Genomic DNA, 288,358 nt, shown 5'->3' with positions numbered 1-288,358 from the left:
TCCACGTTCTAATAATCTTAATTTATGTTTACTGATACCATGCCGATTAAGTGAGTGAATTAGGATTGTCGACTCTGGCAAGGGGGATGTTAATAATACTCCAGCACTTTGCCTAGGAGGTGAAATTTGATGCAGTTCAAACCACCAGGTGGGACTGGACAAGAGGCCCAACTCTGGGGCTCTTTTATTACTATTACTATTGTGTAGGATGTGAACAGAAACTCCAGCCTATCCCTGGAGAGATAGTGAGAAACCACTATGAAGATGGCTGTGCTTCATTACACCACCAGCACGATTAGCAAAGAACGGAAATATGTCAGTTGATCCAAACTGTCTGCAAATTGCTTTCAGTCAAATTGATAATTTGAAATTATCTTTTGATTTGTGATCAAACTTCCCAGTGCCAGAGTGATTAATTTGCCAATAACTGCCTTGTAAGAATGCAAATGATTTTTAGTTAACTAACCCAACCCAGGTTTTTGCTCCTGATCCATATTCAGTTAAACCCAAAGGTTGTTAATGTGTGAACATTGAGTGAAGTCAATATACAATGAGGACACTTGGCCCAGTGCATTCCTGTCTAGCGTTAGTAAAGAAAGTTTGCTTGGCTGAGGAAAGAGAAAGCTGCTGTTAGTCACAGAAGAGTGCATCATTGTGTGCTATTAGTTTCTGAAAAAAATGGGTATTAAAAATGAAAATGTTCAAGCATGTTAACAGATGTGATCCAGAAGGACAGATATTATTAAAACTCCACATTGGTCTTTCAGAATTTAAGGTGTATAGTGGGAACTATGATCTTGTTTTTCAGCATATGAGATGTTGTCTAACAGAAAAAAAGGATTCCAGATGGACATATAAACAAAATGATAGAAGTACTGTGGTACTTAATATTGTTGTGAATTCAGTCCCATATAACTTGATTTATTTCTAATACAGTTAATAGGTTGACTTGCATTGGCAGTGGCTCCAAAAAGAATCCTGGCATTCAGCTGTTCTCGGCTAAGTCCCGAACTTACACAGACCCACCGTAACTGTAGGCCATGCTGAATGACAGATGCCAGCACATGGCAGCTGTGCCAATGGGCACTTAGAGTACAAAAATGGAACCAGATCAGCATAGTTCCTCAACATCAGAATCCAGGCTCAACATCAGAATTGAATTTCCGTTAATTTGAGTGCAATGAAATTTCCATTCACTCTGAAAAGCTATTTAAATTTATGTTAAATATTTTTCATTACTTTGTAGTAATATAATATGTTTTCATTAACCCTAATGTCATTATTTTTGATAAACATTTAATTATCCTTTGAATTATTTAAAGCAATTGTTACTATTTTAAGTGCTTCTACAAATCGGAGAAATTTAAGTGATTTTACAGTTATTGTAATTTTTTCAGATTGTGCCCCATCGAAGGCAGGCAAGGTATCTGCCAGGAACAGGGCTTGAGTGGTGACTCCCATGGTTAACCTTCCACTGAGACCATCACACCTTCGAGCTGTGTTAGTCTCAGCAACACATATACATCCATGAAGTTGACCAAATACAATGTAACTTGCTTTACTGTTAACACAATAATTCAGGTAGAAATTAATCCTTAATCAATATTATGAAATTAACTATATAGTGGCCACTCAAAATTAGTCATATTGAGCAGTGGAAACAAATTTCAGAAGTAGCTGTTACTATACCGATCATTTAATAATACCAGCCTAGAATGAATTTCAAGGTGAAACTTGCTCATATTGTGCAGTTTGTTATTTATTTGGCCATAGCAAATTAGTTTTGACAATCCAAGGTTAATTCACTTTTATGAGATTGCTTCATGAAAAGAGATTTCAATATTTCTCATGCATTTTCGGTGACATGTACGGAAGAAAATAGGCAGGAACATATGTTATACATTAAAATCATATTAAGCTATGTGTTGCCCCATCCTGATTGACAATTTTGTTTATCTAAAGAAAGTGACTAAAAATATGGTATTTTTACTGTTTTAGTTGGAATTCAGCTCTTTTATTTTCAATGGAATCAATTCAATTTCAGTCTGGAGATTTAATTCTGGAGAGACATGATAGTTTTAGCACATTCTCCCCAAACCATTATAAATCCTATAGGATATTGTTCAGTGTCAAAGGATCTGGTGGAAAATACTGGTGCTATTTCAACAAACCATTGCAAGTTATAAACCCGTGTTGTACCTTACAGGACACATCAAGCCAGGTTTATGAACATACAAAGCCATTAATGGGAAGAACTGTACAGAACGTATTATACACATACACCCGCCTGATGTGTGGAAAGATCAATATATTTTACCGGGAAATGGCAGAAGAATATTGCAAACAAAGAAGAAGGTGACAACAACCAGATTCCTGCATGTGCGTGTTCTGCACTTTGTGGAGTTCAGCACTGAAACTTTGAAGGTGCCAACAACCAGATTCCTGCATGTGTATATTCTGCACTTTGTGGAGTTCAGCACTGAAATTTTGACTATTGTGTGCAATTCAAGAGGAAGAAAATGCAAGTTCTGAATTTAGGAGAAGTTGCCAAATGCATGTTGCAATGCCAACAAATTCCAAGGCCTCACTTGGATGCACGAGTTTGTGGCTATAATACAAAACATGGAGACTATTTTACCCGATTTACTTTGGCAGTTTTCTATTCATTTTTATAGTTTGTAACCCTAATTACTTGTTACTGTCATTTTTTTTTTTGCAGAATTAGTGAACTTGCATCAATCTAATCCAAAACAACACTTTTGAAAATTATCAGTCAGAGTAATCCTTGTTGAGTCAGGTTGAGCATTATATTATACATAAAGCATTATTGATGCTTCGTAGGAAGAACTGCTGGGTTATTAATGATATACATACAACTTATGATGTTTGTCAAGTGCAATGGAATCACATACTATTTTAAAGACAAGTAAACTAAGATACATTCTTTCGAACTGGTCACATTTAATCAAAGTGGTCACAATTAGTTGGAGAATGCATGGAAACCATCAAAACTGATTTCTGTACGTTTAGCCCCCCCATCCAAATTTTTAGTTAAGTTGTCATTTCAGGTCAATACCTCTCACCTGATCCAAAGTACATTTTACAATTTGAGAACACTAAAATTTGAACTTCCAACCTTATTATCAAGCAGGGTTCCCAGCCTTTTTTATGCCATACACCCCACCACTAACTGAGGATTGGGAACCTCTGTTAACAGAGACAGCTGATGAAAGCTGTTAACCTGAAATGTTAACTCTGTTTCTGTCTCCACCGATGTTGTCTAATTGGATCAGTATTTCCAGAATGTTGTTTTTGTTTCAGATTTTCAACATTCAAAGTATAAGTTTCTGACTTTGAGGGTATGCTTTGTTTTTCTTTTATCTTTTCTAACTTGATCAAGCACAGCAAGGTGACCTATGCCATGTGTTATGGGACATATTTATTCTGGCAGATCGATACTATTGAGTTTGCCTTTAGAAATGTTTTTAGTGAAAGTGAAGGAAAAGCAATGAGGGAACAAGAGAGGTCAGAGAAGACTACATTCACCTGGCAACCTTCTTCCAACTGCCTATTAGGGGTAGAGGTACACCATCTAGGTGGCATGTTAGTGTAACAGCATGACACTATTACAATGCCAACAACCGGTTCAATCCCTGCTGCTGTCTGTAAGGAATTTGTACGTCCCCCCCTGCGACCATGTGGGTTTCCTCCCACATCCTAAAGATGTACAGATTAGGAGGTTAATTAGCCACATAGGTGTCGTTGGACAGCACAGGGTCATTGGGCCGAAAGGGCCTGTTACTGTGCTGTATCTCTAAATGAACTAAATTCTGTGGAGAGACAAATAGAATTAACATTTCAGGTCTGTGCCCTTTCATCAGATTTGATAAGAGAGATTAACAGATTTTTAGATGCATAGAGTTGGGGAGGGTAGAACAAAAGGGACGGTATACGATCTATGGAAACCGGGAGTTACAAAAGGGCGAGAGAGCCTAAAAGAGGTACAAATGTGGAACATTCATTTAACGTTATCAATGGAATTTGGAAGGAATGTCATTTCTATAAAAGTTTTCCAACATCAGTGGTGATTTTATGTTATATTTGGCTGACATTTTTACTTCTTAGAATGGTTCCAAACTGTTAGGAATATTAGCAGTCTTTGCAAAATGTATCATTGCTATTATTCCTTAACCAAGGCATTGCTTCAAATTTATACACCACTTTAAAGAATATCTTCAACTCAATTTTTCATCTTTCTCATCTGCTTCCATTCGTTGCCTGCCCAGAATATACAGGGAGATCACCCCAAATACAAATTAAGCTAAGGCTTCAAGATTATAGACACCCCCAATGAATGCACAATGAAAACTGAGCAAATGGGCAAATAGTTAGAATTGCCCTGGAGAATTGCTCACAAACAGTCCAGTTGCTCCCACAATCTTTGATTTTGATTTCTTCTTGAGACTAAATAGGATGATATTTACGAAACCATTTGAGCTGCTACATAGATATGATGATTAAACTATGATGAGATCATTGGGAGCTGAACTTGCATTCTGTCCAGTGGTGTGACTGAGAAAACCTTTGTGCCTTTTCCACCAGCTGAAGCAAGGTTGAAATAGAGTTGGAGTAAAAAGAAGCCCAGAGTGGTCAATTTGTAATTTTTTTCAAATTTCTTTGTGACGCAGAATGACAGGAGTGCTCTCTAGTCTTTCCAAGTCTCTTCTGTCTACAGAACCCTCTTTCTATCAGCTTATAGTGTCAAAAACTATTGCTTAAGTTTCCATGAATAACATTCTGTTGTCTGTTGTTACACACTAGCCCCTGGTCAAGAACTGTCTGCTACTTTGGGCAGACAACTGACTGGGCCAAGCAAAGTAACCCTGAAGAGTTAAAATCGCACAAGTATTTTATGGATGACTTTTGGGTGGTTTATTTCCCACCTGTCTGATTCCTATCCTGAGTTAAAATCCAAAATAAATTGCTTCTTCTCAGTCTCCTGGTGGGATGAGATGACTTCCAAATAGAAAGGAGTGTCCAAAATTCAGCACTCAGTCTCATCATTTTTTATTTGAATGTAACATTAAACTATATGTAAAATAAAAGTATGCTGAAGTTAAGAATAAGATTATGTTTTTAAATATAGGATGCAGTGTTTTGAAATAAATCATATTTGTTGTAAATTGGGCACAAGAAAGAAAACTTCTTTTTCTCAGGAAGAAAACTGACTCCTGCTGTTTACCCAGAATTCTGGCAATCACAATCCATTTGTGTAACAGTATTCTCCTCCTTCCTTGGCTTTTTACAATCTTGCAAAATCCCATGGGACAAAAGCAATGAGATCCAATATTTCTGTGGTGTTTTAGTCCATTTGCTCTGCTCCAATGAGAAAATAATCTTCAATTCAAGTGTATTTATAAAGTAAAATCCATCCAAAAAAACAGATTTACTGTTGAAATTCAGTCTTGCCAGTCCTTATGGAAAGTTTGGTTTACATCCAGCAAAATTACATTTTATTTGCATACATCTTCAATTATGATGTGGCTGAATTTTTAATTTCCATGAGTTTTATACAATATTATTCTTTTTACATTGCAAATGCCTTAAGGATAAAAACTGCATTATGAACAACACAAATTATTTCAAGTGCACAGCAGTGGAGAATAAGCAGTTCATTAAATGAAAAGTTCTTTATGGTATTACACAATCCTTTTTTAAAGATTGTTAAATAAAATTCTAAGAAAATGTGTTTATAATTATGTTGTTTAAGGGAAATTAAGACTAAGCTATCCCCATGGCTTCCAATTACTAGAGCAATGTCACATTGCAAAGGACAAAGAGAGAAAGAGCTGACATGAAAGTTATATTTTATGGTGTAATAAAATGCAAACCTCTTTCAATTCCTTTTGTTCCATTTCTTATCTGAATGTCTGTAAATTGAATTTACTGCTGTGGAGCAACATAAAGCTAGAAATGCAGAAGCATAACAATTATTTTTGCTAATTCAACTAGTTTTAATGTTGTTTTCAGAACTTCCCAAAGTCTTCAATGTTCAAAGTAAATTTATTATCTGAGTTCATTTCTGTCATCATACCCCGACATTCATTTTCTGGCAGGCCTTCACAGCAGACACAAAGAAACACAATAGAAGCATTGAAAAGCTACACATAAACAAAGGACAAACATCCAATTTGCATACGAAGACAGACTGTGAAATTACAAAAAGTGAATACTAATAAATAAATAATATTGAGAACGTGAGATAAAGAGTCCTTGAAAGTGAGTCCGTAGGCTGTGGAATAGTTAAGGAGCCTGATGGTTGAAATGTAATAACTGCTCCTGAACCTGGTGGTGTGGAACCAAAGGCTCCTGCACATCCTTCCCAAAGGCAGCAGTGAGAAGAAAGCAGTGCCTGTATGGTGGGGGTCCTTGATGATGCATGCTGCTTTCATGTGACAGCACTTGATGGAGATATGGGGAGGGCTTTTCCTATGATGGACTGGGCCGTATCCACTTTTTTTTGTAGGCTTCTCCATTTATGGGCATTGGTGTTTCCACACCAAGCTGTGGTGCAATCAGTCAGTATACTCTCCACTGCACATCTATAGAAGTCTGTCAAAGGCTTAAATGACATGCTGGGTGTGTGAGCCGTGCCTTCGTTTGTAATGGCACTTGCGAACTGGTCCCAGTACAGATCCTCTGAAATGATAACGCCAAGGAATTTAAAGTTACTGAACACTCTTCCTTCTAACCTGCGTGGGTGCACAGCCATGCAGCACAGCTGTAAAAATTTCCTGCTCAGAGCAATGATTGTTCTGTGCAGCTGGTAAAATAAAATTAGAGGGAGCGTTGTTACTGACCATCTCCACATGCGATCCCCTGATGAGGTCTGGCTCATGGACCTCTGGTTTCTTCCTCCTGTAGTCAATAATTTGGCTTTGTTGATGTTGAGTGTGAGTTTATTGTTGGGTCACCATTCAACCAGATTTTCAATCTCAGTCCTATATATGCCAATTTGTCACCACCGAGGATTCAAACAATAATGGTGGTATCATCAGGAAACTTGAATATGTCATTGGAGCTGTACTTAGCCTCATAGTCATTAGTATAAAGTGAGCAGAGCAGGGGGCTTGTGGTACATCTGTGCCAATGGAGATTGTGGAGGAGGTATTGTTGCCAATCTGAACTGACTGGGGTCTGCAAAAGAAGAAATCAAGGACCCAGTTGCACAAGGAGGTATCAAGGCCTAGGTCTTGGAGATAATTGACTAGTTTTGAGGGGACTTTACAGCTACTGACATACTTCTGAAATGTACTCATTGTTGGAGATACAGCTATATTCTACAAACTACAATGTATCAGTGACCAGATAATTGCTTAGAAATCAAACAGTGCTAGTAAATATGTTATACATAGTCCACCTACTGTATCCCCTCCCAGCTTCTTGTTTCATCCACCCTCCCCTGCCCACCCACTTTCACCTCACCAGTTCTCATCGATGTCCTGCCAGCTTGTACACCTTCCACCCCACCCTCCTCCCATCTTATTTTGTCTTCTGCCCCCCACTTCCATTCTAGTCCCAACAAGGGGTCTCAATCTGAAACGTCGACCGTTTATTCCCCTCCATAAATGCTGCCTGACTTGTTGAGTCCCTTCAGCATTTTGTGTGTGTTGCTCAAGATTTCAGGAATCGTCAGAACCTCTTGTGTTTATGCTATAAATAGTCAGCATGCAGAGGCTCAACCTGCCTTTTTTTTTTTGTTTGAGGGCCCACAGCTGCCAAATTTAACAGTAAAATGGTCTAAGATGATGTATTCTCCTGAGCATGGCTTACCCTAGGAAAAGTCTTCTCTTGTTAGTAATCCAGAGCTTAGGTGGAAGATAATGAGATTGTAAGAGACCATGGCCCAGAAGTGGTGTTGGCATTTGGGAATAGAACCTGTGCGAACTCTAGGAGGATGTAACTGGGCTGCAATTGGTAGTCGTTGGGGCTGGGGGGGGGGGGGGCGGAGGGAGGAGAGAGAAGAAGGATGCAGTGGGTGATATATTGGTACTCAGAAGAGACAATTGGTTCATCAGTAGTAAAAATATGGCTGTTGGATTTCTGGTGGCATTTCAGTTGGAAGGAGGGTAAGGTAATAACAATATTGGTCAAGTAACCTGGGATGAATCCCCATCTTTCTTTGAAATAAATTTCGTAGTGTGATGGAAACTTTTTCACCTGCCTGTGCAAGTGCATAAGGAGTCAGATTTATATCATGTCCAAAATTCTGCCCGCCAGCTATGCAACATTATCTCAGAGTGTCAGTCTGCAATTTTTGTGGTCAGCTCTCTCGAACAAGTCTTCAATCCACAACCATGTAACTCAGTGCCAGAATGAGTCATATCTAATTTCATGTTGTCAGAATAATGCATCAAAATATTTCTCAGCTAAATTCCCTTTATCCATAAATAGTGTTATATATCAGTGCTCCAATGAATCTCAAGCTCAAAGAACAGAGTCAGCATTATTATTAATATTCTTTCTTACAATTTCACTCTGTAATTTTTTATGCAATTGTTTCTGGTGCATGATCCTACCTAATATAGATTCTATATTCAGGAAATAGCAATTTCAATGCATTATGTTATGCTAGCAAAATCAATTTATATTTTATCATAAAAATATAACAATAATCAGAGTTGCTTCATCAAGCCCTTGATATAGCTAAGACTTTTATTTGTCAAGCTGTATCACTAAAACAGAGATTATCTGGTCATTATCAGAATTTTTTTGTGGGAGCTCATTGTGCATCAACTGGCTACTGCAATTGTAATATTACATTGGTGACCTCACTTCAAAAATACTTCATTGGCTGTAATATGCTTTGGGAAGTCCTAAGAGATATACTAACAATCTCCTCTGGAATGAAAGACTTACTTTCTTGCTTCATTTTCCAGCTGTTCAATAGATAAGGTGGTTACCAAGTTAGAAATACATTCACATTCTCCTCTACAGCATTCATCACCACCAAAGTAATAATCGTGGTTCTACAATTTGCATAACAGATCGCAGTAGATGAACCAATTACAAACAGAGTTTCTACCCTTTCCTTGACATTGGCCTTCAGGGTGACATTGAAAAATGAAGTGAATCAGAGGGTTGAAAGGAGTCATAAGGTAATCAAAGGCTCAGCAGAACAGAGGAGCCAACTAACACATTTTGAAACTCAGCTGGGATTATTACTGGACACAGGCCAGAAAAGCTGGCAGCTGACCATTTAGGTCTCACCAGTCAGCATTTTTTCACAATTTTATTCCACACAAATCCTTTTCCTGTCCTTCAATGACTTCATATCAATTTGAAGTGTAAGAGTGCCCAAGCTTTTACCTTTGCAGGTGTCATAGGTAAGCATAGGTGAATGGGTCAGGACATGTCAGATGGTTTGTAATGTGGAAATTATGAAGTCATCTATTTTGGTGACAAAATGGAAAATGCAATGAGATTGAAAAGTGTTACTATGGATAGCTGGGTGTCCATGTACATAAATCACTGAAAGTTCACCAGCTGGTACAGGAAGTAATTAGAATCAGAATCAACACCAACTGCTGGAGGAACTCAGCCGGCCAGGCAACGTCTATCAGCAGTCTTTGTTGTGTCTCAGAAGCAGAATGAGAATCGGGTTTATTATCACCTATTATGACATGAAATTTGTGGCAGCAGTACAGTGCACAGATGTAAACATACTACAAATTACAAACAAATAGTGTTAAAAAAGAATAATGAGGTAGTGATCATGGGTAAATGAACCACTCTGAAGTATGATGATGGAGAGGAAGAAGCTGTTCCTGAATCAATAAGTGTGGGTCTTCAGGCTCCCGTACCTCCTGCTCTCACCACCAAGCACATCTTTCCCTTCCCCTCACTTTCCACTTTCTACAGGGATCACTCCCTAAGCGACTCCCTTGTCCATTCATCCCTCCCCATTGATCTCCCTCCTGGCACTTATCCTTGCAAGTGGAACAAGTGCCATACCTGCCCCTACACCTCCTCTCTCACTACCATTCAGGGCCCTAAACCGTCCTTCTAGATAAGGCGACACTTCACCTGTGAGTCTGTTGGGGTCATCTACTGTATCTGGTGCTCCCGGTATAGCCTCCTGTATATCAGTGAGACCCAAAGTGGACTGAGAGACTGCTTCACCAAGGACCTATGCTCCAATCACCAGAAAAAGCAGGATTTTCCAGTGACCACCCATTTTAATTCCACTTCTCACTCCCATTCCGACATGTCAGTCTGTGGCCTCCTCTACTGCCACAATGAGGCCACACTCAGGTTGGAGGAGCAACACTTTATATTCCATCTGGGTAGTTTCCAACCTGATGACATAAACACCGATTTCTCGAACTTCCAGTAATTGCCCCTCTCTTCTTCACCATTCCCATTTCCCTCTCTCACCTTGTCTCTTTACCTGCCCATTACCTCCTTCTGGTCCTCCTCACCCTTCCCTTTCTTCCATGATCATCTACCCTTCCCTATCAGATTTCCCCTTCTCCAACTTTTTATCTCTTTCACCATCAGCTTCCCAGTTCTTTATTTCATCCCACTTCATCCCTCCCCCTCTCCCAGTTTCATCTATCACCCACCACTTTGTACTTCTTCCTCACCTCCCCCACCCCTCTTGCTCTAACTTCTCATCTTTTTTTCCAGTTCTGATGAAGGGTCTCAGCCCAAAATGTCAACTCCTTACTCTTTTCCATAGATGATATCTAACCTGCTGAGTTCCTCCAGCATTTTATATGTTTTGCTCGGATTTCCAGCATCTGCAGATTTTCTCGTGCTTATTCCTGTACCTCCTCCCTGAGGGCAGTAGCAAGAAGAGGGCACGTCCTGGATGATGAGGGCCCATAATGATGAATACCAACTTCTTGAGTCATCACCTCTTGACGATGCCCTTAATGGTGATGAGGGTTGATGTAGCTGCCTTCCATACCATGCTGTGAATTAATCATTCAGAATACTCTGCATCTTACATATGTAGAAAGTTGCAAGTCTTCAGTGAATACCAAATCTCCTCAAACTCTGAACAAAGGAGGGCTGCTGACTTGCCTTCTTTGTGATTGCATCAACGTGCCGCACCTGAACCACATCCTTGAAGATGTTGACACCGATAAGTTTAAAAGAAGCCAAATAATGTGCTACCCTTAAACCCCTAAATCTCACCTTGACAGACAATAGATCATAGGCAATCTTTTACCTCAACATCAGTTTCCATATTCCTTTAATATTTTAAAAATCTATTGACCGCTATCTTGAATAGACTCAGCAACTGAACATCCATCACCCTTCTGAACAATAGCCTGTGGCATTTCCTTCCATCTCAGTCATGACTGGCCATCCCCTGACTCTGAGAGTGTCACCCTGAAGGATAGCATCACATGTTCTTCTCAAATCCTCTTGCAAAACGAGAGCTGTATATTATTTGATCTCCTCATATATTGCTCAACTGCATTTTAACTATTCAGCTATTCAAGTCAAGTCAAGTAATGTCACTTTTATTGTCATTTCGACCATAGCTGCTGGCACAGTACATAGTAACAATGAGACAACGTTTTTCAGGACCATGGTGTTACATGACACAGTACAAAAACTAGACTGAACTACGTAAAAAAAACAACAAAGAGAAAGCTACACTAGACTACAGACCTACACAGGACTGCATAAAGTGCACAAAAACAGTGCAGGCATTACAATAAATAATAAACAGGATAATAGGGTAAGGTGTCAGTCCAGGCTTTGGGTATCTAGGAGTCTGATAGCTTGGGGGAAGAAACTGTTACATAGTCTGGTCATGAGAGCCCGAATGCTTCGGAGCCTTTTCCCAGACGGCAGGAGGGAGAAGAGATTGTATGAGGGGTGTGTGGGGTCCTTCATAATGCTGTTTCCTTTGCAGATGCAGTGTGTAGTGTAAATGTCTGTGATGGCGGGAAGAGAGACCCAGATGATCTTCATATACATGCCTATATAGGTCTCTCTGAAACACATTTCAATCTTGCATCATTTTCTGTTTTCCTACATAAGTGGATAACTTCAAATATTCCACTTTATACTCTATCTGACATGTCCTCAACCATTCAGGGATACCAACCTTTTCTCAATGACACCCCTTTAATAGCTAAGGTCATTCTAGTTAATCTTCTCTGAAAAAAAAACACCAATAAAATAAAATCTGTCTTTAGACAGGGGAACCAAAGTTGCCTACAATATTCTGGATGTGTTCTCATAAATTCCTTGTATAACTGCAGTTAAATTTTGTTGCATTCATACCGTAGCCTCCTTGACATCAGAGCCAATATTCCATGAGCATTACATAATATATGTTGTGCTGACCTTCTGCTTGCAGCTGCCTTTTTTCATTTTTTTACCATTTAAAATAAAATTCTGTTTAATTATAATTAATGTATCCACTACCTTGAAAGCCTCTATTTATAGGATTGTAGGATACAAGTCATTTGGACCAGGGAGCTTTACAGAGTTTACCCTTGTTGGCCTGCCTGATAATAATTCTCAAATCAAACCTTGTCTTTAGCGCTCACATGCTGATCTTGCCATCATTGATGTCAGGGATATTCTTGGACCTTTGTCATTCTGATAACAATTTGATTGTCCACACCTTACATGACTAGTTCTGATGTTTCTCATATCTTCTTCCATTAAGAATGATGCTAAATATCTGTTTAACTCCTCTGGCATTTGCCTATTCCCCTTAACGGTTTCTCCAGTCTCATCTTCTTGTCGAAGGGGAAGGTGGCAATATGTTCTCTCATAAATTTTTTGAGGATGTAACAAAGCACATTGGTGAAGGTAGAGCAGTGGGTGTAATGTATATGGATTTCAGTAAGGCATTTGATAAGGTTCCCCATGCAAGACACCTTCAGAAAGTAAGGAGGCATGGGATCCAAGGAGACCTTGCTTTGTGGGTCCAGAATTGGCTTGCCAACAGAAGGCAAAGGGTGGTTGTAGATGGTTTGTATTCTGCACGGAGCACTGTGATCCGTGGTGTTCCACAGGGATCTGTTCTGGGACCCCTCCTCCTTGTGATTTTTATAAATGACCTGGATGAAGAAGTAGAAGGGTGGGTTAGTAAGTTTTCTGATGACACAAAGGTTGGGGGTGTTGTGGATAATCTGGAGGGTTGTCAGAGGCTACAGTGGGACATTGATGGGATGCAGAACTGGGCTGAGAAGTGGCAGATGGACTTCAACCCTGATAAGTGTGAAATGTTTCATTTTGGTAGGTCAAATTTGAAGACAAAATATAGTATAAATCATAAGACTCTTGGCAGTGTGGAGGATTTGATAGATCTTGGGCCCTGTGTTGATAGGACACTCAAAGCTGCTGTGTAGTTTGACAGTGTTGTTAAGAAGGCGCGTGGTATGCTGGCATTCATCAATCGTGGGATTAAGTTCAAGAGCCACGAAGTAATGTTACAGCTATATAAGTCCTTAGTCAGACTCCACTTGGAGTACTGTGTTCATTTCTAGTCACCTCACTACAGGAAGGATGTGGATACTATAGAGAGAATGCAGAGGAGATTTACAAGGATGTTGCCTGGATTGGAGGGTGTACCTTATGAGAATATGTTGAGTGTACTTGACCTTTTCTCTTGGAACAACTGAGAATAAGAGGTGACTTGATAGAGGTGTATAAGATGATGCGGATCATGTGGACAGCCAGAGGCTTTTTCCCAGGGCTGAAGTGGCTAACACGAGGGGGCATAGTTTAAGGTGTTTGGAAATAGGTACCAAGGGGTTGTCAGGGGTAAATTTTTCACATGAGAGTGGTGAGTGCATGGAATGCACTGCTGACGACAATGGTGGAAGCGGATACAACAGGGTCTTTTAAGAGCCTCTTAGGTAGGTACATGGAACTTAGAAAAATAGCGGGCTATGCGGTAGGAAAATTCTAGGTAGTTTCTAGAGTAGGTTACATGGTCAGCACAACATTGTGGGCCAAAGGGCCTGTAATGTGCTGTAAACTTCTATGTCCTATGTTCTATAACTCCCCATCTTCTTTCTTATATAATTAAATAAACTCTTAAGTCCATTTTTTTTTTACTCACTAGTTTGAGCTTATATTTTATTTTTTATCTTTATTATCTATTTTGTTCTCTTTTTCTGGATTGTGAATTTATCCAGTTCTTCAGTAGTTCAATAGTTCCACTTAATATCAGAGAATATATACAATCTACAACTGAAATTCTTACTCTCCTCGAAACGGAGGGAAAAAACCCAAAGAATGAATGACAGAAAAAAGACACAAGAACCTCAAAGCCCTCCCAGCACAAGCAGCAGCTGGCAGTATCAACCCTCCCCCCAATATCCCAGCACAAACAGCAGCTAGCAGTATCAACCCTCCCCCCAATATCCCAGCACAAGCAGCAGCTGGCAGTATCAACCCTCCCCCCAATATCCCAGCACAAGCAGCAGCTGGCAGTATCAACCCTCCCCCCAATATCCCAGCACAAACAGCAGCTAGCAGTATCAACCCTCCCCCCAATATCCCAGCACAAGCAGCAGCTAGCAGTATCAACCCTCCCCCCAATATCCCAGCACAAACAGCAGCTAGCAGTATCAACCCTCCCCCAATATCCCAGCACAATCAGCAGCTGGCAGTATCAACCCTTCCCCCAATATCCCAGCACAAGCAGCAGCATTCCCACCACCTACCATGCAAGCAACTGCAAAGCCCCCAGAGAGACCATGGTCTACAGCCCATCAAAAGCTAACTGCTCACTCCAACATATATATATATCTCACCCCCCCCCCCCAAAAAAACCCCACTGTGCTGGCAACAGTTCGCTGGGCTGAGATGCTACAGATTTTCTCTTGCATTTTCATATTAGAACGTAGGACAATGCAACACAGTAATGACCTGACAGCCCACAATGACCTATATAAACCTACTTCACAGCCACTTCAACCCTTCTCTCCCACACAGCCCATAACCCTCCATTTGTTTCCATGTGCCTATCTAAGAATCTTTTAAATGTCACCATTGCATCATCAATTATTTCCAATCACCTTGCTACACCAGACACTTATGAAGATTTAGTAATATACAAACGTTTGTATATTAAATTGTCTGATCAAATACATTTTGTGGAAATTACTAATCAAAGAGTGCCATCTAGTGTATTTTCTGGTGAATAAATGCTGAATATTTTCTGAAAGCATTTTCATTTTTACCATTTATTTTCCAAAATGCTTTGAAAAATGAATTAAGCATTAAAGACAGGGTCAGTTCTTCTTATATATTTTTTCTTTCTTATTTACAGTATATAGCATACAGGAACAAATAAAATCAGAAAAAAATCACACTGAAAAGAGAATCCAAACTCTAACCTACAGCATGCATATAGGGTAATCCCACAGCATGGTCTTATATTCACTCATGATGAGGCACCCTAACTTTAACTCATTTCCTTATCATTCCTCCTCAGTTATAGTCCCTACTTCCTTTTCAATATCTTCAGTCTTCCAATCTCTCTGAAATCCTTCACTGTCATCATTTGCTGTCAACTCATGTTCTTTCCTTCCTTTGCTCTTAAGGTATTTGGCTAAGTATCATTCTTAAGTTTCAAAATTAAGGTTTACAGAATAATGAAAAAAAATCAGTGGTAGTATGGCTTAGAAACTGGTTTAAGGAAAGTAAGCAGGCACTTACAGTAAATAAAATTCCAGCAATTTTAATGAATAATCATTGACACAACATTTGTGGCAGCTTCAGTGTGTTGCAATGCAATGTAAAATGATTGCTGGTGAGACTGAAGGATGGTTCACGGACAGATTCCTGAACTGCCCATGCGCCCATGAATACCACCTCACTCTTCCTCTTTTGGACTATTGATTTACTTTTAATTGTAAAATTATAGTAATTTTTTACATCTTGCACCGTACTGCTGCCAAAAAGCAACAATTTTCACAACATACGTCAGTGGTAATAAAACTGATTCTGATTATCTGTTCCCCAGAGCCAGAGTTGGAACAATTGATGACTTTCTATACATGGTATTGACTTCTGTGTGGTTGTGTACATTAGAAATTTAAACTTTGTAATGACACCAAAACTGACAAGTATGGTTAACGGTGAGTAGAACTTAATATACTTCAATTTTACAGTTAGACTGGCAGAATGGGTCAACAAGTTGAAATGACTCCATTTATCAATTTATCCAACTTCTAGTTACTGTTCCATTCTCTTTCTCTCTTTTTTCCATTCCCCATTCTAGTTACCCTCTCACCCTTTCCCTTCTCCCCTCCTGCAGATGACCTCTCTCTGGTTCCCCTCTGCCTTCCCTTTCTTCCATGGTTCACTATCTATTCCTATTAGATTCATTCTTCTTCAGCCCTTTGCCTCTTCCGCCCATCCCTTCCCCTTCCCAGCTTTTCACTTCATTATCATTGTCCCCCATCCACCCACCCTCCCCCTCAACTGGTTTCACCTATCACCTGCTAGCTTGTACTCTTTCCCCTCTCCCCATCTTCTTATTCTGACATCTTCCCTTTTCCTTTTCTTGATAAAGCTTCTCAGTCCAAACTGAAGATGATGGCATCCGTTAGTCTCGCGAGACCATGGATCTCCGCCTGGAAAGTCCTGCTTCAGTCTGTGTTGGTAGAGCAGTGTCTGGTGTGGCTGTAGAGGCCCAGACGGGAGTGACAGTCTCGGCTGCAGCGACTGCACTTGAAGGCGCTGTCCGCCGGTGTTGTCTTGGTGCTGTTTTTTCGACGAGTGAGCTTTTCTTCAGCAGCGAGCCTCAGTTTCTCTTCTCCTCTTTTTAGACCTCTGCGTAGTTCCAGCCTCCAGCGAGAGCGATCACTTGCAATGTCCTCCCACCTCTGAACGTTCCAGTTCAGTGACTTCATGTCTCTCTTGCAGACATCTTTGAAACGAAGATGGGGCAGCCCTTGTGCTCTCTTGCCGGAGGCCATTTCCCCATACAGCAGGTCTTTCGGGATCTTCCCGTCTGACATGGGGTGTACGTGGCCCAGCCAGCAGTGATGGCGTTGTTGGACAGGGTGAAGAGGCTGGGTATCTGGCCATGGGCCAGGACCTCATTGTTGGTGACTGGGTCAGTCCACTTGATGTCCAGGATGCGTCTCAGGCTGTGAAGGTGGAAGATGTTGAGAAGCCGCTCTTGTCTGAAGTCGAGGTTCCAGGTCTCACTGCTGTAAGGCAGTGTGCTGAGGACACAGGCCCTGTAGACTGCAATCTTGGTGTGCATTGTCAGCTTTCTGTTCTCCCAGACTCTCTTTGTCAGCCTGGTAAATGTTGTAGCTGCTCGTTCAATCCGTCTGTTGATCTCGGGCAGAGACTGTCCGTGATGGTGGAGCCAAGGTATGTAAACTTGTGAACTACCGGCAGCTCGTAGTTGTTGATGGTAATGGCAGGGGGGTGCTCAACGCCTTGGCCCAACATGTTGGTCTTCTTCAGGCTGATGGTCAAGCTGAAGACCTGACGGGCTCGTGAGAAGCTGTCCATGAGGCGTTGCAGTTGCTCCTCAGAGTGTGTTGCCAGTGCCGCGTCATCTGCAAACAACATGTCCCTGATGAGTACTTCATGAACCTTGGTTTTTGCACTCAGCCAGGACAGACTGAACAGACTCCCGTCCGATCTGGTGTAGAGTAGACACCCTCAGTTGATGTTCCAAAGGCGTGCTTCAGCATGACTGTGAAGAAGATGCCAAACAGGGTGGGGGCAAGCACACAGCCCTGCTTCACTCTGCTGCAGATGTTGAAGACCTCTGAAGAAGAGCTGTCCAACTGAACGAAACCCTTCACGTCTGTGTGGAAGAACTGAACAATCCTGACGAGCCGTGGGGACAACCAATCCTGGCAAGGATTTTGAACAGGCCGTTTCTGCTCACAAGGTCAAAGGCCTTTGTCAGGTCAATGAAAGCGACGTAGAGTGGTTGTCTTTGCTCTCTGCATTTCTCAGAAGATCATGTCGATTGTGGAGAGTTCTGACCTGACACTGAGACTTGGGATATATCCTTTCAGCTATTTTCTGCAGTCTGTTCAAGACCGCGCGGGCAAAGACCTTCCCAACGATACTCAGCAAGGAGATTCCCCTGTAGTTGTTACAGTCTCTTCTGTCCCCTTTGTTCTTATAAAGGGTGACAATGTTGCAGTCTCTCATGTCTTGCAGCACTGCTCCCTCTATCCAGCACTGGCACAATCCAGTCCAAATTATCAACTGCTTATTCCCCTCCATCGATGCTGCCTGACTTGCTGAGTTCCTCCAGCACTTTGTGTGTGTTGCTCAATGCAAAGAATTGTGAGTGAATGCTACATTTTGCATGATAGTGTGATGGTAGGAATATACAGTGCCTATAAAAAGTATTCACATCCCCACTCCCCTCTTGGAAGTTTTCATGTTTTATTGTTTTACAACATTGAATCACAGTGGATTTAATCTGGCTTTTTTGACACTGATCAACAGAAAAAGACGATTCTGTGCCAAAGTGAAAACAGGTCTCCACAAAGTGATCTAATTAATTACATATAAAAAACACAAAATAATTGATAGCAGAAGTATTCAACCCCCTTTGATAAGACTTGCCAAAATCATCACTGGTGCTGCCAATTGTCTTTGGAAGTCACAGTATTAGTTAAATAAAGATCACCTGTGTGCAGTCAAGGTGTTTCAATCGATTGTAGTAAAAATACACCTGTATCTGGAAGGTCCAACTGCTGGTGAGTCAGTATCCTGGCAGAAACTACATCATGATGATAAAAGAACACTCCAAGCAACTCTGTGAAAAGGTTATTGAAAAGTACAAGTCAGAAGATGGATACAAGAAAATTTCCAAGTCACTGAATATCCCTTGGAGTACAGTTGAAATGGAAAGAATATGGCACAGCTGTAAATCTGCCTAGAGCAGGCCGTCCTCAAAATCTGAGTAACTGTGCAAGAAGGGGGACTAGTGACAGAGGCCATCAAGAGACCTATGACAACTCTGGAGGAGTTATAAGCTTCAATGGCTAAGATGTGAGAGACAGTGCATATAGTAACTGTAGCCTGGGTGCTTTACCAGTGGGAGAGTGGCAAAGAGGAAACCACAGTTGAAGTGTCAGCTAGTTTGCCAGAGGTACATAGGAGACTCTGAAGTCAGCTGGAAGAAGGTTCTATGGTGTGGTGAAGCCTAAATTGAGCTTTCTGGCCATCAGACTAAATGCTGCACACCATCAAAGACATACTACCCCGGCCGTGAAGCATGGTGGCGGTCGCGTCATGCTGTGGTGATGCTTCACTGCAACAGGCCCTGAAAGGCTTATGAAGGTAAAAGGTAAAATGAATGCAGCAAAATACAGGGAAATCCTGCAGGAAAACCTGATGCAGACAGCAAGAGAACTGTGACTTGGGAGAAGATCTGTTTTTCAGCAAGACAACAAACATAAAGCCATATCTACACATAAATAGATTATAAACAACAAAGTTAATATCCTGGAGTGGCCAAGTCAGAGTCCAGACCTCAATCCAATTGAGAATTTGTGGCTGGACTTGAAAAGTGCTGTTCACTCACAATCCCCATGCAATCTGACAGAGCTTGAGCAGTTTTGTAAAGAAGAATGGGGGGAAATTGCAGTGTCCAGATGTGCAAAGCTGACAGACCTATCCACACAGACTCAAGGCTGTAATTGCTGCTAAAGGTACATCTACTTATTTTGACCTTAGGGGTATGAGTAATTATGCAATCAATTATTTTGTGTTTAATAATTGCAATATATTTAAACCAATTGTAGAAATTTGTTTTCCTTTTTACATGAAAGAGTCTTTTTGTTTGATCAGTGTCAAAAAAGCCAAATTAAATCCACTCTGATTCAATGTTGTAAAACAATAACACATGAAATCTTCCAAAGCTGGTGAATGCTTTTAATAGTCAGTGTAGTAGAAGAATTAAGAAAGACAGTTTAGAACAAATGACAACATTAGAGATTGCCGAGACTATAATCTATAAAACCATATGACTTGGGAGCAGAATTGGGCCATTCAGCCCATTAAGTCTGCTCTGACATTCCATCATGGCTGATTTATTATCCATTCCAACTCCATGTTTCTGCCTTCTCGCTGTAAGTTTTGACACCCTGACTAAACAAGAACCTATCAAGTCTGCTTTAAGTTTACCCAATGACTCAGCCTCCACAGCTGTCATGGCAATGAATTCCACAGATTCACTACCTAGCTAAAGAAATGCCTCCTCAATGGGTATCCCTCTATTCTGAGGCTGTGCCCTCTGATCCTAGTTCCCCACTATAGCAAACATCTGCTCCACATTCCCTCTATTTAAGTTTTTTAATATTTGATAGGTTTCAATGAGAAATCCCTCATTCTTCTAAACTCCAACAAGTACAGGCCTAGAGCCATCAAATGCTCCTTGTACGTTAAACCTTTCATTGTCCGAATCATCCTCGTGAACCTTCTCTGGGGCCTCGCCAAGTCAAGCTCATCTTTTCTTAGATAAGGGGTCCAAAACTGCTCTCAGTATTCCAAGTACAGGCTGACCAATGCCTTATAAAGCCTCAGCCTGCTTTTATATTCCATCCTCCAGAAATGAATGCTAACATTGCATTTGCCTTCCTCACAATTGACTCAACCAGCAAGTTAACCTTTAATGAATCCTCCCAAGTCCCTTTGCACCTTTGACTTTTGAATTTTCTTCCTATCTAGAAAATAGTCTATGCCTTCATTCTTTCTACCAAAGTGCATGACCACGCACTTCCCTACGCTGTATTCCATCGGCCATCTACTTTACACGTTCTCCCAATCTGTCTGTTTTTCTGCAGACTTCCTGCTTCCTCAACACTACCTGCCCCTTCACCTACTTTCCTATCATCTGCAAACTTGGCCACAGTCATTAACTCATTCATCCAAATCATTGATGCATAACCTGAAAAGAAGTGGCCCCAATACCAGCCCCTACAGAAAACTACAAGTCACTTACACCCAACCAGAAAAGGCCCCGTTTATTCCCACATATCTTGTTAAGCAGCCTTGTCAAAGGTCTTCTGAAAATCCAAATTAACAACATCCACTGACTCTCCTTTCTCTATCCTGCCTGTTATTTACTCAAAGAATTCCAACAGATTTTTCCTTAAGGAAACCATGCTGACTTTGGTCTATTTTATCATGTGTCTCCAAGTCCCCTGAAACCTCATCCTTAATAATGGACTCCAGCATCTTCCCAATCATAGAAGTCAGGATAACTGGCCTATAATTTTCTTTCCTTTGTTTCCTTCTCTTCTTAAAGAGTGGAGTTACATTTGCAATTTTCCTGTCCTCAGGAATCAATACTGAATCTAGTGATTCTTGAAAGATCACTACCAATACCTTCAAAAACTCTTCAGCTACCTCTTTTAGAATGCTGGGGTCTAGTCTATCTGATCCAGATGACTATCTACCTTCAGACTTTTCAACTTCCCAATTACTTGCCCCTCAGTAATAGCAACAACATTCTCTACTGCCCATGATACTTCCACATTTCTGGCATTCTGCTAGTGTCTTCCACAATGAAGACTGACACAAAATACTTATTAAGTTCAACCGCCATTTCTTTGTCCCCCATTAAAACCTCTCCAGTGTTATTTTCCCACAGTCCGATATCCACTCTTGCCTCTCTTTTACTGTTTATATATTTGAAAATAATACAAACAGTATTTTGTATTATTTACTGGCTTATCTTCATGTTTTCTCTTTTCCCTCCTTGTGGCTATTTTAGTTGACTTCCGTTAGGTTTTTAAAGCTTCCCAATCCTCTAACTTCACAATAATTATTGATTTATTATATACCCTCTTTTTTTTTTTGTTTTTATGCTGTCTTTGAATTCCCTTGAAAGCCATGGTGGACTCATCCTCCATTTAGAATACTACTTCATTTTTGGGATGTATCTATCCTGTGCCTTCTGAAATACTCCCAGAAAGTCCAGCCATCCCCTCTAGTCACCCCCTTCCAATCAATTTTGTCCATCTCCTCGCTCATGCCTCCGTAATTCCTTTACTCCACAGTAAGTCGCCGGGATCGGATGAAATATACCCCAGGCTACTGTGGGAGGCAAGGGAGGAGACTGCTGAGCCTCTGGTGATGATCTTTGAATCATCAATGGGGACGGGAGAGGTTCCAGAGGATTGGAGGGTTGTGGATGTTGTTCCTTTATTCAAGAAAGGGAGTAGAGGAAGCCCAGGAAATTATAGACCAGTGAGTCTTACCTCAGTGGTTGGTAAGTTGATGGAGAAGTTCCTGAGAGGCAGGAATTATTTACATTTTGTTAGGTATAATATGATTAGGAGTAGTCAGCATGGCTTTGTCAAGGGCAGGTTGTGCCTTACGAGCCTGATTGAATTTTTTGAGGATGTGACAAAACACATTGATGAAGGAAGAGTAGTAGATGTAGTGTATATGGATTTCAGCAAGGCATTTGATAAGGATCCCCATGCAAGGCTTATTGAGAAAGTAAGGAGGCATGGGATCCCAGGGGACCTTGCTTTGTGGATCCAAAACTGGCCTGCCCACAGAAAGCAAAGAGTGGTTGTTGACGGGTCATATTCTGCATGGAGGTTGGTCACAGTGGAGTGCCTCAGGGATCTGTTCTGGGACCCTTACTATTCGTGATTTTTATAAATGATCTGGATGAAGAAGTGAAGGGATGGGTTAGTAAGTTTGCTGATGACACAAAGGTTGGAGGTGTTGCAGATAGTGTGGAGGGCTGTCAGAGGTTACAGCGGGACATTGAGAAGTGGCAGATGGAGTTCAAACCAGATAAGTGTGAAGTGGTTCATGTCGGTAGGTCAAATATGATGGCAGAATATAGTATTAATGTTAAGACTCAGAGGATCAGAGGGATCTTGGAGTCTCAGCAAGTCCATAAGACACTCAAAGCAGCTGTGCAGGTTGAATCTGTGGTTAAGAAGGCCTTCATCAATCATAGGATTGAATTTAGGAGCCGAGAGGTAATGTTGCAGCTATATAGGACCCTGGTCAGACCCCACTTGCAGCACTGTGCTCAGTTCTGGTCGCCTCACTACAGGAAGGATGTGGAAGCCATAGAAAGTGTGCAGAGGAGATTTACAAGGATGTTGCCTGGATTGGGGAGCATGCCTTATGAGAATAGGTTGAGTGAACTCAGCCTTTTCTCCTTGGAGTGAAGGAGGATGAGAGGTGACCTGATAGAGGTGTATAAGATGATGAGAAGCATTGATCGTGTGGATAGTCAAAGGTTTGCCAGCACTGAAATGGCTGCCACAAGAGGACACAGGTTTAAGGTGTTGGGGAGTAGGTACAGAGGAGATGTCAGGGGTAAGTTTTTTACTCAGAGTGGCGAGTGTGTGGAATAGGCTGCCAGCAACGGTTCTGGAGGCGGGTACAACAGGGTCTTTTAAGAGGCTTTTAGATAAGTACATGGAGCTTAGTAAAATAGAGGCCTATACGTAAGCCTAGTAATTTCTAAGGTAGGGATGTGTTTGGCACAACTTTGTGGGCTGAAGGGCCTGTATTGTGCTGTAGGTTTTTCTATGTTTCTATGTAATATGGATACATCTAACTTTAGCTTCTCCCTCTCAAACTGCAAGCTGAATTCTGTCATATAATATAATAACCCCTAAGAGCTCCTTTACCTTAAGCCCCCTAATCAAATCTGGTTCATTTCACAACACCCAATCCAGAATTGCCTTTCCCCTAGTGGGCTGAAGCATAGCTTCTCTAAAAAGCCATCTCATAGGCAGTCTACAAATTCCTATTCTTGGGATCCAGCACCAACCTGATTTTCCCAATGTATCTATATATTTAAATCCCCCCAGGACTATCATAACAGTGTCCTTTTTAAATATGTTTTCTATCTGCTATTGAAATTTGTGTTCTACATCCTACTTACTATTTGGAGGTCTGTATACAACTCCCATCAGGGTCTTTTTACATTTGCAGTTCCTTAGCTCTACCCGCAAAGATTCTACTGCTTCCAATCTTATGTCAACTCTTTCTAAGGATTTGAGTTCTTTTTTTGCCATCAGAGCAACCCCATCTCCACTGCCTACCTGCCTGTCCTTTCAATACAATGTGTATCCTTGGATGTTAAGCTCTCAAGTATGATGTTTTTTTCAGCTGTAACTCGGTGACGCCCACAAGGTTATTCCTGCCAATCTCTAATTGCAATATAAGACCATTTACCTTATTCTGGTCAAGATGTCACCAGCCAACGATGCTCCCTTGATAAACATCTGCCAGATAGCTCACAAAAATATCTTTTTTATTACTTTTATGTCTGTTTCCCACCTCGAACGTGTTTCTGGGACTGTTAGAGCCTGTGATTTACACTTTGGAGATCGATTGAATGATCCAGTGCTTTGCTATCTCCATGAAGATTCCAGAAAGTGGGCATGTACTTGGACAGGCGAAGAAACTCTGAGGCCAGGTGCAAGCCAATGTTTCACTCCATTTTACTGATTAAAGCATCCAGAAACATTGAGACAATGTGGCAAATGCGGAAGGTGAGTGAGAGTTCTGCACTGACTGCTTGCCTTTTTGTCACTGCTGAGGAAGTGTCTGTGAGCGGCCTATCACTGTGTGGCTTGCTGTGGCAGGTGGGTAAGCCTCTGCACTCGTGTGGCATCTGTCTCTTCATTAATGAATGAAGATATTGCCATAACTCCGTGTAATGATTGGACTATTGTGGTTATGGACTGTGGACTTTCTTGGACTTGTGGTTTTTATATTCTGTGTTTTTCACACATTTCTTTCTGTTTTGCGTGGGGGAGGGGGTTTGGGGTCAAAGTTCTTATTCCTTTTTGTGTGGGGGGGAGTGGATTTGGGGATCGATGATCATGGTGCCATTTTTTTTTGTGCAGTGGGGTGGGTTTGATGTTTCCCTCTGAAGGTGTTTCATGTTCTGTCTTTGTTTTATCTGGAGGAGACAAATATCAGAGTTGTACATGGATACATACTTTGATAATAAATGAATCTTCGAATCTTTTGGACCATATACTGTGTGCATTCAAATGTAACACCTTCCATCCTGTATTACTCCTTCACTCTCTGTATACCCATGCTGTGTCGCCACCCACATTTGAAATCTGCTAATTAAATTTGCTGATGACACTACACTGATTGGCCGAATCTCAAATAATAATGAGGCAGCCTACAGAGAAGACATCATCACCCTGACACAGTGATGTCAAGAAAACAGTCTCTCCCTCAATGTTGCAAAAACAAAGGAGCTGGTTGTGGACTACAGGAGAAATGGAGGCAGACTTGCCCCTATTGACATCAATGGATCTGGGGTTGAGAGGGTGAACAGCTTTAAGTTCCTCGGCATAAACATCACCGAGGGTCTCATGTGGTCTGTACATACCGGCTGTGTTGTGAAAAAGGCACAACAGCGCCTCTTTCACCTCAGACTGTTGAAGTTTGGCATGGGCCCCCAAATCCTAAGAACTTTCTACAGGGGCACGATTGAGAGCATCCTGACTGGCTGTCATCATTCAATCATTCCCACAATCCTGATTGAGAAGTTCCAGAACCTACTCCTTTGTACCTCCCTCTTTGACTTCCTAACCGGAAGACCACAATCTGTGCGGATTGGTGATAACATCTCCTTGTTGATGATCAACAGTGGCGCACCTCAAGGGTGTGTGCTTAACCCACTGCTCTACTCTCTCCATACCCATGACTGTGTGGTTAGGTACAGCTCAAATACCATCTATAAATTTGCTGATGATAGAACCATTGTTGGTAGAATCTCAGGTGGTGACGAAAGGGCATACAGGAGTGAGATATGCTAACTAGTGGAGTGATGCCACAGCAACAACCTGGCACTCAACATCAGTAAGACGAAAGAGCTGATTGTGGACCTCAGGAGGGGTAAGACGAAGGAACACATACCAATCTTCATAGAGGGATCAGAAGTGGAGAGAGTGAGCATTTTCAAGTTCCTAGGTGTCAAGATCTGAGGATCTAACCTGGTCCCAACATAATGATGCAGTTATAAAGAAGCTAAGATAGGGGCTATACTTCATTAGGAGTTTTAAGAAATTGGGTATGTCAACAAATACATTCAAAAGCTTCTATAGATGTACCACAGAGAGCATTCTGACAGGCTGCATCACTTCTGGTATGGAGGGGCTGCTGCACAGAACCGAAAAAAGCTGCAGAGGTTTGTAAGTTTAGTCAGCTCCATCTTGGGCACTAGTCTACAAAGTACCAGGACATCTTTGAGGAGTGGTATCTCAGTAAGGCAGCGTCCATTATTAGGGACCTCCAGCACCCAGGGCATGCCCTTTTCTCACTGTTACTGTCAGGTAGGAGATACAGAAGCCTGAAGGCACACACTCAGTGATTCAGGAACAGCTTCTTCCCCTCTGCCATCCGATTCCTAAATGGACAATGAATCCATGAACACTACCTCACTTTTTAAATATATAGTATTTCTATTTTTTGCATGTTTATTAAACTATTCAATATACATATACTATAAATGATTTATTTATTTATTTGTTTGTTTGTTTTCCTATATTATACCTTGCATTGAACTGCTGCTGCTAAGTTAACAAATTTCACGTCACATGCCGGTGATAATAAACCTGATTCTGATTCTGCATCACTGCCTGGTATGGGAACTATACTTCCCTCATCGCAGGACTCTGTAGAGAGTGGTGCGGACAGCGCAGCAAATCTGTAGATGTGAGCTTCCCACTATTCAGGATATTTACTAAAACAGGTGTGAAGAAAGGGCCTGAAGGATCATTGGGGACTCGAGTCACCCCAATTACAAATTGTTCTAGCTGCTACCATCTGGGAAATGGTACCACAGCATAAAAGCCAGGACCAACAGGCTCCAGGACAGCTTCTTCCACCAGGACATCAGACTGCTTAATTCATGCTGACAGAACTGTATTTCTATGTTATATCGACTGTTCATATTTAACCATCCTGTTACTGTCCTGTTGTATATACTATTTAATATAAATTACTATAAATTGCACATTTAGACAGAGACATAACATAAAGATTTTTACTCATGTGTATGAAGGATGTAAGCAATAAAGTCAATTTAATTCATCACCCTTTCGATTTTTGCTGCACGTTACACTTCAGTTTTGCTCTATCATCTGCCTGTCCTTCCTCACATTATCTCTACACACTGCATCTAGTTGTATACCAACTGCTCTATCACTTGGTTCCCACCCACCCCTGCCAAATTACTTTAAACCTTTCCCAACAGCTCTAGAAAACCTGCCCACAAGGATATTATACCCCCTCAGGTTCAAATGTAATACATCCTTTTTGTACAGGTCATACTTTCCCAGAAGAGATCCTAATGATGCAGAAATCTGACACCCTACTCCCTGCACCAACTCTTCAGCCCTGCATTCATCTGCCAAATCATCCTATCCCTACCCTCACAGGCTGCAACCCAGAGATTGCTACTCTGAAGATCTACTTTTCAGATTTTTTTTACCTAACTCCCTATATTCTCTCTCAGTACCTCCTCCCCCTTACAATCCATGTCATTCGTACCAATATGCACCACAACTCTCCGCTTTTAGAATGTTGTGAAGCCAATCCGAGACATCCCTAACCCTGGTATCTGGAAGGCACATACTGTCCAGGTGTCTTTTCCCACATATTCTCCTGTCCACCTCTTTAACTATGGAATTCCCTATCACTACTGCTCTCCTCTTCTCCCCCTTTCCCTTCAGAGCCACAGAGCCAGACTCAATGCCAGAGACCTGGTCACTGTGGCTTGTTGTTCCTCCACACCCCCATGGTATCTAAAGCAGTATACTTATTATTGAGGGGAGTGACCCTAGGGATACACTGCACGGCTACCTATTCCCTTTCCCTCTCCTGACAGTCACCCATGTGCTTGCCTCCTACAACTGGGGGTGACTACCTTCCTCTGTCTCGTTGCCTCATTCTCCTTAATGAGCTGAAGGTCGTACTGCTGCAACTCCAGTTCCTTAATATGGTCTCTAAGGAGCTGCAGCTCAATGTGCTTCATGCAGATGTACAGTAACGATCAGAGAGGCTGGAGGTCTCCCAGAGTTCCTACATCTCACACAAAGAACATACCACGAACCCTGGACCCAACCTCATCACACTGTCTATGTACTAATGGACAAAGAAAGAGAAAAAACACTTACTAAAAACTTTCTCAGGCTTGTATTTGCCAAAGCCTGACCAGTCTAACACTGTGCTCTACAACTATGGTTTGTGTTTTGCTCAAGTAAAGTTTTGGCAGCATGTGTAGCTTCATCAGTATCAATCTGCCCATCATCCCACTCCTAACCTGCTGATGACATCACTGATGCTGGCAGAATCTCAGGTGGCGACAAGGAGTTGTATAGCAGTGAGATAGATCAATTGGTTGAATGGTATCTCAACAACAATCTCACACTCAACGTCAGCAAGACCAAGGCTGTGGTCTTCAGGAAAGGGAGATTGGAAGAACATGCACCAGTTCTTACCGAGGGTTCAGCAGTGGAAAGGGTTTACAGCTTCAAGTTTCTGGGCATCAACATCTCAGAGGATCTATCCAGGTCCTCATGCGTTGATGTAATCATGAAGAAGGCATGCCAGTGGCTCTACTCATTTGGAGTTTGAGGAGATTTGGTATGTTACCAAAGACTTGCAGATTTCTATAGACACATGGAGAAGAGTGCTCTGACTGATTGCGTCCCAGCCTGGCTTAGAGGCTCCAATGCATAGAGGTTGCAGAGGGCTGTAGTCTCAGCCAGACCAGTATGGGCACAACTTTCCCCACCACTCAGGAAATCTTCAAAAAGGCAGCATGCATCATTAAGAACCCTCAATATCTGGGACATGCTCTCTTCTCATTACTACCATCAGGGAGGAGGTACAGAAGCCTGAAGAAGCACACTCAAAGATTTAGGAACAGCTTCTTCCCCTCCACCATTAGATTTCTGAATGGTCTGTGAACCCATGTACACTACCTCATTATTCTTTTTTATTTGCACTCTTTAGTTTTGAAATTTATAAATTTTTGTGTCTTTGCACTGTACTGCTGCAAAGCTACACATTTCATGTCATAAATCAGTGACAATAATTCTGATTCTAATTTTGATTTTAACAATCACCTGCCAGTCCCTGGCTCATGCCTCCTTCTAACCTCTTTATACTGGTTATCTCACCTCTACACTTTCAGTCTGAACACCTGAGTTTTGACCCGAAACATCTACAATCCCTGCTCCTCTATAAATGTTGCCCGGCCTTTGAATTCTTCCAGCAGTCTGTGACCAAATGGCCACACCTGAGGATGAGTTTAAAAGTCCTAGAGTAGTGGTCACCAAATTTTTTAAGCCCAAGATCCCCTACCTCAGCCTTAGTGAAGGCAAGATTGACTCTAAATCTATTAGTTACACGTATGCGCACCGGGGCAGAAAAAGACCGGAAGTAAAATCCCACAACCCGGAAGTAGAAATAACGTATAAATACCAGGGGTCACCACCCTATTTTTTTGCACCGCAGAGCGGTTTAATATTGACAATATTCTTGCGGACCGGCCGACGGGGGGTGGGGGGGGGGGGGTGTTAAACGTGTCGGGAATACAGCGATACTCGAAACAGGTTCCTTATGTCCAGTCTATTCCGCAATTTAGTTGACATGGCTCTCAGCTGCTGTCCCGTTTGCTCACGTTTTTTCCACTGGAAAAAAACTCAACGGGTTTGTCTTTCAGTACGGGGAGCTTGGACTCAGGGTACTGAAGCAGTTTTGAGGGATTTATTGCCTCATTAGACAGCCTCCCACCCGCCCGCCGCCTTGGTCAGGTGCAGCTATTCCTGTACCAGGGCCGCAGCGGTCGCAGTCCAGAGAGAGAGCGACCGACCGAGCGAGGGGTACATTAGGATGCGCGTCTGCCCCCCTTGTAGGATCTATCGGCCGACAAAAGTTTGTTTCAGTAGATCGCAGAGAGGTAGCTGCTCTGCTGCTTATGAAACCCTGAGCCCGAATGAGGTCCGTGAACATTTTAGCACCGGGTTCCCCACGAACATTCGGTGTGCTAAACAGGTTCAGAGGCGGCACCCGTCTGTCCGCGCTCCAGGCCAGTAGCATCGGCACTTCCCGCCGACCGGTTACCCGAAGCCAACCAGTGATCTCTGGCGTGCTTGGGTAATGACCTCACACGTGTTCAAGTTCAACAGTGGGCATGACAGGGAATGAGGAAAGGTGCAACTGACTCATATTGTTTCATTGCGGCCCGGTGGTTGGGGACCACTAATTACACTGTGTAGTGTGGGGGAGCTATACGCATGCGCAACTCGGAAACAGTCTCTCAACAGTACTTGTGTATTTATTTTTCTTTTTTTTTCGGGATCTACTGGGAAAGTCTTCAAGATCTACTAGTCAATCGCGATCGACGGGTTGGCGACCACTATCCTAGAGAGATGCAGAAATAATTTACTACCATGGTTCTGGGGATGTTACTGCAAAGTTAGAACTGATAGAGGTGTCAAGATCATGATAGATTTATAAAGGGTAAATAGAAAGAACTTGTAAATATTTAACCAAAGACCCATCAACTCCACAATGCACATTGGCCTGGATCTTGCAGAATAATATTGATAAATCGGTTAGCATTTGCCAGTGATACTGTGAGCAACTTCAGGATATACACACACGCACACATAGCAGACAGCAGTGTGTTCAGAACAGCGGTGGGATCTGAGCTACAACTGTGCAACACTCAGGAATTTCCGATACAAGCTTGCCAGAAAATTCTGTGCCGAGGTATTCTCCTGTTCACAAGATTAATGGAATGAAACAGCTGCTAAAACCATAGGTAAGAGCTTAGTAACCTAGAAAGATTTATAGATATGTTAGAAATAATCTTTCCAAGGATTATTTTTATAATATCTAATAGCTTTCTCAGGAAGATTTTTCAGAAGATGCATATAGATCAAAAAATGTCCTGTTTTTTAAGAACATTACTGCATAGGCCCATCGGCCCATGATGTTGTGCTGACCTTTATTACCCACTTTAAGATCAATCTAACCCTTTATGTTTTGTTTTGTAACTTAACTTTTATTTTTGGGGTTTGTGCCATTTAGTGTTTTAAAAATTCTTGAACATCTTAAAAATACGTAGAGTCCTTTTTAGAAAACTTAAGACTTTCAACTATTTAAGGATGTGACAGCCAAATGTCATTTTTCCCCTCAGTTTGTGGTTGGGGCATGACACTTTTTTAACCTATGATGCACAAAACTGTGCTCTGGAGAATTTTTTCAGTGTTTTTTGCATGGAGTCAAGCGGTGGAGCAGGAGTTTTCAGGAATTCCCAACACTCACATTGGGAATCTACGCTTCCATCCAGTAAAAGTGAAACCTGACACAGGATTTAGAAGCCCATTCATTAGAAGGGTGTGGCGGCCCACACACGAGGGACTCAAACCGCCATCGGGAGCCGCAGGCAGTCACACAGTAGCGCGTTTGGAACTACCCTCTCAGGGCGGACCTTCCGGGGACAGTCTGACATCACGTCCACCCCATGGGTCGCAGGGGCCCATGGGAGGGGAGATTTAAGTGCGCTATTTTTATCAGTAAAGGCATTCTGAGTTCAGCTCTCTCTGCCTCCGTGTGTTTCTTTAGTAGTGCTTTGTGTGCGACTACATTGGTGACCCCGACGTTCCAGACGGCATCAGGAACCGGCGACTCAGCGACCAGCCATGAGTTCGAGCAACTCGCACAGCGCGGTCTCTCTGAAGCTCCCGACTTTCCGGGCTACTCAGCCCCACGTTTGGTTCGAGCAGGCTGAGGCCCAGTTCAATATCAGAGACATTACAGCCGGCACCACACGGTACTATTACGTGGTCAGCACGGTCGACCAGGAGACAGCAGGCCGGATCATCGACTTCCTACACCAGCCACCAACGGAGGACAGGTACACTAAGCTTAAGGCGCTCCTGATCTGTACCTTCGGACTCTCCCACCACGAATGGGCCACGCGGCTCCTACACATGGACGGCTTGGGCGACCGCACGCCATCCAAGCTCATGAACGATATGCTGGCGCTCATGGACGGCCATAAGCCGTGCCTTTTATTTGAACAGTTGTTCCTCGAGCAAATGCCAGAGGACATTCGCCTCCTCCTCACGAGTGAGGATTTCAGCGACCCAGGCAGGGTCGCGGCTAAAGCAGACGTCCTTTGGCAGAGCAAGCAACGTGGAGCAGACTCCATGGGCCTAGCCACAATCACGCACCCCAAAGCCCAGGCCCTGCAACCAAAACCGTCGAGACCAATGGGGGAAAAAGACGAAAGTTTGGAACAATGGTGTTTCTATCACCAAAGATGGGGCTCAGGCGCGCGCCGCTGCCGTCCACCATGTGCTTTTCCGGGAAACGCCGGGGCCAGCCATTGCTAATGGCTATGACGGCTAGCCACCGAGACAGCCTCCTGTACCTCTGGGACCGACACTCCGGGCGGCGCTTCCTGGTAGACACCGGGGCCGAAGTCAGCATACTCCCCCCTCGAACATGGACACTCGTAATGCGGTCCCAGGCCCCAAACTCACCGCTGCAAATGGCACCAGTATTCGGACGTACGGCCCGTGAACTATCTCACTGCATTTCGGGTCCAGCCGTTTCACTTGGACTTTCACGTTGGCAGCGGTGTCACAGCCACTACTAGGGGCAGATTTCCTACGAGCCAACTGCCTCCTGGTCGACCTAAAAGGCCGGCATTTGGTCCACACCGAGATGTTCCAGACTTTCCAGCTCGGAGAAGCCAAGCTACCAGCCCTCCACCTGGATTCCGTGACCCTCTCGGGTAATGACCCGGCCTACCCGTCCATCCGGGTGTTCGACACGCTACACGACCTGGCCCACCCGTCCATCCGGGTGTTCGACACGCTACACGTCCTGGCCCACCCGTCCGTCCGGGTGTTCGACATGCTGAACGACCCGGCCCACCCGTCCATCCAGGTGTTCGACACGCTACACGACCTGGCTCACCCGTCCGTCCGGGTGTTCGACACGCTGAACGACCCGGCCCACCCGTCCGTCCGGGTGTTTGACACGCTGCACGACCCAGCCCACCCGTCCGTCCGGGTGTTCGACACGCTGAACGACCCGGCCCACCCGTACGTCCGGGTGTTCGACACGACCTGGCCCACCCGTCCGTCCGGGTGTTCGACACGCTGCACGACCCGGCCCACCCGTCAGTCCGGGTGTTCAACATGACCCGGCCCACCCGTCCGTCCGGGTGTTCGACACGACCCGGCCCACCCGTCCGTCCTGGTGTTCGACACGACCTGGCCCACCCGTCCATCCGGGTGTTCGACATGCTGTACGACCCGGCCCACCTGTCAGTCCAGGTGTTCGACACGCTGCACGACCCGGCCCACCCGTCCGTCCGGGTGTTCGACATGCTGTACGACCCGGCCCACCTGTCAGTCCGGGTGTTCGACACGCTGCACGACCCGGCCCACCCGTCCATCCGGGTATTCGACACGCTGCACGACCCGGCCCACCCGTCCGTCCGGGTGTTCGACACGACCCGGCCCACCCGTCCATCCGGGTGTTTGACACGCTGCACGACCTGGCCCACCTGTCAGTCCGGGTGTTCGACACACTGCACGACCCGGCCCACCCGTCCGTCCGGGTGTTCGACACGACTCGGCCCACCCGTCCATCCGGGTGTTCGACACGCTGCACAACCCGGCCCACCCATCCGTCCGGGTGTTCGACACGCTGCACGACCCGGCCCACCCGTCCGTCCGGGTGTTCGACACGACCCGGCCCACCTGTCAGTCCGAGTGTTCGACACGCTGCACGACCCGGCCCACTCGTCAGTCCGGGTGTTCGACACGCTGCACGACCTGGCCCACCCGTCCATCCAGGTGTTCGACACGCTGAACGACCCGGCCCACCCGTCCATTCGGGTGTTCGACACGCTGCATGACCTGGCCCACCCGTCCATTCGGGTGTTCGACACGCTGCACGACCCGACCCACCCGTCCATCCAGGTGTTCGACACGCTGAACGACCCGGCCCACCCGTCCATCCAGGTGTTCGACACGCTGCACGACCCGGCCCACCCGTCCATCCAGGTGTTCGACACGCTGAACGACCTGGCCCACCCGTCCGTCCGGGTGTTCGACACGACCCGGCCCACCCGTCCATCCGGGTGTTCGACACGCTGAACGACCCGGCCCACCCGTCCATCCGGGTGTTCGACACGCTGAACGACCCGGCCCACCCGTCCGTCCGGGTGTTCGACACGCTGAACGACCCGGCCCACCCGTCCATCCGGGTGTTCGACACGCTGCACGACCCGGCCCACCCGTCCGTCCGGGTGTTCGACACGACCCGGCCCACCCGTCCATCCGGGTGTTCGACACGCTGAACGACCCAGCCCACCCGTCCATCCGGGTGTTCGACACGCTGAACGACCCGGCCCACCCGTCAGTCCGGGTGTTCGACACGCTGCACGACCCGGCCCACCCGTCAGTCCAGGTGTTCGACACGCTGCACGACCTGGCCCACCCGTCAGTCCGGGTGTTCGACACGCTGCACGACCCGGCCCACCCGTCAGTCCGGGTGTTCGACACGCTGCACGACCCGGCCCACCCGTCAGTCCTGGTGTTCGACACGCTGCACGACCTGGCCCACCCGTCCATCCAGGTGTTCGACACGCTGCACGACCTGGCCCACCCGTCCATCCGGGTGTTCGACACGCTGCACGACCTGGCCCACCCGTCCATCCGGGTGTTCGACACGACCCGGCCCGCCCGTCCGTCCGGGTGTTCGACACGACCCGGCCCACCCGTCCGTCCGGGTGTTCGACACGCTGCACGACCCGGCCCACCCGTCAGTCCTGGTGTTCGACACGCTGCACGACCTGGCCCACCCGTCCATCCGGGTGTTCGACACGCTGCACGACCTGGCCCACCCGTCAGTCCTGGTGTTCGACACGCTGCACGACCTGGCCCACCCGTCCATCCGGGTGTTCGACACGCTGCACGACCCGGCCCACCCGTCAGTCCTGGTGTTCGACACGCTGCACGACCTGGCCCACCCGTCCATCCGGGTGTTCGACACGCTGCACGACCTGGCCCACCCGTCCATCCGGGTGTTCGACACGACCCGGCCCGCCCGTCCGTCCTGGTGTTCGACACGCTGCACGACCCGGCCCACCCGTCAGTCCGGGTGTTCGACACGCTGCACGACCCGGCCCACCCGTCCATCCGGGTGTTCGACACGCTGCACGACCCGGCCCACCCGTCCATCCGGGTGTTCGACACGCTGCACGACCTGGCCCACCCGTCCATCCGGGTGTTCGACACGCTGCACGACCTGGCCCACCCGTCCATCCGGGTGTTCGACACGACCCGGCCCGCCCGTCCGTCCTGGTGTTCGACACGCTGCACGACCCGGCCCACCCGTCAGTCCGGGTGTTCGACACGCTGCACGACCTGACCCACCCATCCATCCAGGTGTTCGACACGCTGAACGACCCGGCCCACCCGTCCATCCAGGTGTTCGACACGCTGCACGACCCGGCCCACCCGTCCATCCAGGTGTTCGGCACGCTGAACGACCCGGCCCACCCGTCCGTCCGGGTGTTCGACACGACCCGGCCCACCCGTCCATCCGGGTGTTCGACACGCTGAACGACCCGGCCCACCCGTCCATCCGGGTGTTCGACACGCTGAACGCCCCGGCCCACCCGTCCGTCCGGGTGTTCGACACGACCCGGCCCACCCGTCCGTCCGGGTGTTCGACACGACCCGGCCCACCCGTCAGTCCGGGTGTTCGACACGCTGCACGACCCGGCCCACCCGTCCATCCGGGTGTTCGACACGCTGCACGACCTGGCCCACCCGTCCATCCGGGTGTTCGACACGACCCGGCCCTCCCGTCAGTCCGGGTGTTCGACACGCTGCACGACTCGGCCCACCCGTCCGTCCGAGTGTTCGACACGACCCGGCCTACCCGTCCATCCGGGTGTTCGACATGCTGCACGACCTGGCCCACCCGTCAGTCCGGGTGTTCGACACGCTGCACGACCTGGCCCACCCGTCCATCCGGGTGTTCGACACGACCCGGCCCACCCGTCAGTCCGGGTGTTCGACACGCTGCACGACCCGGCCCACCCGTCCGTCCGGGTGTTCGACACGCTGCACGACCTGGCCCACCCGTCCATCCGGGTGTTCGACACGCTGCACGACCTGGCCCACCCGTCCATCCGGGTGTTCGACACGACCCGGCCCGCCCATCCGTCCGGGTGTTCAACACGACCCGGCCCACCCGTCCGTCCGGGTGTTCGACACGCTGCACGACCTGGCCCACCCGTCCATCCGGGTGTTCGACACGCTGCACGACCTGGCCCACCCGTCCATCCGGGTGTTCAACACGACCCGGCCCACCCGTCCATCCGGGTGTTCGACACGAGCCGGCCCACCCGTCCGTCCGGGTGTTCGACACGCTGCACGACCCGGCCCACCCGTCAGTCCGGGTGTTCGACACGCTGCACGACCCGGCCCACCCGTCCATCCGGGTGTTCGACACGCTGCACGACCTGGCCCACCCGTCCATCCGGGTGTTCGACACGACCCGGCCCACCCGTCCGTCCGGGTGTTCGACACGCTGCACGACCTGGCCCACCTGTCAGTCCGGGTGTTCGACACGCTGCACGACCCGGCCCACCCGTCCATCCGGGTGTTCGACACGCTGCACGACCTGGCCCACCCGTCCATCCGGGTGTTCGACACGACCCGGCCCGCCCATCCGTCCGGGTGTTCGACACGACCCGGCCCACCCGTCCGTCCGGGTGTTCGACACGCTGCACGACCTGGCCCACCCGTCCATCCGGGTGTTCGACACGCTGCACGACCTGGCCCACCCGTCCATCCGGGTGTTCAACACGACCCGGCCCACCCGTCCATCCGGGTGTTCGACACGAGCCGGCCCACCCGTCCGTCCGGGTGTTCGACACGCTGCACGACCCGGCCCACCCGTCAGTCCGGGTGTTCGACACGCTGCACGACCCGGCCCACCCGTCCATCCGGGTGTTCGACACGCTGCACGACCTGGCCCACCCGTCCATCCGGGTGTTCGACACGACCCGGCCCACCCGTCCGTCCGGGTGTTCGACACGCTGCACGACCTGGCCCACCTGTCAGTCCGGGTGTTCGACACGCTGCACGACCCGGCCCACCCGTCCGTCCGGGTGTTCGACACGCTGCACGACCCGGCCCACCCGTCCGTCCGGGTGTTCGACACGCTGAACGACCCGGCCCACCCGTCCGTCCGGGTGTTCGACACGCTGCACGACCCGGCCCACCCGTCCGTCCGGGTGTTCGACACGCTGCACGACCCGGCCCACCCGTCCGTCCGGGTGTTCGACACGCTGCACGACCCGGCCCACCCGTCCGTCCGGGTGTTCGACACGCTGCCCGACCCGGCCCACCCGTCCGTCCGGGTGTTCGACACGCTGCACGACCCGGCCCACCCGTCCGTCCGGGTGTTCGACACTCTGCACGACCTGGCCCACCCGTCTGTCCGGGCGTCCATCAAGCTGGTAGTGGACAGATTCGTCTGGCACGGTTTGCGCAAACAGGTCAGACACTGGGCCAGGACCTGCGTACACTGCCAGACCGCCAAAGTCCAGCGACACGTGAAGTCTCCCATCCAGCAGTTCCAGCCAATGCACAGGAGGTTCCAACACATCCACGTGGACATCGTCGGCCCCTGCCAGTCTCCCGGGGCGCCAGGTATGTCTTTAGCATGGTAGACAGGTTCACCGGATGGCCGGAAGCCGTACCGCCCGCAGACACGTCCACTGAGTCCTGCGCCAGGACGCTCATTGCAAACTGGATCGCCAGGTTCAACCTCCCAATGGACATCACCTCCGACAGAGGGGCGCAGTTCACGTCTGGTTTGTGGACAACACTGGTGCAGCTCCTGGGCACCCAGCTGCATCACACCAGAGCGTACCATCCTCTTCCAACGGTTTGGTAAAGCGATTCCACCGGCATCTTGCCCTGATGGCGCACCTCAGGGGCCCCAACTGAACAGATGAACTTCCCTGGGTCCTACTGGGCATCCGCACAGTCCCCAAGGTGGACCTGGACACCTCCTCGGCGGAATTGGTTTACTGCGCCCCCCTGACGGTCCCAGGCGAGTTCGTACCAGAGGCCCGAGGTTTGGAAGAAACACCAGCTGCAGTGCTAACGAGGCTGTGGGACAACGTAGGGACCCTGGCACCGGTCCCGACCTCCAGGCATGGTCCCAAGCCATCCTTCACCCCTAAGGACCTCCAAGACTGTGAGTATGTTTTTATTCGCAGGGGCATGCACAGGTCACCTCTACAGTGGCCGTATGAGGGACCCTTCAAGGTGATCCAGCACAATGGAACCACATGTGTCGTGGAGGTGGGTGGCCGGGAAGAGACTCTTACAGTGGACCACCTGAAACCGGCGCATGTGGACATTGAGCAACCAGTGAGGGTACCCGCACTGCGCCGGTGAGGCCGGACACCCAGACTACCACACAGACTGGGGGCTGCACTCCCTCGATGGACGTTTCTGGGGGGAGCGTGGTGTGGCGGCCCACACACACAGGGCTCGAAACGCCATCGAGAGCCGCGGGCAGACACGCTGTAGCGCGCTTGGAACTACCCGCTCGGAGCAGACCTTCCGGGGACAGTCTGACGTCACATCCGCCCCGCGGGTCACAGGGGCCCATGGGAAGGGAGATTTAAGCACGCGATTTTGAATCAGTAAAAGCATTCTGAGTTCAGCTCTCTCTGCCTCCGTGTGTTTCTTTAGTAGCGCGTTACGCGTGACTACAAGGGATATTTTAACACTTGCAAGAAATAAGGATAAATTACACTTTGCAGTTTACAAATGATTTTCCTTCTAAAATTTGTTACCTTCCAACTATTGCTGGCAAGATACTAGAATCAATAATCAAAGAGGAAATAGTTATTGAATTATGAATGCTCTATAGAATTCAATTTGTTTTATGAAAGATAAATCATGTTTGAAAAATGTGTTCAAATATTTTGAGGATGTGACAGGAAAAATTAATAGAGGATAATGTGTAGATAGGTATATATAGCAGTGGCCAGGTTTGTGCGCCATTAGTTCCTATAAGGCAAAACGTAACAACATAAATAGCAGAGATGCTTCACTCGCCAATGAACTCAATGCCTTTATGATTTGAAATGGAAAACAAAGCTACATCTATGAGGATCCCTATAGCATCCTGTGTTCTGAGTCTTAGAGAATAACATTAGAACATCCTTCAAGAGGGCCAGGAGCTGATGGTTTATCAGGTAGCGTACCAAAAACCTAAGCCAACCAACTGGCTGGAATGTTGAAGGACATCTTCAACCACTCACTATTCAAAGTCAAAGGTTCCCACCTGCTTCAAAACTATCAATCATACCAATGCCCAAGAAGAGCAGGGTGAGGTGCCTTAATGACTTTCACCCAGCAGCACTCAATACATTCATCCCCTCACTGCTAATCATCAAGCTTCAAAACCTGGGCTTTGTACCTCCCTCTTCAACTAGATCTTTGACTTTCTCATTTGGTGATCACAGTCACTGTGGATTGGAAATGTTATCATCTCTTCACTGATAATTGACACAGGCCCACCTCAAGGATGCTTAGCCCACTGCTATACTCTCTCTACACCTGAGTGTGAGATCAGGCCATCTATAAATTTGCCAATTGTTGGCAGACTCTCAGATGGCAGCAAAGAAGCATACTGGAGTGAGATAGCTTGGCTGGTAAACTGATGTCACAATAACAACTTTGCACTTAGCTTCAACAAGTCCAACAAACTGAATTTGGACTTCAGAAAGAGGAAGTCAGGAGAACATGCAACAATTCTCATTGAGAGGTCAGTGATGGAAAGGGTAAGCAGCTTCAACATCTCAGAGGATCTATCCTGGGCTCGACATATTGATACAATCAGAAAGCAGTCATGACAGTAGCCATACTACTTTAGATGTTTGAGGAACTTTGGTATGTGACCAGACTCTAGGAAATTTCTACAAATGTATGGTGCAGAGCATTCTGAATGGTTGAATTACTGCCTGGTACAGAGGCTCCAACGGACAGGGTCAAGAGGCTGCATAAGGTTGTAAACTCGGTCAGCTTCATCACAGAAACAACCCTTCCCATCATAAACAACATCTTCAAAAGGAAGTGCTTGTAGAAGGCGGCATCCATCATTTGTCCCTCACCACCCAGGACATGCCCTCTTCTCATTGCAGCTATCAAGGAGGAGGTACAGGAGCCTGAAGACCCACACCCAAATGTTTTTAAAACAGCTTCTTCCGCCATTGGGTTTCTGAGTGGTCCATAGAGCCATGATTCTGCTTTTCCGCTGCTCATTTATTCATCGTAATGTTTTATGTCTTGGACTGTACTGCCACAATGAAACAACAAATTTCACAACATATCTCAGTGATAACAAATCTTATTTTGATTTTGATTCTGATGTGGTGCATTTGGATTTTAAAAAGGGGTTTGGCAAAGTGACACTTACAAGCCTGGTGCATATATTGGAGAAAAGGTACTTGCACAATGGAAGATGGGCTGTCACACAGGAAAAAAAATTGAAATAAATGGATCCTTTTCAAGCTGGACATATTTAACTGTTGGAATGCCCTAGGAATCTATTCTTGGCCCTGAGTTGTTTACTATTTACATTAATGACGTGGCGGATGAAATGATTATAGGCCTCAGAGAATGCCATGGGGTGATTCTACAATGGGAAAGAGAAAGATTGGGAGTTTGGACAAAAATACGGCAAATTAAAATAATCTGAGGAAGTACAAGGTCAAGCGCTTCAAGAGGAACCAGCAAAAGACAACTTATTCTTTATTATTAGAGGGAAACTGTAAATGAGTGATCTAGCAGGTTAGCAAGTAAATCTAAAATGTATACGGAAACTAACAAGAAGAAAAACAGCACATTGTGAAGGGCTGGAATTCAAGAATTGGGAAATTTTTAACAGATATGATGCCACACCTAGAATACAGTGAACAGTTCTGGCCTTCTTAAGCAAAAAGAGGATATAAGACCATAAAAATACAAGACATAGGAGTAGAATTAAGCCACTTAACCTATCAAGTCTGCTCAGCCAGCCATTTGATCATGGCAGATTTATTTTCCCTCTTAACTCTATTCTCCTGCCTTCTTTGCATAACCTTTGATGCCCTTGCTAATCAAGAATCTATCAACCTTCATTTTAAATATACATAATACTGTAACTTGCTCTCCTCAGCTGTCTGTGGCAATGATTTCCAGAGTTTCACTACCGTCTGGCTAAAAAAAATCCCCCCTCTGTTACAGTAGTAGCACTGGAGGCATTGCAGAAGAGATTCAAAAGGCTAATTCCTGGGAAGACTTAGAAAAGTACAATGTACTTGTTAATGCAAATATCTAACCAGCCAACCATGTGCCAGCAACTCAATGTATAAAAGCATGCAGACATGGTCAAGAGGTTCATTTGTTATTCAGGGGAAGGAATGCGATTTAACTGACTTTGTGCAGTGATTGTCGGTGTCATAAATGGTTTGAGTATCTCAGAAACTGCTATCTTCTAGGATGTTCATGCTCAACAATCTCTAGAGTTTACAGAAAAAGGGGTAATACACTAAGCGGCAGTAGCGATGGGAGGGGCCAGTTCCCAACCCTGCACGGACTCCAGCTGTCTCCCAGACCAACTGCAATGTCTCCTTCCTGGGGTGGATGCAACAGACAACCCTGCAGCATTAGTTTGTGGTCCACATAACAACCAAGCACACACAGTTCCCAGTGAATTAGACTTAGAGTATTCAACATAACCAACATCCAACAGAGGAACATGAACATGTACTCAGTGCCCACTTTAAATAAAGTGGTCACTGAGTATATATCCGATCCCTTAGAATACTTTCCAATAACTTACCACTACTGATGTTAGGTTCACTGGCCTATAATTTTCTGGCTTATTAGTAGAGCCTTTCTTAAACAATAGAACAACATTAGTCACCTTCCAATCCTCCAGCACCTCACCTATGGCTAAGGACATTTTGTATGCCTCTACTCAACTAAGGCTCTTGCAATTTCTTCACTAGCCTCCCATAAGACCCAAGGGAACCAGGTTACCAAACAAAAATAATGAAATTAATGGAAATCTAAAATTTAATGCCTAAAATGAATTTATGCAACATCTTTCACATTGCTTTCAGATATCACATAGTATTTTACAATTAACATAACAATTTTTGAAGAGTAGTTGTTGTGATGTAGGAAATCAATTCCTGCACAGCAAGCTCCCATTGGCAACAATGTGACAATGACCAGATCATCTATTTTTTTCCAGTCATGTTGACTGACAAATAATAATTGGCCACAGTAATGGCCTTCTGCAGAATAGTGACATGTTCACTCACCTGAAAAAGAGCCTTGATTTAATTTTTAGAGTTGACAGCCAAAATACTCCAGCACATCTTAAGTATTCCCACAGAATATCAGCATGGCATTTTTGTCCAGAAAATAATCTGAAGCCATGTACTTTTGGCTCAAAGATGATAGTGTTACCAACTGAACAACAACTGACAAGTGATCTTAAGTGTTTCAGGATGTATTTAAATATTATAATGTTTAAAACAAAACTGCACTTTGAGGAAAATCAAGAAAATTGAAGTTCAGAAATTATTTAATAATCCTTAAATTATTTGGATGACAACAAAGAGATTTAGAGAAATATTTGCTAAAAATTTGTTTTTTTTAATATAAATACTCTACCCCAAGTATTCTTGAATTTAACACACCAGAAAAACAAACTGACCATGAAATTTAAGGTCTATGCACATTTTTGGTTTGGGACTACCAATGAAGTACCACAGAGTTTAATGATAAAGTTATCATTTAAAAATGTGTGGTCCAGAGCAATATAACTCTAAAATGCAAATCAAGAGATGCTTACAGATGTAAATCAGATGGTGAGACAACTTGCAAACTTCTTTAGCTAACAAGTTATACCTGCAGACTGAAATGATTTCCACCATGACTGTAGTTGTTAGAGCTGCTGTGCTTCATGTTTGTGAGCTTCACGGTGATTTGCTCTGCTAATATGATGAATTGAAACCGAGGCTTTGGGCCCACTCTGGCTGCTTCAGGGATTCAGATCCATGGACGCAGTTTGGTTTGGTATGCTGTTGCTTGCATGACTTGTGTGTTACTTTCTTCTCTTCCTCTGAACATTAGGTGTTGGTCTTTCTTCTTTTTCTTTATTTTTCAATATTTTTATTAGTTTCTACATAGAAGAATGCAGAGTACAAGAAAGTGTATATAAAAGGTCAAAAAAGGTTTTTAAAAAATACTAATTACATTATATCTGTTCATAATAACAACCTCATTACCCCATATTCATATGTTAATCAATAGTTATATTGAACTATACTAATTTATTACAAAAAAAGGATCTAACCCCTATCAAGACCAAAGCTCTTCATTAAGGAGAAAAGAAGGTAAATTACCTTCTCATATAATAAAAATTAATAATAGCCAACATCTGAGTTTAAACAACGAATTGAGGGTTTTGAAAAAAATTGAGAAAAGGTCCCCACAATGTAATTGAACAATGAATCTCCTCTAAATCTAAACATGACATAACGTCGCATAACCATTGAGTACAAGTAGCAGGAAAAACATCTTTCCATTTAAACAAAAGCGTCCTACTAGTTATAAGAGAGCTAAAGGCCAAAATATGTAAATCAGATGCCTTTGGCTTAATATCTTGTCCCGCAACAGTACCAAATAGAGTTAGGCTTAAAATTGACTTTAAAAAGTAAGGAAAAAGTTTGAAAAACTTCCTTCCAATATTTTTCAAGATTCGGACAAGTCCAAAACAAATGAATTAATGAAGCTTCTCCATTATTACATCTGTCACAGTAGGGAGATATATCCAAATAAAAATGAGATAGCTTGTCCTTAGTCATATGAGCTCTATGTACCAACTTAAATTGTATGAGGGAATGACGAGCACATAGCGATGAAGTATTAACCAGTTTAAAAATTTCATTCCAAGTTTCCTCAGATATTGATGTCTGTAAATCTTGTTCCCAGAGATTCTTAATTTTATCTAAAGGAGCATTTCTCATCTCCAGTAACATACCATAAATATTAGATATTGAACCATTATGAAAAGGTGTCAAACTAAAAATTGTGCCTAGTAAGTTCTTAACTGAGCTTATAGGAAATGTATATAATTGAGATCTTAAAAAGTCTCTAATTTGTAAATATCTAAAAAAAAAAGTGAGTTTTGGGTAAGCTATATTTAGCTGGCAATAGCTCATATGAAAAAAAGTTTCCTCCAACAAACAGATCCCAAAAACATTTAATACCCAACCTGTCCCGTTCTTTAAAAACTAAATCAGTCATGGAGGGTTTAAAAAAAGTTAGAATAAATGGGACTTGAAAGGCATAATATCAATAAACCAAAGTGTTTTCTAAATTGTATCCAGATCCACAGAGATGCTTAACTATTAAATTATCAGTTAATTTGCTTACAGATAAAGGAAGTGAGGATCCAAGAAGAGAAATAGTAGAAAAGTTATTAACAGAGTTAGCTTCTAAAGACACCCATACCGGACAATGTACATGATTAATATAATATAGCCAAAATGTAAGATATTGTATATTAACTGCCCAGTAATAAAACCTAAAATTAGGTAAGGCTAAACCTCCAGACTTCTTAGATTTTTGAAGATGAACTGTATTTAAACCAGGATGTTTATTTTTCCATATATAAGAGTATAAAATAGAATCAACACAGTCAGAATAAGATTTAGGAATAAAAACGGGTAAAGCCTGAAAAAGATATATAAATTTAGGTAGAATATTCATTTTAATACAATGAATTTGTCCAATCAACAATATTGACAGAGGTGACCAATTTAATGATATCCTTTTTACATGATTAAATAAAGTAAGGAAGTTTTCTTTAAACAGGTATATGCAATTCTTAGTGAGTGTTACACCCAAATAAGTAAATTGATCCCTTACAACTTTAAAAGGAAGATTAGTATTAATTGATACCAAATGATTTAAAGGAAATAATTCACTCTTGTGTAGGTTCAATTTATATCCTGAAAACTGGCTAAAACGGGAGAGTAAAGAAAGTACACAATGTAACGAACTCTCAACATTAGAGATAAACAGCAATATATCATCAGTGTAAAGTGAAATTTTGTGAGTAATACCTCTCCTTAAAATACCACAAATATCATTAGGTTCTCGAAAAGCAATGGCAAGAGGTTCTAAAGCTAGATCAAAGAGCAAAGGGCTCAACAGGCAGCCTTGTCTAGTTCTGCGATGAAGTTTAAATGGTTTGGAATTTTGAAAATTAGTAACAACCCGAGCAGAAGGAGATAGATAAAGTAATTAAATCCATTGAATAAAATCTGGTCCAAAATTACATTTTTCTAAAGTTTTAAATAAATAATTCCGTTCAACCCGATTGAAGGCCTTTTCAGAAACTACGGATATCACACATTCCGATATCTCCTGGGAGGGAGAGTAAATAACATTTAATATATGGCGTATATTAAAATGGGAATGTTGGTTTTTAATAAATCCTGTCTGATCATCAGAAATAATACGAGCCAATAATTCAATCCTACGAGCCAGAACTTTAGAAAGGATTTTAGTATTAACATTGAGTAATGAAATTGGTCTATATGAAGAGCATTCAGTTGGGTCCTTGTTCTTCTTTAGGATAAGTGAAATAGAGGCTTCAAAGAAAGATTGAGGCAAGCTACCCAATTTGAAACAATCCAAAAAGACTAAGTGTAACTGTGGTATAATTAATGAAGAAAAAGCTTTATAAAGTTCTCCAGAAAATCCATCTGGACCCGGAGCCTACCCCGGGTGTAATGAATGTATAGCCTCGGCAATTTCCTCATAAGAAATGGGTTGATCCATCTGTTTACATTTATCTGCATAAAGTGCAGGGAGACTTAATTGATCTAGAAAATTATTCATTACAGTATTATCTTTATAGGGGAATCAGAACTATAAAGTTTAGAATAGAATTCTCTAAAGGTATCATTTATTTCAGAGTGATCAGTTGTCCTTTCACCATTAGTTTTGCAAATTTCTTTAATTTTAACTACATAAGTTTTTAATTGGTTGGCCAATACTTTGCCTGATTTATCTCCATGAACGTAAAATTGAGTTTTATCTTTAAGAAGTTGAGTTTGAATTGGATACATTAACAGAAGATCGTATTTAGCTTTAACTTCAACACATCTTTTATATAAAACAGGATCTGGAGCTATAGCATATTTTTGATCTAATTGTTTCAATTGATTGTCTAATTCAATTCTTTCTTTATTAGCTTTATTCTTAACACTCACAGTATAAGAAATAATTTGTCCTCTAATATAGGCCTTGAAAGTGTCCCATACAACAAGATTAGAAGTCTCTTCCTTTTTATTCTCTTCAAAAAACAAAATAATATGCCTCTCTAGAAATTTTAAAAATTCCTTATCAGATAACAAAGTTGTATTAAAATGCCAAATTCTGTTTGTTTGAGGAAGACCAGGGAGATTCAAAGATAGAAATACAGGAGCATGATCTGAAATAGGAATCTCTTTATATTTACAGGAACGAACTGATGAAAAAAGTAATCAATCCCTCCCCCACCATCCAAAGGATGCAAGAAATGCCAAGCATCAAAAATACCACATTTCAAAAAAAAATTGAATAAACAAAGCTGATTTATTAAGAGACGTTGGTTTAGAAGATGATCAGTCTAAAATTGGGTCTAGCCAGCAGTTAAAATCTCCTCCCATCACCAAAGAATAAAGACTCAGATCTGGTAAAAACCAAAAAAATGCTCAAAGAATCCTGGATCATCTACATTTGGGGTATACACATTGGCAAATACTATTAATTTATCTAGTTTTCCTGAAACTATAACAAAATGTCCATTAGTATCAGACACTACTTTATGTTGGACAAAGGAAAGTGTATTATCTATAAGAGTCGAAACTCCTCTAGATTTAGCCTGAAAAGACAAATGATAACAAAGTCCAATCCAACGGCTAAAAAAACGTCGATTATCACATTTGTGTATGTGATTTTCTTGTAAAAAAATAATAGGGACCTTACATTTCCTAATATAAACAAAAATCTTATTATGTTTAACAGGGTGATTTAACCCTTTCACATTAAAACTGAGTAAGTTAATAGCTTGGTCCATTTTTAGTATTATTTAAAGGAAGGGTTAAAATGTAAGTTAAAATCAATCCATAAACCTTGAGAAATGGTAACCAAGCAACAAGTTGGCTAAAAAAATTCAAAAACAGCTTCTGAGAAAAGAAAATCCCCCCGCCCACCTCCCAAAGAAGGAAAACTGACCAATAGAAAGCCGGCATCTACAACTACAGACAACCCCGCAAAAAACCTGGTGATTGCTCCAATTAGTTTCAAGGTTGTTTATACTTCAACCTAGACTAAACAATATCTAGACAAGAAATTCAATTCTTGTATATCAAAAATACAGTATTGAAAAATACAAAAGGAAATTAGTTATAAAGGTTTACCAAAAGTAAAAGATACCATTATTCATATAGAAAGACATTAAACATTTAATCTTATATCTTCATAGAAAAATCTTTATGCTTCAGCATTCAAACGAAACCATTCGAAGGGTGCATCTTTAATGAGATTCTCAGTCAAACTGGACAGCCAAGGGACGGGTTAAAACCCTTGTTAAAAAATTCCAACAAAGCTTGCTTAAACTTAGCACATTCCTGCATAACCTCAAGCAAATAGTCTTCAAGAATCTAATATTCCACACTATAACGAATCATGCCCCTTTGACGGGATTAACGAATTAAAAGTTTCTCATTTAATCTTGTGTCTTCATGTAAGGACAAACTAAACAGCTAGCCTACAGATTTTAAAAACCTTTGTGCCTCAGCAGTTGAACAAAACCATTCGAAAGAAACATTTTTAAGTGTGATTCTGAGATGAGCTAGATAGCAAAGGGAGGGTTTGAAACCCTTGTTAAAAAACTCGGACATAACTTCTTTGAACTTAGCACGTTCCTGCATAACCTCAGGTGAGTAATCTTCAACAATTCTAATCTTCAATCATGCCTCTTCGACGAGATTCGCATATTAACAGTTCCTTTGTTTTAAATTCATGAAAACAAATTATTACCAATCTTGGTCTATCTCTGTTAGGAGGTCTAAACATGGGAGAACTGTGAACTCGATCAATCATAGGCAAAAGCACCAAAATTTCTGGAAATAATTCTTGCACAAAGTTTGCAAAGAATTCTATAGGATGATTACCTTCGATTAATTCTTCAAGACCCAGAACCCGTAGGTTGTTCCTTCCACTTCTATTTTCTATGTTGATAATCTTCTGTCTTAATTTTTCGTTGGACTTGGATTGCTTTTCACAAAGCTTTTGCAGTTCATCCACTTCCGTTTCCAGAGACTACAACATTGCTTCATTATTTTTTATACGTTTATCGTGTTCATTAAGAGTTTGCTGAATAGAATCCAATTTACCATCTATTTGTTTAAATTCAGAACTGAATTGTTGAAACTTCTCAGAGGCTTCTCATGTATGACTTTGCAGCAAATCTATAATGGAATCCAAATAAGCAGGGGGATCATCCTTTCTAGTACCTCTGCCACCCCTTGATGTAGCCATAATGAAAAAAATATCACACTTAAAAAGGAAGTTTCAAGACAGGGTGGAAATAGTAAGATAATTAGAGTTAGAGCAATGGGAGATAGCTGTTACTCTATCAGCCACCACCAGGAAATCTCCAGTCTTTCTTTTTTCAAACTGTGTTCTGTTGGGTTTCAACTTGCCTTAGACAAAGCCATGCCGACTAAGCACTGAAGTAAGACTCACTGGTCAATAATTCCTTGGGCTATCTCTACTCCCTATCTTGAATTAGGGAACAACATCTGCAACCTTCCAATCCTCTGGAACCTCTCCCTACCCCTTTGATGATGCAAAGATCATTGCCAGATGCTCAGCAATCTCTTCCCTCGCCTCCGACAGTAGCCTGGAGTGTATCTCCTCCAGTGACTTATCCAAATTGATGCTTTCCAAAAGCTCCAGCATATCCTCTTCCTTAATATCTACATGCTCAAGCTTTTCAGTCTGCTGTAAGTCATCCTTACAATTGCCAAGGTCCTTTTCCGCAGAGAATACTGAAGCAAGGTATTCATTATGTACCTCCGCTATTTCCTCTGGTTCCACACACACTTTCCCACTGTCACATTTGATTGGTCCTATTCTCTCACGTCTTATCCTCTTGCTCTTCACATACTTGTAGAATGCCCTGGTGTTTTCCTTAATCCTGCTTGCCAAAGCCTTCTCATGGCCCCTTCTGGCTCTCCTGATTTCATTCTTAAGCTCCTTCCTGCTGGCCTTATAATTTTCTAGATCTCTATCATTACCTAGTTTTTTGAACCTTTCGTATGCTTTTCTTTTCTTCTTGACTAGATTTTCAACAGCCTTTGTCACCATGATTCCTGTACATTGCCATTCTATCCGTCTCATTGGAACGTTTCTATACAGAACACCACGCAAATATCCCCTGAACATTTGCCACATTTCTGTCATACATTTCCCTGAGGTCATCTGCTCCCAACTTATACTTCCAAGTTCCTGCCTGATAGCTTCATATTTCCCCTTACTCCAACTAATCACTTTCCTAACTTGTCTGTTCCTATCCCTCCTCAATGCTATGGTAAAGGAGATAGAATTGTGATCACTATCTCCAAAATGCTCTCTCACTGCGACACCTGACACCTGACCAGGTTCATTTCCCAATACCAGATCAAGTACAGCCTCTCCTCTTGTAGGCTTATCTACATACTTTGTCAGGAAACTTTCCTGAACACACCTAACAAACTCCACACCATCTAAACCCCTTGCTCTATGGAGATGCCAATCAATATTGGGGAAATTAAAATCTCCCACCACGACAACCCTGTTATTACTGCACCATTCCAGAATCTGTCTCCCTATCTTCTCCTCAATGTCCCTGTTACTATTGGGTGATCTGTAAAAAACACCCAGTTGAGTTATTGACCCCTTCCTGTTTCTAACTTCCACCCACAGAGACTCAGTAGACAATCCCTCCATGACTTCCTCCTTTTCTGCAGCCATGACACTATCTCTGATCAGCAGTGCCACACCCCCTCTTTTACCTCTCTCCCTGTCCTTTCTAAAGCCTGGTACTCTAAGTAGCCATTCCTACCTCTGAGCCATCCAAGTCTCTATAATGGCCACAACATCATAGCTCAAGTACTGATCCACACTCAAAGCTAAACCACTTTGTTCATGATATTCCTTGTATTAAAACAGACACATTTCAAACCATCGGTCTGAGTGCATCCCTTCTCTATCACCTGCCTATCCTCCCTCTCACACTGCCTACAATCTTTCTCTATTTGTCACCCAACCGCCTCTTCCTCCATCTCTTCAGTTCAGTTCCCAGCCCCCAGCAATGCTGGTTTAAGTTCTCCCCAACAGCCTTAGCAAACCTCCCTGCCAGGATATTGGCCCCCTCGGATTCAAGTGCAACCCATCTTTTTTGTAAAGGTCACGCCTGCCCCAAAAGAGGTCCCAATGATCCAGAAATCTGAATCCCTGCCCCCTGTTCCAATCGCTCCGCCACGCATTTATCCTCCACCTCAGTCTATTCCTATACTCCTGAGATTACCACCTTTGAGGTCCTGCTTCTCAGCTTCTCTCCTAGCTCCCTGTAGTCTGTTTTCAGGACATCCTGTGCCAAGGCATCGGTGTTTCCATACCAGGCCATGACGCAACCAGACAAGGTACTCCCCACCACACATCTATAGAAATTTGTTAAAGTTCTAAATGATGTGCCAAATCTTTGCCAACTTCTAAGAAAGTAGAGGTGCTGCCATGCTTTCTTACATGCTGGAACCAGAACACGTCCACTGAAAATTGTAACACAGAAGTATTTAGAGCCATGATGCATCCAGATAGGATGCTTTCTGTGATGCATTAATAAAAATTGGCGAGGATCAGAGGGGACATCCTAAATTTCATTACTCTCCTGAAGAAGTAGAGGTGTTGAACTTTCTTAACCATGGTGGCCAGTATGGCCTAATTCTGCTCCTGTCTTATGTTCTTATGATTGGATCAAGGCAGGATGCTCAATCCTATGAATTTAAAGCTCTCAACCTTAGCACAATTGATGTCAACAGGAGAATGTGCTCCACTCCTCTGCCTGAAGTCAATGACCAACTTTTCAGTTTGCTGACATTGAGGGAAACTTTGTTGTCATTACACCATGTTACTAGGCTCTTTCTCTCCTTCCAATACTCTGACTCATCAGTATTGGTGATATTGTCTATGGTTTCAAAGGTACATTTAATGTCAGAGAAATGTATACAACATACATCCTGAAATGCTTTTTCTTCACAACCATCCACGAAAACAGAGTGCCCCAAAGAATGAATGACAGTTAAATGTTAGAACCCCGAAGTCCCCCTTCAGCTCCCCCTCCCGCGCGTAAGCGGCAGCAAGCAACTATCCCCCTTCCTCAACCAGCAAAAAAAAGCATTGGCTCCCGCTACCGAGCACTCAAGCGTGAGCAAAGCAACAGCAGAGACACGGACTTGCAGCACTCCAAAGACTTCACATTTCACCCAGTATTCAACATACCACAGGTTCCCTCTCTCCCTAATAAGGGAGAAAGAGATGTCTCCGTTTCACAGCGAGAGGGGTGACATAACAAATAACTCACTGGTTTACAATATTAAAAGTCCGTTGCGTTGCTTTTTCTGAGCTCCGTGCCCAAACATCTCAGGTCGCTGGGCACACAGGCAAAGATCTTTCAGCACTCATGACACACCAGTCCAGGACACCAACTTTCGATCCATCAGTCTCCAGTGCCCAGAGATCTGGAGATGGGCAGTGGTATCACCTGCAAACTTACAGAGGGGTTGGAGCAGAATCTGGCCATGCAGTTATGTGTGCTTAGGGAGTAGAGTAGGAGGGTGAAGATTCAGCCTTGCATGGCATCTGTATTAAGCATAAACAGGGTGGAAATGTTGCTGCCTTTCCTTATTGATTGTGGTCTGTTGGTCCGGAAGTCAAGGGTCCAGTTGCAAAGGGATTTGTTGAGCTCCAGGTCTAGGAGTTTCAAAATGAGTTTACTTTGAACTATAGTATTGAAAATGGAGCTGTGATCAGTAAACAATAGTCTCCAGATGCTCTGGAGATCAGTGTAGGGCCATAGAAATGGCGCCTGATGTAGACCTGCTTTGGCAGTCGGCAAACTGTAGTGGGTTGAGGTTGCTTGGGAGGCTGGAGTTAGTGCATGCAATGACCAGCCTCTCAAAGCACTGCCAGAGTGACTGGGCTGTAGTCATTAAAGTAGGTTAGCTGGTACCAAAGTAACAAGTGGTCTTCTTAAAGCAGGTGGGAACCCCAGATTGAAGCAGGCAGAGATTGAAAATATCTGCAAATAGCCCACCAGCTGATCTGCACAGGAACTGAGGACACAGCCAGGAATACAAGCCCAGCTAGATGCCTGCAGGTTCACTCTCCAGAAGACTGACCTTACATCTGCAACAGTGACCATGGGTTCAGGCGTACTGGAGGCTGTCGGAGTATGTGGTGACATTTCATTCTGTTCTATTCAAAAAGGTGCATAGAATGTGTTAACCTCATTTAGAAGCGATGAGCTTCCTCCCCTTATCAGGTCCTTGCTCCTTAAACCCTCCACCTCAAGACCAAATGACACAGGTTTTCTTTGGTATGACAGTCAACTGGATTAACCAAACTGCATAAAGATTTGAGGCTTTCCTCTCCTCTGGAAAATTTGCTCAGCATCATACAAAATTACAAAGTAAGTGCAGCTTCTCTCCACTGCAAGCCTTCTCCTTTCTCACATTGGATATGAGCTTAAGGACTTCGATTAAACCCATCCTGATGAAGGGTCTAGGCCTAAAACGTCGACTGTTAACTCTTTTCCATAGATGCTGCTGAGTTCCTGCAGCATTTTGTGTGTGTTGATTCAATTGCCTCTGTTGTTTCACAAAACAAAAAAAATCCGAACCCCCTCCATATTGATACATTCTATCTCCAATGTAATCTACTGGAACTCCATACATAATAGCTCCATTTCCCTTCCCCCTCCCTCTCTGATTCTCTACTAGTCCTCTCATTTTTGCCCCTTTCCCTCAACAACCCCTCCCCCATCCCCTTTTACCCACATTCATCCTCCATCCTACATCTGGTTCAATCTAACCACTACAGATAAGGAATTCTACACACAGATTTCATTTCCCTCACCCTCTCTGTGGTTCTTGTTCAAGTTCCAATTGCCTTTCCTCTGATGGTTCCAATTCTCACCTCTTTGACTGATCAAACTCCAGCACTGGTGACCCTTTGTGTTCTGCTTGTCTCCAAACTTCACACCCCCCCCCCACATTGCTCTACCTGGTTTACCCCATTTTTCTTCTTTCCTTTCTTTCTTCGATCACCCCCATCTATCATTCACTTACCACTGCCTCCTATTTCAACCCCTGTTCCTATCCCCATGTGGCACAACCTGCCTATCATCTTTCAACACCCCTCATTCCATCAATCATCTTTGACTCCTTTCTTCTTGTGACTTTTAATGGAGGTTGGCAGACCAACTTAAAGGTGCGTTACCATCACTGGAATCCTTTCTCACGCCTTCTGTTCTCTTTATACTGGCCACTTCACCTCTCCACTCTTAATCTTGATGCAAGGTTTATAACTGAAATGTCAACAATTCCTTCCTCACCCCACAGATGCTGCTCAAACCACTGAGCAGAATGTCTGTTGGTCTACATACACAGAATGAAGGTATTGTCCACACACTTTGTCACACATAATTTGACTTTAACCTCTCATATCATTGACTCTTTCTGCACTCATGCTTATTGTCCCAAAGCTTCAACTCAACATCATAATACAAAATAACAGCTTCAGGTTTTACCTCTATTTTGCATTTTCAACTCTACGTAAATAAGGTGGCTGGACTTGGAGGAACAAAACTGCTTGAGCAGCATCTGTTGGGGGAAGAAGTTGTCAACATTTCAGGTCGGAATCCTGTGCAGAGAGGAGATAGCTAACATAAAGAAGAGAGGGTGAGTGGTGAGACAAGGGCGAGAGGTGATTGGTGGGCATAGGGGATAGGTGAGGAACAATGGGCACATTGAGCCAGACAGAAAAGGATGGAGTTCAGTAGCAGAAGGATGGACGATTGATGGAAGACAAGAAGAGAAAAATAAGAGGAAGATAATTACTGTTCTATTCAGGTGGGTTTAAACAAGTTTGACAAGGAAATGGAAACCAGAGCACCATGTCAGAAAGTGGAGCATGGAGAGGAAGGTAGATGTCATGACCAGTACATCTGTAATGCAGGACAGGCAGGAACAAGAAAATTGACAAGATGGGATGAACATGTTAAAATGTGTTTATTCTAAAGCTGGGAATATTAGGGGTAAGAAATTAGAGCATGGATCAGTACATGGAACTATGATTTGAGACCATATAGAGACTTGGTACAGAGATGGACAGGACTGGATGCTTAATGTTCTAGGGCATATATGTCAAACTCAAGGCCCGCGGGCCAAATCCGGCCCACGGTGGAATTATCTTTGGCCTGCGAGATAATATCTAATTACTATTAAAGCTGGCCCCAGTAATCGAAGCGCCTATGGCGTATGATATGGCTAATGCTGAGTTTATTCAGGTACCAGGTTTTCAGGGTTTTTAGTGTTTATTCGGCAGTCTTCTTCATAAGAAACAGAATTTGTAAAGTGAAACACTTTGTAGTTATAGCAGAGACTGAGACATATGAGAGCAGGCTGAAAAAACGGAGGCAACGAAAGCTGCATTCGCACGCGTCCAACTGATCCGGCCCGCATGAAGCTGCATTTTGCTCAATCCGGCCCGTGACCTAAAATGAGTTTGACACCCCTATTCTAGGGTTTCAAAGTTTTAGAAATGATAGAGGAGGTAGTGGGAAGTTACATTATTAATCAGAGACAATATCACAACTGCACCCAGAGGGGAAATAATGGAAGGTTCTGTCCAATGAGCTTATATGGGTAGAACACAAAAATACAAAAAGGAGCAATCATTCTGACAGGATTTTTCTAGATACTCCATAACCACCAGGATATAAAGCAACAGATATTCAAGCAGATTAGGGAAAGATACAAAATCACCAGGTTTGCTGTTGTGGGCAACTTCAACAAGCCCAATAAAGATTGGGACCTCTTCAGCGCAAGAGGCAGTATTTGTTAGGTGCATCCAGGAAGGTTTCTTAAATTAGTATGTAAATAGTCCAACTAGAGGAGGGCCCATATTGAACATAGTATTGAGAAATGACAACACGAGTGAATCTGCAGATGCTGGAAATAAATAAAAACACAAAATGCTGGCAGAACTCAGCAGGCCAGACAGCATCTATGGGAGGAGTTAGTGATGACGTTTCGGGCCGAAACCCTTCATCAGGAGTGACACAACATGGAATGGTCGAGGGGGGATAAGAAGTGGGGGGAGGAATGAAGTAGAGAGCTGGGAAGTGATAGGCTGGAGGGAAATGGGCTAGGGGGAAGGTGGAGAATTATGGGAAATAAAAGAGAAAGAAAGGTAGGGCTGGGGGGAGATTGTAGTGAGGGGGGAAAAAGAGAAAGAGAACCAGACTAAAATTATAGATAGGGATGGGGTAAGGGGAGGGGGGCGGGGTATCAAAGGAGGTCTGTGAGTTGAATGTTCATGCCGGCAGGCAGGAGGCTACCTAGGCGGGAGATAAGGTATTGCTCCATCGACCTGCGTGTGGCCTCATATTGACGGTAGAGAAGGCCATGGACAGACATATTGGAGTGGGAGTGGTCTGTGGAATTGAAGAGTGTGGCCACAGGGAGATCCCGCCACTGCTGGAGGACTGAGTGCCGGTGTTCGGCGAAACGGTCTCTCAGTCTGCGGCGGGTCTCCCCAATGTATAAATGGCCACATCGGGAGCACCGGTACAGTATATCACCCCAGTTGACTCATAGGTGAAGTGGTGCCTCACCTGAAAGGACTGTCTGGGGCCTAGGATGGTGGTGAGGGAAGAAGTGTGGGGGCAGGTGTAGCACTTATTCCGTTTGCAGGGAATGTTCCTGCCAGTATGAACATTCAACTCACAGACCTCCGTTGATACCCCTGCCCCCCCTTACCCCATCCCTATCTATAATTTTAGTCTGGTTCTCTTTCTCTTTTTCCCCCCTCACTACAATCTCCCCCCAGCCCTACCTTTCTTTCTCTTTTATTTCCCATAATTCTCCACCTTCCCCCTAGCCCATTTCCCTCCAGCCTATCACTTCCCAGCTCTCTACTTCATCCCTCCCCCCCACTTCTTATCCCCCCCCTCGACCATCCCATGTTACTTCACTCCTGATGAAGGGTTTTGGCCCGAAACGTCGTCACTACCTCCTCCCATAGATGCTGTCTGGCCTGCTGAGTTCTGCCAGCATTTTGTGTTTTTATTGAGAAATGAGCTGGCCAGGTAATTGACTATTCAGAACCTGACAAAGGATCTCGGCCTGAAACGTTGACTGTGCTTCTTCCTTATAAATGCTGCCTGGCCTGCTGCATTCCACCAGCATTTTGTGTGTGTTCCTTGTGTTTTAAAATAGCAATGAATAAATGGATGTCGTGGGAAGTATTAAATTGGGACCAGGCCAATAACGAGAGTATTAGTTAGGAACTAGGGAGAGTTAATGGAAGTATGTGTTATTGAGCAAATCCATATTTGACAAGCGGAGGGTGTTTAAAGACCATCTGCACAGAGTACAGTACAGGCATATTCCAATGAGAAGGAAGGACAAGGATGGAAAAGTAAGGGAGCTTTGAATGGTAAGAAAAATGGTAATTTGGTCACGAAGGAAATGGAAGCATATGTAAGGTTTAGAAAGCTAAAATCAAACAGAGCCCTTGAAAATTATAAAGTAGCTAGAAAAAGACTTGAGAGAATTTGGAGAGCCAGGGAAAAGTCTTGCTATGAAAAGTCCTTAGCAAGTAGGATTTATAGAAGAAGTCTTTATGTACATCTAGAGCAGGGGTGTCAAACTCATTTTAGGTCACGGGCCGGATTGAGCAAAATGCAGCTTCATGCGGGCCGGATCAGTCGGACGCGTGCGAACGCAGCTTTCGTTGCCTCCGTTTTTTCAGCCTGCTCTCATGTGTCTCAGTCTCTGCTATAACTACAAAGTGTTTCACTTTACAAATTCCGTTTCTTATGAAGAAGACTGCCGAATAAACACTAAAAACCCTGAAAACCTGGTACCTGAATAAACTCAGCATTAGCCATATCATACGCCATAGGCGCTTCGATTACTGGGGCCAGCTTTAATAGTAATTAGATATTATCTCGCGGGCCAAAGATAATTCCACCGCGGGCCTTGAGTTTGACATATATGATCTAGAGGAACAGGGTTAACTATGGTGAGTGCGGACCACTTACCATTTTTCAGATGTGGATGTCTCAAGTGAGTAACTTGCCTCTATATTTACCAAGGAAAAAGATGATGAGGATAGTAAGATCAGTGCAGAGCACTTTAATATGTTAGGGCATTTTGAGATAAAGAAGGAGGTCATGTCTTGAAGAATATGAGCATGGATATGTCCCCAGTGCCTGATGGTGTATATCCCAGGTTATTGCGAGAGGCGAGATGTGAGATATTGAGATCAAATGTACAGAGATATTACACTGTTAATAGCAAGACTGTACTGAGGGATTGTGGGGTCCCAGTCCAGCTCCCCGAAAGTGGTTGAAGGGATGATTAAGGTATGTATGATTGCTTGTCATAATAAACTGAGACATTGAGTTCAGGAGTCAGGAAATTATTGGTTAGATTTCACCTGAAGTACTGTATTAAATTTAGGTCACCCTATTATACGAACGCGAGGACTTTAGGGAGGGTGCAAATGTGGTTTACCCGGTTTAAGGAAAGGTTGGATAAATCTGGGCGATTTTCCTCTGCATTTGGTGAAGCTGAGAGGAGATCTGTTCAGTTTATAAGATTATTAAAGCCATAGACAGGCAGCCAGTATTTCTAGGGTCTGAAACTAGAGAAACATTTAAGGGTATAATTCAAAAATGTGTGGGCCAAGAGTTTTGCTGAGTACCTGGTACGCGATGCCAGGTGAGGTAGTGGAGGCAAACACAAGAGTTGTTTAACGCACCTTGGCTCTTACACACGTGAATGGGATGAGAAATAAGTAGATTAAAATCAAAACGCCTCGGGAATATTTCCCAACGTCTAATTATTGATGTACATCCAGCAACATTTTCTAATTTGCAGCACACTAAAGTATCACAAAAGCAGTTCGAGAAGTTTCCTGCTCCTCCTCCAGTTCAGAGCCATTTTACAATTTTACGTTTGCGACTCAAAAAGAACCTTTAATGACGTATAACAATATAATTTATCGTAAGCAATGACTTTCTTTTCCATTCTTCCCCCACACAAAAAAAACTCCCAGATACAGAACCACGTTCTGTCGGCCATTTTAAAAGAACGTGTCCGTCAGACTTTTGCTCTAATGCTGATTTGCTGCCACATATAGATGGCAACGCCGATTGGTCAATCCTGATCACAAACGGTTGAATTGGATTGCTCCGTAACCTGGGCAGCAATTGGTGAAGCGAAGACCCACACACTGGTGTGCGATTGGCTGACTGACTTCTGGGGCGGTACGGAACGATAAAAAGCCGATCACGTGCTGGAGGGTGCCTTTCAAAGCGGTGACGTCGGCCTGGACGATCTCTTTGCTGCGCAGGTCGCTTTTGCTGTAACACGTGGGTCAGCGTTTGTGAAGAAGAGTCGACCGATTTGTTTGCCGGGGGGTGATAAGAAAGCCAGCGATTCTGTTACAAAATGGTGAAATTAGTCAAGGTAAATCTATTAAACGTTTATTCGCGCGACCGTCAGACGGGAGGTGGGCGGGCGGCTCCGAATCAACGGCGGTTTGTGGCGGTTCTGGCTAGGCGCCGAGAGTGAGGCCTTCACTCGATTTCTTTTCGCTGAGCCCGGGAACGCGGCGCTCCACCGCGTGGTGCTCAATTCCTCGCACCCCCTCCTTGGTGGGGTGGGGGGGGGGGAGACCCTGAGGTGCCTCACAGCGCTTCTCCCAACTTCTCGGCCCCCCCCGAAAGTTGTGATTTAGCATTTCAATCACTTTTCAGTTGCTGTTCCCTTCACGCACCGTCCATCCCGGCCAGGCCTTGTGTGTGGTTGATGGGGTTTTGTTCACGCCATCCGGGCTCCTGTTACACATCTCGCGAGTGGATGGCAAAGGAAGCCAGCGCGGCGCTCGTTGTCACTTGCGTTAGTTCACTGTCTTTCCGGTTCTTCACGTTGGGCTCGGTCGGGGAACGTGGAAAAGGGAGCTCTGAGCATGTGCCGCCCTTGTGGAAGTAGCCAAGGTTTAGAAAACACGTGCAGCCGCGAGCCTCTTCGGGATTGAAGTTGCTTTTACTTGTTATTTTTTCCCTAAGGGATAGTCTGCGGAAATAATACTTATTAGTTATTACGAAATATGTAATCCATGAACGTGAAAGTAGTTTGTTACAAACTAATGACTTTATTGTCATAGCGATAAAGCATGTTAGTAAAAGCTTTTGGGGTTTACAAAGCCTATGAATTTCTGTCTTGTTAAGTCAACTGTAGCGTGAGTTTCTGCTACACTCTGGATTAAAAAGATATCCTTAGCTTCCCCTTGCATAATTTTACCTCTTAAAGCGTGTAGTTTTTGCCCAACTCCCAAATTATTCTACTTCAGGGAAATTTCTAGCCAGTCTATTTTCTTCATGAGTGAAATGCTTCTCAGGGCTAAGTTTCGTGACTCTTGTACACCAGTTCCAGTGTCACTACATGCTTGTAGTGTGGCGACCAGAATTGTGTCCAGTATTTGTGGCCAATTATTTTTATGCAGTAGTGCCATAACTTCATTACCCAGGAAGGCAGTATGTTGCTAGCCTCCTTAACCAGTAAGGTCTTCAACCTGAAACATTAGCTTTGCTTCCCACAGCCTTGACCTGCTGACTATTTCCAGTATCAGTTTTTTAAAATTTCAGATTTCCACCACCTGCAGTTTTTGGAATTGCACCAAATATCTCGTCTCAACATACTGCCACCATAAAGAGTCTGTTGTATAGCAAGGTCCTTATGTTCGTCAAGCTCTTTTGCATTTATTGTGTATTTTCCCCTATATTAGCCATACATTTAAATTTGGTCTGCATTGCTTTGTCCATCTTATCCGGCTTATGACTACACCATCTGAACTGTTTGCATCTCCTATCCAAATAATTGAAGTTTATAAAAATTGTCAGAGCAGAAACTATTCCCAGGAAAGTTAAGAACTACTTCAATTTAGGGAAAATTCAATCTGTGTTTATAAAAGATAAATCAAGGCCTTCCTTATACTACAGCCAGTCAGATACTTTTGTATGAAATGTGAATCTTGAAAAAATAGGTGAACACCTGAAAAATCTTGAGAGGAATTATGGTTAAAAGAAACAAGTTCTCAGAATTTTGCTTTAATATGGCAGTGTCAATCAGTAAACTTCATCGGACCTAATACATTGAAATTGTGATTCTGTTTGTACTTTGAATGTAGTGCAAAGTTACAGTACTCACTTCTTTGACCAGGCAGGTAAAAAGCAAGCAACACCCAAAAAGGCTGCACCACCTCCACCCCCAGAAGATTTTGAAGAATCCTCTTCTGAAGAGGAAAGTGAAGCAGAGGTAATGTACTGCTGGGTTCATCATGGATAGTTCCTTGCAAGATTAACATGGATATGCATGACTGGTCTGCAGACTTGTTGATTAGTCCCAATAGTTTGTCAAAAATAAATTTTGCTTATGAAAATCCAGTATTTTAATTAAAGATTAAGTAACTTCAGTTGTGTGGATAAGCAGCAATCAGTGGGATATTTCTCTTTGAAACTTAAGTTGAGAGAGAAACCAAGAGAATAGAAATAAAAACAACACACACAAAATGCTGGTGGAACACAGCAGGCCAGGCAGCATCTATAGGGAGAAGCACTGTCGACGTTTCGGGCAGACCCTTCGTTAGGACTAACTGAAAGGAAAGATAGAGATTTGAAAGTCGTGGGGGGAGGGGGAAATGTGAAATGATAGGAGAAGACCGGAGGGGGAGGGGTGAAGCTAAGAGCTGGAAAGGTGATTAGCGAAAGGGATACAGAGCTGGAGAAGGGAAAGGAACATGGGACCGGGGGCCTTGGGAGAAAGAATGGGGTGGGGGGAGCACCAGAGGGAGATGGAGAACAGGCAGAGAGAAAAAACAAGCAACTAAATATGTCAGGGATGGGGTAAGAAGGGGAGGAGGGGCATTAACGGAAGTTGGAGAAGTCAAATGTTCATGCCATCAGGTTGGAGGCTACCCAGCTGGTATATAAGGTGTTGTTCCTCCAACCTGAGTTTGGATTCATTTTGACAGTAGAGGAGGGTCTCAATGGGAGAAGTTCAGGAATTAGAGGGCAAGGAATTAAGTTGTTTGCTAAAAGACAAAATGAATTCCTGAAGGCTCAAGATCTGAGTATTCAAAAGGAAAATTGAAGGGTTATGAGGAAATTTAAAAAATTAAAGTTTATGCTTGCACACAGCCAGCATAGTCCAACATTTACCCCTTCTGCACTATACCACCAGCTTCTTCCCTCCTGCTCTTTTGGCAGTACAAAATGGAACTGTCAACTAGTTTTATCTCCAAAGGGCACCATGAGAATGGAATTCTGTACAATGGATGATGTTTATCAATTTAGTGTTAGTAACAGCTGAGTGTGTTTGTGTGGTCAATTTGAGGTGTTAATTGTTTTTTTGCACAGAGCTGCCAAATGAGAATGAGATTGGTAGTTTTTATCCTGTATGTGTTTATGCTTGTTAGGCTACTGCTTCATTGGGTGACTTTTTAAGATTTGCTACACCGTTCTACCCAAAGTAACTGCAGTGACAATTTAATTTGCATTCTATTTAGGATCTGCCAGCACCTCCTGTTAAAAAGGCTGCCACTCCAACTGCTAAGGCAAAGGCAACCCCACAGTCTGTCAACAAAAAGAATGGCAAAGCTGTAAAAAAGGAGAGCAGTGAAGATGAGGAAGATGAAGAATCTGGTGAGTATGTAGTGTTGGTTATTGTTATCTAACTTAGTGTAGCAGTGTCTGTTTGTCTTAATATTTTTATAATAAAACTCCACACCGACACACTTTTACTAGGCACTGCTATGACAGATAAGCCAGTGTTTTTAGGACTTAGTCATGTTTTAAGAGGATTCCAGCGCAAGTAGGTCAGAGAGTTGAGGCATTTCTTGAATTGGGATCTAGATAGCTGATACATGGTAAACTTGGATATTAAGTTCAAATTTGGATAGGTACAAATCTGAATGTAAACTGGAAGATTAAAGACAAGAAACCCAAAGTGACCTGGGATCTGAATGGATCAGAATCCTGTTTAATGTTGTTGACATACGTCGTGAAATTTGTTAACTTTGCGCCAACAGCACAATGCAGTATATGATGTATAGGGAAAAATGAATTACAGTAATATACCTATATTAAAAGCTAAACTGAAATAAGTGCAAAATAAAGTACTGTGGTGGTGTTTGTGGGTTCAATGTACTTTTATAAATTAGATCATAAATTGCTGAGTGTGTGCCTTCGGGAGGAATACAGAATGGAATTTGAATATTTGCTGTCCCACTCCAAGACCAAACTATGTAGCTTACTAATTAGCAGTGTAAGCTAGTATTGGCTAATGCATGGTTCAGACTTCTGATGTACCTGGAATCTTACACCAAATAATTTGGCATTATTCACTGTCTTTCACTCAGATGTAAAATTTGAAAGGTATTGCAATATTTTCATGAATTCAGATTTTCTGGAGGACTCAACATTTTCAGGGGCTTTAGTAAATATACTTCCTTTTTCAGAAGACGAATCTGAAGAAGAAAAACCTGTCACTAAAAAAGCTGCGAAGTTGATTGAAAAAGAAGCAGAAGAGGATGATGAAGATGAGGAAGAGGATGACGAGGAAGATGGTAAATATTTGATGTATAATGAATAGGTTATAGTCATGCATTGATTGTTAAACCATGTTTTTGAGAAACATTCTTCCTCATCAGAAATGATTGAAACAAGCCTATTTAAAATTTTCTCTATGGGTTTCTGGGTATCTTTGGTCAAGTTCAAATTGTCTTCTCATACATTCGGTTACTTGTAACCAAGGGAACCTCTTTAAAATTGCATCTTGTTTCTGTAATAAATTCAAATTCTTTTGATCTTCAGTTTCCAAATATTTGCGTTTTAGGTGTACAGCAAATGCTGTTCATGCCCCAATGTTAATCCTGTTGTCATTTTTGAATGAGACACAAAAACTGAAGTAGTGGATACATAAGATTTTTTATTCATCAAAAGCAAGCTTTGTGGAAGAAACTTGAAGAATCTTATTCAGTCATTGAGGTCATGACACCAGGATAAATACAGTGTCAGGATAAGTTCATAGGCAGAGGTAAATAGCTTTAAAAATGGTTAATTACAATGGAAGTAATTTTCAACTGACAGGAATATCTGCATATTCAAACACTTCTGGGAAACCATGTACCCTTTATCATTTGGAGAGATGACTCCCTCTGCAAAAAGTGTGTATTTGCAGCTATCTTTGTCTAGATTGAAGACTGACAATACCCTGTAACTTCTGAAGAATATACTTGCCCAGTAATATCTAGCAGATCAAGTATGAAGGCCTACCGATAGAAATGGGGAGGACTTAGTAGATTTTATATTGGGTTCATCTTGAGAACACAATCTGAAGTATTAGATTCAGCTGTGGTCGAAAGGTAAGGATGAATGCTGAAATTCCAAGGCATGTGTAGAGTCAGCATAAATGAAACTAATCAAAAAGGTTGCGTCCTGTGGTTTTGATTCTGTTCACTGGATCTGTTTTACACATGGTGCTTATACTCTAGCACTATTTAGAGACTTGGCTTCCCATTTTAGTTTCAAATGGATTTTTATGTACACTTAGGCAGGTATGAACAGCATTACAGACATGTTTACTGTCTTCCCCCTATTAGAATCTGAGGAAGAGGCAATGGATACAGCACCAGCTCCCAAAGTAAAAAAAGTTACGAATGAGGAGGAGGAGGAGGAGGAGGATGATGATGAGGAGGATGATGATGAAGAGGATGATGAAGAGGAGGATGATGATGACGATGAGGAAGAGGGAGCTGATGGTAAGTTTGCTACCGTGTAAGGGAAATTATAGATGTATTCAACATTCCCCATTACTGTCATTCATGATTTCTTGTAGCTTGTTCATGTTTTCAAGCCTAAAAATGTAAGCTAAGGGAATCAGCTTTACAGCCAACTTTTAGACACTGAACCATTTCTCGAATTCCATAGGTAGATTTTGGAATTGATATTTTAAGTAGTTCTTTACCCACCCCCCAGTGGATCCACAGATGGCTTGTTGTAGAGAAAAGGTTATACACCTGTCATATTTTGTGATTGGACTGGACTGAGCTGTGCAATCTTTGGGTACTTACGAATGGCTGGCACTGAAAATCCTCTTATGATTTCATATAATCATGGTGTTTGGCCCATCTCATCCATGCTGACTGTGATGCCTTTCTGCGCTATTTCCCTATAAATCCCATGTCTCTAAGCATTTCCTATTCCATTTGAAAGCCCTTTTGGTTTGAACTGCCTACTGCTGAGGATAAAATACTTGGGAGCTCTATCTTTAAGTCAGTTGCTCCATCTTGATGGATAATTTTTAAATTGATTGGATTTTCTTAGCTGTGCCAGTGAAAGCAGGGAAGAGAAAGAAAGAAGAACAGAAGGCAGCGACACCGGCTAAGAAACAGAAGACCGACAGCGGTGAGTGCAGGGAAACTCATTAAAATAATTTAAATTGAAGCATTCTGTGAAAATTCACCAAAGATTCTGTAGTGTTGAATGTTAATCAACTTATTCAGAATACTGTGGTAAAATGATACAAAATCAAGTAAGAAGTACATAATTTTAAGTAATCATTGAGTTGAAATCATGTGGCATTACAGATGTTAAGAAAAGGTGGAGATTATTTTAGGAAAGGTAGGTAGATGTTTGATGTAAAAAGGGATTAAGCCATAGACCATTTACACTAACTTTTTGCAGGCCCTTGGAATGTTTTGAAGATGACTGGCCATATTGTGAACATTTGTGTTGAGAATAGTGCAAAATAAGTGTTAAAAATAGATGTTGAGTTAACTTGAAATGAAAACAGTTGCCATGGGTGCAAAACTTGTGGCTTCATCTCAGTTAGAAATAAATTGTTGACCTTAAATATTGCTGGGAATACATCTGGTAGTAACTGAGAATAAGACTTGGCATTATCTTTCATAAATAGAAATAAATGTTTATTCTCTTTCATTTGGAAATAATGTTTATCTGTCCCTTTACTGCAAAAGGATACACTATCATAACTCTTAAGTGATTCGCATACAAAATAACCAGTTTTAATGTATGCCAGTATTTCAAATGCCATCCTCTGTGCTTTAGTTTTAATTTTTATACACTCTTTATCAAATGCATTCTGAAAATCTAAAAGTACCGCACTCCTGTTTTTTCCTGTACCTGTTCTGTGACCTCAAAGGCTTTAATTTATTTCTTGTATGTAACCTGTTTCTTAGTAATAGATTTTAAGCACTCTTCTGTAATCGTTCTGTAGCGTCCTATTTTCTCTGAATCCTTATGGAGTCTATAGGATTTAATTTGCCACTTTATTTTCTGTAGATCAAACCATTACAGAATCCTAAATTTTAAGAACATGACGATGCTTCTATAATCTTTAAAGCTACCTTCTTCAAAACTGGGATATGGACCATGGTGCCATTGAAATTTATAGGGTTTTCAATTGAATGAATTTTACCAAGGATTTTTTTTTTAACCAATTAATGCTACTTACAACTTTTTGGTCTGTTCCATATAGGAAGGCTTGTCTTCATTTTATGGCTGGATAGTTTTGAAGAAACAATTAAAATATCACATACCTAAGTTTGTTTTGCCAATTTTGAAGTTGTGAACTGTCTTTATTTCCTGGAGGCTGGTTCTCATTTTAATATCTGTGGTTCATAAATTCAAAGCAATTCCAAATGCTGCCACCTTTTCCAGTATCTTCTGTGTGACACTCCCTTAGTACTGCCTCTTCTGCAGCACGAGTCTCCCTGTGTAGCACCCCTGCCACAGCAAGTCTGACTGGAAGGTTTGTTTGTCTTTTCATATAAAGACATTTTTGATTTGCAGAAGGGTCTGTTTTAACTTTCTATTACCTTTTATGGTTCTGTGGTAACTTCTATGATTCTGCTGACATTTGTGTTCCATTTTGTTTCTTTAAGCAAGGATGGTCATGGCTTTGAATTTTGACCCTGCTAGTTATCATGACAATTTAATAGTGCTTTAACAATTGAAATTTCTGCGTTGCTTTTAATGCAGATTTTCTAAAGTATCACAGCCAAATTGCTCATCTTCATAGTTTGTGTAGATAGATTAGCATCCTGGCTTTTGATTATTTAACTTTGTCACATTCACAATGTTAGAAGTAAACTGGAATCAGTTGATTGCCACACAAGCATCTTGGTTAGCATTTGGAAAGCCTTATTTGAAAGAGATTTGAGCCAATTCAGATTATTCAATCTTTCTACTTACACATATGATGATCATGTGAAGGGACTTAATACTGAAGTATGTGATGCTGCTTCATTCTGATGTGTTGGTAGTGTATCAACTTGATTATTGAAGCTTCAAGAGTGTGCACTTACTAAATTTTCTCATCTGCATGTCTTTAAAGCAGCATTTTCACTTTTCGTTGGAAACCTGAACTCAGAAAAGAACTTTGAAGAATTGAAGAAAGCTCTAAATGACTTCTTCACTAAAAAGAAACTTACAGTCGCAGGTGTCCGAATTGGAGGGAGCAGGTAATTTTGCCTCCTGATGTAACCCCTAGTTGAGGTTAATGATGACTGTATCTGTTTTTGTCGGTGGGTGTATTAGAGAACACACTGATGCTAGCCTACTGTGGGAATAGATTTGAACCCTGCCCCACCCCCAGTGTTGTGACGGATTCAGAATCGGGTTTAATATCGCTGGCGTTCATTGTGAAATTTGTTGTGCTGCAGCAGTACGTGGCAATATGTATGAAATTGTAAAAGAGGGGAGAAAAGTAACAAGGTAGTGTTCATGGGCTCAATGTCCATTCAGAAGTCTGATGGGGAAAAAGCTATTCCTGAAATGTTGAGTGTGTGCTTGCAGGCTCCTGTACCACCTCAGTGATGGTAGCAAAGAGAAGAGGGCTTGTTCTGGGTAGTTCTCCTCTCTTCCCCCCCCCCCCAAGTACCAAACAGTGATGGACAATTAGAATGCCCTTTAGAAATTTGCTCGTGTCTGGTTCAGTCTATGGCCAGATTTCTGTTCTGAGTAATGTTCTTATTTTGTATTTTTAAGTCAGTCCTACAGGGAATTTGTTTATACCTTGAGCATTGTTTTCAATTTTTTATTTCTTGATTTAGGAGATTTGGATATGTGGATTTTGAGACTGAAGAACAACTGGAAAAGGCATTAAAGTTCAATGGAAACAAAGTGCTGGGACAGGTAGTCAAACTTGACAAAGCACGCAGCAAGGAAAGCCATCAAGGTAATTAAAGTACAAGTGGTCTTTTCTATTATTCTCTGGCCATGGCTTTTCAGTCATTCTGGTGGACATTGACAAGGAGCACACAATCTCCACTTGGTCGCCATAAAAGTCATCTTTTGTCACTATAATGGCTATGTTGTGCTTACTGTTGCTCAGTTTCAACCATGCCCCCATCACCCCCAAAAATGAGGATGTGGATAAGGCTCGTATCATGTGGTCATAATGTAATAGCTTTGGAAAACTAATAAGATTCCTTTGTTTACAGACAGGGATAACAGAACACTGTTCGTAAAGAATCTTCCATTCAAGATAACTCAGGATGATCTCAAGGAGATTTTTGAAGACGCTATCGACATTAGGATTCCTACTGCTCGTGATGGTTCAGGAACTCGTGGGTATGTTTTGTAACTTCTCTTCCTATTTGTTTTATCATTGCTTTACAAAGGTGGTTTCTAACCAACTATTTACATTCTTTCATTTAGTATTGCGTATATTGAATTTGAAACTGAAGCTACTGCAGAAATGGTATTGAAGCAGAAACAAGGCATTGATGTTGAAGGTCGTTCCATTGTTATTGATTACGCTGGTGCTAAGAGTACGTTTAACACAAAAAGTGGGCAAGCACAGCAAGGTAGGAATGTTTTAATCCAAAATGTATTTTACTGTTTCTGACTCATTCCTGTGGAATTTGATTTGACTAATTGACAATCCTGCATTGTCTAGAAATCTGATGGCTGGAAATGATGAATTAACATCTGATCAATGTGATGAAGTTTTTGAACTAATTCCTCTAGATAGTCAAGTACTGATCCAGCTATTGGGGATGGCAGAGAAACTGAATCAAGAACAAATTAGATAAATCACTGAAAATCCTTAATGAGAGGATTGCATTGTGGAAAGACGGTTATTTTTTTAAACTTGTATTTCCTTAACTTTTGTGCTTTCCGATTTCCAGTGTCTTATTGGAAGTTTGACTAGTTCATTTCAAATTTTAGGTTCTGATACACTTACAATAAATAATCTGGCATATTCTGCTACTGAAGCAACCCTTCAGGATATTTTCGAAAAAGCGTCATCAATCAAAATACCAGAGAAGAATGGCAAGCCAAAAGGGTAAGATTATTTTTACTTGAACAATTGCACCACTAGTTGGTGTACCTACTTTAACATAACATTAAGGGACAGGATGTCCTTTAAAAGCAAACTAGATGTTTGAGGCATGCATTAATTTTGATTCAATTTTTCTAATTAGTTAAAATGGAAAAATGCCCAGTGTAATATTCAGTTGTAGATAAGTTTATGGTTTCATTTCACAACACTTGAATGTTTTCATGCTTTTCAATTTCCAGATATGCAATTGTCAAATTTGAATCAATTGAAGATGCCAAAGAAGCCCTTGAAAGTCACAACAATACAGAAATTGAGGGGAGAAATGTGAGAATAGAATATAATCAAGGACAAAGAGGTGGTGATGGTAAGTAAAGGGCACACATATCCCCTTGCAGTTTTTAAAATTTTGCTAATTGGTAGTTTAACAGTTAATTGTGCTTCCTAATTCTATCATTTAACAGTCAGCAAAACATTATTTATTCGTGGCCTTTCTGAAGATACAACTGAAGAAACATTAAAAGAAGCCTTTGAAGGAGCTGCAAATGCAAGAATTGTGACAGACAGAGATTCTGGAAAATCAAAAGGGTAAACGTTTTGAATTGTTCTTTCATTCCTTCTCATTGAGCTCCTTGCTGTCTTAATTAATGACAGTAGATGGATTCGCAAGAGAAGAAAATTGAAACACTGCCTGTCTGTCAGTTGCAATAGTTCAAATTGTGAGAGGTCAGGTTGTGTTACAGATTTTTTTTCTATAAGGGCACATTTACAGATCACTTTAGTATGACTCGGATAAATTGTATTTTATAAAAGTTAATACAACTATCATGTGTTTTAGTTTTGGCTTTGTGGACTTCACATCTGAAGAAGATGCAAAAGCAGCTAAGGAATTGATGGAAGATGGAGAAATCGATGGATGCAAAGTTACACTCGACTTTGCTCGGCCCAAGTTTGACAGCCAGCGAGGTGGTGGTGGTCGCGGTTTTGGAAGAGGTGGAAGAGGCAGAGGTGGATTTGGTGGCAGAGGTCGAGGTGGCCGAGGTGGTGGTCGGGGTGGCTTTGGAGGTACAAGATTTTATTCTGGATTAAGTTCACAATCTTGAACAAATTTGTCTAGAAATCTGCTAGCTGGAAATGATGAATTACCATCTGATCAATGTGATGATTTTTAAAAAAAATTCCTCAGATAGTCAAGTACTGATCCAGCTATCAGGGGTGGCAGAGAAACTGAATCAAGAACAAAATAGAAGCATTTGGAGACAATTGTTTGTAAGCTTTTACAGCATTAAAGATGAAGATGGATGACTCTAAATCCAATCTTCAGTCTGTATTAGCTTAATGTTTGTTCCCCATTTTATAACTGAAATGAGACTGTTTGCTCATTTGAACTTACTATGTCATATGCCATGGACACTCGAAATATTTTGATTTATTTTTCTAGCTGCTTTCTGTTTGCCCACTAAAAATTTCATGTTCTTGTCAGAGATAATTTGCTCTACTTTGCAGATGTATAACTTGGGTCTGTACTTTCTTTTGCAGGTTTCAGAGGTGGAAGAGGTGGTCCTCAGGGAAAGAAAATAAAATTTGATTAGAGGCTGATAAGACTGTTCTATCATGTTCAGACAGAGCCTCAATTGGACATTCCAGAGTTCTGCAGGTTGGAGTGTGATGGAAGCTCCAGGTTTCTGAACGGACTGGCCATTAAGACAGACATTGTTGGTACACCTTTGTGGATTTTTGTCCAATTTATTAAGTATTCTGTTTCCCAATTGTGTAAATGTACTGTTTCTGATTTTTTTAAGTAAATGCAAAATAATGTTTTAGAATGTTGTGCTTGGCATACTGTAATGGATTAAAAGATACCTTATTTCATGTTTTGGGTATTCAATAGTATGCATACTGTGACATTTAAAATACTTCACCTAAGCACCACCAAAAGTTCAAAGCTGGCACTTCCATTTCAGAATGTTAACAGTAATGTTTGAAATAGATTAATTTTGCCATTCAACTTGGGGCATCTTGCCTGTTGCAATTACTAGACAAGCTGGAAAACTGGTCTGGGTTCTGATTCTGGGGTCAGTGCATGGATGTGGCAGGGATTAACTGGTTAGGCACAAGTGCAGATTAAAATACAGCCGCCCTCATGAATTGCTTACTCATTTTACTGTTATTGAAGATTTTCAAAGTAGTCAACAGCACAGGTTCTTTTAATTGAAAAATTAACGTTGGTTTTAACAGCATTGACCAAGAATTATCTGCGCTAGCAAGTTACTCCAGTAATGCTAAAATTGTCCCATTAAACAGTGACTATAATGATTTCACTCCGGGGCATTTTAAGTATTTACAGTTCAAGAAGGTGATATCTCCAAATGATTATAGCCAAGAGCTTGCTGCCTTTAAATTGATCATGTAATACCTGGCTGCATGTTCCCATTAGTAACCAGACAGCTTGACATTGGGACTTGCAACTTTTATTTGCCTATCCCATAACCCAGTACTTGTTAAACTTACCAATTGTAGATTTGGGGGTGCTGGAACATGTCAATTGTATATACGTACACGTTTTTAAAATTTAATTTTTACAAAATGAAAGTATCCAAGGTGTAAGATTGTAGAAAATATTTTTTAAAATGGAATAAATGGACTTGCTCTCCTGTTGAATGTGCATTAGTCTTTTGTAAGCTGTGAAAAAAGCCCATGAGGTTTGCCAGTTTGAGACTAATGTTATTTCTTAAACTCTTATTTATTGACCTTGGGTACAATTTGTTTTTTGTTTTCTCCTTTACCCATCATGGCTGAGAATTCTGGTGCATTGTTGAGAATCTAAGCTTGAGAAGTGATTTTTTTGTGTGTATAATGTTAAAAAAAATCTGCAGGTGGTATAAATGAACATTTCATCTGAATTGTGTGTGTAGGCCTCTTAGTCTTGACAGACCTTGGATTTGCACCTTGGAAAGTTTTCAGGGCATAAGCCTAGGCAAGGGTTTTTTTTAATGGAAGTCCAGCAGTTGCCCAAGCTACAAGTCTCCCCTCTCCACACCACCAGTGTTCATCTGAATTTACATGAATTAGTGTGGTTTACTGAGATTTGGCATATCTTGTATCCCTTAGCAAAGCTGTATTTAGTCTTGTCTAACTTTATGCCTTTTAACACCTATCTAAAAATGAAGCAGGATAACAATGATTGTTGGTAAGCATAGCAACATTTAACAGATCAGGCAATTTGTGGAAAAGATGGGTTATGCTTTGTTGAAGAGTCAGGATGGGAATTGTCCCTTTGGCAAACTGAAAGGAGATGGAAGAATATTAGTGGTGGATGAAAATTCCACACTATCCTTGCAATAGATACAACAGGAATGCAGAACAAAAATAATACTAGAAGAAATCAGTTCAAGCAACAGTTTTGGAGGCAAAAGCTGCAGCTCAATATTTTGGATTGCGATCTTACAGCAGGGCTGAGGGAATAGTGCATTTCTCCAAAATGGTTGGCTAGTATGCTTGCTTTCACCTAGTTGTGGGCATCAATACAGTAGACTAGCTTGGAAGAGGTGCAGGACCATAGATGGAGGTGAAAAGACATACAGAACTGCACAAAAGTCTTAGCCACCCTGAATATTTTAGTAACGCACAACCTGCTGCGTTCCAGCATTTTGTGTGTGGCTTGAATTTCCAGCATTTGCAGATTTCCTCGTGTTTGCCTGTATATTTTAGTATATGGTTTCAGATGGTATGGCCTCCAGAGTCCTGATCTTAACAGAGGCTGGGATTACCTGGAGGGACAGAAACAACTGAGACAGCTAAAGTCTGCAGAACTGTGGCAAGATCTCCAAGATACAAGATACATGGGTTGGCATACTTGCTGGGAAGAGATGTAGTCAAGATATAGTTGAGATGTGAATCCCTGAAATTGAGGTAACTATTGATGATTTACCACTGCTCAAGAACCAAACAGCCCTTCCTGGTGAGGCAGGATTCACTTGCATCTCTTACAACCTGCTCAACTGCATTTGGTGCTCTATTGGTAAAAATGAGCACGAACTAGGTGACTTCTGTAGTATACTTGTGCTCTGTCAGTTATGGCCATCATGAGTAACTGGTTGATATCATTTTAACTCTTCCGCTTCCCACTCTCACTGACCTAGCCTCAACCTTCTCCATTGCTATGGATAGGTCAATACAAGATGAACAATCGTGAAATGCTTTTGAGCTGCTGATAAACATAATAGAAAATGTTATCTTCCAGACTGCCTGCTGCTCAAACTGATGCACTGATAATGCCTTCCCTGTCCTGCCTTAGAAAATGATATCTCATTGGCCAGGTGTTGTACATCAACTTCAGCTTTATGTTGAACACAATCATCCCTCAGGCTGATTGATAAACTTGTTGGGACTCTAGCCCTCTCGAACCTTGACTTAATGGAAAGATTTCAGTCAGTCCAAGTTGGCAGCAACATCTCGAGTGCCATTATGTTGAGCACCGGTGCTCTGTGGGGCTACGTGCTCATGCTGTCAATGCTACTGGCCACATGTAGCTTAAGATGAATCATCAAGTTTGCTGGTTATTCTACAGTGGTTGGCCTTAATAGCCACAATGATGAGTTAGCAAACAAAGGAGGTTGAGAGGCCTGTCAGATGGAGTGAGAACAATAACCTGAGTCTCCATGCAGACAAGATGAGATGGTGGCACACTCCTTTGCATATCAATGCTTATGTGGAGAGGGAAGAGCACGAAGGTATTTAGTATGCTCATAATGATGATCTAACCTGGACTGGTCAAGAAGGCACATCAGCATCTGCACTTAGAGCAGCATGCAAGTCTCCCTACTCGCATTCTAACTTTCTACAGAAGGTTGAGAACATTAAAAGAGTGGCTGCAATTCTGGTATGGAGGCGGCAAGGCAGCAGATTGCAAGACCATAACGGAGGAAAGTTAAAATTGCCAAGTGGATTACTGGAGTCTCCCCCTCTATTTGGGAACATTGCAAAAAGGAAGGAGGTACAGGAGCATCAGTATGACTTGGGCTGTGAGATTAATGAATTCTCTGACAAGGTCAGTGAATTACATACTGTGCTGCATGCATTTGAATTAATAACATTTTGGCTTATGTGTGTTTCGTGGGTGCATTGTGATCTGGAGGGACAGTTGTACAGTTAGATGATAAACGTGAATGTCTTCAATTGTGTGTCACCCAGTGAACTCTGGTTTACACTCACCAGTCCCACCTCTTGTTCACCCCTCCTGCCATCTTCTATCTGCTTTGAAACCCCCTAACCATCTCATTCCACCCATCACCTCCTAGCCTCTGTTGGACAGTATAGTTCATATTGGCAGTATTCTCTGCTCTTCCTGAGTCTCACTGAAGGGTCTCATCCTTAAAGATTACCTTCCAGCTCTGCTTCCACAGCTTGACTTGCTAGCTTCTTACCATCATTGTTTTCAATCTTTGCTTTGTGTAGGAGAGGGGTTGATAGTAAAAGTGTAAGATGTGTTGCACTAGAGAGGACTTGGAAATAGTTGATGGAAATATCACCAATGATGGTGATGCCTCCAGATAGGAAAGAGAGTAGTAAAAATGGACATGAAGCCTCTGATCAAAGTGACACTGAGCTGCGGGGTCTCAGATTCAGTTTTTAGGTTTGTTGGGATGGTTCGGGGACAGGAAAGTTGGGGGTCAGATTTAGCTTGAGGGACAAGAATTTGGGAGAAGTAGAGGTAATTTTAGAGCTTTAGGGATAAGGATGTGGAAGAGTTAGCAGTCAGACATCTGGGTATTCTATGTTGGTGCCTGAATCTGGCAACACTTAGGGCTGTTACTACTGGGTATGTTGGTTGTTAATGCAAATTACACATTTCATTGTAAGACGCACAAAATGAGCAGGGTCAAAGTTGATGAAATTAACAATCTCAGAATGCGTGCATGAAGCACCAATGCAATTGTCAAGGCAAGGCTTGGAGCATGGACTGTTCTACATAGCCAACTATGTAGCAATGTTTTACAGAGGCAGGCATAGCTGGGGCCCATATGGGTGTCCAGAGCTACCACTCGAGTCTGGAGAAAGTGAGTGGAGATGATCCGTGAGGGTGAGGACATGATCTGCCAGGCAGTGGAGGGGAACTAGTTTGCTCTTTTATTGGAAAGGCAGAGAGCTTTAAGGCCTTTTTGATGGAGGACAAAAGTCCTCCAGGAAGGCCTGATGGGAAGATGGGACTGGACATCCACAGTGAAATGAGGCGGTCAAAGCCAGGGAACTGAGAGTTGGTAAGAGTAGAGAGAGCTTGAGAAGTGTCACGGGTGTAGGTGGGAAGGGACTGAACCAAGGGGGATAGAATGGACTTGGTAGGAAGACATGAGTTCAGTGGGACAGCTGCAGGCAGAGACTGCAGAGTCAGGTTTGTGGATCTTGAGTAGGAGGTGGAAGTGAATAATGCAGGGCAAGGGAACTATGAATTTCGTGGCAGTGGATGGGACTATGATGATGTGTCGGAGACAGTCTTCTAATGGTCCGGAGTGGGGTCCTCTACGAGGGGGTAGGTGTCTGAGAGTTGCTGCCTGGCCACCTTATTCTTCCCACATCTATTCAAACTCCCTAAGGCTCTGGATCTCCTTGCCAATCTACTGGCAAATAACTGCTGTTTATAATTTGGTAAACTCTACAAGGCAGATAACAAAGCAAAACATCCCAAAGCTAAATATTGATTTTGATAATATACTAAAACAGGGTAGCTGCCTAATTTGGACTACAGGATTTAATTTTAATGTTTACAAAGTAGCTTGAGGCCATCCACTTTAAGAATCAGTATTAAGATATCGGGTGCAATAAATGTAAATGCAGCTCTGTTAATGATGTAATAGTTGTCACAGATTAGTCAATTAAAAGCCTGGTATATCCATGCTTATCACTTCTATTACATCTCAATTATGTCTTCAGTTCTTTTATAAATTGAAAACTATTTCACTTCAAAACCTCATGTATTCTATATGTGTTGCTTTGATTGCTTCAGATCAGAAGAATGATGTCTGTGTAAAATTAAGTAATTTCCTCAATAAATGACCTAGTAAATGAAAAACCAAAGGAATATTGTGATTTGCAAAGTGACTTGCTCCCATCTTTGCTGGAATACTGACATCCACAATCTCCTTTTTAAAAAAAAAAAGTAATATTAGAGCAAACAAGGAAATCTGCAGATACTGGAAATTCAAACAACACACACAAAATGCTGGTGGAACACAGCAGGCCAGGCAGCATCTGTAAGAGAAGCACTGTCGACATTTCGGGCCGAGTCCCTTCGTCAGGACTAACCGAAAGGAAAGATAGTAAGAGATTTGAAAGTAGTGGGGGGAGGGGGAAATGCAAAATGATAGAAGACTGGAGGGGGTGGGATGAAGCTAAGAGATGGAAAGGTGATTGGTGAAAGTGATACCAAGCTGGAGAAGGGAAAGGATCATGGGAAGGGAGGCCTCGAGAGAAAGAAGTGGGTGGGGGGGGGGCACCAGAGGGAGATGGAGAACAGGCAAACAACTGAATATGTCAGGGATGGGGTAAGAAGGGGAGGAGGGACATTAACAGAAGTTAGAGAAGTCAATGTTCATGCCATCAGGTTGGAGGCTACCCAGCCGGTATATAAGGTGTTGTTCCTCCAACCTGAGTGGATTCATCTTGACAGTAGAGGAGGCCATGGATAGACATATCAGAATGGGACGTGGAATTAAAATGTGTGACCACTGGGAGATCCTGCTTTTTCTGGCGGACCGAGCAAAGGTGTTCAGCGAAACGGTCTCCTAGTCTGCGTCGGGTCTCACCAATACATAAAAGACCACACCGGGAGCACCAGACGCAGTATACCTTCACCTGTGAGTCGGCTGGTGTAGACCTTTTCCCACCTCTGTCATTGGTACCAATATGTACCACAACCTCTTGCTGTTCTCCTTCCCACTTAAGGTTATCGTAGATGCGATCAGAAACGTCCTGCACCCTGGCACCTGGGAGGCAAACTACCATCCATGTTCCTTTCCTGCGTCCAAAGAATCACCTGTCTGACCCCCTAACTATAGACTCCCGTATCACTGCTGCCATCCTCTTCCTTTCCCTACCCTTCTGTGCCAGAGGCACGGCCACTGTTGCTTCCCCCAAGTAGGCCGTCCCCCCAACAGTACTCAAGCAGGAGTACTTATTGATAAGGGGGTCAACCACAGGGGAACTCTCTAAGTCATTGGTATATTTGGTCCAAACAGCTCCTAGAGAGAGCATAATAGAAAATCAATGACCAGAAAGATTAACATTGTTTTTCTCTCCAAACATGCTATCAGGCCTATTTCTCCAGCATTTTATGGTTGAACTTGATGCATCGTGTGGTGATATGAATGAATGAGATTTACAACAAAAACTTTGACGCAATTATACCAGCTTTAGAATTAAGTATTTTTGAGAGGTGTTTGAAAATGATTTTCTGTAGAAAATTGATTTAAAGAAAAGTTACTAATTTGATGAATGACAAAGCAAAATAGCTATCCTGCTATGACCATGAAAATTGGAACAGAAACAGAATATGGTGAATATACAAATGTGCATTTATTCTCCACACATTCAAGGAGCCATGAACCAATGTGTACTGAGATTGCTAACCACACAACTTGAGAATCTATTTGGCTTGACTTTGAAGGATTGAAGGCGTGGGATTCTGCTAGATATGGAAACAAAGGCTTGCATTACTCCTGTTTTTTCAAGGAGATTGTGGATTTCATCATTCAAACAAGGATGGAAGCAGGAGCAAACCCACCTTGCAAATCACAATACTGTATTCCTTTGGTTTTTCATTCACTTGGTCATTCGTTGAGGAAAACCATACCACAGACATCATTCTGCTCTGAAGCAATCAAAACCACATGTATATAAAACATGAGGGTTTGAAGAGGGATAGTTTTCAATTTATTTTTAAAAAAACTAGATACTGAAACTCGTGCTCTGTTAAAAATCCCTGCTGCTCAACAAATGTGAAAGGCTTGAGAGCACTTTTTAAACCCTTTCCCATCCAATATTTACCAGATGACAGGCAATATTGGGGCATTTATGCATAGTACTGGGATTTCAGGGAAAGATTCACTTTTAGTTAATGTGAAGACTTGTCTTGTTTTGCAAGAAACAACACGGCACAGTACAATCCCTAGGCCTATGATATTGTGCTGACCTTTTAACCTAGTAACTATCCACCTAGTTTTTTTTCTAATAGAGCTTGGAACAAAACTTAATTTACTGTTTTAACTGTTCATGGAATACAGGTTTATTCCAGCCCCGAACAATTCTGATGTTACAGTAATCCAGGGTAAAATGCACATTATTCAGAATTAGCTAACACGTTGGAAGTCCCTATAGCCAATCTAAACGTGGAGCATCCGACTAACAGATTTGTGTCATCAAACCCAGAAAGACAGACTGAATAAGCACCTGCAAAAGCTTTATAAATGTACACCATGATTTACTTCAATGGATTTTCTCTTGTTGTAATATCTATGTTCATCTGTAAACGTTTTACTTTCATGTAGTTTTATTTAAAGAGAGCACCCCCAGAGAATGAGCAATCAAGTGAATAAAATTAACGTCTTTGCACCTTAAAACTGAAAGAGGTCAGAAGTTCTCTGATCTGCATCTCTGATCTAAGCTTTCAAAAAATGAAATTAATATTGATATTAAAAGTTGAAAAATGCACCCTGATTTTTTAAGAGATTATCACTGTAATTTTACGAATTATTTACATTGCTGAGCAGTATTTCAGAAGTTTTCAGCCATTTTCAAAAACAATGTGTAATCCCTCCATGTCATACAACTTCTGTACTGTGGATGGCAGTACAGAATGTAATTCAAAGCCGCCTGAAACAACTGCTAGATCAGAACCTGGGAAAGTATATTACATTCTTAATAAACATTCATATGACTTAATCTAATAAGTATTCTAAACAAAAATATTTTGATGAGCTTCCTCTATTCTGCAAAGTTTAAGGGTTTGAGATGATTAAATCATTTTGCTCAAATTAAAAATTGAGAAAGAACTGTTTAGTACAAAAGCTTGCTGATACAAAGGCTAGGCTATTCTATTCAGAGAATGTATACTTAATATTAATTAGGCTTTGTAATGGAGAATTTATGACATTCAAGGCCATCTTTCTCTTGTTTAATTTGGTATTCCTTCATTTAATTTCTGATTGAAGAATTTAAAAATGAAATCAGTTATCAGCTCTCTCTTTGCCAAATATTTCTCTAGCCTTTAGTCTTAGAGGTTTTAGACAAGGACCTCAGTCTTAGGGCCCATCAAACCTTAGAAGGTATTGGGTTTTGCATTTTCTTTTTTTTTTGTAATTTATTTTTTTTTATTGAAGTTCATCATCAAAGAAACATGTCCATAATATGTATTTCAGACATTGTACATATATATCATATGATCATATATGCCACAAATCTCCACAAAGTATTTATCTGAGGTATACACTTAGAGTGTAAAGAAAAAAACAAGCAAAAGGAAAAAACTATGTACAAGTAGGGAGTGATCTTTTTTTACAACATATTCATTGATTTGTGAGAATAAAATCAGGCCTATGAGGCATTATGTAGTTAAACAATTTTTCCCAGTATGAATCAAATTGTTCCAGCTTATGGTTAACAGATGCTGTTATCTTCTCCATTTTGTAAATGTCCATTGTAATTTCCATCCATCCATTTAAAGTTGGGCTCTCCTGTGATAACCATTTCCTAGTAAGAGTCTTTTTACCAGCCACCAACAGTATATTCATTAAATATTTATCTCTTTTCAACCATTCTTGAGGTATATATCCAAAATATATGGTCTTACTCTCTAAGGGTATTTCACATTTAAAGATGTCTTGTAGGGCATTGTGTATCCCCCTCCAATAGTCTTGGATGACAGGGCAGTCCCAAAAAATATGATAATGATTTGCATTTTGATTTCCACAATTTCTCCAGCAAACAGGGAGGTTACTATCATAATGGGATTTCTGAGAGGGTGTAATAAAATATCTTATCGAGTTTTTCCATCCGGACTTCCTCCATTTCTGTGAACTGGTACACTTCCATTGATATCTCCATATTGTTGTCCATTCTTCCTCATATAATTATCCCTCCTTCCTTCTCCCATTTTGTTTTAATGTATGAAGTCGAATGTGTTTTAAGATTTGACAAATCCTTATACATGCTTGAAATGATTCTACTACCATTATCTGAATTATATGCTTTTCTAAATAGCTCTATCAAGCATGTACTTGCCTTAGTTACATTTTTAAGTGTCCTATTAACATATTGTCACATCTGTAAATACCAATAAAAATCTTGTTTGTCTAACTAGTGTTTCTCTTTAAGCATTTCAAAACGGAACAGTGTTCCTTCTTTCATTATGTTGCAAAGAATTGTTAATCCTTTAGCTGTCCAGTCCTTAAATCTAGCATCCAGTTTATTCAGTGTAAAATTCGAGTCATATGCACACCATTTAAGAATTGCAATATCTCCCTCTAGATTATATTCTTCTATAGTAGTTTTCCATATTTTAAGAGTCAATTTCACCCATGGGTTATCAATAGTATTTATGTACCTTTGCAGGTTGTTATCAGCCAAAATTGCTTGTATGGGGATGGGAAGTACCCACTCCTCAATGTTTTTCCATTGAGCATCATATGATGGGTTGCACCAACATATCACAGCTCTCAACTGTGCTGCAAAATAATAATCTCTAAGAGAAGGTAGGCCCCATCCCCCCTTTTCCTTTGCTAATTGCAAAGGTTTGAGACGAACTCTAGGCCTTTTGCCTTGCCAAATATTCCTGGATAGCATCTTGTTCCATTCATTGAATTGATTTTGATTCATCTCTATTGGTAGGGTCTGAAAGAGATATAACAGTCTGGGCAGTATATTCATTTTAATAGACTCAATCCTTGAACTGATACTGAAAAAAGGAATCAGGTTCCATCTTGACACATCATCCTTAATTTTTTTATATAAAGGCTGATAATTACATTCTGATAATTTTTCTAAATCTTTTGGCATAATGATGCCCAAATATTTGAAAGACTCTGTTTGCCATGCCCAGGGATATCTACTTTCAATTTCTCTTGATGGGCTATAGTTATATGAAAGTATTTGGGTTTTATCTATGTTGATCTTGCATCCTGATAATTCACCATATTGTTCAAAGGATTGCATCAATTTAGGTAAAGAGTATGTTGGTTGCCCTAGATAGATCAAAATGTCATCTGTGTAACAAGCCAATTTATGCTCTGTTCCTTTAATAGTAATTCCCCTGATATCTTCATTTTGTCTGATGTATTGAGCTAATGGTTCCAGATATAACGTGAAGAGTAGCGGTGATCATGCACGACCCTGTCTCGTGTCCCTTTCTAGGGTAAGACTACTTGATAAATATCCATTGATTTTAATCCTAGCGGTAGGGTTGTCATATAGTGTCTGTATAGTTTTAAAAATTGTGTTTTGGAAACCAAATCTGTGTAAAACTCTGTAAAGAAATTTCCAGTTAACTAAATCAAATGCCTTTTCAGCATCCACGCTTATCACTATTGCTTTGATTTTATTTTTTTGTATATGATCCATAATGTGAAGTGTCCTTCGTATATTGTCTTGTGTCTGGTGTTGTCGTATAAAACCTGTCTGATCGTTACGTATCAGTATGGGTAGAAACTCCTCTCCTCGTTCGGCCATAATGGAGATAAATAATCTATAATCTACATTAAGAATGGATATTGGTCTAAATGACCTGCATTCCATTTTATCCTTGCCTTCTTTTGGTATAGCTGAGATTATCGCTTCCTTCCAACTGGGTGGCATTTGTGCACTTTTAGAGCCCAGTTCAGTGTGGGGAGTAAAACAGGTATTAACTCATTTTTAAATTGTTTGTACCACTCTGCCGTATACCCATTTGATCCTGGAGACTTGCTTAATTTAAGCCTACTAATTGCAGCTTTTAATTCAACTTCAGTTATGTCAGCAGTCATCGTTCTATTTTGTTCTTCGCTTTAAGTGGGTAACTCTAGAGAATTCAGGAAGGTGTCAATTTGGGTTATGCTTCCCCCTGTAACTTTGGAATATAGAGTTTTGTAAAACACTTCAAAAGCTTCTTGAATTTCACTTAGCTTATTTTTTATCATTTTTGTTCTTGGATCCCTAATTCTATGAATTGTATTTTCTGCTATCTGTTTTTTCAGTTTCCACGCCAGTATTTTCATAGATTTAGATCCACTTTCATAATGTCTCTGTTTCAGAAACATTAAATTTTTCTTGATTTCTTGCGTAGTCAAACTATTAATTTCATTCCTAATTTTTTAAATTTCCTCGAATGTATCCTGTGCCAAATTCAATTTGTTTTTTCTCTAGTTCCTTCAGCCTATTTTGTAATTCCTCTAATGTTTTATTCCTTATTTTTTTCTTATATGAAGATATCGCTATAATTTTCCCTCTTAAGACAGCCTTCAGAGTATCCCATAAAATGGAGGTGAAACGTCTCCATTATCATTGAATTCTAAGTAGAGACCAATTTCTTTTTTAATTTGTTCCTTAAAGTACAGATCATTGAGTAGACTTGAATTTAGTTTCCAATTAGTATTCTTTGGTTGTAGGTCAAAATCAACAGATAAATATATAGGTGCATGGTCACTTACATCTATTGTCCCAATTCCAAAGGTGTTCATTTTGTCTTTGTCTTTTCCAAATGTTATGAAATAGTCTATTCTTGTATATACAGAATGGGAAGCAAAATAATGAGTGTAATCCCTTCTGTCAGGGAGAAGGTCCCCCATATATGAATTAAACCAACATCCTCAAAAAGTGTATTAACTTTCTTATGTGAAGATTTTGTTTCAGAGGTTTTTCTATTGCAAGAGTCTAACTTTGGTTGTAATTGTAAATTTAAGTCTCCCCCACATATCAGGAGACCTTCTGTTTCCGCTACCATAATATCAGTAATTTTCTGAAAGAAACCAATATCATTTCCCAGGGGTGCGTATATATACAATAGAGTAACTGAATTTCCATCTATATTCCCCTTTACCAGAATATATCTGCCCTCCTTATCTCCCATTTTGAATACTTTTTCAAAATTTAGCTTACTTGAGATAAGAATAGCAACTCCTCTCTTATGTCCTAATTTATATGAGGAGAAAAACAAATTAGTGAAGCCCATTCTCTTTAGTTTTCTATGCTCATTATCACTTAATGAGCACTATATTCCTGTAAATATACTACATGGGCTTGTTCTTTTTTCATTTTGGATAAAATGCTATTACGTTTGATTGGATTTAATAACCATTGGATTAAAAGAAATGAATTTTACTTTGGGGGTTTTGCATTTTCAACTGTTCTATTTATAGAATTCAGGTGGATACAATGCTTCGATATGTAACATTTTACCAGATATCTATGTTAAAAGTTTTTACTGTCATTATTCTTTCTGCTTATGTATTTCGTTTGACCTACGCTGAGGATATTTACTGCCTTCAGGACACCTTTTAGTTGATCGACGATGAACAGTGGGAGCCAAGAGGTTCAAGCTGCTAACCATTGGCTAGTAAAAAACAGGATATGAATGTACACTTGAAATCAAAGTCCAACATATCCCGAGTGTTTCAGCCTAACATCTGAAAAATTTCTTTCAGCCTCCCCTGTACCAGTTTGTAACCTGACATGCAGACACCTCCTGGACAATGCAGCAATGATAGATCTTCATCGAGTATCAATGCAAGTTAAAATGCATTTCTTGCGGAAACCATAAGCTGGTATGGGTAGGACAGACCCTTCTAAATCAAATTTGCACCAGTTTTCCCTCTAGCCTGTGACCAAAATGCACCAATAATCTTGATTGGTATTCCTCTTACTAAAATTCTGGCCCGAGTAGATATCTTTCACATTTGTTTCGATGGTGGAGTTCATTGTTCTTCATATGATTTAAACTACTCATTTACAAAATAAAAATATTACAAATTACATTCAGGGACAACATTTTGGGTACATCTTCTCATTAATACAAATATCTAATCAGCCAATCATGTGGAAGCAACTCAATACATAAAAGCATGTAGACATGGTCAAAGGTTCAGTTGTTGTTCAGACTACAAAATAGGGAAGAAATGTGATCTAAGTGATTTTGACTGAGGAATATTGTTGATGCCAGATGGTGTGGTTTGAGTATCTCAGCAACTGTTGATCTCTTGGGATCTTCACGCACAACTAAGAGTTTACAGAGCATGGTGTGAGAACAAAAAAATATCCACTGAGTGGCAGTATTGTAGGCAAAAATGGCTTATTAATAAGTCAGAGGAGAATACCCAAACTGGTTCAAGCTGATAGGAAGTCGACAGTAGCTCAAATAACCACGTGTTACAACAGTGGTGTGCAGAAGAGCATCTCTGAACACACAACATGTTGAACCTTGAAGTGAATGGGTTACAGCAGCTAAAGACCACACTGGGTTCCACTCGTATACCTAGTAATGTGGCCACTAAGTGTATTTTACTTTATACGAAAAATACGAAAAGCTATTGTTCTCAAAGTTGTCCTCATCTTCAAAGTTCAAAATAAATTCCTCCTCCAGTATATTAGACCACTCTCCCCTATCCAGCCTCAAGTCGTACACCAATGTAAAGTTAAGGTAATTTAAAACTCTGCTAAAATTTTCTAAACTGCACAGAAACCTGATTGTCTATTACATCTAAGCTCAAGGAGCTACATCCAATAAAGATCCCAGCCAGCTCTCAATTCTCCATGATTATTCTAGAATTCAGTGTTCTGAAGCACTTTGAACACTAATATATTCCAGGTACTTCAGAAGGACTATCAAGCAAAATCTAACACAGACATAACAAAAATAGGAATATCTTGGTTAACTGGTTGGGTTTTAAGGAAAATCTTAAAAGAAAATTGAAAGGCATGGAGGTGGAGAGGTTCAGGGTAGTAAATCCAAAGCAGAGGGTTTTGTTGGTTGAAAACATAGTTTGGTATGTAAGGATCCAGGATTTTGCATGAACTGGAAAATCAGACACCAGTAACAATATCTAAAGATGACAAAGGGATAGGTGGGTGGAGAGCAAGAGTTAAGGTTAAGGTGAGATGGAATCAATGAATGAGAAGTATTAAGAATCACATGATTCTTTGAAGTCGCCTCAATAACTTTATATCACGTTTTGTGCTGATCGTAGCTACTGAGAAATAGTGGAACTATACCACAGCTACAGCTAAGATCATAAAAATCCAAGTTTATAGTGTACAAAATGGCACTATTGGTTGGGGGCGAAATGGGCTCCGGCAATTGCCGCTCCTCCTGTCCTCATCCAAATCCCCACCATCCGCCATATCGTATGGAATGATGGGTCCTTCATAATTGCTTGGGCCCCTGGACTAACATTCATTGCTTCGGCATGAGAAAAAAAAACCTGCCATTGATAGAGTGTGTAAAGTTGTTGGGGGAAAAAGTAGATTCAATGTCTAAATATTTGGTCAGTTATACAATCAGTAGCTGCAAAAAGCATCAGAACAGTTTCCTTTGCTAATAAACCACAAGGCAGCATTAATTTCAGCATTCATTACTTATTTTGATGAACAAATGAATGGTGGGTGAATAGTAACTATTCCACACAAGTTCAAGAAGTCAATACACTAAAACAGCAGCATGAATTTGTCTTCCAAGTATAGAAGGCAAGCAGAAAGGGAAATTACAGAGCATTAATCCTTTGGATGTCATAATATGTAGCCTTGGAAAGATTCTGATTGTCCTCAGTCACCTGTAACATAGGCTCCTTACCCACAAAATAATGGTTCTGATGCAACACACACAACATGCTGGAGGAACTCAGCAGGTCAGGAAACATCTGTAAAAAAAGAATAAACAGTTGACGTTTTGGGCTGAGAACCTTCTTCAGGACTGGAAAGGGAGGTGGCAGACACCAGAATAAGATGGGGGGAGGGGAAGGAGAAGAGCTAGAAGGTGATCAGTGAAGTCAAGGTGGGTAGGAAAGGTAAAGGGCTGGCGAGGAAGGAATCTGATAGGAAAGGAGAGTGAAGCATAGGAGGAGGGGACCCAGGGGGAGGTTGAAAGGCAAATGAGAAGAGGTAAAAGGCCAGAGTGGGGAATAAAAAAAGAGGGGAAGGGGAGGAAAATATTATTTTACCAGAAGGAGAAATCGATATTCATGTCATCAGGTTGGAGGCCACCGAGACAGAATTTAAAGTGTTGCTCCTCCACCCTCAGGGTGGCCTCATCTTGGTACAAGAGGAGGCCATGGACCAATATATTGGAATGCTAAAATGAAATTCACATTGATTCTGATATTTGAATCATTGCAGATAGAACTTCTTTCCACATACTATTCAAATCTGTTGCTGTTCATTTCTCACTTTTACTTCTCAGTTAAAAGTTGTATTGCTACTTGGAAGGTAGTTCATTTCCATATTGCTATAAGTTCAAGATCACAATTCAAATCAATCTGCAGTAATTTCTTCTATACTGAAGTACTGGCTTCACCTAATGACATTCCTTCCTCAGAAAGAGACTCAGAATTAAAGTGTGCAGTTTAAATTTGAGAAGCTGGAGCTTGCAGAACTGATTTTGAATCTCCCTAGGAGTCAGGAAATAAATATCATATGGGATATAAACTGAGACATCAACCATTTCCAGTCCAATTGGATTATGGAATTTTGAATGTAAATTCATTCAGAAGTGAGCTTGACTTACATGCAACAATGTGCCAGAAGAACCAGCAGGTTGTACAGCATCTGTAGAAGGGAAAGAATCATCGACATTTGGGGACAAAACTCTTCATCAGGGCCTACATGTTTTGACCAACATGTTCAGGCCTTCAATATCCATATTAGCCCTTTACAGGGCTGGTAGCAGCTGCACTGCATAATTTCATTTGTAAAGAAAGAAGACCAACCAAATACAGAGGTGAGCAAAATAAGGCAGCAAACACATTTGTGAGGCATGTGGGAGTCTTTGCTTTAAGCCAAACCTCAACATTGAGGTTTATTGCCCATTCAAAATCTTAGATTAAGTGTAGGAAATTAGAACATCATTTAATGAACTAATAATATGTGATTTTGGGAGGTTTATTTGACAGAAAACCTAAAGAAGTCCAAGAGATCAAAACCAAATGTTGTACAGAGATAACGAAGCTTAATTACCTTGTTGAAAATTGGCTTCATAAATTATCCTGTTTCATCAAGAGAAAAATTATAAATTTATAAACATTGAAGCTGTAGTACTGGAGATAGTTATATTATTTTCTTACTGATTAAGTTTGGAACCTATCCCTTTATTTTACCTTTACTACAAGGCCTTGTATTGAATAAAATTTCCTATCTTACATTTCAAGATGTAGACCTTTCCTGTTTCTTTAAGAATTCTTCTACCTTTTTGTGTAAAGGCACATCCTTCTGCTTAAGCTGTTCTCACAAATCTTTGTTCCCCTGTGGGGGTGGAGGGATGGAATAGAAAGCCAAAAAGGATCTTGAATTATCACACAGCATATAAAATTTCTATGCAGCTGTAAGCACGTGAATAGTGTCAGATATTCATTGCTGACTGCAAAATCAAAAGCAACATACTGTATTTAATTTTTTCCACAAATGTTTGCCGTTATGTCCTTCACATTTCCAGCTCTCCTCTAAAAGATGAGAACCCACCTTCTTGAACTACAGCAACTGATGTAATGGTTTCATGAACTCAAGGCCAAACCAAGAACAACATCATGCCAACCTCATCAGACAAGGCAATTCATGCTGTCCTCCCCAACCCCCCTCCCCAAAATGTTTATATAAAAATGACCTCAGGATATTCTTTGTTCTCAGTTCTGTATTGTATAATATACCGCTATCAGGCTAAACAAGTAAAAAAAGGCATTCATTTAACAATTGGTAGCATATTCAGATTAAGTTGTAAAAAATACAATGCTTCAATTCTAGAAAAGAAATGCTTTAGACAATGTTTCTGCTTCAACAAACTATCACTTTTCCTGCTTAAATATTTGAAATGAAATTAATACATTTAAGTAGGAATGATGGACAATAGCCGGTGCTGTTACTTCCAAAACTTAATGACAAATGTAGTGAAGATTAGGTGAAATGTAATAGCAGCTCAAAACTAAAGCCATGTTGTCCTTACAGCCATGAACCTTTAGGGATCCAAATGCTAGGATACAAATTGCAAGTGAGTTTGCTCTGCAAAAATCTATTAAAATAAATAGCAATTGAAAGAATCTCTCAAACAAGGAGGCTATAGAGGAAAAGCTACCACAAGTTGTATTGTATTACTCTGTTATCACACTCAGCCCAGCCTACTCATCTCTCTGTGCTCTGTCCACTTGAAGATATCATCGAAGGAAGAACAGAAGCTCAGATTATTCAATGTTTGCGTTTTCCTGTAACAGAGAAGAGGGTCACGTATATGAGGCGAACATCGATAACAACTCAAAAGCAATCTATGGTTTCCATTCCGCTTCTGAAACTTCTACAGTGGTTCAGAATCAGAGTAGAAAGCACAGTCACTACTAATCACAACTAGAGATGACTTGTTAGGTATATACTTTCACTAGCAAATACATGGATTCCATATGCGCTTCAACAGTCTTTCCAACTTTCCATGAAACCTATCTACAGACATCCACATATCATTGTTTCTGCATTCCATTTTAAATTGCCTTTCCTCATCCTTGCTACTGGAACATATCACTTCACTTTTCTCTGCCACTCTTATTACAAGTCTCTTAGCTCCATCCTTCAAGTCTTATTAGTCCAGCCACGCTGCTACTTCTGACACTCAAATTGAAAAAGCCATATCCCGATTAATGGATAACAACCCTCAGGAAAAGGCAGAGATCCTGCTGAATTTCTACTATAAGGCTGTGAGGAGTTTAATTCAGAAATCCACAACTCCAGCATCCACATCTGGGAAGGAGGATATGTCAAGAAATCTTAATGATGCCATCATTATGACCATCTTCAAGCAAAGAGATAAATCCAACTATGGTAACTACAGAGGGGACTCCCTGTTGTCAGCTGGAAAGTCATTGGCACAGACCACCCAGTGGTTGAAGAACTGCTCCAAAAATGCAGTGTGAATTACATCCATTGAGTATCATAGTGGACATCATCTTCACCTTGCAACATCTCCAAGATAAATACAGGGAGTTGGACTGCACCCAGGCAGTGAGTGGGAGCACAACAACAAAATACAGTTTCATTTAGGTTCGTGGTTGGAGATTAAAAAGGTAGCAGTTTGCACCAGTTTTTCAGAGTTAGACTCTGCCCAATCAGTGAATGGGATCCATTAGAAAAGCCAAATAAAAATAAGGCAGGGACAAGTGGAGTGGCCGTCATTGTGAGTTGGCTAGTGTTATAGTGGCTTTGACTCATCAGGTTTGGGCAAGGTAAGTATCTGTTAGGTTTCTTCTTCGTCTTCTTTATTCTTCATTCCTCATCAGTGAGAGCAATGAGAATGGCTCCAGGGGCTGTGTTTTGTTCTGTGTGTGAGATGTGGGAATTCTGGGAGACCTACAGCCTCGCGGTTAACCACATCTGCACCAGCTGCAGCTCCTTGGAGAATGTGCTAAGGGACTGGCCTTTGGCTCATACAGGAGGCTGAGGAAATGATAAATAGGAGATACAGGGAGGTGGCCACCTCTAGCTTGCATGAAGCTGGTAACTGTGTGACTGTCAGGAGAAGGAAGGGAAATGAGCAGCCAGAGCAGAGTATCCCTGTGGTGGTTCCCCTCAATATTAAGTATACCACTTTCGACACTGTTTAGTGGGGGGGGGGGGGGGGTGAGAATCTGCCAGAGGGAAGCCACAGCGACCAGGTCTTTGGCACTGAGTCTGGCGCTGCGGCTTAGAGAGAACAGGGGTGAAGAGGACTGCAGTGGTGATTGGAGATTCCATAGTCAGAGGAACAGAGACGAGATGCTGAATTACATCTGGTTGGTATGTTGCCTCCCAGGTGTCAGAGTCAGGGTATCCCAGATCAAGTCCATGGTATTCGAAAGGGGAAGGGAGAACAGCCAGAAGTCTTGGTACATATTGACACTGATGACATAGGTAGAAATGTGAGGAGATCCTGAAGAGAGATTTTAGGTAGAAAGCTCAAATACAGAACCTCCAGGGTAGTTTTCATTATTAAATGAATTTGAATTGAATTTATTTAAATCTTACATCCATCCCACAACATGAGGGAGTAAAAGTCTTTGCATTGCAAAGAGTAATCTCTGGATTGCTGCCTGTGCCAGATGCCAGTGAGGGTAGGAACAGGATGATTTGGCTGATGAATGTGTGGCTGAAAACTTGTGCAGAGGACATGGATCATTGGGATCCCTTCTGGGGATCTCTCCTGAACAAAAGGGATGGATTATACCTGAGCCTGAGGGGAACCAATACCCTTGTGGGCAGGTTTGCTAGAGCTGTTCGGGAGGGTTTAAACTAACTTGGTAGGGGGATGGGAACCAGGGTGAAGGTGCTAATGATGGATTAGTTGGTTTACAAACAGGGGCAGTGGGTGGTGAGACTGCTAGCAAGGAGAGACTGATAATAAGGCAAAATTGTAGTCAACAGGATGAGTTGCAACACAAAAGGTGGACAAAATCAAAAAGAGTATATACAGGACTGAAGGTGTTATATTTCAATGCATGCAGCATATGAAATAAGGTAGAGGAACTTGTAGCACAGTTACGGATTGGCACGTATGACATTGTGGGCATCACTGAATCATGGCTGAAAGAAGATTGTAGCTGGGAGCTTAACGTCCAAGAATATATATGTTGTATTGAAAGGACAGGCAGCTAGGCAGTGGGCAGAGGGGGTGGTGTGCCTCTGTTGGTGAAAAATTAAAAAGAGGTGCTATAGGGTCGGAAGGTGTTGAATTATTGTGGATAGAGCTAAGGAACTGCAAGGGTAAAAAGACCCCGTTGGGAGTTATATACAGACCCTCAAACAGAAGTAAAGATGTGGTCTACAAATTGCTATGGGTGATAGAAAATACATGTCAAAAGGACAATGTTATGATAGTCATGGTGGATTTCAATATGCAGGTAGAAAGGGAAAATCAAATTGTTGCTGGATCCCAAGTGGGGAGTTTGTAGAATGCCTACAAGATGGCTTTTTAGAGCAGCTCATGTTTGAGCCACAAGGGGATCAACTATTCTGGATTAGGTGTTGTGCAATATACCAGATTTGATTAGGGAGCTATTCTAAAAGCATGATGACACAATCATGGCTAACAAGAGAAGTCAAAACCAACATAAAAGCCAAAGAGAGTGCATATAATAGAGCAAGAATTAGTGGCAAATTAGAGGTTTGGGATGCTTTTCAAAACTATCAGAGGCCTTAAAAATCATAAAGAAGGAAAAGGTAGAATACAACGATAAACTAGACAATAATATTAAAGAAGATACCAAAAGTTTTTTCAGATACATAAAGTGTAAAAGAGAAACAAGGGTGGATATCGGACTGCTGGAAAATTATCCTGGAGAGGTAGTATTGGAGACAAGGGAACTAGTGGATGAACTAAATAAGTATTTTTCATCATTCTTCACTGAGGAAGACACTAGCAATATGCTGGAAGTTCGAGAGTGTCAGGGACCAGAAGTGAGTGAAGCTGCCATTGCTAGGGAGAAGGTTCTTGCGAAACAGAAAGTCTGAAGGTTGATGAGTCACCTGGACCAGATGGTGTACACCCCAGGGTCTGAAAGAGGTGGCTGAAGAGATTGTGAAGGCTTTAGTAATGATCTTTCAAGAATCAATGGATTCTGGCTTGGTTCCAGAGGAGTGGAAAATTGCAAATGTCACTCCACTCATTGAGAAGGGAGGGAGGCAGATGAAAGGAAATTATAGGCCAGTTAGTCTGACCTCAGTGATTGGAAAGATGTTGGAGTTGATTGTTAAGGATGTGGTTTTGGAGTGTTTGGAGGCACATGATAAAATAGGTCAGAATCAACATAGTTTCCTAAAGGGAAAATCTTGCCTGACAAATCTGTTGGAATTCATTGAAGAAATAACAAGAAGGATAGACAAGGTGAATAATGTGTATTTGGATTTTCAGAAGGCCTTTGACAAGGTGCCACACATGAGGCTGCTTAACAAGTTAAGAGCCTATGGTATTATGGGAAAGATACTAGCATGCATAGAACATTGGCTGATTGGCAGGAGGCAAAGAATGGGAATAATGGGAACCTCTTCTGGTTGTCTGACAGTGACTAGAGGTGTTCCACAGAGGTCTGAGTTGGGATCACTTCTTTTTACGTTATATGTCAATGATTTGGATAATGGAATTGATGGCTTTATGGACAAGTTTGTGGATGATACAAAGATAGGTGGAGGGGCAGGTAGTTTTGAGGAAGCAGAGAGGCTACAGAAAGACTTAGATTAGAAAAATTGGCAAAGAAGTGGCAGATAGAATACTGTATTGGGAAGTGTATGGTTATGAACTTTGTAGAAGAAATAAAAGCATAGACTATTTTCTAAATGGAGAGAAACTTCAAAACCTGAGGTGTAAAGGAAATTGTGAGTCCTCGTGCAGGATTCCCTGAAGGTTACTTGTAGGTTGAATTGGTGGTAAGTAGGCAAATGTGATGTTAGCATTCATTTCGAGAAGACTATAATTTCAAAGCAAGGGTGTAATGTCGAGGCTTTATAAAGCCCTGATGAGGCCTCAGATGGAGTAGCATGAGCATTTTTGGGACCCTTGTCTAAGAAAGGATGTGCTGACATTGGAAGGGGTTCAAAAGAGGTTCACAAAAACAATTCTGGGATTGAAAGGCTTGTTATATGAGGGGCGTTTGGAGGCTCTGAGCTTCTACTCACTGGAATTCTGAAGAATGAGGGGTGACCTCCTTGAAACCTACGGAATATTGAAATGCCTCCATAGAGTGGATTCAGAGAGGATGTTAGCTATGGTAGGGAAGTCTAAGGCCAGAGGACACAGCCTCAAAATAGAGGGACTTCCTTTTAGAATGGAGATAAGGGGGAATTTCTTCAGCCAGAGAGTAATGAATCTGTGGAACTTGCCACAGATGGCTGTGGAGGCCAAATTTTGGGGTATATTTAAGAAGGAAGTTGATTAGTCATGGAATGAAGGGATACAAGCAGAAAGCGGGAGATTGGGGCTGAGAGGGAAAATGGATCAACCATGATGAAATGGTGGGGCAGGCCTGATAGGCCAAATGGCCTAATTCTACTCCTATATTTCATGGTCTTATGGGACAGCACCAGCCGTTTTGATCAAAATCCTTGACTTCATTAGCTTGAAAGATATATGGAGCACCGTGCTCGAATTTTGTTGATGGAAAAGTTCACACTAGTTTTTTGTTGATCTCATGGCAACCTGCCAATCATGATGTCAACTAACAAATGGACAACAGAGTCAATCTCAGTGAAGACCAGCACCAAGCAAGGCACCATTACTGCGGTAACGTATTTCTCACACAAGATTCTTGTTTAGGAAAGGCATCAAGGTTTATAGGGAGAAGGCAAAAGAATGGAGTTGAGAGGCAAAATAAATCAGCCTTGATCGAATGGTGGAGCAGACTCAGTGGGCTGACTGACCTAATTCTGATTTTAGTTTTTGTGGTCTTAATTAATCTCTATGACAAATTGGAAATTGTTTAAGCTACAGTATCTACACTCCAGAAGCAATATTATATCAATCTGTGGCTGAGCTTCAGTGTGCAAATTACATCAGCATTTGCACATTTGGAGGTTGTGTAACTGAAGCACATGAAAGGATGGGCTTTACTCAACACTACCACCCACAGCAGCTGTACAACACTTCCCTCCAACAATAAAGGTTCACATCAAGATCCTGGAATCAGAGACCCCCTCCCACATCTTAGGATGTTTCTCTTAGTCAAGGAAAACGTGACTGATAAAATTCACCATCACCTTCAATGAACAAACTTAGCCTACGTCCGACTGAGCAAAAATGTTTTTGAAAATCATGAGCTTAAATCTGTCACTATACTCGCAGTCAATTAACCCTGACCTTCTATGTTTTTCTGAGGCTCAAAGTCCTCCAAATCTGGATAGGAGTTCTATGGTGCAGAGTTGGTAGACATGCTGTCTCACAGTTCCAGCTACCCAGGTTCAATTTTGACTTTGGGTGCTGTCTATCATCCATCACCAAGGGTTAAGGCTAACTAGGTCATGCTGTCTTCCCACTGCTGCTATCAGGAAGAAGGTACAGGAGCCTCAGGACTCACACCATCAGGTTCAGGAACAGTTATTACCCCTCAGCCATCAGGCTCTTGAACCAAAGGGGATAACTTCACTCAACTTCTCTTGTTCCATCACTGAAATGCTTCCACAACTATAGACTCACCTTCAAAGACTCTTCATCTCATGTCCTTGATATTTATTGTTTATTTTTAAATATTATTATTATTTCTTTATTTTTGTATTTACACAGTTTGTTGGCTTTTGCATACTAGTGGAATGCTCAGTTGGTATGTTCTTTCATTGTTTCTGTTATGGTTGATATATTATTATGGATTTATTAAGCATGCCTGCAAGAAAGTAAATCTCTGGGCTGTAAATATGTATGTTGATAATAAATTTACTTTGAATTTGAGCAATGTGGACTATGCATATTTTCCTATTTGCTCCCGCATCCCTAAGATGTGCATGTTGTTCAATGAATTGGAAAAGAAGCCATCCATTCAACCCAACTAGTCCCATCAACTTGCACCTGGACCACAGCCTCCATACTCCTTCCATCTTTGTACTTAGTTCTCTTACACAAAGAATATTTCTCTTAAATATTGCACTCAAACCTGCATCCACCACTTCTATTGCCACCTCTTTCCACACTCGCACTTCTCTCTGAGTGAAGATATTCCCCTTATTATTTCATCTTTCAGCCTTAACTAATAACCTCTAGTTCTAGTCTTACCCGACCTCAGTGGAAAAAAGCCTGTTTGCATTTACCCAATCTATGCAGCTCAACACTTTTTATACCTTCATCAAATCTTCCCTCATTCTCCTATGCTCCAGGGAATAAAGTCCTAACCTTTTCAACCTTTCCCTATGACTCAAGTCCACAAGTGCCGGCAACATATATGTAAATGTTCTCTGTACTCTTCAATTCTATTGATACCTTCCTACAGGTGGATGACCAGAATGGTACATAGTACTCCAAATTAGGCCTCATCTATGTCTTACATAACTTCACCATAACATCTCAACTCCCGTACTCAATAACTTGATTTATGAATGCCAATGTGCCAGAAGGTCTCTATGACTCTATGTACCTGTGATGCCCCTTTGAAGGAATTATGGATTTATATTCCCATATTTCTTAGTTCTACTGCACTCCTCAGTGCCCTTCTGTTCACTATGGTCCTGTCCTAGTTTGTCCACCCAAAGTGCAGTATCTCACACTTGTCTGCATTAAATTCCATCTGTTGTTTTTCAGCCCATTTTTCCAGCTGGTTGAGATCCCTCAGCAATCTTTGATAGCCTTCCTTGCTGTCCATTATACCCCCAAATGACCACCACAAATTTCTTTTCATATAAGCAGGTGGTAGAATTAATGGGACAGTTGGGAGAATTGATTACAATGAAAACTGGATTTTTTTTTGGAGCCAATATGGACTCAACATGCCAAGTGGTTTCCTTCCCTGATAAATGAAGATATGAAATACAAAGTCCAGTGGAAGGACAAGTGAGCCAATACGCACACTCTTCGCTGAGGCCAATATCTTCCACCTGGTTGCTTCATCATTCCCATCTCAGCCAGTCACCAGATATAGACACACTATTTTAAGATGAGACATGAAGAGAATACCAAAGCAAATGGGGGCAAAAGTTTAAGCATGTTCTCAAAACCTCACTAACAAACTCCAGCCTCCTCACAGAATCCCAGAAAACATTGGCACATTTTCCAAATTTGAAATAATGTTCCATGCACCGAGTTATTAACAAATACTGGAACGACCTGAGAACACTGCTGTTTACATCCCTCTAGGCAGGAAAAACAACCAGCCATCATCACTTCCTGCTCATGGCCAATTTTACATACAACTTAACCAGAAATCAATTTTGTTTATCAATCACATTTACAACAACTAATGAGTTTTCCAAAAGATATTTATTACTACAGAAATTATTTTGTTATTGCTTCTTAAAAATTAAAAGAAAATGTTAAAAACCTTCAGCAATCCCGGCTCAACAGAAATGGGAACAGAGTTATAGAATGGGCGATAAACCTTAAAATGACTATTGCAGTTTATTCCTTTGTTCATTTATTTTTCACAAATATTTGATCTTCTTTTTAATTTAACTTGCCGAAAGTTTTATTAACCCTTTCTTATGTTTGTTATCTAAAAATTGTAAGTTTTGCTTGACCTAGTTTTCTGAATCTTGACAGAGAATGAGTGGAACCTCATTAAGTTAGTGTACATTCTATCGGTGCCTGTACAAATTGTCTCTGGTAGTCTCTATTAAAATGCTTTCATGCTCTTTAAAATGATCTTTCTAGCTTTTAGTCTGTTACATCCCAAGCAAAGACCTTTCCTGGAACATAAGAAAAGGCAAAGAATATTGTGCATAGAAATTACACTCAGTGTTCCTTTATCAAGTAATCTGTACACCTTTCACCTTTGTTAATGTAAATATCTTAGAGAGTCAATCATGTGGCAAAACTCAATGTATAAAAGCATGAAGACATGGTCAAGAGTTTAGTTCTTCAGACCAAACATCAGAATGGGGAAGAAAGGTGATCTAAATGACTTTGACTGTGGAATGATTGTCGGTGCCAGACGGGGTGGTCTGAATATCTCAGCTGATCTCCTGGGGTTTTCATGCACAACAGTGGCCAGAGTTTACAGAGAATGGTGCTAAAATGAAAAGGAAACATCCAGTGTGTTGCAGTTCTGTGGGCAAAAATGGCTTGTTAATGAGAGAGGTCAGAGGAGAATACACAGAATGGTTGAAGCTGACAGGAAAGTGACAGTAACTCAACTAACCAGGCATTACAAGAAGAGCATCTCTGAATGCACAACACATCACGTCTTGAAGTGGATGGGCTACAGTGGCAGAAGACCACAAACATACCAAATAAAGTGGCCACGAAGTGTATATTTGACTGTTTTAGGAGGGGCTCTTTTAAACATGCTGTTACAAATGTGCCACAACTCTGAGGGGCCGAAGGGTACAAAGTAGCCCCCTCCTTTTTGAGAATTGCAAGATCGCTATTATTTTGTGTCTGGAACCCAGGAAATGAGAGAGAGACACGCAGAATACACAGGGTTTGGAATGTGTCCTGGCCTCAGCAAGACAGAACCACGGATAACGGCCATTGTCTCTTGGAGACGGAATTGTGTATTGAGTACTGTACTATTCATTGAAGCCCTCAGGGAATGACCAGAGTGGGCTGGTTGAGGGATTGCATCATCCCAACCTGATTGACATCTGAGACCCCGTGAGTAAGGATAAAAGAGGGTCTGGGGAACAACCCCTTCAGACGCACCAGGAGAGACGCTAGAAATCCCGTGACAGCGTTTAATAGCGACAGCCGGTGGGGGGCTCGCGTGCGTCCTTTCCCTTTGCCTGGGATTGGGGCCTTACCACGGAAGAACGGCTTTAGCTAAAGGAGAGGTCACACCAACGGAACTCTCGAAGGATCGGAATCATAAAAGGAATTGGCAAGTTTCTAAAAAAAATCTCTCTCTTGACTTCAACCAAAGGCTGCAGCCTGAATGAACTGAGTGACTTTTATATTTCCATCAGACAATACATTATCCCCTAGACAACGATAGAGCTTATTTCTTATTGATTATTACTATACCCGCACTTTTAGATTTAGTATTGACGACATGTATTATCTGTATGTTTGCATTGATATTATTTTTGTGTCTTTTTACTAATAAATACTGTTAAAAATAGTATCATCAGACTTCAACGGACCTCTCTATCTCTGCTGGTAAGTGACCCAGTTACGGGGTACGTAATAATGCAAAATGATACACATGGGTCTATCCTTAGAGTGTGCAGTGATTATGCTAGAAAATTCACCACCACCCATCTCCTGTCTCTAACACTCCCAGCCCTACATAAATGTCCTAAATAAGTTTCTAGTCTAAGGTCCCTACAAATCTGAGGGAATCTACTACAAAAATAAATTAAGTCTTCCCATATTTTCTTCCTTTCCACTCTATAAAATACATTGTTTAGTACTCTCAAAGTCACTGCAGTCTGTTATGTGAAAGTATCCTTTCTCAGAGATAGCCCACACCTGATTCAAGTGTGCATACCTTTATTCGACTGAAAACATTTTTTGTGTGTTGCCTACAGCATTTTTGTTCCAGCTAAGATATGGTCAGTTTTTCATATAGTGGATATAGTGTTTAACCAAATGCTGCAACTAAAGGATATCTCTTTAGAAAAAAAAATTGAACAATGAGGCACTATTGAAGTATCAACATCTTTTCACTCTTGCAAACAGATGCCAAGTTACTGTCACAGGATTTTTGTCGGTCACCGAAAAGAAAACATTATAGAGTCATAGAATACACCAGCATAGAAATAGGCCATTCGACCTATCTAGTCTGTGCCAAACCATTAATCTGCCTAGTGCCATCGACCTGCACACAGACTGTAGCCATCCATGCCTCTCCCATCCATGTACCTCTCCAAATTTCCCTTAAATGTTGAAATCAACCCCACATCCACCACTTGTACTGGCAGATCATTCCACATCCTCACTACCTTCTAAGTGAAGAAGTTTTCCCAACATGAGAAAATTTGCAGATGCTGGAAATCCAAAGCAACACAGACAAAATGCTGGAGGAACTCAGCAGGCCAGGCAGCATCTGTGGAAAAGAGTCAACAGCTGTCGTTTCGAGCCAAGGTGCCACATCAGGACTGGAAAGAAAGAAGTCAGAGTAAGAAGGTGGGGGAGGAAAGGAACAAGTACAAGATGGTAGGTAATAGGTGAAACCAGGAGAGGGGGCAGTGTGAAGTAGAGAGCTTGGAGGTTGATTGGTGGAAGCGATAAAGGGCTGGCATCTGATAGGAGAGGACAGAAGACCTGGAAGAAAAAACAAGAAGGAGGAGCCCCAGGGGGAGGTGATGGACAGGTAAGGAGATAAGAAGAGAGCAGGAAATGGGAATGGGGAATGGTGGGGGGGGGGGGGTGGGGGGGAGCAATTACCGGAAGTTTGAGAAATCAACGTTCATGCCATCAGTTTGGAGGCTGCCTAGATTGAACATATGGTGTTGCTCCTGAACTTCATCACAGCAGCAGAGGAGACCATGGACTGACACGTTGGAATGGGAATGGGAAGTAGAATTGAAATGGGCGGCCACTGGGAGATATTTTTGAATACTTTCTTGTAAGATTCCAGAAATTAAACTATCTCTCTGTGCATCATTAAACCTATCACTGACCTGGCAATGCTCAGACAATTGCTTCAATTCAGCTACATACACTGAAATAGACTCCCCCTTTTTTGATTCTGCTTATGAAATCTAGTGTTCTGCAATCAATAATGGTTTGGTTCTAAATGCTCCAGCAGTACTTTCACAATATCTGCAAAGCTCATATCAGCTAGCTTGGTTGGAGCGGTTAAGCTTCTAAGCAAACTGTATGCTTTTCCATCATTTACAGTCAGCAAAACTAGCACTCATTTCTTATCAGCTATTCCATTTGACTTTAAAATACTGCTCAATTTGTTCAATGTACAGCCAGATGTCGTGGTACACATCGGTACCAATGACGTAGGTAGAAAGAGTCAGAAGGTCCTGAAGAGTGAGTACAGAGAGCTTGGTAGGAAGTTGAAAAACAAGACCTCAAGGGTAGTAATCTCCGGATTGCTGCCTGTGCCACGTGCCAGTGAGGGTAAGAGTAGGATGCTCTGGCAGATGAACACGTGGCTGAGAAACTGGTGTAGGGGGCAGGGTTTCTAGATCATTGGGACCTCTTCTGGGGCAGGTGGGACCTGTACAAGAGAGACGGGTTACACCTGGAGTACAAGGGGACCAATATACTTGCAGGGAGGTTTGCTAGTGTTATTGAGGAGGGTTTAAACTAGATTTGCAGGGGGATGGGAACCAGAGTGCCAGAGTAGATAGTGGAATGGGGGTAAATATAAATGATGTTAGTAGTTCATGCAAAGTCATAAATAGTAAGGTTGTGTATGGCAGTAATAATCTTCTGAAGGGTGTATATTTCAATGCGAGGAGTATTATGGGAAAGGCAGACGAGCTGAGGGCCTGGATTGACGCATGGAATTATGACATCATAGCCATTACTGAAAATTGGCTACAGGAGGGGCAGGACTGGCAGCTCAATGTTCCAGGGTTCTGATGTTTCAGATGTAATAGAGGCAGAGGGATGAAGGGTGGCTTTGCTAGTCAGGGAAAATATTACAGCAGTGTTCTGGCAGGAGAGATTAGAGGGCTTGTCTAATGAGGCCATATGGGTAGAGCTGAGAAACAGGAAAAGTATGACCACATTAATGGGGTTGTATTATAGTCAGCGAGAATTGGAGGAGCAAATCTGCAGAGAGATAGCAGACAACTGCAGGAGACAGAAAGTTGTGATTGTAGGGGATTTTTATTTTCCACACACTGATTGGGACTCCCATACTGTTAAAGGTCTAGATGGGTTAGAGTTTGTGAAATGTGTTCAGGAAAGTTTTCTAAATCAATATATAGATGTACCAACCAGGGAGGATGCAATATTAGATCTCCTATTAGGAAATGAGTTAGGGCAGGTGATGGAAGTGTGTGTAGGGGAACACTTTGGCTCTAGTGATCATAACGTCATTAGTTTCAACTTGATCATGGATAAAGGTAGATCTGGTCCTCGGGTTGAAGTTCTAAACTGGAAAAAGGCCAAATTTAAAGAAATGAGAAAGGATCTAAAAAGCGTAGATTGGGACAGTTTCTTCTCTGGCAGGGGTGTGAATGGTAAGTGAGAGGCCTTCAAAGGAGAAATTTTGAGAGTGCAGAGTTTGTATGTTCCGGTCAGGGTTAAAAGGCAAAATGAAAAAGAATAAGGAACCTTGGTTCTTGAGGGATATTGGAACTCTGATAAAGAAGAAGAGAGAGATGTATAACATGTATAGGCAACAGGGAGGAAATAAGATGCTTAAGGAGTATAAAAAGAGTAAGAAAATACTTAAGAAAGAAATCAGGAGGGCTAAAAGAAGACATGAGGTTGGTTTGCCAGTCAGGGTGAAGGATAATCCTGAGAGCTTCTACAGGTATGTCAAGAGCAAAAGGGTAGTAAGGGATAAAATTGGTCCTCTTGAAGGTCGGCTATGTATGGAGCCAAAAGAAATGGGAGAGATATTAAATGGTTTTTTTCCATCTGTATTTACTAAGGAAACTGGAATGGAGTCTATGGAAACAAGGCAAACAAGTAGGGAGGTCATGGAACTTATACAGATTAAAGAGGAGGAGGTGCTTGCTGTCTTGAGGCAAATCAGAGTAGATAAATCCCCAGGACCTGCAGGGTATTCCCTCGGACCTTGAAAGAGACTAGTGTTGAAATTGCAGGGGCCCTGGCAGAAATATTTAAAATGTCGATATCCATGGGTCAGGTGCCGGAGGATTGGAGGATAGCTCGTGTAGTTCCCTTGTTTAAAAAAAGCTCAAAAAGTAAGCTGGGAAATTATAGGCCGGTAAGTTTGACATCGGTAGTAGGTAAATTATTGCAAGGAATACTAAGAGACATTTTCCCTGACTAGTAACACCACCCCTCCCCCTTTAATCTCTCCTGCTCTATCATGTCTAAAACAATTGAACCCCAAAATATTGAGCTGCCAGTCCTGCCCCTCCTGTCATCAAGTCTCACTAATGGATACAATGTCATAATTCCACATGCTGATCCATGCCCTAAAATCATCTCCCTTTCCTACGATACTCCTTGCATTGAAATATACACAGATCAGAACATCAGTCCCACCATGCTCAACCTTTTCATTCCTGACCTAGTATGTCTGTAGGTTTCACAACATCTTTCTCCACGACCATCCCACTACCTGTTCTGGTGCTTTGGTCCTATCCCCTTGTAACTCTAGTTTAAACCCCAAACCCCCTCCCCCCACCCCACTCACCCCATGCAGCACAAGCAAACTTTTCGACTAGGATATTAGATCCCCTCGAGTCAATTGCCCCTTCTGTAAAGCCCATTGATCCAAAAAATCTAAAGCCCTCCTTCCTACACAACTTTTTAGCCACATGTTGACCTCCTTATTTCTCCCTCACCGTGTCATATGCTGGCCTCACCAGCATGTGTCATGGGTAATAATGCTGAGATCACAACCCCAGAGGTCCTGTCCTTTAACTTAGCACCTAACTCCCTGAACTCACTTGACAGGACATCATTACCCATCCTACTCATGTCATCGGTACTGATGTGGACCATGACCTCTGGCTGCTCACCCTCCCACTGCAGACTCAACCTGAGATGTCCTTGAGTCTGGCACCCAGGAGGCAACAAACCATCCTCGAACCTCGTTCTCATCCACAGAACTTCCTTTCTGTTCTCCTAACCAATGAATCCCCTATCGCTGCACCTCGTCTCTTCTTTCCCCCTTCCCTTCTGAGCCACAGAGCCAGATAGTATTGGCTTTCCTCTGCTAGGGCATCCCCCAGCAGTGCCCACTGTGGTATACCTGTTTGTTGAAGGCAACGGCCACAGGGGTACTCTGCACTGGCTGCCCAGCACCTTTCCCGCTCCTGACGGTCACCCGAGTACCTCTGCCCCGAACCTTGGGTGCAGCTTCCTCTCTGTACGTCTCATCTATTAACCCCTTAGCCTCCCGAATGATCCTGTGTTCATCCAGTTCCAGCTCCATCTTCTTAACACAGGCTATTAGAAGCTGCAGCTGGATGCAACTGGAGCTCTCCCAGCCTTCCCACATCCGGCAAGAGCAGCATTCTGGTATCCTGTCTGACATCCCCACTGCTCTAAATAGTCTGTAAGAAAGAAATAAAGAACAAATTACAAAAAAAATCTATCTACAGCCTACGCCTCTCCTTTCCGAAGCCTCATTGAGCCAAAACCTTATCTCCCCACTCTAACACTGGCCCACTTGCACAATGGCCACTCCCAAAATAGCCACTCTGCTTAAACCTAACTTCTTTTTAATTGGCCCTTGTCAGTGCCTAACTATGCGCAATCCAATGTCTCCTGGGAAATATGCAGAATGTGCCGACTACCCTCACTCACTTCTTTTAAACTCTCTCTCCCTCGACACAATCTGATGATACTTGGGGCCGTGGTGCTCAAAATGTCTCAGCACAGATCTGGACATGGCATGGATGTATATAACTATTCTGTTATACAAAGCTGAAAATACTGGGGATACGCAGCAAGTCAGGTAGCATCTCTGGAGAGAGAAACATGAGTCGCATAAGCAACCCTTTAAGAAACTTATTCTGATTGTGATGAAGGATTGTTATTTTGGATTTGGATTTCCAAGCATCTTCTCTTTTTTTAAAAATGTTTAAACTTTTACATATTTGCTGAATCCATTATTAATAGCAGCCAGAACCATTGTAAGGAGGGGACTAAATTATTCCATCAATAATTTTGTACGGCATCTATCACTACAACTGAGTAATAACATTCCCTGAGTTTGTATTTCAACAGTGCAATACATTATTGCACACCTCCCACTGTCAGTGCACTCAGTGTATCCTCTCCTATCAGCTTGTATGCTCCAGGTTGCTTCATATTTTACCGTGCATTCATCTTTTAGGACTTCATTATTACTCTGATACATTGCCAAACTATTTTTCACCCACTTGCCACTTAATCTCTGTAAAATATTTGTGATGCCTTTGAGACATGAAAGGACCAAATAAAATGTAAATAATACAGCAAAACTCCATTAATCTGGCAGAGTTGAAACCTGGGTCATGTGGGAATGAAAGATTTTTCAGGTTTCTGGACATTCTTATTAATATTCCAACACAATTTCATTCAATTTCCTTTAAACCTTACAAAGTGATATAATAAAATTTCCAGTGAACTCCTGACAGGTTTAAAGTGAACATGAAAATGGTGCCCCAGTGAATTTCAAGAGAGTGTGGTAACTGGAGCCCCAGTGAGTTTACAGGGAGTGCAGGGAAAGGACCCCATTGAGTTTTAAGAGGACAGGAGAATTAGGATCCTAGTGTGTTGAAGGGAGAAGGAAACCGAGGGCCCAGTGTGCTAAGCGGAGTGCGGAAACTGGAGCCCAATGTATCAGAGGATGCACAGGAATCAGCCAAGATGCCAATACTGGGATTTCTGAGCCATCTTATAGCAGATTATCAGAAAGAAATTGTGTTATTAATATTGACTCATGTGAAGTATTAATGCTAGCTGTGCTTCATGTGTTCTATGTCCTAGAAACTTGAACAATTCTTTGGATAGATACATGAATGATAACTCACAAACTCTCAGGTGTAACCTTGATATCAACTTCAAAGTCCTGGAGGCAAGGGAGTCAGCACTCGGCAGGACAATGAAGGCTTTGAAATGTCTAGCAACTCAATAATCACAGTAAATTATTTCCTTTTGGTTGATACACTTTAAAACAAGCCACTTTGTTTCTGTATCATGGAGGGATGCAATATATGATCTTGTTCCTTCACAGCATAAGGGAATTAGCTTGCTCTAAGATCCTTGCTTGTGTGCCACAATCTGAATTCAGAAACTAATTAGTTTAAGGCTCACTTGGGGATAGTGAAGTGGTTGGCATTGTTTTCTGTTTCCTCGATTTAAGGCCTCTGATTTTCTCTTCTTGAGAGGAAACTGGGGCCAATCTCAAGAGGAAAATTCCATCCCTTTTTTACGCATTCGAGTTTAATTGCCATTCAACCATACACAATGTATACAGCTAAGGTGCAGTCACACACACTGTCAGACACAGCACGCAACACATAGCAGAGAGGGTACACAAGGAAGCCAGAGTTAATGAGAAGATAGAGGATTGGGGAGCTTTTAAAAACTTGCAGAAGGAAACTAAGAAGGTCTTTCGGAAGGAAAAGATGAGAGGAAGCCGGTGACTATTATCAAAGAAGATACTAAAAACTTTTTTAAGTATATAAAGGGTAAAAGAGAGTTGAGGGTAGAGAAAGGACCAATAGAAAATGACATTGGAGATATTGTAATGAGAAATGCAGAGATGGCAGAGGAACTGAAAGCGTATTTTGCATCAGTCTGCACAGTGGAAGACGTCTGCAGTATACCGGACATTCAAGAGTGTCAGGGAAGTGAAGCATGTGCTGTGAAAATTACGACTGAGAAGGTGCTCAGGAAACTTAAAGGTCTGAGGGTGGATAAATCTCCTGGACCTGATGGAATGCACCCTTGGGTTCTGAAGGAAGTAGCTGGAGAGATTGCAGAAGTGTTAACGATGATCTTTCAAGAATCAATAGATTCTGGCATTGTACCGGATGACTGGAAAATTGCAAATGTTACTCGCTATTTAAGAAGGGTGGGAGGCAGCAGAAAGGAAACTATAGACCCGTTAGCCTGACATCAGTGGTTGGGAAGTTGTTGTAATCTGTTGTTAGGGATGAGATTACGGCGTACGTGGAGACACATAACAAGATAGGCCAAAGACAGCATGGTTTTCTGAAAGGAAAATCCTGCCTGATAAACCTACTGCAATTCTTTGAGGAAATTACAAGCAGGCTAGACAAAGGAGATGTAGTAGACGTGGTGTACTTGGATTTTCAGAAGGCCTTTGACAAGGTGCCGCACATGAGGCTGCTTAGTAAGATAAGAGCCCATGGAAGTACAGGGAAGTTACTAGCGTGGGTGAAGCATTGGCTGGTTGGTAGAAAGCAGAGAGTGGGAATAAAGGGATCCTATTCTGGCTGGCTGCTGGTTACCAGTGGAGTTCCACAGGGGTCAGTGTTGGGACTGTTACTTTTTACGATGTATGTCAATGATTTGGACTATGGTATTAAGGGATTTGTGGCTATATTTGCTGATGTTACAAAGGTATGTGGAGAAGCAGGTAGCGTTGAGGAAACAGAGAGTCTGCAGAGACTTAGGTAGTTTAGGGAAATGGGCAAAGAAGTGGCAAATGAAATACAATGTTGGAAAATGTATGGTCGTGCACTTTGATGAAAGAAATTAATGGGCAGACTATTATTTAGATGAAGAGAGAATTCAAAATGCAGAGATGCAAAGGGACTTGGGAGTCCTTGTGCAAGATACCCTAAATTTACCCTGCAGGTTGAGTCGATTGTGAAGAAGGCAAATGCAATGTTGGCATTCATTTCTAGAGGTATAGAATAGAAGAGCCAGTGTGTGATGTTAAAGTTCTATAAGACACTCGTGAGACCACACTTGGAGTGTTGTGTGCAGTTTTGGGCTCCTTATTTTAGAAAGGATATACTGACATTGGAGAGGGTTCAGAGAAGATTCTCGAGAATGATTCCAGGAATGAGAGGGTTACCATATGAGGAACGTCTGGCAGCTCTTGGGCTGTATTCCCTGGAGTTAAGGAGACTGAGGGAAGAATCTCATAGAAACATTCCAAATGTTAAAAGACCTGAACAGATTAGACATGGCAAAGTTATTTCCCATGGTAGGGGATTCTAGGACAAGAGGGCATGACTTCAGGATTGAAAGATATCCTTTTAGAACTGAGATGCGGAGAAATTAGTTTAGTCAGAAGGTGGTAAATCTGCGGAATTTTGTTGCCACGAGTGGCTCTGGAGGCAAAGTCATTGGGTGTATTTAAGACAGAGATAGATAGGTTTTTGATTAGCCAGGGCATCAAAGGGTATGGGGTGAAAGTGGGGAGTGGGGATGACTGGACGAAGTGGATCAGCCCATGATTGAATTGCGGAGCAGACTCGATGGGCCGAATGGCCTACTTCTGCTCCTAAATATTATGGTCTTACAGTCACAAAATAATATTAGCACCAGTCCCTGAGTGGCACGGCCTGAGGATCGATGGAGCATGGGATGTTGTCCTGGAGCCACGTTACTGCAAGAAGTGCACAGCGGTTCCTCATCTCGTGCTGTGTCAGCCTCAGATGAAGGCTATCTATCCAGTTTGTCTTCCAGGCAGCAAATACTGGAGTGAAGCACCGACGGGAGGGGCAGCTCCCAACCCAGCAGTGTTTCCAGTGCACCTGCCCAGCCTCTCTTCTCTCCCACACTGCCTCCAGTGCCTTCTCCCCTGGGTGTCCGTAACAGGTGATGCTGGCCATGAGGGCCTGGTCCATGCAGCTCCCCAACCATCGGTCCCACCAATGAACCAGACTTGCAGTATTTTATCCCACCAGGTTTTGCGATCACAAGACAAGTGTTCGAGACAAACATTAAGGCTGGCAGCTTGAGGGAACTGATATAACCTTTATCTCCTAAGGTAGCAATAACTTTCAACACCAGCACAGACAGTTTCTGGGATCGGTACCAAGCACATCACTTGCACATTAGACAAAAGTTTATAGTACCAGAAGACATAGGATAAAAATCAGGCCCCTTGGCCCATCGAGTATTCTCCGCCATTTCATCACGACCGATTTATTATCCCTGTCAGTCCCCTTCTCCTGCCTTTATCCCATAACCTTCGACACACTGACTAACCAAGAACCTATCAACCTCAGCTTTAAATATACTCGCTGACTTGGCCTCCACAGCTGTGAATTCCACAGATTCACCATCCTCATCATCTCTGTTCTAAATGGACATCCCTCTATTCTGAGGTTGTACCCTATGGTCCTAGACTCACCCACTAGGGGAAACATCACCCCTACGTCCTCTCTATGTGGGCCTTTCAATATTTGAAACAACACCCACAATACGATGGAGGAACTCAGCAGGTCAGGCAACATCTATGGAAAAGAGCAAACAGCCAGTGTTTCAGGCCGAGATCCTTCAGGACTGAGAAGAAAGGGGGAAGATACCAGAATAAATAAGATGGGGAAGGGGTAAGAGGCCAGCTGGAAGGTGGTAGGTGAAGCCAGGTGAGTGGGAAAGGTCAAGGGCTGGGGAAGAAAGAATCTGATAGGAGAGAAAAGGGAAGCAGGAGGGGACACAGAAGGGAAGTATTATGCAGTTGAGAAGAAGTGAAGGGTAAGAATGGGAATAGAGGAAGGGGAGGGGGAATTTGTTCACTGGAAGGAGAAATTGATATCCATGCCATCAGGTTGGAGGGCACCCAGACAGAATATAAGGTGTTGCTCCTCCACCCTGAGGGTGGTCTCATCTTGTCACAAGTAGAGGCTATGGATCAACACATTGGAATGGGAATGGCAATTTGGATTAAAATGCTTGGCCACCGGGAAGTCATGCTTGTGTGGAGGCGCTCAACAAAGCAGTCCCCCAGTTTACGATGGAACTCACCAGTGTAGAGGGGACCGCATCACTAGCTCCGGACACCATAAACGACCCCAGCAGATTCATGGGCGAAGTGTTGCCTCATCTGGAAGAAGTGTTTGGGGCCCAGAATGGAGGTGAGGGAGGAGGTGTATGGCCAGGCGTAGCACTTAAGCCACTTGCAGAGATAAGTACCTGGTGGGAGGAATGGACAAGAGAATTTCAGAGGGAGTGATCCCTACAGAAAGTGGGGCGGGGGGGGGAGCAGGAAGTAAAGATATATATAGTGGCAGGGTTCCTTTGGAGGTAGTGGAAGTTGCGGAGGATATCATGTTGGCTGAAGGGGTGGTAAATAAGGACCAGAGAGGAAATGGTGGTGGGAAAATGGAGTAAGCACGGATGTTCGGGAAATGGAGGAGATGTGGGTGAGGGAAGGATCACCAACAGAGGGAGGGAGAAAAAGGAGGACATCTCTGATGTCCTGGAGCACAAAGCCACGTACTAGGAACAGATGCAGCAAGGGTAAAGAAACTGAGAGAAAGAGATCGGGTGGAAAGCGGTATAGTCAAGATAATCATGCAAATCAGTAGGTTTATAAAAGATGTCAGTTGTCAGTTTGTCTCCAGCGATGGAGACAAAAGGGATTGAGAAAGTGGAGTGAGGTGTCAGAGATGGATCAAGTCAATTTAAGGGCATGGTGGAAGTTAGAGGCAAAATTGATAAAAATTGACTGGCTCAGCATGGGTACATGATGCAGTGCCAATGCAGTCGTAAATAAAGTGGAGGAAGAACTGGGGAGTATAACCAGGGAAGGCTTTGAACAAGATTTTTCTAAATAGTCAACAAAGATGCATGCATAGCTGGGGCCCATGTGATAGTCCATGGCTACCCCTCGGGTCTGGAGAAAGTGAGACGAGTTGAAGGAAAAATTGTTCAGGGTGAGGAGATGTTCTGCCAGATGGAGGAGGGTGGTGAGGGTGGTGATGGTGGTGGTGGAGGGGGATTGGTTGGTTCTTTTCAATATTCAATAGGTTTCAATAAGATTCCCCCCCTTATTCTTCTAAACTCTAGAGAGTACAGACTCAGGGCCATCAATGCTACTCATATGTTAACCCTTTCATTCTCAGAATAATTCTCATGAGCTTCCTCTAGACCATCCCCAATGCCAACACATCTTGTTTTAGATAAGGGGCCAAAAATGCTCATGATAATCCAGGTGCGATCTGACTGATGTCTTATAAAGCCTCAGCTTTACATCCTGGCTTTTATATTCTAGTCCTCTTGAAAAGAATGATAACAGTACATTTGGCTTCCTTACCACTAACTCAGCCTGCAAGTTAACCTTTAGGGAATCCTCCCAAGCCCCTTTGTAACGCTGATTTTTGAACTTTCACCCTGCTTAGAAAATATTCTGCACCTTTATTCCTTCTACCAAACTACATGACCATACACCTCTCTATATTCCATCTGTCACTTCTTTGTCCATACTCCTAATCTGTCCAAATCCTTCTGCAGACTCCCTGCTTCTTCAACACTACCTGCCACTTGACCAATTTTTGTATTATAGAAACACAGAAAACCTACAGCACAATACAGGCCCTTCAGTCCACAAAGTTTGCCCTACTTTAGAAATTACTAGGGTTACCCACAGCCCTCTATTTTTCCAAGCTCCATGTACCTATCTAAAAGCCTCTTAAAAGGCCCTATCGTATCCGCCTCCACCACCATTGCCAGCAGCCCATTACACGCACTCACCACTCTCTGAGTAAAAGACTTTGCCCTGACATCTCCTCTGTACCTACTCCCCAGCACCTTAAAACTGTGCCCTCTTGTGGCAGCCATTTCAGCCCTGGGAAAAAGCCTCTGACTATCCACATGATCAATGCCTCTCATCATCTTATACACCTCCATCAGGTCACCTCTCATCCTCCGTCACTCCAAGGAGAAAAGACCGAGTCCACTCAACCTGCTTTCATAAGGCATGCTCCCCATTCCAGGCAACATCCTTGTAAATCTCCTCTGCATCCTTTCTATGGTTTCCACGTCCTTCCTGTAGTGAGACAACCAGAACTGAGCACAGTACTCCAAGTGGGGTCTGACCAGGGTCCTATATAGCTGCAACATTGCCTCTCGACTCTTAAATTCAGTTCCACGATTGATGAAGACCATATGCCTTCTTAACCTTCTAATCTTCTTAATCATCTACAAACTTAGTCAAAAAGCCATCAACTCCATCATCTAAATCATTGACACATAACTTGAAAAGTAGTGATCCCAATACTGACCTCTGTGGAACACCACAAGTAACCAGGAGCCAACCAAAATAGGTCCTTTTAATCTGAGTCTTTGCCTCCTGTCACTCAGCCAATCTTCTATCCATGCTAGTATCTTTCCTGTAATACAATAGACAATAAACAATAGACAATAGGTGCAGGAGTAGGCCATTTGGCCCTTCGAGCCAGCACCACCATTCAATGTGATCATGGCTGATCATCCACAATCAGTACCCCGTTCCTGCCTTCTCCCCATATCCCTTGACTCTGCTATCTTTAAGAGCTCTATCTAACTCTTTCTTGAAAGCATCCAGAGAATTGGCCTCCACTTCTTTCTGAGGCAGAGCATTCCATAGATCCACAACCCTCTGGGTGAAAAAGTTTTTCCTCAACTCTGTTCTAATTGGCCTACCCCTTATTCTTAAACTGTGGCCTCTGGTTCTGGAACACCCCCAACATCGGGAACATGTTTCCTGCCTCTAGCGTGTCCAATCCCTTAATAATCTTATATGTTTCAATCAGATCCCCTCTCATCCTTCTAAATTCCAGTGTATACAAGCCAATTCGCTCCAATCTTTCAACATATGACAGTCCCGCCATCCCAGGAATCAACCTCGTGAACCTATGCTGCACTCCCTCAATAGCAAGAATGTCCTTCCTCAAATTTGGAGACCAAAACTGAACACAATACTCCAGGTGTGGTCTCACCAGGGCCCTGTACAACTACAGAAGGACCTCTTTGCTCCTATACTCAACTCCCCTTGTTATGAAGGCCAACATGCCATTAGCTTTCTTCACTGCCTGCTGTATTTGCATGCTTACTTTAATACCACAGGTTCTTCTTAAGCGACCTCATATACGACACCTTGTCAAATGCCATCTAAAAATCCAAGTAAACGACATCCACTGACTCTCAACTCCTTATATTCTATCTGGGTAGCCTCCAACCTGATGGCCCAAACATCAATTTCTTGAACTTCTGGTAATGGCCCCCCTTCCCTTCACCATTCCCCATTTCCCTCTCTTACCTTATCTCCTTCCTTGCCCATCACCTCTCTCTGGTGCTTTCATCCATGGTCTTCTATCCTTTCCTATCAGATTCCCCCTTCTCCAGCCCTGCATCCCTTTCAGTAATCAATATCCCAGCTTTTTACTTTAGTCCTTCTCCTGTTCCAGTTTCACCTATCACCTTGTACTTCTTCCTCCCCTCCCCACACATTCTTAGTCAGACTTCTCAACATTTTTTTTCTTGGCCTGAAACATTGACCGTTTACTCTTTCCCATTGATGCTGCCTGGCGTAGTGAGTTCCTCCAGCATTTTGTGTCTATTGCTTGGATTTCAAGCATCTGCAGATTTTCCCTTGTTTGTGATTCCACTAACTCTCCTTTGTCTATCCTGTTATTTTCTCAAAGAATTTATCAAATTTGTCAGGCAAACCATGGTGATTTGTCCTACTTTACCATGTGCCTCCAAGTACCCCAAAACCTCATCCTTAATAATGGACTCCAACTTCTTCCCAACCAGTGAAGTCAGGCTAACTGGTCAATAATTTCCCTTTCTTCTGTCTCCCTCCTTTCTTAAAAAGTAAAGCGACATTTGTAATTTTCCATTCCTCCGGAACCAATCCTAATCTAGTGATTTCTTGAAAGATCACTATCAGTGCCTTCACAATCTCATCAGCTACCTTTATCAGAAACATGCGGTGTACACCATCTAGTACAGGTGACTTATCTACCTTCAGACCTTTCAGTTTCCCAAGCTTTTCAGTTCCTTAGTATTAACAATTACACTCACTTCTGCCTGGACACTCTCGAACTTCTAGCACACTGCTTGTGTCTTCTACAGTGAAGACTGACACAAAATACTTACTAAGCTTGTGCTTCATTTCTTTGTCCCCCATTACTACCTCTCCAGCATAATTTTTCAGCTGTCCAATATCCAGTTCGCCTTTCTTTTACTCATTATATATCTGAAAACATTGTTGGTATCATCTTTGATATTATTGACTAGATTACCTTCATATTTCATCTTTTCCCTCCTTATGTTTTTGTTTATTTTTTACCTTCTGTTGGTTTTTAACTTTGCACTAATTTTTGCTATATTATACACCCTCTCTTTTGTTTTTGTGCTACCTTTGACTTCCCCTTGTCAGCCGTGGTTGCATCATCCTCTCTTTAGAGTACTTCTTCATCTTTGAGAGGTATCTATCCTGCACCTTCGGAATTGCCTCCACAAACTCCAGACATTGCTTTTCTGCTTTATCCTTGCTAGTGTCTCCTTTCAACTAACTTTGGCCAGCTCCTCTCTCATGCTTCTGTAATTCCCTTTACTTCACTGTATTACTGATACATCCGATTTTAGCTTCTCCTTTCCAAAATGCTGGGTGAATTCTATCATATTATGATCACTGCCTCCTAAAGGTTCCTTTACAAATCTGGTTCATTACACAACACCCAATCCGGAACTGCCCTTACCCCTCACGGACTCAACCATAAGCAGCTCTAAAAAGCCATCTCATAAGCATTCTACAAATTCTTTCTTGGGACCCAGCACCAACACATTTTCCTAATCTACCTATGTATTGAAATCCCCCATGACTACCATAATATTAAACTTATTACATGCTTTTTCTAATTCAGATTGAATTTTTTATTCTACACCCTGGCTACTGTTGGGGGTTATATATCTCCCATCAAGGTCTTTATAACTTTGCAGTTACTTAACTCTACCCAGAAGGATTCTACACCTTCTGATCCTATGTCACCTCCCTGTAAGGATTTGATTTCATTTTTTACTAACAGAGTTAGCCCATCCCCTCTGCCTACCTGTGTATCCTTGGATGTTAACTCCTAACTATGATCTTTTTTCAGCTAATACTCAGTGATGCCAACAATGTCATACCTATCATATCTGCCAAAGTTGTCAGCTTAAATGACACTTTGGGCACCTCACTGGTGTTTATCTGCCCTTTTACTTGGAAACTGATATAGTCACCCAAAACAGGATGCCACGGGCAAAAGATTTAAAAGTTTGAGAGCTCGTGCCACCAGACTCAAGGGCAGCTTCTATCTCACTGTTATCAGACTCATTATCTCGCCTCTCATGTGCTTAAAGAGGAAGGCTGGAACTCCCAATCAACCTCATTGTGGCCCTTGAGTTTATTTGACTACCTGTACTTCATTTTCTCTGTACCTTTAACACTACATTTTGCTTCCTTCTAATTACCTCAATGTATTTATGTATGGAATAATTTATTTGGGTTGTATGCAAACAAATCTTTTCACTGTATAATGAACCAAATCAAAGTAAATTGCCACAGTGGTTTTAGTTAAGGAGTTCAAGATTTAGATTCAGTTAAAATGAAGGAAGTGCAATACATATCAAAAGCAGAAGTGTCTGTAGCTTGTAAGGAAACTTGAAGCAGATGGTATTACGATGTGACCTTGCTTTCTTGCTGGTGAAGTTTATGGGTTTGCAAAGTACTGCTGGAGCTGGCTAATATGAAAAGCAGGCGTCAAGTCAATCATCACAGGGCACACAGCCTCTGATCTTCTCCCATGGCCATAACATTCATGCAGCTTGTCCAATTAAGCTTCTAGAGCACAACTATGGCTTCTAGACCATCAGCTTTAACAAGACTGACTTTACTTACAAAAATGGCCCTACACTTCCATTTTGAGGGTGGGGGGGGGGGATTTACTGAATATGAGGTTATTTGAACTTTCCTTGTATGAAAGAAAATGATAAGTTAAGATTGATTTTGCTTTACATGTTGTTGTCTAGCTAGATATTGCTCAAGACTTGGGTCATAAGGGTGACGAGATAAGAGGCAGGCGTTGCCTTGATTGTGTGATCTAACAATAGCCAGACATAGATCATCCCAGCAATGAGGTATTGTTAACCTTTTTCTGAGATTGTCTAGCAAGTAACAAATAGACTTGCATCTCTAATTTTGTGCATCACACAGGAAAAACTTGCTGATACCTAACAAGTGCTTTTGAAGTCACTGAACATAGATGTTGGCTTTTGCCCAAAATTTACTGTATAAATTTAAGACGTAGCTTGACATAGTCGGAGTCGTAAGACAACGGCTCCCCATGATCACGTAATAAAAGGGTTAACCATATACCGAGGTTTGTGTCTTTATTTCTGTTCCCTAACAGAGTAAAGTCTTCCATAGTGATTGGTGACAAAATTTTTTTTACAGTAAATCAGAATAATTTCTTCAACATATTACCATCGAGATTTGGAATGCTGTTGAGCTTGAGAGGTCAAATAAGGTCTGCTTCCTGTTCCAAGGGCTAAGAGAAATTTATTATTTCACTAACAGATGCAAACATCATAGAACATCCATCTTTAAAAAAATAACACAAATAAATACATAGATGTCCTTCAAAATCAAACGTGGTGCTGGGTTGCAGCAAAAGCCAGAAGTAGAAGGCTTATAAGATCTGACTGTGGATACTGCCTGGAAAGCATTAAGAGGTGGGTGAAATTAGACCAGTCAAAAGAGGAACCGAACAGTCGCATTCTAACCATTTGATCCAGGTGTAAACCAGACCAACATGGTTTTCAATGAAACCGTAACTATTCTGGTGATCCTTTTTTTTTGAAATGCATTAAGTGGGCAAGGCAGTACATACAGCAATAATTTACAACATCAAAACTGGGTGCAACCCAAGAATGACATAGATGATTTATTCAAAATTTTTTAAAAAATGAGTTGTTCAATTTCAGCGTTGTTCCTAAACAGCATTCTTTACCTGCCATATTAACAGATTTTGATGAGTGACACCATTCAGTGTCTAGATTTTGTAATTCTATGCCGTGTATTAGCAGCTTGGATGTACAGTAACCAAGGATTAAGCAGTGAAGTATTTGCTTTTAATCAATGACCTTTGATCAGTGCATTTACCAATAAAATTTTTCCATGTGAATAATCTCCACAAGCAAAGCATTTAACCACACTGGGTTTCAATTTAGAGCAATCTAAATAATTTAATGCAAGGATCATTGCTTAGATTACTGATGTAAATCACCTCTTTTATTAGTGGGAGATTGGTACATTACATACAGATGAATGCTGGCCAGTAAATGAGGTGGGCCTGTTGTTCTTTAATGGAAAGTTAACTCTAGGTAATTTTGACGGATCAATCTTACCATCGTGCTAATACCCATCAGAATACACAGACACATTTTCAATTCAATGCATCATATCTCAAACATAATCATCTTCTTTAAATATGGGCTACATTTGTGAGGGAAAAATACCGGTAGGTCAAAAAAATTTGATAACGTTGAAGCAAAATTTTAAATAATCAGAATTTCTTTGAAATTGGTTTCATAGTAGACATGTGTTGCATCTTCCAAAGCTTTGTTTGAACATCAACATAAAAATGTGCATTATGAACAACCCACCATTGAAAATATAGCTGAAAAATAGATTATTCATTGCTTTATCCCAATTAACAATTTCCTGTCTCATCTACTCCTGTTTATATGAATTTAAATAGTTCTACAAAAATGAATTTAAGCACAAGTACAAAGCAAAACTGACAAATAAATCAAAGCAAACAACTCAGAATAATTCAGCTAAAGCAATTTAATAAAGCATGAAATTAGTTGCTTGTAATGTTTTAATGTTGCTTGTCCCCCTCCAATGTGTGAAATAAAGTTCAGATAAAAACACAAGGGATGAACTGGAGAGAGATGTTAAGGTTTGTGGGCATACATAACTGAAATGGTTTTGCTGTAAATTGGTCATAATGCTCTGTCATTCAATAAGATGAAGACCCTGGATGTACCACCACTTTCCCACTGTCTGCCACTACCTTTGTATCCTGTAGTATCTGTCAGCCTTCACCTGAATATATTCAGTGACTCCACCTCCACAGCTCTCCGGGGTGGACAATTCCAAAGAGCCTCAAGCATCTGAGAAGAAATTCATCTTCATCAGTATCCAAAATAGAAAATCCCTTGTTCTGAAACCAGCCCCTCTATTTCTACAACACCGCACTTAAAGGAATATCCTTTCAGCGGCCATCCGATCAATCCTCCAGAAGCTTAGATGTTTCAATTAGATCCTCTCATGTTAGAGTCAAAGGGCCATGCTGCAGGGAAACTTATTCTTTGGCCCATTAAGTCCATAGCAACCATCAAACACCTTTCTACACTAATCCTGTTTAATTCTCTTTGTGCTTCCACCAGATCCTACAATTCATTTAATCAGTACAAATTATGAGAAGCACAGGGAGGATAAACAGAGTTTGGTTCCCTTGGTATGGGTGTGTAAAACGAGTGGGCATAGGTGTAAGTCCAGAGGGAGGACATTTAAAGGGGAGCCAAGGGGTAATTTTTCACACAGGGAATAGTTGGTATCTGGAATGAGCTGTTAGAGATGGTGGTGGAGGCAGAAATAGCAACAACATTTAACAGACATCTTCATACGTACATCTTTCCCACTCACTTAACCTGCTGATGCCCCTTTTCTGGCTTTGGTGTCCTCCTCACATCTGTTAACCCATCTACCTTTGTACCATTAACATAAAGGATACAGCATACTTAGTCCTGAGATGCAAATCAGTAACAGTGATTATTAATAGTCGAGGACCCAGCACTGATCCCTGGGGCACCCTGTCAATCCAAAAATTACCAATTTATACCGACTGTGTTTTCTGTTGGTTAACCAGTCCCCACCTTCACACTCACTTGGTGAAGTAACTTTGCTAATACAATTTGTCCATTCAAAATGTTGATTAAAATACCAAACTACTACAGAACCCCATTCTTTCTTGGTTTACAATCTGATCTACTGCATTGCCACACTACGGGGGCCAATGCACTGGTCCTATAGAAACCTCTTACACTGTTTCTTATCTGCACCCAAAGTGATTCCATATTTTGGGCTACTGAGCCAATAATATCACTCACTGTTGTGATCTCATCCTTCATTGGACCTATTTGCCTTCTGTTGCTGGCTATCCTTTCAAAACTTCAAAAAGTCTGTTAATATTCACTTTTATTCTGTACAGCTTAAGATCTGGGCAGGGATCCTGACATGGAGCCCAAGGAGTTGCTTGGCACTTATAACGTTTGTCAACCTACCAGTAATTTTGAGGTAAACAGAGTACATCATTGTTTTCACAGCTGCACGGCAAAGTACTTTACATGCAAACTTTGCCAGTAACCATTTTTAAGTTAATGAAACAGTTCCATGCACGAATTGAAACATAATTGTCCTGCTATACTTCAGAATCAGACATTACCATTTACAAAATTTTCCAATGAGTTTTAATTTCAGAGCTCAACAAATTATGAACTTTCTCAAAACTCGAGTTAACATTTTTTTTCAGTGATTCCATACATGAAGCACCACTCCCCCCACCCCCCGCAGCTCTTGCAGTAGATTGTAGACTCAACAATCAAGGAAGATATTGCAATATAGAATCTGCCCTACAGCAGTGACCTCTCCGATACTGGAACTGAAGATCAACAAACTGGACCAAATTCTTTGATAAAATGATGGTTCTGGACGGGAAATGCAATGGATCTGGTGCATAGGAGCTTTCTAGAAATTATTGACAATACACCACATCAGTAACCACTGGAAATAAAAGTAAGAAGTAGGTCACTTATTGGGTTCTGAGGAAGGGGAGGCAAGAAATCTCTCAGTGGCTTGAAATGGACAGCATAATTTTGTTGGGTTCTTGGGGAAATCACAGTTCATTCAATTGCGTAAAAGGTTTAATGAATTAATGTATAAACTTGAAAACAGTTTTAAAATAACAAGTGATTAATAAGGGATGAAGTTCTCCCACTATCGCAAAATTTGCAATTAAATCAATCTGCCATATTTTGATCCTATTGCAAAATATATTCGAGACTTAGTTAGGATTAACAGCAGCTTCAGGATTCCCACAGCACACAGAAACAAAAACAGAAAACTAGAAACTGACAATTACTTTAACACTGGGCTATAGGTTGCACTTCATCATCTGACTCTTTATGGAGTTCCACATGAGCAAGGAAGTTTGCTCTATATGCTACTTTCGTGGCCTACACTCACAACAGAAATCTGTACCATGTTCAGTGAGAGACGGGGATATTCTCCTATTGATTTCAAAGGCAGGAAATGTACAAACTATAATAAATGAATGTATTAATAACAATTTCAGAAATATGTTAGTCTTAAATTAAAATGTCTTAAGGGTTGAAAGAAATAAAACTGCCCAAATTATTTCTTTAAACTATTGATCACTGCAGATGCTTGAGAGTTAGTACATGATGCCCCAATGAGGTACAACATAATTTTTCTTTTCCCAAGCATGAACTAATCATGGACATTTCACTCAGTGGTCATGACTTCCTACCCTATAACTCTTAAACTAGGGTCTACATGTTATCACTGCTCTCTGCTGATTCCAAATATTTCCTAGAACTTTCTTTAAAAAATTTGTAGTGGAACTCCCATTGACATTTCTAGATTATGGACCAAGTCACAATGTTACTGCTGCTTTTCTGAATCAAACTACGACAGTATTTGGGAAATCCACTTCAGAAAGCAACATCTTAAGATATTGAGTCAAATGAACATCTAACATAATATTGCACATTAAATTAACAGGCATTGGCTTAGAATTCTGAAAAGGTTTGCTGAGCTGGTATGTGTCACAGAAAGAAGTCCACTAGCATTCAGCCAAGGGCAAGAATCCTATTTCATATTCTAGGTACATGGTCAGGAAGGGCTGCCACTCCAAACCAAGCCAATCCACCCAGCTTAAGAAGACCTGAGTTTGACTGGCAAGTCTGGTACCATGGAGATGATTAATTTCTGTTTGAAACCACTTTGCTAAGAAAATAAGCTTCACCGCCACCCCACACCCCCAGGATTTGTGTATTAATCCTTTTCAAGGTTCCAGAGACAGATTTGCACCGTACCCACTGACCTAAATTGTAATGACTGTTTTATGAAGAGAACTTCTTTAGAGAAACTCAGATCATGCCATCGTGTAGGTACACACTTTAAAGGTCCAATCAAACTCGATTCATGCTTGTGTTACAGAAGAAACTGTTTTTTACATAAGTGTTTTAGGAGACAAAACACAAATGGTGTGTGGGGTATTAAAAATACAAGACCAAAAATGAATTATTACAGAATTTCATTCCCTCTAATGTATGAAGAATAGACTTAAAGCTGAGAGGGAAACTTGCATAGAGCCTCTGCAGAGAGTAGCTTTGTTGAGAAAAATAAGTTTTGTTTTATAAACACAGTCACTACTCCAACTACAATGGTATCCACATTTAACATGATCAAAGAGATCTGAGCAGTAATCATAGAAACAGGGGTGTGCTGCCAATATTCAGATATACTCTAATTGTTTTTTTCATTATTGTGAAATTAAGTTCTCAAAAATTATAGCTCTACATATTTTCATGAAAATGTTACATTTTCTATCATTCCATTTTTAGGCAATGAATAATACATAAATACAAATCCACTTGGAACCATTTTAATTCTATATAACAAGTCAAAGATTCAGGTGAAAAAAGATTAAAAATTGAGATTGTTGATGGAAAAATAAGTTAAATGTACATTCTTCTTTATCGAATATCACAAGATTTTGCTTTCACATTACAAGTTACACCCAACTCCAGAATGGCTCTAATGACATACCTACAGTACTTTCATTTTCTTCGAACAACTAATGCTGCTATGAACTAATTTCCACATTTCTAGAAGCTCTGTTGGCAGAAGTTTGTGCACCACCAACATGCTTTTGTAAAAGCAAGGCTCTTTATTCATCTTACTGTTTTTGTTCTTCACAAGTCCAAAGGTCTTAAAGCCACAGTGATGTATAGGAGTTATTCCCAACAGTTCTAGGCACATCCCCAAGAAAACATCATCAATTGGGTACAGCTCTAAACTTTCTGACACTTTATGTAATCTCCTTGCCAGTGAACCAGCCATCAAAAATCCACCGCCTCCTACATACGGTGGATAGTAAGTTTTATTGTATAATCCTTCAGGTATGTAATATTTATTTTCCTTCTTTCTAATTGGCTTTGCCTTGTACAATACATCACCTACGAAAAGATTCTGAAAGTTGGGTGCATGAAGAAACTCAAGAACATTCTTTGTGCTCACAAACACATCATCATCTCCTTTAAATATATACTCAACATTCTCACAGTAAGTAGAAAACCATTTGAGAAAATTAACCTCTTTTAAGGTGAGATTGAAGAAAGTGTCCATAAAGTCCCATTGTAGAATATCCTTATAAATTATGTTTTCATATTCCAAGAGCTTTTGATGATGCAACCTTTCATTTTCAATGGACGAAGTGCCCAAAAGAAACAATGTTTTAATTTGCTTCCCATCCAGCTCCATTTCTTTGCCCCATGTTTTCCTGATCACTTCTCTTCGATCATACTGTGTTATGATGGATTTAACAATGATCAAAAGATAGATGTTGCTGCTGCATTTCTCAGGATGATTGAGAATCATTGGAAAATACCTGCAGTGTCTGTATCGTAAGAACTGTTCGAAGTTTGGTTCCAAGCCATTCAACCACTCAGTGCGAGTGATGTTGCTGGGAGTACAGTTGATGGCTGTTACATCCCATTGTTTGGTTTCCCTTCTTGTTACTGATTTTGGCTCTGTGGCAGTTGTCTCTGTTTTACTTGGACTCAAGAAGTCGTCCATCAGCGTGAAGAAGTTCAAAAAATTGACAACCAGTCTGCCCCGTGGGGAGCTGGACTTCTGGAAGACGCTCTGCGACTCCTGGTTTGTGTTGCTGTTTTTCTGCAGCACAGCCAATGCCACAAGCACAAAGGAGATGATAAAGCAAACCTTTAGTTGTTTCTTCCCCCTAAAGTACATCTTCACTAACAGTGATGAAACAGAAACATGAATTCAGTGATTATATAGATAATTCAGTTAAATAACTACTTTCAATCAACAATCTCAGAACAGTTAGTCATTCTGTATAAATATAAAGGGATTCCTTTCTTTACCCACACACCACTTAATATTCTAATTTTTTGAAAGAGGCAAGTACATGTATGGCAATAATTAACATTTCACACCGAAGGTCAAGCTAGTTGCTTATACATTTACTGACAAATATCAGCAAATCCATGTCTTTTTATCCCAAGTACAAAACAAATGAATTTTTAAAAATAACAAATTATTCACATTGGATTTGAACTCTCAGTTGAATCTACAAACCTTGTTTTGGTAGCATAACTACATTGGTCATGTCCTCACCTGCTCTCACACCAGTTTGGCTACTGTTTCTATCAAGGGCAAGAATGATTGTCTTATTTCGTATTCCAGTCAGGGGTAAAGCTGTCAGTGCTGGTTGGGTAGCTTCACAGCAGGATTGTTGATGCTGATACATGTCTCCCGTTTGCAATATCATTGCAGTCAGCAGCCCATCCCTTAGTGCCCAGTTCCACTTGCTCGCTGAGGATGTGTGCACAGCTTTACATTAACAGGATCTTGAGCAGTTTAAAGAAGCACGTGGTCCAGGGTAAGTAAAACAATAAATAATTTATCAAATTGTAACATTGATGGACTTACTCTTGGGAAATAGGCCAAGTCACTGTAGCAAGTATCCTGGGGACGACAGTTTAAAGTGGTTACATGATCATTATTGCTATTGAAAAGCATATGGACCATTAAGATTAAAAGAATCAGTTTGTAAAAGGCCTTTTACAATGGGAAAATAGGCCCATCGGTGTCATAGATTTCTAAACACTGAAACATATCCTTGGGCCCAACTCATCCATGTCAAACAGAAATGCCATCCTGAGCTAGCACTATTTGCCTGTTTGGCTTACATCCTTTTCAACCTTTCCTATCAATGAACCCACCTAAATTTCCTCTGGTAGCTTATTCCATATATTCAACACCCTCTGCTAGAGAGACTTGTCCCTTAGGTCCTCTTTATATCTTTGCCCCCTCACCTTAAACCCATGCCCTCTAGATTTAGACTTTACTACCGGGCAGATAACCATGACCATCTGCCCTATCTCTGCCCCTGTGATTCTATAAACCACTACAAGAGCACCCCTCAGCCTGTTCCACCCCAGAAAAATCAGTGCCAGCCTTTCCACTCCCTCCTTATAACTCAAACCCTATAGCCCCAGCAACACTTTTCTGAATATTTCTCTACCTCTCTAGCTTAATTGCCCTTCCTGTGGAACGGGAATCAGAACAGCATAAAATATCCCAGGCGTGACTGCACTCACTCCTCATTCAGCTGAAACATCTGGCCAGGGTAAAGTGAAATCCAAGCTTGGCAAGGAGAGTGGCGATAAAAAAGGGAGATCTTTATCTCTACTAGTCTTTCCGAGTGCTGTCTTAATTTCCCCTACCCTTCTTATGTATCTAGACTATTAAATTTTATTCAGCGATACAGATTGGAACAGGCCATTCTGGCCCAACTAATTAACCCTAACCTAATAATGGGGCAATTTACAATGACCTGTTAACCTACTAACCAGTATGTCTTTGGACTGTGGGAGGAAACCAGAGCACCCAGAGGAAACCCATGCAGTCACCGGGAGAACATATAAACTCCTTACAGAGCACACCGGAACAGAACATGACATATATAGCTAATCTTTAAATCTCTTTATTAGAGTTGGGAGCTGAGCTATTCAGTATATTTATTAATGACTAAAGGGCTGTACTCTCACTGTTGGCGTTGAGACAGCAGTGACGAATAGTTTCGGTGGAAGCGTTACATTACAAATGGACATTAACAGTCCGAACAAACAGCGGCTGGAGTAAATCAGACACTACAGCTCAGATCACTCCCTTGGTTACTGAATGCCCAGAGATATTTACTCTGTAAACAACCACGATTAAGTTCCACAGGGTATGGTTAAAACATTTCCATCTGAGAGTGAAATAGAGTAGAATGGAAAGGCAAAAGACACAGGGTTTTTAATGTGAGAGTCAGGCTGATAACAGACAAATCCAGAAGGACCAAAAAAATTTAGATCAAAGTGAGCACAAAAGAAAAAGGAAATCTAAAAATATTCTCCATGTGCAGTTCTGCCCCAGGTTATAGCAGGGTTCTGGCCCTGTCCTGTCTTCTTAAGCCAGGCAGTTTGCAAGTCAGAACAGCAGCTGTGAACACAGCTCCCACATGCAGAAGGTGCCTGTGGCCCCACAGCATCCCACAAATTCAACCCAGCTGTGTCCCAAATGCTTGCTTGTATGGCTGTACGTAGTTGGGCAGACATGTACATATGAGTAGTTGGACAGTTATCAGTTCCCACATCTCATGTATACAGCATCATTTGACAACATTCATCCCCGTCAAGTCTACACTGAGAAACTATCACATCAGTCCCGTTCCCTCTCACCTTATTTCTTTAGGTCGCTGCCAAAAGAGGAAAAAAATGAATCTTTGTCCAGGAATAAATCGATCTTTGTCCAGGATTCAGACAGTGACCAAATGTCACAGAGATGAGTGCCCAGGCCCCATGTATCAACCAATGGAGATAAATGTAACACAAGAGATTCTGAAGATGATAGAAATTCAAAGTAACACATACAAAATGCTGGAAGAATTCAGCAGGTCAGGCAGCGTCTATGGAAAGGAATAAAGAGTCAATGTTTAGGGCTGAGACCCGTCATCAGGATTTGTAATAGTTAACAATAAATCTAACAGTTAAGTTTGCAAATGACACAAAGCTAAGAGGGTGTGTTGAGCTTGAGGAGGATGCAATGAGGTTACTAATTTAGAAAAGTTTAGTGAATAACAGAATGGAGATGTAACTTAATGTGAATAATTATGACAGAGTAGATACAGGAAGGATACTCTGAATCCAGAACCCAGGGTCACAGCCTTGGGTTCAGGATAAAATACTCAGAAAAGAGACAGCAGAAATTTCTTCATTCAGACAAGTGGAATTCTCTGATATAGTAGTTAGTGAAGGACACACCTTTAAATATACTCAGTAAGGTAGAAGCATTTCTTAATGCCCTAGAGATAAAATACATATTGTTAGGATACCAAAATGCATGATCAGTCATGTTGAACAATTGCTGGGACCCAAAAGGCAGATTGGCCCATTACTGTTCTCCACGTTTTACATTTCTATCAATTCCCCTTTGATTCCTTTTTGTCACTTACTTGGAGTAGTATCTACCACAGACAATTAACCTCCCAGCACATCCTGGAAACCAGTGAGAGCATGCAAACTTTACACAGATGGTCCCCGAAGTTAAGATCAAATCTGGATGACTGAGTTATCTGCTGCATGAATCTGCCACCAATCAGAGACCAGAAGAAAATCTGATTAAGAAAGTGGCTTCCTTACCAAGTACTCGACAACAACTGTTACCAAGAAAAGATACTACTTCCTCAGCAAAGGAAGAATTATCACGCTGCATATTTGAACATAGAACATTAAAGCACAGTATAAACCCTTCAACCACAATATTGTGCTGACCTTTTAACCTACTCTAATATCAATCTAATCCTTCCCTCCTAAATGTTCTCTATTTTTCTATTAACTGTGTGCCTAAGATTTTCATAAATGCCCCAAAGCATCTGCCTCTACCACCATCCCTGATTGAGTGTTTATTGAAGCCCCACTCTGTGTAAAGAACTTACTTCTGCCATCCCCATCTATACTATATGAGTCATTTCTACCCTGGGAAAAAGTTTCTGGCTATCTATCTCTTGTACAACTCTTTCAGATCACCTTTCATCCTCATTCATTCCAAAGAGAAAAGCTCCAGCTCACTCAACCTATCTTCATAAGACCAGACAGCATCTGTGGGAGGAGGTAGTGATGACGTTTCAGGCCGAAGGGTTTTGGCCTGAAACGTCGTCACTACCTCCTCCCATAGATGCTGTCTGGCCCGCTGAGTTCTGCCAGCATTTTGCGTTTTTTTAAATTTATTTCCAGCATCTGCAGATTCACTCGTTCTATCTTCATAAGACATGCCTTTTAGTCTAGGCAGCATCCTGCTAAATCTGCTCTGCACCCTCTCAAGCCAGCATTCATTTGTCAAAAGGAAAATAATGTCCAACTAACTGGGCAATATCTTGATGAAGAAATGTAAGGGAAATGTAACTGATATGGTATGAATGACTATCCAAAGATTATTTCCTAAAATGCTAAATTATAGGCTTGCCATCATGATTGAAGATAAAGAAAAATTAATCAACAGGAACTTTAATTTGTGAAGGCAGGAAGTTTCCACTAAGTGGGTAAAGTTACCGTGGTACATGGGGAAGATAGTTGAAAATACAAGAAGATCAACTATGACTTTTTTGAATGGTGGAATAGGCTTGAGTGGCCAATGCTTACTCCTGTTTCAATTTGCTACTTTGAAACACTTGTGGTAAACACTTGCTTGTAAATGAACAATGAAGCTCCCCCAGGAGCACTACCCTTCTTTGTTGATGACTTGGACTTGGTTATATGGGGTGTAATTTCCAAATGTTTTGATGATAAGACCAGGAAGTGTATTTAACATGGAAAAGGATGGCAGTAGGTTGCAACAAGATAGAAACAGGTGCCTGGAATAGGCAGCAAATTAAAACTAATGTATTGTATTGAAGTACAAAATGTTCTGTTTGTTAATTGGACACATGAGAAGAAACAATGCAAACTAGACAATGTAATTCTAAAAAGGATGCAAGAACAGACCTTGGTTTTGTGTGCATAGCTAATTGAAACTGGTGAAGGTTGAAATAGCTTGTGGGATTCTATTCTTTCCAAACAGAGGCATTGAATACAAGAGTTATAGTGGTATGATGAGCTCGATGGGCTGAATGGCCAACTTCTGCTCCTTTGTCTTATGGTCTTAATAAAACCCTGGTTCAATCACAATTGGAATGCAGGCGCAGCAGACATTTATCAAGAATGTTTCAGGGTCTTCAGGCAGTTTAGTAAATAGGATGGAGAAATTTGTAGTTGTTTTCCTTGGAACAGAGGGGGTTGCAAGGAGATGAGATAGAACTGCTGGAAGGCCCCAGTCAGGGTAAATACAGAGAAACTCCTACCGGTGACAGAAAGCCTAAGAAGAAAGGGAGTTCCAGAAAGAAAGAGACTGGAAATAGAACCAAAAGTTTCACGCAGTGAGTATTCAGAGCCTGGAATGGAGTGGAGATAGATTCAATTCAGTCATTCATATTGGATCTGCAGGAGTATCCAAAAGGCTGGAATTTGCATGTCCATGGAGAGAGGGAAAGAGAGTCTTTTGACCCAGACATGAAGAAATCTCACTGTAGCGCCAACAGGACAGCTCAAATAACAACTGACAGGAATTTTAAGGTGATGTGCTAGAAATCCCACAGAGACAAGGCAATGGCCGTTGCTACACCTGAAATCATCAGTGTTAGATATTCCAACAATAGTTACTCTCTTTAAGCAAACTGTAAAAAGTAAATTTAAACAGACCTTGCGGCAGTTCCTTGATGCTCAGATTTACAACGCAGTAAATGAGTATCAAGCTGCATGGAACCTGCTTGTTTTCCCATCAGGTGTGGAAGTCCATCTTCCAGGATAAAACAAAGCCAATTAACAACTCACCCATGTTGCAAACACGAGGAAATCTGCAGATGCTGGAAATTCAAACAACAACACACACAAGATGCTGGTAGAACACAGCAGGCCAGGCAGCATCTATAAGGAGAAGCACTGTCGACGTTTCGGGCCAAGACCCTGCGTCAGGACTAACCGAAAGGAAAGATAGTAAGAGATTTGAAAGTAGTGGGGGGAGGGGGAAATGCAAAATGACAGGAGAAGACCGGAGGGGGTGGGATGAAGCTAAGAGATGGCAATGTGATTGGTGAAAGTGATACCAAGCTGGAGAAGGAAAAGGATCATGGGACGGGAGGCCTCGAGAGAAAGAAAGGGGGGGGGGGGGGGAAGCACCAGAGGGAGATGGAGAACAGGCAAACAACTAAATATGTCAAGGATGGGGTAAGAAGGGGAGGAGGGGCATTAACAGAAGTTAGAGAAGTCAATGTTCATGCCATTAGGTTGGAGGCTACCCAGCCGGTATATAAGGTGGTGTTCCTCCAACCTGAGTTTGGATCCCTATATACCACCATCCCCCACCGAGATGGTCTCGAAGCTCTTCGCTTCTTTTTGGATTCCAGACCTAACCAATTCCCCTCTACCACCACTCTCCTCCGTCTAGCGGAATTAGTTCTTACTCTCAATAATTTCTCCTTTGGCTCCTCCCACTTCCTCCAAACCAAGGGTGTAGCCATGGGCACCTGTATAGGTCCCAGTTATGCCTGCCTTTTTGTTGGCTTTGTGGAACAGTCCATGTTCCAAGTCTATACGGGTATCCGTTCCCCTCTTTTCCTTCACTACATCGACGACTGCATTGGCGCTGCCTCCTGCACGCATGCTGAGCTCGTCGACTTTCACCCTGCCCTCAAATTTATCTGGTCTATTTCTGACACCTCCCTCCCCTTTCTTGATCTTTCTGTCTCCATCTCTGGAGACGGCTTATCTACTGATATCTACTATAAGTCTACAGACTCTCACAGCTACCTGGACTATTCCTCTTCCCACCCTGTCTCTTGCAAAAATGCTATCCCCTTCTCACAATTCCTCCGTCTCCACCGCATCTGCTCTCAGTATGAGGCTTTTCATTCCAGGACAAAGGAGATGTCGTCCTTTTTTAAACAAAGGGGCTTCCCTTCTTCCACCATCAACTCTGCTCTCAAACGCATCTCTCCCATTTCCCGCACATCTGCCCTCACCCCATCCGCCCACCACCCCACTCAGGATAGGGTTCCCCTTGTCCTCACCTACCACCCCACCAGCCTCCAGGTCCAACGTATAATTCTCCATAACTTCCGCCACCTCCAACGGGATCCCACTACCAAGCACATCTTTCCCTCCCCCCCTTTCTGCTTTCCACAGGGATCGCTCCCTACGTGACTCCCTTGTCCACTCGTACCCCCCATCCCGTCCCACCAATCTCCCTCCTGGCACTTATCCTTGCAAGCGGAACAAGTGCTACACCTGCCCTTACACTTCCTCCCTCACCACCATTCAGGGCCCAGACAGTCCTTCCAGGTGAGGTGACACTTCACCTGTGAGTCAGCTGGTGTGGTATACTGCGTCCGGTGTTCCCGGTGTGGCCTTTTATATATTGGTGAGACCCGACGCAGACTGGGAGACTGTTTCGCTGAACACCTACGCTCAGTCCGCCAGAGAAAGCAGGATCTCCCAGTGGCCACACATTTTAATTCCACGTCCCATTCCCATTCTGATATGTCTATCCATGGCCTCCTCTACTGTCAAAATGAATCCAAACTCAGGTTGGAGGAACAACACCTTATATACTGGCTGGGTAGCCTCCAACCTGATGGCATGAACATTGACTTCTCTAACTTCCGTTAATGACCTTTCTCCCCTTCTTACCCCATCCCTGACATATTTAGTTGTTTGCCTGTTCTCCATCTCCCTCTGGTGCTTCCCTACACCCCCCCCCCCCCCCACTTCTTTCTCCCGAGGCCTCCCATCCCATGATCCTTTCCCTTCTCCAGCTCGGCATCACTTTCGCCAATTACCTTTCCAGCTCTTAGCTTCAACCCACCCCCTCCGGTCTTCTCCTATCATTCCGCATTTTCCCCTCCCCCCACTACTTTCAAATCTCTTACTATCTTTCCTTTCGGTTAGTCCTGACGAAGGGTCTTGGCCCGAAACGTTGACAGTGCTTCTCCTTGTAGATGCTGCCTGGCCTGCTGTGTTCCACCAGCATTTTGTGTGTGTTGTCACCCATGTTGCCAAGCCTTTGTAAATAGTTCCAGCCCACTAATTATATAGCATTGATGAGAACAGTACTGTTGCCGTTGACCTCCAAGCCCCAGCTCTCTGAAAAATCCTCACCAAGTCAAGTCACTTTTTATTGTCATTTCAACCATAACTGCTGGTACAGTATACAATAAAAATGAGACAACATTTTTCAGGACCATGGTGCTACATGAAACAATACAAAAACTAGACTGAACTACGTAAAAACAACACAGAAAAAAACTACACTAGACTACAGACCTACCCAGGACCGCATAAAGTGCACAAAACAGTGCAGGCATTACAATAAATAATAAACAAGACAATGGGCACAGTAAGTTGGTGTCAGTCCAGACTCTGGGTATTGAGGAGTCTGATGGCTTGGGGGAAGAAGCTGTTACGTAGTCTGGTCCTCTTGATTGTGACCCCATTTCTGAACATCAGGCCATTGTCTCCCTGACAAGCACTGACCTAATTTCTTCTGTCGATCTTCCCATCACAGCCTGCTGTCTCATGTCCCACACACAGCCAAAGTCAGGCTCCTGGCATGATCTACAAGCAGGAATGGCCTGGTATATCTATACTTCAGCTTGTTCTTGTCCCTCCACTTAGTCTATGACAGTTTTGATGCCTTCCACCACACTGTAGGAGCAAACTGAGAGGCCACAAGGAGTTGGTGTTTAAAGTAATGGGTGATTTACTTTAAAAAACACTGCTGTACACCAGGAGACCAGTCAAAGCTGATCTACCTGAGCATGAATTTGGTACAGTTTTCACATTCTCAGTTGACAGCATTACCAATAAAACTACATTTTGATAGCAGAATGGTAGCTACAGGAAGACTTAATTATGTTGCAGACTAAGTCCTGACTACAGAGCAAAATGATTATCCACATGTCGAATAGCAAATCCAATTTTAAATACAACATTGGATGCACGCTACAACACAATTTGTGAAGTTCCGGAAACTTGGGTGTCATCACTTCTGCATTCTATGTCACCCTTTCTGGGCTTTGTCTGCGGTTCCCTGTTACCACATGAGCACAACATCCACACCCCTATGTACTATTATTAGCCCTCTGTATCCTTTTCCCTACAACACCCTCCATCGCTGTCGTAATTTCCAGTTTATTGGCCCCATCTGAGCCTTTTCAGCAGGGATACTCATTCCCTTTGCACTCCCATCCTACATACAGTCCCCTCACCTCCTTCATCAGAAAGTTCTCTATTTACTTCCTCCGTGATACAGGTGAAGCTATGGGAACTTACACTGCTTGGGTGCATGCAGGTTTCCTTAACTACACCTAAATGTTACAGCAGCATAGGGATCATCTGGGGAAGTGAAATTTAACTTTCATAAGAGTGAAGTGATACATTTTGGAGGTTTGATCAGGGCAGGACATACACAGTAATGGCAGGGCCCTTGGAAGAGTTGCTGAACAGAGGAAGACCCTGAGATACAAGTTCATAATTCACTGAAGTTAGTAGCATGGTTAGACAGGGTGGTGAAGATTACCTCCATAGAATCCTTCACCAACCATGACATTCAGTACAAGAGTTGGGAGAAAATGGTAGTTAGAACATACTGTAACCAAAGAAGAGCATGCAGTCCTGCTCACTATGCTATAAGAAGGATGTGACTAAGCTAGAGAGGCTGCAGTAAAGATTTACAAGGATTTTGCCCGAACTGGAGGACACAAATTATATCAAAATTATACTGGATAGGCTAGGACTCCTTTCCGTGGAGTGCAGGAAGGTAAGGAGCGGCCTTATGAGGTTTATAAAGTTATGAGGGACTTAGACGGTGTAGACAGCCTCCGATTTCTGTTTCCCCTACTATAACCCTCCCCTCAGGGTAGGGAGCCTAAAACTAGAGGGCATAGGTTTAATTTGACAGGAAGAAGATTTAAAGATTTTCCACACAGAGGGTGGGTATATGAAATGAGCTCCAGAGAAAGAGGTAGAGGTAGGCATAATTACACATTTAGAAGATATTTGGACAAGTAGATGGATAGGAACTACTGATAGGAACCAGTCAGTAGGGAAATGGGATACACATAGGCAAATGGGACTAACTCAGGAAGTTGTTCAGCATGGTGAAGTTCAGCTTATTTCTGTGCTGTACAACTTTAAGTTCAAAGGGAAGCCACAAGCCAAACCAAAATAGTAAACTTACATACTGTCAGGAAGTATAAAATGTAAGTTTGTAACGAGCTTTGAAAAGAATTGATACAGCATCTCACCAAAGACTCTGGCAAAATTCTACAGATGCACTGTGGAGAGCTTTCTAATCGGTTGTATCACTGGCTGGTATGGAGGGCCACTGCACAGGATCAGAAAAGAATGCAGAAAGTCATAAACACAGCCAGCTCCATCATGGGCACTAGCCTCCCCAGCATCCAGGAGACTTTCAAAAGGCAACGTCTCAAAAAGGCAGCAACCATCATTACGGACCTTCATCACCCAGACATGCTCTCTTCTCATTACTACCATCAAGGAAGAAGTACAGGAGCCTGAAGAAACACATATTCAGCATTTCAGGAACAGCTTCTTGCCCTCCACCATCAGATTTCTGAATGAGACCATATGACAAGGGAGCAGAATTAGGCCATTTAGCCTATTGAGACTGCTCCACCATTCAATCATGCCTGATCCTTTTCTCCCCTCCTCAGCCCCACTCCCTGGCCTTCTCCCCGTAACCTGTGATGCCATGGCCAATCAAGAACCCATCGAGCTCTGCCTCAAATACACCCAACAACCTGTCCTCCACGGCTGCATGTGGCAACAAATTCCACAAATTCACCACCCTCTGGATAAAGACATTTCTGTTTTAAATGGGTGCTCCTGTATCCTAAAGCTGGTGCTCTCTTGTCCTAGACTTCCCCCAACATGGGAAAACATCCTTTCCACATCTACTCTGTCTAGGCCTTTGAACATTTGAAAGGTTTCAATGAGATTCCCCCCTCATCCTTCTACATTCCGGTGAATAAAGGCCCAGAGCCAAATGCTCCTCATATGATAACCCTTTCATTCCTGGAATCATCCTTTTTAACTTCCTCTGGACCTTCTCCAATGCTAGCATGTCTTTTCTATGATAAGAAACCCCAAACTGTTCACAATACTCAAGGTGAGGCCTCACCAGTGCCTTATAAAGTCACGGCATCACATCCCTGCTCTTGGATTCCAGACCTCTTGAAATAAATGTTAACATTGCATTTGCCTTCCTCACCAATGACTTAACCTGCAAGTTAACCTTAAGGATGTTCTGCACAAGGACTCCCAAGTCCCTTTGCATCTCAGATTTTTGGATTTCCTCCCCATTTAGAAAATAGTCCGCCCGCACATTTATTTCTACTACTAAAGTGAATGACCATGCATTTTCCAACTTTGTATTTCATTTGCCACTTTTTCGCCCATTCTCCTAATCTGTTTGTCCTTCTTAACTTGTCCCCAACACTTGTAATCCACTGCATCCCCTTTATCTATCCTACTTGTAATTTCCTCAAAGAATTCCAAGAAGTTCATCACGCAAGATTTTCCCTTAAGGAAGCCATGTTGAATTTGTCCTATCTTGTCCTGTATCAACAACTATTCCATAACCTCATCTTTAACAATTGACTCTAACATCTTCCCAGCCACTGAGGTCAGATCAACTTGTCTATAATTTCCTTTCTGCTGCCTCCCACCTTTCTTAAAGAGTGAAGTGGCATTTGCAATTTTCTAGTCCTCTGGAACCATGCCAGAGTCCAATGATTCTTGAAAGATCATTACTAATGCCGCCACAATCTCTATCTCTTTCAGAACCCTAAGGTGTAGCTCATCTGGCCCTAGTGCTTTACCCACCCTTTGGTCGTTAAGCTTTTTGAGCATCTTCTCCCTTGTAATAGTAACTACACTCATTTCTCTTCCCTTATACTCTCCAACACCTAGCACACTGCTAGTGTCTTTCACAGTGAAGACTGACACAAAATACTCATTCAGTTACTCTGCCATCTCCTTGTCCCCCATTATTCTTTCTCTGGCCTCATTTTCTAGTGGTCCTATATCTACTCTCATCTCTCTTTTATTTTTTATATACTTGTAAGAGCATTTTCCTCCTTGAGATTGTTTATTGGCTTGCTTTCATATTTCATCTTTTCCCTCCTAATGATTCCTTTTGTTGCTTTCTGTAGATTTTTAAAAGCTTCCAATCCTTTATCTGATTCTTGTTTTGTTGTATGCCCTCTCTTTGACTTTAGCTTTGACTTCCCTTGCCACCATTGTACTATTTTGCCATTTGAGTATTTCTTTTCTTTTGGAATACATCTATCCTGCACCTTCCTCATTTTCCCCAGAAACGCAAGCCATTGCTGCTCTGCTGTCATCCCTGCCAGCATCTCCTTCCAATTTACTTTGGCCAACTCCTCTCTCATACCACTGTAATTTCCTTTACTCCACTGAAATACTGCTACATCAGACTTTCTCTCTATCAAATTTCAAGTTGAACTTAATATTATGATCACCGACTCTTAAGGGTTCCTTTACCTTAAGCTCCCTAATGGCCTCTGGTTCATTAGATAACACCCAATCCAGTATAGCTGATCCCCTAGTACGCTCAACAACAAACTGCTCTAAAAAGCCATCTTGTAGGCATTCAACAAATTCACTGTCTTAAGATCCATTACCAACCTCATTTTCCCAATTGACCTGCATGTTAAAATCTTCCATGACTATCATAATACTGCCCTTTTGACATGCCTTTTCTGTTTCCCATTGTAATCTTTAGTCCACATCCCAGCTACTGTTTGGAGGCATGTTATCAGACCTGCTATCAGGGTCCTTTTACCCTTGCAGTTTCTAAACTCAACCCACAAAGATTCAACATCTTCCAATCCTATGTCACATCTTTCTACTGATTTGATGCCATTCTTTACCAGCAGAGCCACATCAGCCTCTCTGCCTACCTTCCTATCCCTCCGATACAATGTGTAACCTTGGACATTTAGCTCCCAACTACAACCATCCTTCAGCGACGATTCAGTGATGGCCACAACAACAATCCGACCATCTGTCAAAGTGTAACAAGATCACCCACCTTATTTCTTATACTCTGTGCATTGAGATATAACACTTTGAGTGCTGTATTTGCTACCCTTTTTGATTCTGTATCTCTAATGCACTGACACTCACCCTGCTGAAAGCAATTTTGACCTACCATCTGCCTGATCTTCTTGACAGTCTGACTGCACACTATCTTTGCTTTTTTACCATCTATCCTATCCTGAGTCCCTTCATTCTGGTTTCCATCCCCCTGCCAAATTAGTTTAAATCCTCCCCAACAGGTCTAACAAACCTGGCCTCAAGAATATTAATCCCCCTCAGTTTCAGGTGCAACCCATCCCTTTTGTACAGGTCATACCTTCCCCAGAAGAAATCCCAATGATCCAAGAGCCTGAAGCTCTGCCCCCTGCACCAGCTTCTCAGCCACACATTTATCTGCCAAATCATCCTGTTTCTACCCTCACTGGCACATGGCACACATAGCAATCCAGAAATTAATATGCTGGAGGTTCTGCTTCTCAGTTTTCTGCCTAGCTCTCTAAATTCTCTCTTCAGGACTTCTTTGAGTTTCCTTCCGATGTCATTGGTACCAATATATACCAAGACATCTGGCTGCTCTCCCTCCTCCTCCAAAATGCTGTGGATGTGATCCAAAAAGTTCCTGATCCTGGCACTTCCGAGGCAACATACCATCTGAGTGTCCTGTTCACATCCACAGAATCTCCTGTCTGTTCCCCTGACTAGTGAGTCCCCTCTCACTACTGCTCCCCTCTTCTCCCTCTTTACCTTCTGCACCATGAACAATGAACCCATGAGTACTACTTATTTAACTTATTTTTAGCCACATATATACTTCCCATTGTAATTTATAGATGTTATTGTTATGTACTGCTGCTACAAAACAAACTGCATGACGTATGCCACTGATATTAAACCTGAATGTGGTTCTGACGATCAGATTCCCTCACTAAACTTTCAACAAGTAAACACCTGCAAGTATGAGACACCCTAACAACAGCAACACAGTTCAGCAAACTCTGAATAATGATATCAATTCATCCTGACTCTTTTCCTGTAAATGCTTCAAGGCATACACCTGAGTAAGACCAAATCATCAGCTATCTAAAGGCCAAAGCAATTGTGGTTGAGAAACTGAATGGGTGGTACACTCTGAGGCTTTGATGAATAGTGCTTTCAGCTTGCCACAATTAAAAACAGCTCCAGAAATAACCGTGATCAGTTCTGGCTGCACAGGTCACCATTTCTTCTGTTCAGCTTGCTTGCATTCACGACAAGACACTACACTCTTCAGACTCAGAACTGCTGCCCACATTAGATGGCTAACTCTTTTATGAAAACAGCTCCACACCTGTCCCCTGAAACTTGATTGGCCACATGAGTCCACATGATTCCTCATCTCAAGGAGTCCACATGATTCCTCATCTCAAGGAGAGCTTCTGTGAAGCTGGGATTCAGAGAAACTTTCCAACTTTAGCTTGAAAACAGAACCTATGGTCTTTCCATTGCTGGAGGTCTGAGCAGTAAGAAGATTAGGACATCAATGTCCAGGGGCATCTCAAGAAAAATCCCTTCCCAATCATTCAGATGGTGTATTTTCACAGATCACACCTGATCAGATTAAGAGAACATTCTACCCATTCTGGCAAAGCCAAATGCAAGATCAGATATTGATGGCATTCGGGAACTGAAATGATATACGAAAGAATATACAGTATTTGGTTGTTGTGATTAATATATTAATAATTAAATATAATTATAAATAATTAAATATATTAATAGAATAATACTCGAGATTGTCTAAAACTTAAGATCTCACATTTGCACATTTCCTGTCCACTGTATCTTATTTTATTGCTGGCATAGTTTTGTCTCAAAATTTGTTCATATGCCCACAAGAGTAATTCAGAGTACATCCAAAGGGTTCGTTCCTGTACTGTACAACATCAATGCTACTTGATCCCCATGACTTTTCAGTCACCACCCTTCCACGAGTGGAAACAACCTGTCACTGTCCACTCTACTGGCTCCTATTTGTTTTGTTTACATCCATCAAATCCTCCTTCAGCCTTTGCTATACAAAACAGACCCTGTTTCTCTAACCAATCCTAGAAACTGCAGTCCTGGACCTTCTCTAGCGCCTTCACATTCTTCCTATAATGTGATGAACACAATTGAACACAAATACTCCTGTTAAGGACAGACCTATGTTTTACAAAAGTTCATTATAAGTTCCATGCTTTTATAATCCATACCTTTGTTGATAAAGCCAAGAATTGTGTACAGTTTCTATAAAAGTATTCACTCCCCCCCCCCCGTAAGTTTTCATGTTTTATCATGTTTCACGTTTTATTGTTTTACTACATTGAATCACAGTGGATTTAATCTGGCTTTTTATTGATACTGATCAACAGAAAATGATTCTTTCGTGTTAAAGTGAAACAGATCTCTAAAAGTGATCAAAATTAATTACAAATGTAAAACACAAAGTAGTTGATTGCATAAGTGTTCACCTCCTTTAATATGAAACACCAAATAATCACTGATGCAGCCAATTGGTTTCAGAAATCATATAATTAGTTAAATGGAGATCACCTAAATGCAGTCAAGGCATTTCAATTGATTGTAGTGAAAATACACCTGTATCTGCAAGCTCCAACTGCTGGTGAGTCAGTATCCGGGAAATAACTACACCATGAAGACAAAAAAACACTCCAAACACCTCCATGAAAAGGTTATTGAAAAGCAGGAGATGGATACAAGAACATTTCCAAGTCACTGAATTCCCCTTGGAGTAGAGTTAACTCAATCAACAAAAAATGACTGTGCAAGAAGAGAACTAGTGAGGGAGGCCACCAAGAGACCCATGACAACTCTGGAGGGGTTACAAGCTTCAGTGGCTGAGATGGGAGAGACTGCGCGTACAGCAATTGTTGCCCTGGTGCTTCACCAGTTGCAACTTTATGGAAGTGTGGCAAAGAGAAAACCTCTGTTGGAAAAAAAAACACACATGAAATCTTGGCTAGAGTTAGTCAGAAGGCAAGTGGGAGACTGTGAAGTCAGCAGGAAGAAGGTTCTATGGTCTGATTGAACCAAAATTGAGCTTTTTGGCCATCAGACGATAAGCCAAAAACTGCACATCATTAAAAACACACCCTCCCTACCATGAAATGTGACGGTGGCTGCATCATGCTGTGGAGATGCTTCACTGCAGCAGGCCCTGGAGGGCTTGTGAAGGTAGAGGGCAAAATGAATGCAGCAAAATACAGGGAAATCCTGATGCAGTCTGCAACAGAACTGCAACTTGGGAGAAGATTTTGTTTTCTAGCAAAACAATGACCCTAAACATAAAGCCAAAGCTACAGAGGAATGGCTTGAGACCAACAAAGTTAATGTCCTGGAGTGGCAAAGTCAGAGTCCAGACCTCAATCTAATTGAATATTTGTGGCTGGATTTGAAAAGGGCTGTTCACTCATGATCCCCATGCAATCTGACAGAGCTTGAGCAGTTTTGTAAAGAAGAATGGGGAAAAATTGCAGTGTCCAGATGTGCAAAGGCCTATCCACACAGACTCAAGCATCACACACAAAATGCTGGCGGAGCTCAGTAGGCCATGCAGCTTCTATGGAAAAGAGTATAGTTGTTGTTTCGGCAGAGACTGTTCAGCAGGACTGGACTCAAAGCTGTAATTGCTGCCAAAGGTGCATCGTCTAAATACTGACTTCACCAGCAAGTTTACATCCTGCAACAATCTCTTTCCTCCTCCACATTTCCTTATGAATCATCATATCCATATCTGTACTGCCTTATAAAGTAATTCCATCACCTCACTAATTTTGCCTGCAACTTCACTTCATAATTCATGACACTCAACGGAATTTGTGTCAGCCTCAAATGTAGACCTGAATGTACTGTCCTAAATGACAGTACAGCAGAATACTGCCCACGATGTGCTGACCTATATATTAATTTAACCCTTCCCTCCTACACGGCTCATACCTCTCCAGAGCAACACACACAAAATGCTTAGAGAAAATCAGCAGGTCAGGTAGCATCTATGGAAAAGAGTAAACGGTCAACATTTCAGGCTGAGACCCTTCTTCAGGACTGAGAAAGAAGGATAAAGGAAGATACCAGGATAAAAAAGTAGGGGGAAGGGGAAAAGAGGCCTGCCAGAAGGTGATAGGTGGATGGGAAAGGTCAAGGGCTGGAGAAGAGAGTGGACAACTGGAGAAAAGTAAGGAGAGGACCCGGGGGGAAGTAATAGGCAAGACAGAAGAAGTGAAAGGTCAGAGTAGCGAATAGAGGGGCAGGGAAAATTTGTTCACCAGAAGGAGAAATCGATATACATTCCATCAGGTTGGAGGGTGCTCAGACAGAATATAAGGTTTTGCTCCTCCTCCTGAGAGTGGCCTCATCTTGGTACACGAAGAGGCCATGGATTGTCATTTGGAATGGGAATGGGAGTTGGAATTAAAAAGTTTGGTCGCTGGGAAGTCCCACTTATGGTGGATGGTGCGGCAGTACTCAACGAAGAGGTCCCCCAATAGATGACCCCAGCAGATTTGCAGGTGAGGTGTTGCTTCACCTGGAAGGACTGTTTGGGGCCCTAAATGGAGGTGGAGGTGCTCTATTTTTCTTTCATCCATGTGCAAATCTAAGAGCCTCTTAACTATCCCTAATACACCAGCCTCTACTACCACCTTGGGAGTGCATTCCAGGAATTTGCCACTGTGCACAAATCCTTAACATCTTCCCTAAACTTTCCTCCACTCACCTTAAAAGGATGTCCGCTGGTATTGGTCATTTTCACCCTGGGGAAAAGGTGCTGACTGTCCACTCTACCTATGCCTCTTATAATCTTGTACATCTCCATCAAGTCACCTCTGAGCCTTCTTCACACCAAAGAGAAAAGTCCTAGCTCACTCAAACTTTCTTCATAAGACAGACTCTCTAATCCAAGCAACAACCTCATCTGCAACTTCTCTAAAGCTTCCACACCCTTTCTATAATGAGGCAATTAGAACTGAACATAATACTCCAGGTGGTCTAACTTGAGTTTTATGGAGCCTCAATTTTAACTCACAGCTCTTGAACTCAATCCCATGACTAATGAAAGCCAACACCATGCACCTTCTTAACCACCCTATCAACTTGTCTAGGAACTTTGACTTGTGGACTTGTACCCCAAAATAATCCCTCAGCCTCCACACTTAAGAATCCTGCCATTAACCCTGTACTCTGCCTTCAAGTTCAAGCTTCCAAAGTGCATCACTTTACACTTTTCTGGATTATACGCCATCTGTTTCCTCAGCTCACTCTGCAACCTGTCTATGTCTCCACTGTAGTCCATGACAACAACCTTTGGATCATCTGTAAACTTACTAACCCACCTTTCCACATCCTCATCCAAGTAATTTATTTAAAATAAAATTGCCAAGAGCAGAGATCCTACAACAGATCCTTGTGAAACACCACTGGTCACTGGCCTCCAGGGAGAATATGCTCAACTATTACTACCCTCTGCCTTCTGTGTGCTAGCCAATTCTGAATCTATGCTGTGAGGTCTCCATGGATCCCACGCCACCAGGTTCCTGTGCCTCTTGACTTTCTGGATGAACCTTCTATGGGGAAACCTTTTCAAACACTTCACTAAAATCCATATACACCACATCCACTGCTCTACCTTCATCCATTTGTTTTGAGCCATTAATTGTTTTTTTAAATAATGACCCCTGATACTAAATGTTAAGAATCTTAAGAATCCTATTGTTCACCTTCAAATCCAAAAATCAGCCAGTCATCAGGATGGCCTTTGCCTGTAACCTAACCATGTTTCATCATTGCTGATATGCCTGTTATAAGGCATCTTATCAACAGCCTACACCTGCGACTTTGCGGCTAGGCACAGTTCAAATGCTATCTATAAATCTGCTGTTGACAAAACTACTGCTGGCAGAATTTCAGATGGTGAATAGGAACCTTACAGGTCCGAGATAAATCAGCTGGTTGAGTGGTGTTACAGCAACAGCCTTGCACTCAATGTCAGTAAGACCAAGGAATTGACTGTGGGCTTCAGGAAGGGGAAGTCAAGGGAACATGTTCCAATTCTCATCAAGGGGTCAGCAGTGGAAACATTGAGCAGTTTCAAGTTTCTGGGTGTCAGCATCTCTGAAGATCTATCCTCGGCCCAACATGTTGATGCAATTACAGAGAAGGCACAACAGTGGCTATATTTCATGAGGAGTTTGAGGAGGCTTGGTATGTCACCAAAGACTCTTGCCATGGAAAGCTTTCTAACTGGCTATATCACCATCTGGAATGAATGGGCCACTGCAAAGATGCAGAAAGTTGTAAACTCGGCCAGCTTCATAATGGGCACTAGCCTACCCCGCAGCAAGGGCATCTTCAAAATGCAATGCCTCAAGATGGTGGCAACCATCATTAAGGACTCCCATCACCCAGGACATGGCATCTTCTCATGGCTAACATCAAAGTGTGTGCCTGAAGAATTATAGAACAGTGAGTCTTACTTCAGTGGCTGGTAAGTTGATGGAGAAGATCCTGACAGGCAGGATTTATGAACATTTGGAGAGGCATGATATGATTAGGAATAGTCAGCATAGCTTTGTCAAAAGCAGGTCGTGCCTTACAAACCTGATTGAATTTTTTGAGAACGTGACTAAACACATTGATCAAGGTAGAGCATTAGATGTAGTGTATATGGATTTCAACAAGGCATTTAATAAGGTACCCCATGCAAAGCTTAATGAGAAAGTAAGGAGGCATAGAATCCAAGGGGACCTTGCTTTGTGGTTCCAGAATTGGCTTGCCCACAGAAGGCAAACAGAGGTTGTAGATGGGTCATATTCTGCATGGAGGTCAGTCACCAGTGGTGTGCCTCAGGGATCTGTTCTGGGACACCTTCTCTTCATGGTTTTTATAAATGACCTGGATGAAGAAGTGGAGGGATGGGTTATAAAATTGCCAATGACACAAAAGTTGGGGGTGATTTGGATAATGTGGAGGGCTGTCAGAGGTTACAGTGGGGCATCGATAGAATACAAAACTGGGCTGAGAATTGGCAGATGGAGTTCAACCCAGATAAGTGTGAGGTGGTTCATTTTGGGAGGTCAAATATGATGGCAGAATATAGTATTAATAGTAAGACTCTTGGCAGTGTGGAGGATCAGAGGGATCTTGGGGTCCGAGTCCATAGGACACTCAAAGCTGCTGCGCAGGTTGACTCTGTGGTTAAGAAGGCATATGGTGCATTGGCCTTCATCAACTGTGGGACAGAGTTTAAGAGCTGAGAGGTAATGTTGCAGCTATATAAGACACTGGTCAGACCCCACTTGGAGTACCGTGCTTAGTTCTGGTCACCTTACTGGCTGTTGGAACTATAGAAAGGGTGCAGAGGAGATTTACAAGGATGTTGCCTGGATTGGGGAGCATACCTTATGAGAATAGGTTGAGTGAACTTGGCCTTTTCTCCTTGGAGCGACAGAGGATGAGAGATGACCTGATAGAGGTGTACAAGATGATGAGAGGCATTGATTGTGTGGATAGTCAGAGGCTTTTCCCCAGGGCTGAAATGGCTGACAAAAGAGGGCACAGTTTTAAGATGCTTGGAAGTAGATACAGAGATGTCAGGGGTAGGTTTTTTACGCAGAGTGGTGAGTGTGTGGAACGGGCTGCCAGCAACGGTGGTGGAGGCGGTTACAATAGGGTCCTTTAAGAGACTCCTGGACAGGTACATGAAGCTTAGAAAAATAGAGGGCTATGGGTAACCCTGGGTAATTTCTAAACTAAGTACATGTTCGGCTTAGTCTTGTGGGCCGAAGGGCCTGTAATGTGCTGTAGGTTTTCTATGTTTTTGGAACAGCTTCTTCCCTTCTGCCATCAGATTTCTGAATGGACAATGAGCCCATACGTTAACTCACTACTTCTGTGCTCTCTTTTCGCACTTCTTACTTACTTTGTGTGTATATATTTCTTATTGTAATATACAGTATTTTTGTTATGCATTGCAAAGTACTGCTGGTGTAAAACAACGAATTTCATGACATATGCCAGTGATATTAAAACCGATTCTTATTCTGGTCCATATACACATTTCAGCTGCATTACCCTCCTCAACTCCAAATGCTACTTCATCAAAATGCTATCAAATTTGTTAAACACTATTTGTCCTTCATCAATCAGTGTCGCGTTTCCTCAATCAGTTAACTTTCCTCAAAGTGAGTATTAATCTCGTCCTCGGGCATTCTCTCTCAATGCTTTCCAAACACCAAAGTCACGCTGGCTGGGAAATGTCTTCGAAAGCAGGATGTATTAAAACAAAAAAAAATTCCACTCAATTTGACCCAATCCATTCCTTGCAACACACGTAGCAAAGCCTTTTGGTCCCGAAACATCCAGCTCTTCGATCCATAATATATTGATTCTTCGTTCTTTCTACCCTTAATAGTATTAATACCCCGGTTCAAATTGGGATAACTGAAGCGCCCGGTATAACTAATTTATAGCGTCAGCATTTCACTTCAAATTCTCCTCACATTTGCCCGTCTAAATCTAGCCCCATGGTTGATCACCCAGCGACATGAAAAGATTCTCGCTACTGCTCCTCAGTTCCATTCCTGTCTTCAGCGCCTCAACAACACAGCATTGCCCCTTTCGCTTGCACTTTGTAAAGTTAATAGCATTCATACCAAAATACTGCAGTAAAACCAATTAGGAAACGATGACGTGCATTAGCGACATAGGCATTATTAGAGTGCTTTATACCAAACGATCTTGGAGCAAACACAATATATTTGAAGAAACCTCATTTCGCGACGCACCACAACGTGCAATTCATCCTTTTTGAATAATTATTTTCTTCCGACTGGGTTCGGCGTAAGTTTGATGACTTCTTAAAAAAATGTTCCCCCCCACCCCCACCCCCACCCCCACCCCAGCCTCATTTTATTTACTCACCATGTGAAAATAAACCACCGGGGAAAAAGCACTTAACTATATGTCAATTGTTCGGTAATACCGAGTTGTGTGAGATCCTTGAATCAGGTCTGCTTTGCGATGTGACACAATCTCAAATTCAGTTCCTTTGACAGTGCTGTTCGTAGACCTGAATGTTTAAGTTACCTTAATGCGAGGGTTTTGCAGCAGAAGCGGGCGCGAAGCTGACTCGGTTCCGAACGAACCCTCCTCCGGTGCTGTGGGAAATGACACAATGACTGACGTCCAGGTTGGAGTCGCTGACTGAGGGTGTGGGCTGAGGGCTCGATGCTGCCCGTTCTCTGTCCGGCCTGCGATTTCTTTGCCAACAGAGAGATAGGTCTTCGGTGGGCAGTGGCATGTCTCTCTCAGCTCCCAGAGAGCGGGAATTTAGTGTCCGATACACCCCAGCTCCCAGAAACCAGGCGTATCGCCGAGTCCCCGGCTCCGAGACAGCGGGAGTAGTGTGGATGTAGAACTACTGAGGTGTCCTCCTTCTTCAAAGAAAGGAACATTCCTTCCTCCATCGTCAACCCTGCCCTCACATGCATCTATCTCTTCCATTTTGCGCACATCTACCTTCACCCCGTCCTCCCGCCACCCCACCAGGGATGGGGTTCCACTTGACTTCACCAACCACCCCGTAGCCTCTGCGCCCAGCACATGCTGTAATGCTCTGTAACTTCCACTATCTCCAACGGGATCCCACCACAAAGTACGTTTCCCCCCACCCACTTTCCACAGGGATCACTCCCTGCACCACTCCCTTGTCCATTCATCCCTCCCCACTGATCTTCTTCCCGGTACTTACCCTTGCAGGTGGAACAAGTGCCCTATCTGCCCTCACATCTCCTCCCTCACTACCATTCAAAGGTACATTTAATGTCAGAGAGATGTATACAACTTACATCCTGAAATGCTTTTTCTTCGCAAACATCCGCAAAAACAGAGGAGTGCTCCAAGGAATGAATGACAGTTAAATGTTAGAACCCCAAAGCCCCTCCAGTTCCCCCTCCCATGCACAAGCAGCATCAAAGCAATGACCCCCTCCCTCCCCCCCAGCAAAAAGCATCGACGCCCCCCACCGAGCACTCAAGTGTGCAGCAAAGCTTCAATAAAGACACAGACTTGCAGTACCCCGAAGACTACTCGTTCACCCGATATTCAACATACCACAGGCTTTCCATCTCCCTAATAAGGGAAAAAGAGGTGTCCCTGTTTCACAGCGAGAGGGGAGACGTAACAAAACAACTCGCTGATTTATGGTGTAAGTCTGTTGTGTTGCTTCTTCTGAGCTCTGTGCCTAAAGTATTCGGGTCTTTGGGCACACAGCCAGCAGACAGCTCGCTGCTATTGATCTTCTGTCTCCCACGACATACCAGTTTTTTGCGGCCCCAAACTGTCCTTTCAGGTGAGGCACCCTTGAGTCTGTCCTTCCTTGTACTTCTTCCTCCCCCCTCCCCCTTACTCTACCTTCTCATCTTTTTTCCAGTCCATTGAAAGGTTGTGGCCCGAAACCTTGACTATTTACTCTTTTCCATAGAGGCTGTCTGGCCTACTGAATTCCTCCAGAATTTTGTGTCTTTTGTAGGGAGTAACGTAGAGTCCAATACAGACCAGTTCCCAAAAATCGAGAGTAATGCCGATACCAACACATTCCAATTCCCAGAGAGCAGGATGCAGAGTCTGACATGTTCTGGTTCCCACTGAGCAGGAATAATTCAGTGTCCGATACACCCCAATTCCCAAAGAGCAGCATTAATGCAGAGTCTGACCCATTTCAGCTGCCAGAGAGCAGGAATGTTGCAGCATCTGACACACTCATTCAGAGATAACCATTAACAACACTGTATGCAATACACACCAGCTCTTGGATGCTGTGACTGGCAACTTAGAAGGCCAGAAGCAAAGAAGTGACAATCTTGGGAAACCTTGGGAAGGCCAGAGTGGACCGACTGATTTTGCACACTCATTTGCAGAACTCTCAAGCAAACAGCAAGACCTAATTTGGATGTTCGTGGGAAGGGTACCTACTGTCAGAGTTTTCATGTGCAGCTGAAATTTCAGTCTCTTGCACACTGCCCTCTGTGTGGTCCTGGTGCCTAGGAGCTAGTCATCCACCACTTTGTGGTCTGTGGGTTTGCCTTGCAGGTCTGGAATGTGAAATTCATCTCAAAGGTCTGACTGACAAAGGTCTCTGTATTGCACAGGATGTTCCCGGGCAGATACTGAGACAGACATCAACTTCTGGAAGATTACCAGCTCAGTGGAAAACATTCTTTAGCCTCTTGTAAATGTGTTGGAATCTCAGCATAGGGAGGGAATGCTGCTCATGAACACACTCCAAGATGCAGGAGTACCTACTGTGAACCACACTGAAGGTTGATGTAGGAAAAAGAAAATCTCTCCGATTTGTAACCATAAGAATCTCAGAAATGAATAAACTGCAGAATAAAAGTTAAGAAAGGGTTGTAACAATGAACCATTTCCCCAATTAGGAGTTTCATTATTAAGCAGTTGTTGACTGCTGACTTATTCACTTGTCAGGCACAGGAGCAGACAGACTGGGCACAGGCACAGGAGCAGACAGAGTGGGCACAGGTACAGGAGCAGACAGACTGGGCACAGGCACAGGAGCAGACAGAGTGGGCACAGGCACAGGAGCAGACAGACTGGGCACAGGCACAGGAGCAGACAGAGTGGGCACATGCACAGGAGCAGACAGAGTGGGCACAGGTACAGGAGCAGACAGAGTAGGCACAGGCACAGGAGCAGACAGAGTGGGCACAGGTACAGGAGCAGACAGACTGGGCACAGGCACAGGAGCAGACAGAGTGGGCACAGGCACAGGAGCAGACAGATTGGGCACAGGCACAGGAGCAGACAGAGTGGGCACAGGCACAGGAGCAGACAGACTGGGCACAGGCACAGGAGCAGACAGAGTGGGCACATGCACAGGAGCAGACAGAGTGGGCACAGGTACAGGAGCAGACAGAGTAGGCACAGGTACAGGAGCAGACAGACTGGGCACAGGCACAGGAGCAGACAGAGTGGGCACATGCACAGGAGCAGACAGAGTGGGCACAGGTACAGGAGCAGACAGAGTAGGCACAGGCACAGGAGCAGACAGAGTGGGCACAGGTACAGGAGCAGACAGACTGGGCACAGGCACAGGAGCAGACAGAGTGGGCACAGGCACAGGAGCAGACAGATTGGGCACAGGCACAGGAGCAGACAGACTGGGCACAGGCACAGGAGCAGACAGACTGGGCACAGGCACAGGCACAGGCACAGTGGGAACCTCAATGTAAACATTCAGACTGCATCCATAGAAGTACAGAGGTATCACTGGCAACTTCTTAGCAGGAGAATCTGGAGGGCCCTCTTGCACAATACCTGCAAGTATTGTTCTTTATCAGTCTAATAGGGTCCCAGTGACCCCCTCAGGAGCACTTTTTCACCCCCTTCTGTTATTAACACTCTGCTATGGCTATTAAAGTATAGCTTGTCTTGTGATGTCCCTCTTTAAGAATTATCTGCAAAAATCATATCTTTTGTATAACATTCTGACACTGCGAGAACTTGCAATGCTTCAGTCAGGAGTACTATGCTGACCTTGTTGGTTTCAGTGTGGCCTTCCACAGGGAAACTTGGCAATTGAAGTTCCTACTCGATTTTCACACACAACTTTCAGGTGCTTAATAACTTTGTTTTCACATCAAAACAAAAAGTCGTTAGGCAACTTCTAGGCCCTTGAGTTCAAGAAGTGCACAAATTTAAATCTGACACATCTTAAGAGTGCCTATGTAGATACTTTACATAGTATCATCATCAGCGATCACTCGTAGTCGAGTATGATTCTTCTCCTGGTGGCTAATCTGACTGAAGAGGCCAATTCGTGATCCACAAGTCCTATTGCAGTGTTGGCAGGTGTAGGTCATTGAAGTGGTGGTGGATGTAGCTGTTTGTTTCTTTCCCAGTCTCTCCTTCCGTTGAAACTGCTTCATCTCGGCGGCACAGTAGAGGTATTCTTCGAGCTGTGCAGTCCCCTTCCTAGACAGTTCTTCTCCAGCTTTCAAATAGCCCATAAAGAAAATACTGCAGATATTGAAAATTTGAAATAAAACAAGATGATTCAGAAAATCAGACCTCAGCTGTGGAGGGAGAAATTGAGTTAGCATTTTAGGGCAATGATCAGTTTTGTGTAGATGTGGGTTCAGTTGTAACATTTAAGAGAAGTTTGTATAGATACATGGATGAGAGCGGTATGGCTGACTATGGTGGAAACAGGCTGAAGGACCTGTTTCTGTGCTGTGTGCATTTCACTTTCTAACTTCCTCTTCCTGCTGCATCCTTTGCTGCAGTCTTTAATGATATTGCAATGGTCAATGCCATTTCTAAGATGAGGTCTCTTTCAGATAATAGCCTCTTTTGAGAGCTTTCACTATGCATGCCACATACAAGCCTGTCCCTGAATGCAAGAGAAAGTCCATCTCTAAAGTCACAGTACTGGGAAAGTTTGCGCAAAATCTTGGCTAGAGTTTGCAGAAGGCATGTGGGAGACTCTGAAATCAGCTGGAAGAAGGTTCTATAGTCTGATGACACCAAAATCGGGCTTTTTGGCCATCAGACTAAACACTATGCTTAGCATAAGCCAAACACTGCACATTGTCAAAAACACACCATCCCTACCATAAACCATTGTGGTGGCTGCATCATGCTGTGGGGATGCCTCACTGCAGCAGGCCCTGGAAGGCTTGTGAAGGTAGAGGGTAAAATGAATGCAGCAAAGTACAGGGAAATCCTGGAGGAAAACCTGATGCAGTTTGCAAGAGAACTACAATTTAGGAGAAGATTTGTTTCCTTGCAAAACAATGACCCAAACATAAAGCCAAAGCTACAGAGGAATGGCTTGAAAACAACAAAGTTAATGTCCTAGAGTGGGTTCAGACCTCCATCCAATTGAGAAATTGTGGCTGGACTTGAAAAGGGCTGTTCACTTACAATCCCCATGCAATCTGACAGAGCTTAAGCAGTTTTGTAAAGAAGAATGGGGAAAAATTGCAGTGTCCAGATGTGCAAAGCTGATAGAGACCTATCTATACAGGCTCAAGGCTGTAATTGCTGATGAAGGTGGCTCTACTAAATACTGACTTGATGTGGCTGAGTAATTATGTAATTGAATATTTTGTGTTTAATAATTGTAATAAATTTAGACCAATTGTAGAAATTTGTTTTCACTTGGACATGAAAGAGTGTTTTTCTGTTGAACAGTGTCAAAAAAGCCAAATTAAATCCACTGTGATTCAATGTTGTAAAACAATAAAACATGAAAACTTCAAGGGGGTGAATACACTTTATAGGCACTGTATATAAAAGTTAAGCTTGTGTATTGATATGAATAGTGTTTTATGCTTTGTTTTTTTTTTGTTATGTTGCATTGGATCTAGAGTAACAATCACTTTCGGCTCCTTTACACTTGTAGACTGAAGAGTGACCTTGAAACCTGAAACTTGAATCAATGTCACAGGAGCTTTTGCTGCAATTTCAATATGGTCAGTATTTAACGTAACACAAACATGAGGAAATATGCAGATGCTGGAAATTCAAGTAGCACATGCAAAATGCTGGTGGAACGCAGCAGGCCAGGCAGCATCTATAGGAAGAAGCACAGTTGACATTTTGGGTCGAGACCCTTCGTCAGTATTCAAGGTAAGGCTACTTTAAAACTTTAAAAAGAATGTAACTTGTATATTATACTGTGAAACATAGCCTCAGACCAAAGTGGACTTCTATCTTACTCAGTAAGTCAGATCTACATCAGTATGGGATGAGAAACAAGTAAACCACTGGAATGTCCCTGGCTGGATAACTGGAGCAGCAAAGAGTGCAGACTCTATGGTAAACAACGGCCTGAATGAAGCACATAAAGCACTTAGACAAGGTGCATGAAACAATATACTGAGAGGCAATATTCTCCTCAGTAAATATAGGAGGTGGGACGGTTAAATACCACAGCGTAAGATGAAGTGAGACAAAAAACTTCTCGAGGACTGAACCTGTTTGTACTAGTATTGCTTTAACGCACTATCAGATGATTAGATTGTATTTTCTCTTCAAATGTCTGTAAAGAAAATCCAATGTGATTATGGTTATGGTGAGCAACACCTCTTCCCCCCACCTTCCTCTTTAAAGCTTCTGCATGACCAGATCACATGTGTATGAGTAATGACAGGAATGAGTAAACTGCTTTTAATTGCTGCATTTTTTTGTAATTGGGGTACTTGCCAGCTTTATAACAGTTCCATGCACCATGGTGTCTTGTCAGATTATTTCAGAAAACGGATACACAAGGGACTGTAAATGTTGAAATCTGGACAAAAGGCAAACTGATGAAGGCACTCAGTGGGCCAGGCAGCATCTGTGGAGGCAAAGGGATAGCTGATGTACTTTTTCCATTTCAGGGAACGGTTATGTGCCAGCCACATTGCTGTGAGTCTGAAGTAGGAAGGTGGACTCTCTGATGACACACAATGTCTAGCAGCAATTTTTTTCCACTGTTTGCTCACAGGTTGACTGTATTATCACAACACTGAGAACAAAAGAATTGAGAAAATCTTCTTTACTTGAACCCAATCTGTCTGAATTGTGTGAATTGGATATTTCTATGCTGCATATCCTTGCTGAAGGACATTGCAACAAATCATGCGCTGTTTTGACCAAGGGGAGAACTTGACCAAGCAGGAAAACCTATTCAACATTCGTCATCAATTATTCTCATAATTTATTCAGTTCATATCTGAATTTCCTGTATTTGTGAGAGAAGCTAATTCTACCAAAGCCTTTGAATATTATATCCATTGCATGCACTTTCCACCTTGACAGCCGGCAGCACAAACACATGATATCAATCAGATGGAAGATGGTGTTGGTGGATCTGGACTTTCATCAGTTCCTGTGTTACCAGAGTTACCTTCCACTGCAAAAGGCAAGTCACCCTTCAAGGTCTCAGTCAATGTCTGTTTGATTCAGCCATCAGTGTTTGTGTTGATAAGCTCTAAGCCTATTAGGCTATCATTTCCTTCTATGAAACCCTCAACAACCACAGTTCCTGCCATATTGCCATTCTTTGATTCATTCTGATTCTCCTTCAACATCACCATGCACAAGTTCCATCATGTGGGGAACTAGGTGATCTTGGTGTTGCCCAATTAGTGTTCAAATAAATGGTCTGCTCTTCAAATAATGAGCAAGATGCATTATGATTCCAAATATAATTTACTCCATTTGGGATTGCATGGCCCTTATCTAAAGTCATGTTTAATGTATTGTTGATCCGTGGCTAAGAGTTTGAATTCCACCAATGGTGTTAAAGAATTATGATATGATTTAAAACACCTTAATCCATCTCGCTTGTACATGACTTCAGATCTACTGATGTGGTTTCTTCTCGGTTCCAGGGAAATTAGGAAGAGTCAGAAATACACAAGTTATGTGAAAATGTAGTTTTTCACTGCTGCCTTCCAGATTCTATCTCCCAGTTTATCTCACACGGACTGAGGTACTTTCTGTCCAGCAGACCATTACTAATTACATAAAATTTCCTGTAAAGGATTGAGACGTACAATGTAATCAGTGATTTTAACTTTGTTGTCCAATGCTGAGGATTGGACCCTTAATATTCATAATCTTGGAAAATGGAATTGGGGTCAAGACTTGTACAAAGAAACTGATCCTCATTGTTACATGAAGAAAATAGTATGTACCAACAGAAAGCAAGTATGTAAGTGACAAAAATTCCTGAAATTGTAGCAAAGAAAGATGAGATACAATCTGCAAGATTTATGAAAGAATGCTTTCATTTGCCAAGGTCTTATTTTATTATTTATTTAGCGATATAGCACGGTGTAGGCAATTAGGGAAGGATTATTTCTAACTTTGTAGAAATATTAATACTACTTCCCAATAAAATAACACTTTATTTTTGTTTTCAATGAATACCATACTGACAATGAAGATCACTACCTTTATCTAAGCTGGGTTTTTTTTAAAAAGCCCCTTTGGGTAACTTGAATTGAACCATTAATGTTAATTAATTACCCTGCAGCAGATAGTGAGGTCAGCTGAGAAGATCATCGGGGTCTCTCTTCCCGCCATCACGGACATTTACACTACACGCTGCATCCGAAAAGAAAACAGCATTATGAAGGACCCCAGGCACCCCTCATACAATCTCTTTTCCCTCCTGCCGTCTGGGAAAAGGCTCTGAAGCATTTGGGCTCTCACAACCAGACTATGTCGACCAGACTATGTAACAGTTTCTTCCCCCAAGATATCAGACTTCTCAATATCTGAAGCCTGGACTGACACCTTACTGCCCTATTGTCCTGTTTATTATTTTTTGTAATGCCTGCACTATTTTTTGCGCACTTTATGCAGTACAGTGTAGGTCTGTAGTCTAGTGTAGCTTTCTCTGTGTTGTTTTTTTTTACATAGTTGAGTCTAGTTTTTGTACTGTGTCATGTGGAAACATAGAAACATAGAAAATAGGTGCAGGAGTAGGCCATTTGGCCCTTTGAGGCTGTACCGCCATTCAGTATGATCATGGCTGATCATCCAACTCAGAACCCTGTACCTGCTTTCTCTCCATACCCCCGATCCCTTTAGCCACAAGGGCCATATCTAACTTCCTCTTAAATATAGCCAATGAACCGGCCTCAACTGTTTCCTGTGGCAGAGAATTCCACAGATTCACCATTCTCTGTGTGAAGAAGTTTTTCCTCATCTCGGTCCTAAAAGGCTTCCCCTTTATCCTTAAACTGTGACCCCTCGTTCTGGACTTCCCCAACATCGGAAGCAATCTTCCTGCATCTAGCCTGTCCAATCCCTTTAGAATTTTATACGTTTCAATAAGATCCCCCCTCAATCTTCTAAATTCCAGTAAGTATAAGCCTAGTCGATCCAGTCTTTCTTATATGAAAGTCCTGCCATCCCAGGAATCAATCTGGTGAACCTTCTCTGTACTCCCTCTATGGCAAGAATGATTAGGGGACCTAATCTTTCCTCAGATTAGGGGACCAAAACTGCACACAATATTCTAGGTGCAGTCTCACCAAGGCCTTGTACAACTGCAGTAGAACACCATGGTCCTGTAAAACGTTGTCTCATTTTTACTATGTACTGTTCCAGCAGTTATGGTCGAAATGACAATAAAAGTGACGTGACTTGACTTGACTTGACTTGACTAAATGGGGAAAAACCTATTGTATTCGTTACTTCATTGACAATTAGTTGTGGATCCTTTCTTTAAAAAGTCTGGTGGCTGGAATAGACTTTCTACCATTCAAAGCATCTCAGCAGAAATTCACAATTAAATGACACTTTTAAAGTGGTAAAGAGCCCCAGATTGCTTCACAAGGTTAATATCAAACAACACTGGATAATGAACTTTCTGTGAAGATTTTAGAAAAGATTCTCAAATACTTGGTCGAGGAGAATGATTTTATGGAACATATAAAAGGAGTGTGGATGATGTGAACTGTGCCCAGCAATGAACCAGCGATGACAAAAGGGGTCAGAGATGAAGGAATGCAGAGTCTGTAGAACTTCGAAAGAGATTATTGAACTTAAGGATTGGAAGAGACCAGATCTTGTAAAGATTTAAGAATGAGGATGGGAAGGACCTGTCCTGGGCCCAGCATGTAAATACAATTACGAAGAAGCCACAGTAGTGTCTCCACTTCCTTAGAAGTTGGGAAGATTAGGAATGAACTTTTACTGGACCAAGAATTAAGTTAGCATAGAGAGATGGGTGTGAGTTACTACATGGTTAGCAGATTTTTGTTGATTTTATATTTAAGGATGGAGGTGGCAGAAAAGGCAAGAACAACCAGCAAAGATGTGGTGGAAAGATCTGTGAGCAAATGAACTGGGGCAAGGGCTGAGACTAATGGTATTGGATAATCTTAATATGGTAAAGAGCTTAACCCATCTACCCTATATGTGACTTTAGATCTACCAATGTGGAATCCATTTTCATTATTACCTTCCAGACTCTTGTCTTGAATAGATCGAAAATGTTTTATCTCATATGGACTGAGAGACATCTGTCCAGGAGCTCATTACTCATAACATGCAAGTTTGTTCTAAATTATGAAGATACAGCATTGAACCAGAGTCCTTTCAACTTTGCTGCCTTATGTTGTGGATTGGACGACTGTTGTTAAAATGTCCAAACATTGATGTTTTCCAAACATAGAAAGATAGACACATTGAAAATAGGTGCAGGAGTAGGCCATTCGGCCCTTCGAGCCTGCACCGCCATTCAGTATGATCATGGCTGATCAACCAACTCAGAATCCTGTACCTGCTTTCTCTCCATACCCCCGATCCCTTTAGCCACAAGGGCCATATCTAACTTCCTCTTAAATATAGCCAATGAACCGGCCTCAACTGTTTCCTGTGGCAGAGAATTCCACAGATTCACCACTCTCTGTGTGAAGAAGTTTTTCCTCATCTCGGTCTTAAAAGGCTTCCCCATTATCCTTAAACTGTGACCCCTTGTTCTGGACTTCCCCAACATCGGAAACAAACATATAATTCCATCATAAGAAAGTTGTACAGCATAGTTGAAAGTTATCTGCAATATTTCTATAACCCTTTCTGCTGTGAATAGGGCCTGGTGTGAGTTGATTCTGCTGTCACTTTAATTCTGTAACTCATTCCTCTTCTGACCAATCTATCCACAGCTTTCTGTACTGCCCTAATGTTAGCTTGAGGTAAGGCACCACATCTTCCAATTGGGAATCGGTATCGACATGAATTCCATATACCTGTAATTTGTTTCAATGTCTCTGCATTATCCAGTCCCACTATGAGGTTAAACATCAGTGTAATAATAACTTATTTTTCTTTCCACACACTGATCAGCTTTTCCATCATTTTGCTTTCGGTCTCGTGTTTCAGCAGCTCTGAGCTGCACTCTACAGTTTTTACCTGTCCCTTTGTTTTTCTTTATCTGTCTTCCCCAATTCACCTACCAACTTGATTGCTTTAACAGCAGACTCGCCTTGGCAAACTGAACATCATCCCTTTTATTCTGGCCCACTGGCAACTTATTTTCCATTTATCTCTTTCCCAATCCTGAAATTATACACTGTCCATCACCCTGTCCACAAGATAAATATCACAATGGTGCAGCTGGCAGAACTGCTGCCTTACACCTGGCTGAATCCTTACCCCTGGTGTTGTCAGAGTTTACATGTTCTCCCTATGACCATGTAGGTTTTCCAGATACTCCAGTTGCCTCCCACATCCAGATTGATACATTAATTGGCTATCGTAATTTGCTTCTGGTCTGTAGGGGAACAGTAGAATCGAGGAGAATAGATTACAGAACAAGCAGGAGAATAACATTTCTCTGCGAGCTGACATATACTTGATGAACTGAAATGGTGATGTATGTCACATGGAGGGTTTGATAAACAGCCATTGAATTACCTTTTTTAAAGTGAAACTGTAGGAGTTTTGGGCTGTAAATTAGAAGCCTCTATTCACATGTGAAAAATAAAAAGGTGACCTGATAGAGGTGTATAAGAAGATGAGAGGCATTGATCATGTGGATAGAGGCTTTTTCCCAGGGCTGAAACGGTTGCCACAAGAGGACACAGGTTTAAGATGCTGGGAAGTAGGTACAGAGGAGATGTCAGGGGTAAGTTTTTTATGCAGAGAGTGGTGGATGCGTGGAATGGGCTGCTGGTGATGGTGGTGGAGGCAGATACAATAGGGTCTTTTAAGAGACTCCTGGACAGGTACATGGAGTTTAGAAAAATAGAGGGCTACGGGTAACCCCAGGTAATTTCTAAAGTAAGGACATGTTTGACACAGCATTGTGGGCTGAAGGGCCTGTATTGTGCTGTAGGTTTTCTATGTTTACTATTAATACTCATACTATCGTAGTCATGAATGAAATTCTGTTGCCTGGTACATCATTTTTAGAACTGTAAAGTTGGCGCTGAAAGGACTATGCCTTCCTTTTTGCATGTGCTACTCTGGGAAATTCTATCATATTCCTTCATGTAATGGAAGGAAGAGGGGCTAAACCAATCCATCTTTAACCCCAGTGCTTCTGGGGAATTCACTTTAGCCATGAAATCCCCACCAAAGGTCACTGATCATCACTAATGACTGTTATTCGCAGATATTCCAATCCTTACTATGGTAGCGAGCTTCAAAAGTTAATTGTGTCATCATTTGTCAGGGAAATGAGTTACCTGATTTCATTAATCAAAGGCAAAGCTGCCCTAAGTCAGCCCTCAAATTGATGCAATTGCTTCCATTAAGAAGCCATGCCTTAGGAATTCCAATGAGAGACTGCACTTTGGGGTGGGAGGTGGGGGGGGGGGGTGTTGTGTATTTTTGCATGTCCTGACTTGCATGATATTTTCATATTTATAGAAACATGGAAAACTTACAGCACAATACAGGCCCTTCGGCCCACAAAGTTGTGCTGAACATGTCCCAACCTTAGAAATTACTAGGCTGATGTATAGCCCTCAATTTTTCTAAGCTCCATGTACCTATCTAAAAGTCTCTTAAAAGACCCTATCATATCCGCCTCCACCACTGTTGCTGGCAGCCCATTCCACGCACTCACCACTCTGAGTAAAAAAATTACCCCGACATCTCCTCTGTACCTACTCCCCAGCACCTTAAACCTGTGTCCTCTTGTGGCAACCATTTCAGCCCTGGGGAAAAAGCCCTCTGACTATCCACATGATCAATGCCTCAAGCATGGCATGGCATGTTCTACATCATGTGATTGAGAAGGATGACTCAACAACGACCCTGGAAGAAATGGTCAAAAGTCTAGATGCCAAGTGCCTTACTTAATGCTTTGATATTCTTAAAGCAACAACTGTTAATAACACTGTAACTTGACATATTTTAAGTAATAGCATTGCCTATTAGGAAATCTATTGGCACAGAATTTGTAGTTAACAAGTAATGCTTCCCACGAAGTTTTTGTGATTAGCACTTCCCTACAAGCAATGGGAGCCAGGTCGAAGTGAACCCTGGTAAATGTAAGGTCCCTAGGTTTATCAAGAAAAACCTAATTCTCAGACAGCAAAAATTCATTTAACATACAGAATACCAAACAAGGATACGAACACTTGCATAGAATTGAATTAGAAACTGATACAGTAAGTTATGATACTGTGTAGTCATAAGATGCTAGAGATTTGTGTAAGGGAACACTTTGCTTCTAGTGATCTTAATGCCATTAGCTTTGAGGTAATTATCGAAAAGAATAGGTCTGATCCTCACTTGAGATTCTAAATTGGAGAAAGACCAATTTTGATGGTATTTGTAATGAGCTGGCGAGAGTGGATTGGGACAGGCTGTTTTCTGGCAAAAGTGTACTTGGTAAATGGGAGGCCTTCAAAAGTGAAATTTTGAGAGTACTGAGTTTGTATATTCCTGTCAACATAAAAAGCAAGGACACCAGGTTTAGGAAACCTTGGTTTTTGAGAGATTTGAGGACCTGGTTAAGAAGTATGAGATCAGAAGGGCTGTGAGACTAATGAATACCCTACCACCACCAAGGTCTCGTCACTGGGACAGTAAGCTGTTTACTGTACTGTTTGTTTCCTTACACCTTTGTATTGGAAATGACATAAAAAGATCTTGGATCTGAATCTATAATTTGCTGCTTACCTATGCTATGCACCACACACATTTTGATTTTTAGTTTATTAACTTACTTGTGGTAATATTTTGTTATATAGTAAAGGAGAATCTGAAGGGCTTGTACAGATGGTGTATGAAGAGCAAAATGATAACAAGGGACAAAATTGGTCCTCTTGAAGACCAAAGTGGTCATCTATGCATGGAGCTGAAAGAGTCAGGGGAGATAATAAATGGATGTTTTGCAACCATATTTACTCAGGAGACAAACATAGAGCCTATAGAAGTGAAGCAAAACAGCAGTGCGGTCATAGATCATATATGGATAACAGAGGAGGTGGTGATTGCTGTCTTAAGGCAAATAAGGGTGGATAAATCCCCAAGAGCCTGATGAGGTATTCCCTTTGACCTTGTGGGAGATGAGCATAGAAAATACAGTGCTTCAACAGAGATGTATAAAATGTCCTTGGCTACAGTTGAGATGGCAGAGGATTGGAGGATAGCAAATGTTGTTCCTTTGTTTAAAAAAAGGCTCAAAAAATAAATTGGGAAATTATAGGCCAGTGAGCCCGATGTCAGAAGTGAGAAAGGTATTGGAAGGTATTCCAAGGGAATAGACATAAAAGTATTTGGATAGACAGGGACTGTTTCAGGATAGTCAACACGGTTGTGTGCATGGTGGGTTGTGTCTAACTAACGGTATAAAAATTCTTCAAGTAGGTTACCATGAAAGTAGATGAAGGCAAGACAGTGAATGTTATCTACATGGACTTTTAGCAAGGCCTTTGACAAGATCCTGCATGGGAGGTTGATCAAGAAGGTTCAGTCACTTAGCACTCAGGATGAGGTAGTAAATTGGATCAGACATTGGCTTTGTAGGAAAATTGAGAGAGTGGTAGCAGATGGTTGCCTCTCTGACTAGAGGCTTGTGACTAGGGATTGCAGGGATCAGTGCTTGGTCCATGGTTCTTATAAGACATAGAAGTATAATTAGGTCATTCGGCTCATCGAGTCTTCTCCACCATTTCATCATGGCTAATCCGCTTCTGTCACGACCCCATTCTCCTGCCTTCTCTCCATAACCTTTCACACCCTGACTAATCAGGAAACTATCAAAAATGCACACAATGAGCTGGCCTCCACAGCTGCCTGTGTCAATGAATTCCACAGATTCACCACCCTCCGGCTAAAGAACTTCATTTCTGTTTTAAATGAATGTCTCTCTATTTTGAGGCTGTGTCCTCTGGTCCTGGACTCTCCCACCAAAGGAAACATCCTCTTCACATCCACTCTGTCTTGGCATTTCAACACTTGATAGGTTTCAATGAGATCAATCTTATTGATATTCTTCCTGTAGGTGGGTGACCAAAACTGTACACAATTCTCAAAATTATATTGCACCAATGTCTTGTACAACTTCAACATAATATCCCATCTCCTGTACTGAATACTTTGATTTATGAAGGCCATTGTGTCAAACGCTTTCTTTATGACCCTAACTATCTGTGATACTACTTTCAAGGAATTATGGATCTGTACCCTACCACTTACTGTGCAAGTAGTATCCTGGTTCATCCTCCCAAAGTGAAACACCTTACACTTGTCTGCATTAATTTTTGTCTGCCATTTCTCAGCCTATTTTTCCATCTGGTCCAGATCCTGCTGCAAACTTCGATGGTCTTCCTTGCTGTCCACTACACCTCCAAAGCTTGGTGTCATCCATAAATTTGCTGATCCAGTTTACCACATTATCATCCAGCTTGTTGATATAGATGACAAACTACAATGGACCCAGCACCGATCCCTACAGCACACTACTCGTCAAAGGCCTCCAGTCAGAGAGGCAACCATTTACCACCGCTCTCTGGTTTCTCCTGCAAAGCAAACGTCTAATCCAATTTACTACTTCACGTTGAATGTTAAGTAACTGTGGGTGATTTCTGCTTAAGTACTTGGAGAATTCTGTGCGACCTATAAACCATATTGAATAACTAACAACAAACACGATCTTTCCACATTAAGATGGACTTGTATGATATGCACAAGCTGTTGCCTGTTCCATGGAGTACAGTATTAATCCACACCATCAAAATTTCATATTGATGGAATGAAGTGAGGTTTATTCTGTGTATGGGATTAATATCCTTAGCTAAGTATATATTTAAGTTGTGATAACTAGGTAAATTTTATATTGATATCCTCAACAAGTCAAAATTAGACAATTGATGTCAGATTTTATTTCTCATTGATAAAATACAGTTCATTACATCACATGTAAAATACTATAGATACATGAGCACATTTTTCAAAACCAGTTTTTGCACTAACACAGTTGTTATTTTAGAAAAATGACCATTCTTTTATGTTTTCAGAGCAATATTTTAAGTATTTCATTATCAAATAATATGGCAAAATACAAGATTTCTCAAAAGAATTACTATTATAAATGTGCAATACACAAGTTTAAAGCTATCAAGAACAGAGGCTAAGATTTTTACATTTAAAAAAATAAAAACACCAGCACATTAAAGTGCTATAATAAAACAAAAGAATAAATTACTCTTATTTACACTTTAAAAATTATTTCCATAGTATTCTGTCAGTCATATTATACAAAAATGCACATGCAGAGTTTCATAGCACAGTCCCTCTATTGTGTTGCATTCTACAAATTAATTTTCTAACTTGAGCTCTGTTGATAGAATTTGATAAGCATGATCATTACAGGAAATTGGCTATGTTTTGAAACTTCAACAGGTCATTCCCGAGGAAAGATTTGTTATTTTCTGTATGACTGGCTGCCTACAAAAGGAACAAACAAGTTGGGTTTAAGTGCAAGTAACTGCATGTCAAAGGTTCTAAAAAATCATCGAAGAAAATGCAGACAGGGGACAAAGAATGAGGCCTCAAAAATACTATCTGTTGAACAACAGGTGGTCTCCTAATCCTCCAGTACAGTATGCAGAAAGTAATGTTTGTTAAAGAGATGGGTGACTGCCTGTCATTATGGTAAGGACCAAAAGGTGGGTATACAAGAACTGCAGGAATTAGCCCTGTCTTATCAATGCTCCCCAAGACTGCTTTGTCTGTAACAGCCTAAGCTGACTTAATAGGCAAGTTGTAAACCAAAAGACTGATAAATTAAATTCACAGAGTCAGAAGTACATGAGGGCAAGTGTGAGTATAAATTGGTCATATGAAATGCCTTTAGGATTACAATTAATCATTCACTTTTGGGTGGAAAGTGTAGGTACACTAGTTCCAAAGATCACCGATTATTCACTGGAAATGCCACTGACGATTCTGTTTTCACATAATTATATTCAGCCTGGTTCTTACTTAAATTATTTACCTAACCTTCATCATAGATCCATTACTTTTGTCTCAATCTCCTTTGTCATCCTTGAAGTTCTAAAATACATTAAGGCTCCCCTCAGTAAAGTTGCAAACACAGCTGGTGCTTTGAAGCACTTTGTGTTGGATTTCACAGTTGCTCACTGAATTCATTCAGTATGTCTCTGGATCAGACTTGGTTATAGTTGCACTAATATCTATGTGTTTAAATCCTGGATTGGTCCTGAATCTACCTTTTATGACTTGGATTTATGAATGTCGCCAACAGAACGACACAGAAATGTAATGAAAATTATAAGTAAACTGTGAACAGTACAACTGAGAACTTCTACATTTTGATGAAAATGCATTTCTGTGTCTTATTTCTTTACCACCAATGACCTGATACAATGATTAAGCCTTTGAATGTTATTCAACACCATTTTATGCTGCTCAGGAATAACATTTAGTCTTTCATAAATCTGAACTCTCTTGAACAGCCTTTTTGGTATTCAAGATATTTTAAAAGACCAAAAAAATAAAAGTACAACAAAAACTTAAAATTCAATGGGCTATTTTATTCCAATTACCATGTTAATTTCTACAGCATCACATTTTCCTCTGAAAGCTTCTATTAGCCAATGAAAACATTGAACAGGAAACACTACTGACATAATGCCTTGTCTGGGTGAGGGTAGCTCCAACAACCCTCAGAGCTCGACAGCATCCAGGACAGAGCAGTCTGCTCGATCAGCACCCCATGCATCATCCTCCCCCCAATGCCGGCACACATGGCGAGTGTGGGATGAGGTGTGATGCTCACATCTCTGATGATTTCTGTCAATGAGTGTAACCTGGGCTGTGCAGAGATCTTCCTGCCCCTCACCTGGAGGGACCTCACTGGAGCACAAGGACATCTCTCCCATCCATCACCTCCTCCCGTGACACATCTCAGGATCAGTGGCGGCTCTGAAAGTTCAAAGTCCCTTGGCAAGCGTTCGAGAGGTCTTGTGTAATCTCGGTGGAATGCTGCTTGGAATTTTACATGGCTCATCTCCAAACACAGTGTTACTTCTTTCTGCACTGGGCATAATATCCCATCACTTCTCTGTATTTTCAGTGCAAACTCTTTCTCCCTCTGGCTCTGCCTCTCCCCCCCGCCTCCCTTGCTTTTTTCTCACTCCCTTTCTAAACTCTCTCCCCTTCTCCTTCCATTCTCTCTTGCCATTATCAGGCCGGAAAGGAAGGGGGCAGAAGTCAGAATAAGTAGGTGCGGGAGGGCAAGTGATAGGTGTGGCCAGATGAGAGATACGTAGGTTGGTGGCTCATCTAGTCCATGATGAATTATTATTCTGCCTAGTCTCATTGACCTATGCTTGTTCTACTGCCCTCCGTACCCCTTCCAATTGGTACAAATAAAAGTTGTACCAATCCAAACTTCTCTTAAATGTTGAAACTGAAATGCACATTCACCACTTCTGCCGGGAACTCATTTCACACTCACCCACCCTCTGAATGAAGAATTTACTTTACTTTATTGTCACCAAACAATTGTGTACAAGAGTACTAGAGCGTACAATCATCACAGTGATATTTGTTTCTGCACTTCGCGCTCCCTGAAGTACAATTCGAAATAAATATAATAAAGATTTAAATTATAAATCATAATTAGAAAATAGAAAAGGGAAAGTAAGGTAGTGCAAGTCAGGTCCAGATATTTGGAAGGTACAGCCTGGATCTGGGTCAGGAACTGTTCAGCAGTCTTATCACAGTTGGAAAGAAGCTGTTCCCAAATCTGGCTGTACGAATCTTATTATTAATTTATCCCTCATGTTACCCTTAAATATTTTACTGTTCATCCTTAACCTATGATTTCTAGTTCTAGTTGCACCGAACTTCAGTGGGAAAGTCCACTTGCATTTACTCTATTGGGAAGGTTTGCACATGCTGCACAGTGGGGTTGAAACTGAAGTTGCACGGGGATGGGAATGAACCACAGTGCTAGAACAGTTAGTGGACAGGTTGTGGAGACCTCAGACAAAGTCAGGAATCAAAAGGTCAAGCATACTGCAACTCGTGTCCTGAACTGCATATATTTCAATGCAAGGAGTATTGTAGGAAAGGCGGATGAGCTCAAGGAATGGATCAACACCTGGAATTATGACATTGTAACATCAGTGAGACTCGGTTGCAGGAGGGGCAGGACAGGCAGCTCCAGGGTTCCATTGTTTTAGATGTCAGAATGGGAGGGATTAAAAGAGCAGGGGTGACAGTACTAATCAATGTCACAGCACAGATCCGTCACAACAGGCTGGAGAACTCGTCTAGTGAGGTGTTATGGGTGGAACTGAGAAATAAGAAAGGTATGATCACGTTAATAGGGCTATATTACATATCATCCAACAATCCTAGGGATTCAGATGATCAAATTTGTAGAGAGATCGCAGGCTGTTGCAAGAAACATAAGGTTGTTATAGTAGGTGAATTTAACTTTCCACATATCGACTAGGAATCCCATACAATACTGGATCTGCTATTAAGGAATGAGACAGGGCAGGTGACAGAAGTTTGTGTAGGGGAACACTTTGCATCAAGTGACCACAATGCCATTAGTTTCAAAGTAAATATGCAAAGAGTTAGATCTGGTCCATGGGCCATGATTCTAAATTGGAGAAAGGCCAGTTTTGATGGTATAAAAAATAATCTGGCAAGTGTGGAATAGGACAGATTGTTTTCTGGCAAAGTTGTACTTGGTAAGTAGAAGGCCTTCAAACACTAAATTTTGAGTACACAAAGCTGGCATGTGTCTGTCAGAATGAAGGGCAAAGATAACAAGTGTAGGGAACCTTTGTTTGCAAGAGATATTGAGGCCCTTGTTAAGAAGGAAAAAAAGGTGAATAGCAGGTACAGGCAGGTAGGAACAAATGTGGAGTACAAGAAATGCAAGAGAAACACTTAAGAAGAAATCAGGTGGGCTAAAAGGAGGCATGAAGTTGCTCTAGCAGACAAGGTGAAGGAGAATCCTAAGGGATTCCCTTAGGGATTTTGGCATGGACTAGAAGGGCTGAGATGGCCTGTTTCCGTGCTGTAAATGTTATATGTTATAATTGTTATTATGGATTCTACAGATATGTTATGAGCAAAAAGATTGCAATGGACAAAACTGGTCCTCTGGAAGGCCAGAATGATAATTCATGTGAGAAAACAAAACATAGAGTAGATCTTAAATAAGTTAACTTTGCATCTGTATTTACTCAGAAGATGGACACAAAGTCTATACAAGTGAGGCAAAGTGGCATCAACTTCATGAACCCTAAACAGATTATAGAAGAGGCGTTTGCTACCCTGAGGTAAATCAGGGTGGATAAATCCCCAGGGCCTGACAAGATGTTCCCTCGGACCATTGGAGGACAAGTGCAGAAATAACTGGAGCCCTAGCAGAGATATTTAAATCATCCTTAGTGACAGGGGAGGTAACAGAGGATTGGAGGATAGACAATGTTGTTCCAAAAAGGTTCTAAATATAAACCAAGAAATTATAGGCCGGTGAGTCTGACATCAGGTGTGGAAAAGTTATTGTAAGGTATCTTAAGGGACTGGATATATATGAATATTTGGATAGACATGGGCTGACTCATGATGGTCAGCATAGCTTCGTGCATGGTAGGCCATGTCTAGCCAACCTTATAGAGTTTTACAAGGAAGTTACCAGGAAAGTGGATGAAGGCAAGATAGTAGATCTTGTCTGCATGGACTTTAGCGAGGCATTTGACAAAGTCCTGCATAAGAGGACAAGAAGGTTCAGTTGCTCGACATTCAAGATGAGGTAGTAAATTGAATTAGACATTGGCTTTGTGGGAAAAGCCAGAGAGTGGTAGCAGAGGGTTGTCTCTCTTCCTGGAGGCCTGTGACTAGTGGTGTGCCGCAGGGATCGGTACTGGGTCCTTTGTTGTTTGTCATTTATATGAATGATCTGGATGATAATGTGGTTAACTGGATCAGCAAATTTGCAGATGACACCACCAAATTTAGGGATGTAGTGGACAGTGAAGAAGGCTATCATGGCTTGCAGAGAAATCTGCATCAGCTGGAAAATGGCAAATGGAATTTAATGCAAGCAATTGTGAGGTTTTGCACTTTGGTAGGACCAACCAGAGTGAGTCTTACACAGTGAATGGTAGGGCACTGAGGAGCGTGGCAGAACAAAAGGATCTAGGAATGCAGGTCCATAATTTGTTGAAAGTGGCACCCCACGTAGATGGGTTGTATAGAAAGCTTTTGGCATATTGGCCTTAATAAATCAAAGTCCAAGAGATGGGATATTGTGTTGAAGTTGTATAAGATGTTGGTGAGGCCCAATTTGTAGTATTGTGCAGAGTTTAGATTGCCTACCTACAGGAAAGATGTAAACAAGGTTGAAAAAGTACAAAGAAAATTTACAAGTATGTTTCCGGTTCTAGGGGACCTGAGTTATAAAGAAAGATTGAATAGGTTAGGACTGTATTCCTTAGAATGTAGAAGATTGAGGGGAGATTTGATAGAGGTGTACAAAATTATAAGGGGTACAGATAGGGTAAATGCAAGCAGGTTTTTTTCGCTGACGTTGGGTGGGACTACAACCAGAGGTCAAGGGTTAAGGGAATTGTGTAGAGAGTGATCCCTGCATAAAGTAGGGGGAGGGAAAGATGTACTCGGTGGTGGGATCCCGTTGGAATGGCAGAAGTTACAGAGAAATATGTGTTTGATGCAGAGGTTACTGGGGTGGTAGGTGAGGATAAAAGGAACCCAATCCTTGGTGGGGTGGCAAGAGGATGGGGTGAGGGCAGACGTGTGTGAAATGGAAGAGATGTGGGTGAGAGCAGTATTGGTGGTGGTTTTTCCGCTGAGGCTGGATGGGACTACAACTTGGGTTAAGGGTGAAAGGTGAAAAATTTAAAGGGGACATGAGGGGAAACTACTTCACTCAAAGAGTCAAGAGCGTATCGAATGAGCTGCCAGCACAAGTGGTGCATGCCTCGATTTCAACGTTTTTTAGAAGACTGGATAGCTATATGGATGGTAGGGCTATGGTCTCAGTGCAGATCGATGGGAATAGGTAGTTTAAATGGTTTAGGCATGGACTAGATGGGCCAAATGGCCTGTTTATTTTGCAGTATTTCTCTATGACTATCTATACCCCTCATAATTTTGTATACCTCTATCAAATCTCACCCGATTCTCCTATGCTCCAGGGAATACAGTCCTAACCTATTCAAATTTTCCCTACAACTGAGGTCCTCAAATTATAGCAACATCTTTTGTAATTTTTCTCTGCAATTTTTTAATCCTATTAATATCTTTCTTGTAGGTAAGTGACCAGAACTGTACACAATACTCCAAATTAGGCCTTGCCAACTTTGGTGTGGTGCCCCAACTCCTGGACTCAGTACTTTGATTTGTGGGGACCAGTATGCCAATGACTCTCTTTTTTACCAGACCGTTACTGGTACTGGAGAGTTTAAATTACAAAGAGAGTCTGGACAGACTGGGAGTTTTGAGGCTGAGGTAACCTTATAGAGTTAATAAAGTCATGAGGAGCATCAATAATAACTTTTCGCCAAGGTTGGGAATTCTGAAACTGGAGGGCATAGGTTTAAGGTGAGAGGGGAAAGATTCAAAGCGAACCTGAGGGGCAACATTTTCACACAGAGTGTGATGGGTGTAGAGGATAAACTGCCAGAGGAAGTGGTTGAAGCAGGTACATTGCTTAAAAGACATTTGGACCAGTACATGGACAGGAAAGGTTTATAGGGTTATGGGCCCAATGCAAGCAAGTGGGACCAGCTCAGATGGGCATCTTGGCCATAATGGAACAATCCTGCAAACTTACCAAGGTGAAATTGAAGCTGCAGTTCTCCAGCTCTCTGCAGGTCACTGTAATTAGTGCTGATTATCATGCTATTCATCATGAAGGAATCAGTGACTCTAATCTATATCTCAGCATGCTATGATGCAGTGTCTAACAGAACATTTTGGATAGGAAATTGTGAGAATACATATAATCTTTAAGCTTCTCTGCTTTAAATCACTTACTCTGTCTGCTTCTATTAGACGACCCAGCAGAACTTGGACGACTTGTTTGTTGAGGGCCAGACTGGGAAAACTGAGGGGCAATTGTTTGAGTTTTGACTTTCCGTGGACTTGTAGATATATCTGGAGTCCTTGGGATCTTGGGCCTACTGTTGAATGCAGCCATATAATCATTTTGCCTGCAAGGGAAGATATAATATTATGGATTAATAAAAGACCAAACTTCTCGTGTGACAAATTTTAGGGTTAAGTAACACCTGCTAGTTAATCCTTTTGACATAAAGGTTACTTTTTCACAACTGCAATGCTATTCTTTCTCCAGCATTACCAAAATTCATCTAAAGTTACACCACTAACAAACTGAAAATATTCATAACATAATCAATTTTTATTAAATGTTATTAATCCCATCTTTACATGACACAAAGGCAAAATATTGTAGCTACAGGAAATTGGAAATTTTAATAAAAATATTTTAAATATTAGAGGCAATAATGTTTAGAAATTAAAATGAAGAGAACACAATACAGATTTTTCTTCAAAACTTCCAGAAGGAAGTGAAATAGAATCTAGCCATAAATTTGTCAACTTTTGCAGCACCACAAAACTTGCCATTAACTAAAGGACTTTTCATCTTTACCAGTCAGGCAGAAGAGATGAAGAAAATTTGGGCAAGAAGGAACATATAGTAGGTTTTCTTTACATTATACATTTTACAAGTAATTGATGGAGTAGATGCCAACAGATGTTTCCTCCAGCTACAGTATATAGTATGCGATCAGCACAATCCAAGGATGAGAAGATAGCCATTTAGCATTTAGATAAGGAAAGGTTTATTGTTCAAAAGGGTATAAATTCTCTGCTTCAGAGGGCTTCCCTGGATCAGAATGATAGTTTTCAGATATGGGAGAAATTGGAGATGATGATTAATTAGAGATGAGATGGAGCAGAGAAGCCTTCTGCCTCTTTCTTATGTTTCTTCTGTTCTTAATTTAATTGGAAAGAAAATCAAGAGTAGTGATGTTTCGGGTGCAAAATTCTTTCCTTGACCCTTTAGAATTTCCTTCGGGAGGAAACTTAAGTAATTCCTGGTTAAGATTTTACTGCTAATGTTGTAGGGTATTTCATTTAATGGCTTTCTGTAGAAGCAGTGTGTTCTGCTGGTTGTGTTTGGGTTACCATTAAAGATAAGGGGTTGTGATGCTTATACTTAGTAATGTTGTGTTATCCAATCTGGATGGTGGAATTGGGAGAAGGTTCTAGAGAGTGCTCAAGAAAGGGTTTTGTGACAGATACTGAGGTGGGTTGAGGTCTTTTTCAGTGGGAGATGGAGAGAGGAGCTCAAGAGAACTGCCCATAGGATTCAATCCAACGGGAATGTGCAATTCGATGGAGCCCAAGAGGGAGAATTCTATTGGTGATCGGTGAATAGGAGTTACCAATGTGAGTACATTGGACACATTGGCTTTTGGAAGATTTGAGCTCCAACCTGTGCACATTTGACTGTTTTAATTATGATGGGCCCTTTTTTAAAAATAACTGTTTGGTTAACATTCAGAAATATACTTTCTTTATTATTGTATGCAGTGTACAGTCTGTTATTCCTTGCCAACAGGTGATTGCATGGGCACAGTACTCACACAGACCGGGACGTGGGTGGGTGAGATATTCCAGCCTCCCGGTATTCATGGGATCAAAGTCATATCTACTATAGACATAAGGAGTCTGGGAAAGGTGGTTTTCTCACCTTTGAGTCTGGCGGTTGTTAGTGAGGGGTTAACCAGCTGCATCTATAGAGATGCCCAGAAAAAGAGGGTTTCACAACATGTATACGACAAAGACAAAAATATCTATCATGCTGAGTTGCAGCACTAATACAGACTATGCCAGAATTATTTCAAGGCTTTATTAAAGCAGTTGCAGAAATGTAAGATGATACATTCCCAGTTAAATCAAAAGCAAAATATTGTAAGATATACTTTAAAGTATAATTATGTGTGGAATGATTAACTCCTTGCAGGGAACACATGAAGCAATCAGTTGAAGTACAAGAACCTGTATTGTCAATCATCTTTGACAAATGTTCATAAAATTTATTTGACAGAATATTTTCACAATATTACTTGTAATGCCTTCTTACCCGATAGATCTTCTGTTTAGTTTCTCAGATGCCCCCATGTCGAAAGAACTTGAAGCCAGTAGAAGCTCACGATCATAATTATTAATTGAAGAATTGTGATCAAAATCTACCGAAGAAAATAACACTTCCATTAAAAATTGAGTTTTGAAAAAAGAATTTAGGTCAATCAATTCAATTTTCGGCATACAAGTAGCGATAGGACATTGATTAATTGAAGCACTCAATGAATGATAATAATTGAGCAAACAAAATGGTTCTTATATTGATGGCAAGACATTAATATCAACTGTAATAACTATTTTTTTCAGCATTAATGAGAAATTTCAAGTTTGTTGAAATTATAGTTATAGAAAAGTACAGCACACAAACAGGCCCTTTGGCACATCTCAGCGTTTGGCACAAATGCTGAACCATTTAAACTAGCTACTCCCATCAACATGTACCTAGACCAGAGCCCTCCATGTATAAATCCAAACTTCTCTTAAACATTGAAATCGAGCCTGCATGCACTACTTGCACTGGCAGCTCGTTCCACTCTTACATGACCCTTTGCGTGATGAAATTTCCCCTCATGTTCCCCTTAACTATTTCAGCTTTAACCCTTAACAAATGACCTCTAGTTGTAGTCCCACCGAACTGTACTGGAAAGGGTCTGCTTGCATTTACTCTGTCTATACCCCTCATAATTTTGTATACCTCTATGAAATCTCCCCTCAGTCTTCTACATTCCGAGGAATAAAGTCCTAACCTATTTAATCTTTCCTTACAAGTCAGGTCCTCCAGTCCTGGCAGCATCATTGTAAATTTTCTCTGTACCTTTTCAAATTTTTTTTACATCTTTCCTATAGGTTGGTGACCAAAACTGCACACAATACTCCAAATAAGGCCTCACCAATGTCTTATACAACTTCTAAAGGTACGTATAAGGTGCCAAATGTTGGGCAGAAGGAGGTGGTTCATGGGCCTGATGGGTTCTAGAAGCAGGTGATGTGGGACATAAGGCTCCTTCCTGATGGCAGCAGCAAGAAAAAAGCCTGGTCTGGATGGTGGGTCCTTGATGATGGATCCTGCTTCCTTGTGGCAGCACTCCTTGTAGATGTGCTCAGTAGTGTGAGGACTTTACCCGTGATGGATTGAGTTGTATCCACTACTTTTTATAGGTTTTTCCATTGGGGATTGATGTTTCCATACCAGGCAATGATGCAACCAGTCAGAATACTCTCCACTATGCACCCATTGAAGATAGTCAAAGTTTTAGACGACATGCCGAATCTACTGAAACTTCCAAGAAAGTAGAGGTGCTATTGTGCCTTCTTTGGAATGGTATTTACATGATCTTACATCCTTTCTAATCACCTTGACCAACAGAACATGGAAGCACTTTCACAAACTCCCACAGCCCCTGGCAACCCTGTGATTTCACTCTCTGAGACCATCCTTCAGGAGGGTGAACCCATGGAAAGTATCTGGCCCAGTCAGTGTACTTGGCAGAATACTGAGGAACTGTGCTAATCAATTGTCTGGAGTGTTAACTAACATCTTTAACCTCTCACTTCGGCAGTCTGATGTACCCACCTGCTTCAGGCAGGTTTCAATCATACTGGTGCCCAAGAAAACAATAACCTGTCTCAATGACTATTATCCAGTAACACTTGTATCCACTGTGAAGTGCTTTGTGAGGTTGGTCATGAAGCTTTTCAACTCCTGCCTGGGGACTGACTTGTAACCACTCCAATTTGCCTACTGTCAAAAAAGGTCAACAGCAGATGCCATTTTATTGACTCTTCACTCAGCCCTGGAACACCTGGACAGTTAATATACATACATTAGGTTGCACTTCAATGACTACAGCTCAATACTCATCATCTTCTTAAAATAATCAATAAGCTCCAAGGCCTAGGGCTCAATAACACCTTGTGCAACTGGATTCTTGATTTTATCGCATGCAGATACCAGTCAGTATGGATTGATAACATCTCCAAAATCACCATCAGCACAGGTCCACCACAAAGTTGTGTGCTTAACCCCTTGCTCTACCTGCTTCATACAATTAATACCAATTAATACCAATACTTAGTGGAGGCTAAGTACAACTCCAGTGCCATTTTCACATTTGATGATGACACCATTGTAGTTGGCTAAATTCAAGGCGGTGACCAATCAGCATGTAGGAGAGCAGATGAAAATCTGGTTGAATAGTGCTGCAACAACAACCCCTCATTTAACATCAGCAAAATCAAGGAGCTGATTATTGACTACAGGAAGAAGAAACCTAAGTCCTTATCAAGAGATCAGAGGTGTGTGGGGGGGGGTGGGATTTCACTCCCTCAGTGTTTTACTCAGGGGATATCTGTTATCAGACAGTTTAGCACTTAATGACTGTCCTTGAGAAGGTGGTGAGAAGTCACAGCAACAACAACGTTTTTGTGGTATATTCTATGATTTCTACTAAGCTAAAATTGAGCAACATTCATCTCTAACTTTGAATGGTGTGCAAATATGTTATAGATGTTACTGCAACATGCCAATTGCTGCTCTTATCCATCATCTACTGGGACTTCCTAGGATTTTCCAATGAAGCTTTAGTGATTTGTTGGTGCACAGAGACATCATGTTGTGCACTCAGTTAACAGTGTAGCTGGAAGTCAGAGTTCAGTTCCCAGTTGCATAAAACACAGCCTCTGATGTGCTCTTGCGGATTCAGTGTCCAATCTAAGTATTTGATTAGTAGTGGTCCCAAATATATTAATTTGGGTGGGGGTGTGATGGAGTTCCACAGTAGTAATGTTTAATTCCTAATGTGATGATGGTCTCTGCCTTGCACTTGCAGCATGTACATATGCACTGGGCTTATTCTTTGAGCCATAAATATGGAATTATATGAAATGATTAGAGAATAACACAGCCGAAGTGCATTGCTTAGTGAGGTTATCTTGTTGCTGATATTCATTCAGTCATTTTTCTTTCTCTACCCGTTGTAAGACCACAAAACATTGGAGCAGAAATAGGCCATTCAGCCCATCAAGACTGCTTTGTCATTTCATTATGGCTAATCCATTTGCCTCTCACCAATCCTTTCAGTCTTTGACTTATCAAGAATCCATCATTCTCCGTCTTAAAGACACTCAATTACCTGGCCTCCACAGCCACCTAAGGCAATGAATTCCACAGATTCACCACCCTCTGGCTAAATAACTTTCTCTTCATCTCCATTATAAATTAACGTCACTCTATTTTGAGGTTGTGCCCTCTGGTCCTAGACACACCCCACTATCAGAAACATCATCTCCACCTCTACACTATCGAGGCCTTTCAACATTCGAAAAATTTCAATGAGATCCCCTTTTTCTTAATTCCAGCGAGTACTAGTCCAAAACCATCAAATAGTCCTCATATGATAAGCCTTTCAAACATGGAATAATTTTCCTAAACCTCCTTTGAACCCTCTCCAATATCAGCGCATCCTTTCTTAGATAAGAGGCCCAAAATGGCTCATAATACTCCAAGTGAGGCCACACCAGTTGCTTATAAAGCCTCAGCATTACATCCTTGTTTTTATATTTGAGTCCTCTTAAAATGAATGCTAACAAAGCACTTGCCTTCCTCATCAATGACTCAACTGCAAATTAACCTTCAGGGAATTCTGCACAAGGACTCCAAAGTCCCTATGCACCTAGGATTTTTAAATTTTCTCCCCATTTAGAAAATAGTCTACACTTACGTATATTCCTTCTACCAAAGTGTATGACCACACATTTCCTAACACTGTATTCCATTGGCTTCTTCTTCACCCATTCTCCTAATCTCTCCAAGTCCCTTCTGCAGCCTCCTTGCTTCCTCAACACTACCCACCCTCCACCTATCTTGGTGTCATCTGCAAGCCTGGCCACAAAAACCATCAATTTTGTCATCTAAATTATTGACATACAATGTAAAAAGAAGCGGTTCCAACACTGACTCCTGCGGAACACCACTAGTCACCAGCAGCCAATCAGAAAAGGCTCCCTTTATACCCACTTTATGCCCCCTCCAATCAGCCAATGTTTTATAAATGCTAGTACCTTTCCTGTAATACCATGGGCTCTTACCCTACTAAGCAGCCTCATGTGTGGCATCTTGTCAAAGGCCTTCTGAAAATCCAAGTACTCAACATCCACCAATTCTCCTTTGTCTATCCTGCTTGTTATTTCCTCAAAGAATTCCAAAACATCTGTGAGGCAAGACTTTCCTTTAAGGAAACCATGCTGATTTTGGCCCATTTTACCTGAAACCTCATCTTTAACAATCGACACAAACACCTTCCCAACCACTGAGGTCTGGCTAAAAAGCATATAATTTCCTTTCTTTTGCCTCCATCCCTTCTCGAAGAGTGGAGTGACATTTGCAATTTTCCAGTCCTCCAGAACCAGGCCTGAATCTAGTGATTCTTGAATGATCATTAATAATAATTCCATAATCCCTTCAGCCACTTCTTTCAGAACCCTTGGGTGTAGTTCAGGTGACTTATCTACCTTCAAACCTTTCACCCTCCCAATCACTTCTCCCTAGGAATAGTAACTACACTCACTTCTGCCCTGACACTTTCCAGCTTCCAGCATACCGTTAGTGTCTTCCACAGTGAAGGCTGATGCAAAATACTTACTCAGTTTTTTCTGCCATTTCCTTGTCCCCTATTAGTACTGCTCCAGAGTCATTTTCCAGGATCTGATATCTACTCTTGTCTCTCTTTGATACTGTATATATCTGAAAACAACTTTAGGTATCTTTAATATTATTGGCTAGCATACCTTCATATTTCATCTTTTCTCTCCTTATGGCATTTTTAGTTGCCTTCTGTTGGTATTTAAAAGCTTCACAATCCTCTAACTTTCCATTAATTGTTGCTCTTTTGTCTTTTATGTTGGTTTTGACAGCCCTTGTCAGCCACAGATGTTTCATCCTACCTTTAGAATACTACTTCTTTGGGATGCATCTGTCCTGAGTCTTCCAAATTGCTGCCAAAAACTCCAACTACTGCTGCTCTGCTGTCATCCCTGCTGCTGTCCCCTTCCAGTCAACTTTGGGCAGCTCCTCTCTCATGCTTCTGTGATTCCCTTTACTCCACTGTAATACTGAAACATTTGACTTTAGCTTCTCCCTCTCAAACTGCAGGGTGAATTCTATCATAGTATGAGCACTGTCTCCTAAGGGTTCCTTTACCTTAAGCCCCCTAATCATATCTGGTACATTACCCAACTACCCAATAAGAATGGCTGATCCCTCAGTGGGCTCAACCACAAGCTGCTCCAAAAATCCACAGCATATGCATTCTACGAATTCTCTCTACTGGGATCCAGCACTAACCTGATTTTCCCTATCTACCTGCACATTGAAATCCCCCATTACATTGCCCTTTTGACATGAATTTTCTACTTTTTTTTCACATTTTCCACATTCTGGCTATTATTCAGAGGCCTCCCATGAGGGTCTTTTTACCCTTGCAGTTCCTTAACTCTACTCACAACAATTCTACATCTACTGATCCTATGTGACCTCTTTCTCAAGATTTTATTTAATCTTTTACCAACATAGCCATGCCACCCCCTCTGCCTATCTGCCTACAATGTCTATCCTTGGATGTTAAACACCAAACCATCATCTTCTTTCAGCCAGGACTCAGTAATGCCCACGATGTCATACCTGCAATCTATAACTGTGCTACAAGATCATCTGTCTTATTTTGTATACTGTGTGCATTCAAATATAACACCTTCTCTCCTGTATTCATTACCCTTTTCTGTTTTTTTCCCTGTTACACTGCAACTTATTCAACTGACTGTAAATTTGCTCTATCATCTGCCTGTCCTTACAGTCTCACTACACACTGCATGTGCTTGCATACCAACTTCCCCATCCTCAGCCCTATCATTCCGTTTTCCTTCCCCCTGCCAAATTAGTTTAAATTCTTCCCAGCAGCTCTAGTAAACCTGCTCACTAGGATATTGGTCCCCCCTTGGGTTAAGCTATAACCTGTCCCTTTTGCGCATGTCATATCTTGCCCAGAAGAGATACCAGTGATCCGGAAATCAGAAACCATTCCCCTTGTACCAGTTCCTCAGCCATGCATTCATCTACCAAATCATCTTTTACTTACCCTCACTGGTACACGGCACAAGCAGCAATCCGGAGATTACTACCCTGGAAGTCCTGCTTTTCAGCTTTCTGCCTAGGTCCCTAAATTCCCTCTTCACAACCTCCTCCCTTTTTCTATCCATGTCATTGGTGCTAATATGTACCAAGGCTTCTGTCTATTCACCCTCTCCCTTATAATGCCATGGACCCAATCCAAGACATCCTTGATCCTGGCACCTGCAAGGAAACATAGCATCCAGCTGCCTCTAACAGTCCACAGATTCTCTTGTCTACTCCTCTAACAATGAAATTCCCTATCACTACTGCAGTTTTCTTCTCCCCCCACTTCCCTTCTGAGCCACAGTACCCGAGACCTGATTACTGTGGCTTTTCCCCAGTGGGTCAAATCCTGCCCCACCTCCCCCCACCACCCTCAACAGTATCCAAAGTGGTATACTTTTTCTTGAGGGGAATGGTCAAAGGGGTACTCTGCACTGGCTGTCCATTTTCCTTCCCTCACCCAGATGCCTGCCTCCTGAAACCTAGAGGTGAACACCTCCCTATAGCTCCTATCTATTACCTCGTCAGTTTCCTGTATGAGCTGAAGGTCATCGAGCTACAGCTATAGTTCCTTAACACACTCATTGAGGAGCCACAGTTTGGTGCACCTGGTGCAGATGTGGTTAACTGAGAGTTTGGAGGTCTCCCACAATTCATACAAAGAACACAACACAGCCCCCAGAGCCATCCTCACTGTACTAACAGAGGAAGAGTGAAGAAGTAGAGTGTAGTTCTATGGGTTGCATATTTTGTTCTGCATACGAGAGGAAGAACCACTCTCTGGATAGTACTGTACCCCAGACCAGAACAGCTCTTTAACCAAGTATCTAAAACTTTATGAATTAAAGTGCACATATTAACATTTTAAGGACTCCTGTAGTTATCCTCTAAATTTTCCTTACAACTCATGGGATTCCATTAAGGAACATACTTTTGTTCTTGTTCACATGGCCCTAGGTGGTATGAGGAGACAGGGAATCAAGAGGTAGTCCAGCTCTTTAATTGGTCAGCTGTTGGTTTGGATTACTAACCAAAATATAGCAGATATAGCTGATCACCTTAAAATAAATGAGTCATGTTAACTCCGGTGTTCAGCAACTAACAGAAGCTGCAGATTCTATGAATATTCTCATCCTCAGCAATAGAGCCCAGAAAATGAACACAGTAGATCAAGCAGCATTTTCAACTCCTTTCAGTTAGAGGAATCACGTTAACAATAATTTTGGTCTCCTCTGGAGGTTATTATCATAACAGAGCCCAACCTTCGGTGAATTTGATTCAGCTCACAGAAATGGCTGAGTTTCATGACAATAACAAAGGCAATGGGGCCCAACTATGTCCAGCTATAGTACTGAATATATGCTCTAGAACTAGCTGTGATTTCAGCCAGGCTGTTTCAGTGTAGCACAATTGTGGCATTCAGCTGATAGAAAAGAAGATTACCCTGATATATCTTTTCCACAAAATGCAGGACAATTTGGCTATGATCCTCCTGAGCTTCTATCAAACATCAACAAAATGATGGAGGTACCATTACCAGTGCTATCAAACAGCTTAGAGATTATCTGATCATTAATGTTTAGTTTGACTTCTGTCAAGACAATGTGGCTGCACACCCATGCACCCCTTTGCCTGAAACATGAACAAGACAACTAAGTTCCAAAGAAGAATTGGAAAGTAACTGACCTTAACATTGTGGTAGCAACTGGATATGTGGCATTAGAAAGAATGAGTAAAGCTATAATTAATGGGGATTGTCATAATCAGCACAAGATGGTTGTTGTTTAAGGCAATAGGATATGGAGCCAAGAATTCTTCAGTGCAACTGTCTCTGGTGTTAGATAACTAATCTTTCTTTCATCATAAGATCATGGAATATTTACCAATGATTAGTATATTCAGCTCTATTTGGAGCTGCACAGAAAAATGGTCTTTATTTGTAAAGAACAAAATTAGAAATATACAGTGTGCCACTCTAGCACCAAACACATCACTGACATCAGCACCACCTGACATTCAATGACATTATCATTTGACAAACTGCTTTCTACCAAAAGGTCACCACTGACCAGAAATATCACTGTATTAACTACATTGATAACTTGGCTACAGGAACTGATCAGAGGCTGGATACTCTGTAGCTAGTGATTCACCTCCTGAAAGCTATGCCACTGTTTTCAAGCTGCAGCAGTGTTAATGAGTGTGCAACTGCAACAATATTCGAGCTCAACACCATCCAGGGCAACCATGACATAGCAGCCAAACTGATGACTGACATCTTCCATCTGTGCACATGTACAAGGTGTCTTTAAATAACGTCAAGCCTTCTCAATACCACTTCACTAACCATGGCCTCCATTGTCCAGAAAGACCAGACAGTCAACATGAATGGATATGGGAGGCTGGGGATAGAGAGCCAAAAGGGTGGTGGGGCAGATAATGATGGGTTGTTTGAGAAGGGGAGATGGGAAGGTCAGGAAGAGGAAAGAGACAGTGAGAGATACTGGGGAGAGAAGGGAGATGGAAATGGAGTTTTGGTATTTATAGGGGAGAAAAGTTCATTCATATATTGTGTGAAACAATGAATGGGAAATAATTGCTAAGGATCAGACCCTGTGTATTAATAAAAAATATTCTAAACAATCAATATGGTTTTTCAACTTACGAACTGGTGAAGCTCCAAACTCAGAATCACTTGTTCTGCTCCCACTTCGAGTAGGTGGTCGAGAGCTTTGCTGTGAATACAGGTTGCTCTCTGTACTAGGGCTTCTACTTTCATGTTTCTCCAGAGCAGTTCCCAACCTACAAAATCAGTAACTAATATATTTAGCTGAATAAGAAAAAATTAATACTCATCAAAATAGTCATAAAAACCTCAATGTAACACAAAATACACAACTCTTCTATTCATATATTATTCTGCCTGCTACTTTCTGATTTACTTCATCTCTGTTAATTTCCTTAAAATATAATCTTGAGTTAAAAGTCATAGAGTCATAGAAAAGTACAGCACAGTAAAAGGCCCTTTGGCCCATTTAGTCATGGCCAAACTATTAAACTGCTCACTCCGGTCGACCTGCACAGGGACAATAGCCCTCCAAACCCCTACCATCCATGTAACTATCAAAAATTTCTCTTAAAAGCTGAAATTGAGCTCACATGCACCACTTGTGCAGGCAGTCTGTCCACACTCTCACGAACCCTTGAGTGAAGAAGTTTCTCTTAGGTTCCCCTTAAACTTTTCATGTTTCTAGCTGTAGTTCCACTCCTCAGTTGAAAAAGCTTGCTTGCGTTTGCTGTATCTATACCTCTATCAATTCACCCCTAATCTTCTAAATTTCAAGGAATTAAGTCCTAATCTATTGAATCTTTCCTTGTAACTCAGGTCCTCCAGTCCTGGCAACACCCTTGTAAATTTTCCCTGTACTCTTTCAACCTTACTTACATCTTTCCTGTAGGTAGGTGACCAAAGTTGCAAACAGTACTTCAAATTAGGCCTCACCATTGTCTTATACAACTTTAACATAACATCCCATCTCCTATACTCAATACTCTGATTTATGAAGGCCAATGTGCCAGAAGTTTTCTTTATAATCCTACCTATCTGTGACATCACTTTCAATTAATTAGGGACCTGTATTCCCAGATGCCTTTGTTCTACATCACTCATTAGAGTCCTACTGTTCACTGTGTAAGACCTACCCTGGTTGGTCCGAAGTGCAACATTTCATATTTGTCTGCAGTAAATTCCACCGGCCATTTTTCAGCTCATTTTTTCAGCTGATCCAGATCCTGCTGCAAGCTCTGATTGTCTTCTTTGCTGCCCACTACAACCCCAATCTTGATGTCATAGAAACACAGAAAACCTACAGCACAATACAGGCCTTTCAGCCCACAAGGCTGTGCTAAACATGTCCTTACCTGAGAAACTACCTAGGATTACTCATAGCCCTCTACTTTTCTGAGCTACATACACCTGTCCAGGAATCTCTTAAAAGACCCTATCGTATCCACCCCCACCACTGTCACCGGCAGCCCATTCCACGCACTCACCACTCTCTGTGTAAAAAACATACCCCAGATATCTCCTCTGCACCTACATCCAAGCACCTTAAAACTGTGCCCTCTTGTACTAGCCATTTCAGCCCTGGGAAAAAGCCTCTGATTATCCAAATGATCAGCAAATGTCATCAGTAATCCAATTTAGTACCTTATCTTGAATACCAAGTGACTGAACCTTCTAGACCAACCTCCCATGCGGGAGGTTGCTAAATTATCTGTTTTCAACATCCACTTTTCTGGTAACTTCCTCAAAAAACTCTGTAAGATTGGTTAGACACAACTTACCATGCACAAAGCCTAATCTATCTAAGTACTCATGCCTTAGAATACCTTCTAATAAATTTCCCACTAATGATGCCAGGCTCACTGGCCTATAATTTCCTGATTTATTTTTAGAGCCTTTCTTAAACAATGGAACATTAACTATCCCCCAATCCTCTAGCACCTCAGCTATCGCAAAGGATGAACTAAATATCTCTGCTCGAGCCCCTCAATTTCTGCACTTGCCTCCCACTGGGTCCAAGCAAACACCTTGTTAGGCCCTGGGGATTTATCCACCCTAATTTGCCTCAAGACAAGAAACCAATTCTCCTCTATAATCTGTGTAGGGTCAATGAAATTGATTCTGCTTTGCTTCACTTCTATAGACTCTGTGTCCATCTCCTGAGTAAATACAGCTGCAAAAAATCCATTTAAGATCTCCCCCATCAATGAAATTGATTCTGCTTTGCTTCACTTCTATAGACTCTGTGTCCATCTCCTGAGTAAATACAGCTGCAAAAAATCCATTTAAGATCTCCCCCATCTCTTCTGCTCCACACATGGATTACCATTCTGATCTTCCAGAGGACCATTTTTGTCCCTTGCGATCCTTTTGCTCTTACCATATCTGTAGAATCCTTTAGGCTTCTCCTTCACCTTGACTGCTAGGGCACCTCATGCATTCTTTTAGCCCTCTTAATTTATTTCTTATGTGTTCTCTTGCATTTCTTATACTCCATAAGTACCTCATTTTTTCCTACCGACCCATACCTACTATGTACCTCTTCTGTTTTCTTTAACTAGAGCCTCAATATCTCTTGAAAACCAAGGCTCCCTACACTTGTTATCTTTGCCTTTTATTCTGACAGGTATATACAAGCATTGTACTTTCAAAATTTCACTTCTGAAGGCCTCCCACTTACCAAATACACACTTGCCAGAAACAGCCTGTCCTAATCCATACTTGCCAAATTCTTTCTGATACCTTCAAAATTGTCCTTTCTCCAATTTAGAATCTCAACCAGCAGACCAGACCTATCTTTTTCCATATTTACTTTGGATCTAATGACATTATGATCAATGGATGCAAAGTGTTCCCCTACACAAACTTCTGTCAGCTGCCTGGTCTCATTCCCTGATAGCAGATCAAGTATCGCACATTCTCTCATTGGGACTTCTACATACTGACTAAGGAAACTTTTTTGAACACATTTGACAAACTTGATCCAATCTAGTCCTTTTACTGTATGGGAGTCCCAGTTGATATGTGGAAACTTAAGGATGCTAGGCACTCGATCTGAGAATCGGTGTGCTTTGGATTGATGGACTGAACTGTATTCAAGGATTCATCTCCAAACCTAGATGAGTATGCTGCAGTTGTTACCAACTTCATTAAAACCTGTGTGGATGAGTGTATGCCTACAAAGACTTACTGTATATTCCCAAACCAAGAACCGTGAATGAACCAGGAGGTACGTCATCTGCTGAAGGCTAGATCTGTGGCATTCAAGTCTGGCGACCCAGGCCTGTACCAGAAAACCAGGTATGATTTGTGGAGGGCTAATTCAAGGGCAAAGAGACAATTTTGAATGAGGCTTGAAGTGACATTGGATGCATGACAACTCTGGCAGGGTTTGCAAGACATTACTTCCTACAAAGTGAAACCCAATAGCATGAATGGCAGCAATACTTCACGATCAGATGAATTTAATGTCTTCTATGCTCACTTTGAAAGGGAGAACAAAACTACAGCTGTGAAAATCTGTGCTACACCTGATGATCCTGTGACCTCTATCTCAGAGGCCAGTGTTAGGCTGTCTTTAAAGAGAGTGAACCCTCGCAAGGTGGAAGGTCCCGATGGAGTACCTGGTAAGGCTCTGAAAACCTGTGTCAACCAACTGGCAGGAGTATTCAAGGACATTTTCAACCTCTCACTGCTACAGGCAGTAATTGCTTCAAAAAGGGAACAATTATACCAGTGCCTAAGAAGAATAATGTGAGCTGCCTTAATAACTATCGCCCAGTAGCACTCACATCTACAGTGATGAAATGCTTTGAGAGGTTGGTCATGACTAGAATGAACTGCTGCCTCAGCAAGGACCTGGACCCATTGCAATTTGCCTATCGCCACAATAAGTCAATGGCAGATGCAATCTCAATGGCTTGGACCAAATTTAGACCACCTGGACAACACAAACACCTATGTCAGGATGCTGTTCATCGACTATAGCTCAGCATTTAATACCATCATTCCCACAATCCTGATTGAGAGGTTGCAGAACCTGGGCCTCTATACCTCCCTCTGCAATTGGATCCTCGACTTCCTAACCGGAAGACCACAGTCTGTGCAGATTGGTGATAACATATCCTCCTCGCTGACGATCAACACTGGCGCACCTCAGGGGTGTGTGCTTAGCCCATTGCTCTATTCTCTACATATACATGACTGTGTGGCTAGGCAGAGCTCAAATACCATCCATAAATTTGCTGATGATACAAGCACTGTTGGTGATGAGAAGGCATACTGGAGTGCGATATGCCAACTGGTGAAGTGGTGTCACAGCAACAACCTGGCATTCAACGTCAGTAAGACGAAAGAGCTGATTGTGGACTTCCAGAAGGATAAGACAAATGAACACAACAATCCTCATAGAGGGATCAGTAGTGGAGAGAGTGAGCAGTTTCAAGTTCCTGGGTACCAAGATCTCTGAGGATCTAACCTGGTCCCAACATATCAATGCAGTTATAAAGAAGGCAAGAAAGCAGCTATACTTCATTAGGAGTTTGAAGAGATCTGGTATGTCAATAAATACACTCAAAAACTTCTATAGATATACCGTGGAGAACATTCTGACAGGCTGCATCTCTGTCTGGTATGGTGAGGGGGGTGGGGGGGGGGGCTACTGCACAGGACCAAAAGAAGCTGCAGACGGTTGTAAATTTAGTTGGCTCCATCTTGGGTACTAGCCTACAAAGTACCCAGGACATCTTCAAGGAGCGGTGTCTCAAAAAGGCAGCGTCCATTATTAAGTACCTCCAGCACCCAGGGAATGCCCTTCTCTCACTGTTGCCATCGGGTAGGAGGTACAGAAGCCTGAAGGCACACACTCAGCGATTCAGGAACAGCTTCTTCCCCTCTGCCATCCGATTCCTAAATGGACTTTGAACCCTTGGACACTACCTTTCTTTTTTAATATATAGTATTTCTGTTTTTTGCACAATTTTTGTATACTGTAATTGATTTAGTTATTTATTTATTATTACTATTTTGTTTTTTTCCTTCTAGATTATGTATTGCATTGAACTGCTGCTGCTAAGTTAACAAATTTCATGTCATATGCCGGGTGATAAAAACCTGATTCTGATTCTGAGGTGTCATGGACTATGGCACCTGAGAGACAACATACCATCCGGGAATCTTGTTCTCGTCTACAGAACTTCCTTTCTGTTCCCCGAACTAATAAATCCCTTTTCACTAGAACTCACCTCCTTTTCCCACTTCCCTTCTGGGTCACAAAGCCAGAGTTCTCTTTCTTTCATTTCTCTTTTTATTTCTTTTCTTCATTACAAGATAACTAATACATCTTTAGTTACTGCTTTCATCAGCAATATTAACATGTACATTATTTGTCAATGGTTATATATTGCAAATCAAATAGTTGCATAATGGAAATCTTATCCTGCATCTTTTATTGATATATAACTATTAAAAAATCACAATAACAAGTCACATATTCTACTTTAAAGCTGCCATAGAGCATTTTATTTTATTTAGAGATACAGCATGAAACAGGCCCCTCTGGCCCATTGAGCTGCGCTGTCCAGCAACCCTCCGATTCAACCCTAGCCTGATTATGGGAGAATTACAATGACCAACATGCGCTTCACGGGAAGCACATACAAGCTTTCTTACATGGAACACTAGAACTGGTCTCTGAGCTCTGACACCTGAGCTGTAATAGCAAACATCATGCTGCAATGGTGCCATTTGTTAACATATTATGAATTATAAATTTGTTAATAGTTTTCCAGCAAAAAAAAATCTCATCTAAAGCAAAAACAGATAGTCCCCAGATGTTGACAGGGTCCCATTTCTTACAATTGTTTGTAACCTGAACTGTTAAATCAGAAATGAACAAATAAGTTGCTACGAGAGGATCACAGAAACTGCTGAGATGGGAGAGTGAGCAGGCACAGAAAGAATGGCTGGCAGCTTACCTCACTGACTTGATGAGTGAGCGAGTTTGCTCAATGCTTCCAGCTAGATCGATTCAGATCTAGCCCCCAGCTGGTGCAGCACTGGAGTGGGAGGGAGGGAAGAAGGGATAGAAAGACAAGGCACACAGAAATGTTCTGTTCCCACCAAACTGAAAATTCCTGAACAGCAGGTCTGCAGAGTTCACTCATATATTATAAGATGTCCATAAGTTGGGCATTCATGACCTGGGGAGAACCTGTATAAGCTTTTCCTCCTTACATTATTAATTCAGTTCTTGGCAGTTATTTATGGTACATAATCCTACCTGTGCATGCTCGGTGTGACTGGTCGCTGGAGGGGCTCATCAATACTTTCTTTCAAAGATGGTACAGGCCTTCTTCTTGCCTTCAATGTATTCGTCATTATCTGTTCAATAGAAAATTCACTGTTTAAAAAAACATTTTTCCTACTATAACTGTCAATTCTCATGGCTTTTTTGTAACTCTTTTAGTTCTCAAGTACAGACAAGAAATCAGGAGAGCTTCTACTTTAATCCAGTTAATAAAGGCACATTCAATGATCTTAAGCATTCAAAAGATGCTATTTGCTATACCAAGATATTTTAACATATCATATCTTCAGATTCCGACTCTAAAAGGGAAATGAGGGTCCATTTCACAACTAACTATTAGAACTAATCAGCTAAAAGTGCATTTACAACATTAAATATTTTATTAAACAATTGTATATTGCTTTGATAAAGTAAAAAAAAATTCATTACAAATGTGCCTATTTGATGGAAAGGTCTAGAAGCTTTCATTAGCAAGCCAGAATTTACTACCCATTTCTAGTCGCCCTCCCACAAGGCTCTCAGGTAGACAATTCCAGAATTTGACCCTTGAAATAATGATGAAATGGTGATGTATACAAGTCAGCATGATGTGCAATTTAGTAGAGAACCTTCAGGGGGCGGTGTTTTCATACAGTTTCTGTCTTTGATGGCAGAGGTTGCCGGTTGTGGAAGCACTTTTGGAGAAGCTGGAGGTGTTTAGTACAAATGCAGCTGCTGTGTACCATGGATTGAGGAAATAATGTTGCAACAGTAGATGGGGCAAAGTCAGTTGGTCTACATTGTTCTGTAGATACCAAGTCCAGTGAATGTTGCTGGCAGCCAGAGAATATTCTTTCACTTTCTTGTGCCTTTAGGGTATCAGGAGGCAAGTCATTTGTCACAGAATACTTAGCCTCTTGATCTTATAGCCAAGTTTCAAGTCAATGGCAGCCTCTGGTTTAAAGGAATGGCTGTGACTCAGCTTGTGACTCAAACAGAGTAGTGCATTCCACTTAGCAAGACACAAGTACTGATTACGCTCCTCTAATATGCAAGGTCACAGAGATCATCAGTCACCCAAAACTATGCACTGTTATTAATAACTCCCCACTACTGAACATTAATTGTGATTTTCCTTAAGTAGTTTTAAAAAAAAGTGGAACTTCTGGAATTGTACCTTCTTTTTTTGTTTAGAAAGGCTGCTCAATGAATAATTGCCAAGAACCATGACACACTATAACTGAGGAATGCTATCAACATTTACTTGGCTGAACAGCTGCAATATCTATATTTCACTATTGCAGTACATAGAGTGCATAGAAATTTTGAAAACCCACAAAGAATCTGATCATCCAGGTACTTCAGGCAACCTTTCTATATTGCTTTAAGTTGTTAAACATGACAATTGAGAAAAGATCATAGACAGATGCCCTTTTCTCAGTACAGAGATACGAGATCTTCATCCACTGCCTGGGTGCTTCTCAACATAAAACATAATAAGAACAAAAGAAATAGGAGCAGGAATAGGCCTTCTGACACCTTGTACTAGCTCACCATTCAAAAAGATCATGGCTAATCTGACCTTGGACTCAGCTCCACCTACCTTCCATTTTCAGATAACCCTTAATTCCCCTGCTACGCAAAAATCTATCTGACTGTGTCTTAAATATATTTAAGGAAGTAGCCTCTACTGCTTCCCTGGGCAGATTCACTACTCCCTGGAAAAAGCAGTTTCTTTTTCATCAATGTCCTAAATTTCCCCCAAAATCCTGAGGCTCACTTATGAGTGGAAACAACCGTACTGCCTCTGTCTTATCTATCCCTTCATAATTTTATATGTTCTTATAAGATCTCTTCTCATTCCCCAACATCCATCAGCATATACCCAGTTAACGCAGTGATGTGGCCTGCAGCCAACTGGTCGTTGTGAAACTCCAATTACATATGGCCAAGTAAATGACTGACAAGTATGACAGCTTGAAACCATGTCAACAATGCCTTTTATCATGTGAATTACTAACAACTGCAAGAATGCAATGTAACAGAGCATATTATGTGATGAATCAAGAGAAAAATGATGTTATGTTTTCTGATTTATTAGCAGTCCTTGATACAGTTTCATCCGAAATGTGTAACATTGAGCTATCTGCTTAGGAACATTGGAATGGTAGACCATTTCATAGTCAATCCTACCTGGCATTCAATATCATATCTTAGTTATAATGACTGTATTTGTATAGAGGTTTCCAAAATTATGAGAAGCATAGGGATGATAGATAATCAGAACTTGAAACTGCAACTTGGTACATGTGACATTAATATTTTTCTCCAGACAGGGAATGACATGGCATCAATTTAAAGTAAAAGGACAGAAATATAAAGAGGATTTAAAAGGTAGGTTTTCACTCAGTATGGCGAATATTCTCATGAGCAGCCACAGGAGAAAGTGGAAGTAGATTAATTTACAAGTTTAAAAGGCTTTAAACAAATACTCTGATTTGAGAGGTTTAGAAAAATGTTTGTCTAATACAGGCAAATGGAATTAGCAAAGATTGGCATCAGTCAGCAATGATGAAGAGGCTGAAAAGGCCCATTTCTGTGCTGTACACCTTGATGGAAATTAACTGTTGACCTATATCAAATGTTTTTTGAAGAAGGGAGTTCCCAATTTCAATCTTGTTAGTAGAATTTCCTATGCTCATGAAAAGCCTGGCCTAGACTTCTGATTATAACCAGGCCATTCTCAAATGGCAGAAATAATTACCCTATAGCTATACTTCAAGTTCCACATAACAGTTTAAATATCTCCTTTAAACTTTGAAATATTAAATATTTTATAATTTTTCTAGGACAAACGAGTAAGGGTGGCAGGGTGGCAGGGTGGCCTATATCTAGTCAGTTAAACAATCAATACAACTAAGGTAGATGATCTATCTGGTTGTTAGCTTTCTGGGCCCTAAAGGACAAGGATACTCACTGCTTTTCTTGCTTTGCAACACTAATCATACATCAGAAATACATCACTAAGTGTAAAATCCTTTCCAATATCTAAAGGTCATGAAAGCTACCATAGAAATACAAGGTTTCCTATCTTTTAAATATTTTTATTGATTTTATAATTACCTACATATTTCATAGTAATCTTCAGTATTCAACTTACAGTGCTTCCAGATGTCTGATAATGAACACCCACCCCAAGGTACTCAGCCGTCAGTAGCTTTTCTCCTGATAATTCTCCAGGTTGAGGTTTTAATATTTCAGCCTTGTCCAAGTCAGCTTCCATTGCATCAGGATCATCCTGTTTTAACGAAGTACATAAATAAATCATGTTGCTCATATTTTCATGCTTCTTTCCTGATTACACAAGTTGAAGACAGCAACTTTTAAGGGATAAAATAAATCAGAATCAGAATCAGGTCTATTATCACCGGCATGTGAAGCGAAATTTGTAAACTTAGCACCAGCAGTTCAATGCAATACACAATCTAGAAGAGAAAAAAATAAATAAAATTTAAAAAAATAATATCAAATAAACAAGTAAATCAATTATAGTATACATGTATTGAATAGATTAAAAATCACGCAAAAACAGAAATAATATATATTAAAAAAGTGAGGTAGTGTCCAAGGGTTCAATGTCCATTTTGGAATTGAATGGCAGAGGGAAAGAAGAGCTGTTCCTGAATCGCTGAGTGTGTGCCTTCAGGCTTCTATACCTCCTACCTGATGGTAACAGTGAGGAAAGGGCATTCCCTGGGTGTTGGATGTTCTTAATAATGGATGCTGCCTTTCTGAGACACCGCTCCTTGAAGATGTCCTGATTACTTTGTACTAGTACCCAAGATGGAGCCTACCAAATTTACAAACCCCTCAGCCTCTTGAATGATCAGGAGTTCATCCATTTCCAGCTCCAATTCCTTAATGTAGAGTGTTAGAAGCTGCTGCTGGATGCACTTCTTGTAGTTATCACGGACACTGGAGGTCTCCCTGCCTTCCCAAATTCTGCAAAAGAAGTATTCCACTATCCTGCCTGGCATCTCTACTGTCCTAGCTGAGCAGATATAAAGAAAGGAAGGCAAAAAACTTAACCTTGAGCTTTTCTTCCCTTTGCTTTCTCTGACTGAAGCCTCTCTTCATTGAGGCCTCGAAAGTGATATTCAAAGTGCCGAAAAGAATATTAATTAGGTCAAAACACACTTTATCATGATTTTAAACCTGTATGATCAAACTGCAGCAACACACACAAAATGCTGGTGGAATGCAGCAGGCCAGGCAGCATCTATAGGAAGAAGCACAGTCGACGTTTCGGGCCGAAACCCTTTGTCAGGACTAACTGAAGGAAAAGATAGTAAGAGATTTGAAATTGGGAGGGGGGGGGGGGGGAAATCCAAAATGATAGGAGAAGACAGGAGGGGGTGGGGTGAAGCTAAGAGCTGGAAAGGTGATTGGCAAAAGTGATACAGAGCTGGAGAAGGGAAAGGATCATGGGATGGGAGGTCTAGGGAGAAAGAAAGGTGGAGGGGAGCAGCAGAGGGAGATAGAGAACAGGCAAGGAGTGATTGTGAGAGGGGCAGAGAGAGAAAAAAAAGGAGGGGGTGTGGTGACCCACTTACTAGCACACTCGAACCGGCTCACAATTAGCCAGTGTGCAGGCACAAAGGCCAGGTCCGCAACAAAGGGAAAAAGCCTGCGGGGGTTTGTGAGTACGTGTCTCTTGGACCATCCGCGCCTGGGGAGGGCGGGATGAGGGAGGCTTTAAAGCAAGGCTGTGAAGTTCGAATAAAATATTCTTTGATTGCAGTTTACCGACTCCGTGTCGTTATTTTAGCGCTGCGTGTAGCACACCGCTACAGGGGAATAAATAAATAAATAAGGGATGGGGTAAGAAGGGAAGGAGGGGCATTAACGGAAGTTAGAGATATCAATGTTCATGCCATCAGGTTGGAGGCTACCCAGACAGAATATAAGGTGTTGTTCCTCCAACCTGAGTGTGGCTTCATCTTGACAGTAGAGGAAGCCATGCATGGATAGACATACCAGAATGAGAATGGGACATGGAATTAAAATGTGTGGCCACCCATCCCATGATCCTTTCCCTTCTCCAGTTCTGTATCCCTTTTGTCAATCACCTTTCCAGTTCATAGCTTCACTCCTCCCCCTCCTGTCTTTTCCTAACATTTCGATTTCCCCCTCCCTCTCCTACTTTCAAATCTCTTACGATCTCTTCTTTCATTTAGTCCTGACAAAGGGTCTTGGTCCAAAACGTCGACTGTGCTTCTTCCTATAGATGCTGCCTGGCCTGCTGCGTTCCACCAGCATTTTGTGTGTGTTGCTTGAATTTCCAGTATCTGCAGATTTCCTCGTGTTTGTGTGATCAAACTGGAGATCTTTTATTTAAAAAATGAGCTTTAAATGGCACCATCATGATCCCACGATAACAAAATGTGGAAACTTTATCGATATGTCTGGGTTTCGAGTTCTCACTGTGAAGGGAACTCAGCAGACAAAATTCCACAGTCAGTGAGTGCAGGTAGCTCAGTATTAATAACAAATTCACATCTGCTTCTCCCAGCCTTGCAATATTTTCCAAGACTTAATGCTGCTATACGGCTCCGAAGCCTGGATCTTGTACTGCAAGCAAATCTGGTTGCTCAAGCACTTCCACCAGTGCTGCCTCTGCTCCATCATGGGTATCAGCTGGCAGGATCGTGTCTCCAACAACGAGGTCCTGGAGAAGACTCAACCTCCAAGCACTGCAGCCATTTTGCTGCTCGAGTAGCTCTGCTGGTCAGGCCATGTGTCTCTCATGGACAACTCCAGGTTTCCAAAATCAGTACTCAATGCAGAACTCTCTCAGGGCAAGAGAGATCGCGGTGCCCCATGCAAGAGGTACAAAGACCAACTTAAGCAGCAGCTCTCTCAGGCAAGTATCGAGGTCAATGAGTGGCAACAACTGGCTAGTGTCAGAGATCGCTGGAGAACACAGCAGCCAAGAATTTTGAGGAATCCAGAACAGCGACTGCTGAAAACGCAGGAAGGATGCTACTACCCAAGTGCCTGCATTCCAGCTGCTCTGTGTCCCTACTGCTTCAGTCTGCAGATCCAGAACTGGCCTCTACAGTCACAAACAATCTTGCCACCACTCCCAAAGACTCTTCCATCCCCCTGATCTTCTCAAGTGAAGAACCAGCCATCATCACAATAGTTGAAAAATAATTTTATGTATTTTAACAATTATATGCATACAAACACTTTGACAACTGAAAGTCTATGAAGGTTGCAATAGGATGTTTAATGTCAGTACTAATTATTAAAAAGTCTGAATTTTCAATTTTTATTAATTTCCAGTGAAAATGGCACTTACTTCATCATCATCATCATCTTCCCCTTCATCATCGGAATCTGAATCTTCAAACATCTCCTCTGTAAGATCACAGAATTAAAGACTAGTTACAACATGGAAACACATTATTTGGTCCAATCAATAGGTACCTGAAAATTCTTTTCTTCTGAATTTAATCTGCTTCTTTTACTATTACTGAAAGATATTTCAGGCACTAACCAGTTGCTGTGTTTAAAAAACCTTCTTCATACCATTTTTGGTTCTTATAATCAACTTTATTCTCTGTCGTCTGATTCCCCTTGTCTACCCTGTTCATAATTTTAAAATAGCTTCATCAGATCCCTCTTCGCCTCCTCCATTCCAAGTGTCTTGAGACTATCTCCATGTATGAAGTTCCTGGTGTTTTGTAATCATTTTGGTAAAAACTCTTAGAGTCATGGAGTCAGAGCACTCCAGCACAGAAGCAGGCCCAGGTCCATCAAGTCCATGCCAAATTGTTATTCTGTCCAGTCTCAATGACCCTCACCTGGACCATAGCCCTCCCATCCGTGTGTTATAACACACTCACCCTTAACCTATGACCTCTAGTTCTAGTCTCTCCCAACCTCAGTGGAATAAACCTACTTGCATATACCAAATCTCAAAGTTCTAAAGGTTTAAAGTTCAAAGTGGATTTATTATTAAAGTACATTTGTCATCATACACAACCCTGAGATTTACTTGCAAGCATTCACAATAAATACAAAGAAACACAATGAAATCAATGAAAGACAGCACATAAAGACAAACAACCAATGTGCAAAATACAACAAACTGTGCAAATACTATATAAAGAAAAATAATTTTGATAATCGATAAATAAACAATAAATATCTAGAACATGAGATGGAGTCCTTGAAGTTAAGTCCAGAGGTTGTGGGAGCAGTTTAGTGTTGGGAGTGAGTGAGTTTGAATGATGTTATCCTCTCTGGTTCAAGAGCTTGATGGTTGAGGGTAATAGCTTTTCCTGAACCTGGTGGTGTGAGTCCTGAGGCTCCTGTACCATCTTCCTGAATGCAGCAGTGAGAAGAGAGCATGGCCTGTATGGTGGGGGTCCTTTGACAGCTCTCAGGTAGTTGTGCTCAATGGTGAACTGGGCTGTATCCATTTTTTTTTGTACTCCTCATAATTTTGCGTAACTCTATCAAATCTCCCCTCAATCTCCTATACTACAGGGAATAAAGTTTTCTACATTTCCCTATAACTCAAGTCAAGTCCCAGTATTTTTTGCTGTATTCTTTCAATCTTATTGACATCTTTCCAGTAGGTAGGTGACCAGAACTGCACACAATACTCCAAATTTGGCTTCATCAACATCTTATAACACTTCAACACAACATCCCAACTTCTGTACTCAGTACTTTGATTTATGAAGGCCAATGTGTCAAAAGCTCTCTTTATGACTTTTTCTGTTCATATACCTACAGTGTACTTCTGGATTCCTTTTCATGCTTGCTGTCATTCTGAGAAATTGAATTGAATAGTTTGCCAAATTACACAAATGAAGGAAGACACTCCTTACAGAAATCTGACTTTAGGCAAATTCTCCCTAAAATGTTTAAAGCATTTTCAAAGCATGGAAGTTAGTAAAAGCATGGAAGTAAGCACCTTCAGGAGCTATGGAAGAGAGCTAGTAGCTAGTTAATTCAAAAGACAATCAATCTTCAAAAATTCTACAAGAATCTTCAAGAAACTCTTAGATCAGTACAATGTTAGAAAAATGGAAGATTTTGTAAGGATAAAAGGTTAGATTGATCTTAGAGCAGGTTAAAAGCTTGGCACAATATTGTGGGCTGAAGGGCCTGTACAGTGCTGTAATGTTTATGATCTGTGTTCTAAGAATAAACCTGCCAGCTCACAGCAAGAGTCCACATAAAACAATTGCTTTGGAAACTGAGAAGAAAAATCTCTCCTACTGACACTTGTAAAACACCTTATCAAACAATCCATTGCTCCTTTAAGGCCATCACAACTAGCCACTAGATGTGGGAATTCTGATTTTATAGCATTGTAACTACACAGAGGAAGACAATTAATAAAAGGTCACGTTAATTTACCTTCATTGAAAGTGTTCAATTCTGACTTGTATGAGACTACAAGAGGGGAGGCCGTACCTGATTTGGTATTGGGAAATGAACCTGGTCAGGTATTAGATCTCTTAGTGGGAGAGCATTTTGGAGATAGTGATCACAATTCTATCTCCTTTACAATAGCATTGGAGGGGGATTGGAACAGACAAGTTAGGAAAGCGTTTAATTGGAGTAAGGGGAAATATGAGGCTATCAGGCAGGAACTTGGAAGCATAAATTGGGAACAGACATCAAGAAGAAAAGAAGAGCTTATGAAAAGTCAAAAAAACTGGGTAATGATAAGAGATCTAGAAGATTATAAGGCTAGCAGGAAGGAGCTTAAAGAAATTAGGAGAGCCAGAAGGGACCATGAGAAGTCCTTGGCGGACAGGATTAAGGAGAACCTCAGGACATTCTACAGGTATGTGAAGAGCAAGAGGATAAGATGTGAGAGAATAGGACCAATCAAGTGTGAAAGTGAAAAAGTGTGTATGGAACCGGAGGAGACAGCAGAGGTAATTAATGAATACTTTGCTTCATATCTTGGCAATTGTAGGGATGACTTGCAGTGGACTGAAAAGCTTGAGCATGTAGATATTAAGAAAGAGGATGTGCTGGAGCTTTTGGAAAGCATCAATTTGAATAAGTCACCGGGACCGGACGAGATGTGCCCCAGGCTACTGTGGGAGGCGAGGGAGGAGATTGCTGAGCCTCATTGGGGACGGGAGAGGTTCCGGAGGATTGGAGGGTTGCAGATGTTGTTCCATTATTCAAGAAAGGGAGTAGAGATAGTCCAGGAAATTATACACCAGTGAGTCTTACTTCAGTGGTTGGTAAGTTGATGGAGAAGATCCTGAGAGGCAGGATTTATGAAAATTTGGAGAGGCATAATATGATCAGGAATAGTTGGCATGGCTTTTTGAAAGGCAGGTCGTGCCTTACGAGCCTGATTTGAATTTTTTGAGGATGTGACTAAACACATTAATGAAGGTAGAGCAGTAGACGTAGTGTATATGGATTTCAGCAAGGCATTTGATAAGGTACTCCATGCAAGGCTTATTGAGAAAGAAAAGAGGCAAAGGATCCAAGGGGCCACTGCTTTGTGGATCCAGAATTGGCTTGCCCACAGAAGGCAAAGAGTGGTTGTAGATGGGTCATATTCTGCATGGAGGTCGGTCACCAGTGGTGTGCCTCAGGGATCTGTTCTGGGACCCCTATTCTTCGTGACTTTGATAAATGACCTGGATGAGGAAGTGGAGGGATGGGTTACTAAATTTGCTGATGATGCAAAAGTTGGAGGTGTTGTGGATAACGTCGAGGGCTGTCCGAGGTTTCAGTGGGACATTGATAGGATGCAAAACTGGGCTGGGAAGTGGCGGATGGAGTTCAACCCAGATAAGTGTGAGGTGGTTCATTTTGGTAGTTCAAATATGATGACAGAATATAGTGTTAATGGTAAGACTCTTGGCAGTGTGGAGGATCAGAGGGACCTCGGGGTCCGAGTCCATAGGATTCTGAAAGCTGCTATGCAAGTTGACTCTGTGGTTAAGAAGGTATACGGTGCATTGGCCTTCATCAATCGTGCGACTGGGTTTAGGAGCCGAGAGGTAATGTTGCATCTATATAGGACCCTGGTCAGACCCCACTTGGAGTACTGTGCTCAGTTCTGGTCGTCTCAGTATAGGAAGGATGTGGAAACCATAGAAAGGGTGCAGAGGAGATTTACAAGGATGATTGGGGAGCATGCCTTATGAGAATAGGTTGAACAAACTTAGCCTTTTTTGCTTGGAACGATGTAGGATGATAGAGGTTTATAAGATGATGAGAGTCATTGATCATGTGGATAGTCAGAGGCTTTTTCCCCAGAGTTGAAATGGCTAACACAAGAGGCCACAGTTTTTAGGCGCTTGGAAGTAGGTATAGAGGAGGTGTCAGGGTAAGTATTTTTACACAGAGAGTGGTGAGTGTGTGAAATGGGCTGCTGACGATGGTGATAGAGGCAGATATGATAGGGTCTTTTTAGAGACTCCTGGACAGGAACATGGAGCCCAGAAAAATAGAGGGTTATGTGTAACCCTAGGTAATATCTAAGGTAAGGACACACTTGGCACAGCTTTGTGGGCTGAAGGGCCTGTATTGTACTGTAGGTGTTCTATGTTTTGTATAAATGTCAGTTTACGGACAATTCTCAGGAATATAATCCTTCACCAAACAGGGACTGTCTATGCTATCCAGATCTATATACTACTGATTATCAGGTGTACTAGAGCAAAAGGAGTAATCTGCACACCTTCTTTGGTAAACTAACCTGAATTAAGTTGCTTTATAATAAACTCAAGTTGTCTGTTCATCTCTGAATTCCCCTGTTTGATAAAGCACTGTAGAATTTCTTCCATACCCTAAAAAATGTTTTAGAAAAAATGCACAATGAAATCAAAATAAATCATCATGATAAAAATATTTTTTCTCCCCACTCCCTCTTAAGGTACTTGCCATTGCTTTTGCCTCCTCACGTAATGAAGAGATGGCAAGAATGCTGTACAAGGCCCCATTCACATATGGCCTTATCTGAAAGAAGGAAATGGCAATCAGTAAATTAAGCCATGGTTTACAAAGCATGGAAAACATTTTTTTTCATAACTAATTGACAACTCCATGTTTGTCAATTATTCATATGCACAAATTTGGTGAGGTAGAGGTGCAAGGAAAAGCTTGCTAGCATGTATAATTAACAAAACTTCATGTGATCTTAAGGCAGATTTGTAATGAGAAAGAAATCAAAAAAGGAAGGCATCTTGAAACATCAATAAGACATTTGGAGAAATATATAGTTTGGTGGCATCTACTGAAGAAATGCGACTAGGAACAGCAACAAACAAACAAAATTTAGTTAGTACCTCATAATTATCATGGCCCAAAAGATCAGACAACACCTTCAATACTCGTTTGCCATCTTCTACACATTTCCGTTTACCTGAAAAGTAGTAGAAAAAAGTTTCTTTCAGACTTTAGCTGGTTAAAATATGGAAATACTTATAAGTAATGTTTCAATAACAACTAAGTAAGCAGGTTGTCCAATCACACCTCTATGGATGTGCTGAATATTATAGCCTGTGTTAAATGTACATTTTGGTGTTTCATTTCATTTATGTCATAGAGAAAAAAATAAATATTGCCAAATAATCCAAAGGATTAAATAATTTCAGAATCTTTAAAACTAATGATGGTTTGATTTTAAAATGGTCTTCTGAACTAAAGTTATCTGAATTCTGGAGTTGTCTTCTACCATTTTGAGTATAAACTTTCCCTCACTGGAAAATCAACTGGAAATGAAATTGCAAACTGGTTGCCAACATAAAGTTTTGTTGCTCTTCTTGACTACATTGCTTTGCCTGAGCTTAAGCCTGGAAGAAAATAAACAAAGTATGTTTACTTTCTTAAGTGAACAGGATACACATGTTTGACCTCTAAATTTCTACACCTTTCCATGACCAAGATTTGTAAAAATCAGTCTGTCAATCAAACCTGTTACCACCATCTTAGGTGTACTTTAACCCCATAACCCTTGCAGTTAGGTTCACACAAATGGAGTTACTGCAAGAATCAGTATGAATAAATAGCAGAATATCAAAATTTGGTGCTTAAAAGATCTGGCTAGATTTTTTTAACTGAGTCCAATTCTTTGTGTGATGAACCTGTATCTCCACATACTGATGTTAACCAAGTCAGCTGACTATAAGCCTAATTTTTTAATCCTTATTAGGAATCCTGAAACATGGCACATCATATTTTGTATAAAAATGGAGACAGCTGGAAATATTCAGTAAGTCAGGCCACGTCCATGGGAAGAGAATTATAGTTAACCTTTCAGGAGAGAGACCTTTCTTCATAAAATGGATCTTATAAAGCACTTGGAAAGTTATAATGACAAATGGCTAGTGAAAAGGTGAATTTAGAAACAAAATATTTGCATAACTTATAGAGAAGTTTTTTCATTGTAGTCCAAATTTAGTTGAATCAATTCTCAGTACTTCATTAACAGGGTCATTATTTTGCTATGCCTGGTTCACTCAAAACTATTTTTCTTACATCTTTTATTATACAATGAGTTCAATGAGTAGTTTTTAATTACAGTTAGTTGCTAGGAAAGCTCATGGTGGTTACCTTGGGTCCGAAGGCAGAGGTTCATGAACAACGCAACAGAATATTCCAAAGTGTAATCCGACAAAGAATCAGAATCCTCCAGAACTCTTGTCAGCCAGAAAATAATGTCATCTCTAATCATAGCTGATTGCAGTTTTCGTCTTAAAAGGAAAAGCATCTTTATAGTGATGTTGCAAAGTTTTACAGGTAAATCTCAGTGGCAATTTTTTTATTTCAAGAGAAAATAACCAAAACAGTATGAAAACACTACAGCACACACAAAATGCTGGAGGAACTCAGCAGGTCAGGCAGCATCCATGGAAATGAACAAACAGTCAATGTTTCAGGCCAAAACCTTTCTTCATGACCTGAAGAAGAGTTTCAGCCTGAAATGTTGATTTTTTATTTATTTCCTTGAATGCTGCCCAATTAGCTGAGTTCCTCCAGCATTTTGTGTCTTACTTTGTATTTCCAGCATCTGCAGAGGTTTTTGTGTTTATGAAAACACTGCAATAGTCTTATTCTTAATGCACATCTAACTTATTTACCTGGTTTAAACTATCTAGCAGCAATCAGTACTTTACAACCAGATATGGTCTAAATACAAAGGAAATTCCATTTCCATTTTCTTGATCATCTCCAATTTCGATGGTCAAACCACTGGAGGCTGCCTTCAACTGTCCAAAGTCTAAACTCCAAATTTTCTCACTAAACATGCTAATTTTTTTCTCCAATAAAACATCACTTAAAATCTGTCTTTGACCACAGTTTTGCTCATTTACTGCAATACAGGCAACATCCTGGTTTCGGGACATGGGGGTGGTTGCATTTCAAGAAAGTGGTTGATATTGCATTGTTCCTTAATGCCTTTACTCTTTAGACCCTGCATTCCACAGAGTTGACCCCCTAAATATGTAAACCTCTTTACCTTTCTTTAAGTCTTTCTTAAAATTTCCCTCATAAACTAAGTTTTGTTCATTTCAAAAAAATAATTTATTGTTTCTAAATCCTTTGGATTTTGAATCTGCATTGTTACACTGTATTAATACACATTGTCATTACCTGAGGCTAAGTTTCTGTAGAGCCCCTAATACATTTTCTCTAGTTATGGAATCCTCTTCCTCAGTCTCTAGTGTTTTTTCCAGTATCTTCAGTAATACCATGTTCTGAGCCAAATATGTTCGGCCTGATAGACAGAAGATAAAATTAAAAGGAACTAGTCAAGAACATCACCAATGTTAATGTTTTGTTTGTAGAAGAACAAAAAAGGTAAACAAAAATTTTTCAAAATTCAAGTAAAATTTTATATGATTAAAAAAGATTTACCATGTGATAGCGAGGCAAAACCATTGATTAGTCGTGCTGTATACTGTCGGACAATCTCACTCTTTGAATTTAACAAATTTATTACACTTTTCTGCAAAAATGAAAACATTTGACTTCAATACCTTACTTAAGTAGGTTTGAAATTATATACAAGCCATGTATTTTTCAAAGCAAAGACATCTGCAACCATATTGTTGATTGCATTAAGTTATATAACATAGCAACTGCTCCATCAGCCCAGTGAACTTACACTGATCTTCAACGGCGTATTCTACATCAATTCAGGACTAATCCCATTTTATCCTCCCTATTTTCCTGTAAATCCCACCCACCAACCCCCCACTATCCTCCAACCAATTAGTGGCCAATTAACCAACCATACTACACATCGCTGGAGTATGCGAGGAAACCAATTACCAACTCCACAGGACAAACATACAAACACAATTCTTCTATATGGACAGTAATTCAGAGCATAAACTTGGTAGACCAGATGCTTCCGGATGGAACTGCTGCACAAAATTCAGTTGCCATGGAGCTGAGAGAAAAAATGGAGAACAGTGGGATAGGCTGATTCTTTTGTGTGTGTGAGCACACATCCATGTAAGCAGACTGGTGAATCTGTGGGATTCATTGCTACAGATGGCCGTTGAGGCCAAGTCATTGGGTATTTTTAAAGTGGAGGTGATAAGTTCTTGATTAATAAGGGTGTCAAAGGTTACAGGAAGAAGACATCAGAATGGGGTTGAGAGGGATTAAAAAAATCAACCATGACCGAATGGTAGAGTGGACTTGATGGGCCAAATGGCCCAATTCTGCTCCCATGTCTAATGGTCTTATGGACTATTCAAGTCCCAAGCCATTTGAATGCAAATGTGTTGGATGCATCATACAGAAAAAGCTGTAATTAGTGATAAGACTAATTAGCATTGTAAACAAAGATTGAGATACAGATAATTAACTTGAAGTCTTGTGATTCCATGCAAGCAGACATGGAAGTCTGTGAATGGACTGCAGCCAAGCTAATTCCAAGCTCAAGGTCCAAGGTCTCATTAAATATTATAGTGCAGAGGACGAGTGAAAATTACAGCAAATTCTGAAATACATACTTGGGCAGTTAAACATATAAACCTATGTTGCTGTCAGAGATTAACTATATTATTTCACATGGAGCACTGTTTAGTAACTTCTCAAAAATAATTTTTAGAAATGAGAGAACTAAACAGAACAGGTATACTGTACAAACATCACAATAACATTATTCTTTGTTTAAATTAGGTGGTAAATAGTTTTTTGATGTCATGATTAGGGTCTGAAAACATCCCCTGCACTACAATACTACTATTATATATGCAGACACAGTGGATGTCCTCCTCCATTTTTGCCACCCTCAAAAAATTTAAAATAATTTTACTTTTTAAAAGTTTGTGATAATTAAGATTTTACTATTGTTTTAACTTTTAACTTTGTGTAGAAGTATGTTACAGTCTGTTAAAAATACACTTTCCACTTGCTTATTTTCTATGTGTAACAACTCTCCAATTTGACTGACTACTCATCTATGTGTGCAGAACATCAGAGACCTCCTTCAATTGATTGCTGACCAGTACATACCAAGAATCTTCCACGTTTTGTATAATTTTGAAGTCAGTGGTGAGCACCATTGCTTTGAAGCTGATCACAGAATCTCAAGCATTTAGATTGTAATACATAAATGGTTAAGAGTTATATAACAGCCAAAGCAATTCAGAAAGGTATAATCCACCTGGCATAAGATCCACTGCAAACTGCCTTTCCCTCCCTTCCATTGAATGTATCTGCAATCAGTTCAGTGACCCAAGGGCCACAAAAAATGAAGTAAAGTTAAATAGAAACATAGAAAACCTACAGCGCAATACATGACCTTCGGCCCACAAAGTTGTGCCGAACATGTCCCGACCTTAGAAATTACTAGGGTTACTAATTAATAGGCCCTCTATTTTTCTAAGCTCCATGTACCTTAAAAGACCCTATCATATCCACCTCCACCACCGCTGCCGACAGCCTATTCCACGCACTCACCACTCTGAGTAAAAAACTTACCCGACATCTCCTCTGTACCTACTCCCAAGCACCTTAAACCTATGCTCTCTTGTGGCAGCCATTTCAGCCTTGGGAAAAAGCCTCTGACTATCCACACGACCAGTGCCTCTCATCATCTTATACACCTCTATCAGGTCACCTCTCATCCTCCGTCGCTCCAAGGAGAAAAGGCTGAGTTTACTCAACCTGTTTTCATAAGGCATGCTCCCCAATCCAGCTAACATCCTTGTAAATCTCCTCTGCAGCCTTTCTATGGTTTCCAAATCCTTCCTGTAGTGAGGCGACCAGAACTGAGCACTGTACACCAAGTGGGGTCTGACCAGGGTCCTATTCAGCTGCAACATTACCTCTCGGCTCCTAAATTCAATTCCACGATTGGTGAAGGCCAATACACTGTATGCTAGAAGCAATGTTAGAAGAAACAAAAATAAAATTAAAATGAACAAAACTTCTGGAACTTTGGCTACCTTCCAGCTCAGGAAACATGAATATGACTGAATGTTGATGATTCTTGTTAGATTTATTTTATATTTGGGTGAGAAACAGGGCTGAATGTACCACAACATATGGAGTCGTAAAGTGAAAACTTGGCAACAATAAAAACTAAAGTTATTTGTCAGGTGTATTATAACCTTTAGCTGTTTAAATCTCCAAGGATGAAAAAGGAATAAATACAATACAGTTGCATGAGTTAACTGGTTGGATTTTTACAACAATCATGATCACGTATTTATAGCAGGTTTTCACCTCCAGATTGGCATGTTTGGAAAATAAATTAAAAATCCTCAATTATTATGGCAGTTCTGAATTCATGCGCCCTGAATTTAAAATCCAGGCCTTTGGATTACTAGCCTGTTCATAAAACTGAACTACTGTTTCCTGTATTACCTTCTCATATGAACCCACCAAAGATAGAATAAACATACTGCATCAATACTATGTAATAGGGACATCCAAAACTATGGAAATATATCTGCTTTAATGAGTTGAAGCTATTGCCAAATCAGAATTGTAAAATGTACTCATGCAGTTGAACTTACAAGTAACATCATTCCAAGTACTCTGTTCCTGCACTGTGTCCAACAGTAAAACAAAAACGTAATCTAACAAGTCTTAAATTTTGTGTAACTAAATTTCTCCATAGGAAACACTTTTCTACCACCACAGAATAGATAGATAGATAGATAGATACTTTATTCATCCCCATGGGGAAATTCAACATTTTTTCCAATGTCCCATACACTTGTTGTAGCAAAACTAATTACATACAATACTTAACTCAGTAAAAATATGATATGCATCTAAATCACTCTCTCAAAAAGCATTAATAATAGCTTTTAAAAAGTTCTTAAGTCCTGGCAGTTGAATTGTAAAGCCTAATGGCATTGGGGAGTATTGACCTCTTCATCCTGTCTGAGGAGCATTGCATCGATAGCAACCTGTCGCTGAAACTGCTTCTCTGTCTCTGGATGGTGCTATGTAGAGGATGTTCAGGGTTTTCCATAATTGACCGTAGCCTACTCAGCGCCCTTCGCTCAGCTACCGATGTTATACTCTCCAGTACTTTGCCCACGACAGAGCCCGCCTTCCTTACCAGCTTATTAAGACGTGAGGCGTCCCTCTTCTTAATGCTGCCTCCCCAACACGCCACCACAAAGAAGAGGGCGCTCTCCACAACTGACCTATAGAACATCTTCAGCATCTCACTACAGACATTGAATGACGCCAACCTTCAAAGGAAGTACAGTCGACTCTGTGCCTTCCTGCACAAGGTATCTGTGTTGGCAGTCCAGTCTAGCTTCTCATCTAACTGTACTCCCAGATACTTGTAGGTCTTAACCTGCTCCACACATTCTCCATTAATGATCACTGGCTCCATATGAGGCCTAGATCTCCTAAAGTCCACCACCATCTCCTTGGTCTTGGTGATATTGAGACGCAAGTAGTTTGAGTTGCACCATATCACAAAGTCCTGTATCAGTTTCCTATACTCCTCCTCCTGTCCATTCCTGACACACCCCACTATGGCCGTGTCGTCAGCGAACTTCTGCACATGGCAGGACTCCGAGTTATACTGTAAGTCTGATGTGTACAGGGTGAACAGGACCGGAGAGAGCACGGTCCCCTGCGGCGCTCCTGTGCTGCTGACCACCGTGTCAGACCTACAGTCTCCCAACCGCACATACTGAGGTCTATCTGTCAAGTAGTCCACTATCCAATCCGTCTACTCCCATCTCCGTTAGTTTGTGCCTTAAGATCTTGGGCTGGATGGTGTTAAAGGCACTAGAGAAGTCCAGGAATGTAATCCTCACAGCACCACTGACCCCATCTAGGTGAGAGAGTACTCCATTTCTTCAGAAAGCTATTATTTAAGTCCACAACCACCCAAAGTGATAACTGATCTTTAAGTGTAGGGTAAAGTTATTGGTGGAAGTATACATAATTCACAACCACTGACATTGAGTTAGGATTCACTTTTAGAGGTTGGTCTGACGTGATGACATAATTACATATTTGTTACCACAGTTTGTTTTCAATGTTTGGAGTACAATAAATGAGTTGTTATGGTTTTTCTTAAACATAAAACACCTCCACCATTTTCATTTGCAAAATCCTACATTGGTGACCCTGATGCTCCAGGACGACTCCAGAGTTAGTGAACATGTCGGACAATGCAGTTACTTTGAAACAGTCGGAGTTTTGGGAGCAAAATACCGTTGCTTGGTTTGTACAAGCTGAGGCCCAATTCACACTGCAAGAAACCTCCACTGACGACACCAAATATTTCTATGTGGTAGTGTTGCACAGCAATTCCATGGCTTTGAGAATGATGAGTCTACTAGAACACCTGCCTGAACATGAGAAATACCAATTGCTGAAAACCCACCTTTTACAGACTTTTGGACTATGTATCGGAGTCTGAGTGTGACAAACAGTTGCTCTCCTTGCCTGGCCTTGGTGATGCTAAGCTGTTGGAGCAAATGGATCACTTACTGTCTCTCCTGGGAAATCACCATTCTTGTTTTATTTTTAATGAATTCTTCATGCTGTGAATGCCTGGTCAAGTTCCCACTGCCCTCGCTAATGCACCCATGAAAGACTATAGGGAGCTTGCTAAAATAGCTGATAGTCTCCACTTAGCCAGGCAGCAATGCAAAATTCTTTCTCCTTTCCCTACCTCAATAAGCCTGGTCAGCAAGGTCCCCAACATGAGAATGCCTGTGGCTCCTAAACAGATGAGATCAGGCCTGTGTGTTTACCATGCTTACTTTTGTACGAACACGAGGGAGTGCTGACCGCCTTGCAGCTTTGACAGTACCAGCACATTTGGACATCAGAGGTCTGTGAACACCATGGGTTCCAGCTGCCAGGGCCATCTAATGTTCATTACGGACACCCATTCAGAACATGTTTCTTGTGTGACACAGGTGTTCAAATGAGTGTGCTGCTAGCTGGAGGTCACCAAAGGCAGCAGGATGGAGACTTACTGAACACAACGGGTGACGTTCTGCTTCAGTGGGCAATGCTACACATGGGACTTCATCCTGGCTAGAGTGGCTACACCTCTGCTTGGTGTAGATTTCCTGTATGCCCAAGGACTATTAGTCGATCTTAAGAACTGACAGCTTGTCGATGTCAAGGACTTTGGGTCTTTACCCTGCTCCCCAATAAGTTCCCCAGAACAAATCTGTCAAGCGCATGTACCACAACACGTGAGTTTACTCAACTGCTAGGCAAACTCCCAAACCTCACCAACCCCATATTTTACACTACAGACACAAAACAAGGAGTCCAGCACCACATTTCTATAATTGGCCACCTAGTCCACGCCCGCATGCGTAGACTAGATCCAGAAAAGCTGGCAACCACAAAGGCTGGTTTGCCAACATGGAAAGAATTGGCATTGTATGCTGGTTGAACTGCCCCTAGGCTTCTCTTCTCCATATGGACCCTAACTCTAATAATGTTTGCCACCGATGTGGCGATTACCAACGCTCCTCTCTCATGTCTCTGTAATTCCCTTTACTCGTCTGTAATAGAATCAGAATCAGGTTTATTATCACTGGCATTTGACGTGAGATTTGTTAACTTTGCAGCAGCAGTTCAATGCAATACATTATCTAGCAGAGAGAAAAGAAAATAAAACATAATAAACAAGTAAATCAATTATGTATATTGAATAGATTAAAAAAATGTCCAAGAAAAGAAATACTGTATATTAAAAAAAGTGAGGTAGTGTCCAAAGCTTCAATGTCCATTTAGGAATCGGATGGCAGAGGGGAAGAAGCTGTTCCTGAATCACTGAGTGTGGGCCTTCAGGTTTCTGTACCTCCTACCCAATGGTAACCATGAGAAAAGTGCATGCCTGGGTGCTGAAGGTCCGTAATAATGGACGCTGCCTTTCTGACCCAGGCTGGAGATTTACAACCTTCTGCAGCTTCTTTTGGTCCAGACAGTGATGCAGCCTGTCAGAATGCTCTCCATGGTACAAATATAGAAGTTTTTGAGTCTATTTGTTGACATGCCAAATCTCTTCAAACTCTGAAAAAGTATAGCCACAGTCTTGCCTTCTTTATAACTACATTGATATGCTGGGACCAGGTTAGATCCTCAGAGATCAACAGCAAGGAACTTGCAGCTGCTCACTCTCTCCATTTCTGATCCCTCCATGAGGATTGGAATGTGTTCCTTCGTCTTACCCTTCCTGAAGTCCACAATCAGCTCTTTCGTCTTACTGATTGAGTGCCAGGTTGTTGCTGCAGCACCACTCCACTAGTTGGCATATCTCACTCATGTACACCCTCTCGTCACCACCTGAGATTCTACCAACAATGGTTGTATCGTCAGCAAATTTATAGATGGTATTTGAGCTATGTCTAGCCACACAGTCACGTGTATACAGAGAGTAGAGCAGTGAGCTAAGCACACACCCGAGGTGCACCAGTGTTGATTGTCAGTGAGGAGGATATGTTATCATCAACCTGCACAAACTGTGGTCTTCTGGTTAGGAAGTCAAGGATTCAATTGCAGAGGGAGGTACAGAGGCCCAGGTTCTGCAACTTCTCAATCAGGATTGTGGGAATGATAGTATTGTTCCTTTATTCAAGAAAGGGTAGGGATAGCCCAGGAAATTATACACCAGTGAGTCTTACTTCAATGGTTGTTAAGATGATGGAGAAGATCCTGAGAGGCAGGATTTATGAACATTTGGAGAGCCATAATATAATTAGGAATAGTCAGCATGGCTTTGTCAAAGGCAGGTCGTGCCTTATGAGCCTGACTGAATTTTTTGAGGATGTGACTAAGCACATTGATGAAGGTAGAGCCGTAGATGTAGTGTATATGGATTTTAGCAAGGCATTTGTTAAGGTAACCTAAGTAAGGCTTATTGAGAAAGTAAGAATACATGGGATCCAAGGGGACATAGCTTTGTTGATCCAGAACTGGCTTGCCCACAGAAGGCAAAGAGTGGTTATAAGCAATAGACAATAGGTGCAGAAGTAGACCATATGGCCCTTCGAGCCTGCACCGCCATTCTGAGATCATGGCTGATCATCTACTATCAATACCCGGTTCCTGCCTTGTCCCCATATCCCTTGATTCCCCTATCCATAAGATACCTATCTAGCTCCTTCTTGAAAGCATCCAGAGAATTGGCCTTCACTGCCTTCCGAGGCAGTGCATTCCACACCCTCACAACTCTCTGGGAGAAGAAGTTTTTCCTTAACTCTGTCCTAAATGACCTACCCCTTATTTTCAAACCATGCCCTCTGGTACTGGACTCTCCCAGCATCTGGAACATATTTCCTGCCTCTATCTTGTTCAATCCCTTAATAATCTTATAAGTTGCAATCAGATCCCCTCTCAATCTCCTTAATTCCAGCGTGTACAAGCCCAGTCTCTCTAACCTCTCTGCGTAAGACAGTCCGGACATCCCAGGAATTAACCTCGTCAATCTACGCTGCACTTCCTCTACAGCCAGGATGTCTTTCCCTAACCCTGGAGACCAAAACTGTACACAATACTCCAGGTGTGGTCTCACCAGGGCCCTGTACAAATGCAAAAGGATTTCCTTGCTCTTGTACTCAATTCCCTTTGTAATAAAGGCCAACATTCCATTAGCCTTCTTCACTGCCTGCTGCACTTGCTCATTCACCTTCAGTGACTGATGAACAAGGACTCCTAGATCTCTTTGTATTTCTCCCTTACCTAACTCTACACCGTACAGATAATAATCTGCCTTCCTGTTCTTACTCCCAAAGTGGATAACCTCACACTTATTCACAATAAACATCATCTGCCAAGTATCTGCCCACTCACTCAGCCTATCCAAGTCACCCTGAATTCTCCTAACATCCTCATCACGTCACACTGTCACCCAACTTAGTATCATCAGCAAACTTGCTGATGTTATTCTCAATGCCTTCATCTAAATCGTTGACGTAAATCGTAAACAGCTGTGGTCCCAATACCGAGCCCTGTGGCACCCCACTAGTCACCACCTGCCATTCCGAGAAACACCCATTCACCGCTACCCTTTGCTTTCTATCTGCCAACCAGCTTTCTATCCATGTCAATATCTTCTCCCCAATGCCATAAGCTCTGATTTTACCCACCAATCTCCTATGTGGGACCTTATCAAATGCCTTCTGAAAATCGAGGTACACTACATCCACTGGATCTCCCTTGTCTAACTTCCTGGTTACATCCTCGAAAAACTCCAATAGATTAGTCAAGCATGATTTGCCCTTGGTAAATCCATGCTGGCTCGGCCCAATCCTATCACTGCTATCTAGATATGCCACTATTTCATCTTTAATAATGAACTCTAGCATCTTCTCCACTACTGATGTTAGGCTGACAGGATGATAGTTCTCTGTTTTCTCCCTCCCTCCTTTCTTAAAAAGTGGGATAACATTAGCCATTCTCCAATCCTCAGGAACTGATCCTGAATCTAAGGAACATTGGAAAATGATTACCAATGCATCCGCAATTTCCGGGGCCACCTCCTTTAGTACACTAGGATGCAGACCATCTGGACCTGGGGATTTGTCAGCCTTCAGTCCCATCAGTCTACTCATCACTGTTTCCTTCCTAATGTCAATCTGTTTCATTTCCTCTGTTACCCTATGTCCTTGGCCCATCCATACATCTGGGAGATTGCTTGAGTCTTCCCTAGTGAAGACAGATCTAAAGTACTTATTAAGTTCTTCTGCCATTTCTCTGTTTCCCATAACAATTTCACCCAATTAATTCTTCAAGGGCCCAACATTGTTCTTAACTATCTTCTTTCTCTTCACATACCTAAAAAAGCTTTTGCTATCCTTTATATTCCTGGCTAGATTGCGTTCGTACCTCATTTTCTCCCCCATATTGCCTTTTTAGTTAAGTTCTGTTGTTCCTTAAAAATTTCCCAATCATCTGTCCTCCCACTCACCTTAGCTCTGTCATACTTCCTTTTTTTTAATGCTATGCAACCTCTGACTTCCTTTGTCAACCACTGTGGCCCCTTTCCCCCCTTTGAATCCTTACTTCTCCGGGGGAATGAACTGATTTTGCACCTTGTGCATTATTCCCAAGAATACCTGCCATTGCTGTTCCATTGTCTTTTCTGCTAGGATATCCGTCCAGTTAACTTTGGCCAGCTCCTCCCTCATGGCTCCATAGTTTCCCCTGTTCAACTGCAACACTGACACCTCCGATCTGCCCTTATCCTTCTCAAATTGCAGATAAAAACTTAGACGGGTTGAGTTGGGTCATATTCTGCCTGGAGGCCAGTGACCAGTGGTGTGCCTCAGGGATCTGTTCTGGGACCCCTACTCTTTGTGATTTTCATAAATGACCTGGATAAGGAAGTGGAGGAATGAGTTAGTAAATTTTCTAATGACACAAAGGTTGGGAATGTTGTGGATAGTGTGGAGGGATGTCAGAGGTTACACCGGGACATTGATAGGATGCAAAATTGGGCTGAGAACTGGCAGATGGAGATCAACCCAGATAAGTGTGAGGTGGTTCATTTTGGTAAGTCAAATATGATGGCAGAATATAGCATTAATGGTAAGACTCTTGGCAGTGTGGAGGATCAGAGGGATCTTGGGGTCTGAGTCCATAGGACACTGAAAGCTGCTAAGCAGGTTGACTCTGTGGTTAAGAAGGCATATGGTCTATTGGCCTTCATCAATCATTGGATTGAGCTTAAGAGGCGAGAGGTAATGTTGCAGATATATAGGACCTGGTCAGATCCCATTTGGAGTACTGCGCTCAATTCTGGTCGCTTCACTACAGAAGGACATGGAAACCATAGGAAGGGTGCAGAGGATACTTACAAGAATGTTGCCTGGATTATGAGAATAGGTTGAATGAACTCGGCCTTTTCTCCTTGGAGCGATGAAGGATGAGAGCTGACTTGATAGAGGTGTACAAAATATTGAGAGACTTTGATCGTGTGGATAGTCAGAGGCTTTTCCCCCAGGGCTGAAATGGCTAGCACGAGAGGGCATAGCTTTAAGGTGCTTGGAAGTAGGTACAGAGGAGATGTTGGGGTAAGGTTTTTTTTACGCAGAGAGTGGTGAGTGCATGGAATGGGATGCCGGCGGCGGCAGCGGAGCTGGAAACAATACTTTTAAGAGGTTTCTAGATGGCTACATGGAGCTTAGAAAACTAGAGGGCTGTGGGTAACGGCTAGGCAGTTCTAAGGTAAGGACATGTTTGGTACAGCTTTGTGGGCCGAAGGGCCTGTATTATGCTGTATGCTTTCTATGTATTAAATGCTGAGCTATAGTTGATGAACAGCATCCTGACATACAAGGTGTTTGTGTTGTCTCAGGGGTCTAAAGCCGTGTGGAGAGCCATCAAAATTGTGTCTGCCCCTATTTCTTTCCATTAATCCACTAGGTAAAGGTTTAATTTCAATTATCCGAGATAAACTAGCAGCCTTACGACGGGCCCCTGTGGATAAAATTAAAATGGCCTGGGAGGAGGATTTAAATATCTCCTCATCCGAGGAGAGCTGGGACTCAGTTCTCAAATCGGTTAACTCAACCTCCCTTTGTGCTCGCCATTGCCTCTTACAGTTTAAGATTGTTCATATGCCTAAATCTAAACTATCTCGATTCTACCCTGGCATTAGTCTGCTCTGTGATAAATGCAAGAGGGGCGTGGCCTCTCTCATCCATATGTACTGGTTCTGTCCTAGCTTGGAGAAATTCTGGAAAGATGTCTTCACTACATTATCGGGTATTCTGAATCAGCACCTAGAACCTAACCCCTTAATTGCTCTGTTCGGTTTTTGGGGCGAGACAGATTTATGTCTGGGTCCGACCAAATGCCGAATACTATCCTTTGCCTCTCTCCTGGCGAGACGCTTGATCCTCCTTAGATGGAGAGATGTTGCCCCGCCCACTCATGCGCAATGGCTTAACGACATTATGGCCTGCTTGGACCTCGAAAAAATTCATTATTCAGTTCTTAATTCGGATCTAAAGTTCCATAAGGTCTGGGGACCTGTTATCGAGTACTTTCATAACCTTCCTCTTGACTAGGGTTTTTTTTTCTTTTTTTTTCTCTTCTTTTCGGTCCCTTGCTTTCAGCTCCCTTTTTTTTTCTGGTAGTAGGCATTATTATCCTCTGTTGCTAAGTGTATTCACAGTCTGGGAGTTTGACTGTCCGGACTTATACTCTTTATACTGTGTGGTGGTTGGTCTGGAGTTGTTGTTGTTTTTTTCTTGTGTTGTGGGGCTTGGGGAGGACACTAAGCTCACTTGTCTTTAATTTAGGTGCTTTTTTGTTAAATTCTCTTCCTTTGTAGCATATTGTTATTGTATGCTTAATCTTGCACTGTATTAATGCTCCTCATTGGGATTTGGGGTTTTTAATTTTGTAAAATGTTTTGAAAAACTAATTTATAAAAAAAAAATTGTGTCTGCCGTTGACCTATTGTGGCGATAGGCAAATTACAATGGGTCCAGGTCCCTGCTGAGGCAGGAGTTCAGTCTAGTCATAACCAACCTCTCAAAGCATTTCATCACTGTAGATGTGAGTGCTACTGGGTGATAGTCATTAAGGCAGCCCACATTATTCTTCTTAGGCATTGGTATAATTGTTGGCTTTTTGAAGCAAGTGGGAACTATTTCCACCCATAGCAGTGAGAGGTTGAAAATGTCCTTGAATACTCCCACTAGTTTGTTGGCACAGGTTTTCACAGCCTTACCAGGTACTCCATCAGGATCTTCTACCTTGCGAGGGTTCACTCTCTTTAAAGACAGTCTAACATCCGCCTCTGAGACAGAGATCACAGGGTCATCAGGTGCAGCAGGGATCTTCACAGCTGAGGTTATGTTCTCCCTTTCAAAGCATGCATAGAAAGTGTTGAGTTCATCTGGTAGTGAGCATCGCTGTCATTCATACTATTGGGTTTCGCTCTGTAGGAACTAATGTATTTCAGACCCTGCCAAAGTTGCCGTGCATCTGATATTGCCTCCAAAATCATTCAAAATTGTCTCCTTGCGCTTGAAATAGTCCTCCACAAATCATACCTGGATTTCTGGTATACACCTGGGTTGCCAGACTTGAATGCCACAGATCTAGCCTTCAGCAGACGACGTACCTCCTGGTTCATCCACGGCTTTTGGTTTGGGAATGTACAGTATGTCTTTGTAGGCACACACTCATCCACACAGGTTTCAATGAAGTTGGTAACAACTGCAGCATACTCATCCAGTTTCGAAGATGAATCCCTGAATACAGTCCAGTCCACCGATTCAAAGCAGTCCTATAGGTGCTCCTGTGCTTCCCTTGTCCATACCTTCTTGGTCCTCACTGCTGGTACTGCAGTCTTCAGTCTCTGCTGATACTCAGGGAGTAGAAGTACAGCCAGGTGATCAGACTTCCCGAAGTGAGGGCATGGAATAGCACTGTAGGCATTCTTGATAGTGGTGTAGCCAATGGTCCAGTGTGTCATTTCCTCTGGTATTGCAAGTGATCTTTTGATGGTAGTTGCTTAGTGATTTTTTTCAGACTAGCCTGATTAAAATCTCCCAAAATGAAGGTGAAGGCGTTAGGGTGCGCTGTTTCATGCATGTTGATCCCATTACTCAGATCACCTAAAGTCTGTTTGACATTGGCCTGAGGTGGAACGTAAACTGCTACCAGAATGACCCCAGAAAACTCCCGTGGTAGGTAAAAAGGACAACACTTCACTGTTAGATATTCCAGGTCTGGTGAGCAGAATTGGGACAGCACTGATATATATGTGCACCAAGAACGGTTGACCATGAGGCACCTCCTATACTTCTGCTTTTGAGAAACTCTATAGATCTACCCTGATGGTGTGTAGTTAACCTGCCGATCTGATTCGCTGCATCTGGTACGGAAGGAGTTAACCAGAATTCTATGAAACAAAACACACACGCGGTCCTATTGTCCCTCTGATTCAGCACCCTGGTTCTGAGATCATCAATTTTGTTCACCAGAACCTGCATGTTTGCCAGCAAGATCATTGGTATAGGGAGTATAAAACTCCATTTCCTTAAACACACTTGTAATCCAGACCTATGCCCGCGCTTCCTCCGAGGTGTCCACCGTGGGCACTTCCAACCACAAATGGTGCTGTTTCCATCAGTTTTAAGCAGTGATAGTTTGTTTAAATGCACTAAGACATCTTTGTTGACTGTACTGACCTTGAAAGCAGTTGTGCTTTTTAGCTGTAACAGGCTGAAACAGGAATATTTAATTGTATCCATTGAGAGTATTGCTGCTACTTGAGTCGTGCCTAGGTGCCCCAGAAGTGAAGATATCCTGGTAATGATAATCTGACTTTAGCTTCTCTCCCTCAAACTGCAGGGTGAATTGTATCATATTATGATCACTGCATCCTGAGCGGTTCCTTTACCTCAATCTCACTAATCAATCTGGGTCATGAGACAACACCCAATTGCCTTAGCCCTAGTGAGCTCAATCACAAACTGCTCTAAAAACCATCTCAAAGACATTCTACAAATTCCCTCTCTTGGGATCTAGCGCCAATCTGATTTTCCCAATTTACCTGAATGAATATTACAACATTGCCTTTTTTATCTCCCATTGTAATTTGTATCCCACATCCTAGCCATTGTTCGGAGGCCTGCATATAATTCTCATCAGGGTCTTTTTAACCTTGCAGTTTCTGAACTCTACTCACAAGGATTCTGTATTTTCCAATCCTATGTCACCTTTCTAAGGATTTGATTTAATTTTTTACCAACAGAGGCACACCACACCCTCTGCCTACTTGCCTGTCCTTTTGTTACAATATGTATCCTTGGATGTTAAAGCTTTCAATTACAAACTTCTTTCGGACACATCTCAGTGATGCCTACAATGTCAGATTTGCCAATCTCTAACTGTGCTATGATTATCTGCCTTATTCTATATACAACATGCATTCGAATATAACTTCTTCAGTCCTGTATTTGTCACCATTTTTGATTTTGCCCCCATTACACTTCAACTTACCCCAGTGACTACAATTTTGCTCTATCATTATCATATTTTGCTCTAGAAAAGTCGCATCTATCATCAAAGATCCCCCACCACCTAGGCCATGCTCTTTTCTCACCAGGTAGAAGGTACAGGTGTCTCAAGGCTCACACCACCAGGTTCAAGAACAGTTACTACCCTTCAACCATCAGGCTCTTGAACAAGAGATAACTACACTCAATTAATAACTCTTTTACCTTGTTATTTCATGCTCATTATTTATTGCTATTTATATGTGCACTATTTGTTGTCCTGTTTACAGTTATTGTTCTATACATTTGCTAAGTATGCCCGCAGAAAAAGATTCTCTGGGTTGTATGTGGTGACATGTATGTACTCTGATAACACATTTTACTTTGACTTTGACTCATCTGCCTGTCCTTCCTCGCAGTCTCGCTATACCCTATATCTACTTGCCTACCAACTGCCTATTACTCATACTACTCATATTAATATAACATTACTCATACCTCAGCCCTATTACTCTAGTTCTCATCCCTCTGCCAAATTAGTTTAAATCATCCCAACAGCTCTAGCAAACCCAGGCACAAGGATATCCTCATAGCGATCTAGGTAACCAGAACAGGAGAATTATTTTTAAATTGATTTGGTGTCATCTGTAACATTAATACATTTCTAATTCTCTTGTCCAGTGACACAAGAAATAGGTTGCTGGAAATGAAAAAAGACAAAGCTATTTAGGTACACTACAAAAATGGCAGCACCGTATTTTCACAGTCAAAATCATTTTGATTAAGAAGACATTGTTTAGATTTAAGAATAAGCTGAGGGACAGCCTGATAGAAGTATATAAAATTAGAAAGGTGTAGATAGTCTTTATCCCAGAGTGAAAATGCCAAATAATGGACAGCATGGGTTTAAGGTAAGAAGGAGAAATTTTAAAAGAGGCAAGTCTTTTTATTTTAAATGCAGACAGTGGCAGATGGTGGAAACATATATGCCAGCAACCTTAAGAGGCACTTAGACATGAACTTCAAGGAATAGAGGGACTATGTGCAGGTAGATGGCATTAGTCACATCAACATCATTGTCTGTGAATATATTGTGGGGCAGAGGACTTATTCCTGTGCTGTACTGTCCCATGTTCTATGTCAAAATCAGCTAACCTGGTACTTTTTGTGACATTCCAGCAGATCATTATTAATGTAAGCCTGAAGGACTGTATCTCTTTGTTCTCCAGGTTGAGACTGTGTCAGCCGCTACAAGAGTAAAAACAAAATATTAAAATGATTTCTAATACTGTATCAAACTAATAGTATTTAATATATGAATACCAGTTATATTACTCTACCATTCTAATTCACTTTCAAATTGATAAACAATATACATTTAAAATCGGCAATAAATAAATCAAATAAAAACCTTTGCAATATCTGTGGAATGATTAATTTGAATTTTGGTAATGAAAAAAGCTAGATTAATCACAGGCTTTGCAAATATAAGTTATCAATTATTTATATAAAATGTGTCTTCTTTGCAACCTATATAGAGGTATACACATTTATAAGAGACAGAAATAGAGTACGTGGTAAGAATCATTCTCCATACACTTAAGATGAGAGGAAGGAATTTTAATGAGGAAATTTTGTTGTTTTCACAGAGTGGTTGATATCTGGAACTTTCTCTCAGAGGAGATGGTTGAGTCATTTTTGAAAAAAAAATTGGCGTGTATGTGGTGGGTCAAAGGGCTCATTTCTGTGCTGTACAACTCTGTGATATCTCCCTTCAGTCTTTTAATCTCAAGAAAGAGTAGATCCCATCTGAAAACATTCCTCATTTAGCAAACCTACTATCTGGAAGGAGTCCTGAACTCTAAATATTATTCTTGAAGCAGTCTCTCCACCAATATCTAGTTCTTAAAAGATGGAGAGCAGGAAAAGTGAGAGAAAGATATAATTATATAAAATGGATTATGAAATGAAATCATGTTTCAGAACTTGGTTTGCCATCAAGATTGAAAGCCTTGGAAAATGGTCATAACAGTTAATCTTAATAGGATGTTTACCAGCCTTTTGACCCAAGTAGAACAATCTTATCAATACCTCTCTAGTTCAGAAAAAAAGGAAGATAGGTAGAAAATTACACAAGTACACTTAACCTATGCTAACCCACTATTTGAATGCAGGAAAATCCACAAAGTTCAGGATCTGGCTGGCCAGATCATGTCTGTTACACCCCCTTTTCATTTGCTGGGCCATGGTTTCCCTGCACCTTTTCCATTCACTGGGGTCTCCATTTTTGTGCTCACTTTAAACATATCTCAGGCACTGCAATATTTATTATAGTAATACAGATCTTTTAAAAAATAAATTAAATGTACGTTGGTAGAAATAGCATCCAATTATCAGGAAACTATACCCGTACAGTACCACCTTAGTCTCATTTCTGACTGATTGTTAGAGTTTCACTGTAACAAGAAAAAGAGTAGCAGTAAAAGATAGAATTTATTATGGTCATTAGTAGGGGCACTGCCTTATTAATACTGATGATTTGAATTTGAATATACAGGGCAGAATTCTCACATTTTCAGATGACGCAAATCTTGAAGGGATAGTGAAATGTGAGTGGGAGAGCAACAGACTCCAAATGGATATAGACAGCTTGGTGAGGGGACAGGAAGATGGTCAACGAAATGTTGAGATATTTGAAGTATTACATTTTAATGGAATGAATGAGAAGAGGCAATATAAACAAGAAGGTATAACTACTTAAAATAAACAAGAGCAGACATTGTGAAATTGTTGAATTTCCCCATGGGGATGAATAAAGTATCTATCTATCTATCTATCAGAGGATATACGTATGTAGTTCTTTCATTTTTTAAACAGTTTTCTCAATTTGTCCACCATGTTCAGAGGGATTCTAGACACTATAGAGGCATAATGTACAGAGCAAGGAAGTCAATAATAACTCTTTATAAAACAAAGGTTCATTCACATCTAGGGATTTGTGTTGAATTCTGGACTGCATACTTAAGAAAAGATGTAAAAGTTTTGGAGTATATGCAAGAGAAATTTACTACGGTTAATCCAGAGTTGGCATTCATTAGTTACATGGATAGAGTGGAGAAACAGTAGTTGTTCTCCTTAGATACGTGGATGTTGCGAGTAACTCTGATCAAGGTACTTGAATAATAGAATCAGACAAAATAGCTGGACAGAAACAGTTCCATTAGTAGAAGGATGAAGAAAGAGGAGAGATGGAAATAAGGTGATTGACAGAGGAACCAGAAATAAATGACATGAGCAGTTTTTCTTTTAAATTACATAGTACATGGTTTGTACCTAGAAAGCCCTGCATTATTGAGGGTTTTATTTATAGCATTCAAGAAGTAACTGAACAAGATTCTGAACTTAGTAAAAACTTTTGCATAGAGGAGCGATTAGCTGGATTGCTCTGACATGAGGTAATATGGACTCAATAGTCAGTTCTATGCTAGAGCAATTCAGCTAATCTTCTCAGATGGTACGATTCTACAATATGATGCCTCATCACATTATGTCCCTCAATATCTCAGTGGGTCTACGATGTGGTGTACATGCCTTGAAAGAGCCATGATAGTCACAGCCTCACAGGGAGAAGATATTACCCAGCTGCGATTAAATGTCCATTTTCCAGTAAGACTAAAAATGCAGGAAAATTACGATGGAAACACGAAGCTTTCTGGTGATATAAAAGAGTGATATAAAAGAATTTGAAGTATAGCCTTTAAGATGGTAAGCACAAATTAACCATTGCAGTTTTTCAGAACTTTTAACAGTTGTACATATTGGACTGGATTATAAACATTCACAATTCAAAACATGAAAACAATCCATCATTACACATGCCTCAAACAGCAAGAACATCAAAATTAAGTGCAACTAAAAAATGAAACTACATTTCATACCCAACGGAGTGCTTGCAGAAGAAGTGCCTTAAGTCGATCATTTCCACAAATTAAATCATTCTTCAACTTTTCATAATCAAGAGATGCTAATAAAGGTACATCATTAGAATTCCTAGAGATTTCAAACATTCATTAGAAACAATATTATTAGAAGCAATAAACTTCCAGTCTTATCACACTTCAGGGTACTAACAGAAAATTTAACCAATTTACTTTGAGAAAATAGAATATAAAATTGATTAAATAAGAGCAAATGAAAATGGCTTAATTTCATTCGTAATTTGCAATGCTGATTTGGTAATTCAAATGATTCAGAAAACAAGACAATCACAAGTTTTTACCCCCAAAGTTATTGTTGACAAAGCAGTGGAAATATTAACAGTGACAATCTCTTAGAATAACTTCATTAGAAATATTTGCAGCTTTTGTACTTCAGTAAGAATATACAACAATTATATATACAGTGGATTCTGGTTAATTGGGACACATTAGGACCACTACATTTTGGCCCAAACAGCTGAAGTTTCATGGAAATAGTTAAAAAGGTATAAAAAAGGCAAACTACCATTTAACAGAGTAACAAATTATGTATTTAAATGAAATACATAACAAATGAGAACATTATCAATCCCACTGGTGGTTGTCTGTAGTATCTGATGATGATAGGAACCTGTGTGGAAGATATTTTAAACTGGAAAAGCTACTGCATTGGGACCGTTCCGGTATCTTGACCTCACAAGTCTGGATCCATAGTTCAAGTAGTCACTACATCTGGGATTTTCCTTGGTTGCAGTAGATAACCGTGACTTCTTCTGTGCCTCATTATGCCCTTTGCTGCCCACGGAGCATTACAGAAGAGCCTTCCTGGTTGTTGGATCTTACTGAAGATCTCATCAACCCTCCGCTAGAGCAGACTTAGAATGCTAAGATGGGCATATTGCTATTTCACCAACGTACGAGACCCACTGGCTACAATCACCTGGGTTTAGCCCGCCTGTCGAACAGCTACTTGGAGCCATAGGTGAAAGCTGAGCGTTCAACGGAGACCAAAGGTTACATTTAAGACAATTGTCGATACCTTCAATTTCTTCACAGTTCCTAACTTGTTGAAGTAGTGAAATGCTTCATTTTCACTCCCGCCCATTTCTGACATTTCCAAACCTAAATGTTTGAAACTACAGTGAGCAAAACTGTTATGAATTGCCTTACTGCATATTTCTCACTATCAGTGACAATAATTAGAAACTGTTTGGCCACAGGCACCTGTCCGAAAGAATGAAGGGAATCTCAGCTATTTTCTTGATTACTTTTTGTTCTTTAAAATTTGTAAATAAAGTGGTTGCCCTGATAACCAATGGCCCAATTAACTCGAATCTACTACACACACACACACGCAAATAAAAATCATTGCACAATATATTTAAAAAGAAACATTAAATGTGTTCTTAAAATTAATGTTGAACAATTGCTTTTAGAAGGTCCTCTCTGATAGGCTTATCCTAAGGCTTAAACCTAAGATGGCTATGAATATCTGTGAGAAAAGTACACATGCCATATAATCGGCTAGATATTCAACAGAGAAGTATGAAGTATGAAATAGGGACATGCCCATCTGTGTTGTTGAAAATCAACTTAACCTGCAGTAGAGTAATTATGGGCACCCATCTGGGTGTCTCAGTATGGAAAATGTGTCTCCTAGCTTCTCAACAGGATTTTCATTTCCCTCTAAGTGCTTTATTTCTAGAATAAAACTGTCCAAATGACTCAAAAATTTCAGCTGCAATAAAATTTTCAGTCTTGGTAGTTTGAAAGCTTTCCCCAGAGTTTTACTAATTTTTCTTTCTCTGAAACTATGCTTTTAAAGAAACAAACACAAATTGTATTATTTGACCTCATCAAGATCTATGATTTCCTGAGATTTAAAATAAAGTTTCACATATGTTGATTGCTTACCTAAAAAGTGTCAAGGTCATGGTGACTGTCATTGTCAATTATCATTTAACATTCACTTCAATGCAGTACAGTTGACTGTACCGCAAACTTTTAGTTGACAAGTTAAATCAAGGTCCTGTGTGCTTTCAGATGACTGAAAAAAGTTGCACAGTTCTGTGTGACGAAGGGCTCTCCTGGATTGCTGATCAACATTGCTCAACCAATATCAGTAGAACAGATAATTTATTTATGTGTCTTATTTCCATTATTGAGACAAATGTCTTTTATATTTTACAGTGACTAAGATTCCTACAGTTATTCCCTTGAATAAGATATGCAAGTACTTAATTTTCCATCTGAAAACTAAAATATTCTGATAGTAATAAATAGAAGTCTTGCTTTGGAAAAGTTCCTCAATGTACAAATGTATTTAAATATTCAAAATATCGTAATTTCAGCCAGAAAGTTAGCAAACTATGATGCATAGTTAGTGAGAAAACAAATAAGGTTACCCTCTTCCTTTATTTTTTACATTATTTATTTCATTAAATAAAAAAATAATCAATGCTGTTGACCAGTTTTCTATTGGGACAAATATTTGTTTTACAGTTAGAAATTATGCTTCATAAACTTCTTTCTTTTATTTTAGTACTAAAATCAGTTAACCAACCAAGGCTAAGCTGTATAATGTTGCATTAGTGGTTCCAGCAGACAGTTCATTCATGTTCCCTATCAAAGACCACTGCTCTAAGTAACTTCTTACTAAGTAATATGGAGATTGAAGAGAAACTCTAGGAATTAAAGTTTGGTAATTCAATTGGCACTGCTCTGCTTGTCTTTGGAAAACAAGCATATTGAAATGAAACAAGAATTCAATTAGTCCAATCAAGTAAGTAGAAAGTTTGGATAAATGTTGCTACACTTTGCTTGAGAATAAATAAAGGCAAGTTGACTGAAATGTGTAAATGGTTCAAAGGATTTAATAAAGTCCTTGCAAAACAATTTTCCCTAAAAGGTACAATCAGGAATAAAGATCTTAAAAGTGGACTATTTAAGATGGATATTAAGGGAGAGGAATCAATAATTTTCTCCTGGATGAGAGGTTTGAATAGATAAAGTTTTTAAGACAGAGAGAAGTCGATTTGCAGGTGTCTACCTGGTATGTTGATTTAGTTTCTGTCTCCACAGATGCTTTTGTTCTTATGATCTGTGTATTTATTTAATATCTAACATCAGCAGTAATTTACTTTTAGTCAGATTTTCATTAGCTAGCAGCAAAAAAATACATAGAACTAGGCAGACAATTGGAGTTATGGCTAAGATCAACCATAATCTAAGTGGTGGCTTTCTACTTCTAATGAAAGTACTTACCTTAGTCTTTGGAACTTGCAATTTAAAGTACCAGTCATTTCACAGAAGGATCCTGACTATCAGCTTCAGTTCAGCTCAGCCATTAAGACCATAAGACTTGGGAGCAGAATCAGGACATTCAGCCCATTGAGCCTGCTCTGCCAATCCGTTATGGCTGATCACAGATTCCACTCAACCCCACACACCTGCCTTCTCGCCATATCCTCTGATGCCTTGACCGAACAGGAAACGATCAACTTCTGCCTTAAATATACGCATGGACTTGGCCTCTGCCACAGTCCATGAATTTACTACTCGCTGGCTAAAAAAAAATTCCTCCTTATCTCTGATCTAATGGGTCACCCCTCAGTTTTGAGGCTGTGTCCTTGTTGTGATGGAAAATAACTGGTTCTTTGAGTCTCAACAGTACAGGCCTGGACACACACAGTTTTAATAATAAGGAATTTATTTACAAGGGGAAGTCGGGTCAACACAAGCAACTACAATACACAGGAAGCGGTGTGGGGAAGGGTACGGTTACACAAACAAAGAACAAGGGAAAAGCACTACAACAGCTATCCCCCTTGACCTTGGATAGCTGCGGCTCCCTTACCAGGACAAACGATTGACCTTCCCAAGCATAAATCAATGCACTTTCCTCCAATGTGGTGGTCTGTAAGAGAGGGCTAGCCAAGAGCAAGTCTCACCTTTTAAAGCATGGGGCTGGGCGAGATAATCCAATTAAGGTGACCAATAATTTAGGTGTGCATTGATTAGTTGGGAGGGACCAAATGTTGATTGGCATGTGGTGTGTCCTCCGACCAGCCAGGTGGCAGTGCATCTGTCACGTGGCCTGTATCTCTGGATACAGTCCTCCAGTTCTGGATACCCCTACCATAGGAAACATCCTCTCCGCATCCACCTTATCTAGTCCTTCCAACATTCAGTAGATTTCAATGAGATCCCCCCACATTCTTCTAAATTCCAGTGAATACAGGCCCAAACTGTCAAACACTCCTCATATATCAATCCCTTCATTCCCGGAATCAACCTCGTGAACCTACTCTGGACTCTCTCCAATGACACGACATCCTTTCAGAGATATGGGGCCCAAAACTGTTGACTTTAAGTGCGATCTGACTAGTGTCTTTAAAAGGCTCAGCATTATTTCCTTGCTTTTATATTCTATTCCCCTTGAAATAAATGCCAACATTTCATTTGCCTTCTTTACCACAGACTTAACCTGTAAGTCAACCTTCTGGGAGTGTTGCACGAGGACTTCTAAATCCCTCTGCACCTCTGATGTTTGAACCTTCTCCCCATTTAGATAATAGTTTGCACTATTATTCCTTTTACCAAAAAGCATTATCATACATTTCCCAACACTGAATTCCATCTGCCACTCTTTTGCCCATTCTTCCAATTTGTCTAAGTCCTACTGCAATCGTGTTGCTTCCTCAGCACTACCTACCCATCCATCTATCTTCATATCATCTGCAAATTTTGCCACAAACCCAACAATCCCATTATCTAAATCACTGACAAACAATGTGAAAAGTAGTGGTCCCAATACTGACCTCTGAGAGACACCATTAGTCATTGGCAGCCAACTAGAAAAGTCCCCTTTTATTCCCACTCACTGCCTCCTGCCTGTCAGCCATTCTGCTATCCATGCCAGTATCTTTCCTGTTAAGATAGGATTTTATCTTGTTAAGCAGCCTCATGTGTAGCACCTTATCAAATGCCTCTGAAAATCCAAGCAAATGACATCCACTGCCTCTCCTTTGTCTGTCCTACTTGTCAGTTCCTCAAAGAACTCTAACAAATTTGTTAGCAAGATATCCCTTTACAGAAACCATACTGACTTTGACTTATTTTATCATTAGTCTCCAAGTACCTTGAAGCCTCATCCTTAATAATAGACTTCAACACTTTCCCAACCACTGAGGTTAGGCTAACTGCCTATAATTTCCTCTCTTTTGTCTTCCTCCCTTCTTAAAGAATGGAGTGACATTTACAATCTTCCAGCCTCCAGGACCATGCCAGAATCAAGAGATTCTTGAAAGATCATGACCAATGTATCTGTTATCTCTTCAGCAACTTCTTTCAGGACTTTGGGATGTAGTCCATATGGTCCAAGTGACTTATCCACCTTAAGAACTTTGAGTTTGCCTAGCATTTTCTCTTTTGTAATAGCAATGGCACTCACTCCTGCTCCTTGACACTCACAGACCTCTGGCACATTGCTAGTGTCTTTCACAGTGAAGACAGATGCAAAATACCCAATAAGTTCATTTACCATCTCTCTGTCCCCCATTACTACCTTGCCAGCATCATTTTCCAACAGTCCAATATCAACTCTCAACTCCCCTTTACTCTTCATATAACTGGAAAAAAAAACTTTTGGTATCCTGCTTTATATTATCGGCTAGTCTGCCCTCATATTTCATCTTTTCCCTTCTTATAGCTTTTTTAGTTGCCTTTTGTTGGATTTTAAAAGCTTCCCAATCATCCAACTTCCTACTCACTTTTGCTACCTTATATGCCCTTTCCTTGGCCTTTATGCTGTCCTTAAATTCTTCCTCTCTGGGACATGTCCGTTCTGTGCCTTGTGAACTATTCCCAGAAACTTCAGCCATCTCTGCTCTGCCATCATCCCCTCCTCCAATCCACCTGAGCAAGCTCCTCTCTCATGCCTCTGTAATTCCCTTTATTCCATTGCAATTCATAAAAGTTATGCTTCTCCCTCTCAACTTGCAGTATGAATTCAATCATATTATGATTACTGCTGATCCCTTTACGTTAAGCTCCCTGATAAGATCTGGGTTACTACACAGTACCCAATCTAAGATAGCCTTTCCAGAGCAGGCTCAAGCACAAGCTGCTCTAAAAACCTATCTTGTAGGCATTCCACAAATTCCCTCATGGATTCATGCCATACTCCAGATCCTGGACCACACAAATTAAAATAAAACTTCATTGAAGTACTGGTGGGGGTGAGGTAGCGGAATAAAGCCTCATTGCCAGAGATGCAAACTTTACAACTGAACTTTAAATAAAGGTTCCATACACCTTCATGTGCAATGCAAAGCAGTGCACAGAACTATGTGAAGAACATCTGAACGTTTTTCCTGAGTCCACTGTCCAGCATGCAAGGCTGATTGGTCAGGCTTGGCCGTGGATGTTGCATTCCAGATGTCTATGTGATACGCAAGCCAGGGCAGTATGATATGGAGAGCAAGTTGTTGCCAATTCGGCAGGCTCCCCCTCTCCACGTAGCTGGTGAATCCAAACGAACAGCAGAGACTAATAGAGTTTGGTACCAGCAGCGTTGCAGGAGTTGCCAGTTAGCATTCACCTCAATGTAGGACTGTTTTAGGGACTCCAGTTCCAAATTGTTCCTTGGGGATTACTCCCAGAGCACCTTCTGGATTATCTTACCAGGAGGGACTTGCCAACTGTCTAACTAAAATCCATGTGGACAACATCCACTGCTCTACCTTTATTAATTACCATTGTCATCCTTTCAAAAAAATACGATCGAGTTTGTCAGAAATGACCTGCCTTACTTAAAGCATTTGGAAAAACAAGCCAAGTTTTACCAAGTGGCATATACTCTGTCATTAAGAATCCTTTCCAATAGCTTCCATACCACTGATGTGAGGCTCATCTTCCGATAATTTCTTGGATTATCTTTTTTTCCCTTCTTGAACAAAGGAACAAGACTGGCTACTTTCCAGTGCTCTGGGTCCTTGGTTTTTGCTGGTGAAGATACAAAAGTCTTTGTCTAGGTCCCAGAAATTTCCTCTTTTATTTCTTTAATGTAAATCCAATGCAAGCTTGAGGAACAGCATCTGATCTTCCAGAATCAGAATCAGGAACAGGTTTAATATCACCAGCATATGTCGTGAAATTTGTTTTTTTATGGCAGCAGTGCATTGCATTAGTAATAAAATCTATAATTACAATATGCATAGAGTATTTACTGTAAAAAAAATGTGCAAAATGAGATGGAAAAAATACTGAGGAAGTTTTCGTGGTCTCACTGTCCATTCAGAAATTTGATAGTAGAGGGGAAGAAGCTGTTCCTGAAATGTTGATTGTATGTATTCAGGCTCCTGTACTTTCTTGATGATAGCAATGAGAAGAGGAAATGTCATGGGTGATGGCATTTTATAATAGATGCTAACTTTTGAGGCATGACCTTTAGAAGGTGTCCTCAGTGCTGGGGAGGCTAGTGCCCATGATTAAACTCTATCTGCTAGTTCTTTGTCCATACAACGTAAAACAGTACAGCATAGAAACAAGTGCTTTGTCTCGTGAAGTTGTGTGAATTAATTAAATGCCTAACAAAATTAATTTCTTCTACCTACAAAAGGCACATTATTGCCCTCAGGTCTTATCTATGACTAGCAGCTGTTTTTTTTTATGTAAGTACTGATAAAAATATCATCAAGCTGTAATGTTAACTGTTCTTCTGCTCCCCCACTGAATTATTTGCTGGGTATTTCCAGCATCTGCTGTATTTTGAAACTCTCATTTCCTGCTTTTTACCCACTCTCTCATCTGCTCTCACTCATCTCATCCAGACAGATCAGCAGCAATTAATAATCTTTCACCACCCCCTCTCACTTGTATCATTCTTCATTCTAGGCCTTCATACTGCCACCAACAATTCCTTTGTTCTCTCAACTCTTTCTTCCTCCCCTCTCTGATATGGAAAACTTACATTGCTTTCAAACTTTTTCTCACACTAATGAAAAGTTATTGACTTGAATTTTGATTCAAAATGCAAAAAAGATACTGGAACTCTGAAACAAAAATAGAACATGCTGGATATACAGAGCGTTTCAGGCAGCAGTTATGGAGACAGAAATGGAATTTTCATTTCAGGTGCATTGACTGGCAACCTTCTGATTCTGGAACAAAATCTCCTTCAGAAATTCTTCCACTATCATCTTTGAGAAGAAGGGAAAGAATAAGGTCTTGAAATTCTCATACACCTGAATGGTTTTTTTAGTGATGCACCAATGACTGTTTTGCTTGTAGCCTGGCACTGCAAATTTTAGTAACCTGGATGCTACTGAATGCACACCACATGTCTGTAGTTGAACATGTGTTACCTGAACAGTGGCTAGATCCAAGAAACAAGTAGAGGTGGTGCAAAGCTGAAGAAAGGCTGATAGTCATTGGTTAAGGATCAGTGCCAGGAGTTCCTCTAGGCAAGCTAGGTAAATAGATCGGAGAGGTGTGTAGAACAAGGGTCTGCCTAAGAGATTGGAATTTGAAGTGATGTATGAGAGTCTCCTGGGCCACAAAGATCTAACAGATCAACTTTACCGGGAGTAGTTGGCTTTGAACACTGATCCATTAAACAGCTGAAGATCAGGGTTGTGGCTGGGAGGCAGAAGGTGGTGGGGGAGTAATGGTCTAAGTATAAAAGAACCAAGTGACTGAGGAAAAGGTTCTGGACCATGAGATGGATGGGGACAATGACTGGGAAAATTGATGGTCAGAATCCTACAGAACCAGAGCTGTGGGGGAAATCACAATAATGGGACCATCAAAGAGTACAGCCAGGGGAAAATGACAGAAAATTTGGTGGGTGCCAACCAATTACCCTTGTACCAGACCTAACTTACTTGAGCCTCAATGTAATAGTGGATTATTAAAACCCAGCATCTGGTCAACAATGGTCATTCCAAGGAAAATTGGGACTCATTATCCTCATAATATTCCAAATCGAGCACTGTATGAAGAATGTCATCTCTTGTGTAATGATTAATCACTCCAGGAAGGGCCTGATTAAATTTTCGGAGCAATGCAAAGCAGTCTGAAGCAATCATTATCACATTTTGCTTTAGGGTATCAAAATAATTAAATTTCTAAGTAAGAAAAAGAAACTTTGAGGAGTGGAACTAAAGAGCTTTGACCAGCAGCCAATCTGGACATTAGAAGTTTTAAGAGGAGGGAGTTCAATCAGGCAGCAGCAGGTCGCTACAGCAAAAAAAAATCTTTGACCAGTGACCAATCAGCATTTGGGATTGATTAGTAAGGGCAAATTAAAGGAAGGCAGGGGCAAGCACAGCAGCAATTGTTGCAGCAGCCGTCATCTGTGGACAGAGTCAGAGTCATGATCTTGAGGCTTCAGTCAGAGAAAGCAAAGGAAAGAAAAGCTCAAGGTTAAGTTTTTTGCCTTCCTTTCTTTATATCTGCTCAGCTAGGACAGTAGAGATGCCAGGCAGGATAGTGGAATGCTCCTTTTGCAGGATTTGGGAAGGCAAGGAGACCTCCAATGTCCGTGACTACAACTATGAGAAGTGCATCCAGCAGCAGCTTCTAACACTCTGCATTAAGGAGTTGGAGCTGGAAATGGATGAACTCTGGATCATTCAAGAGGCTGAGGGGGTTGAAAATTTAATCAGTTCCATCTTGAGTACTAGCCTATAAAGTACCAGGACATCTTCAAGGAGCGGTGTCTCAGAAAAGCAGCGTCCATTATTAAGGACCTCCAGCACCCAGGACATGCCCTTTTCTCACTGTTACCATCAGGTAGGAGGTACAGAAGCCTGAAGGCACCCTCAGCGATTCAGGAACAGCTTCTTTTCCTCTGCCATCTGATTCCTAAATGGACATTGAACCATTGGACACTACCTCACTTTTTTAATATATCTTATTTCTGTTTTTTTGCATGATTTTTAATCTATTCAATAAATGTATACTGTAATTGATTTACTTATTATTTTGCTTTTTTTTCTACATTATGTATTACACACACACACACACACACACACACACACACCTGCTGCTGCTAAGTTAACAAATTTCACAACAGATGCCAATGATAATAAACCTGATTCTGATAGGACATATAGAGGTAGTTACACCCAGAACACAAAAAACTGGGTGACAGTCAGGAAGAAGAAAAGGGTTAAGGAGCCTGTGCAGAATATTCCTGTGGTCATCCCTCTCAACAACAGATATACCACTTTAGACACCAATAGAGTGGGGAGGGGGGAGAGAATGACTTAACGGAGGAAAGTCACAGTGGTCGGGTCTCCAGCACTGAGTCTGCCTCTGTAACTCAGAAGGAAAGGAGGGAGAAGAGGCACACTGTGGTGACAAGGGAACGGACAGGAAGTTCTGTGGGTAAGTTAGTTAGGGGGAACAGACAGGAAGTTCTGTGGGCGAGAACGAGAGTGGGTAGAGGGAGGGCAGAATCATTGGGCTCTCTTCTAGAAGGGATAGTTTGCATCTGGATTATGGATAGAGCTAAGGAACTACAAGGATAAGATTACCCTACTGGGAATTGTATACAAATCCCCAAACAGTAGTAAGGATGTGACTTACGCATTACAACAGTCATGGGGACTTCAATATGCAGGTAGATTGGAAAAATCAGGTTAGTGCTGGATTTGAGGAGGGGGAATTTCTTGAGCGCCTACAAGATGTCTTTTTAGAGCAGCTCGTGGTTGAGCCCACTAGAGGATCAGCTATTCTGAATTGGGTGTTGCGCAATGAACCAGAATTGATTCGAGAGCTTAAGATAAAAGGACCCTGAGGGGCAAGTGATCATAATATGATCAAATTCACCCTGAAATTTGAGAAGTAAAAGTTAAAGTCAGTATTACAGTGTAAAGGGAATTACAGAGGCATGAGAGAGGAGTTGACCAGAAATAATTGGAAAAGAACACTGGCAGGGATGACAGCAGAGCAGCAATGGCTGGAATTTCTGGAAGCAATTCAGAAGGCGCAAGATATGTTCATCTCAAAGAGGAAGGAGTATTATAAAGGCAAGATGACATAACCGTGGCTAACAAGAGAAGTCAAAGGCAACGCAAAAGCCAAAGAGAGGGCATATAATAGAGCAAAAATTAGTGGGAAGTTAGAGGATTGGGAAGCTTTTAAACACCAACAGAAGGCAACTAAAAAGTCAGTAAGGTAAAGATGAAATATGAAAGTAAATGAGCCAATAATATTAAAGGGGATACCAAAGATTTCTTCAGATACATAAAGTGTATAAGAAAGATGAACGTGGATATCAGACCATTGGGAAACAATGCTGGAGAAATAGTAATGGGAGACAATGAAATGGTGGATGAACTGATTAAGTATTTTGTGTCAGTTTTCACTGTGGAAGACATTAGCAAATGGTGCAAGTTGCAGGATCTTGAAGTGTGTGTGTGTGAAGTTACCATTACCAGAGAGTAAGTTCAGTAAGACTGAAAAGTCTGAAGGTAGATAAGTCACTTGGACTGAAAGAGGTGGCTGAAGAGACCATGGGGGCATTAGATATGATCTTTCAAGAATCACTAGATTCTGGAATGGTTCCAGAAGACTGGAAAATTCCAGAGAGAGAGGCAGAAGAAAGGCCAGTTAGTTTGATCTCAGTGGTTGGGAAGATGTTGGAGTTGTTTATTAAGGATGAGGTCTCAGGGTACTTAGAGCAACATGATTAAATAGTTCGTAATCAGCTCGCAAAAATCATACCTGACAAATCTGTTGGAATTCTTTGAAGAAATAACAAGCAGGATAGACAAAGGAGAATCGGTTGATGTTGTGTACTTGGATTTTCAGAAGGCCTTTGACAAGGTGCCACACGAGGCTGCTTATGAGCCCATGATATTACAGGAAAGATTCTAGCATGGATAAAGCATTGGCTGATTGGCAGGAGGCAAAGAGTGGGAATAGAAAGATCCTTTTCTAGCATTCCACAGGGGTCTGTGTTGAGACCAAATTTTTTTAAATGTTATATTTCAATGATTCGCTTGATGGAATTGATGGTGTTGTTGCAAAGTTTGCAGATAACATGAAGATAGGTGGAGGGGCAGGTAATGTTGAGGAAGTAGAGAGACTACAGAAGGACTTAGATCAGGAGAATGGGCAAAGAAGTGGCTGATGGAATAGTGTCAAGAACTGCATGGTCATGCTCTTTGATTGAAGAAATGAAAGGGCTGATTATTTTCTAAATGGAGAAAAATTACAAAAAACTCAGGTGCAATGGGACTTGGAGTCCCTGTGCAGGATTCCCTGAAGGCTAATTTGCAGGTTGAGTCTGTGGTGAGGAAGCCAAATGCGATGTTAGCATTCATTTCAAGAGGACTAGAATATAAAATCAAGGATGTAATGTTGAGACTTTATAAAGCACTGGCGAGTCCTCACTTGGAGTACTGTGAGCAGTTTTGGACCCCATATCTACTAAAGGATGTGCTGAAACTGGAGAGGGTTCAAAGGAGGTTCACAAAAATGATTCCAAGATTGATTGGCTTGCCATATGCAGAGCATTTGATAGCTCTGGGCCTGTATTCACTAGAATTCAGAAGAATGAGGGGTGACCTCATTGAAAGCTATCGAATGGTGAATGGCCTTAACAGAGTGGATGCGGAGAGGATGTTTCCTATGGTGGAAGAGTCTAAGACCAAAGCGGACAGTTTCCGAACAGAGGGACATCTTTTAGAAGGGAAATGAGGAGGAATTTCTCTGGCCAGAGTGTGACAAATCTGTGGAATTTTTTGCCACAGGCAGCTAAGGAGGCCAAGTCTTTATGTATATTTAAAGCAGAGGTTGATGATTCTTGATTGGTCAGGGTATGAAGGGATACGAGAAGAAGGGAGGAGTTTGGGGCTGAGAGGAAAATTGGATCAACCATGTTTAATTGGCAGAGCAGACTTGATGGGCCAAATGACCTAATTCTGCTCCTACATCTAAAGGTCTAAAAGAAAATAAGTAATATTCTTAAGTTAATGCTGCTTATTACCCTTAAGCAAATTGTAAAACAAGCAATAATTGGAAATAGCAGAGTCCTATCTCAGTCTTAAGTGAGCAGAAAAATTTGCATCTTGTTAATTCTAAAATGAGATAGATAAATATATTTCAAATTGTACACCCTAGAGGTCTATTTATTTACTTATTTAGAGATACAGCATGGAACAAGCCCTTCTGGCTCAACGAGCTGCACCACCCAGCAACCTGCATATTTAACCCTAGCCTAATCTCAGAACAATTTAACATGACCAATTTACCTACTAACCGGTATATCTTTGGACTGTGGGAGGAAACCAGAACTCTCAGAACAAACCCACATGGTCACAAGGTGAACGTACAAACTCCTTACTGATGCGCCAGAATTAAATTTTGACTCCCAGAACTATAGTAATGTTGCACTAACTGCTAAACTCCCAAGACACCCATATATTTTAGTTTCAAATAACTGAATCAGACTTGTTTTACAACAATGGATGAGCAAGGAAAGAGAATTGTAATAAACATTAAAAACCATATATGGAATCTGTAAGAAATAAAAATAGCACCACAGTTCATGCAGTAGTACAAATTCAATTTGAACTTTTCCATTAAGCAGTGACTTACATGGTAGGAACTATGGATGCCCTCAGCATTGATGATGCCTGTTTTTAAAGAAATTGAATTGTTAAAAGAGATTGGTTTAATTATAATTGAATCAATTGATACATGCAGTATTATAGGATGAACTTGGAAAAATTATCAGCCAATACCCAAATGCAAGAGCTTTATGAATAATGGTAATTTTGGCATTTCATTAGTGAACCCAAACATTTTTTCGTACAGATTACATGCATTGCACTTAATGACAAGCAAGATAAGGCATATCCAAAGCTTCATGCTATATATTGTTTGTAAGTAGCTCAAGAAAATTAGCACACCAGCATAAAATCATGTTAAGTTAAGAAATACAGGCCAAATAGTTTCATCAAAGGAATTAACAGAAAATATTCTTAAGTGTAAGAATTTGTGAGGGAGATGGACTGCCATATAAACCTTGCCTGAAATTAATTCTGAATTAAATGTTTTCCTCTTCACGTATGCAGATAGAATTAACTTGGACCATATGCAGCACAGGTAGGGTTTTTGTAGGGAATTTATTCAATTTTTCTAACAAGTATATTGACTTAATTTTAATTAGTAAGACTTCCAATGTTTTGTAATTATAGAGGAATCTGTTTTAAAGATCACTGCTACTAGGTGTCATTAACAACATTACTGAAGAGTGGGGACTTTCACTAAGTATTAAACAAATGCAAACTTGCTTCTGCACAATGCAGAACTCAAAACTAATAATCCATTAAAAGTTCCTTATTCAACAAATCCAAACCAAAACCTGCATTTTGTCAACCATTTAGCCAAATCAGTACTAATGAACCTAGAGTATGACTTAATTTCATTTGGTGTTTCTAGATTTAGGAAAAATTAAACAAGATAATGACACTACTTTTTCACTTACAGTATTGCAACAGGAATAAGAAACTGAATGGCCATTCATTAGTTAACTGTTGTAATCCATTGTTACTTTCAGCCACATTTTCTGACAATCACGTTAAAATTTGAGTTCCTAAGATCTATTGATTATTTTAATTAGATCCTACTTAATTTTAGTTAAGCTTCTCAGAACACCTGGAGGGCAGTATGTAATTATTTCAACTTTATATTTATAATATGCTGTGTACATGGCAAAAAAAAACATATAATTAGATAGAAATCAAAAAAAGATAGGACAGGAACAGATACTCTGAAGTCTAGAAAGAAATTTAGAAACTCACAGATCCTTCACTGTTACAAGGACTCTTAATGTAAACATCCTTTTTTGGATAGATAATCAGACAACAAATAGAAAACATTCACATAAGTTAGAAAATCTGAAAAATAACCTTTAAATGCTATTAATATATTAAACCAAATAAAACATGTAGATGTAGCCCTTTAGCTTCCACCAACCACAGAAGGATATGATTAAACTGAAAAGCTATACGTGAAAATGTTGAGGGCAAATGGATGAAGTTTAAATGCAAACAAAATCATTAAAACTGTAATTACATATATAGTTGAAAGCAAACTTTTAAATATTCAATCATATTAAAAAGTCCAATATAACAAATGTAAATGTTATTGATATTTAATCTGCCATCAAGATAACTAAGGCAACAAATATAAGATTTGATAGTAAATTCACAGTAAATAACATCATAATAGCTATTATGACATCTGACAAATAGAAAATAAAATTTGTAAAAGAGAGACTAAAGGTAAAACTATACAATGAGATCCTTTGTTAACATACAATTGCTTTATTTGAACAAGAAAATTAATCTTGCACCTATAACATACCAAAGTACTTTGCAGAAGCACCATCAATCAAAATCTGATGCCAGGCCAAACTGGAAGGTAAAACTGGGTAAAAACTGGGTAAAATAACCAAGACAACAGCTCTATGCAGATGTATCAATTGCCTGACTTGCTGAGTTCCTCCAGCAGTTTATATGAAATGTTTATTTTCAATTGATGTCTTTAAATAAGAGGTATAAAGAGGAAGAAAGATTTAGAAAAGAAATTCTGGAGCTTATGGTTTTGGATACTGAAGACATGGTGTGAATAATGCAGAATTAAATTCAGGAGTTACAGAGATGTGGATGAGCCAAGTCAATGAATCTGAAAATAGGAGCTAGTTTTTTAATGACAATGCTTAGCTCGTAACAGCAGTCAGTCACTACAAAAGTAATGGATAAATCAAACTTAACAGACAAGTAGTTTTGGCTTAAAGGGTGAACATAGCTTAGATGGTTGACCAACATAAAGTGGACAAGTTTCATGGCTACCACTTCTAGCCCCTGTACTTTGCTGAAAATCTTCAAGGGAAATCACTATTTTACCTACATTGCTGAATTCTTCTGTGCATAGAGCCACAGACTATGCTCAGAAGCACACTTACTTTCATTAAGGCAAGTATGTATGTTTATAGTCTTGGTGGAGGGGGTGGTTGCATCAAACTAACAACTTGAATGGCATTGGAATGCCAGGGGATTGAGCCATTATTTCCACATATTAACAAAATAGGGTTAAATAGGGAAAAATAGGAAAACCTGAAAACACTACTCTTGATTTAATTATTCACGAGACAATTTCCTCATATATCACAGACTTCCTGATATATTTCAGGTGATCTAATATTAGATGTCCCCGACATAAAGAACCAGGGATAAAGTACCTTTTTAAGGCTTATATTTTGTTTGTTTTGTTTTTAATTTATTGACATGATAACAGATTTTGCAGGAAAAATTATTCCTCATGCATACTTCCCCTCAAGTCAGAGCTAGTAAATTTTCTTTAACTATTGATTGCATAGTTTATCTAAAAGGTGTTAAAGGGTATATGGTGACCAATAACACATAGGTAGAAACAAATATGGACATCAAATTACCCTGTAGGGTCATACAGCATGGAAACATGTCCTTTGGCCCAATCTGTCTTTGACAAGCAAGATGCCTACCAAAGCTAGTCCTGTGTTTTGCCCTTAACCCTCTAAACTTTCTCTGATCAATGTAGACATCTAAATGTATTTTAAGTGTTCTAATTATTCTTCCACTACTACATCCTGAGAGATTGTTCCTTATATCCAACACCATTTTAAGCTTTGAATCTTCCCTATTTCACTTTAAACCTATGCCCTCTAGTTTTAAGCTCACCTATCTTGTGAAAAAGACTGTGATCATTCACTTTACTTACGCTCTTCATGATTTAATATGCAGCAAAAATATTTAATATGCATATGATATGATTTAATATGCAGCCTATCCAGTCTTATCTCAAGCTGTCCAGTCGACATTACATCCTTCCTGTAGCTTGGTGAGCAGAACAGCACACAATATTCCACATGCAGTCACAGCAACATCATGCACTGGTGTAACATGATGTTCCAATTGATGAATTCAAGCTTGCCATATATTTTCTTCTCTATTCTGTCTACCTGTGTCACTGTTTTCAGGGAACTCTGTATTTGTACTCTTGGTCTCCCTGTACTATAGCAATCCCCCGGGCTCTGACAAATAGTTGTGCAAATTCTGTCCTGGTTTACCTTCCCAAAATGCAATACTTCACATGTGTCATAGTTAAGTGCCATCAGCCTTTCTTTTCCTGCAGTACATGAATGAAGTGCTGGGTTATTAATTATAGTCAAACAGTTTCATGATCATTGTTACTAGTAACAGACTTATATTGAAAAATTAAAAAAACAAACAAGTTATTATGATGTGACTTAACCATATTCTATGATTTACTAGTTCAATTGGACTGTTATTTAATTGCTGGTTTAGTAACAGAGACAATTAAGGTATAAATTATTTTTCGATCACAAGTGATAATGGCTACCTATTATAGACAATAGACAGTAAGTGCAGGAGTAGGCCATTTGACCCTTCTAGCCAACACCACCATTCACTGTGATCATGGCTAATCATACACAATCAGTACCTCGTTCCTGCCCTCTCCTCATCTCCCTTGACCCCACTATCTATAAGAGCTCTATCTAACTCTTTCTTGAATGCATCCAGAGACTTGGCCTCCACTGCCTTCTGGGGCAGAGCATTCCACATATCCACCACTCTCTGGGTGAAAAAGTTTTTCCACATCTCTGTTCTAAATGGCCTACCCCTTATTCTTAATCTGTGGCCTCTAGTTCTGGACTCACCCATCAGCGGAAACATGCTTCCTGCCTCCAGTGTGTCCAATCCCTTAATAATCTTATATGTTTCAATCAGATCCCCTCTCATCCTTCTAAATTCCAGTGTATACAAGCCCAGTTGCTCCAATCTTTCAACATATGATAGTCCCGCCATTCCGGGAATTAACCTTGTGAACCTACGCTGCACTCCCTCAATAGCAAGAATGTCCTTCCTCAAATTTGGAGACCAAAACTGCACACAATACTCCAGGTGGGGTCTCACCAGGGCCCTGTACAGCTGCAGAAGGACCTCTTTACTCCTATACTCAATTCCTCTTGTTATAAAGGCCAGCATGCCATTAGCTTTCTTCACTACCTGCTGTACCTGCATGCTTGCTTTCATTGACTGATGTACAAGAACACTTAGATCTCGTTGTACTTCCCTTTTCCTAACTTGACTCCATTTAGATAGTAATCTGCCTTCCTGTTCTTGCCACCAAAGTGGATAACCTCTCATTTATCCACATTAAACTGCATCTGCCATACATTTGCCCACTCACCCAACCTGTCCAAGTCACTCTGCATTCTCATAACATCCGCCTGACATCCTACTGTAATCTAATATAATCTAATATTTGAATTTCATCAAAGATAATGCAACTGATAAGAGGAGTACAAAGAGACAGCTGATAATATCCAGTCTCTGATCTGTTCTTAGCATCAGTTGTGATGCAAAACTCCTAGATGCTCACATTCATAAATTAAACATGTGGCGTTGTAGACAGTGCAAAAGGTTATGAAAAATTAGAGGGGAATCTTGATCAGCTTGGTATGTGGGCTGAGGATTGGCAAATGGCTTTCAATTCAGATAAAGGTAAGATATTGAATTTTGAGAGCTCAAATCAAGGTAGAGCATAGTAGATGATAGGGCCCCAGGAAACACTGTGTAACAGATGACCTAAGAATGTCAATGCACAGTTGTGACATCACAAATAGATAGGGTGGTGAAGAAAGCATTTGACATGCTGGCCTTCATCAGTCAGAGCACTGAGTATAGGAGTTTGGAAGCTACTTTGCAGTTATACAAGAATACACACTTGGAGTACCGTGTACAGGTTTTGTTACCTTATAACAAGAAAGATGCTAGTGAACCAGAAAGACCGCAGGATGTTGCCCGGACTTGGAGGCCCGAGTTACAAGGAGTGGTTGCATATACTAGGACTTTATTCCATGGAATTTAGGAGATTAAGGGTGACCTGATAGAGGTGTACAAGATTATGAGAGGCAATAGACAGGGCAAAAGCAAGGTTTTCTCCCCCCAAAGAGAGAGTGGTGAAAAAAAAACAGCATATGTTTAAGATCAGAGGTGAGAGATTCAAAAAGGACATCAGGGGCAGTTTCTCCATGCAAAGGGTAATGTGGACTGAATTGCCAGAAACAGTGGTGGAGGCAGGCATCATTTAAAAATCATCTAGATAAGTAAATCGATTTTAGAGGCTTAGAGGATCATGGACCAAACACAGGGAGATGGGACCAGTTCACTGGGCAACAATGTCCACAAGGACAAGCAGGAATGAAGGGCCTGTTTCCGTGCTGTAGGACTTTGCAAAATGAACCCAGTATTTGAAAACAAGCAGAATAATTACATATAATTACTCACAATTCAGGAATATTTCAGAATTATTTCACTAGATTAGTAAAAAAAATTCAATGTTTTGTACTCACTGTGCCTGGCCTTGTGAAGTCAATACTTTGGGCCATGTTTTGTCTCATTTGTTTGCTGAACAATCGAACACATACACTCTGAAGGTACTCTGGGGTGATCTATGAACAGGAAACAGAAATGTAAATATGTTAAGTACTGTTCTGTTTTCTCACTGCTTTTACCTTTTTTGCATGTTCAATGTAGATCAAAGGATGCCTCAGCTAAGAAGTCAGGCGTAGTTGTTTGCTATTAGGTCATGTGCTATATGACGTATAACATTACCTAAACTGATTTGCCTTCAGCGCTGACATGTTTGCTTCAAGAGATAACTAGTCCTTCTGACTATCTTGAATTTCTTTTAAAATACTTCTTTCTAAAGATTTTAAAAGTTATCCCCAAATGTCTAAAAGTGACACTTCATTCATAAACATAGTTAAAATCAGATCATTGGGGCATTCTATTGCAACCAAACTTTCAATGAGAACATAAATTAACAATTTTAATATAAATATTAAATAGATGGCTTTGCTAGTTACTCTAATGCATTTTTGTATACATTTTGGCAGTCATGAATTAAATAGCAGCAAATACCTAGCAAATGATTCTTACATTTTTAATGATACTCAAATCCTGTTTGTTTTGAATTCACTATCAAAGTAAAACTACACTTCTAATTTGACCATTTACTTCCTAATTCATGGCTGCACCTAAGCAATAATATTGAATGATCCATGGGAGATTTGAAGTGAAATTATCTACAGTATGTCAGTATTATTTAAATTGGCAGTAGAATTGGGACAATATGATGTACAAAGGCACCTGGGCATCTGCATACACAAGTACGTGAAAGCAAACAGTACAGGTGCAGCTTGCAATAATAAAGGCAAATGGTTTATTGGCCTTAGCTGCAGGATGTTTTGAACACAGGGAGAAGGATAATTCTCTATCATTACAGAGATCACACCAGGAGCATTGTATATTGTGTTGGCCTTCCTACCTAAGGAAACTTTGATGCAATTGGAGTGAAGGTTTACCTGATTGAGTCTTGGGAATGGCAAGACAGTCATACGAGAAGAGATCAGCTAGATTCGGCTTGAATTCACTGGAGTTTAGAAGAATGAGGATTTCATTTTAATGTTCAAAAATTCTGATAGTACTGGACAGACTGGATGAGGATAAAATGTCCTCTGCTGGCTGGGGGATTCTAGAACTTGATGTCACAGTCTTGAGATAATCCCTCACCCAGATCTCCTCCACTTTCTGGACATTTGCCCCACCCATTTTTGTGTCGCTTTTAACAGAGATGGAATTCCTTGTCTTCAGCTATAACCCATGAGATTGCATATCAAGCACATCATTCTCCACAACTCACCATCTTCAATAGAATCCTACCACATCTTGATTGACCTCCCCCCAACTCCCTGCTTCCACAGGGACAGCTATCTCCATGATTCCCTTGTCCATATCCCCTCCTGGCATTTATCTAAGCAAGCAGAAGAAGAGCTACTGCATATATTCATTCACCTCCTCGCTTGCCACCAGTCAGGACCCCAAACAGCCTTTCAAGGTGAGGGAACACTTCATCTCTGAGTCAATCAGAGTCATCTACTGTATCATCCCCTTGTGGCCTCCTCTACATCAGAGAGACCCGATGTAGATTGGGGGACTACTTTGTCAAGTGCCTTTACTTTGTCCACAACAAACAGGATTTCCTGGTGGCCAACCATTTTAAATTCAATTCCATTCCCCTTCCAATATGCCAGTCCATGGCCTTCTCTATTGCCATGATGAGGCGACTCTCTAGGTTGGAGGAACAACATCTCATATTCCATCTGAGTAGCCTCCAACATGATGGCATGAACATTAACTTCTCTTCCCCTTCCTTCTTCTTCAATTCCCCAACCTAGTCCCCCTTTTACCTCTTTTCCTCATCTGCTTATCACCTTCCTCTGATGCCCCATCTCCTTCCCTTTCTCCCAAGGTGCACTTTCCTCTCTCATCAGATTCCTTCTCATTCAGTCCTTTACTTTTTCTTCCTATCACCTCCCAACTGCTCACTTCATTCCCCCTTCCCCCTATTTGGCTTCACCTATCACCTTCTAGCATGTACTGCTTCTCCCCCCTCCCCCTCACTTCTTACTCTGGCTTCTTCCTCTTTCCTTTCTAGTCCTGATAAAGGGTTTCACTCCAAAATATTGACTTTATTTCCTTTCCATAGATGGGCCTGACCTGCAGTTCCTCCAGCAATTTGTGTGTGTTACTCTGAGTTTTCAGCCTCAGTAGAATCTCTTGTGGTTAAGTCTAAGGACCGAGATGAAGAAAAATTTCTACACTCAGAGAATGATAAACCCAAGAGATTCTCAACCACTCAACATTATGGAGGATATATCACCTAATGTAATTAAGGAGAATATACCTTTCTAGAATGAAGAGGTGTCAAGTGTTATGGGAATATGTAATTGATAGATAGTTAGATGACACTTAATGACCAAGACACTCTTGTTATGTCAACTGAAAGGTTACTGCTGAATTTACATTAAAATAAATTTTGTATGAACTATTCACATAAAAATCAATTACATACATGAGACACTTTGAGCAAGATCATAAAAATCATACACCACAGATTATTCACTGATATTTTTAGAGCACTGTTGTTCAAATTTTAAAATATTTATACAATCACAAAATGATACATCAAAAGTATCAACCAATTAGTTGATAAACATCTCACCATTTTCCCATTTACTGTAGCTTCTAAGGAATCAACTAGTTCTGCAGTGACTCCAATCAGGTTATGGTAATCCGCTTGTAACTTGTTGTATCTTTTCATGTATGTTGCTGCTTTCTGCTGGGTCTCTGTTAACTGTTGCTGGAGTTGATGCACCAATTCTGCTATTGTAATGTCAACAGAATTATTTTTAATCAGTTCTTGTTTATAAATGAAATGAATTCTTTTCATGCAGACATTTTCAACAAAAAGCTGCTCCAAGTCCAAACGTTGAACTTGCTTCAGTCAATATAAGACCATTAAGACATAGGAGCAGAATTAGGCCATATGGCCCATCGAGTCTGCTCTGCCATTCCATCATGGCTGATCCTATATTTTTTTAAATCTCTTCCTCAACCCCAGTTTCTGGCCTTCTCCCCATTACCTCTGATGCCATGATCAATCAAGAACCTATCAATCTCTGCCTTAAGTACACCCAACGACTTGGCCTCCAAAGTTGCATGTGCCAACAAATTCCACAAATTCACCACCCTTTGGTTAAAGAAATTTCTCCACATCTGTTTTGAAAGGGTGTCCCTCCATCCTGAGGCTGTGCCCTCTTGTCCCAGACTCTCCCACCATAAGAAACATCCTTTCCACATCTACTCTGTCTGGGCCTTCCAACATTTGAAAGGTTTTCAATGAGATCCCCTCAACATCCTTCTGAATTCAAGCGAGTACAGAACCACAGCCATCAAACGTTCCTTGTATGATAACCCTTTCATTCCTGGAATCATCCTTGTGAACCTCCTCTGGACTCTCTCCAATGCCAGCACATCTTTTCTAAGATGAGGGGCCCAAAACTATTCACATTACTCAAGGTGAGACCTCACCAGTGCCTTATAAAGCCTCAGCATCACATCCATGCTTTTGTATTCTAGACCTCTTGAAATGAATGCGAACATGGCATTTGCCTTCCTCACCACCGACTCAACCTGAAAGTTAACCTTCAGGGTGTTCTGCACAAGGATTCCCAAGTCCCTTTGCATCTCAGATTTTTGGATTTCCTCCCCGTTTAAAAAATAGTCCGCACATTTGTTTCTACTATGAAAATACATGACCATGCATTTTCCAACAGCGTATTTGATTTGCCACTTTCTTGCCCATTCTCCTAATCTTTCTAAGTCCTTCTGCAGCCTATTTGTTTCCTCAACACTACCTGCCCCTCCACCAATCTCTGTATCATCTGCAAACTTTGCAACAAAGCCATCTATTCCATCATATAAATCATTTATATACAGCATAAAAAGAAATGGTCTTAACACTGACCCCTGCGGAACACCACTAGTCACTGACAGCCAACCAGAAAAGGATTCTTTTATTCCCACCTGCCGTTTCCTACCAATCAGCTAATGCTCTAACCATGTTAGTAACTTTCCTGTAATACCATGGGTTCTTAACTTGCTAAGCGGCCTCATGTGTGGCACCTTGTCAAATTCTGAAAGTCCAAGTATACAACATCCACTGCATCCCCTTTATCTATCCTATTTGTAATCTCCTCAAAGAATTCCAACAGGTTTGTCAGGCAGGATTTTCCCTGAAGGAAACCATACTGACTTTGTACTATCTTGTCCTGTGTCACCAAGAACTCCATAACCTCATCCTTAACAATAGACTCCAATCTCTTCCCAACCACTGAGGTCAGGCTACCTGGTCTATAATTTCCTTTCTCCTTTCTTAAAGAGTGGAGTAACATTTGCAATTTTCCAGTCTTCTGGCATCATGCCAGGGTCCAATGATTTTTGAAAGATTATTTCTAATGCTACCATAATCTCTAACACTACCTCTTTCAGAACCCGAGGGTGCAGTTCATCTGGTCTTTCAGCTTTTTGAGCACCTTCTCTCTTGTAACAGTAAGTACACCCACTTCTCTTCCTTCACACACTAAAATATCAGGCATATTGCTAGTACCACAGCGAAGACTGATGCAAATTACTCATTTAGTTCATCAGCCATCTCCTTGTCCCTCATTATTATTTCTACTGCCTCATTTTCTAGCAGTCCTATATCCACTCTCATTTCCCTTTTATTTTTAACTTACTTGAAAAAACTTCTACTATCCACTTTGATATTATTTGCTAGATTGCTTTCACATTTCATCTTTTCCCTTCTCATGAAATTTTTAGTTGCTCTCTGTAGGTTTTTAAAAACTTCCCAAACCTCTATCCTCCCAATAACTTTTGCTTTGTTGTATGCCCTTTCTTTTGCTTTTACAATAGCTCTGACTTCCCTCGTCAGCCACAGCTGTACGGTGGTACATTTCAGTATTTCTTCATTTTTGGTATACACATGTCCTGCACCTTCCTCATTTTTCCTAGAAACACATGCTATTGCTGCTCTGCTGATATCCCTGCCAGCAGCTCTTTCCAATTTATTTTGGCCAACTCCTCTCTCATACCACCGTAATTTCCCTTACTCCACTGAAATACTGCTACATCACACTTTACTTTCTCCCTATCAAATTTCAAGTTGAACACAAACATATTGTGATCACTGCTTCCTTACGTTCTTTTACCTTAGGCTCCCTAATCACCTCCGGTTCATAACATAACACCCAATCCAGTATAGCTGATCCCCAAGTAGGCTCATTGACAAACTGATTTAAAAAGCCATCTCTCAGGCATTCAACAAACTCACTCTCTTGAGATCCATTACCAATCTGATTTTCCCAATTGATCCTGCATGCTTCTACCATTTGTGCATTTATACAACGTATTACAGTCCTTAGGCACCATCCTGGAAGATGATTACCAAGGCCTCTGTATTTTGGTCCAGTCTCTCAGCAACTAGGATGCATTCTACCTGGACAAGGGTAATTTTCTGAAACACAGTACAGTCATAACATGGAAGGAGGCTATTGATCTTAAAAAAATCCACACTGGATCTAAGCAATGTACCCAATCCCTTTCTCAGGCCTCCCCCTAAAAACCCTACAAATTCTTTCCTTTAAGATAGTTATTCAGCACTTGTTGAATGTTACAATTGAATCTGCCTCCACCGTGATTCCTCAAATCCCAACCACTCCACATGAAACAGTTTTCTTATGTCATTTTGATTGTTAATTTCAAGGCCAGTGTCTTGCCAGGTTACAGGTCAGGATGCCATGTGATTTTTTTTGATCATTTCCTCACTCTACCAATTTTTTTTTGAACTATGCATTTACTCCCAAAAGTTTTTCTGTTTGTTTACCCATTTTAGAAATCTGACCTCAAATTTATACTGTATTTTCCCATTCTCACTAAAGTATAATGCTTGGTATTTCTCAACATTAAATTTCATTTGCCATTCTACCTGCCTGTTTATATTTCCTTGAAATATGCCATTAATCTTCTCACAGGTCACTATGCCTGTAAATTTTATTATCTGCAAATTTGGAAAATGGTACATTAGTACAGGGTAGTACACCAAAGTTGAGAAAAGCAGTAGTCCCAGTAATAATTACTTTATCCACTTTAAGTTCAATGTCTATCTCATCCATAATTACATCTTCTGACAGTCAACACAGTGACTGTCACTTCAGTGACGCATGGTTAGCCTAATGCTCTAATGTCACTACACTCATGACGATGCAGCTCGGCATAACTCAGAAGCCATCAATAAAATTACCGATGACACAATCTCCGATGATGAGGAGGAGGCATACAAGAGTGAGCTAGATTAGCTGGTTGAGTGGTACCTTGCACTCAGTGTCAGTAAAACCAAGGAATTGATTGTGGACATCAGGAAGGGGAAATCAGAAGTATTCTTCATTAAGGGGTCAGCAGTAGAAAAGGTGAGCAGCTTCAAGTGCCTGCTGGATATCAACATCTCAGAAGATATATCCTAGGCCTAACATATTGATGCAATTATCAAGAAAGCAGGCTAGCAGCTATACTTCATTAGGAATTTGAGAAGACTTGATATCTCACCAAAGTCTCTCGCAAATTTCTACAGATGTACCATGAAGGCCATTCTGACTGGTTACATCACCATCTGGCAGGGAGGTACCAATACATTGGATTGGAAAATGCTACAGAGGGTTGCAGACTCAACAAGCTCCATCATGGCACTAGCCTCCCCACCATCATCTTAAAAAAGTGATGTCTCAAGAAGGCGGCATCTGTCATGAAGGGCACTCACCATCCAGGACATGCTCTCTGATCATTACTACCATCAGGGAGGAGGTAGAGGAGCCTGAAGATGCACACTCAATGTATTAGGAACAGCTTCTTCCCTTCTGTCATCAGATTCCTGTCTGCTCTGGGAACTCAGGGATACTATCTCACTATTTCAGATTCAGACGCATTTATTTATCGCATGCAGATCGAACATACAGTGAAATATGTTGTTTACATTAACAACCAACACAACCTAAGGCAAGTGTCACCACAAATTCTAATGCCAACATAGCATTAGAACAGCACAAGCAACAACAACAGTACAGCAACAAGACAAGCTTTTATCCTCCTTCCCACCCACTCACACAAACAGACAGTCCTCCAGCCCCCGCCTCTGACTCACAACCATCAGGCTCTGACTTCCCCAGCAGACTTGCAGTTCCAGGGCTTTGTCCATTGGGCTTCAACTTGTAGACATCCTATCGACCTTCTATTTTGCATCATTTAAAATTCTTTTTACTGTATGTATCCAACTCTTATGTATTGAACTGCCACTAAATAACAAATTTCACGACATATGTCAGTGATAATAAACCTGATTCTGATTCTTCCATGGTAAAGCCTAATGTGAAATATTCATTTAGTACATCAGTCATGCCTTGGCCTCCATGAATGGATTTCCTGGTTATCCTCAGAAGGCTCTTCTTTTCTCTTAAAATCCTTTTCTGCTTCACCTTTAGAATATTTTTAGACACACTTTTATGTTTCCTGCCAAATCTTTTCTCATGCTCTCTTTCTCTCTCATTATCTCTTTTACTTCCTCTCTGAACTTTCTATGATAGATTTAGTTTTATTTGTGGTAAGATTTTAACAAACAGTGTGGGTGCAAGATGGAAATGTGGTTGAGGATTGTTAGGCTAGTTGTCTAGTGTAAGCTGCCCATAGTGTTACAGAGGGATATAATCCGTGAAGAGCTGAAGGAAAGATAGGGTGAATAAGAATATGCTAAGTGATAAGAAAATATGAAAAACTGTCAGAGCCACACACACAAATTGCTGGAGGAACTCAGCAAGTCCAGGAACATCTATGAAAATGAATAAACAGTCAACATTTTGGGCCAAGGCCCTTCATCAAGACTGGAAAGGAAGGGGGAAGGAACCAGAATAAGTAGGTGGGAGAGGAGAAATACAAGCTAGCAGGTGATATGTGACGCCAGGTGGGTGGGGGAGAGGGGGAGATAAGGAAAAAAGCTGAGATGTAATGGAAAAGCCAAAGGGCTGAGGTGGAAAAAGTAGAAGGCTGAAGAAGGAGAGAAGAGTGGACAGTGAGCGAAAAGGGAGGAGGAGGAGCACTAGGGGAGATGATAGACAGATGAAAGGCCCTTCATCAAGAGAAACCCCGTTCTTTGAAGGAGGACATCTCTGATATACTGAAAAGGAAAGAATCATCCTGGAAACAAATGCAGTGGAGACGAAGGAACTAAGAAAAGGGAATGGCATTTTTACAGCTGACAGGAGGGAAGAGGTATAGTCAAGATAGCCATGGGAGTCAAGAGGTTTATAAAAAATATCGGTAGTCAAATTGTCTCCAAATATGGAGACAGAGAAATTGAAAAAAAAAGAGAGAGGGGTGTCAAAAATGGACTAAGTGAATTTAATCAATGGTAGAGGAAGGGAAACTCCATTCTTGATTCGATGGTGGAGCAAGGGAAACACCAAAACTCCCTTCCTCCACCATTGATGCTCCCCTCACCTGCATTTCCCAGACATCCACCCTCACCCTATCTTCCCACTGCCCTACAGGGATAGAGTTCCTCATGTCCTCAACTTCCATCCCACGAGCCTCCACATCTAACACATCTTTGCAAATTCTTCCATCTTCAATGGGACCCTATGACCAAACACAACTTTACCTCCCTCCAGATTCTGCTTTCCAAAGGAATTCTCCCTCTGTAATTCCTTTGTCCATTTATCACTCCACACCAATCTCCCTCCTGGCATTTATCCCTGCAAGCAGAAGTACTACACCTGCCCAGTCACCTCCTCCCTCACCTCTATTCAGAGCTCCAAACAGTCCTTCCAAGTGAAGCAACACTTCACGTGCAACTATGTTAGGTTTGTCTACTGTGGACTCGGCCTCTACTACATTAGTGAAACCACACGTACATTAGGGAACAGCTTTGTCGAGCACCTTCACTCCATTTGCTGAAAGCAGGATTTCTTGGTCGCCATCAATTTTAGTTCCAATTCCCATTCATATTCCAATATTTCTGTGCCTGGCCTCCTTTACTGCCACGAGGAGGCCACTCTCAGGTTGGAGGAGAAATCCTCATCTGTGTAGCCTCCAACCTAATGCACGAACATTGATTTCTCCAAATTTTGGTATTTTCTCCCCCCTCACTTCTCTATTCTTCGGTTCTCAACTCTGGTCCCCCTCCTACCACTTTTCTTCTCCTCACCTACCTAACAACACCCTCTGCTGTCCCTTCTCCTTCCTTTTCTCCCAATGTTCACCCCACCTCTCCTTTCAGATTCCTAAGTCTCCAGCCCTTTACCTTTTCCACTTATCACATCCCAGCTTCTTACTTCATTCCCACTCCCCCAACCTAGCTTCACCTACCACCTTCTAGCTTATACTCCATCCTCTCCCCAACCTTATTCTGGCTCCTTCCCACTTCATTTTGAGTCCTGATGAAGGGTCTTGGCCTGAAATGTCAACTGTTCATTTATTTCTATAGATGCTGCCTAACCTGCTGAGTTCCTCGAGTATTTTGTGTGAGTTGCTTTGGATTTCATCTACAGCATCTCGTGTTTATGAAAATTTGTCATGTTTTTTACTGTTTATTTTTATAATCTCAGCCAACTCAGGGTCTCTAGTGTTCATTTCTCTACTCCCCATCCCCATGGGAATGTACATATTTCCCCATCAAAAAATCCCTAAATGAACACAAACCAAAAAAGAGTTTTCTTTCAATTTAATAAAGCAAATATAGACTTATTAAGGATAGTAACTAGTTTGCTGTATTGAACTGCAGCCTAGATTGTGAAACCTCCTGGTGACGACGACAGACAATTCCCAAATAACAAACTCTCAAGCATAACTGTAACTTGCCACTAAAAATCATGTCATGGACATGCTATATTAGGTCATTATTCTACTTCTTTATTTTGTCCCCAGCTTTATGAACTGAAGTCCTTATGTAAAACTTACAAAATTCAGCACACACTGTTAATGTACAATACATAAGACAGGCCTGTTTTTATCAACACCTCTCCAACAATTTCAAGACACCAAGATTGAATGAGGAAAGATGGGAAGATGGTAAATTGGGTCATTAACATCAACATAAACTGGTCAGACCAGTTACTCAATTTATACAATGGAATACTATGTAACACAAAAAGATGAGCACTGTCAGTGAATAATTTTGTTTTCAGAATTTTTTATACCACTGGACTTTCAAAAGACAGTAGTATTTAGTACCATTATTCACAAATAAAATATTCAAGTGGACAAGCAGCTGAAAATATCGAAAATCATCTGAAAATTGTAGTAAATTGTCAAATGTTTAAATTTTCACCTCAATAAAGGATTAAAAGGTTTCTGTAATGTCTGGATGATTACAAGTTCACTATTTTTTGTGTGAAAATAATGAATAACAATCTTAAAAGTCACAAATTAAATTGAATGGCATTACCTTTGTACTCGTGTCCGTTTTCTTTCTTTGAAAGATAGGTCAAGGATAATTACTTTTAAGTTCAGCAAACACTTAACTTTTATAGAAATTGTAATATAAATTAACAACCTCCATATCCTGCTAGTACCCCAAGTTTTAACATCAAAGGCTTCATGGGCTGAATGAATGGATATCAATGAGGTAGATAAAATATAAGATTTTAAAAAATGAGAGGGGATAAAAAGAATAGAAGAGTATTGTTTTAAATGGTAAGAGACTGAATGATGTTGGTGTTCAGAAGGATATGGGCATAAGTGAACATGTCGTTACACCATGCAATTAGGAAGCCATATGGATTATACTGCAAGAGGATTTGAGTATCTGGAAAACTGTACATTTCTGGTCTTCCAACCTAAGAAAGAATATACTTGAGATAAAGAGTGCAACAGAGGTTCATTAGATTAGATTCCAGATCAACAAAATTATCCTTCACTTGTGTCATTCACTGTCTCTTGACCTCCATTCTATAACAGGCATTTCTTTTGTTTTCTTCATCTCTCTCTCACTTATTTGAATTTATACAAAATGAGATATTCTGTCATACCCATCTCACAGGCAATTAGACTTTCTTCAAGTAAGAAGGCTGAGACTAATCACAAACAGTAACAACAGAAAAATACAGCAGCCAAATAATTAATAAATTAGCTTGTTCATTTGTCCATCAGTTGTTTCTTTTACCTTCTTTGAAAAAGGACTATATATCCATTACCATTGTCAAGCTCTGCTACTCTCTCTGCAAGTACTGCCGGAGTATTTTCGTTATTGTCTGCTTTCATTTTAAACCATCAGTATTTGTAGCATCCTATCTTTCCATTATATGCATCCTCTCCCCACTGCTTACACTCCAAATATTTACTAATTTACTCTCACTAACTTGTTTGATATTTTTGAGGCAGTGATGAAGATGATTGATAAAGGTAGAGCTAAGGAAGTTATCTTCATGGATTTTAGTAAGGTGTTGATCAAGGTCCCTCATGGGAGGGTCATCCAGAAGACTATAATGCATGGGAGTCACAGTGAATATGCCATATTCATTCAGAATTGGCTTGCCCATAGAAGACAGAGGGTAATGACAGTGGGACTTATTCTGGCTAGAGGTCTGTGACCAGAGGTGTTTTGCAGAGAACTGAACTGGGACCACTGCTGCTGGTGGTCCATATAAATGAACTGGATGAAAATGTCGATGGATGGGCTAGTAGCTTGCAGATGATATATGGATTGGTGATGACTTAGCACAGTTGCAAATATAGGTGGAGAAATAGCAGATGAGAGTCTAATCTGGGCAAATGTAAAAAGACAATGCAGTATTAATGGCAAGACTTTGAACAGTGTTGATGTGCAGAAGGATAGTGGGTCCAAGTCCATAAGTGGCTACACAGATTGATGGGGTGGTACAGAAGGCATGTGGCATGCTTGCTTTAATAAGTTGAGGAGTGGAGTTCAAAGATTAGAAAGATATGTTGCAGCTTTATAAAGCTTTAGTTAGGCCACATATGGAGTACTGCATTCAGTTCTGGTCACCCCCATTATAGAAAGGATGTTGCGGCTTTGAAGAGGATGCAGAAGAAGTTTGTCAGGATGCTGCCTGCATCAGTGGGCATGAGCTATAAAGAGAGATTGGACAATATGAATTTGCTTTGTCTGGTGTAGTAGAATCTGAGGGAAGATTTTATAGAGATTCATGGATGGTAAAGATGGAGTTTTTCACTGGCATTGAGACGTCTTATACCAGAGAGTATGAATTTAAGGCAATTGGGGTCAGTTCAAAGGAGATATTTACAGAATGATGGGTGGCCTAGGGTAGTGGTGGAGGCAAATATGATACGAGAGTCATTCAAAAGGGTCTTAGGTAGCCACACGAAAGGCTCTAAGATAGGTGCACGAAATATAAAGATATGCACATTGTGTAGGCAAAATGGACAATTTTGGTTAGGCATTTGATTACTAATTTAGTGAGTTCATCAGAAGATTGTGGGCTGAAGGGCCTGTTCTTGTGTTGTATTATTCTAATGCCTGCCTTTGGAAGACTAAATCTCAGTCATAAAAGATAAACATTTTCAAGGAGATTAAGATATTTTTAATAAGGATACAAATAAAGACAGCAGCCTTGGGGCACTGGGGACATTTAAACTTGCAGACAGAAATTTTTGCAATTTTATCTTCAAATCAGGGATCCAAGAATCCTGAAAAGCAAAGTGAAATTAAAAGAACCATTATAAGAAAATAAGTGCAAGACAAAAATAGCCATTATTCCTGAAGCTTTTCAAGGTAGAAGTTAAAAAATAATCCTGGAAATCCATAATTTATGAGTGCTAGAACAGCTTAATTTGGCATTAATTGCTAGAGGTATAACATCCCCTTATTTTGTGTCCTTACATTAGCAGAATAGGCTCTGTCTAGAGGTGATAGAAAGCGATATTCAGATATCAAATGTTAACTTTTGACAGTAATAAATAAGCTCATTATTTACTGCTAATCTTAAAATTAGACTAATTTGCTATACTACCTTATTATAATTAACAAATGAAGCAAGAGCATAGTTGCTCAATTTTGGGAGATGAAGAAATGTGTTACAGAAACATAAGAATTATACGTGTCATCAGGAATACATTTTTCATCATTCACCAGACAAAAAACTGTGCCAATATTTTTCATATCCTCTTAGAATATGCGAATCAATAGCAATGTTCATTGTGCCAGCTTCACAAGGACAATTCGCAGTCATTGTTCTAAATCAATTTGATCATGAAAATAATCCCACTGCGTTGTTTTGTGCCAACACGTAACTAAATTCTTAGTCAATTTTGGTAGAATGTTTTTACAATAGGGCCACCTTCCTAATTAGTACATTAGCCATTCAGTCTTGACAATTTAGATTTGATTGTTTTATTGTTTTCTCCAGGATCCCCTAAACATAAGTGGTTGTTGGTTTTACTATGAATTCTAAAAATTACAAGATTTCGCTCTGTAGGATAGCTGCACTGAAAAGAACAGTGCAGCACAATATTTATTCGGGATTGCCACCCAATGCCAAGTACTGATGACAGATTTGATTCTTGGAGAAACTAATAGAGAGAAAAAAAACCTGAAATACTTGGTTTAAATAATGGAAGAATTGATACCTTAGCATCTATGTAATCTAACCTATTTGGACAGCAGAATGTTATTCTGAACCTTAGCGATGCAAGGCGCAAAGGGACAAAGAACCTTTATCTGGTGAAAAACTATATGATATAGGAAGTTACAAACTACAGTAGTAGCAGGCATTTGCTGCACAACAGCAGAAATACTGCAATACATTTGCTCATTTTAACAGCGCTTGTCACGATCTCTGCATTTCTCCAAAACTTTACAGTCCTTTCAAAATGTAGTCATAGCTCTAATGTATTGAAGGGCAGCAAACCCCTACAAACAACAATGGGCCAATGATCAGATAATCTATATTTTTCATCACTAATCAATTAATAAATTTCGGCCAGGACCCCAAGCACATCTACACTCGGCTCCCTGAATGCTGGTTTTATTTGATACCTTGAGAGAATAGATGAAGCTTTTTTTTAAAAAAAAGAGTCTCAACTGAAGAGAGTACCTCTTCCATTTCTACTCTCTGTCAGCTTAAATTTTTAGTTTGTAAATTTTAATTCTGCAGCTGAACTTGAATTCACAGATTTTAAATTCAAATGTAACAATGAAGCCAAATGAACCAAAACTGTCAGATGTTTCTTCCAAACTGCGCAAGGGCAGCTATATTGTGGAGAAGCAAAGGCTGAATAACATTAAGCCCCATATGACTGGAAGATCCACCATTCCCTTTGTCAGGCAAGGACAGACAGTGCCTCGCCCAGTAACTCAGTTGGCGTCAGGCAAACTGGAACCTGCTTGTGACTGGAACATGGCTGTTGACCGTGACAAAAGGCTAATATTTCTCTCAGAAATAGCCAGTACCATCTCAGATCAGATTTGGTCTTGTGATCCAACAGTCTGAAGGTTGTAGTAATCTCAGAGCTCACAGTGCCCTGGGAAAATACAGTCTGCGAAACGTATGAGCGGAAACATGTAAGATACACTGAGCTGCCCACAGATGCTAAGCAGCATGGATGGAAGGTCCAGATTTTCCCAGTAGAGGTTGGCTACAGAGGATTTGTAGCTATTTCCATGGTCAGATTGCTGAAGGGATTGGGAGTCCAAGGCCAGTGCCAGTGCCAAGCTATAAAAGGACTCTTGGAGATAATGGGTGTGGCAGATGTGACAGTTTAACCTTCAAATCATCAACTCTTACACGATAGCAAGAGTGGGCATAGCAAAAAGACACCAGATGGTAAGGCTCTTTCACATCAGCAAGGTCTCTCCCAAGCAGAAATTTCACAGCAGACAAGTTTTAAGATGTGCTATCCAAGCTCTTTGACAAAGCTCAAAGAAACGGGCAAGGAGGAAGACCAAAAACCAGTAGTCGGCCACAGAAATTGAGTGCAGCAGACACGAGAAACATCAATCTGATGTCCCTTCTAAATTGGAAGAAGTCTAGCACTGCTATCAATTTTGAACTTACAGAAACCACTGGAACCCAGGTACACCCCTCTAGAGTCCAGAGATGTCTCGACAGAAGAGGTCTTCATGGAAGATTGGCTGCTAAAAGCCATTCCTCCAAAGTGGAAACAAATCCAAGAGACTCACTTATACACAAAAACACAAGGATTGAGGTGCTGAAAAATGGCAGCAAATTTGAAATTTTTGGCTCAAACAGGAGGCAGTTTGTCTATAGAACAGCTGAAGAGCGCTACATGGATGAGTGTCTATAGCCAACAGTGAAGCACAACAGAGGTTCCCTGCAGGTTTAGGGCTGCATTTCTGCAAAGAGGGTTGGTGATTTGGTGAAAATTAATGGAATCCTCAATGCTGAGAAGTAGCAAATTTTCATCCATCACACAATACCATCAGAGAGGTGTCTGATTGGTCCTAACCATTCTGCAGCAGGACAATGTCCCCAAACACACGGACAAGGTCATAAAGGACTATCTTCAGCGCAAAGAAGAACAAGGAGTTCTACTACAGATGGTATAGCCTCCACAAATGCTTGACTTCAACATTATCGATGCTGTCTGGGATTACCTGGAGAAACAGAAGCCAGCAAGACAGCCAAAGTCTGCAGAAGAACTGTGGCAAGTTCTCTAAGGTGCTTAGATCAATGAACGAGCCAATTTTCTTATAAAACTGCATGACAGTGTACCCAAGAGAATTGATGCAGTTTTAAAAGCAAAGGGCAGTTTCACTAAATATTGATTTAGTTTAGGGTTTTTTTTAACTGTTTACTGCTTTCGATAGTAATTTTTTTTGTTATTTGGTAACTTCTCATTTCTTCACTTTTGAAAGCATCTTTGCCTTGCAGAATTTGTTTTACATGTGTCTAGGACTTTTGCACAGTACTGTATGTATCTGCCCAAAGGGATAATAAAACTAAAGAGCAAATTAATCCTTTTACTCCTCCCACTTTCTACTTCACAACTGACCTTGGAAGAACTCCTGGGCTTAAATATTATTCTTAGCAGTTATAAGACCTTTAGTTCTGAATGAGAAGGATGAAAGTTCAAAAGACATGATCAATATTATTCCCTTAAGAATGAATATTTTAATGTGCTACTGATAGAATTTTAAATGATTTTTTAAAGATGTAATCATTTTCTGATTTAGAGGCATCGCAAGCAAGGCCAACATTTACTGCACGCAATGTTTCTTGCAAAGGTGATAGTGAACCACCCCCTTGAACTGCTGAGGTCTGATAAAGATACTTCCACAGTGCTGTTCAGTAGGGATTTTGAGGATTTAAATACAACCACACTGAAATACGAGTGGTATATTTCTAATCAGCAAGGTGAACTAACTTGGAGGGGAGTTGCCTAATGCTCTCATCATTTTTGGTGGCAAAGGCTAATGGTTTGAGAAGAGTTGTTAGAGTACATGGGGGTAACTGCACTGTGTTTTGTCAGCAGTGCAATAACACACAGAGTGTGAGTGGGGTACAAAGCTGTCAGAGCGGCACTCACCCATACAGGTGGTTAGAGTTCAACCACACCTCTGAATTGTGCCTTGTGGATGATGGAAAAGCCAGCTTCAGTTTACTAGCATTGGAAAGGAAGTATAAGAACCTAAAGACCCACATTCAACATTTAAGGAAAAGCTTCTTCCCTTCTACAATCAGATTTTCGAACAGTCCATGAACACAACCTCAATACTCATCTTTTTGCACTGTTTATTTATTTTTGAAACTTACAGTAGTTTTTAATGTCTTGTTCTGTACTACTGGTGCAAAACAACAAACTTTACAACATTTGTCAGTGATAATAAACCTGATTCTGATTCAGTTTGGTCCATGTTTAAACCAATGTTCTGCTAAGGTTGGTAAAACATAAAATGGGCATTGGCAAATAGCTTGTTTGTAAATAACTGCTATTTGGTAGCACAGTTCATCATAACTTCCATCACTTTACAGATGATTGAGAGTAGGCTGATGACATGACAAATTCTAGAATTGGACTTGACTGCTTTTTTGTGAACAGGACATACACAGGCAGATTTTCACATTATCAAGTTGATGTAACTGTGCTGGTAGAGCTTGGCAAGGGAGCAGGTACTCCTGGTCTTTAGTAACACAATTGGGAAGTTGCTTGGACCGATAATCACTATCTCAAGTGCTCTCAGTCTGCTCATTCCTTTTCTTTCTTTTCCAATCTTTTTATTATTAATATCAACATAATAAGATTAATACATAGATAATGGGATTACAAACATACAAATTTAAACTGAACATGAAAGGATACATAAGTAATAGTTACAATATAAATGAGTCTTCCCTAATCATGGATGATACAAGTAACATATAAACAAAGGAAAACTAGGTATATCATAATATATATATTTTTTTAAACAGAAAAGAGAAAAATTTAAAAAAAATTAATTTATGCTGGAAAAACTAATCTAACAACCTAATAACTAATAAGGAAAAAAAAGAAAAAAAAAAAAAAGGAGAAAAAATATAGATGAAAAAAAAATGGGCTGTTTATAATATCTAACAAAAATACAAAATCATCAGTGTCGTCAACGCCGATCCTCTCAACATATGTAAAATCAAAACTGGAAAAACAAATAGGCTTGGAACAGGGTCACATTACATCATATGAAAATATTGAATAAATGGTCTCCATATCTTTTCAAATTTAATAGAAGGGTCAAATACAACACTTCTAATTTTTTCTAAATTTAGACATAACATAGTTTGAGAAAACCAATGAAATACGGTAGGAGGATTAATTTCTTTCCAATTCAACAAAATAGATCTTCTAGCCATTAATGTAAGAAATGCAATCATTCGACAAGCAGAAGAAGATAAATGGACTGAGTCCATCATCGGTAAACCAAAAATTGCAGTAATAGGATGAGGTTGTAAATCAATGTTCAATACCGTGGAAATAATATCAAAAATGTCTTTCCAATATTTTTTCAACAGCGGACATGACCAAAACATATGAGTTAAAGACACTCAGAATGACATCTGTCACAAATAGGATTTATATAGGAATAAAAACGAGCCAATTTATCCTTAGACATATAAGGCCTATGCACAACTTTAAACTGAATTAATGAATGTTTAGCACATATAGATGGTAAATTGACCAATTGAAGAATTTTATCCCAATTCTCAATAGTAAGGTTAAGTTCTCTTTCCCAATCATTTTTAATCTTACAGAAGGGCTCTGAACGTATTTCCATAATTATATTGTAGAGTTTTGATATTACACCTTTCTGAGAAGGATTTAGTTCTAACAAATTCTTCAAAATACCCGAAGACTCAAGATTTGGAAAGGTAGGAAGTACAGTATTTAAGAAATTACTAATCTGTAAATATCTTTAAAAAAAATGAAATCTAGGCAAATTATATTTATTAGATAATTGTTCAAAAGACATAAAACAATTATCCAAAAATAAATCAGAAAATTGTAGTAATCCTTTAGTCTTCCAAGCTGAATAAGCTTGGTCTATAATAGAAGGATAAAAAAAAGAAATTGGATACAATAGGAATATTTAAAACAAACTGAGTCAACCCAAAAAATTTCCGAAATTGAAACCATATACGTAAAGTATGTTTAACTATCGGATTGTCAATTCGTTTCTGCAATTTAGAAAGAGCAAAGGGAAGAAAAGACCCTAAAATAGAACCCAATGAAAATCCTTGTACAGATTTAATTTCCAAGTTCACCCAATGAGGGCTAAAAGATAAATCCCAATCCTTTAACCAACATATCAAATATCGGATATTGACTGCCCAATAATAAAATCTAAAAGTAGGCAATGCCAATCCACCTTCCTTCCTTGCCTTCTGTAAATATTTTTACCTAATCTAGGATTTTTATTCTGCCATATATATGAGGAAATTTTTGAATTAACATTAGCAAAAAAAGATTTCGGAATAAAAATTGGTACCGCTTGAAATATATATAAAAACTTGGGTAAAATAATCATCTTAATAGCATTAATCCGACCTATCAGAGATAAAGATAATGGTGACCATTTAGTGAACAAACATTTAATCTGATCGATTAAGGGTAAAAAATTAACCTTAAATAAGTCTTTATAATTTTTGGTGATTTTAATCCCTAAGTATATAAAAGAGTCATTAACTAATTTAAAAGGTAAATTTCCATAAATTGGAACCTGTCTATTTAAAGGAAACAATTCACTCTTATTAAGATTTAATTTATACCCGGAAAAATTACTAAACTGAGCCAACAATGATATAACTGCAGGAATGGATTTCTCAGGATCAGAAATAAATAATAATAAATCATCTGCATATAATGATAACTTATGTATATCCGTCCCACGAGTAATGCCAAAAATGTTCGGTGATTCTCTAATAGCAATTGCCAAGGGTTCTAAAGCAATATCAAATAATAATGGACTAAGAGGACAGCCTTGTCTAGTACCCCGAAATAAACGGAAAAAGGGAGATCTTTGATTGTTAATAAAAACTAAGGCTACTGGAGTATGATATATCAGTTTAATCCAGGAAATGAATGTCGGACTAAAATTAAACTTCTCAAGCACAGTAAATAAGTATGGCCATTCAACGCTATCAAATGCTTTCTCCGCATCTAATGAAATGACACATTCTGAGGTGCTATGTGAAGGAGTATAAACAATATTCAATAATCTCCTAACATTGAAAAAATAGCGATTTTTAATAAAACCAGTTTGATCTTCCGAGATAATTTGAGGTAATACCTTCTCCAGCCTGGATGCCAGTAACTTGGAAAAGATCTTGGAATCTACATTCAATAAGGATATTGGTCTATAGGATGCACAGTCAGTAGGGTCTTTATCTTTCTTTAATATTAAAGAAATGGAAGCTCTATAAAAAGATTGTGGCAGATTACCCAATCTAATTGCTTCTTCAAAAACCCTACATAACCAAGGAGAAAGAGTAGAGGAAAAACATTTTAAAAATTCTACTGTATACCCATCTGGACCTGGTGCTTTCCCAGAATTCATAGAGGAAATAACCCCTTAATTTCTGCATCCGTAATAGGAGTTTCTAATATTGAAAGATCATCTGATGATAATTTTGGAAAATTCAATTTCCCAAGAAAATCATACATGATATTATAATCATGAGGGAATTCAGAATGATACAGGGAGGTATAAAAATCTTGAAAAGATTTGTTTATCTCATCATGGTTAACTGTCAAATCACCATTCTGCTGATGAATCTTAATAATTTGGCGTTTAACCAAAGCATTCCTCAATTGATTAGCTAACAGTTTACCCGATTTATCACTATGTATATAAAAATCAGATCTGGTTTTCATTAATTGATTTTCAATCGAAGATGTAAGTAATAAACTATGTTCCATTTGAAGTTTAACCCTTTGTTTGTAAAGCTCCTTACTAGGAGCAATCGAATATTTCTTGTCAATCTCTTTAATTTTATCAACCAATAAAAGAGTTTCCTTCTTAATGCGTTTTCTCAAACCAACGGAATAGGAGATAATCTGTCCATGTATATATGCTTTAAAAGTGTCCCAAAGTGTTCCGCAAGAAATATCATCCGTGGAATGTTGAAAAGAAGAAATCGATCTGTTCCTTCATAAATTTAATGAAATCTGGATCTTGCAGTAAGGTAGAATCAAATCGCCATTGTCTAGCACTAGAAGCTGTATCCATAAATTTAATAGAAAGTTTTAATGGAGCATGGTCAGAGATGGCTATAATATCATAATTACAACCAATTACCGATGGAATAAAACAAGAGTCAATAAAAAAAAAAATCAATTCTCGAGTAAGAATGATAAACATGTGAGAAAAATGAAAACTCTTTGTCCTTAGAATGCCTAAATCTCCAAATATCAAAAATTCCATTATCAGTCAAAAAAGAATTAATATAAGTGGCCGACTTATTAGGTAAAGTCTGAGTAGATATAGATCTGTCTAACAAAGGATTTAAACAACAATTAAAGTCACCACCCATTATTAACCTATATTCATTTAGATTAGGTAGGGAAGTAAATAAGGACAAAAAAATCGGGATAATCCACATTTGGAGCATAAACATTAACCATAGCAACCTTTTTGTTAAAAAGTAACCCAGTAATTAACAAAAATCTATCATTCAGATCCAAAATAATATCGTGTTGGACAAATGCAATAGAGGAGTCAATAAAAATTGAAACTCCCTTTACTTTAGCATTCGAATTTGAATGGTACTGTTGGCCCTCCAAAAACCTAAAAAAACGATGATTGTCCTCTTTCCTCACATGAGTTTCTTGTACAAAAATAATATGTGCATTCAGTCTTTGGAATACTTTGAAAATCTTTTTCCGTTTAATCAGATGGTTTAAACCATTAGTATTCCAAGAGACAAAATTAATGGTCTGAGCCATATTTCTGAAATCAACCCTTTGGTATATAAAGGGTTAACCAAATTATGAACTCATGCACCCGGAAGAGGAACAAAAATAAGGGGCAGACCCGGAAGTGACGACATCACGGACATTTTAGTTGTTTAAAATCAGCCCAAATGAAAAAACTAAAAAAAACTGATAAAAAGAACAATGGATTTAGAAAAAAAAACCACCCCCCACCCAAGAAGAGAAAGCCCCTCCCAAGCCAGGAGAAGGCTGGGAAGAAAGAGAAATGAAACTAAATCTACCCCCATATCAGCAGAAGGCAACTCCATATATAAAGGAAAAAAAGATCCACCCAAACTCCAAAAAAAATGATCACTATAGTAAAACAAACTTCTTAATATAATTGCTAGTAAAAAAAACAAAAAGAATATAATCACTAGTAACTTATAAATCGGGTTAAAACCCAAACAAACCAAAAAAAATTTAAACTGTGATAAGAAATGCATTATAGGAAGAAGACGAGAGAAAAAAAAAGGCGAAATCAAAAAAAAGCAAAAAATATTTTAAAGAAACCGCCATCTTAGTAAAAAAAAATTCACCTTTGAAGGATTAATAATAATGACCAAAGATAAAGTACAGTGGTTAAAGTAAGTAAAAGAAAAAGATTAGTACGTCGAAAAAAAACTTTAATTAGAATATAAAATATAGCGTAAACCTGCACCAATAGCCAGAAACAAAATCTGGTTTTGGAAACAAAAACTGTTTTGTAACGATCAAAATCACTCATTTATTAAAAACGAGAGTCAAACAGTAGAATAATGCTCATCCAGAAAGCTTCGAGCTTCAGATGTGGAGAGAAAAACACGCCGTGGTGCATTCGGAGGCGAGATTCTGAGCTTCCCAGGGTATAAGAGCGCAGGTTTTAGATTTTTCTCATAACTTTCGGACATCAGCGGTTTAAAAAGAAGCCTTGCCTTCATTACTTCTGGGCTAAAATCCTCCACTAATCGAAAATCGAATTCTTGGAATTTGACCATCCCTAAACGCCGAGCCACACGAATAAGTTGCTCTTTGACATGCACATAGTGAAATCGGACAATTACAACCAGTGGTTTAGATGCAGAGCTTGGTGATCGGCGCATAATTCTGTGGGCGTGATCAAGTAACGGAGGACTGTCTGGGAATACAGAAGGAAACCCATCCTTTAAAAGTTGAGCAGAATACTTCGAGAAGTCCCCTTGTTCAATACCTTCCGGGAGACCAAGTATGCGTAAGTTCTGTCTTCTGGACCGATTTTCAAAGTCGACACTCTTGGCTTTAAGTGTTTCCACCTGTTTAATCGTTGAAGATAATTTCTGCTCCAGTTTTTCGATTATCAAGTCTCGCTTCCGAGCGTCCTCTTGCAAAGTTGCAATTAGAGCTTGCTGCTGGTTAACTACTGAATCAGTTTTATCCATATAATCCTGAAAAGCCTTTATATCTTGTTTGAAAATTTGTCGTCATTCTTCAAATTTTTCATTTAAAAGCTCCAATAACATTTCATAAGTCAATTCAGTGCGCTTAGGATCGGTCTTCTTTTTCCTTCCGTTCCCGTTAGAATCTTTCCCGGGTTCTCACCCTTTAGATCTCAAAGCCATTTCTGTACTCATTTCTTCAAAATTCACAATAGACTCTTAAAGGTAAGTCCAAAAAAGTAGCAAGAATCTTTTGGTGTAGGTAAAAGTAAGTTAAATAAGGGTGATCATAGGTTAAAAAAAAGTAAAGGTTATGGAGCGAATCTGAAACAGTGCTCACTCCATGAGCGTCTCCTGCTGACCCCCCCAGTCTGCTCATTCCGTGTAATGTCATGGAGTTTTGTGATGGTAGAGGCTGGAGAGAAGCCAAGATCTATTTTGCACAATGCTGGGCATCATCGTTGTTGAGACTGAGGATATTCTTGGAATCTCTTCTTCTGTTAGGTGTTTAACTGTTGGTCATCAATCATAATTAGAAATGGCTGGATAAAGCTTCAGTCCAATCCAATGATTATTTTTCCTTTTTTATATGTTGTGTTCACTTGGTTGACACTTTCATCAGTTTTACATATGACTGGTGCTACACCCAGAATTCCCTTCTGCTCCCTTCAATGGGCCAAACTTGGTAGAATGACGGATGGATATGCATGAGATTATAGATTACAGTAGTGTACATTTCTAGTGGTCCACAGTATCTGATACTTGCCTGGTTTTCTGATGCATATCTGTTTTGAATCTATCTCAATCAGTTTGACTCAAGTGCCAACAACATCATGGGTACTGTTATCAATGTGAAGCTGGAACTTGGGTCTCCACAGGGAACCATCCTGTGGTTAGTATACCATTGCCACCATGGACAAAGGTATCTGACACATATGAGTCATGAGGACAAACAGGTTTATTTTACATGTTAGTTTATTTATATTCTATATTCTTTAGAGCTCATTCTATGGTTATGCCTGCAAGCTACTCTTGGACATGGGCATAGAAGCACTCATGACTGATGGGAGATTTGAAAACCCTGGAGTGATATTCTCAGGAATATTACCTCCTGCCTATATGCTACTGTGCTGCCACTCCTGGTGGGTCTATCGTACTGATAGGACAGGACACATCTAGGGATTGAGATAAGAGTATGGAACATTGACTGTAAGGTACAGCTCTACGACCATATCAGTCTATTGCTTGACAGTTCTCCCAACTTACTGTGAGAAGCACTTTGTTGACAGTGATAGGAGCAACTTTGTCTTCCCTAAATTTGGTGGTTGAATCAAAACAGCAGGTGATGTCTGGTTTTATTGTTGTTCTCTGTATGAAAGTAGCAGTGATGGTATATCTGAATGTTTTGGTAGTCATTTCAGAGAGCATTTAGGAGTCAACCACAGAATTGATCTGGGGTCACAAACAGGCCAGACCAGGTAAGGATGATAAATATCTTCCTCTGAACCAGATGGATTTTTCAGTAGTTTTTACTAAAGCGACTGATTGTACTTCTTTCCTCGCCAAAATACTGGATTATTAAATGATTTTAAATTCAAAACTGCCATGGTAGAATTGAACTCAGGTCTTTAAATTGTTAGTCCAGATCTCAGCTATTATTATGAAAATCTGTAAAATCCCTTCAACAGTGGACACTAAAGACAAGCAACACAACATGAGGAACAAACCCTGACAATCCTTCGCTCATCACCTGTAAAAAACTCAAACTTACATTCATCTTACTCCTGATTTTGGAAACTTGCAGTGTTCAAAATGTTGATGTTTATTTTCTTCAATGTAATTCATTTCTTAGAAAGAATTTTGGCTGATTTGGACATGTGAAATTACTATCTAACACTTTCTTGTTGATCATCAGTTAATGCTAAGAATGTAAAAAAAATTAACACAACAAAATTTAAATTAAAAAGTTGCCAGACTTGTTCTTCATACAGATTCCTGATCTCAAGAAACGACTGCCATTAACACAAATTAATTTTGCTTTCAGTTATCATTAAACTGGACATTGGTACCTCCAAGAGGACGACAAATTTGTCATAGTTTGGAGGCTTGCATACCTCAATGACTCGGACAGCTATGTTGACTGGAGTCAGGGCTTTATGCTTTGGCTCTTGGAAGGGTCATCTATGCCAAACAGGTCAAAGTGTAAAGAACAGACTAAGAGTGGTCCACCGGTCGTCCAGGTTCAGGGGTTCAACTCAGGCTAACAACCCTGACTGGTAAAACAAAACTGTTACTGAAACAGCAATGAAGACTCTTTCTACATCTGAGTGTTTCAATACCCCTGAGTCTCCACCAGGGCCTTGCATGACTGACAGTAGTGGAAACCCAGAGGAAGCTACTGATACGATAAATGAAGCCCTGAACACTGCCAGAGATGGCAGACATTCATTGCTGTCCTAAACATCAGCAGCATTACAAGCAGTAAGTAAGGACACTGGTATATTGTCTTACGATTTCAATGAACCAATGAAAAAGACAGTGACATACAAAAAATTACTCAGAGAAATTATTAAGGGGAAAAAGGCAGTACTATGACACAAGAAACATCAATCTTAGTATTATCCTGAGAAAAAAGCTAATGGTTCTATTAGCATACACTTCCCCACAATAGAGATTTCTTTATTTTATAGGCTCCAAGGGGAAAATCTGATCTTTGAGATTTAACCCGTCTATAAAAGAAAATACCATAAAAATGTAACGAACTTATTATATATCCAAATGCCACAGGTTACTAAATCACCATCATCCAGTAAACTACAGTATAAAGTAGCTCATACCTGAAAAAGCTCCTTAAAAGAAGGGTGTACTGTGGGATTAGGGACAAATGGCAGTGCATAAAAGGGCAAAAACTCTGTTGTCTGACTTAATGCTGCTCCTCTAGTTTCTAGGTATGTTTTGAAATGAGAAGTTCTTTCTTCCAAATCATCCTTGTCCTGTTGAAAAGATATTAGCATTAACAAAAGGAGGTTCAATTAACCATGCTTCAATTTAGTAAACACACTTTATTTAACTCAGACTTATGTGACTCTTGAGATGCTGTCAGATGTCGTCCATTCAATCAACCATTGCTACTCTTTTTACCAAATTTTCTTTTACAGGATGAGAAACATATATTTCAAATAATTATGTTAATTTCTTGTAGCTAACCACTTTTATCAATTTTTATGCTTCATTCCACTACTGCATATTTGAGTAATATGTATATCAATCTGATAAATAGTGTTCATCTAAATTAATAGTCTGCAGAAGTGGCGGTGTCTGCTTCTCATAAAAGAAATGATAAAGAATGAACAATTATGTATTATGACTAAGTTAAGAGGAAATTTTCAATAAAAAACAGAAAGTGCTTAAAAAAGGCTCAGCAGGTCAGGCCACTTCATTAGAACTGTAATGAGATAAAAGCAGTTTGTAAATCTGCAAAGAATGTGGGGATGGGGCATGCCTATCATAAGGTAAAATGAGGGTGACCATGGGGAATAAGCTATAAAACAGGGTTATCTGTTTAATAAGTGAATGGGTACAGTCAGAAGATGAAGACATAGAATAAAGAATGTGTAAGTTGGATAATACAGAGCAGAAGAACTAGCCTTGCAGATCAGGTTGGGCATGATCTCCACTCCAAGAACATTTTCAGTCTTGGCAATGGTACTCCATTTACAACATAACAGTCAGCTAGGTACCATAGAAGTTCCATCTCAAACACAACATTATTAAGTGCTGAGATAGTTTTGAACTGCATGTTTTACCTGTACTTGTCTATCAATTTTTTTTTATTTTGTGATTTTACAAATACAGAAAAAGATCAAAAATATATTCTTTTGCAATTCATCACTTTCATCTTCTATAGCAGCAACTTTACATCAACCAAGGCAATGTCACTGCTTGTTACTGAAAGGTACAATGTAATACAACTTTAAAATGTATGTTATGTTCTTATAGAGCTAAAAAACTGCTTAAAAAACATTCACCACCATTATATTAAGTTCCCTGCTATCACATGATCAGATGCCTCTCAAACTCAAATCTAAATACAGGATTTTTCAGATTCTGTAAACTTCATTTACAGAAGTTAAGCTGTGCTAGCAAATTTGAAAATATTACAAACAATGCAACCAGTTAAATACCCCAGAAAGAGCTTGCAAACTGAATTTAAATACGGACCCCAATACTAAAAAAGTTTTTTTAATATATGCTTCCTTGTTGAAATGGGTATAGGAAAAATTATGATAATGGAGGATATTTGTTGCAAAGTAGTGAAAGGATGGACAGTACAAACAGAACAAAACCAGATCCAGTGGGTTAATGGAGAAGATGGATGGTGATTATGCTTTTCTGTCTATGTCATGTGTTGCAACAAGCAAGGCTGTGGGTTAGGTTACCTAGCCATGCCTATAAGTTAGGTTGCACTAATAGTGAGTGAAACTTTGAGCTCATCACAGATGTGTAACTGGTAGAAAATGCAGAAAGTCCAATACTGATGTCAATTTGGACATGAAATGTTAACTGTTTTTCTTTCCAAAGATGCTGCTGGACCAGCTGAGAGTTCCTACCATTTTTTCTGTTGTTTTTTTTTCTTCAGATTTTGTGCACTTGATTTTTTATTTGGATTTTCACCTACATATTTAACATATTCATATCTTGGAAAGGGAATTAAACCAAGATCCCTTCAGACAGGGAATGAAGAATAGAATAGGTTATTGCAGATAAAGTGCTGCATCTCTATTAAAATGACTTAACTAGAGATACAGTGAATTGGAAAGCAAATGTCTATGCCATTGCAGCCAGAATGACATTGGAACTGGTTTTGGGATTCAGAATGCACAACCATTCCTTAATATTATATAAGATGAACAGGAAAGGAATGGAGGGTTATGGGCTGAGTGCAGGTCGGTGGGACTAGGTGAGAATAAGCATTCGGCATGGACTAGAAGGGCCGAGATGGCCTGCTTCCATGCTGTAATTGTTATATGGTTATATGAATTAACTTGACATAAGGTAGGACAAAGATAGAGATGGAGTGATAATGGGGGAAATCAGGAGGATATTAAGGTGAATCGTCAACTTGACCGACAAACACTGTTATCTTGTAATGTTTTAGCATTGTAATTTTAAAAGAAAACTGTTAAATCCAATTTTCTCATACCCTCATCATTACAAGCACAACATTAAGATAGTTTTCTATGTAATCAGCAGTCCACTGAATTCTCACCAAAGTGATCATTTCCTTTGGTTACCCTACGTGGCAAGTTAAACCAACCGCAAAACAGTAACAACTGAACCCAAGACCTTTGTTTGCTATGACATGCCTTGAACAACTAGACCATTCCTACCATATTTAACATTTACAAATAAAATCAAGAAAGTTACCTTGAATTTTTCACTGATAATGTGAAACTATTAAAAATACAAAGATAAATCAGCACCATCTGCTGGATAAATTTTGTTACCTCAACACAACCCATTGCTGACAATGAAATATCTACTTGCTTTGGTATTAAGATACAAATGCCCCATGTGTGGCAAATGTCAACCATATTGATTGTTTATTGACAAATAAAGAGCAATACATCATAGAAATAACATGTGAAGACACATATTTTTCAATTTTGAGCAGGTGATTTAAGTACATGCTATAGGTACATTTTGAACTGGTAATTTAAGTCTGTGGGAAGAACTACTCAATTTGAGAGTTGCTTCTTAAAATGATCTTAATATTAAATACAAGAAAGTGAAGAATGTACAGATTAAATGCCCCCTTCACACTCCATACTTATTATTCTGGTCAAACATTAAGACTTTGTTTCTTGAAGTTTATTCTTTTGATTTAATCAATATCTATATGGTTGCTCTAACTTTTAAAATACAAAGCTTATAAAAAGAAATTGTTCTCAAATAGCTTAATTAATGCTGAACAAAGTACTGTATTATCCAATAAAAAAGTTAGAGCTATTTCATTTTGTAACAATATTATAACCCTCCAAGCCTCTACAAAAGAAAGGTACAGGTAAATTTAAGTACAAAATTCAGCAAAAGTTTGTAAAAATATATTTGTCACATGGAAATTAAGAAAGTAATTCAGTATTTATATTTAACTTACAGGTTTTCCACTAGTATTCTTCAAAGGATAAATGGCAAAATGAACATGAAGGTGAAACTCCAGCTTTCTAAGCAGCTGATTATTTTCTCCAGCATGAGGTGAAATGTACTGCTCCCAAAGTTTGAAGAATGCCTTTCTATTGCCTTCATCAAATGCTTCAAGTAAATTTTTCTGTTGAAAAATGGGATAACAAAGTTACTTGTCTGCTTTAAAAAGAAGTGGTATGAAGATAATGATTTCCAAAAGAAGTTGTTCTTGTACTTTGGGATCCCTTGATGTACAGGTGCACCACAGGGTGTGGGCTTAGCCCCCCCCCCCCCCACTCTGTTCACTTTATACTGTGATGCTAAGTACAGCATCAATGCCATATTTAAATTGTGGGCCAAATCAAAGCTGATGACTAATCATCATGTATAAAGGATATTGAGAATCTGGCTGAATGGTGCCACAACCTCTCACTCAATGTCATCAAAACCAAACAGCTGATTATTGACCACAGGTGAAGGAAACTGGAGGTCCATGAGCCAGTCCTCAATAGGGGAATCAGAGGCTGAGAGAGTCAGCAATTTTAAACTCCTCGGCATTATCATTTCAGATGATCTGTCCTGGGTCCACCATGCAACTGCCATTACAAAGACATGGCAGGGTCTCTGCTTTCTTACAGGTTTATGCAGATTCAGCATGTTATCTACAACTTTGAGATGCACAGTGTAAAGTATTTTGACTGGTTGCATCATGGCCTGGTATGGAAACACCAATGCCCTTGAATGGAAAAGAAATACAAACGTAGTGGATACAGCACAGTCCATCACAGGTAAAGCCCTCCCCACCATTCAGCACATTTACATGGAGCACTGTCACAGGAAAGCAGCATCTACCATCAAGGAGCCCCACTGTCCAGGTCATGCTCTCTTTTTGCTGCTGCCAACAGGAAGGACATACAGCAGCCTAGGGATCCACAACACTAGCTTCAGGAACAGTTATTACCCCTCAACCATCAACTCTTGAACCAGAGGGGTAACTTCACTCAGCTCAACATTGAACTGTTCCCACAACCTATGAACTCAATTCTCATGTTTTTGATATTTATTGCATATTTATTTATTTATTTTGTTTTTGTATGTGCACAGTTTGATGTCTTTTGCACATGGTTGCTTGTCTTTTTTGGTTATGTTCCAAGCCTACACTAGTGTCCGTCCCCCACTTTTCCTATGCTACATCAACGACTGCATTGGTGCTGCTTCCTGCACCTAAGTGGCGCTCATTGACTTAATCAATTTCGCTTCCAACTTCCACCCTGTCCTCAAATTTACCTGGCATATTTCCGACACCTCCTTTCCCTTTCCTGATCTCTTTGTCTCTGCCTCTTATTTACTGATTATAAACTCAAGGATTCTCACAGCAACTGGACTATACCTCTTCCCACCCTGTGACTTGTAAAATCACCATCCCCTTCTCTCAATTCCTCTCTCTCCACCACATCTGCTCTAAGGATGAAACTTTACATTCCAGAAAGAAGATGTCCTCCTTTTTCAAACAAAGGGGCTTCCCCTTCTGCACCTTCAACACTGCCCTCAACCACATCTCTTCCATTTCACGCAAGTCTGCCCTCACCTCATCCTCCTGTCACCCTACCAATGATAGGGCTCTTCTTGTCCTCACCTACCACCCCACCAGCCTCCACGCCCAGCATATAATTCTCTTTAACTTCTGACATCTCCAACAGGGTACCACCACCAAACACAGCTTTCCTTCCCACCCACTTTCTGCCTTCGACAGGGATTGCTCCCTAAGTGACTCACTTGTTCATTCGTATCTACCCTCTGAACTCCCTCCTGCCACTTATCCTTGCAAGTGGAACAAGTGCTATACCTGCCCATATACCTCCTCCCTCACTACTATTCAGGGCCCCAAACAGTCCTTCCAAGTGAGGCAACACTTCACCTGTGAGTCTGTTAGATCATATACTACGTCCAGTGCTCCCGGTGTGGCCTTCTGTATATCGGTGAGACGTGACATAGATTGGGAGACCGCTTCACCGAACACCTACACCAGAAGAAGCAGGATCTCTCAGTGGCCACCAACTTTAATTCCACTTCCCATTCCCATTCCGATATGTCTATCCAAGGCCTCCTCCACTGCCGTGATGAGGCCATACTCAGGTTGGAGGATCCGCACCTTAAATTCTGTCTGGGTCGCCACAAACCTGATAGCATGAAACGTCTGGTAACGCCCCCCCCCCCCCCCGCCTCACTATTCTCCATTCCATTTCCCTCTCTCACCTTATCTCCTTGCCTGCCCATCGCCTCCCTCTGGTGCTCCTCCCCCTTTTCTTTCTTCCATGGCCTTCTGTCCTCTCCTATTAGATTCCCCTTTTCCAGTCCTGTATCTCTTTCACCAATCAACTTCCCAGCTCTTTACCTCACCCCTACCCCTCCCAGTTTCACATATCACGTTGTGTTTCTCCCTCCCCTCCACCCACCTTTTAATTCTACTCCTCATCTTTTTTTCTCCAGTCCTGCTGAAGGTTCTCGGCCTGAAATATCAATGGTACTCTTTTCCACAGATGCTGCCTGGCCTGCTGAGTTCCTCCAGCATTTTGTGTGTGTTGGTTGTGTGTCTTTTCATTGACTTTATTATCTTTCTTTCCATTTACAGTGAATGACCATAAGAAAATGAATCTCAGGGTAGTATATGTTGCCATCTACACACTTTGATAATAAATTTTGAACTTTGAATTTGATTATCAGTTTATTTGTCATTCATTCTTGGAATATAGGCACCACTGGCAAAATCAGTATTTTTCCCTTATATCCAACTGACTTAAACAGCATGGTGAGTTACTTTCTTGAACTGCTACAAACATTCTGGTGAAAATATCCCCATAAAGTTATGGGTAGGATGTTCCAAAACTTGAGCCCAGTGATGATGGAAAAGGAATGTATTTCCAGAGTCAGAACTGAAGGGAAGTTTTCATATACCTGCTGCCTATGGATTTGGCAGATACTATCAAAGTAGACTTAGTAAGCAAATGCAATACAGTTGGCAGTTCGCGTCGAGCAGATGAATATATAGGGCAGTGGATGGAATGAAAAATCAAACTGGCGGCTTTGTCATTGATGGTATCAAGCTTGACTCATACTGGAGCCTCAGTTATCCATTTGATCACATCCTTGAAAAGTAAGGAGTGAGCCACTTAACATATTAGTGCAATACAGCATGAAATGGGCCCTTCAGCCCAATTGGTCCATGCCAACCACTGCTAGTTCCAGTTCCACACAACCCTCCTACCCATGTACCTATTCTAAATGCCTCTTATATATGGCAATTGGATCCATCTTGCCTACTTCCTCTGGCAGCTCATTCCAAGTACACACTACCCTATGTAAAGAGGTTACCTCTCAAGATTGTTTAATGTCATTTCCTGTACATGTATAAGGAGAACAAAATAATTGTTACTCTGGATCCGATGTAGCCCAAAAAAATACAACAATAATAACAAAAAAATACAATAAATAGAAATACATAAGAAAACTTATATTAATAAATTGATTGTATGTCCTTAAAAGCGATGCTAGACTGCACTTAAGGTGACTGACAGAAAATAATAAAGTCAGGCTGATGTTAGTGCGTGTAGGTGTAGATCAGTCTGACTGCTGATCCTGGTTTGGATGCCTCAGGTTTCTTTTAAATCCCCAAACCTGGGGAAAAGACTTTGACTGTCCAAATTATCCATGCTCGGAATGATTTTATAAACTTATATGAGGTCACCCTTCTTTGTCCTACACTAAGGAACAAAGATCAGTGTGGCCAACTGCTCCCAGTTACTCAGGACCTATAGTCCAGGCAGGATCGTCATTAACTCTCTTTTGTACCCTCTCTAGCTTAGCAATGCCTTTCCTATAACAGGGTCTCAAAACTGCAGGCAATACTCCAAGTGTGGCCTCACCAACAAATTATATAACTGCAACATAAAGTCTCTGTCCTGACTGATGATGGTCAACATGCTAACCGCTTTCATCACCCTCCTGCCTACTTTCAGCAAACTGTGCACTTGTGCTCCAAGTTCCTCAGTTCTACCACACCTGTCAGTGCCCTGTCATTTACTGTTTAACTTCTATCCCCCCAGTTTGAATGTCCACAATGCATCAGCTCAACTTTTCTCAATTGAAATCCTCAGTTCATCTCCCTAATCAATCAAGATCTCTTTGCAATTATTTGCAACCTGCTTTACTATCAAAGTTCAAAAAACATTAATTGTCAAAGTATGTATGCAGTATACAACCCTGAAAGTCATCTTCCCCACAGACTGTCACAAAACAAAGAACCCAATCAAAGAAAAAGTATCAAATCCCCCAAACACAAAATAAAAATCACACAAAGAGCAACAAAAAAAAATCAAAAACACAGAATTTAAAACAAAAAAGGCATATTTCAGTACAGTTCAACATGATTCTTTAATTTAATATAATCGGCAAACTTATTAATCATGCAATTTACATACATATCCAAAACATTTACATGCTTAATGAATAACTGCGGTATCAACACTGATCCCTTGGGCACCTTACTCATCACAGGCCTCTATTTGGAGAACTGGATGTTAACCATCACCTTCTGCTTCTGATCATTAAGACAATTCTGAATCTATCTCACTAGTTCACCCAAATCCCATGCAACCTAACCTTTCAGATCAGTGTGCCATGCAGCCTGATAATGACATTGATTATGTCTTTATCAATATACCTAAAAACATGTTTCATTATAAGATACTTATTGTAATACTGAATACATAAAATTTTTCAAAAATACCTCAGAATGTAATATTATCTGCGGTCCGTTTTACTTAAACAAATCTCACTTAATGGTACAAAGAACACATTTTACCTGAATGCGCAATGTCTTTGAATTTTCGCCAGCACTCACTGGTGATTTTGGGATGGTCTTTCCCTTGTTCTTGCATTCCTCATCAAACGCATTCACTGTTTCTTCAAAAGTTGCAAACTTTAAATACTGCATGGGAAACATAAACAGTTTAAGGTGCAGATTTATTAAAAGTGTCAACATTAAAATGATTAATGGTAAATGTTATTATTCTTGACAGCAAGTGAAGACAAAGTTATCTCAGGTTCAAAATGAGAATAGGATGAAAATTAAGATTCCACTTCTTTGAATTAGTGCATTCACCGGTGTCAATTTGTATTAAAAGTCTCTCTTTCCTCAAACCAGTTTCCCAATAATCAGGGATCATAGTTTTCTGTGGCAGAACATTGTAATTAATTTTATTATATGATTAGGTTTTCTAACTTTTCTCATGTTAAGTGCCTAAAAGAGCAATATCTGAAACAGACACAACAAGTGAAATTAGTTATCTCAATTAACTGGGACAATAATTAAATTTACAGATTGTGAAATTAAAGTGAAAAATCTTGGAAATATACAGCACAGAAATTTAATTCCTACTCAAGGTCAGAAAATAAAAAGGTTATAGGGGAACAAAAAATGACTAAGAATGAGAGGAGGAAAAATGTGGAAACATAATTATTTTTATTTCAAAATATTGCATTTTAAAGATATGAAACAACAGTTCTAATCTGTGGAAATGAGATACCAGTTAATTTCCAGGAATCAAGGAGATTGCCCATCAGTAATTAAACTCATTCAACAGGTATATCAACTGACATGGACAAGATTGAACCTTTTGTAATGTTTACTTCACATCTACAATCAAAAGAGCAATTCTGCACAATCAGTAGTGACAAGGACAGTGCAATTTTGACTTATTGTTAATAATTTAGGTTAGAAATCTTTTCATGTCCAAAATGGCAAACTCTTTCCAACCTACCTCCTTTATCAAACCATTTAGTTCAGCTTCATACGTCAAGTTGTCCCCCATGATCCATAAATTGTACTATCACCTCATAGTCAATCTATATTAAAACAAAAAAATACACATAAGGATATGAGATATATCTGGCAGATCAGATAAAGGAGAATCCTAGGTGATTTTATAAGTATATTAAGAGGAAAAGGGTTATTAGGGAGAGAATGGGTCCTTAAGGACTAGTATGCTCACGTACGTGTGGAGTCATAAGAAATGGATAAGGTTGTGAGTGAATGCATTTTATCTGTATTTACCATGGAGGTCATGAAGTTAGGGAAATCAGAGAAAAGAACATTTATTTCCTGAATAAAAACACAAAATGCTGGCAGAACTCAGCAGGCCAGACAGCATCTATGGGAGGAGGTAGTGACAACGTTTCGGGCCGAAAGCCTTTGCATCACTGGAAGAGGCTTTGCAGTAGTGAATTCAAAGGCAACATGAGTGAATCTGCAGATGCTGGAAATTCCTGAAACCTAATGTTATTATAAAAGAGATTTATAAAGTCATGGGGCATAGGCAAGGTGGATGGACACAGTGTTTTTCCATGGGCAGGGTAGCCTTAAGTGAGGCCAAAGGTTTAACGTGAGATCAGGAAGATGTAAAAGGGATTTAGTGTAGTGGTCATACAGAATGAGCTGCCAATCAAAGTGGTCAAAATGGATATCATTAGAACACTGAAAAGACATTTGGGCAGGATCACGTATAGTGAAGGTTTAGAGGGACATAGGCAAAAGAAATTAGTTCAATCAAGGTGGCACCTTGGTCAGCTTAAAATGCCTATTTCTGAGATGTATAACACAAAGAACAAAGGGAAGCCACTGTATTGCCACCAATCATGCACACCAGACTCTCTCACATCATTTCATATTCATTCTTTTGTTCCCCTTCTATTTCTATTGTTTAAAAGCCAGCAGATGAGTTTGACAAAATTTATTACAGGTAAAAAAAACTTACGGTGTCAAGAAAAAGTATCTGTAGACCAGAATACCCCCCCCCCCACACACACTAACAATTGACAAAAATGTAAAACAAATATCTTGCATGTTTGAAAACAAACTGCATATATCATACAATGAATACTGAAAGAATAACAAGTACCCATCTTCATATAACTGAGATACTGTTTTAATTTAAACAGGAAGTAAAGGCAGTGCTTAATGTATAAAACAAATGCCCTACAATGTAAGCCCATCACCACTGTTGTCCTATGCGTTTGTTTTGTTGGTCACTTGGCACTATGGGAGCGATGAAAATTAGATGAACTCTTTCCTTTGATATGCTCCTGTCTGCCAAAGCAAATTTGGTGGGGGGGGGGGCGATGGTGGGAGTTCAATATGACCATCTACCTCCTTTGTGGCTGAAAATTATGGAAGTGAATATAAACAGCAGCTGCTGCAAATCTTGAGCATTACACACAAAATGCTGGAGGAACTCATCAGGTCAGGTAGCACCTATAAAGGGGAAAAACAGCCGACATTTCGGGCCGAGACCCTTCATCGGGACTCAGAACTTAATCTGCCTTTCATAAACGAGGATATCACCTTATTTGGTTTTATTTTGACTCATCTGATGTTGGCATCATTGGCAAGGGAAACATTCCCTGTCTCCCTATGAAAAGGATGGTCATTCTTGACCAATGTAGGGAGCACAGGAAGTTCACGGATTGTGATGCAGTAACATGGAATTTATTTTATTAATGCTTGTTTTTTCAAAGCCGCCCCTTTCTCAAGAGAGAATACGTCTTTATTTCTCCCAATACTACAGAAAACAGTCAATTATAAAGCGCGAAAGAAGAACAAACGCATGCAAATCAAGAAAATCTCACGTTATTTAAAACTGATCTTTCCAGATAATCTGAATGAGGCGTTAGAAACATGCGGCCAAGCTAATCGGGCCCATCCTGTTTATAATTACCAATCCCCATTCAGCTCCAGTTCAAAACAGTTATTTGGCCACCGTATGTTAAAGCACTTACAACTGAATAACTTGAGCTTTGCCACCGTGCAACGAAGCACCGTTACCGGCAGTCGGCCGTTCGCCGGAAACGGCTCCTTGGCAACGGTAAGCAAAACACACGGCAAACAACAACAACGCAACTCGTCGTAAAGTGTCGTAAGGCTCCCGGACCGCCCCCCGGCGCCAAGGTGCGGAAGGATGGCGGCAGGACTCGAGTGGAAAGGTTGCAGATACTTCACTCCCCAGCACTTGCGGAACCCGCTCCTGACTCTTCGGAGATTAAGAGCTCATGATTCCAGCATCTGCAGTCTCATGTAGCACCATGGCCCTAAAAAAAGTCTCGTTTTTACTGTGCACTGTACCAGCAGTTACTGTCGAAATGACAATAAAAAGTGATTTGACTCTTGTATCTCCATCTCGGAGATTAGAGGAGTATGACATGAACTACTGTAAATCTTTTAAAACATCACAACTTACTGTAATGTGTTGCACTAGAGATTCTGCAGATGCTGGAAATCCAGAGCAACACACACAAAATACTCGAGGCCAGGCAGCATCTATGGAAATTTATAGACAGTCAACATTTCGGACCGAGACTAATCATCTTGACCGGAAACGAAAGGGGAAGAAGGAGTAGAAACTAAAAGGTGACAGGTGAAGCCAGGTGACTGGGGGCTGGGGATGAAGTAAGAAGCTGGGAAGCAGTAGGTGGAAAAGTTAAATGGCTGGAGAAGGAATCTGATTGGAGAGGAGAGTGGACCATGGGAGAAAGGTGAGGAGGAGTGGCATGGCGTGGGGTAGGGGAAGGTGATAGGCAGGTCAGGAGAAGAGGTAAGAGGGCCAGAGTGAGGAATTGAAGAGGGAAGGGGAGGAGAAAAATTACCTGAAGTTGGAGAAATCAATGTTCAAGCTATCAGGTAGGAGGCTACCTGTCAGAACGTGAGGTGTTGATCCTCCAACATGAGAGTGGCCTCATCGTGGGAGAAGAGGAGGCTACGAACCAACATGTTGGATTGGGATGCATCAGGAGCACTGGATACTGCAGATGATCCCAACAGATTCACAGATGAAGTGTTTTCTCACCTGGAAGGACTGTTTGAGCCCTGAATGGAGGTGAATGGGCAGGTGGAGCACTTCTTCTGCTTGCAGAGATAAGTGTGGGGAGAAACAATCCCTGTGGAAAGTGGGGATGAGGTAAGGATGTGTTTGGTGGTAGGATCCTGTTGAAGATGGCGGAGGTTGCGGAGATTGATGCGTTGGATGCAGAGGCTTGTGGAGCAGTAGGTGAGGACAGGTGGAACTCCATCTCTGTTAAGGTACTGGGAAGATAGCTTGAGCATGGATATCTGGGAAATATAGGAGGTGTGGATGAGAGCAGAATCAATGGTGGAGGAATGGAAACCCCTGTTCTTTGAAGAAAGTGGACATCTCTGATGTCTTGGAAAAGAACATCTCATCCTGGGAACAGATATGATGGACACGAAGGAACTGATTAAAGGGAATGGTATTTTTACAGGAGATGTTGTAATATGTTGCAGCTGTTATAATTTCTAATAAGATATTCCTCAGCCGCAAACAAACTTTTAATCTTCCTCAGTAATGTAAATAGTGCCATGATGGAAGCAGACTGAGCTCTACCTTGCAGAGGCTAGACAGCAGCTCTCCGACACCTCCTCATTCTGACCCCTGGATTATGACCTTACAAATAGTCATGGGCCACTGTCTCCTGTACCACCACAGATCAGGAGGCAGTCCCTCCACAGCCTCCAAACTGATGGTTCCCAAATCTTGTAATGCTGTTTTCTCCTACCCCAGAAGCATAAACCAAAGATATCCTGTTTGACCCATTGTTTCTAATTGCTCTTGCTCCACTAAATTTATCACTTCATATTTCGACAGGATCTTTTGAGCACTGTTACAGAAAAGCAGCATCCGTCATCCGTCATCCACTGTTGCCAGTGGAAAGGAGATACAGGAGCCTCAGGTCCCACACCACCAGGTTCAGGAGCAATTATTACCCCTCAACCACCAGGCTCTTGAAACGGGATAACTTCATTCACCCCCAATGCTCAACTGATTCCACAATCTATGGGCTCACTTTTAAGGAATCTACAACTCAAGTTCTCAATATTTATTGCTTAAATATTTGATTTTTTTTGTATTTGCAGAAGTTGTTGTATTTTGCACATTGGTTGTTTGTCCATATTTGTTGTGTGTGGTTTTTAATTGCTTCTGTGTTTCTTTGTAGTTACTGTGAATGCCTACAAGAAAACAAATCTCTACTTTGAACTTTTGAATCTTGTTTATATTATACTTGGAGTACCATGTATAGTTTTGGTTGTCATCTTCCATTGTGTGGGTCACATTTGTTTGCATGTCCAATAACATACTCCCAGCTCTGTCACAGAAAATGATTACTAGACAAAGAGAGGAAAGGACTCAAAGATGTGCTCAAAGTGTCCTTGAAATTGTGTAATATTCCCACTGATTCTTGGAAATTTTGATGCCATGACTGCTTAAAATGGAGAAGTATTCACAGTATCATTGAGAGCTTCCTGTCTATGTATTGGAAATGCACAGAAGTCCTGCATAAATAGCAGAAAGAATGCAGTATCTTGATGTAAAGGAACAGGCTCAGAATGACATGATATTTATCCAGTAGTTGGCTATTTCCAGCATGCCACTGGAAGAGAAACAGTTATGCGCGTTGTTGAATGTAAGTATACATCAATAAGTTTTGTGTAAAAATTATCTTTCTGGAATTTATCGTGCGAATTGCCACAGAGAACAAAATGAGTCAAGTTCTTGAAAGGAGACTAACTTATTTAATGGAAATTAGATAAACACATGAGAAGGAAAGAATCTATCTTATTTCTTTTTTTTTTAAATGCGCAATTTGAACTTGAGATCAGCCCGATTTGTCAATCTTTTTTCTGCCAGATATGTGCCATTACAAAAAGAAAGCAGGAAGACATAATCTTTTCTTACAATTTTGGTGGAATTACATTGTGCGACATGCGTTTTTTTACTTCATTTCATGGAAGTTGACTGTAAACCGTATCAGTAACCAATTAACAATTATATTGATTAGTTAGAGGAACAGCATTAATCTATATTTATGGTTACTATTGAAAAGCATCAAAACTGCATCTTCTTTGCCAATTCCTGAGCACCCTGCCCAATGAAGCATTTTGCTTAAATTTTATTTGACAACTGAAAAATGAATTAATGACTTGAATCCTGGATCTATAGCCCAGACTATTAAGATGTCGCTCAAAAGATTATAAATGATTCACACAAATTGATTCCAGCTTTTGACTCAAATGAAAATGCTAATCAAAGCTGATTGCTACAAAAATATCTTGTGGATATCATATATTATTTGAATTGAATGCAATGGACAAACACATTGATCTGATTTAAATAATATTAATGTAGCATAACATCAAAGGTGATGAAATTACAATATTCCTCTTTAAACACTGAAGATTAGCAAACTTTTTTTAGTGTGTTTTGCATGCTTTAGTTGTCTGCACAGAAATGAGAAAACTGAATAATTGCCTTACCTCAAAATGGGTTTGAAATATTTGGCTTTAGTCCATTGGATGGTGCTTTTTCTTTATGGTTACAGATTTATCCTTCCTTAAGATTGATGACTACATTAAAGAATGTGCTGTATTTTACTCAGAAAATTAATACAATACTTTCAATAGATTTATTGAAGTACCTTGAAAAAGCTTTACATGAAATGCATTAGTCAAGTAAGAAATGTTCTAAAATCGTGCTTTATTGCATCATTTTTAAATATCTCAGTGTGCTTCATGAAGAATATATTCCTTTATGTCAATTATTCAAAAGGTAAATGAGTAGTGCTGTCAAAAGTCACTAATAAGTGAAAGGAGCATAGGTGCAAAGTACTATATAGACCAAAACGAACTTTTGAAGTTCTGAATACAGACATTATATGAATATACAAAGTAAAGCTTCAAAGTTCAAAGTAAAATTAAGCAAGTACACACATGCCACCGCATAGATCCCTGAGATTTGCAGGGAGTTGCTGATGTATATTGTTCCAGTGCCATCTTAGTCAGACAATATTTGACAAACATACAATAAAAAATAAAGACTATTGGGAACTTTATGCATTATTTGGATGCACATCGTTGATAGATGTCCTCTAGAAGAACCCAGTGGTTCATTCAGCTTCAATGGAGGCAAAAGGATGTTTGATGTTTTGAGTCAAGAGCTTGCATCAGGACTGAGAGTGCAGAGGGAAGATGGGCAGTAAATGTTTTGGGTAAGTTTATTAAATTACTGCTATTGTTAAACTGCAAACACAAGGAAATCTGCAGATGCTGGAAATCCAAACAACAACACACACAAAATGCTGGTGGAACACAGCAGGCCTAACGAAGGGTCTCGGCCTGAAACGTCGACAGCGCTTCTCCCTATCGATGCTGCCTGGCCTGCTGTGTTCCACCAGCATTTTGTGTGTGTTGCTATTGTTAAACTGATAGGTTTGGATGGGTGAATGATTTTTTTTTGTTAGCAAGGGTCAAAAATGCACTAATTTGTTTGCTTTCTATTCTCATTCACAACAGCCATAATTCAGTCTCTCCTTCATGTTGCAATTCTGGTGGATCTACTATATTACTGCTAAACTAAAGTAAATTATTATTGCTTAGTGAGAATAAGTGCAATAGTCCAGAGTTCTTCCCTTAAATTTCTATCAAGACCTTTCCCCTAAACTAATATCATGGTAAGTGCATAATATCGCTGCCTTTCTGAGACACCGCTCCTTGAAGATGTCCTGGGCACTTTGCAGGCTAGTACCCCAGTTGGAGCCGACTAGATATACGACCCTCTGCAGCTTCTTTCAGTCCTGTGCAGTAGCCCCCACCCCACCATACCAGACAGTGATGCAACCTGTCAGAATGCTCTCCACAGTACATCTATAAAAGTTTTTGAGTGTTTCTGTTGACATACCAAATCTCTTCAAAGTTGTAATGAAGTATAGTCACTGTCTTGTCTTCTTTATAGCTGCATCAATATGTTGGGACCAGGTTAAATCCTCAGATATCTCGACACCCAGGAACTTAAAACTGCTCTCTCTCTCTCTACTTCTGATCCCTCTTTGAGGATTGGTATGTGTTCCTTCGTCTTACCCTTCCTGAAGTCCACAATCAGTTCTTTCGTCTCACTGATGTTGAGTGCAAGGTTATTGCTGCGACACCATTCCACTAGTTGGTATTTCCCACTCCTGTATGCCCTCTTGTCTCCTTCTAAGATTCTACAATAATGGTTGTATCATCAGCAAACTTATAGATAGTAGTTGAGCAATGCCTCGCCACGCAGTCATGGGTATAGAGAGAGTAGAGAAGTGGGCTAAGCACAAACCCCTGCCGTGCTCCAGTGTTGATTGTCAGCAAGGAGGAGATATCACCAATGCACATAGATTGTGGTCTTCCGGTTAGGAAGTCAAGGATCCAATTGCAGAGGGAGGTACAGAAGCCCAGGTTCTATAACTTATCAATTACAATTGTGGGAATACAAACATGGGTGTTTGTATTGTCCAGGCATTTCTTATAGTAGGAGAATCTAGGACCGGGGGCATGGCTCAGAGTAGAGGGATGTCTATTTAGAACAGAGATGAGGAAGAATTTCTTTAGCCAATGGATGGTGAATCTGGATTTCATTGCCACAGATAGCTGTGGAGACCACTGGACATATTTACTGCAGAGGCTGATAGGTTCTTGATCAATAAGGACATCAAAGGTTATGGTGAGAAGGCAGGAGGATGGGGTTGAGAGGGATAGTAATCAGGCATGATGGAATGGCAGAGGAGACTCAATAGGCCAAATGGCCTAATTCTCCTCTCAACATTCCTTCTAATGTTTTTTTTTACAACTGTGAAGACTAACCATTGCGCTGAACAGTGCTACTTCTATGGCTTATGGTCTTACGTCTTTTATCAGAACTCAGGAGTCCTATAAATTAGAGTGCCAAGTACCACAGTGATTTGGAGAAAATCTGCTTTATTCTTGCAGTGTACTGTATAAATAAATGGTAATTGCTTATTCACTTTACGATATTCCAGCTACGAACCGTTTCATAGGAACGCTCTACCTTCGGATAGTGGGGGAAACCTGTATTGTGGATTTCTGTCTCTTCAAAGTGCTTTGGCAATGATATCCACATCCCTTGAATAAATACATTGGAAAAATGATGTTGAAGCAGCATTGCTGTATATCCTTTTCAATTCTGAGCATGAAATTTTAAAAAATATTTAAATAGTATGTCTTTCATCATCAAAATGTCCCAAAGTTCCTTATAGTCACTAAGAATTACCACTGTTCTTTGGTAGGCAAATACGGACTCAAATTGTACCTGATGTATTGCCTTTAGGGCGAAGTCCAAATGTATACCCCGCAGTCCCTCAGAAGTCTTGTTAAGGTTTTTTATTACCTCATATTACCATGTGACTTTTCTATCCTATTCCTCTTCTGACAAAAACTAAAATTCCATTATTTTTGTTAATACAATCTTATCAGTTTTAGGTGTTTCATCTAATATTGTGTAAACCTATACAGTATCCCCAAATCCCTCTGCTTTTTCCCAACAGAGTCTGCTTCCACAAATTGTACAGTTAGTGCTGGTTTCTTATTATCAAAATATATTCCCTTTAGGTCTATTTCTAAATCATCGATACACACACTGTACAGAAATAGTCCAGTGTTGAAATCTGTGAGACTAACTGATCATTCCAATGAATATCTGTAATTATTAATTGTAATCTCCATAATCAATATTTAATATAGTATGTTATTTCCTTTCTAATTCCATAACCTTGCTTGAAGAACTCTTTACCTATTGCAGGAGTTCTTACTTCCTTTTCCAATTAGCTCCCTCTCAGTTCCAATCAGCAATTAAAATTTCCCAGAAAGATAATTTTGTTTTTTTTCTGGTCATCTCAAAAATCTAGCTATTTAAACACAATATCATTTAAGATTTATGTAATAGAAACAGGACATCTGGTTCAAACAATTCCTAAGAGCACTTGTGCAGATAATAGAATCTGGAGTAACAAACAATCTGCCGAAGGGATTTAGCGAGTCCTGACGGAGGGTTTCAATCTGAGACATTAACAATCCCTTTCCTCCAGTAGATTATTTCTATCAGGAATACCACCTTTACTCTTTCCTCTCTCACATACTTATGAAGCTTATTGGACATATATTTACACTCTTCACTTGAATAACATCCTCCTGTGGCAAGATGTACACTATTACCACACAAGGTGAAGCCGTTTCTTCTAATATCTTTGATTTTTTTTTTAAAAAAGTCCTTAAATTGTTGCTCTCTAGTTTTCTTTTGTAATATGTTGTAAGCACTCAGCAGGTCAGTTTGCATGAGCAGTGAAAGAACCATGGATCAGATGTTGCTGGTGATTGCCAAAAGTTCCGTGTAGAAAATCTGGCCTTTGTCCAATTTAAATGCCTGCAAGTTCAAGACTAATACAAATGAGGAAGCCCTGAACCTGCTGCATGAGCTTCATTGTGAGGCTCAACAAGCTGTTGTCTGGAATAGGAATATCCTGAGATTACAGATTAGATCTGGTGCAATAGAAAACACTTCATTCTAGTGTTTGTTGTTGGGCTGTTTGAAAGGAACGTTAAAAAGAATGTTAAATGGAACCTTATTATATTTTTAATAATTTTGAGTAGTCCTGTTTATGCAACAGTTAGGATGTTTGGATAGGAAGGAATTATAAGGAAAATGAATATTGGCCTTTATTACAAGAAGGAAGGTGTATAACAGGAAAAAAACTTACAGAAATGTGGAAGATAGTGGTGCCACGTGCATACAGTTTTTTAAGAAGGGATAAACTTGAACTTGGAGGCAGTACAAAGTGAGTTTAGCAAGTTGATTCTGACAATGAATGAGTTGCCTAATGAGAAAAAGTTGGATTTTTTCCAGAGTGAGAGGTGGGGTCTGAAGGCTCTTGAAAAGGTAGGTGCAAAGATGTTTCTCCTCATGAGAACTGACAGCCAAATAGTATAGTTTCAGAATAAGGAATTGGGCATTTAATGTGAAGATAATAGAAATTTCCTCTCTCAAAGAGTTGTGAATCTTTGGAATTTGCTATCCAAGATAGTTGTGAAAAACATATTGTTTAAAGGAAACATAGAAAAACCTACAGCACAATACAGGCCCTTCGGCCCACAAAGCTGTGCCGAACATGTCCCTACCTTAGAACTACCTAGGCTTTACACATAGATCTCTATTTTTCTAAGCTCCAAGTAGCCATCTAGGAGTCTCTTAAAAGACCCTGTTGTTTCCACCTCCACCACCGCCACCGGCAGCCCATTCCATGCACTCACCACTCTCTGCATAAACAAAAACTACCACTGACATCTGTACCTACTTCCAAGCACCTTAAAACTATGCCCTCTCGTGCTAGTCATTTCAGCCCTGGGGAAAAGCCTCTGACTATCCACACAATCAATTCCTCTCATTATCTTGTACACCTCTATCAGGTCACCTCTCATCCTCTGTCGCTCCAAGGAGAAAAGGCCAAGTTCACTCAACCTATTCTCATAAGGCATGCTCTCCAAACCAGGCAACATCCTTGTAAGTCTCCTCTATACCCTTTCTATGGTTTCCACATCCTTCTTGTAGTGAGGCGACCAGAATTGAGCACAGTACTCCAAGTGGGGTCTGACCAGGGTCCTATATAGCTGCAACATTACCTCTCAGCTCTTACACTCAATCCCACAATTGATGAAGGCCAATGACCATATGCCTTCTTAACCACAGAGTCAACCTGCATAGCAGCTTTGAGTGTCCTATGGACTCGGACCCCAAGATCCCTCTGATCCTCCACACTGCCAAGAGTCTTACCATTAATGCTATATTCTGCTATATGCTATATTCTATATTTGACCCACCAAAATGAACCACCTCACACTTATCTGAGTTGAACTCCATCTGCCACTTCTCAGCATAGTTTTGCATCCTATCAATGTCCCGTTGTAACCTCTGACAGCCCTCCACACTATTCACAACACTCCCAACCTTTGTGTCATCAGCAAATTTACTAACCCATCCCTCCATTTCCCCATCCAGGTCATTTATAAAAATCACAAAGAGTAATGTATTGTTTAATGTATTCACTATTGAGATAAATACGCTTTAGTCTACAGTGTAATCAAGGGTTATGGGGAACATGCAGGAAAGCAGAACTGAGACCAATATCAGATAAATTACAACCACATTAAATTGCAAAGCAAGTTCAAGGTGCCATATATTTTATTCCTACTCATAACTAGAGACCTATACTCAATCCCATAAAATAAGCTTTCCTCTCATCTGGTAACTTGGCTTTAATCATGCTTGTGTCCTTCTCAGTTTTTAAATCAGACTCCAGTTAGTCAGTATTCACTCAATGTTCTGTTATTTTTTAATTCTCTTTTGTACTTTATTTCTTTTTCCCATTAATCCAGTAACAAACTTCCTATAGTTGGACATTAAATATTTATTTATATATCAAACACAAGTTTGGCAACAATTAAATAATTATGTTGATTTCTGGGTGTCCCACTGTGGGAAAGATGTGACGGTTTTTAAGAGGTTGTAGAAGAAATGTAACAAAATCATTCTACTATTGAGGGATTTTAGTTTCATGGATGTTATTTAAAAGGAAGCTAGCTAGGTATCTGATAAGAGAATCCGGCAGCCTTTGGGGAGGGGGACATTGGGGTAGGAATATCTCGATTATGCTTATATAGGTTTGACACGGATCCAATGGCCACTTTCTATGCTGTAAAACAAATCTGTCATTCTTAATAACTGTCTCTTCCAGTTTGTTCGATAGATTTATGAGATGCCATTTCTTGAGTTTACATTGGGCTTCATCAGAGCATAAGCAAAGGAACCGCATTTCATCTTCCATCAAGGCATGTTGCAACCTGAGAGTTATATTGTAAGTTGGGACTCAATTTTGAATTCAATAATTTCAGATTACTAACCTTTCTATAGTAAGGCCACAAATTGTCACATCAGCTCAGCTGACATTGTTTTATCCACCGAATGTCTCTTTTATTTTAGAGTTCCAGCAGGTGCTGTGTTCTGCATTTCACAGTTCCAGCATGTTGGATTTCTCAACTCCAATTACATGCCTGCAGACAGATCAGTTATGATTAATTAGCATTCTTTCCCCTCTCTTAGAAGACACTGAATGCAATTGTTTCTTTTGAACAATCATGCATACAATCTAACCATCTACATTTAATCCAAGAGAGACTTGAAGCTCAGGAAATCTGGAGCAACACAAAGTGCTGGAGGAACTCGGCAAGTCAGGCAGCATCTATGGGGCCAAATGTCAACTGTTGACCTCCTTTCATAGATGCTGCCTGACTTGCTGAACTCCAGCATTTTGTATATGTTGCTCCTTTATATTTAACCATAATTGACACCCTATCACAGATATTCTCTTTGTTCATTCAAGCATTCACCTCTAACCACCCACTGTCTACAATTTAAAATATGCTTGTATTCTCATTTTTTCAGTCCTGATTAAGGTCATTGACCTGAAGTGTTAATTCTGTTTTATTCTCCACAAGTACACCTGTCATGCTGAATATCCAATCCCTTTCTATTTTCCTTCAAGTTAGAAAGCACCAGAAAGAGAATTGACTATAATAACTCAATAATGTTAGATAAAGAAGCAAGGAAGGTACAGTTTGAGCATAAATGTTGGCATTAATCATTTGAGCCATTTGATTTATGTCAGTGCTGTAGGTTCTGTAATTTTGAGGCTAGTCCCTTTTTTATTGTTAGCTCAAGGAAATAGATAATGTGTATTGTAGGAAATCCATCATCAGCTCTTTACATGGTTCATTTAGTATAAAACTATATGTTCCTGAGCCATGAAATCTATGTAAATATTAACAATGAATCCAAAGTCAGTTGTGACACCGTCTTTGAATGAATGCCATCCTGCTTCTCATTACATGGATTCATAGATGAAGAACATAAAGTTACAGAAAGGCCACAACCATTTGTGGAACCTGACTCTGATATGTTATTTTTTTTAATGAAAAAGAACATTGGGAGAAAATGCACAATACTTTATTTTATCACAATTATAATGTTTGTTTCATTTGGAAAAAAATCTATTTAAAATATGTGTGAAATGTTTGTAGAAAATCACAACCCTGTTTTTTAAAACATTTAAAATGACCCAAGATCATTAGTATGCTCTTTTTAAATGTTTCATTATTGAAAACCATTTATAATGCACAGTATTTGGGACTGTTAAGAAATAGTGATGAACATTAGAATTTTTTTAATGTTTAAAAGAGGGACCTGGCAGTCATATCACATAAACATAAATCTACAGAAAATGAAACTATGTCATGGTTCTTTATCAGAGATTAATAAAAAGATTTGCCCAGGTTTAAGAGATTTGTAAGGCTTCAAATTTAGAAAGCTGATGTCACCAACTCTGAAATATTCAGAACTTCTTTCACTATATAAAGCAGGGATTTCAAAATTGCACAAAAATAATTATACAAAATAAATTTTCAGAACCATTGCTTTTGACATTGCTTGGCAAGTCACAACTTTTCTAAAGTGTAGTTATAAAGTACACACTTTTATTACAAATATATTAGATTACTACATTCATCTTCAAAGCGAATTCATTTGTTCACATCAAGTCTCTTGAGTCTGTTTAGGATCTGGATAACAAATACATTCCTATGATATGAAAATCAGTTTGTTTCCACTATCAACTAATGAAAAGATTTTCTTCAAATATGACCCTTCATTGTACCATATGTCCTGTAAATTTAACTGTTATTACATGCAAAATGTGCTTTCATATAAGTAGCAGATATAACTAAGGATTTGGTAAAATATTAACAGTATTTGAAGAGTAGTTATTCAGTAAATACAAATGGGAAAATATAATGCAGTCCTCAGGTTATGTAGGAGTTCTGTTCCTGACTACTGTCTATAAGCCAATATCTCTGTACCAGAAACGTCTGTTTTCTACAGCCACTTATTTTAGATTGCTTTATATACACTTGATAGAAGTCTTCTATTTCATTGAATTATCAGCTAACACCATCCAATGGAATACATATTATACTCAGTCATTAATGAATAACATGAACCATTTTATTATTACTAAACATGAGGAAATCTGCAGATACTGGAAATTCAAACCGCAGTAATGAATTTAAAAATGCAAACACGGGAAAATCTGCAGAAAACGCAAACAAGATGAAGCCACACTCAGGTTGGAGGAACAACACTTTATATTCCGTCTGGGTAGCCTCCAAGCTGATGGCATGAACATTATTTTCTCTAATTTCCATTAATTTCTCTAATTAATTTTAGGAAATTAATTTCTCTAATTTCCATTAATTTCTCTAATTTCCTCGCCTTCTTACCCCATCCCTTATTTATTTATTTATTCCCCCACTTTTTTCTCTCTCTGCTCCTCTCACAATCACTCCATCTCCCTCTGGTGCTCCCCTCCCCCTTGCTTTCTCCCAAGGTCTCCCATCCCATGATCCTTTCCCTTCTCCATCTGTGTATCCCTTTTGCCAATCACCTTTCTGGCTCTCAGCTTCATCCCTCCCCTTCCTGTCTTCTCTCATCATTTAGGATTTCCCCCTCCCCCTCCCACTTTCATATCTCTTACTATCTTTTCCTTAAGTTAGTCCTGACAAAGGGTCTCGGCCCTGTGGTAAACTATGTATACCTGTCTGGACACGCCCCTCTGCTGACTGCTCCTGTGGCTCCTCCCACAGACCCCTGTATAAAGGCGATTGGGGCACTGCTCCTCCCTCAGTCTTTGACATGTCGTGCTCCCTTTTCGCTGTTAATAAAAGCCTATCGTTCACTTCCAGTCTCCTAGAGTTATTGATGGTGCATCAGGCCCAAAACGTCGACTGTACTTCTTCCTATAGATGCTGCCTGGCCTGCTGTGTTCCACCAGCATTTTGTGTGTGTTGCTTATCATTACTATACCATTTTGAAAATTGCTTTTAAAATGTAGGGGGAAATTTGCATAAAGTGAGATTTCCTTAAGTCAGATTATACATTACCCAGGAATCATAGAATCATAGAAATCTACAGCCATTACAGGCCCTTTGGCCCACAATGTTGTGCTGACCATGTAGCTTACTCTAGAAACCGTCTAGAATTTCCCTACCGCATAGCGCTCTATTTTTCTAAGCTCCATATAGCTATCCAAGAGGCTCTTAAAAGACCCTATTGTATCTGCCTCCACCACCATCACTGGCAGTGAATTCCATGCACCCACCACTCTGTGTGAAAAAATTGCTTCTGACATCCCCCTTACCTCTTCCAAGCACCTTAAAACTATGCACTCTCGTGTTAACTATTTCAGCCCTGAGAAAAAGCCTCTGGCTATCCACACGATCAATACCTCTCATCTTATACACGTCTATCAGGTCACCTCTCATCCTCCGTCACTCCAAGGAAAAAAAGCCAAGTTTACTTAACCTATTCTCATAATGTACACCTCCAATCCAGGCAACATCCTTGTAAACCTCCTCTCCACTCACTTTATAGTATCTACATCCTTCCTGTAGTGAGGTGACCAGAATTGAACACAGTACTCCACATGGGGTCTAACTAAGGTCTTGTATAGCTTTAACATTACCTCACAGCTCTTGAACTCATTCCCATGGTTGATGGAGGCCATCACACCATATGCCTTCTTAACAACACTGTCAACCTGCACAGCAGTTTCGAGTGTCCTATGGACGTGGACCGCAAGATCTCCCTGATCCTCCACATTGTCAAGAGTCTTAACATTAATACTATATTCTGTGTTCAGTTTTGACCTACTGAAATGAACCACTTCACACTTACCTGGGTTGAACTCCATCTGCCATTTCTCAGCCCAGTTCTACATCCTGTTGATGTCTGGCTATAACTTCTGACCACCCCCCCAAACTATCCACAATCACCTCCCTCCAACTTTTGTGTCATCAACACACTTACTAACCCATACTTCTACTTCCTCATTCAGGTCATTTCTAAAAATTACAAAGAGGAGGGGTCCCAGAACAGATCCCTGTAGAACACCAGTGGTCACCATCCTCCATGCGGAATGCAAAACATTTACCACTACCCTTTGTCTTCTGTGGGCAAGCCAATTCTCAATCCACAAAGCAAGGTCTCCTTGCATCCCGTGATTCAGTACTTTCTGAAGGAACCTTGCATGGGGAACCTTATCAAATGCCTTACTGAAATCCATATACACTGTTCTACCTTCATCAATGTGTTTTGTTACTTACTCAAAGAATTCAATCTGGCTCGTAAGGTACAACCTGCCCTTGACAGGTCAACGCTGACTAACCCTAATCCAATTATGTTTTTCCCAATACTCATAAATGCTGCCTCTCAGGATCTTCTCCAATAACTTGCCCACCACTGAAGTAAGACTCACTGGTCTATAATTTCCTGCATTATCTCTGCTACCTTTCTTGAACAAGGGAACAACATTTGCAATCTTCCAATCCTCTGGTACTTCTCCCATCCCTATTGATGATGCAAAGATCATCGCCAGAGGCTGAACAATCTTCTCCCTCACTTCCCACAGTAGCCTGGGGTATATCTCGTATGCTCCCAGTGACTTATCTAACTTAATACCTTTCAACAGCTCCAGCACATCCTCTTTCTTAATGTCTATATCAAGGGTCGGCAACCTTTTTGCCTCTGTAGGCCGGATCGCGCATTAATGAGCGGACGGTGGGCCAGATAAATGCCATAAAAAACCTGAATATGGGAATTATCCATTTAAATACATCTAGTTATGTATTGCCTCGAATGAATAACTCATGCTTAAGGTTTGTGCTTAAGATTGCCTACCCCGGTCTATACATTCAAGTGTTTCAGTCTGTTTTAAGTCATCCCCACAATTGCCAAGGTCCTTTACACTGGTGAATACTAAAGCAAAGTATTCATTAAGTACCTCCGCTGCCTTCTGTGGCTCCATGCACATTTCCACTATCGCTCCTGATTGGTTCTACTCTCACACAGCTCATCCTCGTGCACTTCACATACTTGTAGAATGCCTTGGGGTTTTCCTTAATCCTGCTCGCCAAGGCCTTCTCAAGGCCCCTTCTAGCTCTCCTAATTTCATTCTCGAGCTCTTTCCTGGCACTTTTGTGATTTTCTAGAGCTATAACAGTACTTAGTTTCTTGAACCTTTCATAAGCTTTTCTTTTCTTTTTAATTAGATTTCTACATCCTTTGTACACAATGGTTCTTTAACTCTACCATCCTTTCCCTGTCTCAATGGAACATACCTATGCAGAACTCCATGCAAATGTTCCCTGAACATTTGCCACATTTCTGCCATGCATTTCCCTGAGAACATCTGCTCCCAATTTATGTTCCCAAGTTCCTGCCTAATAGCATCATATTTCCCGCTACCCCAATTAAATGTTTTCCAAAATTGTCTGCTCCTATCCCTCTCCAGCGCTATGGTAAAGGAGATAGAGTTCTGATCACTACTTCTAAAATGCTGTGCCACTGAGAGATCTGACACCTGTGACCAGGTTCATTTCCCAATACCAGATCAAGTACAGACTCTCCTCTAATAGGCTTATCTACATATTGCATCAGGAAACCTTCCTGAACACACCTAACAAACTCCACCCCATCTAATCACCTTGCTCTAAGGAGATACCAGTCTATATGAGGAAAGTTAAAATCACCCAACACAGCAACCCTATTTTTATTGCACCATTACAGAAACTGCCTTTCTATCTACTCCTCGATGTCTCTGTTACTATTTGGGGGGGGGGGGTCCTATAAAAAACACCCAATAGAATTATTGCCCCCTTCCTGTTTCTGACTTCCACTCACAGTGACTCAGTAGACCATCCCTCCATGA

General features: G+C 40.9%; 4 protein-coding genes and 3 non-coding genes across 18 annotated transcripts in view; 5 read left to right on the top strand and 2 right to left on the bottom strand.

The window, feature by feature from the left end:
* Positions 1-6,188, top strand: part of LOC140725576 (erythropoietin-like) — a 23,233-nt gene extending 17,045 nt beyond the window's left edge. Inside the window, exon 5 of the mRNA XM_073041205.1 lies at positions 2,207-6,188. Coding sequence (XP_072897306.1) covers positions 2,207-2,359 — 153 coding nt within the window. The 3' untranslated portion in view covers positions 2,360-6,188. The remainder of the gene's footprint in view (positions 1-2,206) is intronic.
* A 52,607-nt stretch (positions 6,189-58,795) lies between these two features.
* Positions 58,796-71,545, top strand: ncl (nucleolin). Of its 2 annotated transcripts, none has more exons than XM_073041203.1 (15): positions 58,796-58,984; positions 60,740-60,835; positions 62,085-62,220; positions 63,036-63,143; positions 64,179-64,337; positions 64,903-64,983; positions 66,935-67,061; positions 67,653-67,777; positions 68,043-68,172; positions 68,260-68,408; positions 68,773-68,890; positions 69,127-69,251; positions 69,349-69,472; positions 69,723-69,949; positions 70,424-71,545. In XM_073041203.1, exons 1-15 carry the CDS (start codon positions 58,967-58,969, stop codon positions 70,474-70,476), a joined length of 1,776 nt encoding a protein of 591 aa, XP_072897304.1. In that variant the 5' UTR covers positions 58,796-58,966; the 3' UTR covers positions 70,477-71,545. The 2 variants fall into 2 exon arrangements, with proteins under 2 accessions (XP_072897304.1, XP_072897305.1); XM_073041204.1 differs by having other exon boundaries at positions 58,798-58,984; positions 66,938-67,061.
* LOC140725829 (small nucleolar RNA SNORD82) lies at positions 66,790-66,857 on the top strand. The gene has a single exon (XR_012098479.1). It is a non-coding gene; the product is annotated as a small nucleolar RNA SNORD82 (small nucleolar RNA).
* Positions 68,513-68,591, top strand: LOC140725830 (small nucleolar RNA SNORD20). Its single transcript, XR_012098480.1, has one exon. It is a non-coding gene; the product is annotated as a small nucleolar RNA SNORD20 (small nucleolar RNA).
* Positions 70,014-70,090, top strand: LOC140725831 (small nucleolar RNA SNORD20). The gene has a single exon (XR_012098481.1). It is a non-coding gene; the product is annotated as a small nucleolar RNA SNORD20 (small nucleolar RNA).
* Positions 71,546-117,818: 46,273 nt separating the features above from the next.
* On the bottom strand, positions 117,819-154,676 carry b3gnt7 (UDP-GlcNAc:betaGal beta-1,3-N-acetylglucosaminyltransferase 7). 5 transcript variants are annotated; one of them, XM_073041199.1, is made up of 3 exons: positions 154,566-154,666; positions 121,750-124,087; positions 117,819-121,367 (listed from the first exon to the last, which is right to left on the bottom strand). In XM_073041199.1, exons 2-3 carry the CDS (start codon positions 121,901-121,903, stop codon positions 120,157-120,159), a joined length of 1,365 nt encoding a protein of 454 aa, XP_072897300.1. In that variant the 5' UTR covers positions 121,904-124,087; positions 154,566-154,666; the 3' UTR covers positions 117,819-120,156. The 5 variants fall into 5 exon arrangements, with proteins under 5 accessions (XP_072897300.1, XP_072897299.1, XP_072897303.1 ...); XM_073041198.1 differs by lacking the exon at positions 154,566-154,666 and adding an exon at positions 143,310-143,441; XM_073041202.1 differs by lacking the exon at positions 121,750-124,087 and having other exon boundaries at positions 154,566-154,676.
* A 4,551-nt stretch (positions 154,677-159,227) lies between these two features.
* On the bottom strand, positions 159,228-272,531 carry armc9 (armadillo repeat containing 9). Of its 7 annotated transcripts, none has more exons than XM_073041192.1 (26): positions 272,435-272,531; positions 270,421-270,505; positions 269,463-269,588; positions 264,576-264,746; positions 261,256-261,411; positions 248,157-248,249; positions 246,028-246,052; positions 238,198-238,358; positions 235,484-235,582; positions 230,865-230,903; positions 229,657-229,694; positions 216,007-216,118; positions 213,224-213,316; positions 197,499-197,589; positions 197,235-197,358; positions 196,194-196,333; positions 194,927-195,003; positions 194,523-194,597; positions 194,338-194,428; positions 189,943-190,001; positions 186,739-186,876; positions 183,573-183,673; positions 177,392-177,528; positions 168,556-168,661; positions 166,419-166,594; positions 159,228-159,815 (listed from the first exon to the last, which is right to left on the bottom strand). In XM_073041192.1, exons 2-26 carry the CDS (start codon positions 270,469-270,471, stop codon positions 159,793-159,795), a joined length of 2,502 nt encoding a protein of 833 aa, XP_072897293.1. In that variant the 5' UTR covers positions 270,472-270,505; positions 272,435-272,531; the 3' UTR covers positions 159,228-159,792. The 7 variants fall into 7 exon arrangements, 6 of the variants coding, with proteins under 6 accessions (XP_072897293.1, XP_072897295.1, XP_072897294.1 ...); XM_073041194.1 differs by having other exon boundaries at positions 186,772-186,876; XM_073041193.1 differs by having other exon boundaries at positions 238,198-238,355.
* Positions 272,532-288,358: the final 15,827 nt, after the last annotated feature.

This window comes from Hemitrygon akajei, chromosome 3 (genome assembly GCF_048418815.1).
Source record: "Hemitrygon akajei chromosome 3, sHemAka1.3, whole genome shotgun sequence".
NCBI classification, from domain to species: Eukaryota; Metazoa; Chordata; class Chondrichthyes; order Myliobatiformes; family Dasyatidae; genus Hemitrygon; species Hemitrygon akajei.
Note: the sequence above shows the minus strand (reverse complement) of the source record. Positions and strands in the feature narration are given on the sequence as shown.

What these genes read in the sequence shown, in the direction of transcription:
- ncl (XM_073041203.1), top strand. An exon ending in TGAGGAAGAGGGAGCTGATG is followed by an intron (nt 64,338 to 64,902) that starts GTAAGTTTGCTA and finishes GGATTTTCTTAG; the next exon opens with CTGTGCCAGTGAAAGCAGGG. An exon ending in AAGTGGGCAAGCACAGCAAG is followed by an intron (nt 68,409 to 68,772) that starts GTAGGAATGTTT and finishes TTCAAATTTTAG; the next exon opens with GTTCTGATACACTTACAATA.
- b3gnt7 (XM_073041199.1), bottom strand. Translation starts at nt 121,903, where the DNA reads ATGATATTGCAAACGGGAGACATGTATCAGCATCAACAATCCTGCTGT. An exon ending in CCAAACTGGTGTGAGAGCAG is followed by an intron (nt 121,368 to 121,749) that starts GTGAGGACATGA and finishes CATCACTGTTAG; the next exon opens with TGAAGATGTACTTTAGGGGG.
- armc9 (XM_073041192.1), bottom strand. Translation starts at nt 270,471, where the DNA reads ATGGGGGACAACTTGACGTATGAAGCTGAACTAAATGGTTTGATAAAG. An exon ending in GCATCCATAGTTCCTACCAT is followed by an intron (nt 216,119 to 229,656) that starts GTAAGTCACTGC and finishes TGAAATCTCTAG; the next exon opens with GAATTCTAATGATGTACCTT. An exon ending in GTTTGGAGCTTCACCAGTTC is followed by an intron (nt 168,662 to 177,391) that starts GTAAGTTGAAAA and finishes TTTCTTCGGTAG; the next exon opens with ATTTTGATCACAATTCTTCA.